This window comes from Puma concolor, chromosome D3 (assembly GCF_028749965.1).
Source record: "Puma concolor isolate L17-30 chromosome D3, mPumCon1.1.hap2, whole genome shotgun sequence".
NCBI classification, from domain to species: domain Eukaryota; kingdom Metazoa; phylum Chordata; class Mammalia; order Carnivora; family Felidae; genus Puma; species Puma concolor.
In genome coordinates this window covers 31,814,702-32,103,059 of record NC_141678.1, presented here as the reverse complement: position 1 = coordinate 32,103,059, position 288,358 = coordinate 31,814,702, and the positions used below count along the sequence as shown (strand labels likewise).

The 288,358-nt window shown below is 39.3% G+C and overlaps 2 protein-coding genes and 1 pseudogene across 5 annotated transcripts; all 3 read left to right on the top strand.

Moving 5' to 3' along the window:
* The first annotated feature begins 67,489 nt into the window (after positions 1 to 67,489).
* SEH1L (SEH1 like nucleoporin) lies at positions 67,490 to 101,391 on the top strand. Of its 2 annotated transcripts, none has more exons than XM_086682401.1 (9): positions 67,490 to 67,743; positions 72,870 to 72,920; positions 75,262 to 75,408; positions 82,786 to 82,997; positions 91,016 to 91,114; positions 95,511 to 95,651; positions 96,381 to 96,538; positions 97,856 to 98,006; positions 100,718 to 101,391. In XM_086682401.1, the coding sequence occupies exons 1-9, from the start codon at positions 67,633 to 67,635 to the stop codon at positions 100,911 to 100,913; spliced, it is 1,266 nt and encodes a 421-aa protein (XP_086538527.1). In that variant the 5' UTR covers positions 67,490 to 67,632; the 3' UTR covers positions 100,914 to 101,391. The 2 variants fall into 2 exon arrangements, with proteins under 2 accessions (XP_086538527.1, XP_086538528.1); XM_086682402.1 differs by lacking the exon at positions 100,718 to 101,391 and adding an exon at positions 99,068 to 99,554 and having other exon boundaries at positions 67,492 to 67,743.
* A 2,098-nt stretch (positions 101,392 to 103,489) lies between these two features.
* On the top strand, positions 103,490 to 238,635 carry CEP192 (centrosomal protein 192). 3 transcript variants are annotated; one of them, XM_086682400.1, is made up of 46 exons: positions 103,490 to 106,441; positions 107,100 to 107,272; positions 113,021 to 113,188; positions 113,912 to 114,037; positions 121,943 to 122,118; positions 125,279 to 125,331; positions 128,494 to 128,614; positions 136,953 to 137,101; positions 138,250 to 138,394; positions 139,712 to 139,845; positions 153,357 to 153,717; positions 154,172 to 154,315; positions 161,186 to 161,250; positions 161,903 to 162,112; positions 164,352 to 164,478; positions 165,854 to 165,972; positions 171,888 to 172,710; positions 172,805 to 172,931; positions 181,460 to 181,628; positions 183,747 to 184,668; positions 185,878 to 186,026; positions 187,618 to 187,848; positions 191,985 to 192,110; positions 192,303 to 192,446; positions 192,568 to 192,631; positions 193,260 to 193,399; positions 193,498 to 193,590; positions 194,098 to 194,216; positions 195,136 to 195,312; positions 200,310 to 200,400; positions 200,548 to 200,724; positions 207,029 to 207,289; positions 207,535 to 207,650; positions 209,433 to 209,542; positions 212,181 to 212,331; positions 217,250 to 217,428; positions 218,036 to 218,159; positions 219,922 to 220,027; positions 220,461 to 220,668; positions 223,331 to 223,410; positions 224,358 to 224,453; positions 229,279 to 229,398; positions 229,849 to 229,970; positions 232,494 to 232,620; positions 233,076 to 233,134; positions 238,188 to 238,635. In XM_086682400.1, exons 3-46 carry the CDS (start codon positions 113,025 to 113,027, stop codon positions 238,327 to 238,329), a joined length of 7,647 nt encoding a protein of 2,548 aa, XP_086538526.1. In that variant the 5' UTR covers positions 103,490 to 106,441; positions 107,100 to 107,272; positions 113,021 to 113,024; the 3' UTR covers positions 238,330 to 238,635. The 3 variants fall into 3 exon arrangements, with proteins under 3 accessions (XP_086538526.1, XP_086538524.1, XP_086538525.1); XM_086682398.1 differs by having other exon boundaries at positions 232,491 to 232,620; XM_086682399.1 differs by lacking the exon at positions 103,490 to 106,441 and adding an exon at positions 106,451 to 106,669 and having other exon boundaries at positions 232,491 to 232,620.
* Positions 238,636 to 275,059: 36,424 nt separating this feature from the next.
* LOC112868394 (transcription elongation factor A protein-like 3) lies at positions 275,060 to 276,006 on the top strand (annotated as a pseudogene).
* The last annotated feature ends 12,352 nt before the right edge of the window (positions 276,007 to 288,358 follow it).

Here is a 288,358-nt window from a genome sequence, read left to right as displayed (position 1 = left end):
CCATTCTACACCATTGCTCTTTAGAAGCACTTTTGCGGGTAATGCACCTGCACATAAGCCCTTGTCTCAGACTCTGCTTTCAGGGTATTCAGACTAACTCAGAAGTTGCTATAGATAGCAGACTCTCTGGATGGGATTTTGGAGCTGTGTTACACAGCAAGAAGGAACCCATTGCTGGAGGTAAGTGCATGCAGTAACATCACAATTGCTAAGGATCTGACCTGTGGTGACTTGGGCTGAGGTGCAGGTGGAAGGTGAAACAGTGGATATGTGGTAGTCCTAGCATCTAAATGGTATTGAGGCAAGGGTTAATTTTAAAGATTTTGGCCTTTTCAAATGCTTTGGAAGCCTTGAACAAAGTAAAAGACAGGTTTTGGTCACCGTCTATCAAGTTGAGTCAGGTTATAGAAGCAAGGGGGCTTGATGGCAGTGTTCAAGGTGACAGCTTCTTAGTCACAGATTGTGTTGAATGAAAATCAGGCACAAAACCTTGTTATGAGGAAAACAGAGGGGCGCCTGGGTGGCTCAGTCGGTTAAGCCTCCAACTTCAGCTCAGGTCATGATCTCACAGTTCATGGGCTCGAGCCCCATGTCGCCTGGAGCCTGCTTCCAATTCTGTGTCTCCCACTCTGTCCCTCCCCTGCTCATGCTCTGTCTCTCAAAAATAAATAAATGTTAAAAATTAAAAAAAAAAAAAAAGGAAAACAGAGATGCAAAGGAGATTAAATGCATATCCATAAAAGATCTCTTCACCAAAATCAAACCATTAGGATCGTTGGATGGATAAGCCTGGGAATTTGCAACTCTAGTGTCTTTTGGACCCTGCAGGCACCAGATGTACACCCTCATTCTTGCTAGCCTTATTAAAGACCTCACCTGAAGAGGTGTCCAAAATGATGTTTCTATGTCTCAAGATTTACCCTTGCCACCACTCATTACCTCTTGACTGATAATCAGGGTGCACTCTCAGCACAGCTTGAGTGGGGGAAAACAATTCATTCTACAAGAAGAAAGTATATACAATCAAAAGAATTGTAAGACCTGGCCAATATGGACAAATAGGAAGGAGAAGAAAATGGGCAAATGTGAAGATGTTGCATGAAGGAGAAGGCAAATATAAAGATGTGTAGAAGAGGATTTATTGATATAGGAACACACTCCAATGATTTGGAAGCCCTAGTGAAAGCACCTGAATCCACTCTGATTCACTGCTGAGATAGCTTCTTGAAACATGGACAGGATCATGACCTACAATGAATGAGGTGAAGATGTTTGAATTTCCTGGGCAGAGTTCTAGAAAAATTCAGGGAGGTTGGATGTTAGAATGGATTCACTACGTGAAAGCCAAGAGCTCAGCTTCCTGACCATGTTTCTTAGGAGAACTCAGAAGAGACACTCTTCACAAAGCACAAAGACAACACTGGTGAGGGAGGTATGGGCATCTTTGAGAAGCATGGTAGGGCATGAGCTGACCTGGGGGAGATACTGCCAATGGGCTGCCAAGCATCAGTGTGCATGGTGGGATTCTGAACTAGTAGAGGGGAGGCACAGCACAAGGAGGATGAAATTACTGTAATGGGCAGCAAGGCCAGAATGGCAATTGGAGTGCAGAGGTCAGTAGTGATGACTAATAAATCATGGAGCTCTGTCCCAATAGGTGAGCTAGAATGAATATGCCAGCCAACTAAGGTGTATTTTGACATGGATAATTTTAAAAAAGAAAACATGGAGTATTAGAAAGATGAAGTTTGAAATTAACCACAGTAATGGAAAATCACAATCCCTTACTCAATTTCCAAAGCTAAATCAATCCACAGACGTAAAAGCACATTGATTGAAGGGAAGGCTGCCAGTTCTCCTTGATTAAGGACTCTGCAACACTGCTAAAAGCAGAAATGATAAATATTACCCCAATCATTCCCCCAAGGAAATCTAGAGCCATATAATAGCACAATGGTGCCTAAGGAAATGGGTGGAAAATTTGGGTTGACACAGATACCACAGGACCTGAAATACCATTATGTCCCTCCAGTTTGAGTTGGGGCTTATGAAGGGCAGATGATACATGCAGCTTGATTCAAGTACACCCTACAATGGATCCACTGGGTCCATCGACCAGCCTGGTGGTTGCTTTCCCAGTTCCTACATGTGTAATAAGAATACGTAGTAATTTGAAGAACGCTTTCAATGATTTCTTGACATGTAGAATAAGAGACATAGAGAAAAGTCACTGAAACTGCCCCAAACCAGCCAAAGTAAAAAATAGAAGCAATCCTAGGAAGAATTACAGAATTAGCACCACTATTAGCACCTCGAGAGACTTCGAGGATGTAGTGTGGTGGTCCCCATCAATTTACCTGACTGGCCCTTACAAAACTCAGGTGGATCATGGTAGACAAGAGTGGACGACTTCAAACTTAACAGTGTAGTAGCCCCAATTACAGGTGCTATACTCCATGTAGTATGGACTGAACAATCAACACAGTTTCCAGAACTTGTTATGTGGCTATTGAGCTGTTAGTGTTCTTCTTCTCAATATCCATTACAGAAAATAATCAAAAGTAATTAGCTTTTACTTGGAATGAACAACAATACACATTCACTATTGCCCTGGGACTCTACTTTCTGCTACAATGTAGTCCGCTGGGATCTTGATCTGTTTGGCATCTGTGGAATATCAGACTGGCTCACTATTTCAGCTGTTCATTCCAAGTAAAAACTAACTCATTTTTTAAAGGTTTTTATTTATTTATTCATTTATTTATTGAGAGAGACAGAGAGAGAGAGAGAGAGAGAGAGAGAGTGCATATGCACACAGGCAGAGAGAGAGGAACAGAGAGAAAGAATCCCAAGCAGGCTCTGCACTGTGCAGAGCCCAACGCAGGGCTTGAACTCACGAACCTTAAGATTATAATCTGAGCTAAAGTCAGACACTTAACCAACTGAGCCACCTAAGCACCCCAAAAGCTAGCTACTTTTGATCCTCTTTACTGATGGCCTCTTTGTTTACATAGGTGGTCTTTGGAACATGAGAATCATTCGTGTATGTTTTCTTGGGGCCCCATTTGAAATTAGGGCATCAGTTTAATTTTGTAATTGGTAATATTTAATTCTTAAAATTTAGATTAAATAAAATATGACACAATGTTAATATTTGTTCATTCCAGGTGGTAGCTATAGGGGTATCTGACTTTTTTTTCCCTTTTGGTATTTATTTTTTTTCTATTATGGTAAAATACACAAAATTGAAAAAAATTAAAAAAACTAAATTTAAAAAAACTAGAAGCTTAAAAAAACACAAAAGTTACCCCTTCAATGTGTACAATTCAGAGATGTAATTCTCAATATTATACAACCAATACCACTATTTCCAGAATTTTTCATTGCCATGGCTGAAAAACCCATACCTTAGATTATATTTAAATATTTTTTAAATTATAGGGGTGCTTCAGTAGTTCAGTCAGTTAAGCATCTGACTCTTGACTTTGGCTTAAGTCATGATCTCACAGTTCATGAGATTGAGCCCTGTGTTGGGCTCTGCACTGACAGTGCAGAGCCTGCTTGGGTTTCTCTATTTCCCTCTTTCTCTACCTCTTCCCTATCCATTCTCTCTCTCTCTCTCTCTCTCTCTCTCTCTCTCTCTCTCAATAAATAAATAAATAAATAAATAAATAAATAAATAAATAAATAACATTTTAAAAATTTAAAAACAATTTTAAAAACTAAAACCAGGGGCGCCTGGGTGGCGCAGTCGGTTAAGCGTCCGACTTCAGCCAGGTCACGATCTCGCGGTCCGTGAGTTCGAGCCCCGCGTCGGACTCTGGGCTGATGGCTCAGAGCCTGGAGCCTGTTTCTGATTCTGTGTCTCCCTCTCTCTCTGCCCCTCCCCCGTTCATGCTCTGTCTCTCTCTGTCCCAAAAAAATAAATAAACGTTAAAAAAAAAAAAACTAAAACCAGAACAGAATTTTTCTTCAGGGGTGTTAACAGGGTGGCAATCATGATCATGCAATGCTCAGCAGAGAAGTGCAGTGGGCGAAGACACCACAGTGTGGACCTGCATGATCTTCACCATCTGACTCACAATGACTACCTGTAATCTGAGCCCTTGAATGAATTCCCTCTTCTTCCCATCCCATGGCTACTCCATCCATCCATTGTTTCCTCTGGGAATTCTTTCCTGTTCCTTAAGACTAAACTGTATTTCCTCCTTTGTTGAGAACAGTGCAGGTGTTATCTCGTAGCATCTATCACTCTATCATAAATTCCTGCTCATTCATCTCATCTCCTAGATTGAGACATAGACAGAGACTATGTGGAATCCATCTTTACGGCTCCCACCCAGCACAGTTCCCAGCCCTGAGGACATGCTTCATTTATTTCTGCTGCATCCCATAGATTCTTGGACAAGACAGTGTGCTGGAAAGGGAATCTATGCTGCCAGAAGGCATAATGGAGATGCCAGTAGGAAATATTCAACACAACAACCTACTGGAAATTGTATTGCTTTATGCTGATTCTCAGGAAAGGAAAGTAAACTCACTTCTTTTTTTTTTTTTTTTTTTTTTTGAGTAGACTTCATGCCCAGCATGTAGCCCAACTCAGGGCTTGAACTCATGACTCTGAGATCAAGACCTGAGCTGAGATCAAGAGTCAGACGCTTAGCTGACTAAGCCACCCAGGCGCCCCAAACTCAATTTTAATTAAAAATGTAACAGTTGATCTTCAGGTGTCATTTTCATTTTAACAGTTCCATTTAAATGTCTCACTACAATTGATTTAATCAATCCTCTATTGTTGGACATTTAGATTGTTCCAACTTTTCACTATTATAAATAAGAGTAAAATAAAAAGCATTTTGACGCATGTTGCCAAATTTCCCTCTAGAGAAGCTATACTAATTCGCTTCCCGTCAGAAGTGTGCTCTGTGTGACTGAGGCACATTAGCCTGGAAATATGAATATATTTCCTCCAACTGTGTCTTTTCTAGATCCCTTCAGGTTGTAATAACTGTACTCCTAGAATGTGATCTCTTTCAATGATTACCCACTGTGCTTGCCATACCTAACACCAGGTGGGATGAGGGCCCAACCAGAGGTGCCCATGGACTGACTGAGCAGCTCATCCTGAAGGACTTAAGACTGACCAGATAAAATAAGACATCATAACATTGATTGGGTACAAGAGAGAACATCAACTTGAAGGTCTTATTGGGGTCTGATAGCAAAGGCCACACAAGCCCTCAGAAGAGCTGACATATGGACTGGTGTCTGCAGAGGGGCCAAAGTTACAACTTTGTGTACTGGAAGGGGTGCATACGGTAAAGATACCTACTGCCAGCCCTGCTTCCCTCAGGTGCTGTTGATTGACTGCAGTCAGAATCCAATCTAGATGGGCCATGTGGGTCCACACACACAGACTAGTAGCAACTCAGAGCCCTGAACTTGCCATGTGCCAAAGGTGATTGAGAGTTACCAAAACCAATGTGTTAGCACCACGGTGGTGACCCAATCTCTCAGATTCTGTGAAAGAAACATTATACCAGTAAAAGGTTGTGATCTACTCATGATCCTTCAGGAACTTCCTTGGCCATAAGGCCTGAAATTACCCCATCAAAAGAGAGTCCTCAGTTTCACTCCCTACCTTCCACTCCTGGCTAGATCATTGTCAGGGGGAACAGAGAGTCAGGATGCACCCTAAAGGAGAGAAATGGGTTCCAAGCTTCTGAGGTATCTGGTCTGGGACCAGAGTGGCCACCCAGAGAGACTAGCCTCAGAGGGAGACAGAAAATATTGAGAAAGGCAGTACACAATGGACTTCTGGCCCTAAATTCCAAGAACATCACCCACAGCAATGACTGAACGATTGCTTTTGAAGTATATTCACAGAGAGTGAAGATTATTTTTGTTGTCACTGTGGGTGGTAAGTGTAATATCAGTATCAAGCAAATGTGGAAAGTCTTATGCCCTCCAGCCAGGGGCACCCCAGGGCTCGTTAGCCAGATTGTTGGCAAATGTACAGGACTGGTTTATAGAATAGAGGAGGGAAAGTATGGGAACACATAGTTCTCATCAACTAAAAATAACTTTTCATGCTTATTTATTTATGTTTTTTAGTAATACTCTTTCAGCTATAAATGTGCTTTGTAGGCTATTGGATCCTCTACTCTCCTTAGCTAAGCTCAGAGACTAACTTTTGTTAAAGTGTTATTGCAAGGCAGGCTAATGTTTTCATAGAGCTTGCCAAAATAGATAGGAATGACTTTTTAAAAAAAACAGTTCCAGGAAATATGTAATGACTTTTTTTAAACAAAGAACTCAGATTCTGGTTTTGTGAAAAACTCTGTATTGATGCCCCTATAACATTTTTGGGATCTTTAAAAGCAGAAATAATAGTTTAATTAACAAAAATGTGTGTTTTGAAGGACTGTTTGTGGAGTTGTTGAAATTTTTTAAAATGAATTTTTGGCCTTTTATAGGCTGGTAAGGTCTTTTCTGTATTATGAGAGTGAATAATAATTGTTTCTTCATTGTACAGACCTTAAACATAATAAAAATTTTAGTCTTTAACCATCCTGTATTCTTTTTTTTTTAATGTTTATTTATTAATTTTGAGAGAGAGAGGTAGGGGCTGAGAGAGAGGGAGAGAGAGAATCCCAAGTAGGCTCCATCCTGACAGCACAGAATCCAACGTGGGGCTTGATCCCATGAACAGTGAGATCATAACCTGAGCTGAAATCAAGAGTCAGATGCTTCACTGACTGAGCCCCCTGGGGGGCCCCACCATATTGTGTTCTTTAGGCTCTAGCCTCAGCTTTCCCATGAAAACTTAACATAAGCAGTTCTGCCCTTTTGATTTTCTTCCATGGAAACTAGAAGAGAAGAAGGAAAAGGAAGGAGGGAGGAAAGAAAGAAGGGGGAGGGGCACCTGGGTGGCTCAGTCGGTTGAGCATCCGACTTCAGCTCAGGTCATGATCTCGCAGCTCGTGAGTTCGAGCCTTGCGTCGGGCTCTGTGCTGACAGCTCAGAGCCTGGAGCTTGTTTCAGATTCTGTGTCTCCCTCTCCCTCTCTCTCTGTCCCAACCCACTCGCATTCTGTCTCTGTCTCTCTCTCTCAAAAAAAAAAATAAACATTAACAAAAATTTTAAATAAAAAAAAAGAAAGAAAGAAGGGGGAGAGAGAGAGAAGGAGAGAGAGAGAAGGAGGTACAGAGGGGGGAGGGAGGGAGGAAGGAAAGAAAGAGAGAGGCAAAATAGAACATTCTGGATTCACAGTTAATGAACCATCAATCTAATGACACCCATGTTATGGTGTGTTTGAAGGCCATTACCAGCAGATATCCCTTCAACCTGAATTCTCTGTAATGCCCCCTTAATAAGACTGCTTGTTGTATTTCTCTCTGGTCCACATGACTAGGTTGTTTGGGGGCAGGCAGGAATTGATGAGAATTATTTTGGAAAACTGACTTCTCTCAATCAGACATAGCTTTTCCGGAGCAGAGTATTTTCAGAGCATTTACTGGCAGCATAACATAGATGATATCACAGAAGTAATTCCCGCACTGCTGAGCTGCCTAATTCCCCAGTTAAACACTGCTCTGATGTCAACAGCCTCACGGCCAAGAAGACTGCCAAAGTCATGTTGCTTTTAAAAAGACTTCTTACCACCCCAGGGATGCCACTTTCCACTAATATTAATTTCAAATAATAAGTTATTCTTTTTCCTAATCAATATTTGATTTATTTTAGATATACAGATTTAGACATACTTTAGTTGGTTGTAGAGATGTGAAATTTTTAAACAAAATGTAAAAATTTCAAATGATTGAGCCTGATCCTATCACTACACCAACAACATGCAGAGTGAGGGATATGAAAAAACATGAATTTGTAGATTTGCATGTTTGCTACACCTTTGTCCCAGGTAATACATTATGTAAAAATATGGAAGAATCAAGGATATTGGCATTTTGAGGCACCTGGGTGTCTCAGTCAGTTAAGCATCTGACTTTGGCTCAGGTCATGATCTCACGGTCTGTGGGTTTGAGCCCCAAGTTGGGCTCTGTGCTGACTGCTTGGAGCCTGGAGCCTGCTTCGGATTCTGTGTCTCCCTCTCTCTCTGCCCCTCCCCTGCTCGTGCTCTGTCTCTCTCTTGCTCTCTCAAAAATGAATAAACATTTAAAAAAAAAAGAATATTGGCATTTTGTAGGAATGCAGATTCCCTGACAACAGAAAGACATCTAACAAGATATCTAATCCCCTTAAATGTCTAGCCCCAAGTTTCAACATCTGTAAGATATAAAATGACATTTTTGTAGATAACCTCTGTGGTCCTTATTATTCTAAGAATCCATAGTTTCATCCCTTGCTTGAGCAAAGGAGATAATTTAGTGGCTAAGATAGACCTTCACTACTAATAACCGTCTTGTTCACGTTATGTTCTAACTCAACCCGGGGATGGGTGAGTATCTTGTCTGAGAAGGTACTCTGCTATTACAAGGTTGAAGGGTACCAGTTCAGTTTCAGCTAATCAACTTCCAGAAAGGATCATATACATGTCTTCATCAATCATAGAACAGAAGGCATCCATGGCTGGAATTTTAAGGAGGAGTTAATGTGGGGACTATTTTCAGAGCTGTGGGCAGGGTTCAGGGCACCCACAAGGGATATTGAAGTACCCAGGGCTAGTAATAGCAGAAGATTGTGTTACAGGAACCAGTGAGACTTGGCCCCATCCATGGCACAGCCCACAAGGCTGGGACTGACACTTTTCACCCAGGGAGAACCAATACACCAGCTCAGCTAAAGCCAGTCAGGTATTCTTTCTCAAGAAATTGAACTCAGTAGCCAGAGATCAAGCCAGTCATATGACATAAGACCCTCCAGCTCTAAGCTCCAGTGGAACTGCAGGCAGTCAGTAAAAGCCATGTGAAAGCAGAAATTAAGAGCATCACAGAGGAGTCTGGTCTGAAGAGAGAAGGGGATAGATACAGAAGATGTAGGAATTAAAGCCCAGGTAGCCCCAGAAACATAGACAGAGAGATGGCCTCTCTAATATCTTTAAATCCCCAGTGCAGCCCAGCTAAGTTCATTTCAGTCCTTAGTCATCAATGACTCACAGCACTTAACACCATTTGGTTACCCTGGCCTGGAGCAACTCAAATTTTCCTGAGACACCATTAAGTATTCAACTAGTTTGTAACCACTGTAGCATAGTCCACTTCATGAAATAAACAAACCATAGTTTATTTATAAATCTCCCCATTTCCAACATTTTGCATTATAAACATCCTTGTAATCTGAATACATATATCATTTTTTTTTCTAGAGATAAATTCCAAGAAATAGAATTGCTGGGCTATCTCGATAGTTTGATGTATATTGTTTATTGCCTTTGGTTGGGCTAATTTATACTTGGCAAACAGTGCATGGCAACCCCTATTTCAACCTATTATCTAAATACTGTCATTTTATCTTTTCACATACGCCAATATGTTAGGTTGAAAACAAGTATTTCGTTGTTAATTTTTATTTTATTGATTGAACTTTTTCTCAAATATTGATGGGCACTTATATTTGTGTGTGTGTGTGTGTGTGTGTGTGTGTGTGTGTGTGTATCTTGAGTTTACCACCTTTGCTTTCTTTCCACTGCTGTAGTCAATTTTTCTTATTGATTTGTAAGAGACTTGAATTAACCACCCATTATCTGTTACCATGTTTAAATATTTTTCTGGTTTATTGTTTGATTTTAAAATTCTGTTTGTGGTTTTTGAACACATAGAAATCTTACAAATTTTCTCCTGAAGAGATGGTCCCTCTTCCTCTATAGGCATTGTCATGTCTGGATTTAGTGCCTAGAAATGTAGCCATGTTGTGATTTTGAGAACATCTGAGGACAGGGCACCTGGGTGGCTCAGCCAGTTGAGCATCTGACTTTGGCTCATGTCATGATCTCACAGTTCATGAGCCCGAGACCCTCATTGGGCTCTGTGCTGACAGCTCAGAGCCTGGAGCCTGCTTCAGATTCTGTGTCTCCCTCTCTCTCTGCCCCTTCCCCACCTGTGCTTTTTCCCTCTCTCTCTCTCTCAAGAATAAATAAACCAACAACAACAAAAAAGAATAAATAAACCAATTTGACAATAAATTTCATATTAAAAAAGAATAAAAAACATTAAAAAAAATTAACAGAACATCTGAAGCCATATGCTTGTCCTTTAAGGCAGACAGCATGGAAAGAAACCTCAGGACTGGCTAACATTGCTAAGTAGCTCGATCAATCAAGGTAAAATCCAGTTACCTCTTGAGTTTTTGTAATGTGAAATAAAACATTTCATTTAATCTAAAACACCACTGATTGTAAGATACAACATTATTTTATGTGCCACTAAGAAAAGAAAATGCTGCCAATTAAACCACAACAGCCATCAGTGAGAATTGTCCTGATTTCAGAGATTTTAAAATGTAAAAGCCTGGATTTTAGAGTTGATTACACATGATCACACATTTCTTCAAGTCAAATGAGTCAAGATATTTCTGTTACTTGCAGTTGTAAGTATCATATCTAATACATCCAAAAACTTCTCTACTTCTCACAGGTGTACTAGCGTATGTACATGAAGACATATGACAAGAAAATTCACAAAACATTATTTGTAGAAGAAAAATACTGACAAAAATTAAATGTAAATCATTGGGAACAGATTACATAAATTACGGAAAAACACGTAATGAATACTGAGCATACATTTAAAAAATAAAGAAGAGGGGCGCCTGGGTGGCTCAGTGGGTTAAGCGTCCGACTTTCAGCTCAGGTCATGACCTCACAGTTTGTGAGTTTGAGCCCCGTGTCAGGCTCTGTGCTGACAGCTCAGAGCCTGGAGCCTGCTTCAGATTCTGTGTCTCCCTCTCTCTCTGACCCTTTCCCACTCACACTCTGTCTCTGTCTGTCTCTCAGAATAAATAAACATTAAAAAAATTAAAAAATAAATAAAAAATGAAGAAGAAAAGCCAAATGTTGTGGAGAACAACTTTCTAAGATTTATTATGAAGTGAAAATATAAGCATGCTTTATGTGTTTGGAGAAGTGTGTATGGTATGCTACTATATTTTTGATATATATTTGAATATATGTGTATACTTAATACACACACATATACAGACACACATATATTTGTTAATCATATCTTTGCTTCAAATGGTACTGAAGAACTAGTAAACATAGTTGCTTCTGAGGGAAAAAACCCAGGAGCTGGGAGATTAGGAAGGGAGAACTTTTTCTTATACACACCTTTCTGCTATTTGATTTTCAAAATATAAGCATGTGTTTTTATACAAAATTACATATATTAATGAGAGAAGCTCTTCCTCATGCCAGGAATATATAATATTTTTATTTTGTGATATTATACTTTCCTGGTTTTCTTCCAGTTTCAATACTATTCTTTTTCAATCTATAAATCCCCTCAAGGCCAGTTTGGAGCCCTGTTTTCATCTCTGTCTATACTTAACCCCTTAGTGATTTCATTTAAATGCATGTCTTTAAATATTATTTATACTACTAAAATACTATTTTAAAGAGATTTAATCATTTTTCTTTTTCTTTTTATTTATATTCAAATTAGTTAACATACAGTGTACTCTTGGCTTCAGGAGTAGAACCCCGTGATTCATCTCTTACATATGACATCCAGTGCTCATCCCAAAAAGTGCCCTCCTTAAAGCCCATCACCCACTTAACCCATCCTTCTACCCACTCACCACCTACAGCAACCCTCAGTTTGTTCTCTGTATTTAAGAGTCTCTTACGGTTTGCCTCGCTCTGTGTTTTTATCTTATTTTTCCTTCCCTTCCCCTATGTTCATCTGTTGAGTTTCTCAAATTCCACAAATGAGTGAAATCATATATCTGCTTTTCTCTAACTGACTTATTTCACGTAGCATGATACCCTCCAGTTCCATGCACACTATTGCAAAGGGCAAGATTTCATTCTTTTTCATCACTGAGTAGTATTCCATTGTATATATATATACCACATCTTCTTTATCCATTCATCAGTTGATGAACATTTGGGCTCTTTTCATAATTTGGCTATTGTTGATAGCACTGCTATAAATATCGGGGTGCATGTGCCCCTTCAAATCAACATTTTATTATCCTTTGGATAAATTCCATAGTGCAATTGCTGGGTCATGGGGTAGTTCTATTTTTAATTTTTTGAGGAATCTCCATACTGTTTTCCAGAGTGGCTGCACCAGTTTGCATTCCCACAAAGAGTGCAAAAGGGTTCCCCTTTCTCCATATCCTCACCAATATCTGTTGTTTCCCAAGTTGTTAATTTTAGTCATTCTGACCAGTGTGAGGTGGTATCTCATTGTGGTTTTGATTTGTATTTCCCTAATGATTAATGATGTTGAGCATCTTCTCATGTGTCTGTTTGCCATCTGGATGTCTTTTTTGGAAAAGTGTCTGTTCATGTCTCCTTCCCATTTCTTCACTGGATTATTTGTTTTTTGGGTGTTGAGTGTGGTGAGTTCTTTATAGATTTTGGATACTAACTCTTTATCTGACATGTCATTTGCAAATATCTTCTCTCATTTCATTGGTTGCCTTTTAGTTTTGTTGATTGTTTCCTTGGCTGTGCAGAAGCTTTTTATTTTGATAAGGTCCCAATAGTTCATTCTTGCTTTTATTTCCCTTGCCTCCAGAGACACGTCAAGTAAGAAGTTGCTGTGGCCAAGGTCAAAGAGGTTGCTGCCTGTTTTCTTCTCTAGGGTTTTGAGGTTTCCTGCCTCACATTTAGGTCTTTCATACATTTTGAATTTATTTTTGTGTATGGTGTAAGCAGTCCACTTTCATTCGTCTGCATGTTGCTGTCCAGTTCTCCCAGCATCATTTGCTAAAGAGACTGTCTTTTTTCCATTGGATACTCCTTCCTGCTTTGTTGAAGATTAGTTGGTCATATATTTGTAGGTCCATTTCTGGTTTCTCTATTCTATTCCATTGATCTATGTGTCTATTTTCGTGCCAATACAATACTGTCTTGATGATTACAGCTTTGTAATACAGGTTAAAGTCTGGGATTGTGATGCCTCCAGCTTTGGTTTTCTTTTTCTTTTTAATTTTTTTTAATGTTTATTTATTTTTGGGAGAGAAACAGAGGGTGAGCAGGGGAGGAGCAGAGAGAGAGGGAGACACAAAATCTGAAGCAAGCTCCAGGCTCTCAGCTGTCAGCACAGAGCCTGATGCGGGGTTGGAACTCACAGACCGCGAGATCATGACCTGAGCTGTAGTTGGACACTCAACCGACTGAGCCACCCAGGTGCCCCTGGTTTTCTTTTTTGACATTACTTTGGCTGTTCGTGGTCTTTTGTGGTTCCACACAAATTTTAAGATTGTTTGTTCTAGCTCTATGAAGAATGCTGGTGTTATTTTGATAGGGATTGCCTTGAATGTGTAGATTGCTTTGTGTAGAATCGACATTTTAACAATACTTGTTCTTCCAATCCATAAGCATGGAATGTTTTTCCATTTCTTTGTGTCTTTTTCAATTTCTTTCATAAGCTTTCTATAGTTTTCAGCATGCAGATCTTTTATCTCTTTGGTTAAGTTAATTCCTAGGTGTTTTACGGTTTTTGCTGCAATTGTAAATGGGATCAATTCCTTGGTATCTTTTTCTGTTGCTTCATTATTGGTGTATGGAAATGCAGCTGATTTCTGTACATTGATTTTATATCCTGCAACTTTGCTGAATTCATGTATCAGCTCTAGCAGTTTTTTGGTGGTGTCTTTCAGTTTTTCTGTGTAGAGTAACAGGTCATCTGCGAAGAGTGAAAGTTTGACTTCTTTGCCAATTTGGATGCCTTTTTTGTTTTGTCATCTGATTGCTGAAGCTGGTATTTCCAACACTATGTTGAACAACAGTGGTAAAAGTGGACATCCCTGTCGTGTTCTTGATCTCAGGGGGAAGGCTCTCAGTTTTTCCCCATTGAAGCTGATATTAGCTGTGGGCCTTTCATATATGGATTTTATGATGTTGAGGTATGTTCCTTCTATCCTGACTTTCTTGAGGGTTTTTATTAAGAAAGGATGCCGTATTTTGTCAAATGCTTTTTCTGCATCTATTGACAGCATCATATGGCTCTTATCCTTTCTTCTCTTTTTTTATTTTATTTTTTAAAAAAAAAATTTTTTTTTCAACGTTTATTTATTTTTGGGACAGAGAGAGACAGAGCATGAACGGGGGAGGGGCAGAGAGAGAGGGAGACACAGAATTGGAAACAGGCTCCGGGCTCTGAGCCATCAGCCCAGAGCCCGACGCGGGGCTCGAACTCACGGACCGCGAGATCGTGACCTGGCTGAAGTCGGACGCTTAACCGACTGCGCCACCCAGGCGCCCCCCTTTCTTCTCTTAATGTGGTGTATCACATTGATTGATTTGTGAATATTGAACCATCCCTGCATCCATGTTCATCAGGGATTTTGGCCTGTAATTTTCCTTTTTAGTGGGGTCTTTGTCTGGTTTTGGAATCAAGGTAATGCTGGCTTTATAGAATGAGTCTGGAAGCTTTTCTTCCATTTCTATTTTTTTAGAACAGTTTTAGAAGAATAAGTATTAGCTCTGCTTTAAGTATCTGGTAGAATTTCCTAGGGAAGCCTTCTGTCCCAGGACTCTTATTTGTTGGAAGGTTTTTGATAACCGATTCAATTTCTTTGTTGGTTATGGATCTGTTCAAATTTTCTATTTCTTCATGTTTGAGTTTTGGTAGTGTGTGAGTGTCCAGGAATTTGTCCATTTCTTCCAGGTTTTCCATTTTGTTGGCATATAATTTTTCGTAGCATTCTTTTATAATTGTTTGTATTTCTGTGGTATTGGTTGTGATCTCTCCTCTTTCACTCATGATTTTATCTATTTAGGTCCTCTCTCTTCTCTTTTTTAGAAGTCTGGATAGAGATTTATCAATTTTCTTTATTCTTTCAAAAAGCCAGCTCTTAGTTTCATTGATCTGGTCTACTGGGTTTTTTTGGATTCTTTATTGTTTGTTTCTGCTCTAATCTGTATTATTTCCCTTCTGCTACTGGCTTTGGGCTTATTTTCTGCTCTTTTTTCCTTTAAAAAATTTTTAACATTTTATTTATTTTTGAGAGACAGAGACAGAGTGCAAGTGAGGGAGGGGCAGAGAACAAGGGAGACACAGAATCTAAAGCAGGTTCCAGGCTCTGAGCTGTCAGCACAGAGCCTGACATAGGACTTGAACCCATGAACTGTGAGATCATGGCCTGAGCCAAAAACCAGATGCTTAACTGACTGATCCACCCAGGCACCCCTTTCTGCTCCTTTTCTAGCTCCTTTAGATGTAAGGTTAGGTTGTGTATTTGGGACCTTTCTTGCTTCTTCAGATAGGCTTGAATTGCAATGTATTTTCCTCTTAGCACTGCCTTTACTGCATCCCAAAGGAATTGGATTGTTGTGTTTTCATTTTCATTTGCTTCCATGTACTTTTTAACTTCTCCTTAATTTCTTTGTTAACCCATTCATTCTTTAGTAGGATGTTCTTTAACCTCCATGTATTTGGGGACTTTCCAAATTTTTTCTTGTGGTTGATTTCAATTTTCATAGCATTGTGATCTGAAAATATGCATGGTATGATATCAATCTTTTTGTACCTGTTGAGGGCTGTTTTGTGACCTATTTTATGTTATGTGATCTATTTTAGAGAATGTTCCATGTGCCCTCAAGAAGAATGTATATTCTGCCGCTTTAGGATAAAATGTTCTTGATATATGTTAACCCCATCTGGGCTAATGTGTCATTCAGAGCCATTGTTTCCTTGTTGATTTTCTGCCTACATTACCTGTCTATTGCTGTAAGTGTAGCATTAAAGTCTCCTACAATTATGGTATTATTATCCAAAAGTTTGCTTATGTTTGTGATTAATTGATTTATATATTTGGTGTCCATGTTCAGGCCATAAATAATTACAATTGTTAGCTCTTCTTGGTGGATAGACCCCTTAATCATGATATAATGCCCTCCTTCATCTCTTGTTACAGTTTTTGCTTTAAAATCTAGTTTGTCTGATATAAGTATGGCAACTCCAGCTTTCTTTTGACGTCATTAGCATGATAGTTGGTTCTCCATTTGTTCACTTTCAATCTGCAGGTGTCCTTGGATCCAAAATGAGTCTCTTATAGGCAACATGTAGGTGGATCTTGTTTTTCTATCCATTCTGATACCCTATGTCTTTTGATTGGGGCATTTAGTCCATTTACATTCAAAGTGATTATTGAAAGATGGATTTAGTACCATTGTGTTATCTGTAAATTTCATGTTTATTGTTCTCTCATCCTTTGTAGTCTTTGCTTTAAGTCTTTCCACTCACAGAGTCTCCCTTAGGATCTCTTGCAGGGCTGGTTTAGTGGTCACAAACTCCTTTAGTTTTTGTTTGTCTGGGAGTCTTTATCTCTTCTTCTATTCTGAATGACAGCCTTGCTGGATAAAGGATTCTTGGCTGCATATTTTTCTTATTGAGCACTTTGAATATTTCCTGCCACTCTCTTTTGGCCTGCCAAATTTCAGTGCACAGGTCTGCTACTAAGCTTATGTGTCTACCCTTGTAGGTTAAGGACCTTTTGTCCATGGCTGCTTTCAGAATTCTCTCTTTGTATTTTGCCAGTTTCACCATGATATTTCATGATGTTGACCTGTTTTTGTTGATTTTGAAGGGAGTTCTCTTTGCCTCTTGGACTTGGATTCCTATTTCCTTCCCCAGATTAGGGAAGTTCTCAGCTATAATTTGGTCAAATAAACTTTCTGCCTCTCTCTCACTCTGTTCTTCTGAGACTTCTATAATACGGATATTGTTTCATTTCATGGAATCATTTAATTCTCTAATTCTCCCCTTGTGATCTAGTAATTTCCTTTGCCTCTTTTTTTCAGCTTCATTATTTTCCATAATTTTATCTTCTATTTTTCCTCTGCTTCTTCCATCTTCACTGTCACTGTATCTAGTTTATTTTGCATCTCAGTTATAGCATTTTTAAATTCATCATGACTAGTTCTTAGGTCTTTGATCTCTGCAGCAAGAGTTTCTATGCTTTTTTCAAGCCCAGTTATTCGTCTTATGACAGTTATTATAGTGTTTATTTTTTTAATGTTTATTTTTTATTGAGACAGAGAGAGACAGAGACAGAGCACAGGTGGGGGAGGGACAGAGAGAGAGAGGGAGACACAGAATCCAAATCAGGCTTCAGGCTCTGAGCTGTCAGCACAGAGCCCAACGTGGGGCTGAAACCCACAAACCATGAGATCATGACCTAAGCCAAAGTTGGACACCCAATTGACTGAGCCACCCAGGCACCCCATTACTGTCATTCTAAATTATTGCTCAGATATATTGTTTATATCTGTTTGGAGCAACTCTCTGGTTGTAGTTTTTTCTTACCTTTCTTTTGGGGAGAATTCCTCCATTTTGTCATTTTGGCTAACTTTCTGTCTTTTTCATGTTTTAAAATCTTGTTACGTGTCCTGCACCTGAGAGTACTATTATATGAAAAAGGGGTCATACACTGTCCAGGACCTGGCACTCTAGGAAGTATTTTTGGTGCATGTTGCATTTTGGCTGTTCTATCCCACTGGTTAGTCTTATGCAGAGCTTCTCCTTGCTTGTAGTGGTGGAGTGTTTGGACCTTCAACCAGGTGTGCTTTGATTTGTTTGTTAAAGTAACTTTGGGAAAAAAAAAAAAGAAAGGTGGAGAAAGCCTGATCCCATAAAAAAAAGAAAAATGAAATTGGTGAAAAGAAAACTAAAGAGAGAATCAAAAAACTATAAGGCTAATTCCAGAGAAAGAGAAAGGAAAATAAAGAAGAAGAAAGAGAAAAGATGGAAAAAGAATAGAATAAAATGCCTGATTACAAATATATATATATGTATATATAAAATATATCATAATTATATATTATACAATTATACAAATAATATGTATATATAAAAATATATATAAATAAATATATTATATAAAAATATATAATATATATGAAATAAGAATGACCAAAAACAAATCAGAAACTATGAGCCTGATTCCAAAAGAAAAAAAGAAGAGGGAGGCTAGAAAAGAAAAGAGAGGAAAAAAAGGGAAACAATTGTCTCTTGGTGCCTGGGACTCATGACTGTGCTGGTCTGGAGGAGAAGCCAGCTGCCTGGGGTCAGTCAGTCTTGCTCCTGTAGGTGAGCAGTTGCCAGGCATGGAGGAGCAGGGTTTGGTGTAAGCGGGTCTCACCTCCATGGGGGCCGCTGTGCTACTCTCCGAAGTCCCACGTGTTGTTATTGGGGGGGAAATGGCGACATCCCAATCACTACTTCCTGGACAGGGTATCTCAACCCATGCTGTTCAGGCACCCCTCAAGGAATAGTGAGGGCAGTCAACTTGCCCTGCTCCACAGTTTTCCTGCACATTCTGGGAACTTGGCTGGGATTCAAAACCCTAAGTCTTAAAGGACCCAGCTCGGTGCTGCTCCTTTCCCCGTTTTCAGAGTAGAGTCTTTCCACTCTGCTATAAAAGGCCTTTGGCTGGCATCAAAGTCTGTCCTTGGGGAGGGAATAAACCCTATTCTGAATGTACTCTGGTAAAGGGACCGTTCTCTTCCAGTGAGCCCCTGAGGTTGCTACACTGCGCTGTGTACTCTGGGGCCAGCTCCCTCTAACCCAGGAACGCGCGCCTTGTCTCCCAGCTCCTCTCCAGAGAAAGTCACGCACTCCCGAGACCTCGAGTTTCAGCTCCAAAGCCTGTTTGTAAAAAAGAAACTGGAACTCTCGGTATTTCTTGTTCCCCAGTCCATGGACCAGAAAGGATTTCCTCTTGTGTGATGTCAATGCCACACTTTAACGGCCCACTCTCCTTCTTTCCCATTGCCTCTCCACAGAAAGTGTTCCCTCTCCTCTGTGCCTATGTCATTCTCTCTCCCCCAATTCAAATACACCCACCTTGATCCTGCCAAGCTGTCTCCCTTCAACTGTAGAAATCATTCTGCCACTCTGCAGATCAATTTCCTGCATTTTCCAAGTGATCTGGCCTCAATACAACTGTGTTTGAGGGGCAAGGAAAATCCTGGTCCCCCAAATTCTCCACCATCTTAATCCTATTTTTTTTTAATTTTATTTATATACTTTGAAAGGGAGAGAGAGAAAGCATGAGTAGGGGAGGGGCAGAGAGAGAGGAGAGAGCAAGAATTGGGCAGCACAGAGCCCAATGCAGGTCTCGAACTCACAAACCAGTTAAGATCAGGATCTGAGCCAAAGTCAGACACTTAACCAGCTGAGCCACCCAGGTGCCCCTACTAAAATACTGTTTATCACTTAAATAATATCTATACTATGCACTCAAGTTTCTATCTCCTACAACTGCCCTCTCTTTTGGACTTCAGACTCAAATATCCAACTGTCTCATTGACATTTCCATCCAGTTATCCAAAAGGCATCTCAAACTTAACATGTCTGAATCAAATGGAATGCTTTGAGCTCCGTGTAATATAACTTGGGTTCCAGGATTTGTTGGAAAAGTCCTGTGGTAGATTGTAGACCAGCAGTTTTTCAATGAACAGCATGACTTCACTCTTAGCACTGCCCTCCTGTGAGGCTTCATCCTCAAGCTGGATTCAAGATGATTGCCACAGTACCAGCCTCACTTCTACCTACTATGGCATCCAGAGGAAGAAGAGACATTATTTTTTGGTGGATTGCTCTTTAAAAAGAATAATCTTTGTTCTCATAAAGCCCCATGAAACCCCTCACTTGAACCCATTCCTAAACCTTCCCTCTGACCAATGGAATGCCTTACAATGATTGGCTTAGGCCAACTCCTTAATTAGTCAATAACCAGGAGAGATAAAATTACCTTTAGACCAAATAGGCCAACTCTGGAGAAGAAGGTGAAGCCAGCTTTTCCTAAATCTCTTGGGTATATGAAAAACTGGTAAGTAAAATGGTGCTGGGAGAACTGGACAGCAACATGGCAGAAGATTGAAACTAGACCACTTTCTCACACCATTCACAAAAATAAACTCAAAATGGATAAAGGACCTGAATGTGAGACAGGAAACCATCAAAACCCTAGAGGAGAAAGCAGGAAAAGACTTCTCTGACCTCAGCCGTAGCAATCTCTTACTTGACACATCCCCAAAGGCAAGGGAATTAAAAGCAAAAATGAACTACTGGGACCTTATGAAGATAAAAAGCTTCTGCACAGCAAAGGAAACAACCAACAAAACTAAAAGGCAACCAACGGAATGGGAAAAGATATTTGCAAATGACATATCGGACAAAGGGCTAGTATCCAAAATCTATAAAGAGCTCACCAAACTCCACACCTGAAAACAAATAACCCAGTGGAGAAATGGGCAGAAAACATGAATAGACACTTCTCTAAAGAAGACATCCGGATGGCCAACAGGCACATGAAAAGATGCTCAACGTCGCTCCTCATCAGGGAAATACAAATCAAAACCACACTCAGGTATCACCTCACGCCAGTCAGAGTGGCCAAAATGAACAAATCAGAAGACTATAGATGCTGGAGAGGATGTGGAGAAACGGGAACCCTCTTGCACTATTGGTGGGAATGCAAATTGATGCAGCCACTCTGGAAAACAGTGTGGAGGTTCCTCAAAAAATTAAATAGACCTACCCTATGACCCAGCAATAGCACTGTTAGGAATTTACCCAAGGGATACAGGAGTACTGATGCATAGGGGCACTTGTACCCCAATGTTTATAGCAGCACTCTCAACAATAGCCAAATTATGGAAAGAGCCTAAATGTCCATCAGCTGATGAATGGATAAAGAAATTGTGGTTTATATACACAATGGAGTACTACGTGGCAATGAGAAAGAATGAAATATGGCCCTTTGTAGCAACGTGGATGGAACTGGAGAGTGTGATGCTAAGTGAAATAAGTCATACAGAGAAAGACAGATACCATATGTTTTCACTCTTAGGTGGATTCTGAGAAACTTAACAGAAACCCATGGGGGAAGGGGAAGGAAAAAAAAAAAAAAGAGGTTAGAGTGGGAGAGAGCCAAAGCATAAGAGACTCTTAAAAACTGAGAACAGGGGCGCCTGGGTGGCGCAGTCGGTTAAGCGGCCGACTTCAGCCAGGTCACGATCTCGCGGTCCGTGAGTTCGAGCCCCGCGTCAGGCTCTGGGCTGATGGCTCAGAGCCTGGAGCCTGTTTCCGATTCTGTGTTTCCCTCTCTCTCTGCCCCTCCCCCGTTCATGCTCTGTCTCTCTCTGTCCCAAAAATAAATAAAGGTTGAAAAAAAAATTTAAAAAAAAACTGAGAACAGAGGCACCTGGGTGGCTCAGTCGGTTAAGCGGCCGACTTCTGCTCAGGTCATGATCTCACGGTCCGTGAGTTCGAGCCCCGCGTCAGGCTCTGTGCTGACAGCTCAGAGCCTGGAGCCCGTTTCAGATTCTGTGTCTCCCTCTCTCTCTGACCCTCCCCTGCTCATGCTCTGTCTCTCTCTGTCTCAAAAATAAATAAACGTAAAAAAAAAATTAAAAAAAAAAAACTGAGAACAAACTGAGAGTTGATGGGGAGTGGGAAGGAGAGGAGGGTGGGTGATGGGTATAGAGGAGGGCACCTTTTGGGATGAGCACTGGGTGTTGTATGGAAACCAATTTGACAATAAATTTCATATATTGAAAAAAAGCTGGTAAGTACATGAAAGAAAATCAGAATATTATTAGGCAGGGTGAAATGGACACTGACCAGAAAAGTCAACCATGTCCAAATGAGATTTTTTTTTAATTCCCCCCTCCCAATCAATTTCTTCTTAGTTCTCCCAACCTTAGTAAATGGCACTGCCATAATCACAACTATCTAGGACAAAACTCTAGGAGTCATATTTCATTCTTCCAGTTATCCACCTATTACTGACATACATTTTATTTCTATTTTATCTCATAAAAGCCATGATATATTGTTATTATTTTCCCTTAAGCAGTAAATTGATTTTTGAATAAATAAGGAAAGAGAAAAATATATTTTATGTTTTACACATTTCTTTACTATTTTCTAGCACTCTTCATGTCTTTGTATAGATCTGGGTTTCCATCTGATATAATTTCCCTTCAGCTTTTGCTTAATTGAAAATATCTTTATTGTACCTAGGTTTTTTGAAGGATATTCTTAACTGCATATGGAATTCTAAGTTGACAGGCTTTTTTTTTTTTTCTTTCTGTACTTTAAGAATGTCATCTGAGGGAGCCTCAGTGGCTCAGTTGCTCAGGTGTCTGACTCTTGATTTAGGCTCAGGTTCATGGGTTCAAGCCCTGCGTCTGGCTCTGTGCACTGACAGTGCAGAGTCTGCTTGGGATTCTCTCTCTCCCTCTCTCTCTCTACCCCTCCTGTGCATGTTCTCTCTCTCTCTCTCAAAATAAATAAACCTAAAAAATAAAAATGTCATCTCATTGTCTTTAGCTTACCTTATTTCCAATGAGAACTCAGCTATCATTTTTGTTATTGTTCTCATGTAATCTGTCTTTTTTTCTGTGGCCACTCTTAAGATTTTCTCTTTATCTTTGGCTTTCAGCAATTAGACTATGATGTGTCTAGGTGTGGTTTTATTTATATTTTTTTCTGCTGGGGTTGTTTGTGTTTTTGAATCTATGCTTAATGTTTATTACCAAAATTGAGAGATTTATAACCATTATTTATTCAAAATATTTTCTGGCCCATTCTTTTTTTTCTCCCTTTCTGGGACACCAATTACATGTATGTTGGACTGATCCATATTGTCCCAGAGGTCACTGATGATCTTTTTATTTACTTATTTTTTTCAATTATATTCTCTCTCTTGCTTCAGCCTGAATAATTTCTAATGAATTCAAGTTCACTGAATCTTTCTTCTGTTGTATCAACCTGATGTTAAATGTACCCAGTGAATTTTAAATTTATATATCTATATCTATATCTATATCTATATCTATATCTATATAGATAGATATACATAGAATAAACTTTAAATAGAATTTCCATTTGGTTTTTTAAAGGTTTCTATTTCCCTTTTGAAACACACATCTCTTCATATATATAACATATATATATTATATATGTGTGTCTATCTTTTAACATATTTATCATAGGTTTTTTTTAAGTTCTTGTTTGCTAATTCCAATAATGAATTATCTGTGGATCTGCTTCTATTGACTATCCTTTCTATTGATTATGGATCATATTTTCTTTTTTCTTCATGTGCATCATTTTTGTTTGTTTTATTCTTTACATAGTGCAAAAAAGAACAGTGGAGACTAAAGTATAGATTTTGTGTTTGTATTTAGTTTATTTCAAAAAAAAAATACAAGTAATTTCCTTTGTCTGGTACTTAAGGTGGAGAATTGATCATTTATAATTCTCATAGAGCTGGATTGAATTGGTGTTGGGCCACAACTTCAATTAGACTGAGCTTATGTGTGATTGTCTTAGCCCTAATATTCTATATAGCAGTTACATTTTTGATCTTCTCAGCCTTTCTATGGAAGGAGTTGGACTGTAACTTTAGGGTTTTTTTTTAAATTTTTGTTTTGTTTTGTGTTTTAGAAAGAGAGAGAGAAAGAGAGAGAGAGCACAAGTAGGGGAGAGGGGCAGAAAGGGAGAGACAGAATCTTAAGCAGGCTCCAACTCAGCATGGAGCCCAACATGGAGCTTGATCCCACCACCCTGGGATCATGACCTGAGCTGAAATTGGATTCTCAATTGACTGAGTCACCCAGGCACCCTGCAACTTTAGGTTTGTTTTTTTTTTTTTTATGTTTATTTATTTTTGAGAGAGAGAGAGACAGAGAGAGACAAAGCTCCAGTTGGGGAAGGGCAGAGAGAGAGGCAAACAGAATCTGAAGCAGGCTGCAGGCTCTGAGCTGTCAGCACAGACCTCAAGGCAGGGCTCAATCTCACAAACCGTGAGATCATGACCTGAGCCGAAGTTGGACACTTAACCGACTGAGCCACCCAGGTGCAACTTTAGGTATTTTTGATTCACCTTTGGATTAAATTCCATCAGGATACCAGAATCCAAAAGCTCTGAGGAATGCATGGGACTATTTGATTATTCTCTGCTTACCAGCTCCTCTTCCACTACCCCTTTTCAAAATGTGGAGGCAAGATGGGGGATTATTCAGCCAAGTGTTTTTGCACGGGCATTTGCTTTGTACTTCTAGATTCTAATCAATCCTGCTAATCCTCACTTTCATCTAAGGCTTAGCCAGTCCCTCCTCTTTAAGTCTTAATTGATTGCAGGCTTGTTACTCCTGCCCATTCGTGCTTGCCTCCAGATATGAAAGCTGGTGCAACTCTATTCACCTGTAAAGGTCTCCTGTGGGAAATAGGTTTAAGAATTCTCTAGCTTACACCAACGGGTTAAGGTTTAGGGCAGAAAAGTACGGCAGGGTGAAAGCACCCAAGTCTAGTCATTAAGTAAAATAAATTATAGGGCAGAAAGCTGCCACAAGGCTGGGCAGAAAGCCCAGGTGAAAGAGTCTAAGGTTAGCTAGCAAGAGTGACTATAGGTTGTTATCCTTAAAACTGCATGCTCCATCAAAAACTTTAGAGATGCAAAAAAACATTACCATCTGGCACCAGTATATCATTGTGCTTTGTTCACAACTTCAGACCCCACTTTCCCCCCACACTCTTTCCTTCTTACACAAACAAGTTAATGGCTACTATCTGATCGTTTTCTTCTGCAAGTTCATCAAATATGTAAGATCTTGAGAGCTCAATAAATATGGAGAGAAACCCCTGTTCGGGGCTCTTAGCCTCTCTCATTTTCATTTTTGCGTCCTCTCTCTTGCTGGACAAGAGAGAAATCCAAACTCAAAGTGCGACAGTTTCCTTTCTCTTTAAATTCATTTAATTGAAGCTTATTTCCCCCACTATTTATTAGGTCTATAGAAATGTATGATAAGGGGCGCCTGGGTGGCTCAGTCGGTTGAGCATCCGACTTCGGCCCAGGTCATGATCTCACGTCCGTGAGTTCAAGCCCCGCGTCGGGCTCTGTGCTGACAGCTCGGAGCCTGGAGCCTGTTTCAGATTCTGTGTCTCCCTCTCTCTCTGACCCTCCTGCATTCATGCTCTGTCTCTGTCTCAAAAATAAATAAATGTTAAAAAAAAAGAAATGTATGATTATTATTTTATTCAGGTTTTTCTTGTTATTATGAGAGGGAAGAATTTTCATTCTCACATCCTAACTGGAATCAGACTTTAGGATATCTTAAATTTCCTTGATTTCTTTTCTTTACTCCTCATATCCAACTTCTCTGCAAATTCTGACAGCTACATCAGCAATACAAATTCTGAATCCATCCACTATGCTGTCTCCAGTGATTCTACTGAAGTTAGCATCACTCATGTGCGTTACTGGAGTAGCCTACTAACTCATCTCCATGCTGTATTCTTGATAACCTCTATATTCCATTCTCCAAAGAGAAACCAGAATGCTCATTTAAATGAAAAATCAGATTCTCTTTCTCAAAATCAATCAGTTGTTTTTATTTTATCTGGACTAAAATCCAAATTTCTTATCACCACCCACAGTGCTCTACAACATGTGAATATTGCTTACTTCTTTACTTGCATCTCATACCACACTTTTTCTTACTGACCAAACATCCACCCACACTGATTTCCTTACTTTCCTATCACACCCCAAGATCTGTTTTTCTTTTTGCTTCCCACTTACTGGCCTTTGCATTGCTATTACTTGCCAGGAAAGTTCTCACAACTTTTGGCTGTCAGATATGTTCTTCACTGATCCTGTCTGCATTGCATGGTACCCAAATCTGCAAACACATTTCCTGAGATCCCCTTGCCTACTAGGTTTTGGCTAGGTTCCACCAAAGAAAGGCACTACCAGAGGTTAAACAGTAGCAGGAGGGGAGTGATTGTGGTATTCCCCTCACCTTTCTGTGAAGAATATCTTCAGTAGTGATTGCATCTTCTCTGTGGTTCCAGCTCTGGCCTGGCAGCTCCTGCCATGGTTATGGTAACACTACCTCCTTTGTATTACTTCCATAGTACTAGGAGTGGATTCCCTTCCTGCTCATCTCTGGGTTGTCTTACCACATCCTTTTTTTTTTTTTTTTAAGTTTATTTATTCATTTTGAGAGAGAGAGAGAGAGAGAGAGAGAGCACAAGCAGGGGAAGAGCAGAGAAAGAAGGAGAGGGAGGGTCCCAAGCAGGCCTGTCAGCACAGAGCCTGACTCAGCAGCAGGGCTCAATCCCAGAACTGTGAGATCATGACTTGAGCCAAAACAGTGGGATGCTTAACTGACCGAGCCACTCAGATGCCCCACCACACCTTGTAGACTTAACAAGTCTTCCAACACCCATATTAAGTGACTTGTATTTAGCTACCTGTTGTAATTGTTTTGTTTTGGTTTTATTTCTGATGTAATTTGGCTGATGTGTTTGGCTATATGTTATCACTCAATTCTGAGCTCACATAATATCTCTTCAAAAAACTATTCCCTGACAATCCTATGTATAATAGTATCCTAGTAACTCTCATAATATCACCCTTTTTACTTCATTGCCCATCTTCTCCCGATAGAACACAGACTTTAAAAGAGTACAGGCCTCATTAGTCTTACTTAGTTCTGTCTCCCTGTGTCTAGAATGGTGTCTAAAACACAGTAGCACCTCAATAAATATTTGTGGAATAAATGAAAAACAATTTCTAGTACCTTTACAATTTTAAACTTCATGTTTACATTTTAATTCATCTTAAATTTATTTTTGTATATGATGTATAGATATAATTTTTGTGTTATATAGCCTTTTGCATAAACCCATTTATTAAAAAAGTATTCCTTTGGGGTGCCTGGGTGGCTCAGTCGATTAAGCACCCAACTCTTGATGTCAGCTCAGGTCTTGATCTCAGGGTCCTGATCTCAGGGTTGTGAGTTCAAGCCCTGCATTGGACTCCATGCTGAGTGTGGAGCCTACTTTAAAAAAAAAAAAAAAAGAGCCCCATATTGAAAAACTATACCTTCTGCCCTGTTTCATACTGTATTACCCTTTATATACTGTATCTTTATATATATTGAGCTTATATGTGTTACTAGACTTTCTAATCTGTTTCATTGTTCAACCCATGAAAGCAATACAATATTTAATATATTGTAATACACTGTAGTAACTGGTGGGCCAAAATCTCCCCTCTTTCTAAAAAAATTGTAGCAAAAATATATCATTTTTATTGATCTAGATGTACTTGAGAATAAAATTTAGAGGCCTACAAACATCTTACTGGTGTTTGTTGAAACTGTTTTAAATATATGGATTATTCTGAGGGAAAAATGACTTTATAGTATTGACTCTTCCCATATAGAAAAATAGTATTTCTTGCCATTTTTTTTCAAATCACTTATGTATAGTACAGCACTTTAGTAAAATTTTAGAATTCTTCTTGTATAAATCCTGCATAATTTTTCTTCTTAATATTAACAGCAAATATTTATTGAGCTCTGACTATGTGTCAGGAACTGTTTTAACTACTTTAAATGTATTAATATAATTTAATGTGCATAATCATATAGATATTTACATCTACTACCATTATTCCTAAATAATTTATATTTTTGTTTTTATGTTGAATGGAATGATTTTCTTTTGCATTTTCTAACACTTTATCTCTGTCTGTCTGTCTGTCTCTCTCTCCATATATATATATATATATATATATATATATATATGAAAGCTATTGATTTTTATAGATATATTTTGTAACTGGGGCATGTCTGGTTTTTTAAAAAAAGAGTTAAAGAAACTACCAGTTTAACATGCACTTGAGAATGCTGCTCTATGATAGATAACATATGATTATGCACATCCACATTCACATAAAAATTTTATTATACTTTATTTAAATATTTGTCATTAATTATATTTAACAATTAGAATTACTACTATCTAAGAAAATCCCATTCTGTGACAAACACTATGCTTGACACTTTATATATATGATCTCTTTGAATCCTTGGCACAACATTCTATAGTAGGAATTATTATACCCATTTTACAGATGAGAAAACTGAGGCTCAGAGAAAATAAATAGTTTCCCCAAGTTCACATATTTTTATTTTTATTTTTTTAATTTTTTAATTTTTTTTTCAATATATGAAATTTATTGTCAAATTGGTTTCCATACAACACTCAGTGCTCATCCCAAAAGGTGCCCTCCTCAATACCCATCACCCACCCTCCCCTCCCTCCCACCCCCCATCAACCCTCAGTTTGTTCTCAGTTTTTAAGAGTCTCTTATGCTTTGGCTCTCTCCCACTCTAACCTCTTTTTTTTTTTTTTTTCCTTCCCCTCCTCCACGGGTTTCTGTTAAGTTTCTCAGGATCCACCTAAGAGTGAAAACATATGGTATCTGTCTTTCTCTGTATGGCTTATTTCACTTAGCATCACACTCTCCAGTTCCATCCACGTTGCTACAAAGGGCCATATTTTGTTCTTTCTCATTGCCATGTAGTACTCCATTGTGTATATAAACCACAATTTCTTTATCCATTCATCACTTGATGGACATTTAGGCTCTTTCCATAATTTGGCTATTGTTAAGAGTGCTGTTATTAAACATCGGGGTACAAGTGCCCCTATGCATCAGTACTCCTGTATCCCTTGGGTTTGCTGCTTTAAATAAATAAACAGTTGTTATAACAACTGTTTTCATTTTTATTTTTTATTTTTATTTACATATTTATTTTTTAAATATTATTTTATTTTCGAGAAAGAAAGAAAGAGTGTGAGTGGAGGAGAGGGGCAGAGGAAGAGAGAGAGAGAGATAAAAAGAGAGAGAGAGAGAGAGAGAAAGAATCCTAAACAGGCTCCACATTCAACGAGGAGCTTGGCAGTGGGGCTCAATCCATGACCTTGGAATCATGACCTGAGCAGAAATCAAGAGTTGGACGCCCAACCAACTGAGCCACTCAGGCATCCTGGTTTACATTTTTATTTATTTTTTTTTTTAATTTTTTTTCAACGTTTTTATTTATTTTTGGGACAGAGAGAGACAGAGCATGAACGGGGGAGGGGCAGAGAGAGAGGGAGACACAGAATCGGAAACAGGCTCCAGGCTCCGAGCCATCAGCCCAGAGCCTGACGCGGGGCTCGAACTCACGGACCGCGAGATCGTGACCTGGCTGAAGTCGGACGCTCAACCGACTGCGCCACCCAGGCGCCCCCTGGTTTACATTTTTAAAAGTGAATTATATAAAAGTATAATTAGATTTTGTAGTAAAAGATGAAAATAAATGAGAAGAGTAAAAAATGGTATAAATTTCAGTAGCACTGCACTCTTAAATTTTTTATTTTGGAGTGAGGGTCTTTATCCCTTTGTGTAATTTTACTATAGTATGAGGCATGGAGGTGTGATGTTGTCTGATTCTATACCCCTATGAATGTTTTGTTTGATTCTCAAAAAGCTTTAATTTCTCAGTGTAGTGAGAAGAAAAATTTCAAAAGAAAATTATGTATAATAAAGATACCTAGAAGTACTGAACCAAAGAGGGGAAAGACCTGTACTCTGAAACTATAAAACATTGATGAAAGAAATTGAAAATGACACGAAGAAATGGAAATATATTCCATACTCATGGATTGGAAGAACAAATATTATTAAAATGTCCATATTAGCAAGGCAATCTGCAGATTTAATACATCCCTATCAAAATACCAACTTCATTTTTCACAGAACTAGAACAAAACATCCTGATATTTATATGGAGCCACAAAAGACCCCAAATAGCCAAAGCAACTTTGAAAAAGAAAAGCAAAGCTGGAAGTATCACAATTCCAGACTTCAAGTTTTACTAGAAAGCTGTAGTAAACAAAACAGTACAGGTGCTGGCACAAAAATGGATAATAGATCAATAGAACCAAATAGGGAGCCCGGAAATAAACCCTCAATTATATGCAATTAATCTTCTACAAAGGAGGAAAGAATATCCAGTGGGAAAAAGACAAGCAAATGGTGTTGGGAAAACTAGTCAGCTACGTGCAAAAGAATGAAACTGGACCACTTTCTTACACCATACACAAAAATATACTCAAAATAGGTTAAAGACCAGGGTACCTGGGTGGCTCAGTTGGTTCAGCCATGGACTCTTGATTTCGGTTTAGGTCATGATCTCACGGTTTGTGAGTTCAAGCCTGCCATTAGGCTCTTTGCTGTTAGCATGGAAGCTGCTTGGGATTCTCTCTCCCTCCCTCTCTCTCTGTCCCTCCCCCATGCACGCATGCTCTCTTCCTCTCTCTCTCTAAATAAATAAATGTTATCTAACTAACTAAATAAATAGGTAAAGACCTAAAACCATAAAAATCAGGAAGAGAGCACAGGCAATAATTTATCTTATATGGGCCATAGAAACATTTTTCTAGATATGTCTCCTGAGGCAAGGGAAATAGAAGCAAAAATAAATTATTGAGCCCACATCAAAATAAGAAGCTTCTGTACAGTGAAGGAATCAACAAAACTGAAAGGAATCCAGAATGGGAGAAGATATTTGCAAATGACATATCTGATAAAGGGTTAGTATCTAAAATATATAAAGAACTTATAAAACTCAAGATCCAAAAAACCCAAATAATCTAATTTAAAAGTGGGCAGAAGACATGAACAGACATTTCTCCAAAAGAGACCTAAAGATGGCCAATAGACACATGAAAAGATGTTCGACATCAGGGAAATGCAAATCAAAACCATGAGATATCACCTCACACCTGTTAGAATGGCTAAAATTTAAAAAAGACAAGAAACAACAAATGTTAGTGAGGCTATTGAGGAAAAGGAACCCTCTTGTACTGTTGGTGGAATTATGAACTGATGCAGCCTCTGTGGAAAACAGTATGAAGATTCTTCAAAAAGTTAAAAATAGAACTACCCTACAATCCAGTAATCACACTACTGGGTATTTACTCAAAAAATACAAAAACACTGATTCAAAAAGATATATGCACCTCTACATTTATAGCAACATTACTTACAATAGCCAAATTATGAAAGCAGCCCAAGTGTTCATTGACAGATGCACAAAGAAGATGTGTTATACATCTATAACAGAATATTACTTCAACCATAAAAAAGACTGAAATCCTGCCATTTGCAACAACATGGATGGAACTACAGAGTATTATGCTAAGTGAAATAAGTCAGTCAAAGGAAGACAAATACCATGATTTCACTCATATGTGGAATTTAAGAAAAAAACAAATGAGCAAAGGGTTAAAAGAGAGAGAGAGGCAAAAAGGGTTAAAAGAGAGAGAGAGAGAGAGAGAGAGAGGCAAATCAAGAAACCCAGACTCTTAACTATAGAGAACAAACTAATGGTTACCAGAGGGGAAGTGGGGCGGGGGGGGGGGGGGGGGGGAGGGTGTTAAATAGATGATGGGGATTAAAGGGTGCACTTGTGATGAGCACCAAGTGATGTATGGAAGTGTTGAATCACTATATTTTACACCTGATACTAATATAACACTGTATGTTAACTATACTGGAATTTAAAATTAAATTTAGCTTTAAACAAGAAAGAAAATTATGTGGATCACTCCCCAGCCCCCAAAGTATTTGCCCTTACTTTTAAGGTCTACTTTAAGCTGTACAAAGGCTTTACTTCAAGCTATCTCATACACTTTACCTTTCTCCTTAATTTATTTTGCTCAATTTGAATTAACTCACTAAAACCATTATCAATGCCACCATTAAGTTCTTCTACTCTCTTCAACCTGCCAACACTCAGACTGAAATTATGACAATGCTGTGAGGTTATTCTGTTTCTGGTACACATTGCTTGGTGTTTCTCTTTCTCCATCTAATCCAACACTTGTAGAAATTTTCATTTCTTTCTTGCTTATAATGGAATATCTAACTCCCATTTTTCATTGCATGCCAGGCATGTAACTAAAAAAATGTCTTTTTCCTTCTGCTTGGAAATTATAATCTCTTATGATTTACATACCTTTATGATAGTCTCAACTCAAAATTGCCCTTATATTAGAAAGAAGCATAACACTACTAATCGCCAAGGAAATGCAGATCATAACTATAATGAGACATCATCTCAAACCATTAGGGTGGTTACTATATTAAAAAACAGAAAACAAGTATTCGCAAGGATGTGGAGAAATTGGAACCCTTTTGCACTGTTGGTGGCAATGTAATATGGTATAGCTACTATGGGAAACAGTATGGAGGTTTCTCCTCAGAAAATTAAAAATAATATTACCATATGACCCAGAAATTCCACTTCTGGGTATATACTTACAAGAATCTAAAGCAGGGTCTTGAATAGATATTTGTGCACCCATATTCATAGCAGCATTATCCCCAACACTAAAACATGGAAGCAACCCAAGTGCCCGTCAACCAATGAATGGATTATCAAAATGTGGCAAACTCACACAAGTAATATTATTCAGTCTTAAGGAAGGAAATTCTGCAATATGCTATAATATGGATGAATCTGGAGGACATAACACTGAGTGAAATAAGCCAGTCACAAAGACTCAAATACTGTATGATTCCACTTGCATGAAATACTTAAGCAGTCAAAATAAAAAAGACAGAAGGTGTAATTGTGGTTGCCAGGGTCTGGGGAGGAGGGGAGAATGGGCAGTTGTTGTTTAATGGGTATAGAGTTTCAGATTTACAAGATGAAAAGAGTATGGGATTGGACCGTGGTGATAGCTGCAGAAGAATATGAATGCATTTAAAACCACTGAATTGTTACCTTAAAAATGGTTAAGATAAGCAAGCAGAGTGTGGCAGTCGAAGCACACTGGGCCCATAACCTAGAGGTTGATGGATCGAAAAATAGTTAAGATGGTAAATGTTGTTATGTATATTTTAAAACAATAGCAATTAAAAAAAACAAAGAATTAGAGTCCATCAGTATATGACTGAGTTAAAAGTTAAAGTTATTTGACTTTATGTAGATACATAGCAAAGGTTGATTTTACTGAATTCAAGCAGGCCATTTGGTATGGATAGAAAACCTGAATCTAGTCAATGATATTTCCAATATACCTTTGTTGATGTGAGAAATAGTCCATCAATCCAATCAAAAGAGGGATGCAGAGACTCTGAGCACAGTGAAGTGAGACTTTAATCAATGTTCTTGCAAGAGTGGGTGTCTGATGGACAGGCACACTTGAGGGCAGTTACAGTGGACAATTTATCTCCTGGTGTGCAAGTCCCTCTCCTGGTTCCTCATTGGCTGAGTAGTACAGACGTTACAGCCTTACCTGGATGTTGCCTATGCCCATGTAAGGCCAAAAAGTAGTCTGATTGGAACAAATTACATTCCCTGAGGTGATGCAGAGAATTTCAGTCCCTCCTCCCTTTGTTCTTTGGCACAGGCTCATTGGAAATCTTGTGAAAATAAGCCTGCAAAATGGAGAGAGAAAGAAGAACCAGGAAGTGAAGTGTCTAAAGGTTTGGAACTCTATTGTTGGGGGGAGGGGGGGATCATATGTATTTCCAATAGGTTGTAAACCTACTGTTAACTAGACAGCACAGCTTTTATTTGGTATTTCTGAAAATGCATCCTCTCCTTTACTTCTCACAGTTGAGAAAGAGTTAATAGCCTTCAGCATGATAAATGCTTGTAAAATTTATTAGTTTCAGATAAATAACTTTTAACTCCTTGGTTTTGGAAATTCACACACATATTAATAGAGAGAAAGGACAATGCCTATGGTTTTGTAAAATGTTACATTAATGAATCATTATTAGAAAAAAGAATCATTATTTTATTAATTTACTGGCTTTTCATAAAAGCTCCTGAGATCACTCAGACTCCTTCATAATGAAAGAGGTGTTGTGTCCCTCATTCCCACTTGCAAGCGTTGTGCCAAACTAAATGTTAAGAAGAACCGTAAAGAAAAGTTTCACTGCCAAACCACAAACTGCGCTCTGAAAGTGCAAAACAGCAAAGAAGTAAAAAGTCAAACAAAAACAAACAAGCCTGGGGCTCTATGAAGCCAAAATAAACCACAAACCAAAGAAAAACACTTTCCTTTCCATGGCCTCAGTATCACCATAGTGGAGGAGTGTCGTGAGCAGGGATGTTTGGGTGGAGGCAGCTGCCATCCTGAGGCCTCAACCCCATCATTTCCCTTCTCAGTGGATGCTAAATGAGGACAGAGTATATGCATGGTTTTGAGTGGTCTCTGTTGCCTCTCCTCTCCACACTGGCACCCAGAGAGTCTTCCTGTTGGCTGCAGCGATCTCTGTATTGTCGAGAAAGATCATCCAAAGTAACTAACTCCTCAAGCAACTTTGCCAAATCACATTCATGAGGCACTTGATGCATAACAAGCTTATTATTTTCCAAGCGGGTAGCATTGATTAGGAAAGGAGGAAGAGACTCCATTTGTACCATCAACTTGCCCCTTTTAGACTAATCTCTTAAACATTTAAACAGCAAAATAGGCAGGTATTTACCAAAAAGCTCCTATAAGCACGTGAAATTCCAAATTTTAGCTGCTTAAGAAAAAGATATTTAACCACGGGACACTTCCATGAAAATATAAATATTTTGTTTTAATGACTAGTTTGCATCATGGAAAGGAATGAAGTTTGGCATTAAACAGCTTGGGATCATATTCAAAGATCTATAATAAATTTTCCTCTAATGAGAAACAGTTTGTCAACAGCTTAGTAAAGAAGCATTCATTGAAAAAAACACACGTCTAGAAAACAAATTTTTAAAAATTCGGATTCATTATTCAGGAAATATAAACTGTTCTTTTAGCTACAGTAGGGTCTGAGTAACTCAAAAAGTAATAGGGACCTAAAATGAGATCTCAAGAAACATCACACAGTCTAGAAAACAGGTGGGATATTTCAACTGTAGTTGAGAACAAACTTCCAGGTGTTTGGTGAAATATTTATCAACTATTTAAAACATTTATCAAATATTTCAATCAAATGTTTACCAAATATTTCATACATTCATATCAAATATTTATAAAATATTTTAAACATATTTATCAAACATTTGGCATGCCTACTTGGATTAAAGCACCTTACTCAATCAAATTTATTGTTTTACTGCCCTAATGGTCCAATGTCCATACTCATATCTTCACTCATCCTTCAAAAGTGATAGATGAGGTCATGGTGGGGCCGGGTCAATGCAAACCCATGTCCAAGCGCAGAGAAATAACTGAAGTCGTTCCCACTGTTCAGACAAGTGGTCCATTCAATCACATTTGCATATGCACAGCAACATTGTTATTGAAAACTGCTAAATTGCTAGTATTCTATTCTCTTTTGTGGAAAGGAGAGAAATAAAAGCCTTGTCTTTCTCTTAAATTGCGGATGGTCTGGCATCAAGTAAATCAAACACATATGAAACAACATGAGGAGAAACTACAAATCAATGTAGAAACAACTGGTAAATACTAGAATGGAAATTCAGGAGGATCATAAATCTTTAGAATGAGAAAATAGATGGTCCAGTTGCTTTATTTTGCAGGAAAGCCGACTGAGACCCAGAAAGGGCCAACATGTAACAGCCAGATCTCAAACTCATAGAGATACATAAATGGATGCAGCAAGGTGGAAGAACAAGTTATTTAAAAAAAATTTTTTTTCGGGGCGCCTGGGTGGCTCAGTTGGCTGAGCATCTGACTTTGGCTCAGGTCATGATCTCACAGTTTGTGAGTTGGAGCCCTGTGTCAGGCTATGTGCTGTTAGCTCAGAGCCTGGAGCCTGCTTCATATTCTGTGTCTTCCTCCCTCTCTCTGCTCCTCCCCCACTCGTGCCATGTCTCTGTCTCTCAAAAATAAATAAACATTAAAAAATTAAAAAAAAATTTTTTTTTTAATGTTTATTTATTTTTTAGAGAGAGAAAGAGTGTGAGCAAGGGAGGGGCGCAGTGAGAGGAAAACACATAATCTGAAGCCAGCCTTGGGCTCAGAGCCCGACATGGGGCTTGATCTCGCAACTGTGAGATCATGACCTCAGCTGAGGTTGGATGCTTAACTGACTGATCCACCCAGGCGCCCCACAGAGTAACAAGTTATTTTAACAGATAGTGTCACCAGCTAGACCCCAAGACCAGCCCTTTACTGCCTGGCTGCTTATACCCACTGACCTTTGTCCCACATTTTTCCTTAAGCTCTTTTTCTAGTTTATCTCTTAACTCAGGCAAAAGACCCAAAGGGCATAACTTCCGGTGGTGGAAACTGAAACTACTCCTCAAACAATAACAACTGCCCATATGAAGAGCTCTGGTGGCCCAGACCACCTAGACCAATTTGAATTCAACCCCCGACTCATGCCTGTGTAGATGGACCATGGACTGACCAATTTATAGTATTAAATTCTTCACCCAAGGAGGAACCTCAGCCTCAGTTACATAATATACTGTGTATGTATAGGCATGTTTCCTTCAGGTGAATGCGTGATCTATGCCCACCCTTACATACGGTGACAAGGTTTCCCTATCTAAATATTCATCCTAATTCCAAATAAAAGGAACCCATTCACTCTCTCTGAGGGAGTCAGAGCTTTGGAAATCATTCCCTTTGATCTCCTTATTTGCTGCAAATAAAGTTTTCTTTGTGGGACAGCTCAACTTAGTGTAATTTCTATCTGTGACTCACCAACAAGCAAACTTTTGTTAGTTTGGTTCAAGAAGTCTTTGGGTAACAGTGAGACCTAAACACATGGTCTACAGGAGGGAGGAGAACAAAGTAGTTAGATGGTCTCTTTAAGAAGTGAACAGGAATTTCAAAAACAAAACTTTAATTTTAGAATAGTTTTAGATTTGCAAAATAATTGGAAGGATAGTGCAAAAAGTTCCCACGTACCACATACCCAGCTTTTCCTCTATTATCAATATCCTACATTTGTATTGTGCATTTGTCACAACTAATGAGCCAATATTGACCCATTATTATTAGGGTCCATACTTTACTCAGATTTCTTCAGTTTCATTAAAAAAAAAATTCAACTGAGTAAACTCTGAAAATCTTATTGGCTTTATTCAGTGATTTACGAATCAGGCACTGTCCCACCTCGAAGACAGAAAGGAGCTCAGAAGAGCTGAACAAAATGGAGACTACTATAGACAGAAAGGGGCAGGGGCAAGGAAGGAGATTACCTCATCTTTCTTTGGGGGTCAAAAATGGTCTGTCAGATGGGTTACCTCACTAGTACTGATCAAGTGATTCCAGATTGACTGCTTACAGGTTACATTCCTGGGAAAGGTTGAAACTGTAATTAGGTCAGATATTAAGTCTTGGTTTGCTGATGTGGGGTTTAGCACAAGCGATTCCATTTTGGGCCTATTGTATCTTTTTTTAAATAACAACTTTTATCTATTATCATTTTTCCTATCCAGGAAACTACATTCCATTTGGTCCTCATCTCTCCTTAGGTTCCTTGGCTGTGAAAATTTCTCAGAGTTTATGTGCTTTTGATGATCTTAACAGTTTTGAGGGATACTTATCAGGTATTCTGTAGAATATCCCTCTGGAGGTTTATCTGACATATTTCTCATGAGTAGACTGGGGTTACGTGTTGGGTGGGGAGGGAAGACCACAGAGACCGTCTCATCACATCATAACAAGGCAACATGCTGTCAACATGAGTTATCATTGTTGATGTTGACTTTGATCACCTGGCTGAGGTCCTGTTTGTCAGGGTTTTCTGCTATTTAATTACTCTTTTTCCTCCTGGATATACGTACTCTTTAAAAGAAGTCACCATGTACAGCCCACAATTAAGGATTGGAAAGTGATGCTCCACCTTCACCTACATAAATTATGTGGAATTCTGCATGGGAGGGCTGTCTATTCTTTCTCATTTATTTTTCAATTGTTTATTTTTGTTTGTTTGTTTTGAGAGAGAGTGAGAGAGTGAGCATGAGTGGGGGAGGGGCAGAGGGAGAGAGAATCTCTAGCAGGTTCCACACCCAGGGCCGAGCCCAACATGGGGCTCTATCTCATGACCATGGGATCATAATCTGAGCCATAATCAAGAGTCAGATGCTTGGGGCACCTGGGTGGCTCTGTTGGTTAAGCATCTGACTTCCGCTCAGGTCGTGATCTCACAGTTTGTGAGTTCAAGCCCCACATCGGCTCTCTGCTGTCAGCACAGAGCCTGCTTAGGATCCTCTGTTCCCTTCTCTCTCTGCCCTTACCCTGCTTGGTGCTCTCTCTCTCAATCTCTCTCAAAAATAAATAAGCATTAAAAAAGAAATGCTTAACTGACTGAGCCACCCAGGTGCCCCCAATTGTTTATTAATATTGGTTTAGATGCATGGATTTTATACTTTGGGTTATAATCTAATACTACTTTATTTGCTTAGTTGCTCAAATTGTTCCAGTGTTGGCCATGGGAGTTCTTTCACTTAGCTATTGTGTCCTTTAAACTGATACTAGAAACCAAGATGTGCGTACTATATGTGCCTATTGCTACTGGGCAGTTGTTGCCCCCACGTGACAGAGCAAGGAAATATATGTGTGTTTGCTAATATCTAGAAATATTTCTATGTGTAACCATTTGTACCTATATTAAACTAACAAGGAGTTCATACTGGTGTCTCCAACTCTAATTCATTATCATATGGATCATTGTAGCTTTTCTCTTTTTCTTATCTGTGACCTCCTATGTCAATGGTGAGAAACCTGTTTACCCCGTATATCATCCATTTACTAAATTGTTCAATATAAGTGTAGCAGTTTCAGAATTGTTAACCCCTACCCCTTGAAAGGAATTAAAAAAAATTTTTTTAAACATTTATTCATTTTTGAGAGACAGAGAGAGACAGAGCATGAGTGGGGAAGGGGCAGGGAGAAGGAGACGCAGAATCTGAAACAGGCTCCAGGCTCTGAGCTGTCAGAAGAGAGCCTGACGTGGGTTTCGAACTCACAAACTGCGAGATCCTGACCTGAGTCAAAGTCAGACACTCAACTGACTGCTCTACCCAGGTGCCCCGAAGGAATTTTGAGGTAGAGTAGAGCAACTAGAGAAAGGAGAGAAGGTTGGGGAAGACCCAAAGAGGCCATCAGTATGGTGGAAGTTGTAAGTGGGCAGTAAGGAACCAGAAAAAAATTTCTGGTGACAGAATGCCAGATTTATAAGAGAAAAGAGTTCTTTAACACATGTGGAGAATTGTACAATCTCACTTACAAATAGAGATATGTAGAGTTAAGCAATAAGGCCATTGTTATTTATCACATGGGGAAAAATAAAAAACTTGATAATATCCCAGTATTGTCTGGTGACATGAGGATGCTGTTGGGGAAGTTGTGAACTGATAATCTGTCAGTGCTATCACTTACGGTTTACATGCTCTTTGACCCAGCAATTTCACAGTAATCTACTTTGCTGCCCTGTGTGTAATAGCAACAAACTGGAACTAAATGTCTATCAATAGGAGACTGGTTAAAAAGCCTGTCACATAGTAAATGCTCACTAAATGTTTATTGAATGAATGAATGCATATGCAAATTTATAAAATGAAACCTATATAGCAGCCTATTTATATATATATATATATATATATATATATATATACACACACACACACACACACACACACACACATGCACACCTATATACATGTATATAAAGAGGGCCAAGATAAAATGATGAGTGAAAAAAGCAAATCACAAAATAATCTTATTTATAATAGGAGCCAATTTTTGGAAATAATGTTTGTATATGCATAACAAATTTCTGGGAGGATACATAAAAAACAATTCTGGCTATTTCTGGAGAGTAGAAATGGTAGAGGAGAAAGTGCTAAAGAACTATTTACCTTTGCCTTCATTGTTTGAATTTTTAAATGAGGAGTGTTTATTACATTTACCACAAAAAGAACAAATGATCTCATTTCTAGGTCACTTCCTTTGTGTTTATATGGCAATTTCTGTTGCTGTTTATTTTTTTTTTCAACGTTTATTTATTACTTTTGGGACAGAGAGAGACAGAGCATGAACGGGCGAGGGGCAGAGAGAGAGGGAGACACAGAATCGGAAACAGGCTCCAGGCTCTGAGCCATCAGCCCAGAGCCCGACGCGGGGCTCGAACTCACGGACCGTGAGATCATGACCTGGTTGAAGTCGGACGCTTAACCAACTGCGCCACCCAGGCGCCCCTCTGTTGCTGTTTAAACTGTTCATGTGAAGGTTGACAAAGAACAGGTCCTCTATTCAATTTTAAGTGGTATTTCTATGATGTAAATGTCCTCCATAACTCCAAACCTTCGTTAAACTTTGCCACTCATTTAAATGCTTTGTGTGTATTTATTTTAGGGAAATCAAGGAAAAAGGTTATGATTTAATCAACATAGCAAAAGGAACACACCAAAGGAAGTGGGTGTAAGAGAGGTTGAGAATCCAATGGAGCGAGAAACTTGGAAATAAGGTGACTAGAAGAAATGTTTGCTTCTGGGGAACACTGAGACACATAGGAAGCTTCCAGGTTAGATGTATCAGCCATCCTAAAAGGGGTCTTTGTTGGAGCTATATTTTATTTACATCTGAAAGAAAGAATGAGCCCAGTTGAGACTTAGGTTGCAAATTAAAAACCACATGCTGTGCTTTGGGCCACAGTAGAGATGTGCACCAAGGCTTCTGGGAGCACCCAGGAGTGTGTGGCTGGCACCTCTGTCCATATAGCTAGGAAAACTTCACAAAGGACAAGGTGTCAAGACTGAATCATATAAAGGGAATGAGGAAGTTTGGTAGAAGAAGGGGTGTTAGGGGAACACTTCAGGAATAGGAAAAATCACGTGGTGGTAGACATTAATAGTGCCCACTGACTTCTGGTGACTGTACTTCCTGGCAACCTTGTAGTTAACCAGTGGACCAATTCTGTCCAATGGGCCATGAAAGAAAGTGATGTGCATCAGTTGCAGACTGAAGCAGTGAAAAGTCCCCGTAGAGCCCTCCAGCTTTCTCTTGTCTTTATGAGGTTGCCTGGAAGCCATGTATTGATGTGACAGAGCCATGGGATGTAAGTGGACGGAATTCCTGAGTCCCTACATGGGAAAGAGCTGTCCTGGAGAGGCGAGGAAGACTGAATAAGCAAAAAATATATACTGCAGTATTCATCCACGGATATTGCAGATTTAAAGTGTGACTGCAGCATAACCCTGATTAATAGACACATGCTATCTTTCCAGGCTTTGCCTCCTCATTGTATGATACAAAGCCAAAGCTGCTTTGTGTGGATCAGACCACTCCTATGGTGTGATCTTTGCTACAGTTTCTGTTGCCTCCAAAGTTCTGTAGGTTCCCACCTATTTTCCAAGTCATATCCTCCAGCCTCCTGTTCATTCTGTGAGCCCCAGTATCTCTCCAATAAATCTTCCCCATGTTTGAGATCGCAACCAAGAAATCTGATGGATATGTATATTAAATGTGGTAAAAACAAATTCACTGTATACCAGATTTCATTTACAGCAAGCAGTACTATTTTTCAGTTCCAGTGTAATAATAAAGGTATCGCTTTTGAATTAGTTTGGTCATTTGCTGCTATACCAAATATCACTTCATCCCATAAGTAGGAAATAAAATGAAATCTCCTCACTTCATATGGATGTCAGAATGGAGCTCAGTAATTAGGAAGGCTTCTGGAAGATCAGAGGCTTCAACGAAGAGAGAGGTCCCAAATATTTTACAACATGAATATATGTACACCAATGACAGTAAGTACAATGCACGAGGTTGCTGGTAGACCTATTGATTTAGTTGTAGTGGAGCAGCCAAGTAGGACAACAAACAAAGAAAGTTGCAGAGACACAGAGGTCAAAGGCAAGTGGAGGAGAATTCTTTTCGATGTGGCTTAGGACATAAATAAGTACTAGGAAACCCAACAGATAGTGCTATTCAAAATCGGGCCTGAAGAAGAGAAATGGCAGGGGAAATAATTACATGCAATAGCGTTACACTCCCCAAAATACTGTCATCTAAGTTATCTGTATTTAATCTTCAAAGTAACCTTATGAGGTATGCATTTATCACACCATTTTGAAAATGGGGAAGCAAGCTTCAATCAAGGGAATGTATTCCTTTTTGTCTGGAAGGTCCAAAAAATAGACCCTAGGGCAAAGGCTAAGTCCTTTCTTTTATTAAGGACTGCACTTCTGACGAATAGTAGTACAGGCCCAGAGGAACCAAGCAGGAGGAAGAGGAGTCAATCTGAGATCATGGTTTTTGAGGTGGCACTGCTGAGTGCAGGCATGGTCTGTGGGACAGTCCTGGGAGCTGCTGTACAGCTGACTGTAGGAACAGCCAGGGGAAGCAAATATTCACCAGTTCCTGTATCCTGTTGGATGGAACTTTACCTCACAGGGAGTTAACGCCCCATGCTTCCAACGCCCCATGCAATTCTGTGCATGTGTGAGCACTCTTGCCACGCCTCCTTATCAACTGAGAGCCCCGGGCAAGATGCAAGAGGGACAGGCAAAGGCAAAGTACTATAAGGGTGCATCTGCAGGAGCTCAGTTGAAACCATGTGCAGCTGATCCCTGCAGAGGCATCTGGAACCAGAGACAAGCATGTGGAGAAGACCAGAGGTGCCTGGCAGCTATTGAACTGGAGCCGAAGTTTGTTCCTGGTCTTCTGTAATGTGCAGAGAATGGGTGAGTATGCAAAAGTAAAGGAGGTGGCAGCTCAGTTAAATCCTAGGCCATAGATAGCTCAAGATCCTAGAAGGCTTGTTTAGCTCATGAGAATCCCAGGATTAGCTTTGGTATGATGCAGGACTTTCCATTAGTCTTAAAGTCACTGTCCTACAGTCAGAAACTGCATAAATTGTTTACATATATGAGTGCAAAAAAAAATTTAGCATGAAATAATATACAAAGTTGACTTTCATTCATTTATGATTTGAACAAATACACTTGCCAAATGTACTAATCATACCTTCTAGTCAGACAAAACTACAATGTAGGTACTATGAGTAATGAAAAACTTCAGCAGAAATTGCCTTCATGTTTCCCAGGGATGGGAAAATTGTTTCTAGGTGGGAGTTCCTGATTCCAAACCTCTTATCTGGAAGTAAACTTCCATGGAGGAGAAAAATATTCCTTCTCACTCCTATCTTCTACCCATAGTATAAATAGGGCTCCCACATTAAAAAACACTCTTGATGTAATGTGAGAAGTGGAATCAATATGCCAATGGATGAATCACAAAAATACATGTAGACTGAGGTTTATTTTTGAATTGAATTTCATTGCTATTGCAGATTATTCAATGGATATTGAGTTATTATTAGCAAGTTCTATCAGTTGCCTGGAAAACATCCATCACCAGGCAGAACAGCCACTAACCGGCAGAAATAGATGCTGTGCAGAAGAATCCATTACGTTCTCCCACATCACTGGAGAAAAATGACTATATGGTAATTCATTGCAAAGGCCTGCACTCTACAAGGACTTTATAAATAACAATGTCAGCATATCCATTCATCACATATAGTGGCCAATATGTATTTTTCATGCAATTTTCTAAGAATTAGAATTTACTCAGAAAAATATTTGTCATTTATTTTGGTTGGCATTCTAGTTCATAAGCATGAAAACCAATGACTTAATTTGAATTTACTTGCCCCTCTTACCATCACCTAAAGCATTATTAAATGAAACTAAATGATATGCTCCTCTTCATCTCTAAGTGGAACTTCACATTCAATTTATTTTAAAACATTTAGCAAAGCAACATCACTTTCGGAAAACACTTAATAATTGCCTGGCAAGTTATTCTCTGATGGCCCAGTACTATTCTTGTCATAGTCAGGAGCATCTTGACGCAGGAAAACCTCAGGGGACTGAATAAGCAACGGCCTCCCTGCTGTAAGGTTGGGACTGAGGGAAAGAAGCCCAGATTCCTAACTCTCTCCACAAACTGAGACATTAAATTAGCTCAGTCTAGCCATCCTGGCTCTCCATCTGCTCCCGTCTCTCTGCTGCACACAGAGCCTGTCCCTGCAGCATAGATACAGGCACAGGCAGGCAGGTGGGGAGCAGGGCACCAGCTGCAGGTGCATCCAGGTTTCAGTATTGCCTGCAAACCTGTGCTCAGTGCGACATCCCTGGTTCTACACAGAGGCTGCTTGCACTTCTGCATCCCCAGCCTAGGGGAGATATTAAAAACATGGAAGGGCCAGGACAGCAAGGGCACTGACAAACAGAACAGATGTGCATCACCAGGCTGAACTGGGGCTTCCCAGCTAATGGTCAACCCTGCTCGAACCTGCAACATGCCTCCTTAGCCTTCCATTCGCCTGGCCCCCAGACGACGTTTCTAGGTCCAACAGAGTACCAGAACACTTCAGAGGACATAGCCTTGGGAAAGAAATGTGAGAGCAGTGTTCTAATTTGGACAAATAACAAGGTTGGAAGAGCCTCAAGGAAGATGGCAGGAGAAAAAAGAAAGGACAGAGAAAGGAGACAAAAAAGAGACAAGGGGGCATCTGGATGGCTCAGTCGGTTGAGGGGCTGACTCTTGATTTCGACTCAGGTCATGATCCCAGAGCACGATGCAGGGCTCCACACTGGGCATGGAGCCTGCTCTCTCTCTCTCTCTCTCTCTCTCTCTCTCTCTCTCTCTCCCTCTCACTTTCTCCCCATCTGCCCCTCTCCTCTGCTCATGCTCTCTCTCTCTCTCAAGTAAAATAAAATAAAATAAAATAAAATAAAATAAAATAAAATAAAATAAAATAAAATAAAAAGACAAGGACACACACACACAGCCCACTGACACACACTGGTGGGACAGGCCCTCAGGGGGTCCCAGGATCTGGTCGAGGTCCTGCCAGGTAGCTGGGAGTTGGTCTCTGCCTCCCCTGGCCAGCAGTGAACAGGCAGGAAGAGCTGGATTCTTCTGCACATCTGCAGCTGGCAGGCACAGTCTCTGGGAGTGGTCAGGAGGGGTGAAGAGGGGGTAAGACCCCCTCAGAGCATCCAGGGTGTCCTTCCCATGCCTGACAACATTGTCTTCTGCAAGGGGTTTTAGCCGGCAATAGCATGTCCCCAGGAAGATTCTGAGGAGAACCGTCACATCCAGCTGGGAGGACGCCACATTATTTCTTCCTCTGTGTAGTCTTTTCAGTGTGGAAACGTTTCTGTGTCCTTTGCTTTTAGAGAAACCTAATGCATTTTTACTTTGCGTCTTTTTGTCAATTTTGTGTGTTGTGACACCAATACACATGTTTACACATTTGAAGATAGATTCCAGAATAATGTAATCTACAGGCCATGACAGTACCCTACTCCATGCCAGAAAACACATTTTCTCCATCATTTCTTATTTCCTCCAGTTAGGAATCAGGCCTACTCACTGCCAGAGCTCTTGACAAAGGTTAGGATAAGATGTTTTCTGGCACTACAACCTTCTTATCACCTGCAGTTTCTTCTGCTGTTTTCCCCTACTTGATCCTGGGAAAGGAGGAGCAGTCTACAGAAAACTAATTAGTTTGGCTGATTAGTGAGACTTACCCTTGGAGTGTGTACGTGGCAGAAAGCCAACTTCTACATGATTTTTGTTCAGAGGTCAGCAGTGCATGATGATGACTACTGAAAATGGAGCCCTGTGGCTAGTTGATTCACTAAACCAGTGTGATGTAGCCCTTGGCCATTCAGAGTGTGGCCCATGGGTCAGTATCAGTATCACCTGGATGGTCATCCATCCAAAATATAAAAACTTGGCCCCCACCAGACCTACTGAGTCAAAATCTGCATTTTAACAGACCCTCCAGGGTATGTAGATTCAAGTTTGACAAGCTCCTGTGTAGGTGTAAGGCCCTGGGCTTGGACTTGGAAATTTTTTTTAAATTTTTTTTTTAATGTTTTATTTTTGAGAGAGAGAGAGACAGACAGACAGACAGACAGACAGAGCTTGAGTGGGAAGGTGCAGAGAGAGAGGGAGACACAGAATCTGAAGCAGGCTCCGGGCTCTGAGCTGTCAGCACAGAGCCTGACCAGGGGCCCGAACCCAAGAACCGCAAGATCATGACCTGAGCTGAAGTCAGATACTTAACCAACTGAGCCACCCAGTGCCCCTAGACTTGGAAAATTTGACTTCTTGTGACAGGCCTAAGTTTTTCCAACTGTGTGGCCTCTGAGGCTAAGCTTCTTTATCCACAAACTGGGGATGATTGTCCTTTCCACTCCTTCCTCACAAGATTGTGATAAATTTATCTAACATAAATATGTAAAAGCACTTGTAAACCGTACTCACTCTGACCAAAGCACCATGATAATAAGGCCATGCTGCTTTTAATGTGGATTCAATGTTAACTAAACTTATTGGGACCATTTCACAACATATATACCAAATCATTATGTTGTATACCTCAAACTTGTACAATGTTATATGTCAATTATATCTCAATAAAACTGGGGGAAATTAAATTGAATTTTAATTTTTAAAAATTCATAATAAAATAACATAAAAATGAGTTACCTCAAACATGGATTCAATTCCTGTGTTGATCTATTAGCTAGATCTGTGTGTTGTCACAGGCTTAAACAGTTGCCATGCAGACACGAGCCTCAATACCCCCAAAAAACAGGTATGAGAGTGAGCTGGTTTAGTACTACTGAATAGTTGACATACCCAGTGCCAATCTCAGTCTTGAAACTGCATTTGGAAAACCTGCAATGCTAGACTGTGTGTTACTGCCAGCCAACACTGCCCTCCCTACATCTCCTTCCTCCTATTCCCTTCCCTTATTAACCGGGGACAATCTGAAGGACAAGGAGTTAACAAAACAAATACATAGTGGAGATATTATTTTTGAGGTGTTCCTTATATATGTAGAGTATTATAGCCATCCCTTCCTCCCACACTGGTCTTTTATACAGGGCACAGTATTTACGGGTGACTTGAAAAACTTGCCTAAAATAGAATATTGACTATAAGTATGAGAAATTTTATTTCAATTTTTTTAAAGATTTTTTTTAAGTAATCTCTACAACCAGGGTGGGGCTTGAACTCACAACCCCCAGATCAGAAGTCGCAAGCTCTTCTGACTGAGCCAGCCAGGCACTCCCTGAGTATGAGAAATTTTAAAAGGAAAGCCTGATAGTGTCCTGAAGATGCCATAATCCATGCATGCAGTGTCAGTTACCAGATTAACGGTTCTGCATTTGATCTCCTTTAGTTATTGTACTCTTCATGGTTCTATTAATAACTCTACTTTAGAGGTAAGAAAATGAGGTACACAAGCTATGAAGTGACTGGTAAAGTGATTAAACAAAGAGGCCATTAGACTGGGGTAACTCTAACGCCTTGGCAGCCCAAATAAAGAAACCAAAACCAAAGCCTGTGTCAATGCACTCTGATCCGAGAGAATGAAACTTGAGAAAAACCAATCACAGACAGACAACTGGCTTTCTCAAATAGGGCCACCTCTTAAGCTTCAGCCAATCAAATCGTTTCCTTGCTTTGCTTCAGTGTCTTCTCTGTAAAAACCTTTCCCTTGGCTCCTCCTGTGGAGCACTCATACCCCCATTGGCTTGGTGCTGCCACATTTAGATTCATGTACAAACTGCTGAAAATTTTAATGTGCCTCATTTTCTCTTTTAACATGACTCACCAAAGTTCATGTGGCAGGCAACTGTTTAAGCCACGTCAACACCAGGCAGTGCTGATTCCAAACCCTGCATGGTGAACCCGATTTTGCCCTCCAAAGAAAAAAAGGAAATAAGTACTTGTCAGTGGTCTCGACCTTGGTTGCATCTTGGAATCACACTAAGGTCACATAGACTAGGAAAAACTGTTCATGGTTTATTTATCTGACAAAAGCATTATATCCAGAATATACAAAGAATTCTCACACGTGAATAATAAAAAGACAAACAATCTAGTGTCTAAAAATAGTCAAAAGACTTGAACAGATGCTTTACAAAAGTAGACACATGAATGGCCAAAAAGCACATGGAAAGGTGTTCAACATCATTAGTAACAAAAGGATTGAAAATAAGATGACCATGAGATGCCCTTTCACACCCACCAGAGTGGCTACCATCAAAAAGAAAAAAACCAAATGTTGGCAAATATGTAGAGCAACTGAAACTCTCATGTGTAGCTGTTGATTGGGTGTGTAAACTAATACAACCACATTGAAGAGCTTTGGCAAAATGTGGAAATAAAGTAAAAAACACATTTACTCTTCAACCTAGCAATTCTATCTGACATAATGACAGAAATGGACAGAAATGAATGGTTTCCCAAAAAAGACTTCTCCAAGAATGCTCATTGTAGCATCATTCCAGTTATCCAGTATGACTAAAAAACCACCCCAAAGTTAATGGCATACAACCAACCATTTTTCATACTCAGAATCTACGGTCAGGAACTGAGGAAGGACACAGTAGAGAAGCTTCTTTCTGCCCCACCATGGCCATTCCCAGATGGCTTGTTCACTCATATCTAACCTCTGGGCTGGGATGGTTGAAGTCTGGACTTAGCTGGGACTTTCAGCAACAGTGTCTACAATAGCCTTTTAACATGGTGAGCTCAGGGTAGTCAGACTTCTTCCACGGCAGCTCAGGGCTCTAAGGCAGGTATTTCCAGAGAACTTCCCAGCTTTGGGGAGTTGCATGGCCTTTTATATTATAGCCTCAGAAATAATGTAAAGTTTATATTAGTCTGCTAGGGTTGCCATAACCCTAGCGTTGCCAAATACCGCAGGCTTAAACAAGAGACATTTATTTTCTCATAGTTCTGGAGGCTGGAAAGTCTAAGATTAAGGGTTGGTGTTTGGTTAGGCCTCTCTTCCTGGCTTGCAGATGGCCACCTTCTCACTGTGTCCTCACATGGCCTTTCTTCTGTGTGTATGCAGGGAGAGAGAACCCTGGCCTCTTTTCCTTTTTTTTATTATTTTTTTATTTTTTAAAATGTTTATTTATATTTGAGAGAGAGGCAGAGACAGAGAGAGGCAGAGACAGAGTGAGCAGGGGAGGGGCAGAAAGAGAGGGAGACACAGAATTTGAAGCAGGTTCCAGGCTCTGAGCTGTCAGCACAGAGCCTGATGCAGGGCTCAAACTCACGTACCTGTGTGAGAACCATGTGAGATCATGACCTGAGCCACAGTGAGGCACTTCACCAACTGAGCTACCCAGGTGCCTCCTCTTTTCCTGTTTTTATAGGGACACCAGCCCTATCAGGTTAGGGTCTTGGTCTTTTGACCTTATTTAACCTTAATTGCTCCCTACAGGCCCCATCTCCAAATTTAGTCATACTGGGGTGTTAGGGTTCAACATAGGACTTTTAGGGCCACAATTCAGTCCAGAACAGTGTCTTTTACACTATCCCTACTAGTTGAAGCAGTCACAAGCCTACACAGCTTTAGCAGCAAGAGGTAAGAAGACCATTTTCGATGAAGGAGTGGCAAAAATTTTGTTGCCATGTTTTAAAATCAGTACATAGCCTTACTCATAACAACCCACAACTGTAAACAACAGTAAAATCCAACAACCTCCAAATGGATAAATTACAATATATTCATATAACCAAATACTAATCAGCAATAAAACGTAATATACAAGCACATGGATGAATATCAAAAACGTTATTTTGAAGAAGCCAGACCCAGGCAAGGTCTGGCAAAAGTCACCTATAGTAATAGAAGTCACAAAGTGGTTCCCTATTGGAGGTGGAGGGTGGTCAGAATTCACTGCAAAGGGGCATATAACTTTCTCTTGCAGTAGAAATGTCTTGTATATTATTTTGGGCAGTGGTTACATAGGTATATACAACTGTGGAAACTCTTTGAACTGAACACCTAAGATATGGACATTTATTGTCATGTGGACTATTTCTCTATTATTAATAATAATAATAATAATAATAATAATAATAATAATGCTGTCTGGGTGCTACTCCCAGAGATTCTGATTCAATTATTCTGGGGTGTATCCTGGGTAAAAGGAGCTTCAAAAGGTTGTCACATGGGGCATCTGGGTGGCCCAGTTGGTTAAGCGTCCAACTTTGGCTCAGGTCATTATCTCACAGTTCATGAGTTCAAGCCCCACATTGGGCTCTGTGCTGAGAGCTCAGAGCCTGGAGCCTGCTTTGGATTCTGTCTCCCTCTCTCTCTGCATCTCCCCCACTCACACTCTATCTCTCTCAAAAATAAGTAAACCTTAAAAAAAAAAGTTTTGCCATGTGATTCCAATATGAAGCATAGGTTGAGGCCCTCTGCACCAGGCCAAATTCCTTGGTGAGGGAAGAAGCCTATGTGATAATCAAGAACCCAGTGCTTGCTGTGTATATGTGTTCCTACTGCCGCTATAACAAATGACAACAAATTTAGTAGCTTAAAACAACCCGAGTTTACATCTCTTGCTGTTCTTGATGTCAGTAGGCTCAAAATGAGCCTTAAGAGGCTAAAATCTGGGCTATGCTCCTCCTGGAAGCTCCAGAAGGGACATGTCTCTTGCCCCTTGCAGCCTCTAGAGACTGTCCACATTCTTTGGCTTGAATCCCTGTTTCCCATCACATCACCTTTTCCTGTGACTCTGGTCCTCCTGCATCCCACCCACGTAATCCAGGGTCATCTCTGTCTCCTGACCCTTAACTTAATCACATATGCCCAGTTTCTTTACCATGTGAAGTAACCTATTCATGGGTCCCGGGGATTAGGATGTGGGCATATCTGGGGAGCACTGTTCAAAATGCGATTATTTAGGGTCACTTGGCTGGTTCAGCATGCAGTTCTTGATCTCGGGGTCATGAGTTTGAGTCCCACACTGGGGATAGAGATTACTTAAAAATGTTTTTTTTCTTGGAGCACCTGGGTTGCTCAGTCAGTTAAGTGTCCAACTCTTAGTTTCAGCTCAGGTCATGGATCTCAGGGTTTCGTGGGTTTGAGCCCCACGTCAGGCTCTTCCGTGATGACAGTTCAGAGCCTGCTTGGGATTCTCTGTCTCCCTCTCTCTTGCCCCTCTGCCACTCACGCTGTCTCTCTCAAAATAAATGAATAGGGGCACCTGGGTGGCTCAGTCGGTTGAGCATCCGACTTCGACTCAGGTCATGATCTCATGGTCTGTGGGTTCGAGCCCCGTGACCGGCTCTGTGCTGACTGCTCAGAGCCTGGAGCCTGCTTCCGACCCTGTGTCTCCCTCTCTCTCTGCTTCTCTCCCATTCTCACTTTGTCTCACTCTGTCTCTCAAAAATAAATAAATGTAAAAAATTTTTGTCTTTAAATGCAGTTTTTTCAGATGTCAGAGTGAGAACTGACTCCTCACCTAGAATGTTGGAACCCAAAGGGCTGAGGAACGTCCCACAGCCATCTCAAACTACTTTTTCAAAGTGACCTGCAAAAATTTTCCTTTATCTCTCTTTGACTATATAGCATTGCATGGCAGCTGTCCCAGATAAGCAGGCCCTGGGGTAGTGATCGCATTAGCAGAAAACTCAATTTCCTTTCTCAGGTCCCAAGACAACAAGCCCCATTAAGATGTGAGAATGGGAACAAAAGAAGAGTAACTGCCCTCTATTGTGAAGGAAGAAGAAGTGCAAACATGAGTCAAAGTGCAGTGAGGAATATTTGTAGAGGCATATACTCCCACCTATACTGTGATGGTAGGTTTGTAGAAAGCTGATTTTGAGAACCATGTATGATAGTAGAGCCAATTGTGAGACATTGTCTCTCTCTCTCTTTCTCTCTGTCTTTCTCTCTCTGTTTCCTCACAAATATTTTTGAGGGCTTGCCATGTGCCAGGTGACAAATGTTCCAAAAGAAGCTGTTCTTCCTTGCCCGCTTTCATTCTTCCAGTTTCCTCTGGAGGCATGAGCATTCCTAAGACACCACTCTTCTCTGCTGGTGGAGCACTCATAGCTCACTCCTGCCTAGAGGATGAAGACCGGGGTCTCTGTCTGGCACTTGGGGGCACTTGTCCTGCCTATGCAACATTCTCCCCAGCACTCACAAAATGAACTTTGCACTCCAGCAGAACCAATCTAAATAGAGATACTTAACTCTTTTTTTATTTTGTCACTCAAAGTCTTGACACAAAACATCATAAAGGATTCTTCCTGCATGTTTCAGTTGAGGATACTAAGGCTGCTGGATTCTGCCACTGTACCCTGTGGCCGTTTCCAGACACCCACAGTGCATGGTGCCTAATTCCTCATCCTGCTCAAGGCCACTACCTCCCACCTGGTCACCCCAGCCATACCAGGCACACCAGACCAATCTCTCCTTGCCCAAACTCCTGAGACCTGTCTATTCTATTTGATCCCCAGTCAAAAGACAAACATCCAGGGGGTCAAATGTGTCATGCTAGGAGAGGGTTGGACCACTGAAACCTATATATAAAGGCTTGACGAGTCCTAGGAGCTCAGTCAAGAAACTCTTAGAGGGGCACCTGGTGGCTCAGTCGGCTGAGCTTTTGACTCTTGATTTCAGCTCAGGGTATGATCCCAGGGTCGTGGGATCGAGGGTCCTGTACTTTTACTCCTAATTTTACTCTTGTCTTTTTAATATATGATATTAACTATGGTAGGAAGTACAGATCCCAGGGAAGTGACCATGGAAAATTTGTGCTTCCATTATACCTACGATCACAGGCATCCTTGCCCTGAAACACAGACCTTTGCTGGCAGTTCAATCCAACTGCCCTGTGAACCCTTTGAAGGAAAGAGATTGAATCCTTCATCCCAGCCTCAAAAGCTATTGCTTGCACACTGGGAGATAGAGGCTAGAATAGCAAGGGTTTCTCTCTAAAACTTAACCAGTGTTCCAGAAACAGTCTCTATTCTCACGAAGCCTTTGTTGGACCTACATAGGAAGGTGGCCCTCCTGGGCTCTTACCATCTTCCTCTGCCTTTCTTAGTGTGGCTCCTGCCTCTGCTGGAGCTGCAAATGCATCGCCTTTTCTCTCTTCTTCTGCCCAAATCAGAAAGGAAAATGTGTCCCCTGGCTCTCTGCATCTGGTTTAGATCAGCTCCCCATTCCAAATGTCAGGAGCAAAGCACCAAAGATCTCTTCTCCATAACCCATTGGAAGGAGATAAGAGGGAGAATGCCACCTTCTCCAGTCCTCAGGAGGGGAACACCACGGAAGGCCACATACCCAGGCTGGTCTCCTTCTCTTCCAAGATCACAGTCTTTTACCCCTGAGGACCGACAACAGTGCTCAGAACCATCTTCTCATTTCTAGAGGTGCACCTCTTTCTCCACCAAATCTTCCAGTGGAAGAGGACCTCCCTCACCCTCTGCAATCCTCCTTTCACAAGATGATTCTCCATGGGTCTCTCATTTTCTGCATGTCCTTCAAGCAAGGCACTGGCTTCTCTGCCCTGGATTATCTTTTCAAGAAAGTTTGTATGGCACACCTGGGTGGTTCAGTCAGTTAAACATCTGACTCTTGGTTTCAGCTCAAGTCATGATCTCATGGTTTGTGAGTTCAAGCCCCAAGTTGGACTCTGCAGCTGGCAGAGTGGAGCCTGCTAGGGATTCTCTCTCTCTCCCTCTTTCTCTGCTCCTACCCCACTAGCGCCATCGGTCTCTCTCAAAATAAATAAATAAACTTAAAAAAAAAAAAAAGAACATTTGTATAGTGAACAGACCTTCTCCAGAGCAAAGGCCAGTTTGCTTACACCAGGAGTAGATAGAGTGTCTTCCTCAGGAACAAAAGGGTAGGTGGGTTTGCTGCCCATTACCACATATTCAGAGTCCTTACACTCAGAGGTCCTTCTGAATTGCAATCACTTGAGTGTGCTGGTGTCATCTGGGTTGGTCATGTTGGAGCTCAGGAAAATGATGCAAGAAAATGTGTGCTGGGGTATTTCTTTTGTCATGAGTAGTCCTGCCAGCCTCCACGAGACTGGGACAGCCTCACTTGTTTGCTTGCAAGTAGGGTGAAATCTCAGACCCGTTCCAGGTGTGGACACTTCCTAGTGTTGGATTCAGGGCAAATTGCCCCTCCCACCCCAAACCCAGGCCTCTAGCCTATTCTGTCAAGGCCTCTGAGTCCTCAGCACTTCACATGGATTGAGTCAATTAGCACTGAATTTAAGAATGTAAAGATTTCATTTCTAATTTTATGATATGTTGTCTTCTCTGTTATAGATGCTGGAAAATTTTGGACATTGCAGTTACAAGGCATTCCTAAATTCTATCTACGTAAGATGTTCTAGTGCCACCTACAGGCCACTGTCTAATGAGGAATTCTAGATGACACAAGTGGCCCAATTCTGCAGTCTGTCCACAATGCCCACAATGGAGGGACCTATGTAAAGCAGAAATGAATCGCACAAATATAATGTGGAGCAAAAGAAGCTAGATAGAAGGATGTATTGTGCCATTTATAGCAAGTGCAAAACCAAGTGAAACTAAGTGTGTCACAGTTTTCCAGAGAAACAGAACAAATAGAATATATATATTACTTAAATTCCTACAATCTCCCTTATACAAAATAATATATAATAATTTATATAAATTAAATCCATATATGTTCAGGGAGATAAGAGGGAGAATGCCAACATTTATATTTAGGGATTTATTTTGAGGAATTGGCTCATGTGATTGTGAGGGCTGGCAAGTCTGAAATCTGTAGGTCATGCTGGCAGGCTGGAAACTCAGGCAGGATTTCTGTGTTACAGTCTTAAGGCAGATTTTCTTCTTTTCCCCTGTGAAATCTCAGTCTTTGATGGTAAGCTTTTCAGCTGAATAGATGAGACCCATCTCTATCATCAAGGGTAATTTTTACTTAAAGTCAAGTGATTATAGACATTAATCACATCTACAAAGTACCTTTATGGCAACATCTAGACTTGTATTTGACTGTACAACTAGGTACTATAGTCTGGCCACATAAAATTAACCACTGAAGTCAATGCCTTGTCAACTTGTTACCTATAATCATTTCCTTAAGCCATAACTATTTTCCAAATAAACACAATAACAAGGTCATAATTCTATCTAGCATGACACAACTATCCTGCAGGCAACTGAAAAGTGCACCAATCCTTTCCCTAGGAGAGGATGCCAGGTCCTTGAGTGACGTTTACTTTTCTCCTTAAATATTGTGATATAAAAGTCTAAATACTATAATGTAAAGTTAATACATCTTATGTTACATAATAAGGGAATAAGAGGGGAAGAAGACAAAGATATTTTACCGCGCACACACACACACATACACACACTCACACACATTTGTAACAAAATAAGAAAAAATTATTTATTATAATCACCATCCCCATTTCTGTAACTGATCATGTGGTCATAGTTTTTATTTATAACTACCTTCTTCCACTGCTTATTCTGTATTTCCTTTGCCTTTAGCAAGCGTCTCAGTTGGTCATTATTCTTTACCTGGTGTGGTAACCCAAACCTTCATTCCTGCCATTAGTAGTCCTGCCTGAATTGGGTTGTTGAAATTTTCCATTGATCTAATGGATCTAATGTGATAATACTAAGAGACACCCAAAGGGATCTCCAGTATTCCAGACATGTTCTTCCTTACCTCCACTATAGAAGAGTAGCAGCCCAATTTCCCCTTACTAGTCATGACCAATTACCCCAGTCAGCATAGTAACCCCTTCTCTGCTGAGTCAGAGACAAGAGGAGCCTACAGTAGCCAGATAATAGTTTTAATTTCCAATTCAATGGAGTCATTTTTGTGTCTCTGTGTGGAAGCACTCCTCCCTTTAAAACTAAAATTTCTAGATTAGAAGGAAATAAGCATTTTGCTAATGGGTCACTAGGGGCAAAAGCCAGTGGTACCCCTCTCATTCCCACTTCTGGATTCTTGGTTATGGGAAAAACAGCACCATATATCAGATACTGATTCAGAGCAATACAGCCTCCTAGACAACATTGCCTCAGCCCTGCAAGGTATTGCTGTCTAGCTCACCACCTAGTCATTCACTGTAACTGAGTCTTCAAAGGCCATTCTACCATTCTATCATGACTACTGCTTCTGGATATTGGATATAGTAAGATCAGCTAATCCCATGAGCATAGGCTTATTACCACTCTTCATTCACTATTAAGTGAATTCCTTGATCAGAAGCAATGCTGTGTGAAGTATCATTATGATGAAGAAGACATTCTGTAAGTTCACAGATGGTAGTTTGGGCAGAAGCACTGCATGCAGGGAAGGCAAATCCATATCCAGAGTGTCTCTTCCAGTGAGAATGAAACACTGACTCTTCCATGATGGAAGTGGTCCATTGTAATCAGTTTATCACTAGATAGTTGGCTGATCACCCAGGGGAATGGTGCCAAACTGGGGGCTCAATGTTGGCTTCAGCTGCTGGCAGATTGGGCATTCAGCAGTGGCTATAGTCAGGTCAACCTTGGTGAGTGGAAATCCACATTGATGAGCCCCTACATAACCTCCATCCCAGCCACCATAGCCATATTCATGAGTCTACTGGGCAATAACAGGTTGGTTGAGACAAGAGGCTAACTGGTGTCCGCAGAACATGCCATCCTATCCATTAGAATATTAAAATCCTTCTCTGCTGAGGTCACCCTTTGGTGAACATTCATATGGGACACAAATATCTTCATGATTTATTTTCCCACTCAGAAAGATCTATTCACACATCTCTTCCCTAAGTTTCCTTGTCACCAATTTTCCAATCATGTTCCTTCCAAATCCCTGACCATCAAGTCACAGATTATGAATTGTTATACAATTTTATTTCTGGCCATTTCTCTTATCAAGCAAAATGAACAAGCAGGTGTACTGCTGAAATTTCTGCATACTGGGAGGATTTCCCTTCATCACTGCCCTTCAAGGATGTCCCAGAAAAGGGTGGTAGTGCTGTGGCAGTCTGCTTTTGGTTAGTGCCTGCATAATAGGCAAAACCTCTGTGTACATGATCCCAAGTTTTGTCTTCCTCAGTCAACTGGTTATAGGCAACTCTCTATGAGTCCATAGGTGGTAGTTGCAACAGAGAAGGTAGTATAGCAAGAGTGGGAGCCAAGGGCCCTACTCACATGTAGTAACTTTTTGGGTCACTCAGTAAACAGGCCAGAGTAGCACACCCAAATAAAGAATACATTGCCTCCAAAGTCCAAAAAGGCCCATTGCATGTTGTATCTCTTTTTTGGTTGTAGGAGGACATAGATGCAATAATGTATCCTTCACCTTATAAGAGAAAACCGCATATGTCTGAGGCCACTGGACCCTATAAATTTCTGTAAGGTGCAAGTCCCCTGAATTTTTGTCATATTTATTTCCTATCCTCTGACACAAAATATCTTACCAATAAATCTAGAGTAGTTGCTGCTTCTCATGCACTAGGTCCAATCAACATAATGTCATCAATGTAATAGATGAATGTAGTATCTTATGGGAGAGAGAAGCAATCAAGATCCCTTGTGAACTCAAATTTTCCAAGATAAACATGTTTCCAACATCAGGAATCCTTCCTATGTAAATTTTGGCAAGATAGTTGAAACATAGTGCATATAGGAAATGTAGTTTGGTTAGGAAAATCTCAAAATAAGATATTTGGTTAGCTTTACTGCATTTTAATTGTTACAGACAATAACTACAGATTATAATGAAGTTATTTTATTTAATTTTTTAATGTTTATTTATTTTTGAGAGAAAGAGATAGAGGGAGAGAGAGAGTGAACAGAGGAGGGGCAGAGAGAGAGGGAGACAAAGAATCTGAAGCAGGCTCCAGGCTCTGAGCTGTCAGCACAGAACCTGACATGGGGCTTGAACTCACCAAATGCGAGATTATGACCTGAGTGGAAGTCGGAGGCTTAACCGACTGAACCACCCAGGTGCCCCATAAAGTTACTTTAGTTAAAAAAATCCCTGTGGGGGCGCCTAGCTGGCTCAGTTTGTTAAGCCTCGGACTTCCGTTCAGGTAATGATCTCACAGTTTGTAGGTTCGAGCCCTGCCACCTTGATGGTGGCACTAATCTCTGCAATCCCAGGAATACAATATTGCTTTTGGTGTACTATTTCCCTACGTAGAGGCAGTTCTAGTGGCTTCCACTTGTACTCCCTCTACTGATCAGAAAACCTAGGTGAAGATTCTGCCAGTTGCTGAGTATGTCTATCCCAATTATGTATTCCAGAACTGAGGAAATAACCACAGGATGGGTTGGGGGACCCCACTGGACCCACTGTGAGATGAACTTTAGCTAAAACTCCTCTGGTCTACCTGATCTTCATAAGCCCCTACTCTAAATGGTAGACCACAGTGATATTTTGGGTCTCCTGGAATTGGTGTCAGTTCAGAGCTAGTGTTTAGTAATTCCTGAAAAGTCTAATTATTTCCTTTGCCCAACACATAAACACTATGGTCAAAGGCTGTAGGTCCCTGAGCAAGGCTGAGAGAAATAGTAACTGTACATATTTTTGACAGTCTAGCATAGTCCTTCCTCAAGTGGATTTGGCCTCCCCTTTAATTCAAGGGTTTTTGGGTCTGTAAACTGGGTCAAGTCAGGAATTCATTGAAAGATTGTGCCTCTTGGTTTTATGACACAAGTTAGGATTTTTTTGTGCGTGACCTAGGACTCTTCCATTTTTAGAGAACAAGTAAGAATTTGATAGACTGCCTATCTATTTTCTTCCAGAGACACCATGATCAACTAGCCAATGCCATAGGTCTCTGTCAATAAAACTATTCTGATTACTGCTTTGAATCTGTTGTCTGTTGTGGTAACTAATTCCACTTTGTCTTTGGCAATTATTCTGATATCCTGGGATTCAATTATTACCATTGCATTTAAGGATCCCAGTTTAGAGGCAGCAGTTCCTAATCTTCCTTCCTTCCTCTCTCCCTCCCTCCCTCCCTTCCTCCCTTCCTCCCTTCCTCCCTTCCTTCCTTTCTTTATTTTTTGTTTGAATTCCAGTTAGTTAATATACATGTTATATTAGTTTCAAGTGTACAATACACTTCCATACACTTCCATACACTTCCATACACCACCCGGTGCTCATCACAAGTCACTCCTTAATACCCATCACCTATTTAACCCAACCCTCTGCTCTCCTCCCCTCTGGTAACCATCAGGTTGTTCTCAACAGTTAGGAGTGTGTGTTTCTTGGTTTGCCTCTCTCTTTTTTCCCTTATGATCGTTTGTTTTGTTTTTTAATTTCCACATAAAAGTAAAATCTTATGGTATTTGTCTTTCTCTGACTGACTTATTTTGCTTAGCATAATGCTCTCTAACCTCATCCATGTCATTGTAAATGGCAAGATTTCATTCACTTTGAGCTCTTCCCTTAAGTTGGCTATAGTTGATAATGCTGTTATAAATGCCAGGGTGCATGTATCCCTTTGAATTAGTATTTTTGTATCCTCTGGGTAAATACCTAGTAGTGCAATTGCTGGATCCTGGGGTAGTTCTATTTTTAACCTTTTGAGGAACCTCCATACTGTTTTCCAGAGTGGCTGCACCAGTTTGCATTCCCACCAGCAGTGCAAAAGAGATCCTCTTTCTCTGCATCCTCACCAACATCTGTTGTTGCCTGAGTTGTTAATTTTAGCCATTCTGACTAGTTTGAGGTGGTATCTCATTGTGGTTTTAACTTGATGAGTGATGTTGAGCATTTTTTTTTTCATGTAACTGTTAGCCATCTGGATGTCTTCGTTGAAGAAGTGTCTATTCATGTCTTTTGCCTATTTCTTCACTGGATTATTTGTTTTTTGGGTGTTGAGTTTGATAAGTTCTTTACAGATTTTGGATACTAATCCTTTACCTGATATGTCGTTTGCAAATATCTTCTCCCGTTATGTCGGTTGCCTTTTAGTTTTGCTGATTGTTTCCTTTATTTTGATGAGGTCACAATAGTCCATTTTTGCTTTTGTTTCCCTTGCCTCTGGAGATGTGTTGAGTAAGAAATTGCTGCAGCCCAGGTCAAAGAGGTTTTTGCCTGCTTTCTCCTCTAGGATTTTGATGGCTTCCTGTCTTACATTGAGGTCTTTCATCCATTTTGAGTTTATTTTTGTGTATGGTGTAAGAAAGTGGTCCAGGTTCATTTTTCTGCATGTCGCTGTCCAATTTTTCCAGCACCATTTGCTGAAGGGACTGTCTTTATTCCATTGGATATTCTTTTTTTATTTTTATTTTTATTTTTGAGACAGAGAGAGACAGAGCATGAATGGGGGAGGGGCAGAGAGAGAGGGAGACACAGAATCGGAAGCAGGCTCCAGGCTTTGAGCCATCAGCCCAGAGCCCGACGCGGGGCTCGAACTCAAGGACCGCGAGATCGTGACCTGAGCTGAAGTCGGCCGCTTAACCGACTGAGCCACCCAGGCGCCCCTCCATTGGATATTCTTTCCTGCTTTGTCAAAGATTAGTTGGCCATATGTTTGTGGGCCCATTTCTGGGTTTTCTATTCTGTTCCATTGATCTGAGTGTCTGTTCTTGTGCCGGTACCATATTGTCTTGATGATTACAGCTTTGTAATACATCTTGAAGTCTGGGATTGTGATGCCTCCAGCTTTGGTTTTCTTTTTCAGGATTGCTTTGGCTATTCAGGGTCATTTCTGGTTCCATACAAATTTTAGGATTGTTTGTTCTAGCTCTGTGAAGAATGCTGGTGTTATTTTGATAGGGATTGCATTGAATATGTAGATTAATTTGGATAGTATCAACATTTTAACAATATATATTCTTCCAATCCAAGAGCATGGAATATTTTTCCTTTTTTTGTGTGTATCTTCTTCAATTTCTTTCATAAGCTTTCTATAGTTTTCAGTGTATAGATTTTTCACTTCTTTGGTTAGGTTTATTCCTAGGTATTTTATGGTTTTTGGTGCAGAGGGTAATTTCTTTTACTTTAATTCAAGTGATTACAGATGTTAATCACACCTACAAAATACCTTCACAGCAACATCCAGTGTTTGAACAAACAACTGGGCACCATAACTTAGGCAAGTTGACATATAAAGTTACCCATCACACTAACTTATGCCATTAGAAATGAGGATAGTGGTTACCATTGGGTCAGGGACATAATGCCCAGAAGGGTGTATAAGGAGGGCTTCTGCTGGTCTTGTGCTGTTTCTTGATCCAATTATGGTTGCATGGATGTGTTCACTTTGGAAAATTCAGCAAGCTGTTCACTTACAATTATGTGTACATTTTGGAATGTATGTTTTACTTCATTAAAAAAGAGTAGGGGCGCCTGGGTGGCGCAGTCGGTTGAGCGTCCGACTTCAGCCAGGTCACGATCTCGCGGTCCGTGAGTTCGAGCCCCGCGTCGGGCTCTGGGCTGATGGCTCGGAGCCTGGAGCCTGTTTCCGATTCTGTGTCTCCCTCTCTCTCTGCCCCTCCCCCGTTCATGCTCTGTCTCTCTCTGTCCCAAAAATAAATAAATGTTGAAAAAAAAAAAAGAGTAAAATGTTAAGAAAAAAAAGAAATAAGATAAAAACAATGGAAACAAGAAAAAAAGCATGACATCAATTATGGAGCTTTTTTAATTATAAGAAATTACCAGATGTGGGACACCTGGGTGGCTCAGTCAGTCAAGTGTTGGATTCTTAATTTCGGCTCAGGTCATGATCTCCAGGTCATGAGATCAACCTCCATGTTGGGCTCCATGTGGAGCATGGAGCCTGCTTAAGATTCTTTCCCTCTCTTCTTCTACCAATCATGCTCTGTCTCTCTAAGGAAAATAAAATAAAAACTTAAAAACTTAAAAAAAATTTTTAATTTAAAAAATTAAGAAATTACCAGATGTAATAAATATCTCAGTGAAATGATTGATTTTTAAAGGAAACTAATGATCAAAATTGACTTGGAAAGGTGAAAAATCTAAAGACACCAATAGTTTTTTTAAAAATTTAAGGTAATTAAAATCAACAGCTCCCTCACTACCAAAGGTATCAGGCCTGTACAATTTTGTGAGTGTCATCTACAAAACCTTTGTATAATAGTAATTCCTATGTTACTTTTTAAAAGTTTATTTATTTATATATTTTGAGAGGGGGGAGGCGTGAGCAGGGAGGGGAGGGGCAGAGAGAGAGAACTTCAAGCAGGTTCTGCACTGTCAGCATGGAGCCCAATGCGGGGCTTGAACTCATGAACTGCAAGATCATGACCTGAGCGAAACTAAGAGTCACATGCTTAACTGACTGAACCACCTAGGCATCCCAGTTCCTATGTTATTTAAACTAGTCCAGAGCAGAAAAACATGAAAGCTTCCTGACTTATTGTTGGTTAATACAATTTAGAGACCATAAAAGGACAAGAACACCATGCATGTGTGCATGCAAAGTACACACAAACTATCTGCCTATATTCCTTTTAAATACAGAGTCAAAAATCCTAAATTAAATATTAGTGAATTACCAGCCACGCATTAGAAACATAATGGTTCGGCATTAGGAAATGTATCAATGTACTAATCAGAAAAGATGATAAAACACTAATTCCTAATGAAGATTCCTCAGAAGCTTGAAATAGAAATTCATTCTTTAAAGAAATTCTACCACATTAAAAAGAGTTTCATTCACATTAGAAACAAGATATGTATGACCATAGCTCTTATTCAACAGTATGTTAGAATTAGCACTGGATTTATTATCCTATCCTTCTTTCTTTCCATAATACAGGAAACTGAAACCTCTGTTAGTTTCCCCAGACTCTTCACCAACTCTCCCTAGTCAGGTTCTTCCTACTAGAGACACTGGTAGGAGATTGGAATGCGAGAGAAAGGAGGAAGGTTTTCCTTTTCTGTGGAGGCATCTCAGATGCTTGCAGCAAAGGTACAAGATGGTGGCAAAGGGCAAGGGTGACTTCCTGCTTAGGAGTGGGATTTTAACGGAAATAGTAGGAGCAGCACCCTGCTCTGGCTCCTGCAGTTGGGGCAGCAGCTCCAGGAACCTCTGCTGTGCAGGGCTTGTGGCCTTCGCTCCTTTGGCTGTGGCTACGGTTGGACACCTGCAGAGTCATCTGGAGAGTTAGCTCCAGGCTTCCTGCCTGTTGCTGGTGTTCCAACATCAGCAGCCTGAGGGGCAGTGATGTCAGGCTCTATTTTCTCTTTCACTCTTCCTGCCCTATGGGTGGGATTAGTTTCCTGCAGTTATTAATCTCTAGGTAACCACACGGTTTTCCTTTTTGCTCTTAATTTATGCTTCCAATATATTTATAACTAGTTTTCTGTGTTGAATTCTCTGTTTCAAATAATTTGAATGGATACTGTTTTTGTGATTAAATACTTACTGACACAAAGTATCTATAACTCATTATTTATAGCTGGTGTGATTTTTTTTAACCTATATACCCAAGAGATTCAATGTAGAAGCTAAATGAGCTAAGAATGCAATAAGGGATCAAATACAAAATAAACATACAAAATTTAATAGCTCTCTTATAAACAATATAGAAAAAGAGTCTGTCCCCCCAAAGAGCCCATTCACAACAGTATAAGAAATTGTTAAAAGATTTAATAAACCTAACAAGAAATGCGTACAATTATATGAAGAAAATCTTTAGAACTATAGTGCAGCACATATAATTAAACTTATATGAATGAAGAAATAAAGCATGTCTATGGTGATCTTCACATGTTGGTACATTAGCAGGGGGATGGCTAAATAAACCACAATTCATCCATATTTTGGAATGCATAGGTTACAAGACTGAAGGAATGAACTGGGCCCATGTAGAAAGATATCCAAGACATATTGAATATTTTTTAAAAAGCAAAAATCGGTATAGTATTTGTAAATTTATTTTCAAAAACCCAAACAAACTTTCTGATGCTTGGTACACATATATGTTTTATGTTCTGTAAATCCATAGAAAATGGGTAACACAGTAATAAGCATATTCTTTGGGCAGGGAGATTAGACTGTGGGGTGAAAGGAAACTTTAACTTTTTATTCTATATATTCTTGTATTTTCAAACATTTCTTACAGCAAATAGTCTTGATAATTATGTAACTTTAAGAAATGGCCAAGAGTAAGAAGATAAGTCACAAAATGGGAGAAAATATTTGCAAAAGACACATCTGATAAAGGATTGTTATCCAAACATACAAAGAACTTTAAAACTCAGAAATAAAACAAAAACCTGGTAAAAAAGAAGAGGGCAAAAGACTTGAGCAGACACCTCATCAAAGAGGATATCAAATGAACATAAGAAAAGATGCTCCATATCATATGCCATCAGGGAAATGGAAATTAAAAGAATAATGAGATACCACTACACACCTATTAAAATGATGAAAATCCAAAACACAACACCAAATACCGGTGACGATGTGGAGTAATAGCAACTCTCACTCATTGCTCGTAGGAACGCAAAATAGTACAGCCAGTCTGGAAGACGGTTTGGTGGTTTCTTACAAAACTAAACATACTCTTACCATATGATACCTAAATCACAGTCTTTGGTGTATATATACCCAAAGAGTTGAAAATTTATGTCCACACAAAACCTGCACATGGATATTTATAGCAGCTTTATTCATAATTGCCAAAACTTGAAAGCAACCAAGATGTCCTTCAATAGGTGAATGAATTGATAAACTGTGGTACATCCAGACAACGGAATATTATTCAGCACTTCAACTATACTTCCAAAAGAAAAAAGTCATCTATACATCAATTAAAAGACATTATTCAGTGCTAAAAAAAAAAAAAAAAAAAAAAGAGCTATCAAGCCCTGAAAAGACATGGAAGAATCTTAAATGTACATTACCAAGTGAAAAAAGCTGATCTGAAAAAGCTATATACTTAATGATTTCAACTTTATGATGTTCTGGAAAAGGCAAAAATGTGGTGACAGTTGAAAGATCAGTAGATGTCAGGGATTGTGGAGAGGGTGGGATGAATTTGCAGATCACAGAGAATCTGTAAAACAGTGAAAGTCTTCTGTACAATACTATAATGGTGGGCATATGTCACTATATCCCTTTGTCAAAACCCATAGAATGTGTAACACCCAGAGTGAACCCCAAGGTAAACTATGGACTTTGGTTGATAGTGATGGTGGTGAGTCAACATAGGCTCATCAATTCTAATAATTGTACCACTGGGGGAGGTGGTGGGGGAGACTGTGTGTGGGGAGAGGAGGCATGTATATGAGAACTCTATGTATTTTCTGCTCAATTTTACCATGAACCTAAAACTGGTCTAATAAAAGTCCTGAAAAAGAAAATCCCCTGTACTTCACTTATGCAACTCTCCACCTGGATAATCTTGGCAAATATTGATCTGTTTAAAATGTTTTTTATTTATTTTCAACTTTTATTTATTTTTATTTTTTAATGTTTATTTTTGAGAGGATGCATGTGCACATGTGCAAGTGGGGGAGGGGCAAGAGAGAGGGGGACAGAGGATCCGAGGTGGGGCAGCAGAAAACTCAATGTGGGGCTTGAACCCATATAATCTGAGATCATGACCTGAACCAAAGTCGGATGCTTAACTGAGTCACCCAGGCGCCCGTTTGAAATTTTTTAATTTTAAAAATATTGTTAAAAAGTTTTAGGGCTATAGGTGGCACCTGGCTTAGTTGGAAAAGCATACAACTCTTGATCTCCGGGCTGTGAGTTTGAGCCCCATGTTTGGTGTAGAGATTACTTAAACCTTAAGAAAAAAGTTTTAGAGTTTTATAAATTGATTGGACTTTTATAGATAGTAGGTAATTTTTTTAAGAAATGAGTGTCTTCGACCTTAAAGCAGTTACATTTGTTATTAGTAATCATACCTGCAACTCACAGATGTGGAACCTATTAAAGTACCAGTAACATCTCAATTTGTAGTGGGGGAAAAAAAGGCAAGTGAAGAAAAATCCAGAAAGGCTAAGTCATTTCTCCATCTGCCTCTGCATGTTTCTGTGCAATCCATCAGGGGACAGCTGGGATTAATTATTTTGAAAACTTTCTAGCTTTCTAATCACACCATGCCCTACATTCTTGTCAATTCTGGCCAGAATAAAAAATATAAACCCTTTCTTGCAGGCTCATTTAAAAACATTTTTTTTTCTCTTTTCATTCCCCCAACCTAATATTCTGGTTTCCAATCCTAACTTTACCACTAAGCCCTCTGGAATGCCTGATAAACAAAATACCCTAAATCAGTAAACTGAATACAGGTATCCTTTGCTTTTTGAAAGTTGATGTTACACCACTTTGCTTTTACGCAAGACCTACATTAGTACCTGTTTTTGCTAACAGAAAAAAAAATCTAAAGCGGTTTTTCACTTTTCAGAAAGCGGTGAAGAGCAAAACTATCAGTGTTTATTTTGCAGCTGGCTGTTTTAGAAGTGGCACTAAAGGTGAGCATCAGTGGCGCTGCCGAGCTCCTTCCCTAGGAATTACACAGCATCTGAGCACCAAGCAGCCAGACCTGTGAACTGTGCCTGTGAGTATTTGTGCCTTATGCTGACTTGTGTATCCATTAACAAGATGTGTGGTAAGGTATCAGAAAAGCCTATATCACTTATTGAGTCTGGGAACTCTCAAAAAAACCTTCCATGTACATTTATGGTAATTGGTTCTTCCCTTCATGCCATTTCAGCTTAGAAAAGGTTTCATTGGAATGCACTATTTTCAGCTAGGCAAGGGAAATTTGCATCTCTCTACTTCCTGGGTTTGACAGAATCTTTGATTTGAGGGCTCTTCTTCACTGGCCTCTTCTCAGGTTTTTTTTTTTTTTTTTTTTTTTTTTTCTCTTGACTTATTTCTTTATTGGGAACTCTGGCTGCAGGTTCCCCAGTCTTTCAGTTCATTTCGGATCCTGCCATTCATTTTCCTAGATGACTTCAACTTTCTAGTTTCTTCATGAATATATACTCACGATTTTTTTTTTTTTTTTTTTGAGAGAGAGAGAGAGGCAGAGAAAGAGAATCCTAAGCAAGCTCCAAGTCCAGCCGGAACCCAATAGCCCAACTGTGGGGATCCATCCCACAACCCTGAGATCAGAACCTGAGCCAAAAGCAAGAGTCCAATGCTTACTCCACTGAGCCACCCAGGCTCCCCTCTTTATGAAGAACTTTCTAATTTCTATTATCTCACTGCCCACATCTTGGTACTTGACACTACCAAGCCTGTTCTACCTGTGAAATCTTTAAACATTTTGACTTCGGATCCTTCCCTTTTCTGTCCCTCACACCTGCTCTTCCACCTCCATAACCCCCCAGTTTTTCCCTGTCAATCCTATTCCCCCGGTCTTTACTTTTCGGCTGAGCCTGTACTCCTCTGGTGACTCTCCACCCTTCATTGCTCCTTAGTTGTCCCAGCAAAGTTCCTTTTCTTCTCCACTTCTTCCGAGCATTCAGCCCGTGTTTGAGGGCGGTGGGGAATGACGCTGACCAATACTGACTCAGGGCCCAGGACTGTAGATGGTGTTTCTAATTTTCTTAGTTTTCCCAATTATCATACTTCAACAATGAATTCCTTTAATTTTCATTACAGCTCAGGAAAGGGCACTCTCTCCTAAGCCCTTGCCGCGGTTAGACTCAGGAAACGCAGGCGCAGTCGTCCTCGCCCTGGCCTCGCGGGGCATGACGGGCAAAGGGGTGGGGCACGGCGCGGGGGCGCGGGTGGCTCGCGCTGTGCGCGCCCCGGCGGCGGCGTGGTCCTGGTGGGCTGCGGTCCGCGCGCTGCCGCGGCCGCCCTCTTCGGAGGTGGGAGGGGCAGACGGAGCAGGCGCGGGCCCGGCGGAAGCCATGTTTGTGGCGCGCAGTATCGCGGCGGACCATAAGGATCTCATCCATGATGTCTCTTTCGACTTCCACGGGCGACGGATGGCTACCTGCTCCAGTGACCAGAGCGTCAAGGTGCGCGAGGAGCTTTTGGGTGGGGCCGAGCCCAGAAGGAGGGGGAGTGGGGACTTGCATGACCCGCTGTTAGAGCGGAGGGAACGGCGCGTGGAAAGGGGACTACCCCGGATTTTGAGGCACGCCGTTGGACACGAGGTCTGGAACCCAAGGAGTGTGGGCGGCTGGGCTGCTCCGCCGTGCTTGCCCCAGTATTGTGGGGTCACAGCCGCTCCCCCGCTCTCACTCTGCTCTGCGCTTGCGCGGAGGGGGAGGGCGGGCAGGCGTCTTAGCCACGTGCGCGCTCCCGCCAGTGGGGCCCTGGGCAGCACGCGGGTTCTACCTCCTGCAGGTTTGGGTCATTGTGGGCGAGAGCTAGAGATTCGGCTTAGTCTGCGAGAAGAATTTGTCAGACTGCGCGGGTGGGGGAGTACTTGTCCTGTTACCACACTGGTTCAGCCAGAGGCTTTTGCCTCGCCACCTGTAATGCAGTCGGTTCAACGTGTTGTCTCAAGTGCTGTGATGAGCTTGTTGCTCATCTTGAGATTGTTCTCTCCTGGCGTTCATATAGGAAACAAATCCATTTATATCCAATGAAGTTCTCTACTTGCTATTAAAGAAATGGAGTGCTTGTTTCATACAGTTCATGTAAGTGTCTGCACTACTTTGACCAGAATTTTCTGTGATAAGAGGATGGTCTTTGGGATTTAAGAATTTAGATTTAAGAACGTTACCGACAATAGACTTGCAGATGAAAGCTGGAGTTCGGATTATTTGCATTTTCGACAACTCCAAAATAACTGAAAATCTGAAGGATAGTTTTTATTACTTGCCTTTCACATGAGTCAAGTTTGATACCAGTGATCCCTCAATGATGAATTACAGCTGGTGTTCCCTTTCGAAAAAGTGGTGTCACCAAATACATGGAATAACTATAGCGTTCTAATTCCTAAAAGGTTTAAAATCACTTAATTTTTTTTTTTTTTTTTTTATTGTGGCAAGCTAACCGTCTTTAGATCTACATTACAGTTCAGTGGCCTTAAGCATAACATTCATGTTGTGCAGCCGTCACCACTATACATCTCTGGAACTTTTTCATCATTCTAAAGTAAAACTCTACTCAATAACTCCTTTTTCTACCCTGCCCCAGTCCCTGGTCACTTCTAATACTCTTCCTTTTTTTTTTTTTTTTTTTTTTTTTTTTTAACGTTTACTTATTTATTTTGAGAGAGAGAACAAGTGGGAGAGGAGCAGAGAGAGAGGGAGAATCCCAAGCAGGCTCCATGCTCAGCGTAGAACTGGACATGGGGATCGATCTCATGACCCCTGAGAGCATGACTTGAGCCGAAATTAAGAGTCAGGAGCCCAACTGACTGAGCCACCCAGGTGCCCCTCTAATACTCTTTCTTTATAAATTTGACTCTGCTGGGTATCTCGTATAAATGTAACCATATAGTATTTGCCCTTTTGTGTTTGGTTCATTTCACTTACCATGATGTTTTCAAGGTTCATCCATATTTGTAGTATGTATTGTAATTTTATTAAGATTCAATGATAATTTTGTTGTATGTGTACACATTTTCTTTAGACATTCATCTATCCACCTGTTGTTGAATATTGCAGTAATTAATGTCTGTTAACTGAATAGGTCATAGATTTTTTTTCCTCATCCACTTATTACTGAATCTCTAAATCTTTCCGTTTGTAGGTTTTGTTTTTTGGAAGTAGTATTGCAATGGAAATCTTCATTACTTTAAGCTTTTTGTGTTTTGAATGATTTCCTTAGCCTAATTCAAGTAGAGAAATTAGTGAATATTTTAAAAGCTTTTGTGAATAATTGGCAGATTGTCTTTTTGAAGGTTATACAATTTTACAGTTAAAGTACTGATTTGATAGGATAATTGTCCATGTCAGGAATTACTAACATTTTTTCTCTAATTTTTAAAATTGTGGTAAGATACACGTAAAATTTACTGTCATAACCATATTTAAGTGTTTATAGTTCAGTGGTATTAAGTACATTCATATCTGTGCAATCATCACCACCATCTATCTACAGAACTTTTTCATTTTGCAAAATTGAAACTTTGTACCCATTAAATTATAACTTCCCATTCTCCCTGTCATCACACCCTAGCTACTACCCCCATTGTACTTTCTGTCTATGAATTTGACTGGGTACCTCATATAAGTGGAGTCCTACAGTATTTGTCCTTTTTGTGACTGGATTATTTCACTTAGCATAGTGTCTTTGAAGTTTGCACATGTTGGAGCATGTGCTGGAATTTTCTTCCTTTTTAAGGTTGAATATTACATTATATGTATTGTAAATAACACATTTTGCTTAACATTTATCTGTCAGTGGACTTGGGTTGCTCCTATGTTTTTTGCTGTTGTGGATAATTCTGCTATAAATATGGGTATGCACATACCTCTTGGAGAACCTGCTTTCAACTCTTTTGGGTATATACCCAGAAATGGAATTGCTGGATCATGTGGTAATTCTATTTTTAGTTTTTTGAGGAGTTTATCATTTCATTTTTTAAGAGGTTAAAATGTTGTCTTTTTATAATCTATATTTTTTGTTGATACTAAGATTAAGTATTTTTCTTTTGTTTGTTACATAAACAGTTGGTCCTCATTATCAGCCAATTGTGTATTTGTGAGTTCACCTACTCTTTACAATTTGTGACCCCAAAATCAATATTCTCAGTTATTTGCTTGACATGAGCAGAGTAGCAAAAAATTGGAGTTGCCCGGTGTGCATGTTCCCAACTGAGGTTAAACAGGGTGACAGTGCTTTCTATTTTATTTTGTTTTATTTTATTTACTTATTTTAAATGTATATCCAAGTTAGCATGTAGTGTAATAATGAATAATGATTTCAGGAGTAGATTCCAGTGATTCATCCCCTATGTATAACACCCAGTGCTCATCCCAACAAGTGTCTTCCTTAATGCCCCTTACCCATTTAGCCCATCCCCCCTCCCACAATCCCTCCAGCAACCGTGTTTGTTCTCTATATTTGAGTCTCTTATGTTTTGATCCCCTCCCTGTTTTTATGTTATTTTTGCTTCCCTTCCCTTCTGTTCATCTTAAATACCTCATATGTGTGAAGTCATATGATAGTTGTCTTTCTCTAATTTCACTTAGCATAATACCCTCTAGTTCCATCCACATAGTTGCAAATGGCAAGACTTCATTCTTTTTGATTGCCATGTGGTACTCCATTGTGTATATATATATGTGTGTGTATATATATATATATATATATATATACACACATATATATGTGTATATATACACGCATATATTGTATATGTATATATATATACATGTGTGTATATATACAGTGTGTATATATATATATATATATATATATATATATCACATCTTCTTTATCCATTCATCCATCAGTGGACATTTGGGCTCTCTCCATACTTTGGCTATTGTTGATAGCATTGCTGTAAACATTGGGGTGCATGTGCCTCTTTGAAACAGCATACCTGTATCCCTTGGATAAATACCTAGTAGTGTTATTGCTGGGTTGTAGGGTAGTTCCATTTTTTATTTTTGAGTAAACTCCATACTATTTTCCAGAGTGGCTGCACCAGTTTGCATTCCCACCAGCAGTGCAAAAGAGATCCTCTTTCTTTGCATCCTTGCCAACATCTGATGTTTCCAGAGTTGTTCATTTTTGTTATTCTGACTGGTGTGAGGTGGTATCTCATTGTGGTTTTAATTTGTATTTCCCTGATGATGAGCGATATTGAGCAGTTTTTCATGTGTCTGTTAGTCATCTGGATGTCTTCTTTGAAGAAGTGTTTGTTCATGTCTTTTACCCATTTCTTCACTGGATTATTTGTTTTTTGGGTGTTGAGTTTGAGAAGTTCTTTATAAATTTTGGATATTAACCCTTTATCTGATATGTCGTTTGCAAATATCTTCTCCCATTCTGTCGGTTGCCTTTTAGTTTTGCTGATTGTTTCCTTTGCTGTGCAGAAGTTTTTATTTTGATGAGGTCCCAATAGTTCATTTTTGTTTGCCTCTGGAGACATGTTGAATAAGAAGTTGCTACAGTGACACTTTTCTTATTTGGACTCTCATACTGTAAACAAGTCTTTTGTTTTTTTGAAAGAGAGAGAGGGAGAGAGAGAATCCCAAGCAGGCTCTGCACTGTCAGCGCAGAGCCTGATGTAGCACTTGAGCTTGTGAACTATGAGATCATAACCTGAGCCAAAATCCAGAGTTAGGCGCTTAACTGACTGAGCCACCCAGGGGCCCCACAAGTGTCCTTATCATTGTCTATTTTGTGCCACATTTTCCACATTTTTGTTTTTTTGTTGGTGATTTCACTGTCTAAAATTGTCCCCAAGTATATATAGTGCTGAAGGGGTGCCTAGTGATCTTAGGTGCAAGAAGGCTGTAATATGCCCTGCAGAGAAAATATGTGTGTTAGGAAAGTTTCACTCTGCCATGAGTTGCTGCTGGCTCTGATTTCAGTGTTAATGAATCAATAATGTCCACTAAAGAAGTGTCTTTAAATAGATACATACATGAAACGAGATTATGTATTGATTAGTTGACAAATATTTCCCCTGAGAGCAGTGGTTTAGTATTTGCTGGTTCAGTGTTCACAGCAACATTGTAGAACACAACTACTACAATAACAAGACTTGATTGTAACTGTAGTTGTCTCTGTTACCTATGAGAGCACAGATTCCTTGACCCCCTCCTGCTCAGCCTGGTGCCTGGCACTCCGCAGGTCCTTTTATTTTAATGTTTGTTTATTTAGAGAGAGAAAAAGAGAGAGAGAGCATGAGCAGGGGAGGAACAGAGAGAGGAGAGACAGAATCCCAAGCAGGCTCCGCACAGTCAGCGAAGAGCCAGATGTGGGGCTTGATCTGATGAACCGTGAGATCATGACCTGAGCCAAAATCAAGAGTTGGATGCTTAACTGACCGAGCCACCCAGGCGCACCCCCCCCCACCTCAGGTTCTTAATAAACATCTGAATGAATGTTTACTTACTGGTTGTATTATTTTGTGAACTTATGTTCATTTCTTTTGCCTTAATACTGATTCACTCTTTATGTTTGTCATGTTTATAGGAATATTTTGCATAAAATATGTCTTATTTTCTTACAGGTCTGGGATAAAAGTGAAAATGGGGATTGGCATTGTACTGCTAGTTGGAAGGTTAGTATTTTTAGTGATTTAAAAAAAAAATTGAGATGGTTACTATTTATTTGGTAGCGTCAGTGACTTGCTATTCTTCTTGAGAGAATTATAAAATGTATACTTTTCCTAAAATATTTTGATTTTAACTGCTAAAGTATCAAAAATATACTTCAGAAAATTTGAGAGTAGGGAAACGTACAATTTCATAGCATTCTAACATAACTTTTTAGTGTTTTAGTATTTATTACTTATCTGTTCTTTTGCATATTTTTAATAGTTGTGATATTTTGTACAGTTTTTATTTTCAGCTTTATTCAGGTAGAATTTTACATACCATTAGAGTCATCAGTTTTAAATGTAGTTCAACGAATTTTAGTAAATTTCTATGTACACTTGCATGGCCCTGAAACTTCCCCTGTGACTGTTTGGGGTCAATTCCCATTCTGTACCCAGGCCCTAGGCAACCACTGAAGTGTTTTCTGTCTCTGTAGTTTTACTTTTTCTAGACATTTCATATAAATGGAATTCTACGATATGTAGTTATTTGTGTCTAGCTACTTTCCCTTTTCCTAGAGGTTCATTCATGTTGTGAATTCAGTAGTTTGATCCTTCATACACAATACAATGGCGTTTACTACATTCACAATGTTGGTACAACTACCGCCTTTACCCATTTCCAAAACTATCGCTCTAAAAGAGAAACCTCCATTTCTTGCCTTTTAATTTAACAACATATTTCATAAATATTTTGGTATGTTTTTAAAGCTTGTTTAAAAACATAAATGTAGCAGTAAAACATGAATATACCAATAAATATACCCTGTTTTTGTTCAACTTGTGATAGCTGGTATAAGTTGTTTCCTTTTTATTGTGATGAACATCTCTTTGTAATCTTTAGTTTTTAGGTAGGTTGTGCTTTACTGGCAATGTAATATTTAACAGAGTCTCACTGGTCTAGTGTATTCTTTAACTAGTAACTTATATAAATAATAATTAAAAGTGAAACAAAAAAGACCAGACCAAAAAAAGGATAAAAAATAAGAGTGCAAAGTTTACCTTTGAATGACATATTTACCATGTGGAAATTACATGATTATGAAAGCGTTCTGAGATTATTAAGTGCGAAAGTGTTAGATATAAAGAAGCATGAGACAAATTTTATAAACATAATTGGTGGACTGATGCTTGTTGTTATACTGTATTTTTACTGGAAAGAACAAACGAAATTCTGTCCATGTGAAATTCTTTCCTTCTTTCTTTCTTTCTTTCTTTCTTTCTTTCTTTCTTTCAGAGAGAGAGAGAGAGAGAAAGAAAGAAGTGGGACTCACCTGGGCTCGTGTTTTACCTGAAGTGGGGCTCAAGCTCACCTGATGTGGGACTTGAACTCATGAACCATGAGATCATGACCTGAGCCAAACAAAGTCAGATGCTTAATGACTGAGCCACCCAGGCCATAGGTTTTTTTTTTTTGTTGGTTTTTTTTAAGTTTATTTATTTACTTATTTTGAGAGGGCAAGAGAAGAGAGGAGAGGAGAGGAGAGAGTGGGGGAGGGGTAGAGAGAGAATCTCAGTCAGGTTCCATGCTGTCCTCCCAGCTCCATGTGGGCTTGATCTCATGAACCTCAAGATCCTGACCTGAGCTGAAATTAAGAGTTGGACACTTAAGAGACTGAGCCACCCAGGTGCCCTGATGTGAAATGCTTTGAGACCTTTCTGTTTTTTTCCTTTTGTCAACATGAGAGTTGAAGAATAGTAATTTGACATTTTTCAAATAATACAGGTAACGCTACTGAGCTTTAAATTATTTTTTCAGAATACAAGGATTTGGGCTTCTCTGTATTTTATCACTCGTTGCCTCACTTCCTAGAATAGTCGACTGTCTAGCCAGGTATCAGAGTCATTTAAGCATTTTACTGCTGTAGTTTCTATATACTGTTAGGCTTTTGAAGCAAACAGTTTTGGTTAGTCTTATTTATTTTATTAGATGGCTGTTTCCTGTAGAGAGAATTTGCAAGTAAAAAAAATGGTGGACTGGTAGATCTTTTTTTTAAAGCTTGATAAGGCTAAACTCTGAAGCAGGTCTCTGTTAGTACTGGAAGAGGTCAACTTTATCCAGCTGGATTTTTCTTTATTAGTAAAATGTTAGAAGGACTTGACTCCAGAAGGGCCATAATCCTAAGTAGAGAATATCTTCTAAAAGTTAAAAATTTCCAGAACTTAATTTTTTACTTAAATGTAAAATTGAATAGCATTCTGCTCTTATTGAAGATATCTGTGTTGTTTCCTCAAGTAAAACTTTGTGTGAAATATGAGTAAAGTCAACTTTTTTTTTTTTTTTTTTTTTTAAATAATTCCTCAGACACATAGTGGATCTGTGTGGCGTGTGACATGGGCCCATCCTGAATTTGGACAGGTTTTGGCTTCTTGTTCTTTTGACCGAACAGCTGCTGTGTGGGAAGAAATAGTAGGAGAATCAAATGATAAACTGCGAGGACAGAGTCATTGGGTGAGACATTTGTTGGTTTTGGGGGTTTTGGGGAGGAGGGTGCATGATCTCCAAGGAACATCAGTCTTTCCAAGAACACTTTAGGCACTTGATAAGATGTTATCACTCTTCTCTGTGTTTACCAGTTCTATTTTTCCTCTTCCATGTTTTTCTCTTACTTGTTTATTTAATTTTGTCTTGGGCCTGAAGTGGCACTCAGGAACACTCATGGCATTGTTTAATGATAACTTTCATGATAAATCTGCAGTATTTGCATTGTCCTAGAGTGAGTGTACTCTAAAAATCCATTAAAATATTGTTTTTTCTCCTTTGTGGTTATCTTTGCTTTCTTATAAAATATACTCTTTATCTGGTTCTGCTGTTCTCTGCTCTTCCCTGATTGGATGTTTGATTTTAAGAGTCTCATGCTCTACTGACTGAGCTAGCCGGGCATGGATGTTTGATTTTAAATAAGAGTATAATGTGTGTACTAGTCAAGTTCCATGTCTATAAAGTGAGGGAATTGAAGTAGATTACCTTTAAGACCCATTCCAATGTTTTTTCTTTTTTTCTTTATTTCTTTAATAGATAATTAGGCACAAGGTATAAATGAATGTATACAGTGACAATTTCCTCCCCTTTAGTGACACAGTTGGCTCCCTAGAGTCAACCACTATTATAAGTTTTTTTGTGTATTTTTCTGGATATATTCTCTGCCTTTATAAGGACATAAATAACAGTGTTTCCTTCTCTGTTTACCAGTCCTATCCACCTTCCTCTCAACACTAATGCTTGCATGTTATCAACACTACTCTTTTTTTCTGCTGCATATTATAAATTGTGGTAGGATATATGTAACATAATATTTATCATGTTAACTTAAGTGTACAATTCAGTGGCATTAATTGCATTCACAGTGCTGCGTACACATCACCAATATCTGTATATAAACTTAATTTTTCCCAGCATAAGTCAGTACCATTGAATAGTACCTCCTCTTTCCATTCCCCCAACCCCTGGTAACCTCTGTTCTACTTTCTGTCTCTAGGAATTTGACTGCTCTAGGTACCTCATATAAATGGAATCATAGAATATTTGTCCTTCTGTATCTGGCTTGATTCACTAAGCAAAAGGTCCATCCATATTGTTGCAAAGATCAATTTCATTCCTGTTATGGCTGAATAACATTCCATTGTGTGTATATGACACATTTTGTGTATCCATTTATCTGTAGATTGATAGTTGGGTTGTTCCTACCTCCTAGCTATTGTAAAAAATGCTGTAACCAAACTCAAGGGATTTGCCACTTGGGGTGCATCAAATTCAACACAACCCAAGAAAGTGTTGAAAGCAAAAACCTGTTTATTATTTGTTACAAGGAGACAAAGAGGTAGCTCCCAAAGCACTGTCTCCTTGTGGAGTTAGGAAGGTTTTATCCAGTGTATTGGGGACAGGGGCAGGGAGCTTGCATAAACACTTGAGTTGCACATGACTAGGATGTCAACATGCTAGTGTGTACATCAGTGTTCAAAAAATGGTGGAAAACTCCGCCCATAGGAGATCTTAATATAAGGAGCTAAAAGTAGATTCAGGATAACTTGGGGGCTTCTCTGCTTGTCCTCAGGTCTAGTCCAGCTCACACTGGATCACGTAAGGGGCTATCAGTATCAGGTAAGACACCTAGTTGGGTGTCTCCTTGGTTAGAACTGTTGGTTCCCCAAAACAAAATCTATTCCCTGCTTTTGTCCCTTTCCGTCTTCCCTTCTGCTGATACCTTTCAGCCTTTTTACTTGATTAACTTCTTGTTGCATCCTAGCTAGCATTGCTACTATGAAATTTGTTATGTAGATATTTGTCTGAAGTCTTGCCTTTAATATTTTTGAGTATGTGCCTAGGAGTAGAATTGCTGGCTCATATGGTAGTTCTGTGTTTTAACTTTTGGAAACTGCTAAATTATTTTCAGAATGACTGTACCATTTTTCACTCCTACCAACAATGCAGGAGTGTTCCAGTTTTTCCACATCCTTGCCAATGTTTGCTATCTTTTTTATTTTTCCATTATAGCTATCCTAGTGGGTGTGAAATGGCATCTCCTTTTTTTTTTTTTTAATTTTATTTAATTCCAAGTTAGTTAAGATGTAGTCGAATAATGGTTTCAGGAGTAGAATTTAGTAATTCATCACTTACATGTAGCACCCACTGCTCATCCCAACAAGTGCTCTCCTTAATGCCCATCGCCCATTTAGCCCATCCTCCCATCTACCTCTCCTCCAGCAGCCCTCAGTTTGTTCTATGTATTTAAGAGTCTCTTACATTTGCTTCCTCTGTTTTTATCTTAGTTTTCTTCCCTTTCCCTATGTTCATCTGTTTTGTTTATTCAATTCCATTTTTTTTTTTTTTGCATTTCCCTAATGGTTAATGATGTTGAACACATTTTTATGTGTTAATTGGTTATTTGTATATCTTCTTGCAATGTCTTGATTTATAAGAAATTTATTTTTCATGTATATTTGGTTTTTCTAACTCAGTTCCTGAGTTACAACTCCCAGAACCCTTGGAATTTCCTAAGTGTACAGAGTGATAAAGGTATCTTTTATTATGTTAATGAGGTGACTTTGGGAAAGTGCCTAAGGTTGGGGGCTGGTTGCCAGTGAAGCCAACCTTGTGATTAGAGGGCTAGAACTTTCTGTGTCACCCCCAGCCTCTAGGGAGGTAAGAGAGGCTGGAAGTTGTATTGCTTGCCATTGGCTAATGTGTTAATCAGTCATGTCCTTGTAATGAATGAAATCTCCATAAAAACCCCAGAGAACATGGTTCAGAGAGTTTTGGGGTTGGTGAACTTGTGGAAATGTGGGGAGAGTGGTTAGCCTGGAGAGGGCATAGAAGCTTCTTACCCTTTCCCCATACCTTGCTCTATGCATCTCTCCCATCAGGCAGTTCCTGAGTTCTATCCTTTGATAATAAATTGGTAATCTATTAAGGGAAATGTCTGAAGTTTGAGAGCCGCTTAGGTGTCCGAAGTGGGGGCAGTCTTGCACGATAGAACTCTTAATCTGTGGAATCTGATGCTGTTTCTGGGTAGATGGAGTCAGAATTGAGTTGAATTCTTGGACAGCTTTACTGCTATCTGAGAATTGTGTGTGTGTGTGTTGGGGGGGGGGTTCTCCCCCAACCCCCGAACTGGAATTGTTACCAGAATTCTTTACTTCTTTAGGGAAATGTCTTTTCAAGTCCTTTGACCATTTAAAACAATTTTTTTTTTTTGCTGTTGAGTGGTATTTCTTTATATTCTGGATATTAATCCCTTTTCAGGCATATGATTTGCAAATATTTTCTCCCATTCTGTGAGTTGCCTTCTCTCTCTCGACAGTCACCTTTGATGTACAAAATGAAGTCCAGTTAAATTTTTTCTTTTGTTTGCTGTGTTTTTGTTTCTTGTGTCATATTCAGGAAATCATTCTCAAGTCCAATGCCATAAAGACTTTCCCCAAAGTTTTGTTTTTTTTTTTTTTTAATTTTTTTTTTTCAACGTTTATTTATTTTTGGGACAGAGAGAGCCAGAGCATGAACGGGGGAGGGGCACAGAGACAGGGAGACACAGAATCGGAAACAGTCTCCAGGCTCTGAGCCATCAGCCCAGAGCCCGACGCGGGGCTCGAACTCACGGACCGTGAGATCGTGACCTGGCTGAAGTCGGACGCTTAACTGACTGCGCCATCCAGGCGCCCCCCCAAAGTTTTATATTAAGAGAATTATAATTTTTAGCTCTTACATTTAGGTCTTTTGTTCATTTTTACTTAAGTTTTGTATATGGTGTAAGGTAAGGGTACAACTTCATTCATTCTCTCCCCCCCCACCCCGCCCTTCTTTTTTAAAGTAATCTCTACCTCCAACGTGGGGCTCAAACTCATGACCCTGAGATCAAGAGTCACATGCTATACCAACTGAGCTTTCAAGGCTCCCCCAACTTCATTCTTTTATATGTTAATATCCAGTTTTCCTAGTATCTTTTATTGGAATGACTGCCCCATTGCCCTTTGTAGTGGCCTCTTTTAGACAACAGGCTTACGCAATGGAATGTAAAAAGCAAGGCAGAAGGGCCCACAGTAACCCCCTGGGTGAATATAAACAGGCCCATTAGGCAGCCTACCTCAAAGTGTTCATAGGCCCTAACTAACCAATGGGCCACTTACAACCAGGCAGTTACCAAAAAAGGGAAAGTTCCATATGTCCCCATACCTCCTTTACCTTCCTCCTTTAAATTTTTTTTTTTTTTTCAACGTTTATTTATTTTTTTGGGGACAGAGAAAGACAGAGCATGAACAGGGGAGGGGCAGAGAGAGAGGGAGACACAGAATCGGAAACAGGCTCCAGGCTCTGAGCCATCAGCCCAGAGCCCGACGCGGGGCTCGAACTCACGGACCGCGAGATCGTGACCTGGCTGAAGTCGGACGCTTAACCGACTGCGCCACCCAGGCACCCCTACCTTCCTCCTTTAAATGCAGCCGCCACCTGCTGCCTCATAACAGACAGCCTGTGCTTTGCTTTCCTCTCCCTAACTCCCTTGTGTTCTATTCGATAAACTTCTATCTCCTTTGTTCTGCCTCAGGTGAATCCTTTCACTGCCCTTGCCTCCAGCTTCCACCCTTTAGGGTTGCCCCACATTTAGGGGCCCCCATCTGATCAGGAGAGACACCACACCCTTTCCCATTTGAGTGGTCTTGGCATCCTCATTGAAACTCAATTGACCATATATAGAGGGTTTATTTCTGTACTCTATTCTGTTCCATTGCTGTATGGGTTTCCTTAATGGCAATACCATAGTCTTCTAGTTACTCTAGATTTGTAGCTTGCATGCTATAAATTTTTAAAAAAAATTTATTTACTTAAGTAATTTCTGTACCTAATGTGGCGCTTGAACTCATGACCCCAAGATTAAGAGTCACACGCTCTACCAACTGAGCCAGCCAGGTGCCCCTACAGTTTTTTTTTTTTCATTAAAAAAAAATTGTTTTTAATGTTTTATTTATTTTTGAGAGAGAGAGACAGAGCATGAGCAGGGAAGGGCAGAAAGAGAGAGAGAGACACAGAATCTGAAGCAGGCTCCAGGCACTGAGCTGTAAGCACAGAGCCCCATGTGGGGCTCTAAACCCATAAACTCTGAGATCATGACCTGAACCGAAGTCAGACACAAAACTGACTGAGACACTCAGGTGTCCTGTTTTAAAATTTGTTTTGAAGTTTATTTTGAGAGACAGAGAGTGGGAGTGAGGGAGGGGGAGAGTGAGAGAGAGAATCCCAAGCAGGATCCTCACTGTCAGCATGTAGCCAGATGTAGGGCTCGAACTCATGAACCGTGAGATCATGACTTGAGCTGAGAGTCTGATGCTTAACCGACTGAGCCACCCAGGTGCCCCGCCCCTACAATTTTTTTTTTTTAATGTTAGGAGGGGCTGGTCTTATGTTTGGCCTAGGCCCTCCCTAAGGCAAACAACAGGTTAAGGGGAGGAGAGAAGAGAAATTTATACTAGGGATTTTTCTAGCAGTCAGTCTGAGATGGGTCAGTATCTGTGGTGGGTTGGCTTGAGGAGTAAGTAGTAACATATGGTTTTTACTTGAACTTAGTTAAAGATGTAGGTTTCCCCTGTTATATGAAAGTAGAGCATTCTTAAGAGAACTTTTCTAAGCTGAAATGGCATAAAGTGGAAAAGCAGTTACCGCTAACTTACATGGAAAAAATTTTGAGCATTCCCAGAACCAAAAAATAACTTCTCTTAGGCTTTTCTGATACCTTAGGATACACTTTGCTAATGGATGCATAACATAAATTGAGATAAAGCACAGATGCTCAAAGACAGTTCAAAGCTATGTCACTTTGATGGTGAGATACTGTGTAGTTCCCAAGGAAGGAGCTGGTGGTGCTATTGTTGAAGCTGAGGGTGCTTCAAGTAGTGGCTTGCAAAACCAATGTTGAAAGCTGTTTTCACTTTTTGCAAAAGCAAAAATGCTCTTCAGATTTCTTTTGGTTAGCGAGAAAAGGTACTAATTAGGTCTTTTGCAAAAGCAAAGTGGCATAACACAAACCTTTGAAGAGCTGGGGATATCTGTATACTCATTTGTATTTAGTTAAACAAATTGTAATACAAGTGTAAATTGTATTTAGTCATTGATCATTCACTATTTCAGCGGTTGTATTGGTATTGGTTATTCAGTGGTGTTTGTAGACAAGAGTTTGCAAAGATACAATCTTTGGGGTTTATGTGATATTCTTTTAATATTGAGACTCCTTAAGATGTATTTTAGTAACCATAGACACTAAAGTGCTGATTTCTCCATTTTGTTGATATTGTCTGTCAGAAATCTAGATGTTAGAAAGTAGCTTATACATACCATATTGGAATTCTGTAATTATCACAATGCCAGCTTTGTACCATTCATTCCCTTGGTCTCTAGTAAATGCCATCTCTTAAAAGTGGATAGTGGTGATCCACACAGGGCTAACTGGCATTTATGCTTAAAAGATGGAAGTTGCAGGTCTTCCATCTTAACTGTTAAAAAATCTTAATTCATTTAATTTACTGCTTGCAGCATACTTGGTGAGACAAAGCTACCTATGTGAAAATTTGAACATTTTCTGGTTCAGTGACTGGTCTGCTTAAGGGAGAGTACCTACTTTTAATAAAGTTAGACTTTCTAAGGTCAACTTTTTTCTACCTTAAAGGGAATAATTAAAATTTTTTTTATACATTAAAAAAATTTTGTTTTAATTTTTTTTTTTTTAATGTTTATTTTTGAGAGACAGAGAGAGAGAGTGTGAGTGGGGAAGGGGCAGAGAGAGAGGGAGACACAGCATCCAAGGCAGACTCCAGGCCCTGGGCTGTTAAAGATAAAGCCCAGGGTAGGTCTTGAACCCATGAACCGTGAGATCATGACCTGAGCTGAAGTCAGACGCTTATTGACTGAGTCACCTAGGCATTCCCCCCCCCAATTTTTTTTAATGTTTATTTTTGAGAGAGAGAGAGGGAGAGACAGAGCGTGAATGGGGGAGGGGCAGAAAGAGAGGGAGACACAGAATTTAAAGCAGGCTCCAGGCTTTGAGCTGTCACCACAGAGTCTGATGCGGGGCTCAGACTCACGAACTGTGAAATCATGACCTGAGTTGAAGTTGGACACTTAACTGGCTGAGCCACACAGACACCCTGGCAATAATTAATTATAGGTCACTCTTACTGCTGGCTGTGTATGTGGTATTTTGCTGTGGAGGAAATTGAGGCCTAAGTGATTTTTAAATAACTTTTTCAAAGGTTACATACCTAGTAAAATAGTGTGATTTCAGAGTCTATGTTCTTTCCACTGTACGATCCTTTATTTTGTATATAAATAATTTTTTTTTTTCAGGTTAAGAGGACAACTCTAGTGGATAGCAGAACATCCGTTACCGATGTGAAATTTGCTCCTAAGCATATGGGTCTTATGTTAGCAACCTGTTCGGCAGATGGTATAGTAAGAATATATGAGGCACCAGATGTTATGAATCTCAGCCAGTGGTCTCTGCAGCATGAGATTTCATGTAAGCTAAGCTGTAGTTGTATTTCTTGGAACCCTTCAAGGTAAGCTTACACAGAAAACCTGATAATGTAATCCTAGTAAAACAAATTTCATAATTTTTAAACTAAGCATTTGATGGTTTAATTTCCTTAAAATGTTTTTCTTAAGTAGTTATGTTTATTACTAAAAAAAAATTGTGTAGAATAAAAATTCTCCCTAATCTACCCTGCACCCTTCATGTCTCTTGTCCCCTATTTTTATTCCATAGAAGAAGCCAACCATTGTAAATATTTTGGTGTGTACCTTCTGGCTTTTCCCATGTAAATACAAAGAAATATTTAATGTGTGTATAAACATACAAATATATGCCAGTATGCACATATCATGTAAAGGTAGATCCAAAACACACAGATACATATAGACATACATTCTGCTTACTTGAAATTTGCCTTTTTCATTTACAAATACATTGTGCCTATTTTCCCATGTATTAGTATAATTAATCCTACCTTATTTATTTATTAATTTTTTAAATGTTTATTCACTTTTTATTTTTGAGAGAGCGAGCTAGAGAAAGACAGAGCATGAATGGGGTAGGAGCAGAGAGAGAGGGAGACACGGAATCAGAAGCACACTCCAGGCTCTGAGCTGTCAGCACAGAGCCTGATGTAGGGCTCGAACTCGTGAATTGTGAGATCATGACCTGAGCCAAAATCTGACACTTAACAGACTGAGTCGCCCAGGCACCCCAGTCCTACCTTATTTTTTTAATTGCTGTATAGAGCATGACTCTGACTAGATCATAGTTGGTTTTAATTAAACTATTTTTAAAAATTAAAAGAAAAACGAATCACTTGGTAAAGAAAAAATTTCAAATAATACAGAGGAGTATAAAATGAAAGGTAAAAAGTTTCTCTACCCTCTAAAAATGCTAATAGTTCTGATTTTATTTATTTATTTATTTATTTATTTATTTATTTATTTATTTATTTATTTATTTTTTAAGTAGGCCCCATGCTCAGCGTGGGGCTTGAACTCCCAACTCTGAGGTCAAGAGTCGGATGCCCTACTGACTGAGCTACGTGCCCCTAATAGTTCTTATTTTAGATTTTAATTCTGATAGTTGCTATATTTTTTTAATTTTTAAATTTTTTTAAGGATTTTGTTTTTAAGTAATCTCTACACTCAACATGAGGCTCAAACCCCCAATCCTGAGATCAAGAGCTGCTTGCTCAACCAACTGAGCCAGCCAGGTGCCCCAGTTGCTATTATATTTTTAAATGATTTACTTATGCCTTTGATTCTGCTATGTTAGCTTTATACAGTATTTATAGTCACTGTATGAAAGATGAATTTATCATTTAGCACATTTATAAAGCTTTCCACTTCTCAAGGTATGACTAGAGAGATATCTTTTTTTTTTTTTTTTTTTTTGAGAGAGAGAGAAAGAGTGTGAGTGGGAATGGGGCAGAGAGAGAGGGAGATACAGAATCTGAAGCAGGCTCCAGGCTCTGAGCTGTCAGCAGAGAGCCCTACTCGGTTGTTGAATTCATGAGCTGTGAGATCACGACCTGAGCTGAAGTTGGATGCTTAACTGACTGAGCCACCCAGGTGCCCCTGATACCTTTTTGTTCTTTTAAGATTTTATTTTTCTACAGCTAGTGTGGGGCTCAAACTTAACAACCCTGAGACCAAGAGTCACATGTTCCACAGACTGAGCCAGCCGGGTGCCCCGATAGAGATCTTATTTTTGGAAATGTTGATGGTTTTTTAATTATGTTTGTAATTATCATAATTTCAAATGATATATATCCATTTTTCTACTGAGCGATTTATCAATTTTTAGATTGTATATGGACTCACATTTTTTTAAAAAGGAAATTAGCTTATTTTGTTTCTACCTCCCATTCACCTATTTTGTTATGTTGCTTATAAAACTGGCAAAATGTACAACATTTATATTTACATTCTGTAAAAATTTAATACATATACAAATATTTAAAAAAATTTTTTTTTTTTTTTTTTAACGTTTATTTATTTTTTTGGGACAGAGAGAGACAGAGCATGAACGGGGGAGGGGCAGAGAGAGAGGGAGACACAGAATCAGAAACAGGCTCCAGGCTCTGAGCCATCAGCCCAGAGCCCGACGCGGGGCTCGAACTCACGGACCGGGAGATCGTGACCTGGCTGAAGTCGGACGCTTAACTGACTGCGCCACCCAGGCGCCCCTAAAAAAATTTTTTTAATGTTTATTTATTTTTGAGAGAGAGCGTGAGCAAGGGCGGGTGGGGGGGCATGGGGCGCAGAGACAGAGGGAGAGAACACAGAAGTGGGCTCCAGGCTCTATGCTGTTGGCACAGAGCCCTACTCAGGGCTTGAACTCACGAACTGTTGAGATCATGACCTGAGCCGAAGTCAGACGCTTAACTGACAGAGCCACCCAGGCACCCCAATATAAGTATTTGTCTTTCACCACAAGTTGATTCTAAAAGTTAAGTAACAGCCAAATTTACATTATTAGACTGTAAATATTCATTATAGATGCAAATCTAATCTTCTTCTTGAAAATTATTGTTCATGCAGAATATCTGGTGTTAACTTTTGTTTTTTTTTTCTGATTTTACTTTTTATTTTTAAAAATTTACATCCAAATTAGCATATAGTGCAACAGTGATTTCAGGAGTAGATTCCTTAAGTGCCCCTTACCCATTTAGCCCATCCTCCCTTCCACAAACCCTCCAGTAACCCTCAGTTTGTTCTCCATATTTATGAGTCTTTCCTGTTTTGTCCCCCTCCCTGTTTTTATATTATTTTTGTTTCCCTTTCCTTATGTTCATCTGTTTTGTCTCTTAAAGTCCTCATATGAGTGAAGTCATATGAGTTTTGTCTTTCTCTGACTAATTTCACTTAGCATAATACCCTCCAGTTCCATCCGCGTAGTTGCAAATGGTAAGATTTCATTCGTTTTGATTGCCGAGTAATACTCCATTGTATATATATCCCACATCTTCTTTATCCATGCATCCATCGATGGACATTTGGGCTCTTTCCATACTTTGGCTATTGTTGATAGTGCTGCTATAAACATGGGGGTGCATATGTCCCTTCGAAACAGCTCCCCTGTGTCCTGTGGATAAATGCCTAGTAGTGCAATTGCTGGGTTGTAGGGTAGTTCTATTTTTAGTTTTTTGAGGAACCTCCATACTGTTTTCCAGAGTGGCTGCAGCAGCTTGTGGTGTTAACTTCTGATGGATGCTCTGTTTTCTTTCTTGAGTCTTCTGGGTTATACTTGGCTGTCACAATTTTCATATCACATGTTGTCTTTAGATTTTTTGTTTTTTTATTTTGGTGACTGACACATCTCTTAAAGTATATATTTTTTCATACGGATGGATGGCAAACTTCTTTGAATTCTGACATACCAGAAAACGTCTTAATTTTACCCCATGGTTAATTGTAGTTTGGCTAGCTTTAGAGTTCTAAGTTCAAAATGTAAGAATTTCGAAGATAGTGTCCTTGAGAATCTTTTTAATTTAAGTGTGAATGAGAAGTCTGAGGTCAGTCTAATGCTGGTTCTTTTGTAGGTAGCCTGTTCTTTCTGGAAGTTTTCAGGATTTTTGTCTTAACTACTTTGAACTTTGTTGCATGTGTATTCTCCTAGTTTGTGGTTTGTCATTTTGACACTGTGATGACTTTTGACGGTAGGAAGTTCTGAATTTTATTGTATTATTATAAATTTTTGAGGCTTCTTTCTTTTGAGAGAGAGCGTGAATGGGAGAGAGGAGCAGAGGGAGAGAAAGAGAATCTTAATCAGGCTCTGCACTCAGCATGTAACCTGATGCAGTGCTTTGTCTCAACGACCATGAGATCATGACTTGAGCTGACATCAGGAGTTGAACATTTAACTGACTGAGCCACCCAGAAGCCCCTAGAGAATTCTGAGTTTTAATGTAACCACGTGTATCAGTCTTTCCTTTATTCTTCTAGTGCTTTTTGTATTTTACTTGAGGGATTTGTCACCACCTTAAGGTTTTCAAGTGTATTCTGAATGGATTTTGGTTTTGCTTTTCACATTTAGGTCATTATACCTCCTGGAATTGCTTTGTGTGATTTGAGGTAGCAGAATTCTAAAATGTATCCAGGATGTTTCTAGGTATTATTTTTACAGTTTTTATTAGGCAAATTTTCATATCTACCAAAAATGATAATACAGTGGGCAGACCCTTCACATATTCATCACCCAGCTGCAATAACTCAAAAGCTAGTCTTTTTTTCTTTTCTTTTTTTTTTAATTTTTTTTTTTAACGTTTTATTTATTTTTGAGACAGAGAGAGACAGAGCATGAACAGGGGAGGGTCAGCGAGAGGGAGACACAGAATCTGAAACAGGCTCCAGGCTCTGAGCTGTCAGCACAGAACCTGACGCGGGGCTCGAACTCATGGACCGCAAGATCATGACCTGAGCCGAAGTCGGCCGCCCAACCGACTGAGCCACCCAGGCGCCCCGCTAGTCTTTTTTTCATCTGTATATGACTTCCCACTGTCCCTCTTCCCCCGATAAAAAACTGGATTATTTTGAAGTAAACCCAGACATATACTATTAGGTGTTGGTCTTTTTTGATTCATCCTGCTTGACATTTAGTGGTGCCTTTCAAAATGAAGATTCTTGTCGAATTGGAAATTTCTTATGATTTTTAAAAAATTTCCTACGATTCTTTGATAATTTTCTTATGTTGTCTCTGTTCTGCCTTTACGGAACTCATCTTTGAATATTCTTGGATTTACTCTCCCATTTCTTTAAAGTGGTTTGGAGATTTACTACTCTGTCATCAAGATCTCCTGCTAGTTCTCTGGGTATCCAGTCAGTTTTTGTTACATGGATATGATATTCTTTGAGGGTTGTAATTAAAATTTTTTTAAATTTGTGTTTCTTTCTTGAATTACAGTAGGTCTCCATATTTGCAATAGTTATGTTCTATAAAGCTCAGTGAACACTGAATGAACCGAACCGTTGCTCCTGTAACCAGAGCACTGTTGCATGTGTATTCTAGTTTGTGGTTTGTCATTTTGACACTGTGATGACTTTTGCCGGTAGGAAGTTCTAAATTTTATTTCATTATAAATAATAATAAATTTAGGGTTCTCAAATGGAACAGGTTCAGCCACTGGCTGCTAGTAAATCCAGAGGCAGAGAAATGAGTGGTGATGGAACAACAGAGTAATTTATATTAGTGAGGCCCACACCGGGAAGACAGTGGACTAGTGTCACAAAAGCTGTCTCCAAAATGCTGAAAATACTTAAGGTTTATATAAAGAAAATATGGGATAAAGGTCATTGGGTATGTTTAGCTGTGCAGTAAAGGTCAGGTTAGTCACTGTGTTGAGGTCATTCACTTTGGTCTTGCTGCAGCAGGGCAGCTGTTACTGCCTGAGGGGATAGTTTTGGTTCTCATTATACGATGCTTTTCAGGCTGAGTCTTTTGCCTGAGTTAAGAGATAAGTTGGAAAAAAAAATCAAAGTACAGACTGAGGTCCAAATGGAGGCAATTAAGGGGACAAGTGTGTCACTCCTTTGAGAGATATAGGATTGGTTTCCCATGAGCCTTTGATCACATTTTTGTCAAGTGATAAATACTTAACCTTGTTTTATGAGTGTTTGTGTTTAAAGATACCTTTTTAAGCATATGTTGCTGGTTCGTTAACATTGAAGTCCGCCAACAGCATTAAAACTCAGGCCTTGGGGCGCCTGGGTGGCGCAGTCGGTTAAGCGTCCGACTTCAGCCAGGTCACGATCTCGCGGTCCGTGAGTTCGAGCCCCGCGTCAGGCTCTGGGCTGATGGCTCAGAGCCTGGAGCCTGTTTCCGATTCTGTGTCTCCCTCTCTCTCTGCCCCTCCCCCGTTCATGCTCTGTCTCTCTCTGTCCCAAAAATAAATAAACGTTGAAAAAAAAAATTAAAAAAAAAAAAAAAAAAAAAAAAAACTCAGGCCTTAACAAAGCTTATCTAACACAGTATTTTCTCCATGAGGCACATTGTATAGTCTTCTTGCTAAGCATAGAAACTAGACTGCACTTCAGTACTACCCATGGGGGCCATTTTAAGTAGTAAAATCACCAACACAAAGCACAAAAATATGAAAATAATGGTGGTGAATAGAAGGCAACACTTGTTTTCAGCATGAGAGCTGAAATAAGGAGGCAGAACCTTACCTTGTTCGATCTCAGTATGGACTGCGTGGGTCAAATGACTCAAATTTTTTGCAGAGCTGCTCCAGGATTGTTCATGGGTGACCACGAAAGTCCCAAATATTGAATTTGGGCGGGGGGGGGGGGGGGTTACAAACAAATTTTAGTAAGTAGGCCAGTTTATAAATAAAGAACCTACAAATAATGAGGATCAGCTATATCTACTTTCTCAAAGATCCATTTGTATATCGTGGTCTTTATTTTCATGCTTTTTGTTTTCCTTGTGTGTTAGTCTTTGCTTATCTATTTGTAGTTATGAACAAGAGACTATTATGCCTAGTAGAGAAAACAGGTATTGGTATTTCTCTTCTGCTAGGTGCTCTGTTTTCTTAGTAGCTCACTCTCTTACCTAGGGGTTGGCTGAGTTTCATCTTAGGTGGAGTGTGTTGGCAGGATTTCCTTGTAGGGAGTATAGACCAAGGGAACTGAGGAAAACAGGCTGGGGTACCCCAAATTGCCAAAGTCAGGAGGACTTGACTTTTGGGATGGAGCACCTTAATGTGTTTTGTTCCTTCTGTTCCTCTCCCTGCCAGTTTTGGAGTGCTGTTTTATTTCAGGGTCTTTTTCCTGTTAAGTTTTGATCATCTCACTTATCCTTCCTCAGACTCTCTTTAGCTAGAGCCCAGTTAGCTGCCAGCTAAGAGGTCTTCTGATTGCAGTTCTTTTAATAAATCATTTCATGATTGTCCCCTTACTCATTCCTGTTCTTTGCATGTATTGAGGAGGCTGGAGTTTGTGGAATTTCTTCCTTACTGATACTGATAGAGCTCTTTTCTTGTCCCCCTTGCATGTCTTCTTTCTTTCTGCTTCCTGTCTTCCTGGAATTCCTTTAAATTTCTTGATTTCTGATGGCACATTGATATCTAGGACTATTATGATGGTGTTATTCTTTCATTTTTCCATGGAATCTTAGGAGGGAGGGGAAGGAGATGTAGGTGATCAATCTACTTTTTTTTTAGTTGCCACATTCTGTTTTCACCTTTATGAAGTTGGCAGATGACAGTGTCAAGGTCAGATGTTAAACAAGGGGTAATGTTCACAGAGATATTACTTAATTTGGGTGAGGGAGGCAAAGGAAATCAATATTGAGGTAATTAGGTATAGAAATGAAGAAAATAATGTAACCTAGAGTTTATTTCAGTAGAGTTCATTATCTTATTACTTCTCTTGCCTTTTTAAAAATGAATCTAGAGAAGAGAATGACATTGTGGGTAGCATGCTTTCTTGAGGTGTGGTCTTTTTCTACTTTTTCTCCTTTTATCAGGATTTCTTATTTATTTATTTTTAAGTTTATTTATTTTGAGGGAAAGGGCCTGTGCGGGGCTCTATCCCACAAACCTTGATGTCATGACTTGAGCCTACTGAGCCATCTAGGAGTCCCCAGGGTTTCCTCTTTTTGTACAAAGCACTTAAAATCTTTTTGTCATGAATTGGTCACTGTAGGGTTGCTTTTTATTCCATAGTGAAAGACCAAATCTTTCAGGAAGAAAAATTCTAAGACCTCTTGGCTGTCGCCTTTTTTTAAAAAATTTTTTGTTTGTTTTTTTTGGCTTTTTTTTTTTTTTTTTTTAATCTACTGAATGCTTGAAACCTTTTCTTTTGGGAAAAGAGCTACTTTTCTGTCAGCAAGAGGGGCAAGATATCTGTCCCCACCTTGAGCATTCTCAAGGACACACCCTCCCAAGGTGTGACTGTGTCAGATACATGGTGGGCATCCAGTCACAGTAGTGGCATACTTACATGTGGGTTGTAGAGCTACTTGATGCCAGATTTTTCTAATTCTTTGAATTAGATGTATATTAACTTATGTAAAATAGTTTTTACTCTTCATTTCTAGCTCTCGTGCTCATTCTCCCATGATAGCTGTAGGAAGTGATGACAGTAGTCCAAATGCAATGGCCAAGGTTCAGATTTTTGAATATAATGAAAACACCAGGTTAGTACTATTTGGTCTTAATAATTGTTCTTAATTGCATTTGATTTTTTAAAATGTTATTTCTTCATTCACTGAATTATGCATCATTCATTACATATTTACTAATTTCCTAGGCTATGCCAAGTTGTGTGCCAGGCTACCATAATATAAAATTGAATGGTATAGAGGAAAAGGTGACTGATTTAATAATATGTACCGTCTTGCAGAGAAAACAAACAAAAATAGTAAAAAATGGTGATGAATTTTATCAACTGGGAGAATCAGGATGTTAAGGGCTTACTACACCTTGGGAGAGGGGGCCAGGAAGGTTCACTCCAGACAAGACTTACAGGATGAGGAAAAGTAAAGTGTTAAAGAGGGGAAAACATTCCAGATGGAGAAAACTACATGTGATAAGGTACATGAACAAGAGAAAACCAGTATATTTTTATTGTAGTTGAAATGTAATAGGCAAAAGGGAGTGTGTGAGAAATATGCAAGGCTTATATCTGCACGACCTAGTGTTTTGTGTTTAGATTTTATGGGTGATATGAAGCCATTGAAAGAGTTTTAAGTTGGGGAATAATAGGGTTGGATGGTAGTTAAACTCTTCCATAGGTGTGAAAAGTATTTTAGAGGGCAACATGAGTGGATTCAGTGATTGGGTGCTGTTATAACAGTCCAGGTGGGAGATTATAGTGGCTTTGGCATAGAGTAGTAACAAATGGGGATGGAGAGAAGTGGACAGTGAGAATAATTTAAGAAATAGTATCAATAGAATCTGATGACTAGATTTAGAAGGTGAAGAAAGGGGGATCTGTTGAGATGATTTTCAAGGTTCTGGTTAATAATTCAATGGGTGGTATGTAATTTCTTAAAATAAGGACATCTGGAAACAGGACACATTTGGGTAGAGTATAGCAGCATGTGAAGTAAAGTCTATTTTGGGTCATGTTGAGATACCTGCAGTACTTCTGAGAGCTGTAAGCTGTGTGTCAGAGGTGTTCTCAGATCTTGTAAGAGAAAAGAGCACCCATCAGTTGATCAGGTAGGCTTCACATGTGCTAGGTAACAAGCACATGGGTCTAGGAGTCAGATGCTGGGTAGGGCCAGAAGTGGAGGAGAAGAAAGAACTACACCCCCTTATCCATAGGGGATACGTTCTAAGACCCCTAGTAGCTGCCTAAAACCTCTAATAGTACCAAATTCTGTGTCATCTGTGTTTTTTTTTCTATACATACATACTTACGATAAAGTTTATAAGTTAGAGTATTAGATTAACAATAGCTAGTGATAAAATAGAAGAATTATAACAATACACTGTAATAAAAGTTATGTGATTGCAGCCTCTCTTTTAAAATATCTTTTTGTGCTGTATTCACTTCCTGTGACCATGAGAGATGATAAAATGCGTATGTGATGAGATGAGATAAAATGCCTATGTGAGTGATGTAGGCATGCTGACCTTCTGACGGTAAATCAGGGGCATCATCTTCTGGATGTAAATTTGATTGTGGGTAACAAACCGTGGAAAGTGAGACTGTGGCTAGTAGGGGGACCAGTATATTTTAATTCCTGTGGGCTCTGCATTTCAGAATGTTACTAGGAGTTTTGAGGGGTTCTTACTCCAGCCCTCTACTTCCCAGATTCTTGATTTCTTCAGAGAGACTGTTTACAACAGTGCTGTCCAGTAGAACTTGCTGCACTGATGCAAATGCCCCGTACTTGTGCTAGCTAATGCAGTGGCCACCAGCCACATGCCACTGTTGAAGCTTAAATGTGGCTACTATAGCTGAAGAACTGCATTTGTTCATTTTTATTAATTTAAATTTAAATAGGCACGTGTGGCTAGTGACTGGATTATTGGCCAGCACAGTTCTAGAATATAGGAACCTTCCTTTAGAACTTTTTGAGGCTTTCATAGCCTTTTAAGCTATTAAAGCTATGAACCACATCATTAGCACTTCTTAAAGAGGCTTTATGAAGAGTTAATACTGTTAAAGTAATTTCTTTCAACCTTAGCTGAACAGAATGAATTTGGAGGCATAAATCTAAAACTTTGAATGTGGGACCATTTCTAAAACGTAGGAGAATGAAACTACTTCATAAATAATATTTGAGTAAAGGGATAAATAACTTGCAAGTTAATTCTGAAAGAATATACAGGGCAGATAGAAAGTACCTAAAACTTAAAAGAATTCAGTGATAAAGATAATCCAAAGTTGTGTATAAGTCTCTTAGCAGAATAAATCTAGATTAGGGGCTGGATTCCCTGTAACAAGGGAGCCTGGCAGTGGAACAGTTCTGGGGTTAAGTGGCTCACTTGGTGCAATGATGACATCAGAGTTTTTGGTATTTTCCTTAGTCATCCTTAGTGTGTTGGTGACAGCTCCCTCTTAGGATCACAAGAGCATTTCCAGGTTTCACATGCAGATACAAAGAAGGGCATTGGCTTTTATGTATCTTTTTGTATGAGGGAGAGAATAAAAAGTTTTCTCGAAGCACCTTAGCAAGCTTTTTCATTGGGTCCCACTGACCAGAATTGGGTCACTTACTGTGCTTTAGCTGCAAGGGAGTAGACAGCAAGTGCCAGGCATTTTCTGCATCTAGAATGGCCAGGAAGTGGCATTGGGAAGGTAACTGTGTCTGTGTGTGAGTGTATGTGGGATTGACTTAGGAAGTTACCAGACCTTTTAAGATCAGCCATTTTGGGGATGGTCCTTGTCTGTTTCTTTGAAGTAAGAGTTGTTCAAAGGTTGTTATACAGATTGAACATGTTACGTAGAGGCTATGTGATAGTGGAGTATGTAGCATCCAATTATGAATACCTAACTGAGCTTTCTGTAAGTAATAGTAGTAGTAATAGTAATAGTAGTAACAAATAGAAAACATTTGTCGAATTTACCAGTATTGGATATATTTATTTCTATTGGTGAATGAAAATATTAAGACAGACCTAGTCTAGATAATAGTACAAGTGCCTATATTTATACAGGTTATATGGCATTTTCACATACATTATGAAATTTGAATTCTAACAATCACCTTATGAGGAGGGTAGGTAGCTTTTATATTATCACCATTTTCACGAATGAAGAAACAGATCAACAAAGTAAAATGACTTGTCTAGGATCCAACACAGGAGTTATGACCAAACAGTAGAAGCAGCAAGGGTGTGGATTAGATTACTCAGGATGATCATGTAGGGGAAGACGAGGTCAAGGAGCCTTGAGGCATGTGCTAGCTTGGAGACATTTGGGGAAAATGTTGGCATGAAAAGAAGGCCAAGCATAGATTTGTTGGGAACACCAGTATATTAGAGGAGGGTAGTGAAAAGGTAAGAGAGGTACCTCTCTCTAACTCCCTCTGTTACATACAGGGTTATGTGCTTCATTTCTGTCCCTGATATTGAACTTACAATGGAGAAAAACATAATTTAAAATTCTTATCTGTTGTCTCCTTCATTATCTTCTCCGTTTGCACATGTAGAAATAGAATTGTAAGGATGAAACAGATTTCAGTATAGTGCCCTTTATTACCACTAAAAGAACGCAGTTCCTCCTGTTATCAAATTCATTTTCCAATTTATACTCAGATACTTAGGACATTCAATTACCCTTTTCTTGAAAATAGATATTAATGGTTAATAAATCAGCATCTCATTCTTTTTTTTTTTTAAGTTTATTTATTTTGAGAGAGAGAGAACGTGGGCAAGCAGGGGAGGGCAGAGAGAGAGGAGAAATAATCCTAAGCAGGCTCCTCATTATCAGTGCAGAGCCCAGTGTGGGGCTCAGTCTCACGAACTGGGAGATCATGACCTGAGCTGAGATTAAAGATTCAGCAACTTAACTGACTGAGCCACCCAGGTGCCCCGGCATCTCATTCTAATTAAAGTTTTGTTAAACTGTTCTAAGCTAAACTTACAAAATCAAAGAACAAAACCTGGGGGCTTTATATTAATTTTCCAGGGCTGCCATAACAAATCACTACAAACAAAACAATTTATTCTCACAGTTCTGGAGGCCAGAAATCTAAAGTCAAGGTGTGGTTAGCACCATGCTGCTTCCACAATTCTTCTTTGTCTCTTAAGGCTTCTAGTGACTTTGGGAGGTCCTTGGTGTCTGGCTGCATAATTCCAATCTCTCCCTGTTTTCACGTGGCTTTCTTCTCTGTATCTCCTTTTCTGTCCTTTATAAGGATGGTCCAGGATGATCTTGTCCTGAGATCCTTAGTTATATACACAAAGACCCTTTTTCTAAATTAGGTCACATTCAGTTTCTGGGGGTTAGGCCTTGGTCATACTATATATGTATACTGCAGAGGTAAACACTGTTTCATTGTGAACAATGTAAAAAACGTGTGGATTTTTAAAAATTTTAATTTCTGAAAATTTTAACATAAATTGTTTTTTTATTAGGAAATATGCAAAAGCTGAAACCCTCATGACAGTCACAGATCCTGTCCATGATATTGCCTTTGCTCCAAACTTGGGAAGGTCTTTCCACATTCTAGCCATAGCAACCAAAGATGTGAGAATTTTTACATTAAAGCCTGTGAGGTGAGGTTTTGAAGCAATTACTAATTTAAAAATGCTCTTAACTCATGATTATTTTCATTTGTGGAAGAGAATGAAGAGGCAACTGTGATCTGAAGAATGGATTCTTTAATGAACATTTTATCTATAAATATATGAGTTTTGGGGATGGGGAATTGAATAAAGATAGGAGATTTATGTTTTCTTAATTGCATTTTATTTAGGCTACTACAATGAATTGGATCCTCTGAATATAATTGGTACTGTGTAAATGTTTGAACAAATGCGAGGTGTCAGGTAACTTAGGGACAATTAAATTAGCTCAGACATTCTTGTGAATAATGTATTCAGGCTTTAATTTTGGAATTGTGAATTTCAGTTCCTTTTTTTCCTTCCTTCCCGCCTTCTATTCTTCCCTTCCTACTGCTTTCCTTTTAAAATTAATTGTTATGTATTTTATTCCTCAACTGTGTTTGGGTGAATAAAGCCTCTTTTGTTGTTCCTTTCTTCCATGAAATAATCACTGAATAATTTTTATGTGGTAGGATCATGCCAGGTGCTGGAGAATCAAATGAAAGTGACATGGCCCAGCTCTCAATGAGTTAAGGTGGGGGAGTATGGGAGGGAACGTGGTAGTTTTAGATATGAACATAATTATAAAATAATATGGTAAGTGTATGTATTTTTTTTATTTAGAACCGTGTGTGTAAAATCTTTTCTCAGCATTTCTCAGGAAAATCTTTTTATTAATAGGAAAGAACTTACCTCCTCTGGTGGACCAACAAAATTTGAAATCCATATAGTGGCTCAGTTTGATAATCATAATTCCCAGGTCTGGCGAGTGAGTTGGAATATAACAGGAACAGTGTTAGCATCTTCAGGAGATGATGGCTGTGTAAGATTATGGAAAGGTAAGGTTTTAATGAAAGGATTGTTGCTCTATGTTGCTACTTAAGAATTTTCATTTAGACGTGTAAACTCGGAAATATTTTGGAAAAAAATGATCTTTCTACAGTTATTTTCAAATTAATGTCTTATATTTGTGTTATTTTGAACCTCCATCAGTTTACCTAGTTCATGGCAGTTAATGACACTTGAATTGTTTTTTAAGTTTCCATGTGGATCTCCTTTTAAAACTAAAAGTAATTGTAACAATATGCAGTATCTCCAAAAGGTACCGTTTGCTATGTGTGTAACTTGTGTGACTGCTCTACAAACATAGGATAGGGCTATAGACATCTCTTATTAAATAATTGCTCTAGCTAACCAGCCCTTAATAGGAGAAAATCCAGTATCATCTCCACTTCTTCTCTGCACCTCTCGAAAGTTCAAGAATCTTCTGGCCACTGATTCTGAAAGTTTCTTGTAAATGGCATGCTGAGTGAGAATTCAGTTTAGTAACTTGATGCTAGCTGTGGTTGCTGTAGCATGGTCTACATTTTTCCATGGACGTTTATCTACTGGGTGGAGGTGTCCTTGGTCCTTGTCCCACTCTAGTCAGTGGCATCCCATATAACCTATAGCTTAGCTCATGTACCCTGAGTAGTTACTGTTTCTCAAAATGCAATTTGGCTGAGTCTCCCATGGTCAGTTTTAGGCTGTGGCAGAACCGGCCCAGACCTCCCTTTCCTCAGTATCATTTGCTGTCAAGGGCTTTGCTTCTCTTTCTTGCCCCTGGTCTTTAGTCAGGACCACCCAGCTTCACTCCAGCAGGCTCCCTAACTTGGGTTTCCTGGGCTAAGGGTCTCCAGTGACCTATTTTGTATTAGAAGAATTAGGCCATGTTGGGTTAGCCACTCAAACCCCAAAGGGGTCCGTCTCTGAGGACATTAAGTACCCACATGACTTAACACTTGCATAACCAAGAAGACAGCTCCATAACCCTACATATACAAGTAATCGAAATTCATTATCATGAAATGAACAATTTATTTTGATATTAAAGTTAATGTGGTAGCTTAGAGAATTGTCTCTGTTAATATTTGTCTTATAAGGAAAGGAAATGGTAGAAACTTTGTTTTTTAAATTAGTAATTTTTCTAAAACTTTAAAAAATAATTGGTAAAATTGAGATACGTATTTCATTTAAAAAATGTCTTTAACATTTATCTTGAGAGATATGTAGTCCTCTTTTGTTTTTTTCATTGTAGTTTAAGAATTTGAACACAGATTTGTGTCCTTGAACAAAGCTATTAGCCATGTTAATGTATTTGACTATTTTCCTTTCAGCTAATTATATGGACAATTGGAAGTGTACTGGTATTTTGAAAGGTAATGGGAGCCCTGTCACTGGGAATTCTCAGCAGGGAAACTCAAATCCTTCCCTAGGTTCAAATATCCCAAATCTTCAAAATTCATTAAATGGATCTTCTTCTGGCAGGTAGGCTGTTTGTGTGGGAAAACTAGAAATTATCTCCTTTTTAAAATCATTCTGATAGCCAGACTAAAGGTGTGTAATTTCATGGATTTTAAGATTGAATAAAGAAATTCATACACAATTATAATACTAGAAAAAATTCACTTTGTTAGCTCTGTATTTAGCTTACATAGTCATAATATTTATTAGGTAGATTGTTAAGCCATTAAACAAACTAAATTATATTCTGAAATTTAGTGGTCCGTCAGAAATGTTTATAACTTAAAGATTTTACTTTGCTTCTCAAGTAAGATGAAGAGCAAATCTGGGATAATGCTGAGGATTTTAGTCCTAGATGAGCATTAGTATGTTAGTGGTAGTAGTGTAGCCTTTGAATTAGGTCAGGCTGAAATTTTCAATAAAATACATTAAGCCTTTGTAGATGAGAGTGAGTTAAATGTGTTTTGTGGGTGTTGGGGGTGTGTGTGGGTGTGTTTAAACCTTTAATGGAGATTGTAAGAGAAAATGGTAAATTGATTTTTAGAATTTTTAATCTATTTTAGATTCTTGTTTATCTTGACAAACAATGTGATCTGAAGAGTCATCCTTTGTTTTCATATTCAGATTTCAAATATGTGAATTTTTAAGATCAGCTTATTTTAATATGCCTTTGTGAATAATTTGGAATACGATTCAGGAAACTTCAAAGCATGGTCCTTATTAACAAACTGTCCTGTGGTTATTCTGTTGTCCTCTTAGAATTCTATTTAAAATTTCTTCAACTATTTTTATAATGTTAAATTTTTATTTAAAAAGTCCTGTTTGATTTTGAGATTTAAGTATTTGCATGTAAACAATTTCAGGTTACCACAGAAGAGATCAGGTTATAAAAATGATTTCATGAAACAAAGGATACTACTGTTAATTTAAAAAAAAAATCTGATTTTTGGTTGCTGCCTGTACTGTGTATATTCTTTTGTAAAGAGCTTTGAAGTTTTGATCTGTATTCTTATTGTGCCAATAACCGTGTGTGTTAGATCTGTGATGCATTTTCCCTTCTCCATTTGTATTATGTCCTTTAACAGAAAGCACAGCTGAGTACCAGCTAACTGGAGTAACTTTGCTGTTTTGCTGCTTGTTGCATGCACACAGGAATGGAAAGCGAGCTCCTTTTCCCCTTCCCCAGCGCCGTTTGACCTCTCCCAAGATACACCAGCAGCCTGCTTACTACTAAACGCAATCCAAAAGGCCTTTAAAAATACCGTGTATATCATTTTTTTTTGTACTAGCCAGTTTATTGACACTATTTGAAACTTTTGAAATATAAATGGAGAGGCTTTTTGTTGAGACATTGTCACCAAAACAATTTTTTGAAATGTTCCCGAAACTAACATGGGTTTAAAATTAAAAGGATTGTTACTATCCTTGTAAGTAGTTGGGAGGAGGGAAAATACCACTTTATTCCATTTGGAGAATACAGGCTTATTTCTTTTGTTTTCTAAAACAGTAAGCGAAAATGATGAATTTTTATAATTTTAATTTGAAGATTGAATAAATATTTTTCATAAAGATTGTTTTGAGTGCTAATCTGTTTATTACCTTTTGTAGAATTGGCTTATACGTGATATTATTTAATACAACTCTGTCATTTCTTTGTAATATTTAAAAAATATTAGTAAAGGAGTGAGAGAAGTAGTAGTGAAATGAAAGTAATTTGACTGTACAGTTTGTGGCCAAATTAAACATATGGTATTGCTTCATTTATAATATGGTAGTAAAATGAAAACATCTTTGTAAGTTTTCAATTCATATTCACTAAAGAGCTAAATGTTTCTAATATGTGCTTGTATATTTTTTATGGTGTAATTCCATGGCTTAAGTTTTCCTTCAAGTCAAAATTTGGAAACATACTATAAGAGGAGCAGTTAAAAATTTGCTGAAATTGTGCATGCACATTAACCTCCACATTCCAAGCCTCAGGATTTTAATTTAGTTGGCTGCTTCATTTAGTTCATATTCTTTAGAACTTTGACCTTGATGACAAAGCTATAAGTCTTTGTTTGCTAATGTGCTTAAGTATTACGGGTAAGTTATAAAATGGCAGAAGAATAACAATAGGACATATTCTTTGAGCTCTTTTACTTATCAAAATTTTGTACTATTTAAAGTTTTTGCAGAAAAGCAGCTAAGTGTTTTCAAAGATTGTATTTCTTCAGAAGTATATTGCAATAGCTGGCCATACTTTGTGAAAGTATATTTGGATTGGTTCTCAGTGTCCTGTATGCACTACAAAACATGTGCCTGCTGCTACTACAAACGAAGCATTGCTTAAAATAAAAAGCTTATTAGATTTGTAAATTTCCAGGATCGCATCAAATATGTTTCTGAAAGATTAGAAAATGTTTTAAATTATAAAATGTCTTTTTTTGTAACATTCATACTGATAATTTTTTTTAACATTTTAAGTTTAACAGATTGTATTTCTTTCTTTCAAGTTTCTATACTTGCTTAAGCAAGCTTGATTTGAGTAAGGGTCTTGATTTTTGCGATTATGTTCTGTTAGTTTTGGCATGAATATACTAAAGCTTTTTTTTTCCAGCATGTGTTTTCTCCTCTTTGGTTCTCTTTGTATTTACTACTTTTCTCTTTTTCTTCTGTTTTTTTTTTTTCTTTTTTTTTTTTTTCTGTTGTTTTTGTTTTGTTTTGGTGTTTTGTTCCTGTCTTCATTGTTTCAGGTATTTCTTTCCCCCTCTGGATTCCCCACGGGCTGGATCGAGATGGTCCAGTTATGCCCAGCTCCTTCCTCCTCCTCCTCCTCCTCTGGTAGAGCACTCTTGCGATGCTGACACTGCCAACCTCCAGTATCCTCACCCTCGCAGACGATCTCTCTCTCGGCCTCTTAATCCCTTACCTGAGAATGAAGGGGTTTAAAACACTGATTTAACACTTAAAGGCCTTATTCAAGTGCTTGTAAATGCTTTCATTCCTGGCTGCTTTTTGTTTTTCTTCATTTTCTTTCAGAAGATTTTTCTAAGTTAGGGTCCGTCTTGCATGTATTACAACCAGAACACAGTGTTTGGAACCTAAATGTGTTTGTGCTTCTGCATCAAAGGAACATTTGCCTCACTGGTTGATAACCTTTGATGAAATGCGATAAGTACAAGTAACGTGAACTATGAGATTTACAGTAGCTGATTTCACTTTCAAAGTGCCTATTCGTTTTATCTTGAACTGTTATGGTGTTAATTTTCTTATGGTTTGTCATTCTGGTTAATGTGAAAGCATATCATAGAGTTCACTTTGCCTTTGAGACATATTAAGAAATGTTTTAAAATTTACAGGCTAATGTTGGATCTGACTAGTTTGTAAAATAAATCATTCCTGTGTATAAAGCAGCAAAACATAATAATGGACTCTGGTTTTTTTTTTTTTTTTTTGAAAGGAAATTGCCTTTTACTACTTGGAATTACTGTTTAAAGCTTTTGTAATTATTCTCCAAGTAGATTATTTAATAAAATATATTTTAAAAGATATGAATCTGTTGCCTTATGAAAACAGAATGAACAGCTGGCCCTTGAACAACATGGGTTTGAACTACACTCGTCCACTTATACATAGATTTTTTTCAGTAAATGCAGCATGGTACTGTAAATGTAGTTTCTCTTCCTTATGATTTTCTTAATAGCATTTTTTTTTCTCTAGCTTACTTTACATGTATAACATACAAAATAGGTGGTAATTGACTACTTATGTTACTGGTAAAGCTTCTAGTCAACAGTAGGCTATTAAGTAGTCCAAGGTTAGAGTCAGATTTTTGACTGTGGGCACACTGGCGCCATCTAACCCCTGAGTTGTTTAAGGGTCAACTATATTCTATTTGTTAGATGGTAAAGCTTATATCTCCTTATACAATGTTGAAAAAAAAAATCCAAACAATCAAAAAATTGGAGGTAAGCATGACATTTATTTAAAAAGGTAGGAAGTTAGTATGTAGACTAACACCTACAACTGACGGATGTTGACTTCCAATCTAATTGCACATTATTTTATTTTATTTTTTTATTATTTTTTTCAATATATGAAATTTATTGTCAAATTGGTTTCCATACAACACCCAGTGCTCATCCCAAAAGGTGCCCTCCTCAATACCCATCACCCACCCTCCTCTCCTTCCCACTCCCCATCAACCCTCAGTTTGTTCTCAGTTTTTAAGAGTCTCTTATGCTTTTGCTCTCTCCCACTCTAATTTCCTTTTTTTTTTTTTTCCCTTTCCCTCCCCCATGGGTTTCTGTTAAGTTTCTCAGGATCCATATAAGAGTGAAAACATATGGTATCTGTCTTTCTCTGTATGGCTTATTTCACTTAGCATCACACTGTCCAGTTCCATCCACGTTGCTACAAAGGGCCATATTTCGTTCTTTCTCATTGCCATGTAGTACTCCATTGTGTGTGTAAACCACAATTTCTTTATCCATTCATTAGTTGATGGACATTTAGGCTCTTTCCATAATTTGGCTATTGTTGAGAGTGCTGCTATAAACATTGGGGTACAAGTGCCCCTGTGCATCAGTACTCCTGTATCCCTTGGGTAAATTCCTAGCAGTGCTATTGCTGGGTCATAGGATAGGTCTATTTTTAATTTTCTGAGGAACCTCCACACTGTTTTCCAGAGTGGCTGCACCAATTTGCATTCCCACCAACAGTGCAAGAGGGTTCCCGTTTCTCCACATCCTCTCCAGCATCTATAGTCTCCTGATTTGTTCATTTTGGCCACTCTGGCGTGAGGTGATATCTGAGTGTGGTTTTGATTTGTATTTCCCTGATGAGGAGCGACGTTGAGCATCTTTTCATGTGTGCCTGTTGGCCATCCGGATGTCTTCTTTAGAGAAGTGTCTATTCATGTTTTCTGCCCATTTGTTCACTGGGTTATTTGTTTTTCAGGTGTGGAGTTTGGTGAGCTCTTTATAGATTTTGGATACTAGCCCTTACGTCATTTGCAAATATCTTTTCCCATTCTGTTGGTTGCCTTTTAGTTTTGTTGGTTGTTTCCTTTGCTGTAATTGCACGTTATTTTTAATGCTACTTTTAAAATTTGAAATCAGAAAGTACTTGACAATAATTATGGTAAAATGATTAAAACTATAGAACTAGTAATGTTTGTTTTGGTTCAGTTTTCTCAAGAATTACCAAGTATTTGGGGCGCCTGGGTGGCGCAGTCGGTTAAGCGTCCGACTTCAGCCAGGTCACGATCTCGCGGTCCGTGAGTTCGAGCCCCGCGTCAGGCTCTGGGCTGATGGCTCAGAGCCTGGAGCCTGTTTCTGATTCTGTGTCTCCCTCTCTCTCTGCCCCTCCCCCGTTCATGCTCTGTCTCTCTCTGTCCCAAAAATAAATAAACGTTGAAAAAAAATTTAAAAAAAAAAAAAAAAAAAAAAAAAAAGAATTACCAAGTATTTAAGTCTCTTTAGGACTTGAGAAGGATGTAATTTGAAAAGTATTTCATATGTGTCTCAATCACATATATAATTGTTAAAATCATATAATTTATAACCTAATTTTCAAAGACATCTTTCCTATGAGTAGCCTCATACATTTGATGCTTCTTAACCTGCAAAGGATAAAGAACTGATAAGAGATTAATTTTAACTTAAGGAACATTTGAACTTTCTTGTGACTAATCATTAAAATGTTTTGTCTATCAAGTTAGCATTTTAGCATTCCAACATATGAAGAAAAGTCTTTTCCAAATCTCAGAGGTCTTCTGTTAAAGAACTTGTTTTAGACTGGTTGGCTTGTTTAGGTTCAAAGCAAGGGATCTCACTTAAGACTGAATCTAGCTCAGAATTAATAATTGACACCTTTGAGATTTTAATCATTGTAGAGGTGCTTAGGGTTAGAATGGGATAATGAAGTGAGATTATCCAATTTAGTCAATATTGAACATCTTCTGTGTGCAAGATACTGTGCTATAAAACACTGGGGTATGTAAAAATAGAGAAGGTATTTACAGAATTTACAGAAGGTAGTGAGGATTCAGTTTCATTATAAATGTTGAAACACAAAGTGATTTATTTGAGCTGGCCAGGTTTGGAAGCAATGTGGGATTTCAACAGATGGAGTAGTCGAAGCAGAGGAGGGTAGGATTTCCAAGGTGATGGCCCAGAGATGAAAGATGACAGGGCTGTGTTCGGGCAACAGGATATTAGTCTGATGTAAGGTTTATTTGGGGGAGCTGGTGGGAGATTAATCTAGAATCAAACTTTGTGGTAACATTGTAGGCGGCTTCGGATATCCGTGGCTGAGGTTTGCCACTTAAAGCAGTTGGTAAAGGGGATCTATGGGAGATGACTGCCTTTTCCTAACTGGGTAGATGTCACGTCTCATTCCCTGGGAGGCATTCATCTCTAGCCCAGGACTTCTGCAAGCTCTACCCAGTGTCTAAGAAGATTTGAAATTTACTGGGAGTTTTATGCCTCCTTTTCAGTTGGCAAGTAAGGTTGGATAACACTAATGTTTTTTGAGTACTTCCATGTGCCAGTGCTCTTCCAGATACTTTATGTGAATTTATTAATCCTTAGAACAAACCTCTGAGGGAAGTGCTCTAATTATCCCCATTTTACAGGTGAAGAAATAGGCAGATTAGAGCTATTTGCCCAAGGCTGCACAGCTAGGAAGTGAGAGCCAGGATTGAGACTTTAGGTTATCTGGCATAAGTCTGTGTTCTCTCTCTTGCTTGCAGATACTTTGGATTATAGATCCTTGTCACTAGAGTCCCACTAGGTTGCTGGGTGTTGGGAGAGCTTGATCGCTTGATTTTTATGGAGGAAAAGGACATTTATGGAGTTGGGTACAAGGGGTGTAGGGTAAATGAATACACATATATTCCAGCAGTTCACCTCCAGTTATGTGATCATGGTGTAGACAGTTCAGCTACTTTGTGAAACAAGGATGGCTCACTACACACTCAAGTAGCATCCTTTCAGCTCTAAAGCTAATAGGTTTATTTTTCAGGATTCAGAAAATTTCCTCCACTTACCTTTGTTCATTGAGTGTGGACAAGGGTAGAATAGGGGTAATTACAGTTTGGGAATGCCAAGGCTTGAAGGTTTCAAGAAAAATGCCAGGAGAATTGCAGAGACCTCAATTCAGTTTGACAGGAGGCTAGTTCTGATAAAATAAGTATGGGATAAATGACATTAAGGTGTGAAAGTGGAGGCAGTTTAAAGGTGGGAGAGACAGAATGGTCTTAAGGCGATAAAACAGAATCCAGCAACAGGTGAGCTGGTTTTGGTTTTGGTTTTGGGTGGAGAGGGGCAGGATTTCTAAAGGTAGAAAGGAACCAGTAGAGAAGGTATACGGGAATGTTAGTTGAGCAGTATTTTAGAGGACGTAGAAAAGTAAAGTGATCAAAGAAACATGTCATTCCCCAACAGGCTAAAATTAGGAGTAAGGATTGTTAAACTCAATTTTGTGTTTTTCATTCTCTACTCCCAAGTGTGCCGGTGCATCTTAAACATTCAGTAACTGTTGCATGAATGAAGTTAAAGAGTTAGCTTTGGAAAAGCAGGACTCTTTCTCAGACTATGGAAGAAATTTTGAGGTAAAGGAAAGTGAAAGGCATGAAATTGAATTACCTCTATGGGTTCAGTAAAGTGGTAGTTAAAGCATTGGGCTAAGCAGAAGTCAGTGTGGCCCTAAGGAGAACAGGAAAACGTGGGAATTAGGGAGGAATTTTATCTCACTTCTTTCCACCCCGGACCATCCTTACTCCGTCACAAAGAGGCGATTAGATGTAGCGAACTATCGTGAAGCTTGGATCCTGAGACATGATTTCGTAATGAAGCTTTATTGCAGTGTATAACATAAGGCAAATCACGACACATTTCAGCGTCTGCCAAGCAGTGATAGAAAAGATTTGCATCTGACCTTGTAAAGACCAAAAGTGACAACAGTACTGAACTCAAGGTAGTATTAGCTAATTTGTTCACCAGAAATACTGCTTTGAGTGTAAGGTGAGTGATGGTGTTTTGGGGTCCCAGACTCCATACGGTAAGCTTTTTTTCCCCTCAAGTTGGCCAAGGCTTTCATCGCGTTGCTTTCGCTTCAGCTATAGCGGGAAGGACTTTCGCGGGGCGGTGAGCCTTTCGCAACACTCCACTCCTCCAGACCTGCGGCGCGCGGCATCCTCGCTTCAAATTCAGGGACTAGTTGTACTCGCCCAATCACCGGCCTCTTGCTCGCCCCGTCCCTTCTCGCCGTCCAATCCAAGGCCGGCTCTGAGTCCCCGCCCCGTGGCTCGTGCCGCGAACGGACGTAAACCTGAGGGCGCGCTGTACGGCCAGTCCGGGCGGCCTCGGGTGCGGGGGATATGCGCAGGCGCATTTGCAGTGCCACCGGGACGTCCCCTCCCTCTGGACCTTTCCGGCCAACTCTCGGCTCCCGACCCTGGAGTCGCGGGCTTGGTGAGGAGGGGTCCACTGTGTCTTGACTGTGGTTTGTCAGGGGGCAGGTGAATTCACCTTCGGCAGGCATTTTGGTTGCCGAGCTGATAGGGCAGTGTCGGTTGGGCCGGGGTAGGGCGCGGGGCTCAGGCTCCCGGCCCGGGACTACGGGGCGCTGGCTGGAGCCCGGCGGTCATGTTCCGTCGGCCCCTTTGCATTCAGCCCCGCCGCCACGCTGAATTCTGCTCAGTGAGTTTAATTGGGCGCCTCTGAGAGATTTGCCTTGAAAGAATCGGGTTTTGATTTTGGGGATCACATCTTTGTGTTCCCCACCTTCCACATGGTGACTTCCAGGGACCAATGCGCTTTGCTCTGGAGTTTCTTGTTGGAAAGTGCCTTGACTGGAGTGTTTGCTTTGTGTGTGTCGTGACCGGCGACTCTGTTTCTCCTTTTCATCCAAGACTGACCCACGAAGTAACGTTGTTAAGTAAATGTAGAGGTGTCTGCCAGTGTCACCCGATTTTTCACATTTTGTTTTGGTTTCTGCTAGGCCGCGTTCACATTTACTCCCAGTACCTTTCCTACATTTCTTGATCTGATTTCTGTATGAAGAAAAAAAAAAAACATGAAAGGAGACAATGTTTAATATCCCTATACTTTTGATGTCTCTTAATTTCAGAGTCTGTTTAGTAAAACATGAGGTCCTTTTCAAGGCAGTCGTTTGGAGGACAGCTGTTTTTATGAAAGTATCTCCGTTTGCTGCTGCCATTTTGAGGTCATTCGACTGGAGTTTTTACTGTTCCAAAAATCAAAAATTTTCACCGAATTTCAGTTTTGTGATCAAAGTTTACGGTAAGCTTTGAAAAGTAATATATTAAATGCATACCTGATTACAGATTGTTTCTTAGAACACCAAGAAAAAATGATGAATGTTAGGGAAGCTTGACAGCATATGGTTTTGAATGTTTAAATTATACGTGTAGACTTCCAATTAATGATTTACGTGAATGAATTTTTATGTACCCAGAAATGTAATTAAAGCAATTAAATATTAGTAAACTGAAATGTGAAACTCAAATGTGAAATTCCTGCTTTAAGGATATAGCAAGAGAAATCCCAAAGATAGCTACATAGTTAAGATATAGTAAAAAGAAAGGTAATGTTATGTTGTGTTCACTTTTAGGTGATGGAAGAGGGGTGGGTAATGCAATATAGAGGGAATTTAGGGAATTTTTCCTTCTGGGAAAATTTAGGCGTGTAGTATATCCATGGATGATTTAGAACAGGTGTAATCCTTTCTGGAAACGAGAGACTAGATATTAGATTACATCTCAAGGAATCTTCCCCTGGCTTGTATTACCACTGGTCCCATAGCAAAGCTGTATCCCAGCACTTAACACTGTCATAATTAATAAGGATCATAGTTGATCATAATTGATAGGAACTGTCAGCTCCCTGAGGGGAGCAGCTTCATTTTTGCATTCCCAGTGATAAGCAGAGTGTGTTTCATTGTTTGCATTTGATAATGATTGTTGCATGAATGATCTTTGCTTAATATCTGAATTTTGTTGCATTTGACTCTAAATAAGGATAAATCCTCAAAGAATTTGGTATATATTTTAATGTGGTTTACATATGTGTAAATGAATGAATAACTTAGTGATTACAAGGTTGGATGTGGGGAGGCTACTTGGAAGACTTGTGCAATAGTTTAGATTAAAAGGTGATAGGTGGCAGATGTTGGGAATATAGAAGTGGATCTTAGCTCCAGAGATCTATTTGGAGTTAGAAATCTATTTGGAGTTAGAAGCATTGGAGTTTTATAACTAATTGAGAGAACAAGAATAGGGATAACATAGGTAAAATTAAAGATAATAGGAAGAGTGGGTGGAGGAAAGGTAATGAGTTTGGTTTTATATTTGTTAACTTTGCAGCACTTAAGAGCCAGTTAGGAGTAAAGTAGATGTCAAAGAGCTATTTGGAAATAGGAGTTTAGAGCTCAGGATAGGGAGGTCTGGGCTGAAGGTGATTTCAAAATGAGGAAGATGGCATTAGTGCAGAGGAAAAGATTACTCTGGGGCGGACTTGCCTGGCTGTGAATCCTCTGATCCTACTTGTGCTTTGTGACCTGGAAAATTCTCATAATTCCCTTTCTTCGCTTCAGTTCTTTCAGTAGTGGGAATAATGACTCTGTTGCAGATTTGATGCAGGGATTAGAGAAATGTATATAAAGTAGTTGGTGCATTATCTGGTAATAGAGTAGACCCTGTATGTCAGCTAGGTAGCTAGGGGGTATAGATTATTTCTTTCAACTCATTTTTTGTTCCAGTTCATATTCCTAACTCTGTATAAGTTACTGAGTATATATGGGTGAATGAGATTGACGTGTCCCTAAGAAACTGGTATCCTAAAATCAAAGATGTTATCAGTCATTCATTCATTTCATAAATATGTGCTAGGCATTATTATAGGTGTTAGGTAAGAGTGATGGACAGATAGGCAAGGTTCATGTCTCAGGGAAAAATATTTTTAGTGGGGGAAGAAAAATACAAAAATAGTGATGAGTGCTGGAAGAAGTTAAAACAATTGTGAGAGACTGTGGGGCTACACTTGATTAATGATGAGGGATCATTTCTCTTACAATGGGACATTTAAATTAAGGTGAATGTTATGAAGGAGCTAGCTTGTGCAAAGATCTAGCAGAGTATTCTAGGCCCCAAGGCAGGGATGAGCTTGGGTGTTACAGCAACAGAGACACCAGTATGTGGTGAATGAGCCTCAGGACTGGAGGGTGGGGTGGCTCCCTGAAAATTTCGATAGGGGTGTGGTACCTGGTTCGTATTTAATGGTCCCTTTGGTTGCCGTGTGGAGACTTAGCTGTAGGGTGGCAAGAATAGAAGTGTGGAGACTGGTTGGGAGCCTTTTCAGTAGAGGAGAGTGTTGATAGCAGACACAGAAACATGTTTTGCCCTCAGGAATGGGCTCCACCAGTGGATGTGTTTTATTTGGCAGCCGTGTTTCTTACCGAATTGAAATGTGTTCAAGTGGGGTCTGTAACTTCTAGTTGACCTCCACTTGGAGTCCTATTGTCTGATAGTATTTGTGCCTAAAAGCATTTGAGTTTGAGTTCCCTACCTAAGGGTGTAAGATGTACGTTGCATAACCTAAGCTCTGAGATCGGAATCCTGGGTATTCCTACCATGTAAGAAACAGAGAAAGATGTCAAGTGACATACAGAAGTTGTAATTTGGATTCTTCTAAGACACTTGGCTGTGAAGAGGAGGTGAGAAGGTGGTGGCAGGAAGTACTAACATGGGATGGTTTTGCACATGTGTATAGAAATCAAGAAAAGAAAATAGAAATACTGAAGAAAGGAAAATACTGGGGCATGATCTGTGAGAATGGTGCTTATATAATAGTTGGTGATAAATTTGCTATGAATTGACATAGTATGAAGACATTCGTTCATTCAACAACTTTATTCAGGATCTACTCTAGGCAAGGCACTGCTTTAGATAGAAATTCAGTGGTAAAGTAGGCCAAGTCCTTGCCCTCATGGAGCTTACATTCTAATACGGAGAAAAAACAGTTAAACAGGTAAATTATATAGCATGCTGGATGGTGGTCAGCACCACAGAAAAAAAGAAAGGAGGGCAAGACAATTGGCATTGATGAGGAAGATTGGTGAAGAAGACCAGGTGGGTAAGTGGACTTTTACCCAAAGACTTGAAAGAAGTAAAGGAGCAAAATGTGAGGCCATCTAGGGTTTCATTGTGCTGGGTGGAGGTTAGAGCCAGGGCACAGGCCCTGAGGCTGGAGCCCTGGTGAGTTGTTGGGACAGCAGGAAGGTTAGGATGGTGAGGATGGAGTGAGCAAGGGAGAAGAGTGGTAGGAGATGAGATAAGATTATTCAGCCCCTTGTTAGCCATTATAAATATTGATTTTTAGTCTGAATGAGATGGGAAACCAGTGGAGAGTTTGAGTTAAGGAGTAACAGAATTTGACTTACTTTATATGGATAATTTTAGTGTGTGGGGAATAGACTAGGGGAGGAAGAGTGGAGGTGTGGAGATAGTTGGAAGGCTTTTGTATTATCTGGGCAGGAGGTGGTGGTGGCCTGACCAAGGTGGTAGCAGTGGAAGTATGAGAAATGATAGGTTCTGGTTAGGGATTTTTGCTTAGGGATTGCATTTAGGGTGGTGTGTGTGTGTGTGTGTGTGTGTGTGTGTGTGTGTGTGTGTGTGTGTGTTGGGGGCAGTGGTTAGTAATCCCTAAGATTTCTGATTTGAGCAACAGGAGAATGGAGTTGTAATTTTCTCTCTGGGGAAGCCTCAGAGCAGGCCTTCTTGAGGGGGCTGCAATGAGATGGAATCAAGATTCAGATTTAGGTGCCTTTAAGATATGTAAGTGAAAACTACTAGACAGTAGGTAGTTGCGTATCTGAGGTTCAGGGGAGAGGCCCGGCTGGAGATACAAATTTCATATTGTATTTAAAACTTTGAAACTGAGGGCAATCACCCAGAGAGGTTGGGTAGGTGGAAGATATCTAGGAGCAAGCCCTGGAGACTTCACGGTGTGGAAGTCCGGGAGATAAGGAGGAATCAGCCAAGGAGAAGGAAAAGCAGCAGCTGGTTAGGTTGGAGAGCCCAGACAGCTGTGTCTTGGAAGCCAGTGAAGAAAGTATTTCTATGAGGAAGGAGTACAATCCCATATTGGTAGGTCAAAGAAGACGGGACTGAAAATTGACCATGGGATTATTGGAGCTCGGTGGTAATGTTGACAAGTGTTTTGATGGGGTGAGCCAGTTTGCAGCGGGTTTAGGAAATGGCAAGGGTGAAATCGGATGCCAGTAATGATTCCTTTTGGAGGAGTATGTGGTAAAGGGAGTGCAGATGCCAGTGGTGGCAGCTTCAGGGGGACGATCAGGTATGAGGTAGGGGAAAGCTTTTTTAAAAGATGGGGAACTAACAACATGCTGGTGGGAACTGACAGAGAATATTTGATGATGTTTAGGAGGAGCTTTTTTAAAACATGGGGATCTAACAGCATGCTGGTGGGAATCAACAGAATATATGATGATGTTTAGGAGGCGGGCCAGTTGCTGGAGTGGTTGTCACTGCATTGGTGATAGGGGTGGGATCAAGTGCAGGTGGTGGAGAGGTGAGCTTCCAACAGGAGCATGGATATTTCACAGATAAATTTTATACCTCTCTAATGAGTTATGAATGTTTTCTACTTTATAGAGTAGTTAAGTTAGCCCATATCACCTAAAAGCTGTACTTTAATGTGTTTGTCATTGGCCCCAACACAGTCCATCGTTATCTTCTATCTCACCAGTTGTGGTAGCTCTTTGAATATCCTTCCAGGAATTAAGCCCTCTGCCTTCCTCTGCCATAGGCTGCCAGGATCAGTCCTTCCCTGGGCTGCAGAATACATACCATACTTCCTAATACACCATTTAAGGCTTTCAGAGTCTGACTCCATGGTTTCATTCACTATGTTCTTTTGTACACCCATTTCCAAAACACTTTGGAGCACTTGGCTATTGCCAACATACACTTAGAGTGGAATTTGGAGTCAGACCTGGGTTTGAATTTTACTAATTGTGCAACCTTGGGTAAATTTAGCTAATTTAGACTCATTGTGTTTTCTTCATTCATAAAATGGGATAAATGAGTTAAGGTAGTAGGTATGCAATAAATCTTAATTCTCTTTACCCATTGCTATTGTTTGTCATCTTTAAAAGCCCCCTCATCTCATACTTTGCCTATAAAAGTTCTGCTAATTCTTCAAGGTATAGGACTAGTACTCTCGTTTATTGAGGCTTTCCTGATTTAATTTTTTACTGAATTCCTACACCCCTTACATGATAAATACTCTGAACCATTTTTGAGATTAAATCTCCTGAGTACTGTGATCACGGTCAAGTAGAACCAGTGGCCAATGTTGGTTGAAGGCTCTCAGTAGTACAGATTCTGTGCTAGTGTTTTCGAGTTAGTTCTTTGTAGACCACTTTAACCATTTTTGCCTTGTCCATGTGCGAGGTATACTTTATTTAACATATTTTTATTTGAATGGACTCCCTTTTTAAACTAACATTTGATAATAATTTCTTGATAATAATCTCTGATAATAATCTCACCCTTGATAATAATCTCTGAAATCAGGGGCTAGATTTTGCTGGTTCAATTTTTATCTGTTCCATTTTAGAATCAATACTTAACCAGTAGACATGTAAGTACTCCTGAAATCATCTGTATATTCCTGCAGGGTGTGTCTTCTTTGCTTCTTTACTAAATAAGTGTGGCAATTGATACTCCTTGTTATAGCAAATATGAGTAAATTAAGCTGTGTTATATTTTGTTACTATGTTAATTATAAAAAGATAGTTTGACATTTATAGTCTCAGCTAGGAAGTAGCAAAGTACTCTGAGAATTACTTTACCTCCAAATGCTTGCTGATCATATCTCTTCGTGGTGTTCCAAAAAAATGATTTTTTCCCTTAAGATTTATCAGTTTTCTAAGATTTATGAGACTTTTAGTCATTTCAAAAAGTTTTATAGTAGTATTTGATTTGTAAAAATCTTTTATTATTGCAGTGAGATGGAAGATTTTCGAGGTATAGCTGAAGAGTCCTTTCCAAGCTTTTTAACCAATTCATTACTTGGTAATAGTGAGATTTTGGAAAATGTCACTCTTTCTTCAAATCTTGGCTTACCTGTCGCTGTTTCAACACTTGCTAGAAATAGATCCATGACTGATAACAGGTAAGAATTGTTTGAAAAGACGATTTTTTGTTAAGGTCTTAAACGCCTGTAATACACTGATACTTCTGTAAAAATGTCTCAGCCATGCTTGAGCTTTTGCTTTATGTATACTATATATACATAAATATATCACATGTGTTTATATCTATTATATATATTCATATATATATATAATTGTTATAAAAAATTTATTGTATGTTTCCCTAGACCATTGTGTTCATCACTAGTGGATGGGTGGATTTGGAACTGAGCACCAGGGACCTTTTGGTCTACTAATCCATTTTTCTGTTCATAGTGTTTTGGGTTTATATTAGTTCAGCCTTACTGGTAGCTGGTAATTTGAGTTGTATCTCCATATGTGCTGTGTACAGTTCATCCATCTTGTATGATGTGTAAAGTTTGCCCATACTTAAATATCTTAACTACTTCCCTTAAACGTTTGGAAAGAAGCATTGTCTTTACCTTTGGAATGAAGGGGTTGAGTTAACTCTCTAAAAACTTTAAGCTTTAAGATTTCGGTGACTCTTTTGCTTAGTACAGACAGACCTCATTGTTGATGCACAGATATTCAGAGCTTTTTATATGAGATGATGATTTTGAACACCAGAGGCCCTATTTGTTTTCATCCCCCCCTCAATTGGTTATAGTCATATAGCCCTATGTCATGGTGAATTTTAAATGTGCATAATTTAATTATTAACAAAACCTTTTGTGTGCGTGTAGGTATTCTGATATCCAGGCATCTTATTTAGCAGAAAGGAGGTTTTCAGTTCCATCAGAGTCATCTCCCAGTAGCCAGAGTGAAGCTGAATCAAGAGAGAAGTTACACCTTAGCTTCCAGGATGATGAGTAAGTTCATACCTTCATTTTGTTTTTTCCGTCCTAAAAGCAGGTCTCATCCTGTGTAAAATGAAAGTGTGACTCTGTCTCTGAGTAAGTCTAAGAATCTTTAAGAGTTTTCTTTGTATAATTTTAATCACAAACATTTTTAGTCTTTCCAAACAGCTTTTCTCATTCCAAAAGTAATATATGCTCATTAAAAAAAGTAGAAAATACAGAGAATTATAAGGAAGACAATAAGTCTATAATCTTACTAACTAGACTGTTTTCTGTGCACCTATACATATGTATATTAAATTGTTTCACACATACAGGATTAAACTGTACATACTATTTTTAACTTTTAAAAATTAATATGCTCTTGTTTCAATTATAATTAATGTATATATGTGTCCTGTTAATGGCTGCACCATGTTAGGCATTTAGATTATTGAGATTTTGCTATTACAAATTTACTGAATTTTATTTATACATTTGCACATCTAGTAGGTTATTTTATTCAGATAAATTCCTAGGATTGAAATTGCTGAGTTAATATTTAATTTAAAGACCGTTACAAATCACCACATTGCTCTTTAGAAGATTTGTACCACTTTATACTCCCACTAAAAGAAGTACATGAGAATGCCTACTTCTCTGAGCCCTCTCCAACATTTGGTGGTATTATTTTTAATCCTTGATTTTAGAAGTAAAAAAATTTGTACACATGCATAAATGCATAGAAGAAAATCTGGAAGGCTATAAACCAAAATGTAAATGGTAGTTATCTCTTGATGGTGGTATTACAGGCATTCTTAAAGTTTTCTGTGTTTGAATTCATAATGGAGTATTTATGGAATTGAACATACTTTAATGTTTATTCATTACTTATATTTTTGTTGTGAATTGCCTCTTGGTAACATTTGGATATAAGTGCTTTCTATATATTAAAGATGTTAACTCTTTGTATACTCATTCATTCCATGTGTATTTTTGACCAAGTGCCTACTGTGTGTCAGGTACTTCTCTAAGTACTTAGGAAATACCAGTGAACGAAACTGACATTAAGCAAAAAGACATTAAAATATACAGTTTTATAGTATATTTGAAGGGAAAAGTGCTAGAAAAAAGTAGAACATGATAAGGAGTGTAATTGGGTAGGCTGAAGGGAGTGATCAGTGGCGGTCTCATTGAGGAGGTGTAAGATATGAGCAGAGACTTGAAGGGGGTAATTGGTCATGTAGACATCAGGAGGAAGAGGATTTCAGGTGGAGGCTGCGTCAGTGTAAAGGCCCTAAGCTAGGAGCATACCTAGGTTCAGTCAGCAGGAAGGAAGCAGCTGTGGGGTGAGCAAGGGTTTTGAGAGAGATGGAAACCTTTAGAGGGTTTTGTTTTAAAAGGTTCACTCTGGCTACTGTGGGGTGAATACACTGTTTGGACCCAAGTCTGGAAGCAGGAAGACCACTTAGGAGGTTGGATTATCAAGGGGGTGAGGTAGATGAAGAGAAGAGCGCCAGGGCCTCATGTCGGGGCACTTCAACGTTAAGGTGGAGAGAGGAGGAATAGACATGAAGACTAATAATTACTGGCCTGAGGTAGGAAGAAAGCAGTATCTCAGAAGTCACATAAAGAGCATATGTGAAAGAAGCGAGAGGGGTCCAATTGTGTCCAAAAAACTGAGGACTAGGAAATGACCATTGGAATTAGCATAGGTTAGGTCGTAGGTAGCCCTGTCAGGTGGCTTCGGTGGAAGCAGGAGGAGGCACACTAGTGTCAGAGGTTAGTATTGGAGATGGTATGTTTTGCTGCAAAAGTCAGCCAAAATGCAGGGCTGTGATAGCTGGTGAGTATAGTAGGTCAAGAGAAGTTATTTCTCTTTTCTTTTTTATGGTGGGAGAAGTTATTGCAAGTTTACATGGAGATAGGAATGATCTGGAAAAGGAAAGTCTGATTATATAAAAAGAAAAGAGAATTGCCAGAGCAATGCCTTTACATAAATAAGAGTGGATGGGATCTAACATGCCATGGAGGAAATGACGAGAGAGGTAGGACTGTGGATAGTTCCTCTGTATTACAGGTGGGAAGGCAGTATGTGTGGGTACATGTGGTGGTAGGAATTTGAATGTTGTCTTTTCGGTGCTTGGGGTCTCTTAGTGCAGGAGGAGGCATGGTCATCAACATAGGGTGGAGGAGGAGGAGTAGAGAGATGTAAACAGTCACGGGAGTGTGGGAGTGTGAACAGAGAGGGAAATAGTGGGATTGTCAGACAGCATCAGGAGTCCCACCAGGGTCATGGTAATGAATTTAATGTGATTGTGGTGTTTTCCCCAACCACATTCAGCTGCAGGGATGCTGGCAAGGTGTGAGGGGAGAGTTGGGTTTAACTAGGCTTGTAGTTTGATGAAAGCAGTGAAGGATAAGGAAGTTGAGGATGTGTGATAATTGGTTATGAGATTTAGGTTAAGGAAGAGGAAAGGATAGCAGAAGGGTGAGGGAGTGTGAGATGTGGTGGTATGAATGAATTGGGGGCTTGGGTTGTGTCAGGACATTATAGAGTTGAGGTCCTAAGGCAGATGACATGAGGGGTTGTAGGACTCCAGGCCTAGAGACTTCAGCAAAGGTGATCTGGAAGTTGTACCGAGAGGACATGTTGATGGAGACACACATTCCATCTCTACACCCAGTGATTCCAAGGCTGTGGGGGAGATGACAGTTCTCATTTGCCAGTGTTTAGGGCAGGCAGTGTCCTCATAGGACATCCAGGTTTTCCCTAAAGCGTGAGGTGAAAGGGGTGTTCACAGGAGGAGTTCAGGAATAACAAGATTTGGCTGATCCAGCACTGTACCTTGAAGGTACAGTAGAAGGGTTTGTTGGGGAGGATTGGTGGGGGAGAATGTGTTTGTGGATCTTTGAATGAAGTTAGCCCCACTGAACTGATGTTGGTGATGAGACAGTGGATATGAGGAGAAGGGAGGAGAGTATCAGTAGTAGCCTCTTGATTCTTTGATGTGGGCCAGGAGATCTGGGAAGTGGTCTTGTAGATCCCTGTTAATGGAAGATAGGAGACCTGGTGAGGTGGAGTCCTAGGTACAGTGTACTGGCCTCATTCTAGACTTTCGATGGATGGAGGTGAGTGCTTTGGGGCTATTCCTTGCCTCCATTGAGTAGTCTGAAGATCTTGGTTGTTGTCTGAGAGCCAGACTTCTATGTCTGCTGTGATGGTGCTCCACAGGCTGCAGAGCTATGCATTTCACCCATGTGAAGGATGGCTTCTGTGCCTCCTTCTGGGGGAGGGTGGAATTTATGTCTTAAAAATATCCTTATTCTAACTTTGGAATTAATGAATATTTTAGCTGAGGATAAGATTTAAAGATGAAAATAACTTTTCACAATATTTTGAAGGCATAGCTACATAGTATGAGAAGCCTGATGTCATTTTGATCCTTGACCTTTGGTGTCTGAACTTTTTTCTTTCTGGAAACTCCTAGAATCCTCTCTCAGTCTGTGGTGGGTGATTTTTGTACTCATCCCCCCTCCACCCCCCCCCACCAAATTCTAATTGGCATCATCCAGAAATCTGTGTGCTTTAGTTCTAGATAATTATTACTTTGGTAATTTTCTATGTTTCTTTCTTTTTTACTGTTTGGATTGCCTGGGTTGATCTATTTCCATTATTTTTTCCTTTGTTTGTTTTTGTTTGTCTCAGTGCAAACAATGTTCTAGATAAGTTCCCAGTTTTTTTTCCAACCCTTCAATTAAATCATTTGGCAGTCATAATTTTGAGAGCTCGTTTTTCTGGTCTCTCCCCCCCCCCTTAAGTTTTTTTATTTATTTTGTGAGAGAGAGAGAGCAGGAGAGGGGCAGAGAGAGATTCCCTAGCAGACCTCGTGCTGCCAGTGAAGAGTCCAACATGGGGCTTGAACCACCAAGCCATGAGATCATGACCTGAGTGGAAATCCAGAGTCAGACGCTTTGCCCGCTGACCCACCCAGGTGCCCTAGTCTTCCATTTTTTATAACTCCTTTTTGTGGATGTAATGGCTACTTGAACATTTTCTGAGAATACTAATTGGGATTTTTCAAAGTTCTATAAATTATTCCTTGTCTCTGGGGTTGTTTAGTTTGTTCATCTTTATTTTTATCTCTCAAGCTGCTCCTTCTCCTGAATCTGATTTATGGCTGCCTTCTTGATTGCTAGTATGGGCTAGTGGGTATCCAGGTCTCATTTCGGTTAGGTCTTCGTGCAAGCTAGGCAGTGCTCCTGGCTGGCTTCACTTTGGGTGAGCAGGCTGGGGAGTCTTCCGTTCATGCCAGGTGTTTAACACTGCTGTCACCACTATAGTTTCATTCTGCACAGGCGTTTCATATGCCTTGTGTGGAGAAGTGCCATCCTAGATGTGTGGTGTCATGTTGACACTGTTGTTTTGTTTGGTTGGGGAGCAGGAGTGGAAAACTGCCCAGCACAGGCATCTGGTAGACTTTCAGTCAACCCCTCCCTCCAGACTCCCTCCTGCCCTCCTTCCTCCTGTAGTCAGGAAACATTTCTGGAGCTCTTCCTGGCAGATTTCCTTTCTGCTTCTGGGCCCTTTTGTTCTTGTTCTGGGCCACAGCTTTCTTTCTCCTGCATACCCCATCTGCTTTTCAGATTCGAGAATCTGACGTAAGCTTGGGCTAAGACTGGTGGCTCTCATTCAGATTGCTTTACTTTTATAGATGTTCTTACTGTCGTTTTCATGCACTCCTAGAAGTTACTCTTGCCACTTTTACTTGAAACTTATTTGACTTAATTTGAAGAATTTTAATGGGCAAGCGATAGCCCATTAGTTTTGAGGAAGTAGATTTGGGGGGAGGTGGTTAACTGGCTCTGTTATAAAGTTCTAACGGTCACACTACAGTTGACCCTTGAACTGCATGGGTCTACTTATATGCAGATTATTTTTTATAAATATAGTACTATACGTGTATTTTCTCTTCCTTATAATTTTCTAAATAACATTTTTTTCTCTAGCTTTATTATAAGAATACAATATATAATACATATACAAAGTATGTGTTAATTGACTGTGTATGTTTTTTCTACATCAACAGTAGTAAGTAGTTAAGTTTTGGGGGAGGCAAAAGTTAGACACAGATTTTCAACTGTGCAGGAAGTTGGTGCCCCTAACCCTTATCTTGTTTAAGGGCCAAGTGTGTATGCTCTTCTTAGAGTGGGGGCCTTTAAAATATGAAATGAACCTGAATGTCATGACTTCTTTTTTATTTATTTCATGTAACCAACTTGCCTTCCCTACCACCTTCTATTTTTTTTTTTTTTTTTTTTTAATTCTTGGGAAAATGAGAGCGTGAGCGAGGGAGGGGAAGAGAGAGAGGGGGACAGAAGATCTGAAGTGGGCTCTATGCTGACAGCAGAGAGCCTGATGTGGGGCTTGAACTCACCAACTGTGAGATCATGGCCTGAGCCGAGGTCAGATGCTTAACTGATTGAGCCTCCCAGGTGCCCCCACCTTTTTTTATTTTTAAAAAGTCACATAGAGATCTTTATTGTCTTTTTTCTCTTTCATATGCTCATTTTATTTATTTGAAATATAATTGACACATAACGTTATATTAGGTGTACAATGTAATGATTAGATGTTTGTATGTGTTGTGAAACGATTACCACAATAAGTCTAGTTAATATCTATCACCTTACATAGTTACAGAAAATTTTTTTCTTGTGATGAGGACTTTTAAGATTTACTCTCTTAACAATTCCAGATATGCAATATAGTATTATTACTGATAATCACCATACTGTATATCTCCGTGACTTATTTTATATCTGGAAGTTTATACCTTTTGACTCCCTTTACCCATTTCTTCTACCCCCAGTCCCCACCTCTGGGATACATTAATCTGTTCTCTGTATCTATGAGCTTAGTTTTCTGTTTTCATTTTTATTTTCTGCATATAAATGAGATTATGTGGTATTTGTCTTTCTCTGTCTTAATAACCATAACACCGTTAAAGTCCATCCATCCATGTTGTTACAAATGGCAAGATTTCCTTTTTAATGGCTGAACAATATTCCATTATGTATATATTATCACTTTTTCTTTATTCACCCATGTGTTGATGTACACTTAGGTTGTTTCCATCTTGGGTGTTGTATATAATGCTGCATTGAACATGGGGATGCCATATATCTTTTTGCGTTAGTGTTTTAGTTTTCTTTGGATAAATACCCTGCAGTGGGATTGCTGAATCATACGGTAGATCTATTTGTAATTTTTGAAGAACCTCTGTACTGTTTTCCATAGTGGGTGCACCAACTTACATTCCCAGTTTACATTCCTACTAGCACTGTACATCTGCACCAATGCCTGTTATTTCTTGTTTATTTATTTATTTATTTATTTATTTATTTATTTATTTATTTTCAATGTTTTATTTATTTTTGAGACAGAGAGAGACAGAGCATGAATGGGGGAGGGGCAGAGAGAGAGGGAGACACAGAATCTGAAACAGGCTCCAGGCTCTGAGCCATCAGCCCAGAGCCTGACGCGGGGCTCGAACTCACGGACCGCGAGATCGTGACCTGGTTGAAGTCGGACGCTTAACCGACTGCGCCACCCAGGCGCCCCTGTTTTTTTTTTTTTAAATAATAGTTACTATAACAAATGTTAGGTGATATCTCATTGTGGTTCTGATTCGCATTTCCCTAATGATTAGTTGATGTTAAACATCTTTTCATGTACCTGTTGGTCATCTGTGTGTCTTCTTTGGAAAATACTTTTTCAGATATGACCATTTTTTAATTGTATTGTTTGGGTTTTTGTTTTTAGTGTTTTGTGTTTTGTGGGTTTTTTTCTGTTGTTTGTTTTTTGTTACTGAGTTGTATGAGTTCTTTATACATTTTGGATATTAACCACTTACCAGATATGATTTGCAGATATTTTCTTCCATTCAGTAGATTGCCTTTTCATTCTGTTGGATTCCTTTGCTCTGCACCCCCAACTCTTTTTCTCTCTTCTATATCTTACAACTTTGTATCCATTTATAGTCTTTTCACCTACCCCTACCCTCTCTTTTACTCAGCTCCTGTTTGGGGTAAAACTTTCCTTTATCTACTTATGAATGCACTTTTGGATTAAACTAATGGTAATGGCTTTCTCAATAAAGCCTCAATAAAGAGATGGAAAACCTGGGAGGTGAATTAGAGTTGGGAGTTGCCTCAGGCACAGGGGGTTAGCACTTGGAATAGAGAAGGACTATCTTCATTTCATCCATCCTGGCCAGATTATAGCCTGACCCTAAGATATCAGTTTGTCAGATGATGAATTTATTGCATTTAGAGGCCTTTTTCTAAAAAGTTCATTGCTACCCTTCCTCTTGCTGGTGGAAGGCTGTGGTGAATTGCATCGGACCCAAGAAGTTTTGTAGGAGATTGGGAGGAAAAAATTGCCTTTAAGGAAAAATACTGTCATCCATATATAAAACAATAGAAATACAAAGATGGGGACAAGGCCAGTAGCAGGGGCTAAAAGTAATGTAAAGCATTTAGTAATTCAGAGAAATCAGCTTTTTGGCAAGTATATCAGTATTGTTTAAGTCTGTCTTGTTTTTAGAAAGTTGAGTTTTTCTGTAGATGTGATAGATTCAGAGATATTTGAGAAAGAAAACACCCCCATTTTATAACGTGCAAGGCAGAATAGCAATAAGATGCTATATTTGATTTTGGTAGATTGTGTATCTCTGGACCCCAAATGGTGGTGCAGTCCCCAGGGCACCTACAGTGGAACCAGTAATAGTTTCTGGCTGGTCCTAGACATTTTTCTTTTCACTGTATCCATTTTTTCTTTTTGGGAGATTAAATACATAACTGATTAATGACTATTTTATTGATTTACCCAAGATAACTAACATTTCATCATCATTCTGTTCCCTAATGAAAAAGTTGTATCTCTAAGAAAAAGAACCATATAGAAAGTCAGCATTTGTCAGATGCTGTTCTTGAAGAGTCTGATTTGCAAAGAAATATAGCAAGAACAGAAGAGGAGCAAGCTAAAACTGCAGAATCCTTTCAGAGCCAAAATCATTTTGATAGGATTTCACCACTGGAACAAGTGCAAGGTACTGAACATTTAGAAATTACTTCTTAACGTATGTATTTCAATTTCCTTTCTCATTTGTCTTTGGTATTTATCTTAAGCTGTGATACGGAAACTGAAAACACTTATGGCTTGGCGTTTACCTATTAATATTTTTATAGGAAAAGGTCTTTTAATCTCTTAATTATTGTTGCTGATTAAGCTGAAAACTCCTTTCCTTAGGAAATCATGCTGTCAGATGGTTGCAGCACCCTTTGTGCAAGACACACTTTTCACATTTCCTGCTCCAATTAATTAAAAAAAATTTTTTTTAACATTTATTTATTATTGAGAGACAGAGAGAGACAGACTGTGAACAGGGGAGGGGCAGAGAGAGAGGAACACAGAATCTGAAGCAGGCTCTAGGCTCTGAGCTGTCAGCACAGAGCCCGACGTGGGGCTCGAACTCACGAACCGCGAGATCATGACCTGAGCCAAAGTTGGACGCTTAACCGACTGAGCTACCCAGGCGCCCCTGCTCCAATTAATTTATATTTTTACCAGTAGTCATTTTTGTTCCTAAACTTATTTTTATATACATTGGTGAATTATAAATTCTAAAAGATTATTATTTCTTTTTTTTTTTAAATTTTTTTTTAATGTTTTTATTTATTTTTGAGACAGAGAGAGGCAGAGCATGAGCAGGGAAGGGGCAGAGAGAGAGGGAGACACAGAATCTGAAGCAGGGTCCAAGCTCTGCGCTGTCAGCACAGAGCCCGATGCAGGCCTCGGACTCACGGACTGTGTGATCATGACCTGAGCCGAAGCCGGACGCTTAACCGACTGAGCCACCCAGGCGCCCCGAAAAGATTATTATTTCTAAGAAAACCAAGTTTAACACTTTGGAGTCATTTGAACAATTGTTTTCAAATTGAATCTGGGGAAGAAACTACAAAAATGTGGGGAAGATTGTAAAATAAATAACTTACAGACTGCTGCTTTCAGATTGCTTTTAAGTACTCTTTGTTCTCTTTCATCAGAGAAATTAAAGCTAGATATTTTAAACCATGTATTGTAGGCTTATGTAGTTAAGATAGCATGTAACTCCAAATGTACTTCAAAGGCCTTGCTTGAGCCTATATTTTACAATTGATGAATGAATGCACATTTTTATGTTTGTGTTAAATTCTTTTTTTTTAATGTTTATTTTGTTATTTTTGAGAGGGTAGGGAAGAGGGGCAAAGAGAGGAAGACAGAGGATCCAAAGTGGGCTCTATGCTGGCATCAGAGAGCCTGGTACAGGGCTTGAACTCATGAACCATGAGATCATGACCTGAGTCGAAGTCAGATGTTTAACCAGTTGAGCCTCCCAGATGCCCCTGTTTATGTTAAAAATCTTGAGATGTTTGTATTTCCCTTGATGAAAAGTGTCAAATATTTATGAATGTAGTGAGAATGATATTAACTCCTCATACTCACAAGCAATAAAAGAGAAAATTAATAAATTGGACTTCATTGAAATTGAAACCTTTTGTGTCTCAAAAGACTTATTAAGACTGTGAAAAGGCAACACAAGGATGGAAGACAATGTTTGCAAATCATATATATGATAAGGGATATATAAATAAGTCTTACAACTCAATAAAAAAAAACAACCCATACTGTAAAATGGGCAAAGGATTTCAATAGACATTTGTCTAAAGAAGTTGTGCAAATGGCCAATAAACAAATGAAAAGATGCATAACATCTTAGTCATCAGGTAAATGCAAATCAAAACCACAAGATAATCACTATGCACCTACTAGAATAGCTATAATCAAAAAGTTGGAAACAGCAAGTGTTGGTGAGGATATGGAGAAATCGAAACTCTCTTCCTTTGCTGGTAGGTATGTAAAATGGTGCAGTTGCTGTGAAAGTAGTTTGACAGTTCTTTAAAACATTAAACATAGCACTACCGTATAAGCCAGCAGTTCCAGTCCTAGGTGTATACCTGAGAGAAATGAAAACATGTCCACGCAAAAGCTTGTACATGAATGTTCATAGCAGCATTAATGACAGTAGCCAAAAAGTAGAAACAACTCAAATCTCCATCAACTGCTGAATGGATAGACAAAATGTAGTGTGTCCATATAGTGAAGGGTTATTGAGCCATAAAAAGCAGTGAAGTATTGATATGTACTGTAACATGGATGAACTTTGAAAACATTAGGCTAAGTGAAGGAAGACAGATACAAAAGGCCACATGTTACAAGAGATTCTGTTCATCCACAGGTACATCTGTAGATACCAAATAGACAATCGATAGAGACAGAAAGTTGATTAGTGGTTGCCAGGGCCAGGGAAGGGGAGAATGGGGAGTGAGTGCTACTGGTACAGTATTTGTTTCTGGAATGGTAAAAATATTATGGCATTAGAGAGTGCTAATGGTTGCACAGCCTTGTGAATATACTAAAAACTGCTGAATTGTACACTTTAGAAAGGTGATTTCATGGTATGCAAATTTTATTTCTGTTAAAAAAATCTCTTATACTTATCCCACAATCTAGTATAAGATTTATTCATACTTGCTTTATTTCTTCTGTTTTTTTATTACCTTTTTTCCTGATATTTTAACATTCCAAATGTCATTTTTTTCCTACATATTTTAGTGTGCATCTCTCAAAATACAGATACTTTCTTATATAACCACAATGCTATTAACACTGCTAACAGACTTGACAGTTCTTTTATTACATAGTACTCTAGTCTATATTCATTTGCTAATTATCCAGGTTGGTTTGCTTGAATTGGTGTCCAAGGAAGATTACCTTATGTTGTGGTATATTTGTTGTTGTGCCTCTTTAGTCAGTGCCTGTTGACTAGGTCAGTCACCCTGTAGATTTTCCATATGCTTAGTCATGCTGTCATTTTTCTTGTTTCTCTGTTCCTGTATCCTCTGTAAAGCAAAAGTTTGCTTAAAAGGCTTGATTAGATTCATGCTTAAGTTTTTTTTTGGCATATGTATAATTTTTTATACTTCCCCACCCTGACAGTGTTTTAATTTAACTGATCAAATGATAAGTTCCTATACCATCATTTAAAAGTGCTCTATTCTCCTTAAAGGGAAAAAATGTTTAGTTCATTAATTTGCTATGTTTAGGAATTGTTGGGTATTTAGTTGATAAAATAATTTGGTCTCAGTTATTTTTGTTTTCTCCAACAGACTCGCCTATTGATTTTTGTTTACAATCATGGACGAATAATAAGGAGAACAAGGTAATCGTTTACATGTTATCAATTTTTGGAGTGTTACTGGGAGAGTAAAAGTTCCTATCTCACATGTGTGAGTGCTAAATAGTAGTGATATTACAGGTCTCTTACTTGTAAGTAGTAGAAAGCCATGTTACTCCTTCAAGTAACTAGGAACTGAGTAGTGCTGGTCTAGAGCCTCATGTGTTATCAGGATTTCACCTCTGCTCTACTTCACTCCTTGCTGGCTCTCTCTGCAATGATGGCTCTGGGAAGGTAAGGGTTTCTCTCTCTCTCTCTCTCTCTCTCTCTCTCTCTCAAGTTTATTCATTTAAATTTTGTTTTATTTTTGAAGCAGGGGGGTGGGAGGGACGGACAGAGAGAGGGGGACAGAGGATCCGAAGCGGGTTCCACACTGCCAGCAGTGAGTCCAATGTGGGGCTCAAACTCACGAAGCATGAGATTATGACCTGAGCTGAAGTTGGACAGTCAACCAACTGAGCCACCCAGGCACCCCTCACTTTTTTTTAAATGAGCAAGAGCACAGGAGGGGCAGAGAGAGACAGGGACAGAGGATCCAAAGCGGGCTCTGCACTGATAGCAGCAAGTCTAGTGCGGGGCTCAAACTCATGAACCACGAGATCATGACCTGAGCTGAAGTTGGATGCTCAACCAACTGAGCCACACAGGCGCCCCAAGTTTATTTTTGAGAGACACAGAGAGAGAGAGAGAGAGAGAGAGAGCGCAAGCGTGCACATGCACAAGCAGGGGAGAGACAGAGAGAGGGAGAGAGAATCTCAAGCAGGCTCTGCGCTGTCAGCACAGAGCCCGATGTAGGGCTCAAACTCATGAACTGTGAGATCTTGACTTGAGCCGAAATGAAGAGTTGGACGCTTAGGATCTGTAACCGACTGAGCCACCCAGATTCCACCCCCCACCCCCCTGCTTCATTCTTAACATTTATGATCAAAAAAGAAGACCATGATCTTTCTTTAAGGATGAATTAAAAAAGAAAAAGGCGACAGTTCTAATGAGATCACTTGGGTCATGTGTTCTCCTTTTTGTAAATCACTGTGCCAAGGGGTTAAATTGGAATAAAACACTCTGTTGAGCCTGGACTTATGTCCACTTCTGTGTGTGTGTGTGTATGTGTGTATGTACATATGCCTCAGTGTCTATATATATGCACAGAGTGGAGTGTGGCTGACTACCCCACCAGGTCCATGTGATGTAGAAAGAGATGCGCTCCTCAAAGGAAGGGGCACTAAGCAGAGAAACAGTTCCAAGTCCAACATAAATGGTTAGCAGGGATTTTGGGTTTGGAGTCTCATATTTATGAGTTTTTTTTTTTAATATATAATATAAACAAAAAGTTCTAAAGAGTTATTTCTCTGTGCTATGTACGGGTTGGCAATCTGTGGCTTATTGTCCAAATCCAATCTGCCTGTTTCTGTAGTTTGTTGGAACACAGCCATGCCCATTTGTTTCTGTATTATTTAGGGCTGCTTTGTGCTACAACAGCTGAGTTGAGAAGTTGTGATAGAGACTGTAAGGCTGATAAAACCTGAAATACTTTGCTAGCTGACTCTTTACAGAAAATGTTTGTCAACCCCTGTTCTATATATTTGCTCCTTATGTATAAATAACTACTAACTTTCAAATTTGAGAGATGCTTTTTTGAGGAAGTTCAGGTGTAGTCAAATTGAAATTAAGTCAGAAAGCATGATTTCCTGAACATTTAGAAGACATGGTTTCTAAAGGGAGAGACCATAACTTTTCTTTTCTTTCTTTCTTTTTTTTTAATGTTTCTTTCTTTATTTTTTGAGAGAGAGAGATCGAGAGACACAGAATCTGAAGCAGGCTCCAGGCTCTGGGCTGTCTCAGCACAGAGCCCGACATGGGGCTTGAACTCATGAACTGTGAGATCATGACCTGAGCCAAAATTGGACACTTAACTGACTGAGCCACTCAGGTGCCCCTATAACTTTTCTTTATGATAGGAAATTTATTATTTTTAGGATTGTTGAAGAATTGACTTCCTAAAAGTATTAGAAATCGTTGATGGTAAGAGAGGGACCATAAAACTGGAAAGCAGCAAAACAAGTATAGAAATATAAGATACTTGCTAAAAAGGAGATGATGAAGTGAGAGCAGGAGGAAAATAAATATATTAGAAAATGTAGACCAGAGGGAACTACTAATACATTTGATTTGTGTGTGTGGGGGAGGGAGTGGTGAGAATAAGCTCCTTTTTATTTTTAATTGAAGTGTGGTTGATATACAGTGTTATATTAGTTTCACGTATACAGTGTAGCAGTTCAATAATTCTGTGCTTATAAATGCTCCCCACCAGAAGTGTAGTTATCCTCTGTCACCATCCAAAGTTATAACAATATTATTGACTGTATTCTCTATGTGGTACTCGTCATCTCTGTGACTTATTTGTTTTATAACTGGAAGTTTGGACTACTTACTCAACTGTTTCACTCATCCTTCTACTCTCTCCCCTCCAGGAACGACCAGTTTGTTCCTGTGTTTGAGTCTGTTTTTTGTTTGTTCATTTGTGTTTTTTTTAGATTCCACATCTTTAGATTTTTATGAGCATAATTCAGCACTGTTCTCTGCAAGTATGCAATTGCACAGAGAGGCCAAGTTTTTGTCTTAAAAATTGCTATGCATTTTGCAATCTAATTTTAAAGATGGTATTGTCTGATACATATTTAATATGATTGTGAAATAAAATTGATACTTAGAAGGCAACATCAACTTTTATTCTGGACTTTGAATGCCCTTAGCAAACTGCTGTGTGCCCTTAGGGTTATGTGGTTCTTCGGTTGAGGAAAAGAAAAATCTGTGGTTCCAATGTAAGCTGTGGAATCCAAAGCAAGCCTTGTGTTCAAATTCATCTGGGTATTTGTATACTGACTAGAATATTAGGTCCTCGAGCATCGTTAAATTTAACACAATTTAAGACGTTAAATTTTAACAGTGTCTCATTGGGTGGGCCAGGGAAGGAAGGTGGCATGGGGGCAGGAAGAAAGTTATTGATTCATAATAAAACAGCTAGCCCTTATTACCTAAATGGTGAATTACACAGAGTGAGCACATTGGCGGTCTTTTTTGTAACCTTGTGCTGTGGTCTTCAAAGAAATGAGTTTGCTTCTCTTACTTGCATTTTATTTCTTACAGATTGTTGTTCCTCATGCTGGAAAGAAATTTGAAGACAAGAATCCAAGCAATGACTTAAGCCACACTAGTTTATTAGAAAATGAGAAACTTATGTCACTGACAAGCTTGGACGATTCTTCTGGTACTGTAAAGTGACTTGTGTTTTCCTAGTCCTTACCTTGCTGCTCCATGTCTTTCTGCTTCTTTGTTTCAGTAATCATTGCCAGCTTTTTGTTTCTTTGCCGCCTTCTTTATCTCCTCCATACCTATACTCAAATGGTCACTTCTGTTGAGTGATGGGATTTTTCAAAACTTATTATTATGAATCCTGGTATGATTTACCTCATTCCTCAGTTTACTATCATTAGAGACCAGAGTATAAAGCACTATGTTAAGAAACTGGTGGAACAATGAAATATTTAGCCTTTGCTCTCTGAAAGTTTTGCCAAGTGAGAACAGAGATGCACAGCCAACCTTCTGACTACATCAGATGTGTGTCAACAGTACAAATTGTACAGGAATTGTAGGAGGGTAACAAATGAGTTCTGATATTGAGGAAGGTAGCTGTGAAGCCTTATTAAAAGGGGACGTAGGTGGGCCGCCTGGGTGGCTCAGTCGGTTGAGCATCTGACTTTGGCTTAGGTCATGATCTCACAGTTCATGAGTTTGAGCCCTGCTTTGGGCTCTGTGCTCACAGTGCTGAGCCTGGAGCCTGCTTTGGATTCTGTCTCCCTCTCTCTCTGCCGCACCCCTGTTCACACTCACTCTCTGTTCTTTGTCCCTCTCAAAAATAAATAAATATTAAAAAATTAAAAAAAAAGAAAAGAAAAGGATGCAGGGCGCTTGGGTGGCTCAGTCGGTTGAACGTCTGACTTGCACAGAACCTGCATTGGATTTTCTGTCTCCCTCTCTTGCTGTCCCTTCCTTGTGCACGTGCATGCATACTCATTCTCTGTCTCAAAATAAAGAAACATTAAAAAAAATTTTTTTTTAAAAAGGGTGATGCATTTTTTCCTCTTTATTGAAAAGACCTGTGATAGGCCTAACATGGATCTGGGAAGAGAAGTATATTTCAGGAAGCTGGAATAGCTTCTTGTAAAGGCCCTAAGGTAGGGGCATTTTAGACCATGTTTGGAGACTAGCCAAACTCTTGTGATTTTGTGTGGCAGGTTTACAGCACTTGTAGGAGGCTAAATTGGGGAACAAACTCAGACAGGTAGGAAGGGACCAAATTATTCATGGCTTTGAAGGTCAGGCTGATGAACTAACTGATTGGGATAAATACAAATTATAAATTAAGGACAGGTTTTGCTGCCACAATTTTTAGATATTTTGGATTATGGAATTGTGAATAAGGAATCATAGATTGAATTTATATAGATCTTTGTTTTAGTAGGCTAGATTTTTATGTATGTATTTATTTATTTTTGATTTTTTCTTTTTTTTTCTGTTTCAAGTTTTTATTTAAATTCTAGTTAGTTATCCTATAGTGTAATATTGGTTTCAGGAATAGAATTTAGTGGTTCATCACTAACACCCAGTGCTCATCCCAACAAGTACCCTCCTTAATGCCCATCACCCTAGCCCCTCTCCTCTCCCTCCATCAACGCTTAGTTCTCTATGGTTAAGAGTCTCTTATGGTTTGCCCCCCACTCTTTTTTCCCCCCTCTTCCCCTATGTTCATCTGTTCTGTTTTTTAAATTCCACATATGAATGAAATCATTTAGTATTTGTCTTTCTCTGACAGACTTGTTTCACTTAATATAATAGACTTTAGTTCCATCCACATCATTGTGAATGGCAAGATTTCATTCTTCTTAATGGCTGTGTAATATTCCTGTGTGTGTGAACTGCACCTTCTTTATCCATTCACCTATCCATAGAGACTTTGGCTGCTTCCATAATTTGGCTGTTGCAAATAATGAGGCAATAAACAGGGATGCATGTCTCCCTTTGGATTAGTGTTTTTGTATTTTTTGGGTAAATACCCAGTAGTGTGATTATTGGATCAGAGGGTAGTTCTGTTTTTAATTTTTTGAGGAACCTGCATACTGTTTTCCACAGTGGCTGCAGTGCAGTTTGCACTGGGTTCTTTTCTCTCTATATCCTTGCCGACACTTGCTGTCTTTGTGTGTTTGATTTTAGCCATTCTGACAAGTATGAGGTCATATATCTCATTGTGGTTTTGATTTGCATTTACCTGACGATGAGTGATGTTGAGCATCTTTTCATGTGTATGTTGACCATCTGTATGTCTTCTTTATAGAAATGTGTGTTCATGTCTTCTGCCCATTTTTAAAAATTGGATTGTTTTTTTGGTTGTGTATTAGTTCTATATATATTTTGGATACCACCCCTTTTTCAGATATTTTGTTGATTGTTTCCTTTGCTGTTGAGAAGCCTTTTATGCTGATGTAGTCTCAATAGTTTATTTTTTATTTTATTTTCCTTGCCTGAGGAGACCATATCTAATAAGTTGTTATGGTCAGTGTCAGAGACATAACCCACCGTGCTCTCTTCTAGGATTTTTATGGTTTCAGGTCTCACATTTAGGACCCTGGTGTAAGAAATTGGTCCAGTTTTGTTGTTTTGCATGTTGCTGTCTAGTTTTCTTAACACCATTTATTGAAGAGACTTGTCTTTTTCCCATTGCATATTCTTGCTGCCTTTGTCGAAGATTAATTGACCATATAATTGTGGGTTTACTTCTGGGCTGTCTGTTCTTTTTTTTTGTTTTTGTTTTTTAAGTTCATTTATTTTGAGAGAGAGAGAGAGAACATGAGCAGGGGAGAGGCAGAGAGAGAGAGAGGGAGAGAGAGAATCCTAAGCAGGCTCCATGCTGTCAGCACAGAGCCCTACATGCTCTAACCCATGAACTGTGAGATCATGACGAGCCGAAATCAAGAGTTGGACACTTAACTGACTGAGCCAGCCAGGTGCCCTCTGCCCTTTCTATTCTGTTCTCTTGATCTATGTGTTTGTTTTTGTGCCAGTACCATACTGTTTTGATTACTGTAGCTTTGTTGTGAATCTTGAAACCTAGGATTGTGATACATCCAGTTTTATTATATTTTTTAAGTAGGCTCCACACCCACTGTGGGCCTTGAACTTATTAGGACTCTGAGATAGAGTCCTATGTTCTACCAACTAAGACAACCAGGTGCCCCCAGTTTTGTTATTCTTTTTCAAGATTGCTTTTGCTATTGAGGGGCTTTTGTGGTTCCATACAAATTTTGGGACTATTTGTTCTCGTTCTGTGAACAATAACTATTGGTATTTTGATAGGGATTACATTAAATCTGTAGATTGCTTTTGGTAGTATGCACATAGTATTTGTTCTTCTAGTGCATGAGTTTAGAAGATCTTTCCATTTGTGTCTTTAGTTTCTTTCATCAGTGTTTTACAGTTTTGAGAGTGCAAATCTTTCACCTCTTTGGCTAAGTTTATTCCCAGGTATTTTATTATTTTTGGTGCAGTTGTAAATGGGGTTATTAATTTCTCTTTTCATTACTTCTTTATTAGCGCATAGAAATGCAATTGATTTCTGTATATCAGTTTTGTATTCTGTAGCCTTACTAAATTCATTTATCAGTTCTGATAGTTTTTTGGTGGAGTCTTTAGGGTATTCTACATATGATATCATGTCATCTGCAAATAGTGAAAGTTTCACTTCTTCCTTACCAATTTGGATTCCTTTTATTTCTTTTTGTTGTCTGATTGGTGTGGTTAGGACATCCAGTCATGTGTTGAATAAAAGTGGTGAGAGTGGACATTTTGTCTTGTTCCTGACCTTAGAAGCTTTCATTAGTTTTCCCCCACTGAGTATGATGGTTGCTATGAGCTTCTCATATATGGCCTTCATTATGTTGAGGTATGTTCCCTGTAAACCTACATTGTGGAGGGTTTTTATCGTAAATGGATACTGTACTTTATCAAATGCTTTTTCTGCATCTACTGAAATGATCATATGGTTTTTATCCTTTCTTGTTAGTGTGATGTATCATGTTGATTGATTTATGAATATCAAACATCCTTGCATTCCAGGAATAAATTCCACTTGATTGTGGTGAAATATTGTTCTAAATATATTATTGGACCCAGTTTGCTAATATGAGGATTTTTGTGTCTCTGTTCATCAGAGATATTGCCCTGTAGTTCTCTTTTTTTTTTTTTTTTTTTTTTTGTAGTGTCTTTATCTGATTTTGGTATCAGGGTAATGATAGAATGAATTTGGAAGCTTTCTTTTTTCTTTTATTTTTTGGAGTAATTTGAGAAGAATAGATACTAACTATTCTTTAAATGTTTGATAGAATTCATAGCTGTCTGGTCCTAGACTTTGGTTGGGAGTTTTTTGATTACTGATTCAATTTCATTGCTGGTAATTGGTATGTTTGGTATTTTTATTTTTTCCTCATTTACTTTTGGGAGGTTATATGTTTCTATGAGTTTATCCATTTCTTCTAGGTTGTCCAGTTTGTTGGCATATGACTTTTCATAATACTCTTTTATAATCCCTTGTATTTCTGTGGTGTTGGTTGTTATTTCTCCTCTTTCATTACTGATTTGAGTCCATTCTCTCTTTTTTTATGAGTCCTGCTAAAGATTTATCAATTTTGTTGATCTTTTCAAAGAACCAGCTCCTGGTTTCATCCATCTGTTCTATTTTTTTAGTTTCTCTTTTATTTATTCCTGCTCTAATCTTTATTACTTCCTTCCTTTTACTGGTTTTTGGGTTTTGCTCTTCTTTTTCTAGCTCCTTTATTTGTAAGGTTAAGTTGTTTATTTGAGATTTTTCATGCTTCTTCAGATAGGTCTGTATTGTTATAAACTTCCTTCTTAGAACAGCTTTTGCTGGATCCCAAAGATTTTGGAGTGTTGTATTCCCATTTTCATTTGTTAGTGTATTTTTGGATTTCTTCTTTGATATCTTTATTGAACCATTCATTGCTTAGTAGCATGTATTTTTGTTCTTTCCAGATATTTTCTTATGTTTGATTTCTAGTTTCATAGCATGTGGTTAGAAAAGATGCATGGTATAACTTCAGTCTTCTTGAATTTGTTGAGACTTGTTTTGTGGTCTAATATGTAATCTATTTTGGAGAATGTGTGCTTGCAAAGAATGTGTATTCTGCTGTTTTAGGGTGGAATGTTCCGAATAGATCTATTAGATCATCTGGTCCAGTGTATCTTTTAGAGTCACTGTTGGTGATTTTCTGTTGGATGATGTGCCCATTGCTGTAAGTGGTGTGTTAAAGTCCCCTACTATCATTGTGTTACTGTTGATTGCTTCCTGTATGTTTATTTTCAGCTGCTTAATGTATTTGGGTCCTCCCATGGTAGATGCATATATATTTCTAATTGTTATATCTTCTTGTTGGGTTGTCCCCTTTATGTTTACATAGTGTCCTTCTTTTTCTCTTTTTACAGTCTTTGTTTTGTTCCAGGTAAGTGTTGCCACCCTGGCTTTCTTTTCACTTCCATTTGTTTAAGAAATGCTTCTTCCCTTCACTTTCAATCTGCATGTTTCTTTAAGTCTGAAATGAGTCTCTTAAAGGCAGCATGTAGATGGGTCTTACATTTTTTATCTACTCCATCACTTTTTGTGTCTTTTGGAATGTTTAGTCCATCTACATTCAAAGTAATTATTGATAGGTATGTACTTGTTGCCATTTTGTTACTTGTTTTATGTCTGTTTATGTAGTTCTTCTCTGTTCTTTCTCTTGCTGTCTCCTCTCATGGTTTGCTGGCTTTCTTTAGTGATGTATTTGGATTCCTTTCTTTTCATTATTTCAATATCTATTATTGATTTTTGATTTGTGGTTACTATTAGGTTTGTATATAATATTTTCTGCATATAGCAATCTATTATTTTAATAGCCACTTAAGTTTTAACCCATTCTTTACTCCTTTTCCCTCCACATTTTAGGTATATGGTGTCATGCTTTGCATCCTTTTATTTTGTGAGTCATTTGACTAATTCTTATAGATACACTTATTTTTACTGATTTTGTGCTACGTGCTTTACTTACACCTATATATAAGTCTTTCTACTCAGAGTTACCTTTAACATTTCTTGTAGGGCTGGTTTACTGGTCTTGAGTTCCTTTAAGTTTTGTTTGGGAAACTGTATCTCTCTCTCTCTATTCTAAATGATAGCCTTGTTGGATAGAGTATTCTCGGCTGCATGTGTTTTCCTTTCAGCACACTGAATATATCATGCCAGTCCCTCTGGCCTGCAAAATCCTGCTGAAAAATCTGCTGATAGTTTTATAGGGTTTCTCTTGTATGGAACTGTATGGAACTTGTATGGAACTGTTTTCTTATCTCCTGCTGCTTTTAGAATTGTCTCTTTATCACTGCTTCTTGCCATTTTAGTTGCTATGTGTCTTGGTGTGGACTTTCTTGAGTTGATTTTGTTGGGGGCTCTCTGTGCCTTCTGGATTTGGATTTCTGTTTTCTTCCCCAGATTCAGGATGTGTTGAGCCATTATGTCTTCAAATAAATTTTCTTCCCCCCTTTCTCTCTCTTTTCCTTCTCTCTCTTCTTTCTCTTCTCCTTCCCTATAATGCAAATGTCATTATGTTTGATGGTGTTGCTGAGTTCTATAAGTCTATTTTCACTTTATTATTATTATTTTTTCTCTCTTAACGTTCAGCTTGTTTTCTATCCCTTTGCCTTCCAGGTTGCTAATTTGTTCCTCTGCTTTACCTAGTCTATTTATTCCATCTAGTGTATTTTAAATTTTAGTTATTGAGTTGTTCATCTCTGAATGGTTCTTTTTTATGTTTTCTGTTTCCTTGTTAAGTGTCTCACTGATATCCTCCACTCTTTTCCCTAGTCCTTTGTGTATCTTCTTTTTTTAAAGTTTCATTTATTTATTTTGCGAGAGAACAAGAGAAAACACGAGTGTGGGAGGGGCAGAGAGAGAGAATCCCAAGCAGGTTCCATGCTGTTAGTGCAGAGCCTGATGCAGGGCTCAAGCTCACAAACTGTGAGATATATGACCTGAGCTGAAATCAAGAGTCAGTCATTAAACCAGCTGAGCCACCCAGATGCTCCCAGTGCATATATTTATGACCATTACTTTAAATTCTCAGTAGGAATATTACTTATCTCCCTTTTGCTTGGGTCTTTGCTGTGATTTCGTCCTGTTCTTTCACTTAGGACATATTACTCTGTCTTCTCATTTCATTTAACTCTCTGTGTCTGTTTCTATGTGGTTCAACAGTCAGCTACATCTCTTGCTCTTGAAAGTAGTGGCCTTATGAAGAAGAGGTCATTAGTGTGTTACAGTGCAGTGTCCCCTGTTCACCAGAACCTGCCACTTAGGGGCATCTCCTGTGTGTGTTGTGTGTATCCTGCTGTTGTGGTCAAACCACTTTTGCCTTCAGTGCAGTCATCTGCAGAGTTTCTCTTTGTCTGTTTTGGGCGGGGTTTGTTCCCCATGTTGTAATAGGCCACTCTGCACTGCCTTGGGCTTGAGTTGAGTCAGAATAGGCATTTGCCAGAGCTGTGGTAACATCAAACTGCAAGGTGCTTTCCCTGTATTGTCCTCTGAGAAGCTTTTGTTGGTGGGTAGGTCTGCAGTCAGATCAGCTGTCTGCCCTCAGCCCACTGTCAGGACCACAATCTGACCGGTGTGTGTGGTTTTCTTTCTCCTTTCCTGGGGCAGGAGTCACTTTGGAGTGGTGCTGGCCCCTATCAGGGCTGCTTGCATACTGCCAGACTTGTGGCACTACTTTGGGTGGGCTCTGGCAAAAGTGTATTGGAAGAGGTGTGTCCACAGGAGAATGCAGGGCGTACTGTTAGCATCTTCACCCCACTGGTCCCCACAGGTGTTTGTGTATTTAAGCTGCGGAGCAGGGAAGGGAAATGGCACCTGTCAACTCCTTTTTTTTCTGGAGAAGTGTCCCAATGATCCCTGCCTGCCTAGCAAATGCATCAGAATTAGTTCCCACATCTCCCTCCACATACCGTTTCAAACTGCTGCTTCTGTGTTGTGTCTCTGCAGGGCTGTTTGTTGTGCTGTCACTTAAAAGGCAGGGACTCTGTTTCCTCTTGCCCTCCTGGCTCTGCTAGAGCAGAGCCTGCTGATTTTTAAAGTTCCAGGTGTTATGCCCTAGTGATTGTTAAGAACCTGTGAAATCCCTCTGCACCCTTGGAGTCCCTCCCTTTTGCAGACTATCCCATGGGTTCATTTAGCTCCTGACCATGTCTCTGCCCTTCCTACCCTCTTTGATGTGGCTTCTTCTCCACATTTAGCTGTGGAGTGTTTGTTGTGCCAGTCTTCGGATCCTTTTCTGGGTTATTCACACTGATGTGGGTGTTATCTAGTTGTATCCATGTAACTAGTTGAACTTAGGGTCCTCCTACTCTGCCTTCTTCCTCAGAAGTCTTTATCAACCTTTTTGATTAAATATTATTTATAGTTCAGTCAGTACCTTAAAAAATTTCCTATTTTTTTTCCATTTTACCGTTAGATGATGATATTGATGATGAAGAGTTTTATGATGAACATTTGGAGGCTTATTTTGAGCAACTGGCTATTCCAGGAATGTTATATGAAGACCTAGAAGGACAAGAACGCCCAGAAAAAGATTTTAAATTACCTGCAAATGATCTATTTCAGGTATGTTCCATTCTTATGGTTTTTCAGAAATTTGACTTTAGAAAACTGTTACGGGTCCCTTTAGATATTACCATAAAACACAAAATTTGGTTTTCTTTGGTTTCTGTTTTTCTGGATAGAAAGTTATGAGAAATACCTTGCCCATCCTTTCCTGCTTCTTACTTTTTCTTCATCTACAGAAAAATGGAAGAATATTACAATGAACATGTATGTGTATTCCCCTTATCCAGATCAACCAGTTGTTAACATTTGGCCATCTTTACATTTTCTTTATCCCTCCATGAATACTTTTTTCCTGTATCATTTGAGAGGCATGTACAGATATTTTGACATGGCACCCCAATACTTTGACATTTATCTCCTGCAAATAAAGATATTTTCCTGCATAATCTCAATTCTGTTACCTAATTTTGATACAGTAATATAAATGGATATATCGTCCATATTCATTTACATTTACCCAGTTGCCTCTAAAATGCCCTTTACTTTTATTGTTTTTGAATCAGGATTTAATCAACGATTACAGTTGCTTTTGGTTGTCATGTTTCTTTAGTATTTTGATTTGTAGTTCTTCCATGTCATTAAAGTTATGTAAAATCTAGGCCTTTTTTGTAAAATGACTCGTAAACTAGGTATGTCTGATTGCTTTTCCTCCTACTGATTAGATTAAACATTTTGACAATTCAAATTAAGCATGTTCATTGTGAACAGGTTAAGATTAGACATAAGGATATTGTGTGCTTCCCCTTGTATTACATCAGGAGACATGGGAGTCTCTTTGTCCAACTCTTAGTGATGTTGTGTTTGATAATCTTGGTTAATGTGGTGTTGGCTAGCTGTCTCTTTGTGTAAGTGCCTTTCTTTGCTCCTTTGTTATCAAGAAATAATCTGGGGATGACACATTGAGGCCCTGTGAGCTTTCTATTCCCCAAGAACCTTTTGCCAACTGGATTTAGTATTATTGCTGAGGCCTCCTAGAAACAATTATTCCTGTGGTGGTTATACTGGTGATGTTTCCAGTTCCTTCTATGTTATTAATTACCTGGCATCCTTTTGTCAAGAAGTCATTCTCTGCTTCTCATCTTTTTCCCCTAAAAAAGTTTTTTTTTAATTAAAAAAATAATACAACTAAGTTATTTTTTAAACAGGCAAATGAAAATGGTAGCTTAAACTATAAATCTCAATCAGAAAATAACAGCTCTCTGACTTCCCATGGCTCACACTCTTCAGGAAATTCTGAAACAATCCACAAAGAGTCTGAAGAAGGCCATGTTGTTTGTGTGCCTGGGATCAGTAAGTATTAAAATACAATTCCATTGTTCTTAAATTGTGTTTGACTTTGCCTTTTTTCCAAAGAAAAATCATTTATCATATGATTTCTAAGTCCTATGATTTGTCATATGGTTGCTAAGTGTCATTTCTTTGGTATAATGTAACCTGTATTAATCATTGCATTCCTTCAGATTTTTAAACAGTCTAAAACTTTCAAAAGAGATTTTAATAATACCTAAGTACATTAGTATTATTAGGAATACTACAATATGAATTATGGAAAGAGCCTAAATTTCCATCAACTGATGAATGGATAAAGAAGATGTGATTTTTATATTCAATGGAATACTACTTGGCAATGAGAAAGAATGAAATTCTGCCATTTGCAGCAATGTGGATAGAACTAGAGAGTATTATGCTAAGTGAAATAAGTCAGTCAGAGAAAGATATCATATGTTTTCACTCATATGTGGAACTTGAGAAACTTAACAGAACACCATGGGGGAAGGGAAGGGGAAAAATAGTTACAAACAGAGAGGGAGGGAGGGAAACCATAAGAGACTTCTAAATACAGGGAACAAACTGAGGCGGGGGGGGGGCAGAGGTGGGGGACAGGGGAAAATGAGTGATGGGCATTGAGGAGGGCACTTGTTGGGGTGAGCACTGGGTGTTGAGCACTGGGTGTTGTATGTGAGCAATGAATCATGGGAATCTACCCCCAAAACCGAGAGCTATATACACTGTATATACTGAATGCTAGCTAACTTGACAATAAATTATATTTAAAAAAAAAAAAAAAAGGAAATACTGCAGTATGAAGGGCACCTGGGTGGCTCAGTTGGTTAAGTCTCTGACTCTTAATCTTGGCTCAGGTCATGATCTCATGGTTTGTGAGTTCGAGCCCCGTGTGAGACTCCATGCTGTTCGTGTGGAGCCTGCTTGGGATTCTCTCTCTCTCCCTCTCTCACTGCTCTTCCCCACTCACATTCACACACGCTCCCTCACTCTCTCAAAATAAATAAATTTAAAAAGATACTGTAGTGTGTATTGCTTGCATTGGTTCCTACAAATGAGTGTGTTTTATTCAAACATTTGAGAATTAGAAATGAATTCTCTGTGTGGTAGCAGTTTGTCAGTTACTGTTGCCTTCTACTGATGGTTACCTTCTCTTATATGCAAATTGCTATATTTATCATATGATTTCTAAGTCCTATGATTTGTCATATGGTTGCTAAGTGTTAGGTTTACATGAAATAATTTAAATAGCAAGAAGCAGTTATTATATTAGATTACTGAAACTTTGACCTTGCTCCATTAATTTCTTTTCTTGTTTTTCAGGTAAATTTATAGATACTGGAGATAGTAGAAGGCATGTAGATGGTGTGTTATCATTTTCTTCTAGTACTCAGAGAACTGAGCAAGAGAAAGAAAGGGCAGACAGTTTGAAGGGTATTATGTCACATCATGGCAGAGTAAGTTTATATGCATTTTCTTTAAGTTTTCTATGAAAGGGATAAAAAATCTTTTGTATGGTATCAATTTTTTTCAAAGCAACAACTGTTGACTTCTGGAAAATGTAGAAAGAAGTATTAAAAAATTTCCCTGCTTGGGGCACCTGGGTGGCTCAGTTGGTTAAACGTCTGACTTTGGCTCAGATCATGATCTTGTAGTATGTGGGTTTGAGCCCTGCGTCGGGCTCTGTGCTGACAGCTCAGAGCCTGGAACCTGCTTTCCGATTCTGTGTCTCCCTTTCTCTCTGCCCCTTCCCTGCTAATGCTCGCTCTCTCTCTCTCTATCTCTCTCTCTCTCTCAAAAGTAAACATTAAAGAAATTTAAAAAAATTTCCCTACTGATAATGTTTCTGTGTGTGTGTTTGTATGTATCTTTGAGATCACTAAGATTATGTTAAATGTACAATTACATACATTTTCTTAAATTTAAGTATTCATTGATTTGCATTTAGATCACTCATTTGAAAAGTTCTTTAGCTTGGTGTCAAAACAAAAAAGCGAACCATTCATCTTGCTCAAACATGTTTGTTTTTCATTTTATTGTTTTCTGTTTGTTAATGGTAACCCATTACTCCTACACTTGAAATTTGGTAGTCACTTCTGGCTGTTAGCAATTCTTTGTCCCCTTTTTAATGTATGCCTCAGGATTTGTTTGATGATTTTTAATTTGGAGGGAGTGTGTGTATTGATATATGTAGAGACAGTTATTTATCCTCATAGTAATCCTTTGACTGATTAAGGCAGTAAGTGATAATGGGATTGTTGTTTTTAAAGCTCAGAAAACCTAATTTCTGTCAGTGTGTTCTAAGGACTGTGTCTTAAGTTTATTGTTTCTTATTTATTCTCTTTACCACTATTCAAATTCAAGATGCTTACTACCTCATGTCTGATTTATTGTGCCATCTATAGTATTTTTACTTTCTTTTATTAAATTAAAAAAATGTTCTTTTATGTTTATTTTGAGAGAGCGAGTGAGTGCACAAGTGGAGGAGGGGCAGAGAATGGGGGAAGAGAGAGAATCCTAAGCAGGCTCCGCGCTGTCAGTGCAGTGCCTGAAGTGGGGCTTGATCTCATGACTGTGAGATCGTGATCTGAACTGAAATCAAGAGTTGGATGCTTAACCAATTAAGCCACCCAGGCGCCCTGCCATCTACAGTATTTTTCCCATTCCGTTACATTTGTCAATACCAGGTTAATCTTGTTACAAAGGTTTTTAATGTGTATGATTGTATGCATGTGTACATATGTACATATATATGTATATATACTACATAAAATACTCTTTGTGTCTCAGTGTTTCAAATTAATAATCCTTAAAATGCTTTATAATCTGGCCCCATGTTAATCTGCTTTTCTCACGTATGTTTCTTCTATACATCTGTTCCTATTTTGTTTTCTCCCTTTCTTCCCTAATCCAGATAATGATCATCTGTCCAGTCTTTTAAATTTTATTTTTTAAATATTTTTTTAATGTTTGGGAGAGAGAGAGCATGCGTGAGCGAGAGGTGAAGGGGCAGAAAGAGAGGGAGACAGAGAATCTGAAGCAGACTCTGCACACCCAGCGCAGAGCCCAACGCAGGGCTCAAACCCATGAACCATGAGATCGTGACTGAGCCAAATATGGAAGCTTAATAGACTGAGCCACCCAGGAGCCCCAGTCTTTCCAACCTTTTATGAAGTCCTTGGTTACTTTTCAGTAACTCTGGACTACATTTATTTTTCTGAATTCTCATTACAGTGATTGGATTGTACAATGTAGTGCTTTATTGTGTATAGGAACATTTTACTTATGCAGAATTTGCCTATTGAGCAGCTTCAAGAATTTCTTACTCATCCAAGGAGTTAAGAACAGTTAACTGTACAGTTAAGTACAAACATGATAGAAAGCCCCTTGCCTCAGGTAACCAGAACAAGTGTTCAGAATCAGTGGGTTTTTCCTGCTCTGGATGCTTTGTCATATGTATAGTCATCTGACAGTATGGAGTTATGATTCTAATATATCTGGTTAACAGTCCAGCTCTCATCTGATTAGAGGTAGCCAATGAAAAAAGGGAGAGAGCATCTATTCATCTTGATTTTGTCAAAAAGTGATATTTGATAAATTTTACGAGTATGTCTATCCATGCCATTTAATTGTAGGCTAAGGAACTTGTCCTGTTATAGTAAGTATTTCTCTTATTAGCAATTATTTGTCATTAAAAACAATGTTTTTAGTTTTAATATTGTTGAATATTCACAAATTTCTTGGCAACAGGTATGGTGCTTGATGTTGTAGGTCATATAATCTCCTTTCATGAAACATAGTAGGAAAGTAAAGGAAATCCATGGATAACTATAAAATAAAGCAAAATCCTGGTTGTTGAATCTCATCATACCTTTGAAGAAAGTCCCCAAGTTCTGATTGAGTTACATTCTAAAAGTTTTAAGTTTCAGAGTCTTTCTAAGTAAAAATATAGTTTCTGATACTCTAATTCCAATCCTTCTAAAAAAGGATTTAATCACTGTTGGTATATAGAACTGCAACTGATTTCTGTATATTGATTTTATATCCTGTGACTTTGCTGAATTCATGTATCAGTTCTAGTAGTTTTTTGGTGGAGTCTTTCCGGTTTTCCATGTAGAATATCAGGTCATCTGCAAAAAGTGAGTTTGACTTCTTTGCCAATTTGGATGCCTTTTATTCCTTTTTTGTCTGATTGCTGAGACTAGGACTTCCAACACTATGTTAAACAACAGTGGTGAGAGTGGACATCCCTGTCGTGTTTCTGATCTCAGGGGGAAGGCTCTCAGTTTTTCCCCATTGAGGCTGATATTAGCTGTGGGCCTTTCATATAATGGATTTTATGATGTTAAGGTATGTTCCTTCTATCCCGACTTTCTTGAGGGTTTTTATTAAGAAAGGATGCTGTATTTTCTGCTTTTTCTGTATCTATTGATAGGATCATATGGTTCTTATCCTTCTACTGATGTTAGCTAACTTGGCAATAAATTATATTAAAAAAATAAATATTAAAAAAATATTAAAAAATAAAGGATTTAATCACAAGATAGCCAGACTCTGGTGGAACATTCAGGTACTATGAATGTAAAGCCCTGAAGTCTTCAGGAGTGGTTTAAGGAGGGTGTTGAATGTAAAGAGATGGTGAGGGCTGGCCTCTGGTCACAGAGAATCCACTGTGGAATGAGCACTTCCATTAAAGCTTTGTTGCTTGGGAGCGCCTGGGTGGCTCAGTTGGTGAAACATCTGGCTTCAGTTAAGCGTCTGGCTTTGGCTCAGGTTATGATCTTGTGGTTTGTGAGTCCGAGCCCCGCATCCGACTCTGTGCTGACAGCTTGGAGCTTGGAACCTGCTTCTGATTCTGTGTCTCCCTCCCTCTCTGTCCCTACCCTGCTCACGCTCGCTCTCTCTCTCTCTCTCAAAAATAAATAAACATTAAAAAAAAAAAAGCTTTGTTGCTTGGATGGGGGGAGGGGGAATTCCTACTTGTGGGTCAGTCATAAAGTGTGTTACATTATTTCATGAGATGTCTTCTTTTTCCCATGTCTTAAGGTCATGCAGTTTGTGTTACCATGAGGTGACCATTTTCTGTCCTTTTGAGGGCAAGATTAGCAGCCCATTTTCCTTAAAGGCATTTAAAGAGCTCATAAATACAAGCTACTATCTTAAGTAAATTTTTTCCCTTTTTGTTGTAATATTGCTGTATATAAGGAATAGACTTTGCCCCCCACTAAAGTATAGCTTGCCCTTGAACAATGTGGGGTTTTAAGGGCACCAACTCCCTGCACAGTAAAAAATACACGTGATAACTTTTAAGGTCCCAAAATTTAAGTACTAATAGCTTACTATTGACTGGAAGCCTTACTGATAACATAAAGGTGATAAACATATTTTGTATGTTACATATGTTATATACTCTATTTTTACAATAAAGCTAGAGAAAAGAAAGTTATTAAGGAAATCATAAGGAAGAGAAAATACATTTACAGTTCTGTACTGTTTCAAAAAAAAAATCCACATATAAGTGGTAAAAAAACTTCTTCAGCTTTTGTTTATCTGGGAATGTCTTAAATTTTTCCTCATTTTTAAAGGACAGTTTTACCAAATGTAAGATTCTTGGTTGACAAGTTTTTTTCCCCTCCCAGTACTTTGAATGTATCAGCCTATTGCCTTTTGGCCTGAAGGTTTTCTGATGGGAAATTTTCTGGTTATCTTACTGAAGATTCCTTGCATGTGACAAGTAGCTTCTCTTGCTGTTTTCAAGATTCTCTTTTTGAGAGTTTGATTATAATGTCTTGGTATGGGTTTCTTCAGATTTATCCTACTTGGAGTTTGTTGAACTTTTTTCAGTGTTTATAATCCTGTCTTTAATCAGCTGTGGGAAGTTTTCAGCTATAGTTTCTTCTTGTTTTTCTCTTTCCTGTGCTTTTTTCAGAAAGTGCTGTTGGTCCCCAGTGTGTTGATGGTATCCCATGGGTCTCTCAGACTCTGTTTACTTTTTATGAAGTTTAGTAATTTCAGTTGTCCTATCTTCAGTTGTCCTCTCTACACATCTGCACAACCTCTCTAGTGAATTTTTCACTTTAGTTATTGTACCTTCCAGTTCCAGAATTTCTTTTTGGCTCCTCTGTATTATTATCTTTTTATTGATGTGCATTTTGTGTATAGATCATTTTCTTGTTTGTCCACATCTTCTTTAGCTCTTTGAGCATCTTCAAGACAGTTGTTTCAGTCTAGTCTGACATACAGGTTTTCTCATGCAAGTTCTCTGTTGATTTTTCTCCTCTGAATGAACCATACTTTCCTGTTTATTTGTATGCTGTGTGATCTTTTTTTTTGTTTGAAACTGTACATTTGAATCTTATGTGATAATGCTGGAAATCACATTCTCTCTTTTCTCTATGGTTTGTTCTTTATTTAATTTTTATACAGTGTGTCTGTACTGGGATCAGTATGTAGTGAAAGCTAGAGGTTTTACAGGTCTTTTCTGAGCCTGTATTTTTTCCTGGGCATGTGCAGCAGCTCTCTTAATTTTCTCCATATATGGTTGTTTTTGATAGTCAAAGAAATAGGTAGGACTCCTATAAATATGCTGGTGTTCACTTTAGCTGGTGGGTGTTTAATCACTGGTGAACGGGCTCTGTGCCTGCAGCTCTGCAGTGAGAAGCAGCAGTCTGCCATCCGAACACAGAAACCTGATAATTGGAGACAAAATCCTTATTGTTTCTCTGGCTCCAGCAAACCATACTAAAAACTGGGGTTGCCCTTCCCACAGTTGTCTGCCTTGGGGTTCAGGGTGGGTAGCCACAATCATTCTAAAGTCTGAAGTTACATTATTTGCAGTTTACCAGCCAAGCTTTTTTCTGGTAGCTGTAATTGTTCAAATAGATTCCAGAATTCCACAATAGTTACTTCATTTTTTTTCCTTCAAAATAGTTACTTCTGAGGTTTTTGCCAGTCCAGTCCTTGTCTAGGTGGAAAGACAGATTCCTGGTGCTTTCTTTTCTGCCATCTTTTTTGATGTTACTCTTCGTTCTTTCCTTTCCTTTCCTTTTCTTTTTCTTTCTTTCTTTCTTTCTTTCTTTCTTTCTTTCTTTCTTTCTTTCTTTCTTTCAGAGCGTGTGTGTGCACATGTGCATGCAGGGAAGGTGCAGAGGGAGACAGAATCTTAAGCAGGCTCCACACATAGTGTGGAGCCTGATGCAGGGCTTGATCTCACAACCTTGAGATCATGACCTGAGCTGGAATCAAGAGACAGATGCTTAACCAACTGAGCCACCTAGTTGCCCCTTTATTTTTTATTTCTAACTTTATGGGCTTATAATCAGTATTTGGTCTGAAAAATCTAACCTTTCTAAATGTTTTGGATAAAAGTATATTTATATGTGTATTTCATGGACATAAGAAAAATGAAAACTAAAAGCTCTTGTTTGAGGAATGTTTAGTTTTAAAAAGCTATTAGGCTATTTAGTGTATTAATCAGTTTCTCCATGATCACTTTTATTTTTATGTAGTAGATGTATCAATTCCAGAAAAGATAAATCAAAGTCTCCAATTTTAATTGAATTTTTTTCTTTATGTACTTCTCTCCAATATTTATTGCATATAAGATTATAGATTTTATAACCTATTATAACCTATTTGATAAGAGTGTACCTTTTTTAGTAATTCTGTCCTTTTATCCTGTTACTGCTTCTAATCTTAAATTGTCCTTTGTATATTAGTATTGATATCTTTGCTTTTTCTATATTTTGTGTATGCTTGTTATCTTTTCCGTCCCTTTTACATTTTTCTTTATCGTTTGTTTAGAGAGCTTTTTATCTATAGCATGTAGCTAGGTTTACTTTTTAATGTACTCTGGTGGTCTTTTTTTTTTTAATTTTTTTTTTAAGTTTATTTATTTTTGACAGAGACAGAGTGCCAGCATGAGCTGGGGAGGGGCAGAGAGAGAGGGAGACACAGAATCCGAAGCAGGCTCCAGGCTCCAAGCTGTCAGCACAGAGCCTGAGGCAGAGCTTAAACTCATGAACCGTGAGATCATGACCTGGGCCAAAGTCAGATGCTTAACCAACTGAGCCACCCAGGTGCCCCAAAACTCTGGTAGTCTATTTTTTAATGAGCTAGTTAATCCTTTAACACTTACTGTAATTATTGATATTCTTGATTTTATTCTTACATTTACTTCATTTAATATTTATTTTATCATTTTCAAAAATTTTATTGCATTATTTATCCTACATTTGGCCTTTCTTTGCATTTTCATTGATTCTCAGATCCACATTTTTCATATTTTAACACTTCTGAAATCAGTATGTTTCTTACAGTTACTAGTATGTCATAGCTTAGTGTTCTCTTTCTTAGTGGCACATACAGTAATGGTAAATCTTTAAATCAATGGTGAGATTCTATGAGGGATGCTGTTTTTCCCTTATTTGGAGGGCATTCATATATTTTTCAGCCATTATTTCAGATGATATCAGCACCAGAGTGCTTTGTTGCATGTTTGTTTCCCTTAGATGCCAATAAGGTAGGACTTTGAAATACTTTAATTACCTCCTTTCAAAACCCCACCTCCTAAGAGAACTTTGGATTGCTTTTACTTTTTCTTTTCTTGTCACATTTCCTAACTCTTAAGTTTTGCTGAGAGAGTTACGCTGTCAAAACATTAACAAAAACCAATTTTGTGTTTAGGTTTGAAAACTGTCGAAGCAGCTGCATTTGTGCTTGTATTGTTTATTATCAGATCACAGCAAGGGAGCTGTTCTGCTGCATAGGGAACTCTGACTTGGAAACAAGTCATTATGAAACAGTGTAGTACCAGGTTTCCCCCAGCAGTGCATGTATGTGAGTTAACAGGGTGGCTGTCTGAGACCCCATGCCGCTGCCCTATTGAGCCCAGGCAGGATTCTGACATAGAGGCTGCCAGTCAAAATCCCACAGCCCAAGCTACCTGGTCCCTGGCCCCGACCCCGTACTTTGGTCAGACTGCCTCTCTCCCCATCCAACCCTCTCTCCCCCCCCACCCCAACCTCTCCTCAGAGCCCCACACCCTAGGTGAGTCCTAGGTCCCTTCTCACTTCACACGCAATGCCTAGCTGCCACCTTTGCCCTGTTGGATCCTCAGCCAAGCACAAAAAGGGTTCAGGTGCATTTCATCAGATGGTGCAGTGATTCTGGAGACTATCATTTGGCTGCGTTCCTACTTCAAGACTGTTTTAAGTAGCTTTCCTGAGGGGATAGGTAGTTTCCAACATTCTGACATTTCTTTTTTTTTTTTTTTTTCTTTTTTTAAAATTGAAGTAGAAATACAAGATTATATTGATTTCAGGTGTACAACATAGTGATTTGACAATTCTATGTGTCGTGAAATGCTCACCTTGTAAGTGTAGTTACCATCTGTCACCATACAAAGTTTTTACAATATTATTGACTGTATTTCCTATGTAGTACTTTTATCCCTGTGACTTATTTAATTACTGGAAGTCTGTATCTCTTATTTTTTAAAAAAAAAAAAATTTTTTTTCTTAACGTTTTATTTATTTTTGAGACAGGGAGAGACAGAGCATGAACAGGGGAGGGTCAGAGAGAGGGAGACACAGAATCTGAAACAGGCTCCAGGCTCTGAGCTGTCAGCACAGAGCCCGATGTGGGGCTCGAACTTAAGCACTGCGAGATCATGACCTGAGCCGAAGTCAGCCGCTCAACCGACTGAGCCACCCAGGCGCCCCAAGGAAGTCTGTATCTCTTAAACCCCTTCACCTTTTTTACCCATCATCCCTCTACCCCTCTGGCAATTACCTGTTTTTTTTCTCTGTATTTATGAGTCTGTTTCTGTTTTGTTTATTCATTTGTTTTGTTTTTTAGACTCCACAAAGAAGTGAAATCATACAGTATTTGTTTTTTTCTGACTTATTTTACTTAGCATAGTGCTCTCTAGGTCCATTCATGTTGTTACAAATGGCAAAATCTTTTCTATACCTGAGTGATATTCCTGTGTGTGTGTGTATGTGTGTGTGTGTGTGTGTGTGTGTACTACATGTTCATTATCCATTTATCTATTGATGCACACCTAAGTTGCTTTGTATCTTGGCTGTTGTAAATAATGCTGCAATAAACATGGAGGGTGCATGTATCTTTTTGAATTAGTATTTTCATTTTCTTTGAATAAATGCCCAACAGTGGGATTACCAGATCATATGGTATTTCTATTTTTAATTTTTTGAGGAACTTCCATACTATTTTCCATAGGGGCTATACCAATTTATATTAGCACCAACAGTGCACAACATCCACATCCTTGCCAACACTTGCTTCTTGTGTTTTATATTTTAGCCATTCTGACAGCTGTGAGGTGATATCTCCTCATGGTTTTGATCTGCATTTCCCTGATAATGAATCATGTTAAGCATCTTTTCATGTGTCTGTGGGCCATCTGTATGTCTTCTTTGTAGAAATATCTGTTCATGTCTTCTTCCCATTTTTCCATTGGATTGTTTGAGATTTTTTCAGTGTTGAGTTTTAGGAGTTCTTATGTATTTTGGATATTAACCCCTAATTGGATATATGACTTATTTATATCTTCACCCATTCGGTAGGTTCCCTTTTCATTTTGTTGATTGTTTCCTTCACTGTGCAAAAGCTGTTTAGTGTCATGTAGTTCTAATTGCTTACTTTTCTTTTGATTCCTTTGCCTGAGGAAGCAGATCCAGAAGAATATTGTGAAGGCTGATATCTAAGAGATTATTGCTTATGTTTTCCTCTAGAAATTTTATGGTTTCAGGTACATTTAGGTCTTCAATTCATTTTGAGTTTATTTTTGTATATAGTGAAAGAAAGTGGTACAGTTTCATTCTTTTGCATGTAGCTGTCCAGTTTTTTCAACACTGTTTATTGAAGAGATTGTTATTCTCCAATGTATATTCTTTCCTCTTTTGTCCTAGATTAATTGACCATATAAGCATGGGCTTATTTGTAGACTCTGTTCTGTTCCACTGATCTCTGTGTCTGTTTTTGTGCCTGTACCATAACTTTTTTTTTTTTTTTAGAGAGCGTGTGCATGTGAGCATGAGCAGGGAGGGAGGGGCAGAGGGAGAGAGAGAATCTTAAGCAAGCTCCACGCCCAGCACAGAGCCCAAAATGGGGTCAGTCGCACGACTGTGAGATCATGACATGAGCCAAAATCAAGCATCAGATGCTTAACTGACTGAGCTGCCTAGGTGCCCCTTGTAACTATTTTTTTTTTTTTTTTAGCATTAACTGTTTTGATTACTATAGCTTTGTAGTATAGTTTGAAATCTGGGATGGTGATACCTCCAGCTTTGTTCTTCTGTCTCAACATTGCTTTGGTTATTTGGGGACTTTTATGTTCCATACAAATTTTAGGATTATTTTTTCTAGTTCTATAAAAAATATTATTGGTATTTTGATAGGTATTGCATTAAATGTGTAAATTGCTTTGAGTACTATGGACATTGTAACAATATTCTTCCAGTCCATGAATATAGTTTACCTTCCATTTATTTATTTGGGTCATCTTTCTTTTCTTTCTTTTTTCTTTTTTTTTTTTTTTTTTATTTTAGAGAGAAAGTGTGAGTGGGGGAGAAGGGCAGAGGGAAAGAGAGAGAGAGAGAGAGAGAGAGAGGGAGGGAGAAAATCTTAAGCAGGCTTCATGCCGAGCATGGAGCCTGATTCAGGACTTGATCCCATGACTCTGGGATCATGACCCGAACCAAAATCAAGAATTGGACATTCAGTTTACTGAGCTACCTGGCAACCCTCTTTCATTGGTATCTTATAAGTTTTCAAAGTATAGATCTTTCACTTCCTTGCTTAAATTTATTCCTAGATATTTTATTCTTTCTGATGATATTGTAAATAGGATATTAAAAACTTTCTCTTTCTGCTACTTATCATTATTAGTACTGAAACAGAACCAATTTCTGTGTATTAATTTTGTATCCTGCAGCTTCACTAAATTTATTAGTTTTAATAGTTTTTTTGTGGAATCCTTAGAGCTTTCTATCTATAGTATTATGTCATATGAAAATAGTGACGGTTTTGTTTTCTTTTCAATCTGGATGCCTTTTATTCCATTTCTTGTCTGATTACTGGGCTAGGACTTCTAATACTGTGTTGAATAAAAGTGGTAAGAGTGGACATCCTTGTCTTGTTCCTGATCTTTGAGGAAAAGCTTTAAGCTTTTCGCTACTGAGTATGATTTAGTTGGGGGTTTATTATATATTATATTCGAGTATGTTCCCTCTAAACCCACTTTGTTGAGAGTTTTTATCATGAGTAGATATTGAATTATGTCAAATACTTTTTCTGCATCTGTTGAGATAATTGTATGATTTTTATCCTTCATTCTGTTAATGTGGTGTATCATGTTGATTGATTTATGAATATTCAGCCATCCTTGCATACCTGGAATAAATTACATCTGATTGTAATAAATGTGTTGTTGAATTTGGCTTGCTAATATTTTGTTAAGGATTTTTGTATCTATATTTATCAGGGATATGAGTCTACAGTTTTGGTGTCAGGTTAATGCTGGTTTTGTGGAATGAACTTGGAAGCATTCCTTCTTCTATTTTTTGAAAGAGTATGGGAAGAATGGGTGTTAACTCTTCTTTAAGAGAATTTATCGGTGAAGCTATCTAGTCCTAGATATTTGCTTGTGGGGAATTTTTTGATTACTGATTAATTTGTTGCTAGTAATCAGTCTGTTTAGATTTTCTATTTCTTCCTGATTCAGTTGGAAGATGTTTCTAGAAATTAATTCATTTCTTCCAGGTTGTCCAGTTTGTTGGATTATAATTTTTCATAGTATTCTCTTATAATCCTTTGTATTTCTGTGGTGTCAGTTGTAACTGCTTTCATTTCTGATTTTATTTATTTGAGTTCTTTCTCTTTTATCTTGATAAGCCTGGCTAAAGGTTTATCAGTTTTCTTTATCTTTTGAGAACCAACTCAGTTTCATTGATACGATCTATTGTTTTTTTTTAATTGCTGTTTCATTCTGGTTCTTTTTTACTCTTTGCTAGTATTCTATATGAAAAATAGTTATGTCTTTAAATGGCATTTCTTTGTCTCCTTGTCTTTTTTTCTGTTGTAATATTCATATTTTAAGTAGTTTTTATGAGCTTGCTATGTTAAAGAGATATTTTGATCCTTATGCATTTTATGTATTTATTTACTCATTTGCCAAACAATAGAAATTTATTTTCTCACACTTCTAGAGAATTCAGAGATTAAGGTTTCAGTAGGGTTGATTTCTCCTTGTGCTTCTCTCCTTGCCTTATAGATGGACTTTTTCTCCCTGTGTCTTCAAGATGGTCTTCCCTCTCCCAGTCCTTATGCATTTTTAGACTTTTATGTTTGTATTAGTTTCCTAGGGCTGCTGGAACCTTAGCCTGCAACAAGAGAAATGTAGTCTCACATTCTAGAGGCCCAAAATTGGACATCAGAGTATTGGAAGGGATAAGCTCCCTCCAAAGGCTCCTCTTCTTGCCTCTTCCAGCAGCTAATGGCTCCTGGTTTTCTTTGCTTGTGGCAGCATCACTTGAATATTTGCCTTCCTCTTTACATGGCCTTTCTCTCAGTGTCTCTGTATCCTGCTAAAATCTTTTTTCTCTTATAAGGACACCGCTCACTGGGTTAAAGGCCCATTCTAACTCCAGGATGGTCTTATTTCAAGATCCTTAATTTAACTTAATCTGCAAAGACCTGGATTCCAAATAAGGTTACAATTTACAGGACCTGGGGTTAAGGCTGGGAAATTTTTAACCCAGGAGAGTGTTATACTTAGATGTTATCCACTAAAGACTTTAAAACTATTCATCTCTATTTTCTCCTAGCACTTTTGCATCTAAATGTTTAAGCCGTCTGGAATTTATTTTGATATAAGGTAGGATGTAAGTTTATTTTTTGTAAGACATCTTTGGAAGATCACCCAGTTAGTAAGTGCTGGCAGTAGGATTTAAACCTATGACTTTATTTCAAAGTCAGCATCTTTTCTTTTATGTAGAACTACCTGCTTTTAGTATTTTAACTTCAAAAAACTTGTGAGGCTGTTTTTGTCATCATACATCTCATGACAGAAAAGACTGCTCTTACAGGTTTTATTGGCACTTGAAATTACAGTGGTAGCTGGATTTCTAAAAGTATTGTAGGCACTTGGGCTCTTTTTCAGCAGTTGTTATTCTAGGAAAGAATAAGAAATGCCATTTGGGAAAGTATGTCAGAGAGCATGGTTTTGAGGCGCTGGCTTAATTTGCCTTGTCTGATGCAGTTGTTATTTGGCACCTCATGGGCATCTGTAGTATATGCTATTTTTTTTTTTTTCAACATTTATTTATTTTTGGGACAGAGAGAGACAGAGCATGAACGGGGGAGGGGCAGAGAGAGAGGGAGACACAGAATCGGAAACAGGCTCCAGGCTCTGAGCCATCAGCCCAGAGCCTGATGCGGGGCTCGAACTCACGGACCGCGAGATCGTGACCTGGCTGAAGTCGGACGCTCAACCGACTGCGCCACCCAGGCGCCCCTAGTATATGCTATTTTACTCCTGTTAAAAGATATTAGTACACCTGTTTTCAGGGGAGGTTACTCATATTAATTTTATGAGTCTGGTCACATTAATGGGCTTGCCATGCTTTTAGAGAGTTTTAGTGGTAATTAAAAGAGTTGAAACTGATATTTCTAATGTCCTGTATGTAATATAATGAACATGTTGAGCTCACCTTTGGTATCTGAATCTGTTGATAGACGTTTGCAATGACCACGGCATGAATTTTGGTTTTGGTATATTGCTTAAAATTGGTTCATATGTAGTCTAATAGAGTACAGTGAACACTATATAGTCTGATGCTTTACATAATAACCATTTACATCTACTACGTAATTTTTTCCCATAACGTTTGGAATGAGTCATGAAAAACAAAACTTATGGCTGCTTTGTTAATCATTTTTAAAGGAGAGCGCAAGAGAAGAAGTTCCTGTGAAGACTATCAGGGCTACTAATGCGAAATTTAACCCTGTTTATTTTCATGACACAAATGCCAGTGAAGGTGATTTTGATGTAATGGACCCTTTAAAGCTGGAGGCCAGGTCTCTTCATCAAAATAAGCACTTGGCATCTGGTTCAAAAACAGTTTTACCTATGGATAGATGTTTAGACACGGAGACTCCTAAAGTGTCCATTCAAAAATATATGGACAGAGCATCTTTGAAGCCTGTTAGTGACAATGAAATTAATTCCACTGATACTCTTCAGTCACCAACAAGTGAAAGAAGGACATGTGAATGTTACAAGTCCACTGAAAAGAGTAAAGAGCGTAAGTAGGTTTTATTTTTCTTCTAATTTTTATTTAAATTCTAGTTAGTTAACCTATAGTGTAGTAAGAAGGCTTAAAAAAATAAAGATGTATAAAATGTTTATACAATAGAGTATATTTTCAAGGGGAACTTGCCTAATATTTCATATTAAAATACTTAATTGTTTTATGGATTAAAAATTATATCTTTACTTACAGATCTGGTAGACATATACTATTTTAAGTCTTAGTTTTCTTTTTCTTTTTCTCTCATTCTCCATTATAGATTTCTCCTGGGGTTAAGGTCAGCTTTTCCACCATTGGAGGACTTTTATGGGAATGGATTCTTTTTTTAAACTAGTTTTGGGTAGATTTCAATACTGTTGATATCTAAGATAAGTCAACTAAGTAAAATTATTTCAGAATATTGTATCATTTTGTTTCATATGTCATTGTATATTTTTGGATTTTTTAGAAATAGATCTGCCACAGAGTGTGGTCTATCAAAATGAAGAGGGCAGATGGGTCACTGACCTTGCATATTATACATCTTTTAATAAGGAACAAGTTTTAAATATGGCTCTAACTGATGAGATAAATGAAGACTTCAGATCTGGTTGTAAGTGTATTGATAACCACCTTATTATCCCATTTTCATTGTTTTTAATGGTGTTCTGAGATTACTCTGTATACATTGGTTGGCCACATCAAATCATTTTTGGACTATACATTTGAACCCTGAACAATGTGAGGAATAAGGGGTGCCAGCTCCTTGCATCATTGAAAATCTGTGTATAACTTTTGACTTTCCAAAATCTTAACTACCAACAGCCTACTGGTTACCAAAAGCCTTAACATATATTTTGTGTGTTACATGTATTATATACTGTATTCTTATAATAAGATAAGCTAGAGAAAAGAAAATGTTAATAAGAAAATCATAAGAGGGCACCTGGGTGGCTCAGTCACTTGAGCGTCCGACTTCTACTCAGGTCGCAATCTCACGGTTCATGAGTTCGAGCCCCACAGTGGGCTAGCTGCTGTTAGCCTGTTAGCGTATAGCCCACTTTGGATCCTCCTTTCCCCTCTCTCCGTCCCTCCCCCACTTGCACGCTCTCAAAAATAAATAAACATTTTCAAAAGATATTTTAAAAAAAGAAATCATAAGGAAAACACATTTATAGCACTGTACTTTCTATATTGAAAAAAAAAATCTGTGTGTCAGTGGACCTGTGCGGTTCAAACCTATGTTGTGCAATGGTCAACTGTAATACTGAGCTTTTCAGCTGTTTTTATAGGAACAAAGGCTTGAGTTAGTGCTAACCATTGCAGAATGAGCTGAGCCTTTTCTTTAAGCAAGGACAGTGAGTCAGACTATCATTCTTTTACATCAGTTTAGAACCTTCATATGACAGAGTTGGAAGGGACCTTAGGGTTACATTCTCACTTTTTTTTTTTCCTTAAAGATTTTATTTTTAAGTAATCTCTACACTCAACATGGGGCTTGAACTTTTAACTCCCAGATCAAGAGTCATATGGTCTACCAAGTGAGTCAGCTGGGTGCCCCAGTTTACATTCTCACTTTTTTCATTTTTATTTTTAACGTTATTTGAGAGAGGGATGGAGGGAGAGAGAGACAGAAAGAGAGAGAGAGAGAGAGAAAGAGAGAATCCCAAGCAGGCTCCATGCTGTCAGCACAGAGCTTGACTTGGGGTTTGAATTCATAAACCATGAGATCATGACCTAAACTGAAATTGAGAGTCAGATGCTTAACTGACTGAGCCACCCAGGCACGCCTACATTCTCACTTTTAAAATCCTGTCTTGAACAAAAGAAATATTTTGATAAGTGAACAGTTGCAAAATCCATTTTAGAGTAAAACGTAAGAAATGTAGAAATGATGGGAGAAAGGTGACAGAAAAGATAAATCTCAAAGGATGAGAGCATTAGGAATATCAGCTAGGTTTCTTGATTAGCAGAATCTCTGACCATGCAAGGAAAAACCAAGTTAGGTCTGCAGTACATATGACACATAGCATTTTGAGCCTTAGGTTATGGAGATGCTCTGCCACTGAGGCCTCCAGTGCCTGAGCACCTCTAAACCTGCCATGAGGAAAGGCATTCAGTGGCCTGTCAAGCCTGTTCTTATATATTTATTTATCTATCCATCCATCCATCCATCCATCCATCCATACATACATAATACATACTTTAGAGTGTGCATGCATGAGCCTGGGAGAGAGGCAGAGGGAGAGTGAGAGAGAATCCCAAGCAGGCTCCACGCTCAGCACAGAGCCTGATGTAGTGACTTGATCCATGACCCTGGGATTGTGACCTGAGCCAAAATCAAGAGTTAGATGCTCAACCAAATGAGTCACCTAGGCTCCCCAAGCCTAGTCTTATTTTTCATAGCCTCAGAACATGCCACAGGAAGAAGTTATTCTAACTGCTGCTTGTACTAAGCTCCTCTTAAACTTCTAATGATGGGAATGGTGGAGATAAATAAGGCATTTTTCCAGCCTTTAAGCAATTGTTCATCAGTCAAGAGGGATAAGACAAGAGTGTAAAACAACAGTCAGTATCATAAGAAACACAAACTAAATGGTTTTGGAGTTTAGAGCAGAAAAAACTTTTTTGTGTGAGTGGGTGACAGGGATTTCGTATAGGAGGTGGCTTTTGAGGTAAGAGTTTGAAGAGGTAGATGTTTGAGGGCATGAGATATTCCAAATGGATAGAAAACCTAATGAAAGACAATGAAATGAGGAAGTCTGGGTATGTTTTGAGACTGGCAGATAGTCTAATGTAGCTAGCATTTATGACAAGCTTTGGAAGGGGAGAGTAATAAAAGGTGAAGAGGTGAAGCTAGAAAGGTATAAAGTAGGGCCAGGGAGTGGGTTGAGCTTTGACTACCATGTTGGAGTTGAGGCTTGTGTGGCAAGCAGTAGGTAGCCACTGAAGACTTGATTGTCCAACTACCTTTGTGAGTCAATTTCTGGTACTGATGGACAGTTGAGTGGGAGATTCCTTAGGATGTTGTAGAAATCTAGGTGTCACAGAATGAAAAGCAAACAGTTGGTGAAAGACCTGGCAATAAAATGGTTAGGATTTGGTGACTGGATTTCAGGAGATAGTAGGAAGGCAAGAAAAGATTGACGTTTGTGGTCTGAGTTATTTGGGAAAATAGCAATACCATGAACTGAGATGGGAAAATCAGAAGAGATTGTAGAATTTTGGATAATTGTGGTTTGTGGTGGAGATATTCGGTAGTTGGAAGTATAAGCCAGGAATTGGAAGTTAAGTTACAGTTAAAGCTTGCTCAGTGACATCTTGATTTAGGAAGAACAAGGGGGTACAGACTGGATAGTGGATAGTTGTACAGCATGGAGCCCAGTGCGGGGCTAGAACTCACGAACTATGAGATCATGACCTGAGCCGAAATCAAGAGTTGGAGCCTTCACTGACTGAACCACCCAGGCGCCCCTAAAATAAATTCTTTAATTCCAAGACATAGAAAAGCATATAAAATATTCTGACATTTGTATCACTTAGAAAGTGAGTGGTCATGGAATTCTCATGTGCAACTGGTGGGAATGTAAAGTGATAGAACCATTTCGGAAACTTGTCTAGCAGGAGCTTTTGGAGGTGAACTTTATGAACTTCATACTTGAGGACCCAGTAATTCTGCACCAGAGTTATATATCCAGTGTACAGGTATATGGTTAACCAAAAGATCTACACTGAAATATTCATAGCAGCATTATATGTTTATCTCCAAATTAGAAACTCCCTAATTCTCATTAATGATAGAATGGATTGTGTTTATTCATACATTGGAGTGCTATGTAGCAATGGGAATAAGTGATGTGTAGCTACTTGTAGCATCATGCATGAATTTCATAAGTATGTAGGATGAAATAAAGCAGACTAAGGATACCTGCTATGTAGATCTATTTGTATATATTTTAAATGTACCCTGCCCTGTGGAGTAAGGATAGTAGTTACCCTTGGATGGGCATGTAGTGATGAGAAGGAAGCTCGAGGGGCCTTTTGGGGTGCTAGTAGAGTTCTCTTTCTTCGTCTGGGGTACTGATCTGGCTATACAGTTGTGTTTATTGAGTTGTACACTTATATATACTTTTCATATGTATATTGTGCTTTGGTGAATAGTTTTTAAAAATTAGTGATCAAACTGAGAAAAAATATTTGCTATTCATGTTACAGATTAAGGCCCATTTTCCTAGTAGTAAATAGTTCTAACAAACAATAAGAAAAAGACTAGCTACTCAATGTAGAATTGGGCAAAGGTTGTAAACAAAATTTATGGGAAATGAAATGAAAATGGTTGTTAAATATTCCAAAAAAGTTCATGGAACATACTCATGGAAAGAAATGCAGAGTAAAACCACTCCATGATACTATTTTTCAGTTATTTCATTGACAGTGATCTAAAAATTTGGTACTATAACTATGTTGGCAACAGTGTGAAGAAAACAGGTATTATAGTACTTTAATAGGCACAGCATGTAGGTAGAGCAGTATTACAGCATCTAACAAAGTTACAAATGTACATACCAAACAGTTCTTTTGGGAACTTATTCTTCAATTATACTTGCAGAAATGGCATGTGATGTATGTGCAAGGTTATTACTTATACATTGTTTATAATCACAAAAGGTTGGAAGCAATGTGGATGTACAAAACAGGACTAACTAAATAAGGTACATCCATATAAGGAAATACATTGTGGTCATTAAAAAAATGGAAAAGGGCTCTTTAGGTGCTAGTATGGAGTAATCACTAAAATTCTTTTTTTTTTTTTTAAGTTTATTTTTGAGGGAGCGAGCACGCACGGGGGTACAGAGACAGATGGGGAGATGGAATCCCAAGCAGGCTTTATCTACACTGTCAGCATGGAGCCCAGTGCGGGGCTAGAACTCTTGAACTATGAGATCATGACCTGAGCCGAAATCAAGAGTTAGCGCTTAACTGACTGGTGCCCCTAAAATAAATTCTTTAATTCCCAGACACAGAAAAGCACATAAGATATTCTGAAATTTGTGTAAAAAGGTGGAAGAAGGGAGGACACACATATTTGTAAATACATAAAATGGAAAGATTTTTTAAAAAGAAAGAAAGAAATGGATTGCAAGAATCCCTAGCTACTTGAACTCAAAAAGCAAATAGAGGGGTGTCTGGGTGGCTCAGTCGGTTAAGCGTCTGACTTCGGCTCAGGTCATGATCTCACAGTTCGTGAGTTCGAGCCCCGCGTCGGGCTCTGTGCTGACAGCTCAGAGCCTGGAGCCTGTTTTGGATTCTGTGTCTCCCTCTGTTTCTGCCCCTCCCCTGTTAATGCTCTGTCTCTCTCTGTCTCAAAAATAAATAAACGTTAAAAAAAAAAAAAGCAAGTAGATTCAAATCAGGATTTCAGGAGCATTTTATCTATTGATTGGTTCTGGAGGTGTGGGATGTGGGGTCAGGGATGAGGGGGAGACTTTTCAGTGTTGTATTCCCTTTTATGTCTTTGGTTAACTTCTGAAAACTCTTGTACATATGTGTACCTTTGCATTTTGAACTGTGTGGGTACGTTACTATTAAAGGAAAACTAAAATAAAAGAGATGTTTAACGAAGCCATCCTTGTGGTTCGGGAATAAACAATAATGAGCAGGTTGGAAAGGATGAGTAGCATGGATGGTAAAGAAATGGAGAAAATGATTATGGAAAACTATGGAAAAAAGTTTGATGGAAGGGAAGAAAGGATGAACTGGGTCAGGAAATCAGGGTCAGGGGAGCTGAATGCAGTGGAAGCATTTTTATAGGAAAGAGGAAGGGAATTTTGAAAATGTAAGAGGAGATATAATTCAGAAGAGGAAGGTGGGACCAAGGCGTAATTTCATAATGTCAGAATCATTTGAAACGAAAATTTATCTACTTAACAAACTTTATTCAGGAAGTTTATTTAAGAGATACGACTCCCTCTGCCCCATTTCTGTCTTACCCCTCTCTGACAGCTCCATGCATCTGAATCACTACATCACTTCAGCTTATGGCCTAGGATTTAAACATGGCCTGAGGCCTGTGGTATATGTGCTGCTTCAAATTTTAGCAACTAACGTATTCAGGAGATGTTTGAAAGGACTGTTTGAGATTTGGCAAAGAATCGGGCATAGAGTCTTATAAAAAATGAAGTTTTTTCATAATTGCTGACTGATTTGTGATGAGCATTCAAGGTAATGGTACTGTAGATTTTTCTTTAATTGAAGAATCTCTTAAAGTACAGGGAAAAAGTACTTAGGGATATGATAAACAGCTTTTGGAACTGTTTACTTAATGATTTAAAGAGCATTCAGTATTTACCTCATTGAAGTAAATTGTTTTTCTGGGTTATCTTCATTAGGCCTGATTTCCTACTTTCCCTTCTTTGGCTGTTACATTTGGTTGATTGATACTTTTATTTTTTAAGGCAATGGTTTTTAACTTACTTGGAGTCATGGGCCCTACAGAGAGTCTTCATAGAAAAATTTTTATGTGAAAGATTATATTTTTCATGTGATTTTGAGAATTGCATGGTTGTCTTCATACCCATTCATAGACTGCTAAGTTAAGGGTGTGTTTGTATAAGAAATGATGGGCTCACAAGGTAAAGGATGAACACTATCCTAACAAGTAAGGATCTGAGCTATCTCTCGTGTTCTGCTTTTCCTGATTGGAAATATTCTCCTGTTTCAATTTTCATTTGGTCTCTCAAGGTATTAATGTTGAACTGTCGGGTTTCCAAAAGGGCAGTTTGGATCTGATTAGCCCCTGATGGATAATGAGAGAGGGGGACATCTCCCTTGTTTGGGCCATGGTGGACACTTCTGGATTGCATGCACCCTTCCCATTTCAGCCATTCTCCTGAAGTACCAGGCAGAGGCCCAGCCTGGGCAGCAGGCAGGCAGAGAGCTTTGAGGGCAGATGTTGGGTGACCACTTGTTTCCATCTGTTCAGGCTGTGGGGTTTGCTGGGATGCGGAACTTTCCAGTCTAACACTGAGACAGTCCTGGGCAAACAGGTGGTTGGGCACCCCAGCCCACCTCTTCACAATAAATTTAGAGAGTGGCTTGACGTCGTGATGGTTCAGATAAAATTTCACAGGTATTCATGGGCAGGTACCTTAAATCAGGTGTGCCAAAATCTTCAAAGGCTAAAGTTAATGTGAATCTTCTACAAATAAAAAGCTTACATTGTAAAGCCCCTTTGTTTAATTAAGTTAGGGCAAGTTAGTAAGTGATAAAAACACTAACAGTAGAATGTTCATTACCAAAACTTTGAGAATCACAGACTTACATACTTAATACAGATGCATCAGTTGCATGATGAAAGCTTTCACATACTTTTTTCAAATTTATTTCTGTATTTCATCTTCCTAACTAGATAAGTTTTATTTATCTGTTGGTATTTAATTAGGCATTAGTATAATTTAATTATATAAACTGATTCTCTTTTAAGCTGAAGCATTGGATTTGATTGCACAAGATGAAGAGGAATTTAATAAAGAGCATCAATTTATGCAGGTTTGTATTTTATTGGCATTAACCAAAGTTTAAAATATACCTGTATTCTTTCTGGATAGGTACATAGTTTTATAGAATTATATCTTATTTGCTCATGTTTAGACAATTTCTGCTCTTTCCTTCATACCCTCAATTATTAATTGAAAAAGAACTGACATACTAAATGTTTAATTCGCTTAAAATCACCCTAATAGGCTTCAAAGATCTCTCTATAGTTTTTAACCATGTTTTTTTAAAAAAAATTTTTTTTTACATTTGTTTATTTTTGAGAGACAGAGAGAGACAGAACGCAAGTGGGGGAGGGGCAGAGATAGAAGGAGACACAGAATCCGAAGCAGGCTCCAGGCTCTGAGCTGTCAGCACAGAGCACGATGTGGGGCTCGAACTCATGAACCGTGAGATCACGACCTGAGCTGAAGCTGAATGCTCAACCAACTGAGCCACCCAGGCGCCCCTTAACCATGTTTCAAAATGAAGTAATGCTATGTAAAGAAATTAAGCTGCTTTATTTATTAGCTGCTTGAGCTTGAGGTTTGTCCAAATTTTTAAAAAATTAAAATGCTTACGTTTTCTTAAATTTTTTTATTTTTGCATGTTAGAAAAACAGAAGCCTTGCTGGGGAAATAAAATGAAACAATAACTTTCTCCCTAGGAAGAAAATATAGATGCCCAAAACACTTCAGCTGCACTAGGGGATACGTCTTGGGGAACTTCAATTAATTACAGTTTGTTGAGGAAATCACTTAGCACATCAGATTTGGACAAAGATGATGCCAGTTATTTACGCCTGTCTTTAGGAGAGTTCTTTGCTCAAAGATCTGAAGCTCTTGGTTGCCTTGGTGGTGGTTACAATGTGAAAAGAGTAAGTATGATACGTGCTACAAGTGGTTGAGTTCACCAGACCTTACATTTGGAATGGTATGATGGTATTAGCTACAGCATAGTATCTTTACAGCAGGGATAGAATAGGGACATGTTAGGACTGTGATAGGTTAGGTTTTATAGTCGGTCAGACCCTGACTCCGGTCCTAGTTCTACCTTTTAACTAATTCTGTGACATGGAACAATTTACTTAACTCCTCTATGTCTTAATTTTCTAGTTTTTAAAATCCAGCGCTATTTAATAGGGTTTCATAAGAATTAAGTGTGATGGGACACACAAAGCAGTTAGCACCAAGATTAACTTGGAGTAAGTGTTCAATACCTGGTAGTTGATGCTGCTATTGTTACATCATTAGTTGATGGGAAGAAATCGAGGATTGATTTTTTTCTTTAACCTCTTATCTGAAAACATGTTTTGAAATATAGGAATGTTTTTGTTTAATAAGTGGCAATACATGTAAAAATTTGAAAATGCAACAGTGGTAATTTCTTTTTTTTTTTTTTTTTAATTTTTTTTTCAACGTTTATTTATTTTTGGGACAGAGAGAGACAGAGCATGAACGGGGGAGGGGCAGAGAGAGAGGGAGACACAGAATCGGAAACAGGCTCCAGGCTCTGAGCCATCAGCCCAGAGCCTGACGCGGGGTTTGAACTCACGGACCGCGAGATCGTGACCTGGCTGAAGTCGGACGCTTAACCGACTGCGCCACCCAGGCGCCCCGCAACAGTGGTAATTTCTATGAAGCATGCTAAGGAGAAGGAGTTGCTATAGCTGTGGTGGTCAGGGGTGGCCCCTGAGGAGATGTTACTGAGCTGGGACCTAAATGATGGGAAGGAGGCAGCTGCCAAAAGATATGGAGGCAGAGTGTTCCAAGCAAGGGGAGACCCTCTATGTGAAGGCTTGGAAGTAGGAACTAGAAGTGGCCTGTGGAGGATCAGAAAGCAGAACAGCGGAGCTAATGTGAATGGGGGAGAGGGGTGGGGTGATTTAATGGTAGAAGATTGGGCCAGATCATGTGGGATCCTTGTAGGACTTGGGTGCATCTGAAATGAACTGGGAAGAAGTGCTTAGAAGCAGGGAGCAACTTTGTCATGGTGCCAGCCTCATGTCCATGTGTGAAATGATGCTATTATATATGGAGCCTGGGTGGAGAGGGTTAGTGAACCAAAAAGGAGGAATAGAAGCAGGCAGAGGCTTAGCACGTGGGAAGAAATACGGTGAAGGCCGGGGTCTAGAATGATAATAGGGACACAAAAAAATCAAGGATTCAAGATTTCTTTTGGAGGTAGAGTCAAAAGGCTTGATAAATTCCATATAGGGAGTTGGGTTATTGGAGGGAGTGGTTATTAAAACTGGATTTCACTAACAGTATAATTTGAAATAATAGCCATGGTATTAGAACTCAAAGTTGAATTACAGAACTTAAATTTGAAACTGAACTGTGTAGTGAATTAAAAAATGAAAATAAATGCTTTAGAGAGACAGGATTAACATCCTGCCTGGATCGATTTTTTACATTAGGGGAGAAGTTGAAGAGTTAATGAATTCCTTCTTACTAAATAAAGCACCAGGTCATGGAAAAATAGATCTATCATTTGGAGTTTCTGTTTTCGTTTTAGTTATGAAATGTTACTTGCATTCAGGTTGTTGGATCAAGGGAAGAAATTCCCAGGTAAAGATCAGTGGAAAATTGAGTGCATTTAATGAATTTACATTTCAGGTCTATCATGTGAAAGTTCTATAATAAAGACAAGTGGGAATTCCTGGCTCATTAACTGCTAAGAACATACCTAATCTTAACAAAGATTTTCAAGGACGTAGTGTGTAAAATAAATATCCTTATACTGTAAGTTCCAGGAAGGCAGGAAATTTTGTCTTTTTTTCTCATTGACATGTCACCCTATGATTAATAGTGCTTGACACAGTAGGTGCTCAATAATAATTACTGAAGGAACGAAATGTCATTTCTAGGTTGTTTGAAGTTGGATTTCTTAATAAGAGCGACTTATTTGACATATTAGTTTTGATGATTGAAGATGGCACTAAGGAAATAAAACTAGACTTTTAAATTTTATCTCTAGTAATTTAAGTTTAAATGAAAAGAACAGAATTATTTTGTTGAATTCATTTAGTTAAGTTACCCATAGTAAAATAAAATAGTCTAGAATTTCTCAAAGTAGTTGAAATTAAGGAAATAATTCACATGTTTATTTTGTAGCCATCATTTGGTTATTTTATTAGATCACCAGAGAAGAGAGAACCTGTTGCTCTCTTAAGAAAATCTGATGTATCAAGAAGTAATTTGGAAAAAGAAACGGCTCATGTTAACCATGATGTATTTTCAGGTAATGGATTAAATGAAGGAGTTTTTAGTAACCTTTTTTTTTTTAACCTATGAATTAGTGGTTGTGTAATCATATTCTTTATGAGTGAAAATGTATACATAACCTTGGATATTGTCACTATTAGTCACAGATTTTATCCTTCTATCACCCCACATTGCCTTTTTTATTTATTTTATTTATTTTGTTTAATGTGTGTTTATTTTTGAGAGACAGGCTGGAGAAGAGTAGAGTGAGGGAGACAGAGGATCTGAAGCAGGCTCTGCATTGACAGCAGAGAGCCTGATGCGGGACTCGAACCTACGAACTGCGAGATCATGACCTGAGCCGAAGTCAGACTCTCGATTGACTAAGCCACCCAGGTGCCCCCCCCCCACATTGCCTTTTTAATCAAAAGTGGAAACAAGTCAGCCAAAACCCACCTAAACCCTTTTGTAAAAAACCCAAAGTAAATAAAATATAATCTGTTCAAATGGGCTAGTTAAATTGGCCTATTAAACTACTGAGTTAAAAAAATGAACTACTTAGTTAATGAACTGTAGCTATTATATTCAGGTAGACTTTTGGTTAAAAAGCTGTTTGAGATTTGGGGGTGCTTGGATGGCTCCGTCAGTTAAGTGTCTGACTCCAGCTCAGGTCATGATCTCACGGTTCCTGGTTTCTGGCCACATGTCGGGCGGGCTCTGTGCCAACAGCTCAGAGCTTGGAGCCTACTTTGGATTCTGTGTCTTCCTCTCTGCCCCTACCCCACTCACACTCTGTCTCTATCTCCCTCTCTCTCTCTCTCTCAAAAATAAACATACATTAAAAAAATTTTTTTAAAAAAGCTATTTGAGATTTGGACTATGATATCCATGATATATATTTAAAATCAGACTTTCTTGCTTAACATACAATTATTGAACAGCTACTTTTTGCTAGTGTGGTGCCTGGTGCTAACATATCATATAAAATTGTACAAAATACGCTCCAGTCCTTAAAGAGCCTGTCTTCCAATAGAGGAGTTGGGATAAAGAGGCTGTATATATAATTAGTTGATTTTCTATTATTGTAAGGAATACTCATTTTTAAATTCAGCTTATTATATATTTGTGAAATGTTTAATTAATTGAAATATTAATTGAGTTTGTCAGTATTTGCAAAGGAGAGATTGAAATCCACAATCTTCAAAGTTTAAACTTGGCAGAAGCAAATTAACAATGCCCTGGTCCTTTGTCTTAGCGGCTATACATTTAAACAGTTTTTGTGAAGATGACTGATGTTGAGGTACAAAGACTTCTTCCTTGGCGATTAATCATGTTGAGTGGTCCTTATCCCACAGATTATTTTTGTGAGATAGTATATAGATGTAAGTTGAATTATTGTGTATTTTCTACAGGAGACCTAAAAGCACAGCTAAGTGAAGAATCAGTTACACTTCAGGCTGAAGAACTGGAGAGTATTTCACAAGTGGATGAAAGTAATGTGACATTAACGGCCAGTAACAGCAAAATAGAGGTATCTTAAGCCTTCCATGGAGGAAAACTAAAACCACATTGTCATAGTTCTTGTATAAGATCAACATAAGGTCACATGAGAAAAATACATGCAGTATAACATGTTTGGGGTTTTTTGGATTCAGTTTTATTATAAATGTCCTTTGATGTTTAATAGCATTTTAATCAGTGTATAATAAATATACATGCTACATACCTACATACCTACTAAACGTAATAAACATACATAAATTTGTTTATAAAGCAAACTGAGAGTCAATGAGTTATCACAATTTACACACTTTTGTACATTCCAGATCAAAAAAGAGAACATTGCTAGTAGCCCAGAAACCATTTTTATGCCCCTTCTGAATGCTACTCCTCTTATCTTGACTCTAACACTGTATTAATTTTGCCTGTTTTTGAACTTTATGTACAAGAAATCATATAGCACGTATTCTTTTTCTTTGATTTTTTTTTCACTTGTGTTTGCTAGATGCAACTATGTTGTTAAGTATTAATAGAAGCTTATTTTCATTACTATATAGTATTCAGTTGCTATGTTCATTAGATATGTCAGACATTTGGGGTCTATCTTATGTCAATATGATACTGTTAAAATACTGTGGCTTTATAAGTTTTGGATAAGTCCTCTTCTCTTACTTTTCTTTTAAAAGTATTTTGGCTGTTGGCCCTTTGCATTTCCATATATATTTTAAAATCAGATTGTCACCTTCAGTAGGCCAACCAACCAGCAACACTATTGGACTTTTAATTATGGTTGTGTTTTATCTTAGAACAGTCCAATTTACATCTTTATAATACTAAATCTTCTAATTCATGAAAATATATATATTGTTCCACTTAGGTTTTAATTTTTCTCTGTATTTTATGATTTGTATGTGTGTGTGCGCAGAGATTTTTGCACATCTTTTGTTAAATTTCTTGCTAACTTATTGAAATAATATTTTTTTTGAAACAAACAATATTTTAATATTATCTTTCTTAACTCCATTCTTCCTTTTTGTAGCTAAACAAATACATGTTATGTATATATATAATTTTTTTTCTATGTATGCAGTTTTATCATCTAAGAATAACAACAGTTTTGTTCCTTTCTGGTTTTGATACCTTCATTTCTTTGACTAGCTAACCTGACTACACCTCAAAATTGTGTTGAAGAGAAGTGCTGATCTTGGGGTTTCCTGACAGGGTGGGAAAGCTCTTCAGTATTTTATTTGTAAATTGGAAATGTGCTGTAGGGTCTTTTTTTTTTTTATCATTGATTTTTAAAATTCCCTTCTAATATTTGTCTCCTAGTTTGTTTTTAACTTGTAAAGACGTTGACTCTTGTCAAATGCTTTTTTGTATCTATCAAGGTAAACATAAGCTTTTTTTTTTTTTCTGGTAATGTGGTGAATTACATTAAATAGTTTTTTAATATTATACCGTTCTTCTACACTTGGAATAAACTTTACTTGGGTTATGATCCACTGTCTTTTTTATAGATCACTTGGATTTGGTTGCCTAATGGTTTATTTAGAATTTTGCATCTGTGAGAGAATGCCTTTTTGGTTTTGGTATCAAGGTTTTGATGGTCTCATTTTTTCTCTTTTTCCAGAAGAGTGTAAGATTGATGCTATTAGATTTTGGTAGAATACATTGGTGAGATCCTCTGAGTCTGGAGTTTTCTTTAATACTTTTTAATTGCTGATTCAATTTCTTTAATAGTTACAAGACTATTCTGATGTTTAAAACTTGTGTCCGTTTCTGGGTGCATGGGTGGCTCGAGTTGGTTAAACGTCCTATTCTTTGTTTCAGCTCAGGTCATGATCTCACAGTTTGTGGGGGAGCCCTGCTTCGGGCTCCACCTATGACAGCTGCTTGGGATTTTTCTCTCCCTCTCTCTGCTCCTCCCTGTTCTCATTCTTTCTCTCTCTCAAAATAAATAAACCTAAGAAAATTGTGTCCATTTTAATAAAGTGTAGTTTCCTAGGAATTTTAATCTTTCATCTAAACTTGAGAGGCACCTGGGTGGCTCAGTCAGTTAAGCATCCGACTATTGGTTTCAGCTCAGGTCACGATCTTTCATTTCCTGAGTTCGAGCCCCACTTTGGGCTCCATGCTGATAATGCCAAATCTGCTTGGGATTCTCTCTCTGTCTCTCTCTCTGCCCCTCCCCTGCTGTCTCTCTCTGTGTCTCTCTCAAAATGAATAAATTAAAAAATTTTTTTAAAATTAATAAACTTGAAAATATATCACTCCATAATATCCTCTTGTGATTATTTAATACGTTAGGTTCTTAAGCGATGTCTTCTTTGTTTTATATTGGTTCTTTTGCCTCTCTCTTTTTTCCCTTAGTAATTCTTACCAGATATTTCTTGATTTTATTAATTCATTTATTTTATTCTCTTTCTGTTCATAGTTTTTGGTCTTTGTTTCCTTCCTCATATTCTCTGTGGATTTAATTTGTTGTTTTTTTTAACTTCTGGAAATGAATACTTAGCCTAATTTTTCTGCTTTTCCTACGTAAACATCTGATGATCTAAATTTCCCTGAAAGCTGGGATTTTGTTGCATCCCATTCTATTTTTTTTTATCACGTTTTGATATGTCATACTGTCTTTATTAGTCCGTTTAATGTATTTTCTAATTTCTCTGGTCCATTGGTTTTTTTCAAGTGTATTGCTTAGTTTCCAAACATTTGAGGATTTTCCTAATTTTAAAATATTGATTATAGGCCTGGTTGTACAGTAGTCAGAGAAACTTGGGTTTTCGTCCTTTGAAATTTATTGAGACATGTTCAATGTTTGAAAATACTTTCTATGCACATGACAGGAATGCCTGTGGTGTGATCTTTGGTTGCTCTCTTCTGTATATTTTATTTAGGTGAAATTTACAAAATCATGGTGATCAAATGTATCCTTAAAAGTATTGTGCTTGTTCTTTCAGTTACTTAGATATTATAAAATCTCACCCTATTATTATGGATTTGTCTGTTATTCATTATGAATCTGGCAGTATTTGCTTGAAAAATTTCGAGGCTATGTTTTTAGGTACGTACAAATTAGAATTGTTTCTGGTGAATCGAACCTTCTGTCATTGTGCATGACTGCCTTTGTCTGTAGTTATGCATTATGCTTTAAGCCTAATCTGATATTAATATAGGTAATACCAGCTTTCTTTCTTCAGTGTTTAATTATTTAGTGTTTGCATGTTATATCTTTTTTATTTTGCTTTTTAACCTTCTATATCTTCATATTTTAGATGTGTCTCTTAAAAGTACATAGAATTGGATTTTATTTTTCAACCAGTTTCACAGTCATTCTTTCTTTGTTACATTTAATGGAATTACCAATATATAGGCATTTAATTCTGGTCTTTTTATTCACTCTCATTCTTTTTTTTGGTATATTCTTGTGGACTTTTTAGAAGTATTTTTTTATATTACTCCAGTTTCCTCCCTTTGTTAATTTGGTGATTGTATATTCTTTTCCGGTTATTTTAGTAATTACCTGAGAAATTATAACCTGTTTTCTTTGATTACTAATGTTTAATAAAAATTGAAATTTGTTCTTTTTCTTACCTCTTAGCTAACAGGACCAAAAAACACTGTTTATTCCACTCAGTCTTACAAGTTACTATTGTTTTATATTTTAATTCTCTATTTAAACCCTATAAGCCATTTGATGAAGGTTGTGGTGACTGCTATTATATACAAAACCAATATGCATCTCTGACTTTCCATCTGAGATTTTATTTTGCTTGAAGAATATCCTTATAATTTCTTTTAATAAGGGTCTACTGGTAATGGATTCTGTTTTTATCTCTAAAAAATATCTTCATTTCACCTTTATTCTTAAAGCATATTTTTGTTTAGTATAGACTTCTATGTTAAAAGCAACTTTTAGCAATTTGAATATATTATTTCACATTTCATTTAAAAAGTTTTCTATCAATCTTATTGCTAACTTTATTAAAGATAATATATCTTACCTCTGCCTTCTTTAAACATTTTTATCTTTGGTTTTTAATCTGTTTTGCTGGGATGTGCTTAGATACCTTTTGTTTTATCCTGTTTGGGGTTTGTAGGCCTTCTTGAATCTTGGGTTGTTGACTTTCATAAGTTTTAGAAACTTTGCAGCCAGTTTATCTTCAAATAAACTTTTTGTTCTATTTCTCTCCTTTTTCTTCTGAGAGTTCAGGTACAGGTATGTTAGACTTTCTCAGAGTATCCCTTTTTCCTGTTCTCTCTGTTCTATTGTGTATTTTCTGTTACTTTCTCTTTTATGGTTCATTCTGAATATTTTTTCAGACTTCTAAGTCTCATTCTTTTTTCACTTGAGTCCAAGTTGTTGTTAAATCTATCCACTGGGTTCTTAATTTGTTATTGTATTTTTCAACTATATAATCTAATGTATATTTAGTTCTTTATAATTTCTAGTCCTCTGTGTTCTCAATATTGTCTTTTATTTCCTTAAGTATAATTTTAGATCTTATGTTTTAGATTTAGATGTGTTTTAGATTCTGATAACTCCATTGTCTGTATATCCTCCATGGGTCTGTGTCTCTGGGATTTGGGTCACTTTATCTTGGAACATCATGTGTCATTCATTGATGGAGGGGTGTATTTTTACAGGAAAAGTTATTGAAATGATTTGAGGCCATGGGAGTTATAATCTTCTAGACAGGGTTTATGTTTGCTTCTGACATGAATGAGGAATGCTAGCAATCTCAGACCATTTTAGTCTAGTTGAGATTGAACTGATTGGAGCCTGGCCCTCAGTCCTTATGAGAACCAGTCTAATTTTGGTTTCCCTTTTCTCTAGGGTGTAGTCATTTGTGGTCTCATACTAAAGCATGGATGTTTTGCAGGGCTACACCCTCCCCCTCGTTATTGGTCGACAGTGAACTCTTTTTATACCCTCACCACCATAAGAACAGCTTTGCTGAGCTGCTTCTTTTTTTTTTTTTTCTCCAACGTTTATTTATTTTTGGGACAGAGAGAGACAGAGCATGAACGGGGGAGGGGCAGAGAGAGAGGGAGACACAGAATCGAGAGAGGGAGACACAGAATCGGAAACAGGCTCCAGGCTCTGAGCCATCAGCCCAGAGCCTGACGCGGGGCTCGAACTCCCTGACGCGGGGCTCGAACTCCCGGATCGTGACCTGGCTGAAGTCGGACGCTTAACCGACTGCGCCACCCAGGCGCCCCTGAGCTGCTTCTTAAAGTCGTGTCCCCAGCCTTTTCTTGAAACAGTAGATCCCCATAGGGAAGAGCGTCCTCATTACTGGCTTCACCTCTCTGGGATTGTTGCTTCTTTTGGATTCTGACCCCATCGTTTTTGTTTCTTTTTTAGCTCTCCAGTGCCTTCTAAGAGAAGCTTCTGGATATGCTCTCCAGTTCTAATTGTTCTTAGCCAGAGTTGGTTTCCATCATTTAGTCTGCTATTACTGGAGATAGAAGTCTTAACTTGCATTTTTGTATTAAATACATCTGTGTTTTTTGCTGTTAGTTCCATTTCCATTGTTTGCCCATGGTTCCTATTTGTGTCTTCTTAATAAGTAATTCCAACGGTTGAATGAAATTGCTAAGAATTATGCTTGGAATCACAATGGCTCAGTGATTTCTCAATCTCAGTATCTTAATTTTTTGTTTTAAATTACTGTCTGGTTCAGTTTTAACATCTTTTTAGCATCTCTTTAACTCCTAAAGATTTTTTTTTTTTTGGACAATTGATAATCTAATTTTGTGGGTAAACCAGGACTCTGTAAGTAAAGTTGATAGTAGCTGTCTTTCTAAGTTACAGTATTAATTGGTATTACCATTAATTTCTTGTTGCTATTAAATCTTATGTAATGTCTAAAGATTAAATTAATATGTACATGCTCATGGAAAGGAGGTAAATTTATCTGATGTGAATTTTCTCATTTCTAGGACACTTCCTTCATGAGTAGCAAACCCCAAAGATACAAAAGCAAGCCACCTACTGGTGGTGATTCTGTACTTAGGATAAGCACCATTGCTTCAGCCATTGCAGATGCATCAGTGAGTACTGATCCTTCCCAACTTGCTGCCATGATCAAGGCACTTTCAAATAAAACCAGAGAGAAGACTTTACAGGAAGACGATAAACAAAAGGACTATTCCATTGTGTCTCAGTTTGTGCCTAATGATACAGAAAAAAGTAATGGATCCAGCATGTTTGATATGGAGAAATACCTTAAAAAAACAGAAGTTAGTAGGTGTGAAGGTGGGCTGGAAAACTTTTCAAGAGCTGGTGTGTCTGATATTTGGGATTTATCTTTACCAAAAGAACAGACTACACAAGATATCCATACAGTGGACTTAGATGCTGCTAATATAAGGGAACCAGAAAAAAATACAGCATGTACTTTTTATGGTGAAAATGGAGAGCACAAGAATCAAGAATCATTTAGAGCAAGCTCTCCAAATTCAATTCTTACAAATAGAAAAGAGAGTGAAAGTGCAATAGTTGATGTGAAGACATACCCTATTGATAACAAATTACCAGATATTGGCAATCACAAAACAGCCACCTCAGTATGCACTCCAATACCTAATAATTATTCATTAGTAAAGAACCCCAGAGTAGCATCCGTTTGGATGTCAGAAGAGTGTGAAGAAATACAAAATAATAGAGAAAATCAGAGCCAAAATGAGTATCTTAGTGAAGGAAGCAACAGTGAAAAACATGTGACTTTTGGAAAACATTCCATAATTGCGCCTAAAAATGTTGGTAAGTGTCGAAGTAATTGGTCACATTTGCAAAATTGCACACAAGTGGTGTATTTTGTTGTTGTTCTCATTGGAAAATAACACCTATCTGGTAGATTTGAAAAATCACTCTCCTGAGCATGGTGAACACAGCTCAGAGGACGACCAGGAAAGCTTCAGACCTTCCTCCTCTCCACTGAGTCATTCTTCTCCTAGTGAAATATCTGGAACAAGTTTATCAGGGTAGGTGCTTACCTTTTGTTTTCCTTTTTCTTTAATAAAAATATATGTTCAGTATAAGAAAATTAGAAAAAGTGTGAAGAAGAAAAATAATCATTTATAGGTTCATTTCTCAGAGGTAAGTATTGTAAATACTTTGTGAATTTGTTTCAAGCCATTTTTCTGTGTAAATTCTTATTCACTTATTATGATGATTCTTTGTATATTTAAGAGGAAATTAGTAATGTTACAGTCTGCACAATGAATCAGGAATGGATTATTTGATGGCTCTGGTGGATAGTGGTAGATACTATAACATTTTACTGTGTTTTGCCAGTTAATTGTATTGTTTGTTTGCCATTTTAATGATACAGAGATGAACAACTTTGCCCTTAATTTTTTTTTTCTGTGTTTTGACTGATTTCTTAAGGATAGATCTCTAGAAGAGAAATTACCAGGTCAGGAAATTATTAGTGAATTATTTTCTGAGTAGGTCTTAAAGACTTGCATTCTCACCATCAGTCATGGTAAGAGTATCCATTTCACTGTTTTCTTATCAGCATTAAAAAAAATTTTTTTTAGTGTTTATTCATTTTTTGATAGACAGAGCGTGAGTGGGGGAGGGGCAGAGAGAGAGGGAGACACAGAATCCAAAGCAAGCTCCAGGCTCTGAACTGTCAACACAGAACCTGAGTGGGGCTCGAACTCACAGACTGTGAGATCATGACCTCAGCTGAAGTCGGACGTGCAACCAACTGAGCCACCCAGGTGCCCCTTCTTATCAGCATTTTAAATAGCTTAAAGTTTTGATTATTTTTTTTTTTATCTTGTAGTGTTAATTTGATTTTTTTAATACTAATGAGATTGGCAAATAATTTTTCAAGGGTTAGAAGAAGAATCATAGTATTTCATAGGTTTTAACTCAAGCCAATTTAACCATGTTCTTAAAAACCAAATTTTAAGAACATTTTAAAATGTAATTTTTTTAGGGGTGCCTGGGTGGCTCAGTTGGGTAAGCATCCAACTTTGGCTCAGGTCACGATCTCACAATTCATGGGTTCAAGCCCTGCATCTTGGCTCTGTACTGACAGGTCAGAGCCTGGAACCTGCTTTGGATTTTGTGTCTCCCTCTCTCTTTGCCCTCTCCCCTCCCACCTCCACTTGTGCTCTCTCTCTCTCTCTCTCTCTCTCTCTCAAAACAAATAAACATTAAAAAAAATTTTTTTTAATAAATAAAATGCAATTTTTTTAAAGTGCCATAATTTGCCTTATATACATATATATGTGTATGTATAATTTTTGAAGAATGTAAATTTACTGCTTTGTGAAATGTATGTGTATGTAGTTATGTGTAGATGCACTCGTGTGCCTCTGTATATTTCCCTTCATTACTGTGTTCCTTGTCTGCCTAGTTCCCCAAAGCCTTCACCAGGGAGCTGCTGTTATTAGTTTCTTAGGTATCTAGAGTTTCTTTATGCATTCATAACCAAATACGAGTATATATTCTTGTTGGCATCACTTTTTATACTCAATATAGGGTCCTTTACACACTCCTCAATGTTTTGCTATACAAGGTTACTTTTGTTATACAAGCCTCGTCTGCATTATAGTCATTTTGTTCATGTGAAATAGATACATGTGAAATAGATATATGTAGGATACATGCCCATAAATGAGATTATTGAATCAAAGAGTATTTGCATTCGTGTTCATATTTAAATTAGTACAACCACTCCATAGAGATTGTATTGATATAATTTTCCCAACAACAGTTTGAGAGCCTTTTTTCCCACAGCCTCATCAACAGAATGTTTATAAAACTTTTTGATGGTTGATATTTTGATAGGTGAAAAAAACAGTGTTTCAACATGACTTTAATTCATGTTTTAGGAGTGATGGTGAGCAACTCTTGGTTTCGGTTCAGGTCATGATCTCACAGTTCATGGGTTCGAGCCCCACATCAGGCTCTGTGCTGACAGCAAGGGAAAAACTTGCCTAAACAGTAAGATTATAAAAATTTTCAATATTAAAAAAAATTTTTTTTGAGTGTTTATTTACTTTGAGAGAGAGAGAGAGAGCAAGTAGGGCAGGAACAGAGAGAGGGAGACACAGAATCCGAAGCAGGGTCTGAGCTGTCAGCACAGAGACTGACATGGAGCTCGAACTCACGAGCCCTGAGATCATGACCTGAACCAAAGTTGGACACTCAGCTGACTGAGCCTCAGGCACCCCAAAAATTTTCAATATTTTGGAACAGGTTGAAATTGTATCTAATTTCAAAGTTAACTATTAAGTGTTTCTCTAACTGCCATTGAAGTTTTGCATACTCATCTGTAACGGTATGGGTAAGCTAGAGCTTAATATCAGTGGAGGGCTTAATAATTTCCAGTTTCAGTTATTCATACATAAGTTCATCTTGCAATACTTTTTCATATACGCAGCCACCTCTTATTTAATGGTTCATGTTTACAAAACATTAGAAGTCTCCAGCCCAACCACATTTGAAGGTCATCTGACCCTGACTTGTCATGATTGATGTCATCCACTGATTTTTCTCCTACATCTCCTCCCTGATATTTGTAAAGTTATCGAGTATTTATCTTTGTATCATTAAATACACTTCTGCTTCTGACACTTGTTTTAAAGGCTTTTAAATGATGTTCTTTGAGTTTCAGCTGTGTTAGTTTCCCATAGCTGCCATAACAGTGTCACCAACTGGGTGGTTTAACACAACAGAAAGGTATTGTCTCATACTCTGTAGGTGGGAAGTTCAGGGCCATGTTGTCTCTGAAGCTTTTGGGGGAGGAGGGTGCTTGGCTGGCTCAGCTGGTATAGCGTACAACTCTTCTTATTTTTAGTTTTATTTAAAAAAAATTTTTTTTAATGTTTATTTATTGTTGACACAATGTGAGAGACGGGGAGGGGGGTGCTTGGCTGGCTCAGCTGGTGTAGTGTGCAACTCTTTATTTTGTTTTATTAAAAAAAATTTTTTTTTAATGTTTATTTTTGAGACCATGTGAGAGAGTGCAAGCAGCAGAGGGGCAGACAGAGGGAGAAACAGAATCTGAAGTGGGTTCCAGGCTCTGAGCTGTCAGCCCAGAGCCTGACGTGGGGCTTGAACTCACAAACCGTGAGATCATGACCTGAGCCGAAGTCGGACGCTTAACCAGCTGAGCCACTCAGGCGTTCCATACAGTGTGCAACTCTTGATCTCGGGCTTGTGAATTCCAGCCCCACATTGGGTGTAGAGATTACTTAAAAATAAAAAAGTCCTTAAACTGAGGCTTTTAGGGGAGGATCCTTCCTTACCTCTTCCAGCTTAGGGTAGTCCTGGGTGTCCACTGGCTTGTAGATGAATTACTCTAATCTCTGCCTCTGTATTCACATGGCTGTCTTGTGTCTTTTTGTCCAGAGTTCTCTCTTACAAGGACACCATTCACATTGGATTGAGGGCCCAGCCTACTCCACTATAACCTTATTTTATTTAAAAAAAAATTTTTTTTTTCAACGTTTATTTATTTTTGGGACAGAGAGAGACAGAGCATGAATGGGGGAGGGGCAGAGAGAGGGAGACACAGAATCGGAAGCAGGCTCCAGGCTCTGAGCCATCAGCCCAGAGCCTGACGCGGGGCTCGAACTCCCGGACCGCGAGATCGTGACCTGGCTGAGGTCGGACGCTTAACCGACTGCGCCACCCAGGCGCCCCATATAACCTTATTTTAATTAATTATATCTGTAGTGCCCCCATTTCCAACCAAGGTCACATTCTGAAGTACTGGGTGTTAAGACTTTAACATACATTTTTTGGGGAAACACCTCAACCCATAATAGTGTTTGTGACCAATGAGACAATTAGAGAATTTATTCTCATGTTCTTTCCCTTTCCACTTTTTTCTTTTTAGGTACGTAGTTTCTCTGTTGGCATTTCATTTACATTTTGATTCATCACTGTATCCTACACTTGTTTAGTTTTTTTAAAAAAAAATTTTTTTTTTTAACATTTATTTATTTTTGAGACAGAGAGAGACAGAACATGAACAGGGGAGGGGCAGAGAGAGAGGGAGACACAGAATCGGAAGCAGGCTCCAGGCTCTGAGCCATCAGCCCAGAGCCTGACGCGGGGCTCGAACTCACGGACCGCGAGATCGTGACCTGAGCCGAAGTCGGACGCTCAACCGACTGAGCCACCCAGGCGCCCCAACACTTGTTTAGTTTTTATTCTGTATTTAAATATATTCATTTTTAGCCATTAGGTGTTTCCTCTCTTGACTGAAGTATGTTCTGTGGTAATTTGCTCAGAGGACGGAGGGAACGATACTCCCTAGGCTCTTTTATGTTCCATAGTTAAACCTGTGTCTTTTGTAATGGAAGTATGGTGTGGCTCTGTTTAAAATCTTTGGCTTATGCTTTCCTCCCTTAAGATTTTTGTAGGGATTGCTTTACTGTCGCTGTAGAATGTAGGAGGGAAATCTGAGTCATCCCAATTCTTTCTGTCTCAGAATTGATCTTTTTGTAAGCTTATGCCAAAGATGCCTTATCTTTCAAGTCTAGTTTAATTTTAGTAGGCTCTATCTCTGTGTTGACTCTTCGTGGTTACTTTGTCCCATCACACAGTATACCATTCAGTATGTGGATTCAAGCATTTAAGGAAGGGAAAATTTTTTTGAATTACTTGTTAAAGTACGATCCTGCTCCATCACCTTACTGCCCCCAGGGCTCTAGAGATTCCTGTGTGGGATCTATTTTGCTTGACATCTGCATTTATTTTCTCTTTAATCGTTTGTTTAAGAACTTACTATTTTGGAAAAATTATAGATCCACAGGAGGTTACAAAGATACTGTAGAAGGATTCCCATGTCCCCTTCACCAAGTTTCCCCTAGTGGTTACATTTCTTATAATTATAGCATGGTGTCACCACCAGTGAAGGTATGGGTAGAATTCACTGTCATTTTATCACAGGTATGAATTCATGTAACAACCACCACCACCACAATGAAAGATACAGAACTTCACCACCACCACTATGATCTGACTGTTTCTTAATTTCTGTTTCATCTTGTTTGCATTTCACATGTTTGATCTCTACATTCCTTACAATGTTTTCTGCAATGTCTCTTCCCTCTGTGTACTTTTCCAATTTCATCTTGTTTTCTGTGGTTTTGATATTTTTAAATTGTATGTGAAGGCATTTAATGAAAGCTATCAGTATAAAGACTTACATTTTTGGGGCGCCTGGGTGGCGCAGTCGGTTAAGCGTCCGACTTCAGCCAGGTCACGATCTCGCGGTCTGTGAGTTCGAGCCCCGCGTCAGGCTCTGGGCTGATGGCTCGGAGCCTGGAGCCTGTTTCCGATTCTGTGTCTCCCTCTCTCTCTGCCCCTCCCCCATTCATGCTCTGTCTCTCTCTGTCCCAAAAATAAATAAAAAACGTTGAAAAACAAAATTAAAAAAAAAAAATAAAGACTTACATTTTTTCCTTCATAGTACCCTTGGTCAGACACAAAATGCTGGCTGGACCCACCCAGTTTTTCTTGTGCTCCTAAAAAAATATACTTCTCTATTATGTGTAGGAAATATACTTAGGGAGATACTAAAGTTTTTCATGAAGTTGGTATATGTTCAGATATTTTGAATGAGGGTATCATGTTTACCTTTCTAAAGTGATCATGGAATTGGTAAGCTTACGCCACATGGGTAAGCTAGCCAGTTACCTGCACCCTCACCTGTTAGCCTGGGACAAAACAACAGGCCTTAATGAGAAAAGGCCAATTTAGAAGTGGGTGAATGTGCTCTGAATTAACATTGCTGGGGGAAATGCAAGGAGAGTGATGGTGTGTTGCCGAGTTGCTCAGCATACGTATTTTGCTGCCGTTGCCACCAAAGTAAATACTGGTTGAGATCTCTCGATCAGTCTGTGACATGAAATTAATCCATGAATCATTTTGGGTGCGGTTTAGCCTACTAGCAAGCTTATTGTCCAAGTTTTGGCCCACTCCTAACCCAATTTTAGGATTTAACAGTATGTGTTGTTGTATTATATTTTTACTGATGTATAATTAACATGTAGTAAAATACACAGATCATAAAGATTTCGGTCAGTGGATTTCTGACACTTACGTACATTTACTTAAATACCCCCTGCCCGCCAGGGTGCCTGAGTGGCTTAGTCGGTTGAGCGTCCAACTCTTGATTTCTGCTCTGGCCATGATCCCAGCGTTGTGGGATCAAGCCCGGTGTCAGATTCCACGCTGAACATGGTGCCTGCGTGGGATTCTCTCTCTCTCCCTCTGCCCCTCTCTCTTACTTGTGTGCTCGCTCTAATAAAAATTAAAAAAAAATAAATACCACCTTCTAAAAGATATAGCACATTTACATCCCCACCCCCCGCCCCCGCCCCATTAACAATCCTTTACCTTTTTCAAGTCAATTCTCCTCCTCCTTCCCTGGCCCCACCCTAGCATTCACTTTCTGTTCCATATCACCATAGTTTAGTTTTGTATGTTCTTGCATTTTATTTCAGTGGAATCATACATTTTTCTGTGTCTAGCTTCCTCCACTTAATGTTTTTGAGATTGATCCTGTGGTTGCCTGTACCAGTAGCTCCTTGTGCTCATGGCTGCATAGCACTCCATCACATTACTATGACCGTGCCGTGTATCTGTTCCCCTGTTGCACAACATGTGTTTTTGTTCCAGCCTTGTTTCTAGCTCTGTTTTAGGTTCCTACTACAGCCTTCTTCTCTCTTTTTTCCCTCCTCAACTTCAAATGCTTATATCAGTCTCAGTTGATTTTCCTGGGTTATGCTAACCTCTGCATACATAATTCTTTCTTTCTTCAAGTTTTATTTTCTGTTACCTTTGATTGTTGATTGTGTTCCATCTATTCCCCCTTCCTTTTGAGAACCCTGGTTTCCCATTAGTGGACACTGTCTTCTCTGGTCATCTATGACTGTTTTCTTTTTCCTAATTTTCATTTTTTTATACATTCACTCTGTATGATGGTGTAGCTGCTCAAGTGTTTACACTCTGCATCATTGATTTTCTCTAGTATCAATTATTGCTTTTTGTTCCTAAATAGACTAATTTTGTATACATTTACTTTTATTGAAGTCATCCTTTTTTATTATGATAAAATGAGTGTGATTTTTTTTTGAGTGGAATATTTTAATTCTTTTTCTCTAGTTTCTGCCATCTTGTATTCCTTTAAGTGGTTGTTTTTGTTTTTTTTTTTAACTCATGGTTTACTATTGGTCAAAATTTTCATCTGTCCAGTGGCAACATTTTTTTGGTGAGTGTACTTTTTCTGATAAGTTTTGCTGTTCATTAGCATTCCTGTTAGCTGATCTTCCACCTACTTTCCAGCAGGTTCATAGGACTGATTTAGACCTTCTAATTCCAGAGCCACCTTTGTGTCTCCATATGGCTAGCTCCTTCGCAGTTTTGGGATTCCTTTGAAGTTTGACATCTCAACTGAAATTTCTCTCTTTATTTCCGTGCATTCTTACAGTTCACTTGTCATTACTTGAAGTAATACACCCAAAGTATATTTGTTCCTTTCCTTTTTTTAATGAGTTTTTAAAAATTTATTTATTTTGAGAGAGAGCACACATGAACGAGTGCGCGAGCAGAGGAGAGACAGAGAGAGAGAGAGAGAGAGAGAGAGAGAGAGAGAGAATACAAGAAGGCTCCACACTGTCAGCACAGAGCCCCATGCAGGGCTCGAGCTCACAAACCATGATATCATGATGTGAGCTGAAATAAAGAGTTGGACACTTAACTGACTGAGCCACCCAAGCATCCCTCTAATCTTTTTTTTTTTTTTTTTAATGTAATGAACATCTTTCTGAGTCAAAGGGTAGTACTCAACAGCATGATTTAAAATGGATGCATAGTGTTTTATTGTGTGTGCCATAATTTCTATAGCCTAATTTCTCCTATATGATTAGGATTTCTTGCTTTATTAAAGGATGACATACCCTTTTGACAAAGTCTTTAAAATAGCATTGATTTTTTTCCTTAGGATTAATTCCTAGGTGTAGAATGTCTGAGTCAAAATGATATGCATTGCTTTTTTTTTGATATGCATTGCTTAATTGCTCAGCCAAAGGTTGTTTCACTTCATATTCCGCTCAGTGGTGTATGACTGATACCATTTCTTTGCACTTATATATGTGATTCTTTTTTTCATCTGTACTCTTTGAGGGCAGGAATTTTTGAACACTCTGCTCCTTGCTTTATATCAGGTATTCAATAAATGTTTATCAAATAAATGACTAGCATTGTTCTGTGACTGTATATGAAGTTTATTAATGAAAATGCCACAACCTTTTTCTTACAATAGTTTACCAAGTACTTTATTCAATAGGGATATGATTTATAATTTTAGATAATTAAGGTAAAAAAGAGAGAATCATGATTGAGTTATTATATATGGCAGCTAGAGCAGAGACTATAGATTAACAAACTTGTAGGCAAGCAGAAATGGCTTTTTGTCAGTCTAGATAATGTTAAATAAGGGAGTGGAAAACTAATCATGAGATATTCTCCCTTTTAGGTGTGCTTCAGAGTCTTCTGGTTCAGCAGCTCATCAGAAGCTTCCCTGTGAGAGTGAGTTGTCTCAGTTGGTGTGTCCACAAGCTAGTGTGAGTAGACTGACTTATGTGTCTGAACAAGAGAGCACCTGTCCCACTCTAGCCTCAGATCATTGCCTTGAGGACTGCAAGGTGGGCAGCGTTTCTGTTATTTCTTCATTAAGACTTATGCTTTAAAGTATTACTGATGTAGGAGTCAGACTGAAATTTAGGCCTATGTAATTTCTGTTGCTGTTTTACCTTTAGGGTGTGTGTGTATATATGTGTGTGTGTGTGTGTGTGTGTGTGTGTGTTTTGATCAAACAGCTACTCATGTCGAGTAGGCACTAGATGTACACAAGTATTTTAGTATCTGCCCTCTAAAAGCTTCTAGTCTGGTGGGGGACCAGGTATACTGTAATGAAGTACACTGTGATCCACCTAGGTATGCTGTGGGATTCAGAAGGAGGTAACTACAAATCTGACTGGACTTGGTGATGGTTCAACAAAGGTTTATGGGAGGGAAAAATAATGTATTGAAACCATATTTTTCAGAATTACTTGGCAGGGAGGAAGCAGACGAATGAGGGAAGATACGGAGTTGTACAATAGAAGGCTGCAGTGAGTCATACATGGGGATGGGGAGAGGCCAAACCATGAAGAGTCTTGGATGTAAAATTCGGGAGTTTGAAGGCTCTTAAGCAGGACACCGACATGACCTGTATTAATTTTTTAAAAGCTCATTAGAACCAGGAGGATTTGACACCAGACTGCTGTAGTCAGTCAGGCAAGAGACGCTGTGGGCTTGGATTAAGCTAGTGGCAGTGACGATAGGAGAGAAGCAGGTAGATCTGAGGGATTTATGTGGGAGAAACTAGATTTTATTATCTGTGTGTGTGTGTGTGTGTGTGTGTGTGTGTGTGTGTGTGTGTGTTTTGTGAATATGATAGTATTCAGTTTTTTAATGAGCTGAATGAATATAACTATTGCTTGCAATACAGTCCTCCTCCACTAACCCATTACTAAATATATCCACTAAAGTTACTATATATATGATGTCATGTTGGACAAATCCTTGAAAGCTGTCATTTTGATGGTGCTGTTAAATGTTGGGTCTTTATGTACTTAGTATAATACAGGCTGAATTATGGAGTTAGATGGGCTCTCCTCTGCTACTTTCTGAGATAGACTGTAGCTTCCTCTTTCTTCATCTGTAAGGAGAGACAGTGATGTGAAAACAGGGCTTGGCACCAAGAAGTCACCACTGAATACATACTGGCTGTTATTTATTTTTATTGATTTGATTGGTTGATGATATCTGGCAAATAACCTGGTCTTTGTTTATTAATGTCTCTGTTTCGTGTAAGAAAAATTTCCAAACCAAGGGCCAAGAATAGTCACTGAGGGTTAAGTGCATCTTAACTTGTATGTAAATTCCAGTTGGTTGACCCTGCAGAGCTGTAGATGTCACTCCTATGGTGATGCATTATCATGAAATGAATATATGAACATTGACTGCGGCTGTTACTTCTTATTTAAGAAAACAGAACCACATAATCTTAGACATCAGAAAAGAGTGCTCATAGAAATCAGCATGGAGGCGCCTTGGAGGCGTCTGTTCAGAGTCTGACTCTTGATTTCAGCTCAGGGTGTGATCTTGCAGTTCATGGGATTGAGCCCTGTGTTGGGCTCTGCACTGACAGTGCTGAACTGAATATGCTTGGGGATTCTCTCTTCCTCTCTCTCTGCCTCTCCCCAGCTTGTGCATGCACACGCTCTCTCTCTGTCTTTCTCAATAAATAAAAAAGAGATTAGCATCTTCAAGCATAACAGCAGTATAGACAAACAATGGGGTGGGAGAGCCTGTGAGTTACATTGATTATTTCTGAACTCATGTCGATATCACTTGAAAGCTTGCTCACCCCCAACTCCTGTGTTATTAATTTACTTAGATTTTAATTGTACTTCTTATTGTAGTTCCAGGAAAACAATCCCTTAAATTTAACGAAAGTACTTGTCTCTGGTCCTTTATCTGTGTAAATTTGTCAGAGATGTAATTGGTATATATCTCTTTAGTCTCCTCATAATGATTTCTGTGAAACAACTGTACACTTTTCTAACTTTTAATCTTGCATTTCACAGCTGTAAAAAGTTGGCCTTTTTTTTTTCAGAGTTAATGTCATGTAGGTCTTTTTTATTTGAGATTATATCAGCATGATTTGAATTTGTAACGGTTTGTGGATTATTTAACATTTTATTTGTCACACACAGAGTGATGTCACCAGTGAATTGAGTACCACAATTATTCAAGCCAGTCCAGTTCCATCAGAGGAACAGGCTGTGGAAAAACTGACAGAAAAAGGTTCATTTCAAAGTAGAAGTAAAGGAGCACTATCGTATATTATCCAAAAAGACTCAGATACAGGCAATGTGGCAGAAACGACTTCTCTGAGTAGCAAACCTGAGGATGCAAAACCTTACTTTAGGTTGAGTGAAGATCTTTCCTCCAAGAGTGGAGATCTATCGGAAGCCAGTGCAGTCGGGTTGACCTCTCACCCCACTGAATTGGACCAGATGGGCCTGGCTCTACTGAGCAAGACAGGTCTTGCCCACCCAGCCATGTCAGCGATGCCACACCTCCCTGTGTCACGTCAGGCTTCTGTGAATGAAAGTGAAAGAGTATCCTCTGAAGATACGCTAACTGCCAGCAGTGCAGTAAGTGGCCAGATTCCTCATCGGATGGCCCCTGGAAACGAGGGCGCCCCTATTCCCAGCACCATGGCTCGTGGCTCTGCTCCTGAGATGCAGAACGTGCCCACTGCACTTCCTACACTCTTGACTCAACATTCTTTTACCACGGCTCCCTTTGCCCAGCACTATTTAGGAACACTGTCTTCAGCTGGAAATGTTGTTTTGCCTCAGTGCCATGCTGGCAGCGCCACTGTCTGTGGATTTTCGGGAAGCTGTCCTTATTCTGCTGTTGCAGGAGAGCATGTTCAGAACTCTGTGGCCATGGGAATTTGTCTAGGGCAAAATACCAGCTCTGGATTGATGGGTACCTCTTCCCTTTATAACCCATATTCTAATGCCTTAAATCAGAATCTTCTAAGTACGGCAAAACCTTTTCCCGTGCAGTCCGTTGGTACAAACTGTGGAATTGAACCATGGGATTCAGGAATGCCATCAGGATTTGGTAAGATGTTTTTCCTCTGTTACTGCTAATTGTCGCTTGCTGTTATTGAAAAATTGTGTTTTCTCAAACGAGGCCACAAAACTAGTTTGTTTCAGGGAGATACTGGTTGGCCTGAATTTCTCTTAAGTTTTATTCTTTGTTCTCAATTGAAAGCACAGACCATGATATATTTCTGTGCAAGGGTCTCCAACATGGCTTTAGAAAAGCATGAACACTTAATGCAGGTGAAACTCCTGATGTCTTTGTCTTCCTGTCTTTCTTGTGCTCTGCACTTGGATTTCTGTAATTGCTTCAACAAGGAACTGTCCGGTTCAGGATTGGCTCTCTGGAGGAGTGAGTCTCCTTCCACTTAAAAAATAATTTTTTTTAATGTTTATTTATTTTTGACAGAGAGGGAGTGAGTGTGAGTGGGGAGGGGCAGAGAGAGAGGGAGACACAGAATCTGAAGAAGGCTTCAGGCTCTAAACTGTCAGCACAGAGCCCCACGTGGGGCTTGAACTCACAAACCACGAGATCATGACCTGAGCCAAAGTCAGACACCCAACTGACTGAGGTACCCAGGTGCCCCTCCTTCCACTTTTTAAAGTCTTTTGGGGGATAACAGTTGTGGTGAGAGACAGTATCCTTCCACTTTTGTCTGCAGTGGCTGAACTGCTCCTGGATTCTTTTGCTAGAGATGGTGTCTCTAAGCAGAGTTGGGTGTTGCGCGTTCCCTGACATCATACACACGGCCACTGGAGTGCTGTCTTTTCTACCCCCCTGTTCTTCTCAAGGAAATTCCAAAGTTACTGCATAAGGATAGTGAAAAGATTTGGTCTTATTAAAACTGAGCAGATGTATAAATCTTGAAAGTTCGAGCCCTGTGTTGTTTCTTACTAGGTTAGGTAGTGGCTTATATTTGTGGCAGAAAAAAGGAAGAGATTACTAATAGGCAGTACATTGAAGAGTTGATTCGCTGTAAATTGTGGGTTTGATCAGTTGTACTTGTTCTTCCTGAGCTGGATACAGCAAGCAAAAATTGTTGGCCTGGGCTGAGGCTTATACAATGTCAAGGACTCCTAAAGACCCAGTGCACTTCATCCTGTAGCTCATCCTGTAGCTCTTAGGTGTAAATAGGTAGTCTTACATAAAAATTTCCATTTAACGAATTGTTCTTTTAATCAGATGTTTGATATCACTTGCATTTGACTACCCTCTATCTTTACCCAGGGAAAGTCAGAGTACCTGAGGAGTTGAAGTTTCCTCATGCTTGCTGTGTTGGCATTGCTTCCCAGACCCACCTTAGTGTACTTAACCCAACTGACCGCTGGCTACAGGTCAGCATTGGGGTTCTCACTGTTAGTGTTAATGGTGAAAAGGTAAGCTTTCTGTGTCTTTCTCCTGTCACTTAGCAATTGCATTTTGATTAATGTTAGATTTCTCCTTTCTCTAGTATTTCCTTTTATACTTGGGAGTCTGTCCTCCCCGCCCCCCCTTGTATGCCTTCACAGAATCATTGAAATGGTATGTGAAAGAATAACATTGTGTCTTTTTCTTAGCACCTCCTTTTCTTGTAGTACTGCATTGAGAAGTGAAATGTGATTGTGGTTCTCCGTTTCTATCAGTTATTTATTTATCATTATATTTCATTGTTATTTATTCATAAAACCATGTAAATATGCTTTAAGTGCTATTTAAACCACCGGAAACTTGGATTTCTGCTATTTGTTGGTTTTGTTAAATGTGATTGAATATAAGTTACTATCATTTATCAAAAAACAAGTTATTCTTGGGACCTATATCTTCATTCAATAAGTGAAATCTTTTTGACTAATTTATCTGATCATGTTTTTACATGATCTTTTGAAATATCTGGAAATACAATTTTAACATTAACTCTTAACAGCAAGGGTCTCTCACATGATCAGTTAGAGGTAGTAAAGTACAATACTCTAAATCTCCTTTCATGATTACAATGACGATGTAGACATGATTGAGCAGGAAAGGTGGGAAATGCGGTCAGCAGTTCCTATTTTGGAATGTCCTGGTTTTGCGACTGCCACTTGCAGATGAGCATGGGTGGATGAGTTTACTTTCTCTCTTACCTCCTGGTAAGATTTACCTGGCAAAATAAGATTGTGTCAAGGGGCGCCTGGGTGGCTCAGTCAGTTAAGTGTCTGACTTTGGCTCAGGTCATGATCTCATGATTCGTGGGTTCGAGCCCTGCGTTGGGCTCTGTGCTGACAGCTCAGAGCCTGGAGCCTGCTTCTGATTCTGAGTTTCGCTCTCTCTCTGCCCCTCCCATGCTCATGTGCATGCTCTCTCTCTCTCTCTCTCTCTCAAAAATAAATACACATTGAAAAAAAAAAAAAGGATTGTCTCTAGTCTCCCTCTTCCCTTTTCCTAGCCTTTCCCCTCTGATCCTGAGGTTGGATGGAAAGCATGTGATAGCAGGAAAGTGTTAAGGGTGGGAGGTAAGCTTGGAGGCCCTTTTAGGGGCATGTAGGAAGTAGTGTTGCCTCTGGATGCAGGAATAGAAAAGAATGCCCTCATGTATAGTGAAGAGGGAGGGTTTGGAATGAGTCATAATCATGGACTGAGTAGCCTGATCACGACCTTGGAAGTCAGTCTGATGTCCTTGATCACACAAAAACCAGTCCTGGGTGATGTGCAGGGCACCAGAGTGCTGCCTTTTCCAGGGGCTCTTTCATTGGAAATGAGGGTATAGATAAGCTGTGTTTGCTTTAAAACAGACTAGGGGACACACAGTCAACTTATCTTCATAAGTCTTCATAATTTTGACTAATTGTATTTTATCGATAATGGGTTATAAGGCTTAGATATTTTGAAAGGTAAATTTCTAGATTTGGTAGTTTGAGAAGAAAAGGATCTTAAACTAGTTGATTTCTGATTCTTGATTTTCAGTGTGAAACCATTTCTTAACGAACCGTGTGGCACTTTTTTTTAAAGGTGGATCTTTCAGCATATCCTTGTTTAGTTTTCAAGAATAAAGTCATCATAAGACCTCATGCCACAGAAGAGATAAAAGTACTTTTCATACCATCTGATCCTGGGATTTTCAGATGTATATTCAGTGTTGCTTGTTGGCCATTTTCAGCAGATGCTGAGACCATAGCACAAGCAGAAGCCTTGGCAAGCAGAGTCGTTCTCACAGCTGTTGCTGAGACGCCTGTGATTGAGGTAACTACTTGTAAGCAAGTCTTTGTCATGCCTGGCATTTGAATGAAGCCTGTTTAACCCTTAAGAGGTAATATTTGGGAGAAATGAATATGTGGGTAAATATGCCACAAAGTTACTTTCAAGCTACCATTAGTTCTTAATTAGCTTCTTACTTTAGTATTTAAAATTATTTCCATTGGGGCTCCTGGGTGACTCAGGTGGTTGGGTGTCCAACTTTGGTTCAGGTCATGATCACACAGTTCGTGAGTTCAAGCCCTGTGTTGGGCTCTCTGCTGTCATCATCTGCTTCAGATCCTCTGTCTCCCTCTCTCTCTGCCCCTCCCCTGCTTTCTTTCCTCTCTCTCACTCTCTCTCTCTCTCTCTCTCAAAAATAAACATTAATGGAGCATCTGGGTGGCTCAGTCGGTGAAGCGTTTGACTCTTGGTTTCGGCTCAGGTCATGAGTTCATGGCTTCGTGGGTTGTAGCCCTGCATCAGGCTCTGCACTGGCAGTGGGGAGCCTGCTTGGGATTCTATCTTCCCGTCTCTCTGGCCCTCCCCATTTGTGCTGTCTCTGTCTCTCAATACAAATAAATAACTTAAAAAAAAAAAAAAACATTAAAAAAAATTACTGGGGCACCCGGGTGGCTCAGTTGGTTAAGTGTCCAACTTCTGCTCAGATCATGATCTCACGGTTCACGAGTTTGAGTCCTGCGTCAGGCTCTGTGCTGACAGCTCAGAGCCTGGAGCCTGCTTCAGATTCTGTCTCTCCCTCTCTCTCTGTCCCTCCCCTGCTTACATTCTGTCTCTCTTTCTCAAAAATAAACATTTAAAAAAATTAAAAAAAAATAATCTCTATTGTTTTACGGAAATTCAGCTCTACTTGCTAGATGTGGGTGTTAGTTTGGGATGTTCTGAAAAGTCACCAGACATATTGGGTTGTTTGTTTTAAAAGCGACTAAGAAATGTAATGAAATCAGTGATTTTCCCTGGTGGTATGTAAACGTTGGATGTTATATATTAACCTTTTAAATACCACTTTAAGAAAGAATACAGGAAGTGGTTACGTAGGGGACATCTTGAATATATGTGTATAGGGAAAATAACTGCCTTATGTTACATGAATGAGTGTTTCAGCTTGGAATAACTTTCAGTAACCACATCACATACGGATTTAAAAAGTGTTTTGATATCAGTTTGGATGCACATGAAGACTAAGCTTCATGGATGCTGGAAGACAGCTTAGACAGTGTCTCTAGTGATGAAGAAGCCACCAGTGTTGACGATCTTGCCAGGGTTTGAGTACAGTTGTTTTCTGCCTAGAATACTTCTCCCACACACCGCATACTCTCTCACTGTTGGTGGAATGGCAGTCCCCACCTATTCCCTCATCCCTGCACGCCCACCTCCCTTTGCCCACTTTACTTTTCTGCTTAGCATTTTTAGCATTGTCATACTAAATATTTACCTGTTTATTGTCTGATCCTCTTTGCTCCCACTAGAGTGTAAGCTCTGTGGGGGCCAGGACATGTGTCTTTTGTTCACTTCCAAAATAGTGCTTGGCATATAGTAAGGGCTCAAGTAATAGTTGTTTGAACTATCAATTCAAATAGAAAGTGGAAATAGCAATATTTCTAAATATATGTGGTTTCTGAAACATTGTATTACATTCGTGTGGACCAAAACCAATGACTATAGTCAGTTAGCTATTTCATCCATATCATTAAAGATTTATGTAGTAAGTCTGGCCAAGGAAGACTTTTTGATCTTGGAGAAATTGGATTGTTACTCATTTTAAAGTACATTTATAGTTTCCAAATGTTTTGGGAATGTTCCAGCAGCCTCTCCCCATTGCATGCCCCATGTTGGAGTCAGAATATGGGTTGAGGAGGGGAAGAAGGAAAGAGATTCTGTAGTTTAGCATGAGTTCAATCTATGTTAATGTTTCTTGTGTGCTTGAAAAGAATGACTCTAATTTCTCTTAGGTGCAGAATTCTTTTACATGTCCTTTAGCTCTACTTTGTTACTGTCTTCTGTATCATTACTAACATTTCTGTGTGTTTAGTCTTTTTGCCTTTGAGAGAAGTTTTGTGGATTTGTCTGTTTCTCCTTATAATTCTATTGATTTTTGTCTTGGGTATTCTGAGCTCTGTTATGTGTGTTTAGACTCAAGATAATTTTATCTTCTAAGTGAAATTGTTCCTTGTTAAAGTTACAATTCTCTTGCATCTGCATTAGTTTGGAAGTTACACATTTCTGTTCCCTTCTTATTCAAATTGGTTACTGAAGTCTAAAATTGATCAGGAGCCCAAACAACACAAAAAGCTATAGTCATTTTATTTTTTTTAAATTTTTTTTTTCAACGTTTTTTATTTATTTTTGGGACAGAGAGAGACAGAGCATGAACGGGGGAGGGGCAGAGAGAGAGGGAGACACAGAATCGGAAACAGGCTCCAGGCTCCGAGCCATCAGCCCAGAGCCCGACGCGGGGCTCGAACTCCCAGACCGCGAGATCGTGACCTGGCTGAAGTCGGACGCTTAACCGACTGCGCCACCCAGGCGCCCCATATAGTCATTTTAATGTTGATCTTTTCCTTCCGTCATATCTTTGACTACTATTTTAATCCCAAATGGTTTTAAAACCATAACATTAAATGTTTTTTAACAGATTGCTCATGCTATTTTACTTTTTTTTTTTTTTTTTTGCTCACCATTATTTCTTGAATCTTTTTACCTTTTTCATGGACTCTATTATCTGTATTTAAAGTGTACTTATTTTATAGTTAATTTCAGATTATTTCTAGTTCTTCAGGTGCTAATTTTTCTGCTAGCTTTTGCTAGGTCTCCCTGATTACTTTCTTCATGAGGTTTCTAATTTTTTTTTTAATGTTTATATTTATTTTTGAGACAGAGAGAGACAGAGCATGAGTGGGGGAGGGCAGAGAGAGAGGGAGACACAGAATCTGAATCAGGCTCCAGGCCCTGAGCTGTCAGCACAGAGCCCGATGGAGGTCTCAAACTCATGACTCGGGAGATCATGACCTGACCCAAAGTTGGACGCTCAACCGACTGAGCCACCCAGGCGCCCCAAGGTTTTTAATTTTTTAATTGATTTAAAAAATTTTTTAAATGTGAGCTCACATCATTCAGGCCGCTCTTTGCTGTAGTAATTCCATGTGTCCTGGTTTTTCAGAGTGTCCATAGAGAGCACTTTGTACAACTGCTTGGGGCATGAAGGTTGTACTGATTTTCAGCTTGGGGCTTTCATATCTAGTGTGGCATAGACCTAGAGTTTTACTTTCTTGCAAATGATCTTCTGACACCCACCCATTGCTGGACAAGCTTCCCTGTTACCTCCTCAGACACATAAACAGGTTTTCTAGTTTCCTTTTCATAAAAGGCACTTCTTTCAATTTCTGCACTTGATGCAGGGAGCTCAGATTCCATTCTAGCCTTGCCCTGCCCACAGCAAGCTCAGGGTCATACTTTCTGTGGTTAGGAGGGTGTTGAAGCTCAACCACCTTGGAAGTAGCTTGATCCCAGACCTTCATGGGCTACCATGGAAGTCAGTTCCCATTTGCCAGTCTGTTTTTGATTTCCCATTATATTTGGCCAGGCTGAAGAAATTTATGTGTGTGTTAAATATTATCCAGCATTTTTACATGTGTGTGTGTGAGAGGTCTGTGTTAAGTTGTTCTTAGGCACACATTTTAAACTTTTGATATGCCTATTTTGGTATCATTTTAAACATTTTTAGTTTTGCCCGAAATTTGGACTAAATCTGAAAATTCAACGTATATTTTGAAGGGAATTGAGAAGTTAAAATTATAATAATAGAGTTCATAGTAACTCATTGAAGGGAGGCTTGTATCTTTTATAAAATTGTCAGTTTGTCTTAAGATCTAACAGTCTTTTCGAAGTAGCAACAGCAAACATATTACTTTATTCTGTAGTATATTTGAATACATAGACTACCTCAGAAAACGAATTTACCATTTATTTTTGTAGAAAATAGCAATTGTAAAATGGCCTGGGGATATTTAGGTAGGCTTACATTTAATGCTGACTATTTGTAACTGGAAAAAGCAGTGATATGAATGTAAGCTGTGATATTAATATATGACTTTTTATAAATTAGTCTTTTCTTTCATAATTAGGTAGAAACAGAAAAAAAAGATGTTCTTGATTTTGGTGACTTGACTTATGGAGGCTGGAAAGCTTTGCCATTAAAATTGATAAACAAGACTCATGCCACTGTGCCAATCAGACTTGTTATTAATGCTGTAAGTATTAATGTACAGTAAGAAACTTTACAGAACACATTGATTTGGAATTCTAGGTACTGCTAATATCATTCTTGGTTCATTTTTCTTATGGAAGTAAATTTTTTGGTAACGATTCGGTCAACAAATTTAACATCACATGAACATTGCACTGTTGGCTTTACTGAGACTGATTCTTCTATTTCTGAACAGAATGCCATAGCCTGGCGCTGCTTCACATTTTCCAAGGCACCCATCCATGCTTCTTTGAAAGCAGCTCCGTATGCTGACATGATTGCTCAGCTGGCAGCTCCTTCTGTGGTCAACCACATGATGCCTGCCAGTTATGACGGACAGGTAAGCTGGGTGGATTGAGGGAACTGGCTTCAAATTAAAGAGGGAGTTAAGTTTCCAAACTACTTATCTTTCATTAAGATTTGCATCTTAATGCTAAATTAAATTTTATTTTATTTTACAGGATCCAGAATTTCTGATAATTTGGGTTCTTTTCCATAGTCCAAAGAAACGGATCACTTCTTCAGGTATTCATGTTTATGTTTTTTGGGGAATTGCTCTTCTCTGTAGCAAAATAAACTACAAAGTTGAGGCATGTTTCTTCCATCAGTGAATGTGAATACTTTGAGGAATTTGTGAAATATGTTATGTTGTTTTAAAAATGGGGCAGAGAGTGTGCTGTTTTGGCTCAAATCCATGTAATTGTGGTTAACCCCAGCAAGTACCACTGAAAACCTTTTGGGATCTTTTTTGTACACTGATTTTATCACATCTACCAGTTGGATGTTTTCTTTCTTTTTCTCCTTTCTCCTCCACTAATTTCTATTCCTCTTCAAAGAGGAATTCTTCAAAAAATCATTTTGCTGGGGCTCCTGGGTGGTTCAGTTGGTTAAGCATCTGACTCTTGGTTGCAGCTTAGGTCATGATCTCATGGTTTGTGAGTTTAGGCCCCACATCGGGCTCTGCACTGACTGCTTGGGATTCTCTGTCTCTCTGTCTCTCTCTCTCTCTCTCTCTCTCAAAATAAATAAACTTAAAAAAAATCATTTTGCTTAGGATTTCTTGGGATCCCTGAGGGCATAGTGTTGGACCACATACAACATTTAGACTTAAATAACTCTCTGGTGTCTGAACTAAAAGAATGAGCTTTTGTAGAGATTTTAGGCTCGGCAGAAGAGTTCTTGGCAAGAGTCGATATAGAAGTTGATAGCCCAAACCCTACCCCAGTCATTAAAAGTATTGGTCTTCAAGCAAGAACAGGAATAGCTAGGATACATGCTCCAAAAGACTTACAGGTACCCTAAACTCTTTTCTTTGCCATGATTTTATGTTCAGGTTGATTTCATTCTAATTGTGACATTATTTAAGATGTTGGTTTTACTCCATTCTCTAGACTATGCACCTGTTTGCCAGTTTGGCTTCCTCAGCAAAGCAGCACTTACCTTTGAAAAATGCAGGGAATATTGATGTTTACTTAGATATCAAGGTAAGAATTTGTGTAAGAGCGCTATGACATAGTATTTCCTTAGTCTGTGAGACTCTGAGTATCTTCTGACATTGTGAACATGGCTGAGCTGCCCCAGAGATCAAACAGAGTGCTTAAAATCTGAGGATTATACCAGTAGGAAATAGATGATAGGACACTTTAACATCTGATGTTTTATATGTAAGAACCAAGTTCTAGATTAATTCCTGAAAAATGTGTATGTTATCCTGTGGATAGGTGGAATTGGAGGAGAGTGATCATATATGTAGACATTTCTGAGAGGTGTGGATGAGTAAGAGGGTGTTAGTGATAGGAAATAGGAATGGGAGTTTAACTTTTTTGTGGAAAGAGAAAGTGCCCTTTCCAAGAGAATAAGACAAAGTGGGATAGTGACAGACAAGGCAGAAGGGAAAAATAACCTGTCAGAGTAAATGAAAAATGAGAGTAACTGAGTAAAAGCCACATTTGCATAAGTCAGTATTTAGTTATAATTGTATAAATATTTAGATCCCAGACCAAGGAAGTCACTTTTCAGTGGATCCAGAGAATCTATTCCTTAAACCTGGAGAAGAACATGAAGTTATAGTTACATTTACTCCAAAGGATCCCAAAGCCTGTGAGGAAAGGTAATATAAAATTATTTATAATGACCAGTTTTTACTCTTCTCTGAAAATAGCCACTTATTTAGATGTGCTTCATTCCACAGTAGGACATGTTTCATCTCATCTGATAGATAGTATAGCTCTGTTTAACTTCTGTTAGCCTCAGATTTTCTTCTTTTTGTGTACTAAAACTCTCCTTTTAAACCAATTGACTAGAAATTAAGAAATGACTATTTTTAAATATATTCTGACAAAAGTAAGTAATAAAATGTCAATCTTGATGTTTCTCATTAACTTTCTCTCTCTCTCCAAGGAAAACATCACCAGTTGTTGGTAGTTTAAGATGCTTCCCCCTGCTCCCACACCCCCTCCCCCATTTCTCCAGGCTTATGACTTTTTGGCACCTAAATCATAAGTGAATATTACCTGATAGTGGTTGGAGCATCATTGTCATTAGTATTTGAATTTGCTTGGTAAACAGAGCTTAGAAGCACACACTGCTGAGACACATGTGCCCTGTCCCCTGCCTGGGTTATGGAATGCCTTAGTGTGCTCAGTCTGCTACTGTGACCTTTCAGAGAAGAGCTGGCCTGCACAAATGTGAACACTTGTGCCTGGAACAGCTGCCCCCAACTTCATTGAGTTACCTCCCCAACTTCATTGAGTTACCTCTTTCATCTGGGAAGCTTTCCTCAACTGTTCTCAAACTCCTCATAAATAGTCGGTAGTATTCCTGTGGCCCCATGAACTTCCCTTGTCCCATTGTGTAGATGGTATTGTGACAGTCTTTCCTTGTCGATATTCCTCTGGAATATAAGCTGTAAGTGTGGGAATGTCATTGTATCCTCAGCACCCAGTTCAGTCTCTTGGACAAAGGAAGCCTGTGGGAAATAGTTGCCAATAGAATTGTGGACATTCAACTTAGATGGTTTTCTTTGTTAGGATCTTGAAAATATTCGTGCAGCCATTTGGACCACAGTATGAAGTGATGTTAAAAGGTGAAGTAGTTTCTTCAGGAAATAAACCTCTAATACCCGGATCTTGCTGCTCAGATGCTCCATCAATTTTGTCCAACAAGCAGTTTCTGGCCTGGGGGGGTGTCCCTCTTGGTAGAATACAGTAAGTATGCATGTAGCAGCTCCTGAGCACAAAGATTATGCTGTCATCACCTAGCATTGTTTTCCACTCTGATAATTATGACCATGTTAATATTTTTAGAGTTGAAATAAAGTTGTCCTATGTTCCGTAATCTTCCTATTATGAATTCCAATGTTTTAATTAAAATTTTCACCTCTGGGGCACCTGGGTGGCTTGGTCAGTTGGGCATCCGACTTCGGCCTTGCGGTTTGTGGGTTTGAACCTCTTGTCGGGCTCTGTGCTAACAGCTCAGAGCCTGGAGCCTGCTTCAGATTCTGTGTCTCCTCCTCTCTCTGCTCATGCTCTGTCTGTCTGTGTCTTTCAATAATAAATAAACGTTAAAAAAAAAAGTGTTTTTTTTTAAATTTCACCTCTGCAATCAAAAAAAAAATAGGTTTCAATTTTCTTAAGCTCTTTGGTGGATTCTCTGCTGATTATCAGATTTAGGCACTTAAGAGTTTCTTTGTTCCTTCTCTGGAAAGCCCTATGGAAAGGTAGGAAGAAAAAATAATCAGAGACCTTGCATTCTGCTTCAGGAGTTTACAAAGTAGTAATATTTTTCCTTTCATAAGTGTAGCAACATAGCTAAATACTTCTAATTAATAACCTAGGCAATTATTAAAGCTCAGTGTTTCTTCTTCCATATTTTGCATTTTTGTGTTTGACCTAAATGTTTTACCCACACATTTCTATGGTACCTGAGAGATAAGAAACTTCTGGCTGAATCTGTACTATAGGTGTGAAGAATTACTTTTTAAAATTATAGTTTTGTTAGTGCAAAAAAGATCTAATTGAGCTTCCTTACTTTATAGAGTTCATACATCTGCTTAACCATCCATGTAGTCAGTCATATGTACCTTGTCTTGTTGCAAAGGCAGCTTTCAAAAAGATATAGTAAGGTAAAAACTTGAGGGCCGACTGCTGTGGGATGATGAGATATGATAATCATAAAGGTCGTGCCCGAAGGCTCACCTGCAGAAGGCTCACGCTTTGCACTCACCTTGATGTGGGTCTTATGCTTGGTTCTGACTCTAACCCCATCATCCTGAGATAAGTCACAGTGCTCAGAGGTTAAGAACAAACCAGTTACTGTGTGAGAGAGGATAGCTGTTCCTGCTGTAGACTTTAGACAGATGTTTCTTCCAGGGGTCCTTTCAAAGAGAAATCCATATAGCATGCCAAGTCTCAAAACTACTTCATAGTAAATGCTCCCATCAGGATGCTCCCTCTTTGAGGTGCTTCATTTAGGTCTGGATGTGTCACACCTGAAGACCCAGCTGAAGATGTTTTCTGGGTGCTGAGGCAGGTGGTGGCTTGAATGAGACAGCTTAGGCACCTAGAAGAATGGTGGGCTGCATGTTCTTTAGGGAGCTCTCAGTAAAGATTCTCTCAGCTAGACTTTTGAAAAGTCCTGATTGGCAGGGAGTGTGAGGTATTGTGCCCTTTTCAGTAGCTCCTGTGTTGTTGGTTATGTCATCTGGTTTTTGCAGACAGCCGAGATGGAATACACGTTGAAAGGAAGGGCGGAACAAGGGCATGTGCCTGTATGGAAGAATTATCTGGTTCTATGCAGTTGAATCTGGACAGTGTATGCCAGACTTTTCCTCAAAACATTAGTGGTCTGCTCCACTACACATACAAATAGTGATTTGAGACTTTGAAGTTCTGTGCCATGGAATGTGGTCAAAATAACATAGCTGTTCAGCTCAGCCATCAATGTCTAAGGTAAAAGGAAGATCACTTTCCAATATGCCCTAGCAATCATAGTCATTATTACAGTGCAGACTCTGGCAAGCGTCAGCTACTGAGTGTTCCTGTTGATACACTGCTTATTCTATAACTGCTCTTTCCTTTAAGACAAAGGCAGAAGAGAGCTCAGTAAGGGCCATCAGCATCCTTGTGTTGTTCCTGACAGAATTCCCTGTCTTGTGATAAAATTTGCAACAGATGATTAATAGAGTAGAGATGGCTGCTCTTAAAATCTAGCTGTTCCAGATGCCATAACATCTTGAAATCTTAGAGCTCATCTGAAACAAAATTAATGTGTGTTAAACTTTTTTTTAATCAGAAATTAGTTAAGTTGAAAATGGGGGCACTATCTTGTGCGTGCTTTTGGACTTTCAGTGGCATTTTTCCCTGGCCCTCGCCTAAGTGAAAGGCATTCAGGCCGTCCTCCTTTATTTCTTGCTTCACTTCTTCATGGAGATTCATGGAGTGCCTTCTGATCCAACAGATCTAAGTGTAAGCCCCATGCCAGTACAGGAAAGTGACCTGAAAACTGTTCTATCCCTGTTTATGGTTGGTTAGATATCTTAACTCAGCCTGGAGGAGCTCGCCACTCATGTGAGAACGACCTTAGTCTGTGGATGCTGTGACACATGATGTCTTGAAGTGGACTTGTTGAAAGCAATAGATCCATAGGTACCATGCTAATGTATGTACAGTATTTAGCGCAGCGCCTGCCTAGGGAAACGATGGACTTCTGTTTCTGTAGTCCCCTTACTTCCATTGTAGTGTCCTACATAGATGATTTTTCCCACCCCAAATATCTCCTGCTACTCCTTTATTAGGATGTTGCAGCATGGTTAATGATACAGAGGTGTATTGTCTGCTTAGAAAGAGATCGTCTTATTTTCTCTCCCTAAGAAATGTCCTAGGAGGCAGTCAGAGGCTGTGACCCAGTGGGTGCTAGGAGAGGACCCAGAAACAGAGGGCAAGGGGATGCTGGTGTTCTTTTGATGTGGTACTTGCCTGCTGCCTGCCTTTGTGGAAGAAGGTGCTTGTTGCAAAAGGGAGATTTGAAGTGAGCTCTTCTTCCAGAGGAAAGAGGAAACAATTCATATATAATTTCAGGGAGAGTGTTCTCATTGAGTCATTGATTTTGCCTCAGTTACAGATAGAAATGATACTTAATAAATTATATTTTCTAAGGGTAAAGTGGTCCAAAGTGGTATTTCATTCCAGATTGATGTTTTTTAATTTTTGAAGTTCTACATTTTTCCATATATTCATTCATTTATTCTGATTTCTCTCTCATAAGTCTGCACATGTACTTTGGCTGTTTGTTGGTTAGGATTTAGTATTTTTTTTTTTTTAATTTTTTTAACGTTTATTTATTTTTTTTTGGGACAGAGAGAGACAGAGCTTGAACGGGGGAGGGGCAGAGAGAGAGGGAGACACAGAATCGGAAACAGGCTCCAAGCTCTGAGCCATCAGCCCAGAGCCTGACGCGGGGCTCGAACTCACGGACCGCGAGATCGTGACCTGGCTGAAGTCGGCCGCTTAACCGACTGCGCCACCCAGGCGCCCCGGATTTAGTATTTTTTAATTATTATTTTGTGTGGACTGTATATAATAAAGGTGTTAACCCTTTTTACTTTGTATAGTTCTTTTTTGAAACTAGAAACTGAGCCCCCCTCCCTCTACTTGATTACTACTTGCAAATGATAGCTACATTTCCTTAAAAATAGATAAAAATAAAAGGTTTTACAGATTTTTTGTTGTTGTTGTTAGGTTTTTCCCAGTGTTCTTTGAATGCTTTCCTCAGGTCTTAGATTTAAATTTTTAAAATATAGTTATTTACTTATTTTGAGAGAGAGCGCGCATGCACGTGCATGAGCAGGGGAGGGGCAGAAAGAGAGAGAATCCCAAGCAGGCTCCACACTGTCAGCACAGAGCCTGATGGCAGAGCTTGAATTCATGAACTGTAACATCATGACCTGAACTGAAATCAGGAGTTGGCTGCTTAACTGCCTGAGCCACCCAGGCATCCCTAAAAATTGTTTTAATGTTTACTTATTTATTTTTAGAGAGATATTGAGCATGCAAGCAGTGGAGGGGCAGAGAGAAAGGGAAAGAGAGAATCCCCCGTAGTACGGGGCTCCAGCTCACGAATCATGAGATCATGACCTGAGCCGAAACCAAGGGTCAGATGCTTAACCAACTGAGCCACCCAAGCACCCCTGTAGGTCTTAGATTTTATTCTGAGGTTGAGCTCAGCAGCCTTTCCCCTTCAACCCAAGGTGGACAAGACATAGGCCACAGTTTAAATAATTTAACTGCCAATCTTCAAAATTTGAGTAAAATGGAGATGTACTCGTGTTCTCTGTTCTCCCATGAAGAGAAGATTTGTATATTTTCACAGATTAAAGGATTTTTTTTTACCACCAGCTAGCTAGTATTCTTAAGTCTATTCTACTTGCATATTGTAACTTTTTGTTTATTTTTATTTTTTTGCATATTGTAACTTTTTAAAAATATGGTTAATTCAATATAGTGTTTAAATAACTAGTTTGTGCAAATGAGGCTCTTAGAGTGAAAAATCCAAGCAATGTGCCTGAGAGTGGTATTGACTTAGAAACTTAATTTGTTATCTGGCTTTTTGTTGTTTTATAAGACAGGTAAGACTTTATATGTATATGCATATGTATATGTATATACATATACGTATATATACATATGCATACGTATATATACATACATGTATATATACATATGCATATATATATACACACACATATACACATACTATATATATATAGTATATATACTATACACACACATATACACATACTATATATATATATAGTATAAATAATGAAGTATATACTATATATATATATATGAAGTATATACTATATATACACACTATATATATGAAGTATATACTATATATATATATATATATATATATATATATATATATAGTATAAATAATGAAGTTGGCTAGGGAGCTATAATAGGAGAGCATTTAAACCAAAAACTTGCTCTGACACGGTGAGTCTTGAATGTATGTTTTCAGAAATGGAGAAATGTGTGTTTTCAGGACTGTGGAGACACCTTTGCAGGCTACTAATACAGTGGCATATGCAATCCAGTCCATCTCTAAACATTGCGGTTAGTTTTAATTGATTTTGTTTTCATGGTTGTAGCAACATCCATGGAGTAAAACCACATTTATAATGTGTTCTTGTTTCTAGGCTTCAGAAGCTAGCTTTAAGAAATAATTGTACATCTACAACCCAGCATCTGCGACTGCTCATTAGAGGACAAGACCAGGACTGCTTTCAGGTTTGTAGTGTGCATGATGCTATTTCATGTTCTTTCAAAGCACTTACATGTGCAGACCATTATGTGTGCTTCATCTTTGAAGCTTTGGTTTGGTGGTAGTTTTGTCTTCTTGCTTTTTTGTATGTAATGATTGTTTTTAAATTGTAGCTTCAGCATACTTTTGGTTCAGAAGAGCGACTGACCAGTAACTGTGAGATTAGAATGCGTCCAAAGGAAGACATTTACATCTCTGTGTTATTTGCTCCTACTCGATTATCTTGTATGTTGGCTAAACTAGAAATTAAACAACTGGGAATTCGATCACAACCAGGCATTAAGTTCACGGTAAGATGATTTTATTGCTTTTTGTCCTCCCATGGAGTTTCTGACATGTTGTAAATATTTGTTTAATATTAGTAATTATATATCCTCTGCTTTTTATAAGTCAAAATAGGGGATTGCCTCGCTTTACAAACAAGTTAGGGAGTAATTATGTACTTTGTACAAGTGTCATGTGATAAAAATAGCTTCCATAGTATTCTATAGGAAACATTCTCTTCTCACACCTTTAAGTTTCATTTCAGTTTGAGAATTTTGAAATGTACCCAGTTTTACAGGAACACATTTTTTTGGTAAATCTGGATCAAACTGTTTAAGATACTGACTTTCCAAGTAAATTGTATTCTTTCAATTCAGCAAAATACCTATTGATACCATTTACTAGATTCTGTTCCAGAGCTAGGGCTAAAGACAAGAGCTTTTATTTTATTTATTTGTTTAATTTTCAGTTAGTTTACAGTTCAATATTGATTTTAGGAGTAGAATTCAGTGATTCATCACTTACATACAACACCCAGTGCTCGTCACACCCATTTTGCCCATTTCCCACCCACCTCCCTCCATCAACCCGTAGTTTATTCTCTATCATTAAGAGTCTCTCGTGTTTTGTTTCCCTCTCTTCTGACAAGAGCTTTTATAGTTTTGTTTCTTCCCAACGTAATTTTTAAAAAGGATTTCAACTCATTTCTTTAGATTTATTTAGAGCAGTGAGAGATAAAGGTCGTAAATCATTGAAAAAAGGAGAGGACAGGGTCGTCAAATGAACCCCAAGCTCCATAAAAGTGCACACCTTAAATCTTCACAGTTTTGGCTATAATCCCACAGTTTGGGGACTAAAACTTTGGTCCATTTTCTAGAATCAGAGGGAATGTGATAAATTGCAAGATTAAAAATACCTAAACTTTTTTTTTTTTTTCAACGTTTATTTATTTTTGGGACAGAGAGAGACAGAGCATGAACGGGCGAGGGGCAGAGAGAGAGGGAGACACAGAATCGGAAACAGGCTCCAGGCTCTGAGCCATCAGCCCAGAGCCCGACGCGGGGCTCGAACTCACGGACCGCGAGATCGTGACCTGGCTGAAGTCGGACGCTTAACCGACTGCGCCGCCCAGGCGCCCCCTAAACGTTTTTTTTTAAACAATAGATATTTATGGCAAATCTAGCTTTTTTTTGATCCTGTAACTTGACATATTCTCTGTGGAGCTCTTTACTTGCCCACCACAATTTTGTGGTGGACAAAATTGTTTAAACATGTAAGTGATTGGGTGCCTGGCTGGCTCAGTCAGTAGAGCATGCAACTCCGGATCTCAGGGTTATGAGTTTTAGCCCCATGTTTTCAGGGTAGATTTTATTTAAAAAAAAAAAAAAAAAGAGAGATATAAGTGGTCATCTTTAGGAAAGAACATCCTTATATGTGAGCCCAGGACACAATGCCAAAGTACCACATATCCTGATGATCTGGCTTCAAGTTAGAATCAAATGGTTTGTGGAGAAGACTAAATGGGCTATATCTTTCAGACTATCCTGAACCTATTTCTTTCTTTTTTTTTTTTTTTTATTTTGAGAGAGTGTATGCACTTGTGCATGAGTGGGGGAGGGGCAGAATCCCAAGCAGGCTCTGCACTGCCAGTGGGGCTTGAACCCATAAACTGCAAGATCAAGAGTTGGACGCTTAACCAATGAGCCACCCAGGTGTCACCTTTTAAAAAAAAAAAAAAAAGTGTTTATTTATTTTGAGATAGATGGGTAGAAAGAGAGGGAGAGAGAATCCAAAGCAGGCTCTGTGATGCCAGAGCAGAGCCTGCCTTGGGGCTCAGACCCACAAACCATGAGGTCCTGACCTGAGCTGAAATCAAGAGGTGGACATTTAACTGACTAAACCACCCAGGCGCCCCTATCCTGAATATATTTCGATTAGTTTCAGGTTTACTAGCCAAGATGTTAAGGTTATTCTTAAGTAAGAATTTCTGGAGAGCTAGTAATCCCTGGTGGTTTAGGGCAAGACCATTTGATTTGATAGTCACCAGGAGAAGTTCAAGCTGACCTTCTTAAGACAAAGTAGGATCCTAGTGGGAGTCCTGCCTATGTAGATGCCACTTGTCCTCTCAGAGGTGGGCTGAACGGGGACCAGAAGTGCACAGATATGGCCTTTATCTCACAGGAAGACTTTGCCTACTAGCACTGATGTACATTTGTGGAGATAAGGAACCTGGCACAGTGGTGGAAGAGCACTTAACTCTAGTGATGAGAGACTGGGAACAGCCACTGTTCTTCACACTCACCCTGGGTCAGTCTCTACTCAACTTGTGCTTCACTCACTTACTGTCCTGGTTTGGTTCTGAGGAGCAAGTGAAATTATGCTTTGTGTACTATATAGCACGGTGGGACTGCAATAAAATATATATTTAATGCATTCTGAGTATATGCCAGGCATTACTCTCTCTCTCTTTTTTTTTTTAACATTTATTTATTTTTGAAATAGAGAGGGGGACATAGCACGAGCAGGGGGAAGGGCAGAGAGAGAGGGAGACACAGAATCCAAAGCAGGCTCCAGGCTCCAAGCTCTCAGCGCAAAGCCCAAGGTGGGGCTCAAACTCCTGGACCACAAGATCATGACCTGAACTGAAGTCGATCACTTAACAGACTGAGCTACCCAGGTGCCCCTGCCAAGCACTACTCTTAATCATCACCACACGAATTACCATACTTTATCTTCAAAACGACTGTCTGTCATACCATTCTTCATTTTACACATACGGAAACAGACCTAGAGAGATACTTGCCATGGTCATGTTTCTTACATGGCAGTAAATCATCCAGGATGGGTTCATATTCAGACTACTTGACTACAAAGCCTGTTTTTATCTATTGTGCAGGTTCTAGGTGTGCATACTGCCTCTGTTTTCCAGTCCTGTAGAGCAGCAGTTCTCAACCAGAGGCTGTTTTACCCTCCAGGGGACTCTTGGCAATACTAGACACATTTTTGGTTGTCATTACTGGGGGTGGGAAAAGGGTGCTACTGGCATCTAGTGGGTAGAAGCCAGGGATGCAACTGAACTCCCTGCAAGGCAAAGGACAGCCCCCACCACAAGGTATGATGTAGCTCAAGACATTGTAGTGCTGAGGTTAAGAAACCCTGCTCTAGGGGCACCTGGGTGGCGCAGTCGGTTAAGCGTCTGACTTCAACCAGGTCACGATCTCACGGTCCGTGAATTCGAGCCCCGCGTCGGGCTCTGGGCTGATGGCTCAGAGCCTGGAGCCTGTTTCCGATTCTGTGTCTCCCTCTCTCTCTGCCCCTCGCCTGTTCATGCTCTGTCTCTCTCTGTCCCAAAAATAAATAAACATTGAAGAAACCCTGCTCTAGAACAGTAGTTTTTCCTCTTGAATCTTTGGATCTGTTAGCATTGGTCAGATATAATTTTATTTCATCATTCTTTTTCTTTACCTTTTACTCAGCAGTTCTTTGTGATTCTTTAGGCTTGGAAAATACAGGAAGAATATTTATATTGAGTGTGTTCAAAAAGGAAAACTTTTTCCCTGTTTTCTAGTTTCATATATAAAGTTTACTTGCAAATTTCTGTGGGAAGAGAAATTAGAAACACTTTTGGCTTTTGAAACTACCAAGAGTTCACTCTGAGTGAGGAGGGATTTGTTTTGAAACTACCAGGAGTGTACTCTGAATAAGGAGGAATTTGTAGGAGCTTCACATCTGAAGCACTAATCCAGGGGCACCTGGGTGGCTCAGTCGGTTGAGCATCTGACTTTGGCTCAGGTCTTGATCTCACCATTCATGAGTTTGAGCCCCGCATCAGGCTGTGTGCTGACAGCTCAGAGCCTGGAGCCTGCTTTGGATTCTGTGTCTCCCTCTCTCTCTGCCCCTGCCCCTGCCCCACTCTATCTCTCAAAAAAAACACAAAAAACAAAAAACAAAACATTGACAATGCAAGCTGGTGCAGTCACTCTGGAAAACAGTATGGAGGTTCCTCAAAAAGCTAAAAATAGAACTACCCTACGACCCAGCAATTGCACTAGTAGGCATTTATCCATGGGATACAGGTGTGCTGTTTCAAAGGGACACATGCTTCCCCATGTTTATAGCAGCACTCTCAACAATAGCCAAAGTATGGAAAGAGCCCAAATGTCCATCGATGGATGAACGGATAAAGATATGGTATATATATACAATGGAGTATTACTTGGCAATCAAAAAGAATGAAATCTTGCCATTTGCAACTACGTGGATGGAACTGGAGGATATTATGCTAAGTGAAATTAGTCAGAGAAAGACAAAAATCATATGACTTCACTCGTATGAGGACTTTAAGAGACAAAACAGATGAACATAAGGGAAGGGAAACAAAAATAATATAAAAACAGGGAGGGGGGACAAAACAGAAGAGACTCATAAATATGGAGAACAAACTGAGGGTTACTGGAGGAGTTGTGGAAGGGGGGATGGGCTAAATGGGTAAGGGGCATTAAGGAATCTACTCCTGAAATTGTTGTTTCACTATATGCTAACTAATTTGGATGTAAATTTTTTAAAAAATTAAAATGTGAGCTAAAAAAACATTAAAAATTAAAAAAATTAAATACTACTGATCTGTACTCATTTTGGCAAGCCAGTACCAATTGATGAGGTCCCTAAATTTAATTTTTCAAAACGTTATTTTAAGTGCATAATACAACTCAAAATAAGCTATTGATGTTTTCAAGTTTGCAAGGTATTCTTTGGAACGTATTTTATTTTATTATGTTTTTTGAGAGAGAGAGAGGAGGGCACAACTGAGCAAGGGGCAGAGAGAGAGAGAGAGAGAGAGAGAGAGAGAGAGAGAGAGAAAGAGAGAAAGAGAAAGAGAGAGAAAGAGAAAAGTGGGAAAGTGGGACTTACCCGAAGCAGGGCTCGAGCTCACCCGAAGCAGGGCTTATGCTTACCCGAAGTGGGACTCAAACTCACGAATTGCGAGATCATGACCTCAGCCGAAGTCAGATGCTTAATGACTGAGCGATCCAGGTGCCCTAGAACTGTTTTAATAATTGGAAATGATAGGTCATTTTTAAAGGAGTGCATTTTTAAAAGGTATGGGAAGTTTGTTTTCCAGCAGCATACCTGTTTTCTTACATTTTTATTTATAGACTTTATTCTGTGAATCCTTATTTCCTGGTAGTGCTAAGCCCTGTGGAAGCAGCCTGGCTTAGAGACAGCACCAGTTGGCACCTAAAGCCTGCCTCCATTCTGCACCCCAGCTACCAGGGGGGTCTGTCCTCTTGAGAATTGTTTGAGTTCTTGGCTTCTGTTTGGTCCCTTTGGCACACTTCTTTCTCACTCTGGTAGACCAAAGGCTAACAGGATTATAGAACAATAGATTTTTTTCACCAACACATTTCATTTTCAAAATTGAGAATTACTGGGAAGTTGCAAGAATTATATGGTGAGATTTCACCCTACCACTTAGATTCCACAATTAAATGTTTTGCTATATTTATGTTATCACATATCTAACCATCCATCAATTCATCTCTTTTTGTAATGCATTTCAAAGTAAATTATAAACATTATGTTCCACCCTAAACACTTGTTTTTTGTTTTTTGGTTTTTTTTTTTGAATGTTACTTTTGACAGAGAGAGACAGGGTGAGCAGGGGAGGGACAGAGAGAGAGAGAGAGAAAGGGAGACACAGAATCCAAAGAAGGGTCCAGACTGTCAGCACAAAGCCTGACATGGGGCTCTAACGCACAAACTGTGAGATCATAACCTGAGCTGAAGTTGGATGCTTAACCAACTGAGCCACTCAGGTGCTCCCACCCTAAACACTTCTTAAACAAGTTTATTTATACTTATCTTTTATTCCTTTATTATCTAAGCTTGGCTTTTATAACAATGAAATAATTTAGCATATTGGAAGGTAAATAATTTTGCAACTCTTTGTTTTTCTCCTAAGAGAAGTTCTTCAGTATAATGCGGGGCTGGAAGTGGGGTAACTACCAACCAAAGTACACAAAGAGTAATAATTTTTTTTTAATGTTTATTTATTTATTTTTGAGAGAGAGCATGATCAGGGGAGGGGCAGAGAGAGAGAGGGAGAGAGAGAATTTTCACACTGTCAGCACAGAGCCCAACTCAGGGCTTGAACTCTTGAACTATGAGAAATCAAGAGTTGGACACTTAACCGACTGAGCCACGCAGGTGCCCCAAGAATAATAATTTTAATTGTATTAAATTGGTATGGGTTTTCTTTTCTAGCTTTAATTTAATCTTCTTTTTACTTACATAAAAATAATTTTGGATTTATATATTTTCTCCTTTTAGATACCTTTGTCTGGATATGGAGGAACAAGTAATCTTATTTTGGAAGATGTTAAAAAGTTATCTGACAGTTACATGGTAACAGTGAATGACTTAATACCTGGAAAAGAAAGTAGAATTGTTTTTTCTGTTCATAACACTGGCTCTCGGGCAGCTTTTGTTAAAGCAGTAGGTTTTAAGGATTCTCAGAAAAAAATTTTGCTGGATCCTAAAGTATTAAGGATTTTTCCAGATAAATTTGTGCTCAAGGAAAAAACACAAGAAGTAAGTATGAGTCTGTGCACGAAAAATAGGAATTCATTTTTAGGTTAAGTTAATAATTATGTATTTTATGAATAAAAATTAATAGTTGAAAGTAAGAAGGAATGGAAGTACTTACCTTTTCAGAAATGCTATCATATACATCCATGTCTGTTGACTGTTTAGGTTCATATGATAGTTAATTCAGAATGAAATGACTTAAGAAAAATATTTAATATTTACTCCTGATTTGTTTTTCTTGGCATCAGGATGTTACTATAATATATAATCCTTCAGACAGAGAGAACAGTTCTACAACTATAACAGAACTGTCAACTGTATACTTCTTTGGTGGCGATGAAATCTCAAGGCAGCAGTATCGAAGGTAAGTTACTTATATTAGATCATGTTGGGAACTATTCAGTAGAAATAATGAAGGCTTAAAAATGGTTTGGGACTTGAAATTTATAGAACATGCAGCTACTTCTTAGTGAACCGGTAGATGAAAAATCTTGGTAAAATTTGTGTGGCTGACAGTCCACCACATTGTGAGGAAAGAAATGCCTGTAGGAAACCCATCTGCTGTGTTTGCAGTGTGCGTTCTTTACTAGGCATACCTATTGTGCCCCTTCTCTTTTATGCAAATAGGCACCTTAGACTTCATAACAGGACGATCTTCCTAATGATGGTATGTCAAGTTTAGAAAAGATTTAAGAACTACTGAAAAAATATATTGTATATAAACACACCTGACTTATTTGTAGTATTTCTAGGAATGTTGCGAATTATTGGAAAGGATCAAGTTGTGTTTAGAAGTGTGTAGGATGTTAAAACACATGCTAGCTTAAAACATGTGCTTCTAGAAAATTTGGTACCTCTAAATATAGTTTAATATACAGAAATGTCAAATTTAGACATTTAGATTTAGATGTGATTTAAACATAGGTAACATTCTTGTATGTTGAATTCAGAATTCTTGTGTTATAAAAATCTGCTTCCTAGCCTAGAGGACTGAATATAAAACGAAGCTCACGATATTTCATCTGTCAGTAGGAAATCATTAGCTCTCAGTGGGGGAGGGGTATATGCATATACCAATAGTTCCTTCTTCCAACCCTTTGTGCTCTGCTATGTTCTATTTTGGTATGTAATTTAGGAAATTGTTTTATTTTTAATCCAATGAGGATTATTGGAATGTTAAAAACGAGATTTGAGGGGCTCCTGGGTGGCTCAGTCGGTTGGGCATCCGACTTCGGCTCAGGTCATGATCTTGCAGTCCGTGAGTTAGAGCCCCGCATCCGGCTCTGTGCTGACAGCTCAGAGCCTGGAGCCTGTTTCGGATTCTGTGTTTCTCTCTCTGTGTCTCTCTGACCCTTCCCCGTTCATGCTCTGTCTCTCTCTGTCTCAAAAATAAATAAATGTTTAAAAAAAATTAAAAAAAAAAAAGATTTGAGTGATATGTTGCTACATGATGTTAGAATAGACCCAAGATCTCAACTTTGAACCTGCTTTTGTTTGTCAAGTAAGTATTTTAGATACAGAAACTGACATTTGGAGAAATTAGATTACTGGGTATTGGTTTTTATTTTTCCCTTTTTCTCTACTGGGATATAACAATCAGCATATTGTTTTAGAACCCCTCTTTGCTGCATGTGTACAGCATATAATTTCTTTTGTTTGTGAACATCACAGTATTACAGAGAAATTTACATTTCAATTCTCTCACCTCAGAGATTCTCTAGAAGAGGCCAGGTAAATATAGTTACATGGTAATTTAAATGTCCCTCTCTCATGTACTTAAATCATGTTCTTGGCCTATTCTTTTGGTTTTTTTCTGAGACAGATTTCTAACTATGATCAAACTCTTACAAATAATGAAAATGTAAGACCTGAAGATAATCTAATTTTACTCTTTTTTCTACTCTTACAGTAGGGAGTTCTCATTTTGATGTTAATATTTAACTGAAATTGATGACTGCACTGCCATGTATAACTTTTAAGGGAACGTCCAAAACAGATTTTCTTTTAAAAATTACTTATATTAGGATTTAAGACATGAGATCTATATGCTAATGAATCATTCATGCTGTTTGTGAGATTTGCCAAATACACTAATGAAAATTGAATTTATGTAAAATAGTTTTTGAGTAAAAATCTCTGTTGGCAGAGCCCTATTGCACAAACCAGGGATTATAGAACAAATACTTCCAGAACATAGTGTGCTGCAGAACATTGATTTTGCTGAAACATTTCAGGATGAGTTACAAGTAACTGAAGGTAAGAATTTCATCATGACCCAAAAGATTTATCTAGGTCCAGTGATGTAATATAAGGAGAAAGAGTATTAGTTTAGATTGTGGAGTTAGGCTGAGTTTGAGCCACAATTCTGCTGTATGGCTTTCGATGTTACGTAGATTCAGTTTCCTTATTTGTAAAATGAGAGTAATAATATCTATCTTCTCATGCATACAGAATTGTTGTGAAGATGAAATGAGAGAGCTTTGCTATATAAATGTTAGATGTTATGAATAATCTTATGACACCTACTTTATGGGTAGACTTGTAAACAGGAGAATGAATGGTCATTATTAAATCCAGAGTAATTACTATTTAAGATTTAATCATTGGAAAAACTTGAACTCATTTTGAGATTTGTGCCGGCTATGCAGTTTATGGAGGATGTGATGGTGGCAAAATCAATCAATCAATCAATCAATCCAAAATAGACAGCAGTGGAATAGCTCCAACCTAGATATTTAGTTCTATTTGAGCTGAACCATTCAAGCATCTAATAGTGTTTATTACTGATACAAAAAACATGTCTTGACACCTACAAATTATGTGAAAATGGACAGATTTTTACCACAGTGTTGTTTATAATAGCAAGAAGTAACCTAAATGTCCAAGAATAAGGCATCGATTATGTAATAGAAAATGTTGATGCTATTAAAATAATGACATGATTTTATATTAAAGACATGAGAATGTCTTATTATTTTCTTTTAAAATAACTTAATTATTTTAAAGTTGCATAATAAGGTCTTATTATGGTAAAAATAATTTAATGTGTCTATATACAGCTTCACAGATAAAATCGCAGGATTTAGACACCAGATATTACCAGTGGTTATGTTCTGGTAGTAGAATTTCAGGTGGTCATGTTTTTTTCCTTCATTTTTGTTTCCTAGGTTTTTTTTTTTTTATATAAGTTTATTTTGAGAGACAGAGAAAGGAAAAGAGAAGGTGGGTGAGGGGCAGAGAGAGGGAGCCCCATGTTGAGCCCCAACATGTGTCTCAAACTCACAAACTGTGAGATCATGACCTGAGCCGAAATCAAGAATTGGACACTTAACTGACTGAGCCAACCAGGCACTCCTGTTTTCTAGGGTTTTTTTAATGGTAAAGTATATATTGCTTCTAAATTATGAAATGGTAAAAGGATATTTATGCCTATGTAGAGGTGATGCAGAATACTCATCTTTTCAGTAGTTAGGAGTCTAAATCATCTGCTCAAAGGGAAGGTTGGGATGGATAGTTAAAAATAGTGAAAAGAGGGGCGCCTGGGTGGCTCAGCCAGTTAAGCGCCCAACTTTGGCTCAGGTCATGATCTCATGGTTCGTGAGTTCAATCCCCGCATCGGGCTCTGTGCGGACAGCTCAGGGCCTGGAGCCTGCTTTGGACTCTGTCTCCCTCTCTCTCTGCCTCTCCACCGCTCACACTCTGTCTCTCAAAGATAAATAAACATTTAAAAAAATTTTAAAAATAATGAAAAGATTTGAAATGAATCTTGTCAGCAGTGTGTTAACGGTGCAGAGTATAGAACGAACCTTGGATTTGGAGGTGAAGCAATTCAAGACCATCTCTACAACTTCATCTCCTCTGAGTTTTACCTTCCTTATCTTGTCATCATAAGAAAGATCCTAATCAGAGAGTTAAACTGAACTGTGCTTTGTAGATGGAAACACTTAGAATGGGGAGGAGTTGATAAGATGGAGAAGATGAGGACCAGAATGGGGAAGGATAGTCCAAGGAGAGGGAGTTGTGTGTACAGAAATTCAAGAAATGTGTTATATTAAGGGTCGTGTTGACAAACCCAACCAAGAGCCCAAGTAATCTGTCAAGACCACTCATCCAAGATGGGGAAGAGGTAGGACTTCAGGTAGGTCTTTGGGACACCAGAATACTGGGTTCCTTGAGGTGGTGTATTTATTGTCCAGAGGAAGGGAGGAAACAATCCCACTTTGTTCTGTGTTGGTTAGTTTTAGTAGATCACCTATGGGAGTGTTGCAGTTGAACTTTTTATGTGGTTATTTTGAATAACGTTTGTTTGAGTATATTACTATTATAGGTATTTATAATCTTGTTTTGTAAAATGTGTGATTTATGGCAAATATTTTCACACTTGATATAAACTTTTGTAGTCCGATATCTTTGGTTATTACAAATTTCAACTTACACTTACTGTGTTCTTTTAAACACTTTTCATTTAAAAAGTGTCATTCTTAATGTCTAATTTAAATGTAGAATCCAGAATACATAATTCCTACTTCAAAGAGTTGCTGTGAAAGCTAACTAGAATAATATTTATGAAGGGATTAAAACGTTACCTGGCCCACAGTCAGCTTGATGCCATATGTAGCTCTAAACACATTCATACTTTAATGCTCACAACAACCCCTGAGATGGATCATAATTTTTTATATTATCCTTGAGGAGACGAAAGCTTGGAGAGGTTAGATCACCAAATCCAAAGCCAGAGCCTGAGCTGCCTATAATTTCATCCTCGTCAATAGTTGTAAACGTCAAATGTCACCCACCCCAACCTGTTGCTGTAAATGTATAAATTTATCTGTTATATTTTTGTGGTGTGATTATGTGAAGATTCATATATTTCAAATATTATTTTCTATTTCAGTGTATGATCTTCCCCAACGGCCTAATGATATTCAGCTCTTTTATGGAAACATGCGTAAAATTATACTTTCAGTAATTGGAGAATTCAGAGACTCCGTGTCTAGCAGTGAATTCCTTCAGCCTTCTTCCAAAGCTAGCGTAGAATCTAAAAGGTAAAACAGAAACAAAATATCTCTCATCATATTTCAAGAGAAGTTAATTCACAGTAGAGCTGATCTTTCCTCCATACTTTTTTGCCTCAAAATTTTTATTACATCTTTATATTTTGGTTTAAGTTGAAATAATTTTAAATTTACAGAAAAGTTTAAAAATAGTACATATTAAACCTGCATTGAGATTCCCTGGTTGCTAACATTTTGCCACATTTACCTTATTATTGTTTATGTGTGTATAACTTTTTTCTGTACCTTTTAAGAATAAATTGCAGGCATGATGACCAGTTCATCCTGTTTTCTAAAAACGCAGACCCTCTCCTATATAGCTGTAGTAAACCCATCCAGATTAGGACCTTAGTGTTGTTACAGTACTAACATCTAGTCCACAGATTTCATGCAGATTCCCCAGTTCCCCAGTAAAGTTCTTTATAGTTAAATCAAAGAAATAAGCAAAAACCTCCTCTTTTCTTTTCCTCTTTAGTCCAGAATCTAATCTGAGATCACACGTTACATTTAGCCTGTCTCTTTACCTCTTTCAATATAGAATACTTCTTCAGTCTGTCCTTCTCTTTCACGACAGAACGCAGAAGGTTGGATCATCAAATCAGAGCCACAGAATCAAAGATACTACCCAGAACTAAGCTTTAGTAACAATTTTAGATGAAACATGAGGAAATCAGGATTGCTAATTGTGTTTCCTAGGTCCTTCTTGCAATATGAATACTCCACTCTAGTTTACATTTAACATGAGGTCTCTAAGCTGTGCACGTGATACATTACTAACACGAAGGGGTGGCTGTTTCCATCATGAAAGCTCTTTTATTCTTGTGTAATTACATACCTTATGTGATAATTTTTTTCAAACAACTATGTTGAAAAAATTCATAAATTTTTATTTTCTTTACCATAACCAATTCTAGACAGACCAGGAACATTCTTCATAAGTATTCTATAGAAAAGTAAATTAGTATGATTGCTGGGAGATGTCATTAGGAAGATTACAAGGGGATTTGACTGAGTCATCTTTCTTTTTTTTTCCTGGGCTTTTCCTGCCTGGTAAAAAGGGGAAAATGGCACAGGCCAGCTGCTAACCCTTTTCTTACCAGTGAGTGACCTTGATGTTCTTGTAGAGCACAGACTAGTTACTTTGTAAAATGTCCCTCACATCACAGATACGATGCTGTTTGTTTCCTCAGCACATCTCAGGTGCTAAACAATGCTGATTTGTCCCATTACTTGAAATATTTTTATCACTTAGTTAAAATGGTGTCTGCCAGGTTTCTTCATGGTAGTTAGTTAATAAATGTCTTAAAGGAAGATCCTTAGAGATGATGAGTTATCTTATTCCTTTTCAAACTTGTAGTACCCACTGATGATTATTGCTTGAATCATATTAGTACTGTCTTATTTACCAAATGGTGATTTTCTAATTCTATCTTTTTACATTTACTAGTTGTCTTTCCACTATGAGGAAGAGATTTACTTCACCCTCTTTTGTGTACTTATATTTGGGCAGACTGGTGAATTCAGTATAAATTCTTTACTGTCCTCATTTGGTTGCTTAATCTGACTTTTTATTCACCGGCATGATGGTTATTTTAGGTTTGTCTTATGCATTTCCTGTCCCAGCCCTGGAATAGGGGCCCTGGTTCATTTTAGTAGAAAATGGTATTAGAAACTGGGATATGAGTGTGCTATTGCTTTTCAGGTGTTAGTACTTCTAAGCTCCCTCCATGGACAGAGCTAGGAAATATATGCATTTTATATAAATCCACATGTATCCACATCTATTTATAAATATGTTGAAATCATGAGTTTATACTGATAACTCCAATACTGAGAATCTGCCTTCATTATCCTCAGTATATTTGAATTTTACTCTATCCTCCTATTTTTAACCAATCTTCTCATCTTCTCCTTGGCACATCATTGCCAACTCATGTTGGCTGAGGGTTCTCTACAAGTCCCAGCCACCAACTAATAGCTGACTCAGACCCACCCACCTGGAGCCTCCAGCTCATTTAACCTTGCCCTCTTTTCCCATACTTTTTTAAAGTTTTTATTAGAGTATAATTAACATACAATAATCCTATTCATTTGAGATGTACATCATAGTGATTTGATTTTTTTATACATTGTGAAATGAAATGATCCCACAATAAGTCTAGTTATCATCTGTCACCAAACTTATAATATTATTGACTATATTTCCTATGCTATATATTCCATCCCCATAATTTATTTTATAAGTGAAAGTTTGTACCTCTTAATCTCCTTCACCTATTTCACTCACCCCTAACCCCTCTCCCTGCCTCCTGAAACCAACAGTTTGTTTCCTGTGTCTAAGAGTCTGGTTTTTTTGGTCTGTTCATTCATTTTGTTTTTTAGATTCTACATATAGGTGAAGTCATTTAGTATTTGTTTTTCTCTGACTTATTTCACTTAGCATAATACCCTCTAGGTTCATGTTGTCACAAGTGGTTAGATTTCATTCTTTTTTTATGACTAATATTCCACTGGGTATATAAACCACATCTTTATCCATTCATCTGTCATGGACACAGGTTGCTTCTGTATCTTGGCTGTTTTAAATAATGATGCACTGAACATAAGGGTGCATATGTCTCTTCCAGTTGGATTTTCATTTTCTTTGGATGAATATTCAGAGTAGAATTGCTAGATCATATGGTAGCTTTATTTTTAATTTTTTGAGGAACCTCCATACTATTTTCCATTAGGGGCCACACCAGTTTACATTCCCACCAGGAGTGCACATGGGATTCCTTTGCTCTCCATCTTCGCTAACATTTATTTGTTGTCTTTGATAATAGTCGGTTTGACAGGTGTGAGGTGATTTCTCATTATGGTTTTGGTTTACATTTCCCTGATGCTTAGTGATGTTGAGCATCTTTTCATGTGCCTGTTGGTCATCTGTATGTCTTCTTTCGGAAAATGTCTATTCAGGTCCTCTGCCCATTTTTTTGATCAGGCTAGTTATTTTTTTGATACTGAGTTGTATAAGTTCCTTATGTAATTTGGATTGTAACCTCTTATCAGATAAATGATTTGCAAGTATCCTCTCCCTTTCAGTAGGTTGCCTTTTCATTTTGTTTTGATGACTTCCTGTTCAAAAAGCTAGTATCTATCCTTCTCAAATTATTCCAGAAAGCTGAAGAGGAAGGAAGTCTTCTAAACTCTCTTAATGTGACCAGCATTACCCTGATAATGAAACTAGGCAAAAACACCACAGAAAAAGAAAATTACAGGTCATTATCCTTGATGAATACAGATGTAAAAATCCTCAACAAAATATTAGCAAACTGAATTCAACAATATATTAAAAGGGTCCCTATACTTTTAATGATAATTTTTTCTAAAATATGTAATCAAATAATTAAAGATAGTAGTTCACATTAAAAATTATTTTGAAATTCACTTAAATTGTGAGAAACAGGTTCTTAGGATCAGCTTTATAATTTTTAAAAAATTGTTTCTGACTTATTTGCTGGTGCCTCCATTATTTCTCTGGGCAGTCGAGGTCTGATTTCAAAAGGAGCAGGGGAGAGGGTAATGGGTAAGAGGCGAGAAGAGGATTCCCTCTGTCTGCTGAGTGTCTGCTTAAAATAAAGATGTAGCTCTGCTGTATGGTAGAAGAATTTGGGCACTGCCCCGTTGAACTTCAGGTAAATCATGTGCTACTGTGATTACAAAATTTATTCAAGTTACAATTTTTTGTAATCTAAGGCTTATTAGAAAACACTTTTAACACTTAAAAATCTTAAGCCTCATCAGCATTTCTCACCATAGTATTTTGCCTGGAAGACTATGTTTGGTGTTAGCATCATGAAACCAGTTATCACTGTACAGTTATAGATACATTAAGAGTTTTGTTGTTTTGGGGGGCGCCTGGGTGGCTCAGTTGGTTGAGCATTCGACTTCAGCTCAGGTCATGATCTCGCAGTTCGTGGATTTGAGCCCCGCGCTGGACTCTGTGCTGACAGCTCAGAGCCTGAAGTCTGCTTTGGATTCTGTGTCTTCCTCTCTCTCTGCCCCTACCCTGCTCACATTCTGTCTCTCTCTCTCTCTCTCTCTCTCTCTCTCTCCCAAAAATAAACATTAAAAAAAAATTTGTTTTTAATGAAAAAAGTTTTGTTGTTTTTAAAAAAATTCTTAATATTGGGTAGTTTTCTGGTAAACCTTTTAAGAGACTTCAGATGGCATGCTGAGGTCAAGACAGTAAAGAAATCATTGAGTATTCTAATTAAAGATTAGTATAATAATATTAGACCTATACTGTATTTTTTAAACATTAAGAATACACAGTGAAGAATTTTTATTCCATGAAAGATACACAATATATTACATAATGCACCTTTAGTTTTATCTAAATGTTTTTTTTTTTTAATTTTTTTTTTTTTTACATTTAATCATTTTTGAGAGACAGTGTGAGCAGGAGAGGAGCAGAGAGAGAGGGAAACACAGAATCCAAAGCAGGCTCCAGCCTCTGAGCTGTCAGCACAGAACCTAACATGGGGCTTGAATTCACAGACTGCAAGGTCATGACCTGACCTGAAGTCAGACACTTAACTGATTGAACCACCCAGGCACCTCTAAATGTTTTTAGACTTAGGAAGAATTCATATAAAAAGGTGACACAGTCTGGCTTTTTATCTTTTTTTTTTTTTAAAGCAGAACATTATTAGATTTCTTTTTTTTTTTTTTTGAGAACATTATTATATTTCAATACACAACTTCTATTCAACCAAAAAGTAAAACATCACAGTAAAAATGTTGGTGAGAAAACATGGTATTTCATTTGCAGTGCATGGCAAATGGTTAACATTCTTAGTCATAAGCTTTTATTCATATTTTATTTTTTTCCTCTCCCCCTCTCTGTTTCTGTCTCTCTCTGTAGTGAAACTGACAGTTCTGGGAAACATGGTGGCAATGTTTCTTTGGATGTTTTGCCAGTTAAAGGTCCTCAAGGTTCTCCACTTCTTTCAGAAGCTGTTCGCCCACCTCAAGATAAATCATTCTCGAAGGAAATGTGGGCTGTCCAGCCTGAACACTTGATTTTGATAGCTCCTTCTCCTTGTGAGTATATCAACAATAACACAACAGCAGTGAGCTCTGGAAACCAGGCCTATACTCATTCTGAGTCTGTGGCTCATCTAGTAATGTTCATGGACTGTATGCAAAGGTGACCAGTGGCTTACACAGGTCCTCTTCTACGTAGGTCTCTTTGAGACCTACCTCACGCTCAACCAGAACATTGTCCGGCACAAGGCCATGGTCCTCATTCCAAGCTCCCAATTCCCCATATGGCAGGGCCACTCACCCATGGGCCCTTCATCCTACTACATCCCTTGCCCCAAGGTACTTGGCCTATTTTACTAAGTCTTAACATTGATATAGTTGGTTCAGAGTAGGAAAAAATATGGTACCAATGTATGTGCCCAAGATAAGACCAGGGGATAACAATTTCCAGATGTCCTTTTTTCTTTGTTCAGGGTGTTGAACTTTGTTCAGTATCTTTATAGTTTCCAAGAGTAAACAAATGGTCTTCTTTTACCAGGGATTTGAAATTCCTGTAAAGCAAAAGATGGTAGACTAATGTATTTAGGATTCATTTTTACTATTTATTAATTTTTTTTTCACTAATGCTAAATGTAAGTTATATCTTACTTATCTGATATAATAGGTGACCTGGCAAAAACTGCATGTTTCCAGATTTTAAATAATTCCATTAGGTTACTGAAATTTGAGTTGTACTGGCCAGCACATTGCCTTACAGTAACACCACAACATGGATTTATCCCACCAGAGTAAGTATGACTTCCTTTTCCTCCAGATTTTAGTCAGGTATTAACATGGTGACTTTTTAAGGATCAAATAATACGCCATTTTAACTTATTCGTTAGAATTTTGCCATATCCTCCCCGTACTGAGCTCCGTTTGGTTTTGTGAGACCACAGTGAACTTCAGGATTCATGCTCTTCGGCAGAATAGAGACCATGTCCACAGCCAGTTATGGTGTACATAGCCTAAAAGGGTCAAGAGGTATGAGTGAGTTGGGAAGGATTTCCTGGAGTGGAAAACATCAGAATGTGTAGATGTGTTACTCTGCCTACCAAATTACAAAGCAAGGGATGCAGTTGGGCATACGATGAGAGGTGGTAGTCCCTAAAGCCCAGAGGGTTCTATCCTTGGTTATCTTAGGTCTGGCTCAATTTATTCTGCTTGTTTTGTCTAAAGGACATTTTATAGACAAAGTTTCCTGATGTTTAATATGTCTGAGCCATAACCTAGCTTGCTGTTTTGCACAAAGACTAGTCTAAGACAGAAGGAAGTATTTGGGACCAAATGCTGATGAACAGCTGTCCACTGTGTGCAGCTTAGTTACTGATAGGAGGTAAAGCTGCAGTTCTACAGCTTTTCAGGAACGTTGTCTGGGTCAGCACAGAACATTCACATCTGAAAGTCACTACCTATTTGGGGATAGCAACTTTGCAGAAGAGCAGCATGAATTTATTAACTTTTGCAAAGTGATGGAGTATGCATTTTAGGAGAGTTTAGTGACTAGTATTGAGGTACGGTTAGGCATACTCCAGAGAAATATTCCTAGGACCAAAGCAATCAATTAAACATTTACTGATTAATAGTTGGAAAGTTAGGGAAATGAATTGTTCATGAATCACTTTTTCTGTCACCCTGTGTATTTAGCCATTAGGAATGGAAAATAATCTTGCTCTGCCATTTTTGATATGTATGCCAACGTATCTTTTGTAACTGGTCGTTTCTTCTAAGTCACAAATCTGATTACATTGTCCACATTTAAAAGTCTTCTTTGACATTCCATAGCTCTTGAAGAGAACAGTGAACACAAAATTTTAGCAACTGGGTAAATAGCAATATTGTTGGGGCACCTAGGTGGCTCAGTCAGTTAAGCGTCCGACTTCGGCTCAGGTCATGATCTCACGGTTCCTGGGTTCAAGCCCCGCATCAGGCCCTGTGCTGACAACTCAGAGCCTGGAGCCTGCTAAGGATTCTGTGTCTCCCTCTCTCTCTGCCCCCTGCCTGCACTCATGTTCTGTCTCTCTCTCTTTCTTAAAAATAAATAAAACATTTTTAAAAAATTAAAAAAAAAACAGTATTTCATTTATTTCCCATCCCCCCTTTTTCTTCCAGTTTCTTTCCCAGTTATTTAATTCCCTTTATACTGTGACTGTATCATTCTTTATTATGATAAGTTTTATGATAAAGTGCCTCAGAGCTTCTGTATTTTAGTCTTTTGCTCCAGAAGTTTTAATTTTGAATTGCTTTTTAAATGGTATTTCTATGGCCCGGTCTCTTTTCACATGAGTTTTCCCCTTCGGTTCATAGGTTTATGTCACTCAACTTTTTGTGAGCCACGGAGGTGGGGCTGATATAAAATCACATGTGGATGGGATCTCACCTCTTCTCAGCTCCTTCTTGAGCAACACGGAAAGAGTTGGTCATTGATGGAACAGTATTGATAACTCTGTGGTTATTGCTATTAAAGTATAGGATGTTCTTGTTTTTCATTATTAAATTCTTTCTTTTTAGGAGTAAGCTACAAATTCTTGTGAGTCCTAATTCCTCCTTATCCACAAAACAGTCAATGTTCCCATGGAGTGGTTTGATTTATATACACTGTGACAATGGACAGAAGGTACTTTTAGTGTTTTTTAAGCAAATTTTTCCTGTTTTGCAGCTTAAGTGTCAGGAGGCTTATTAGCTCTACCATCTCAGAAATGAAATGAAGGGGGCTATTCTTTCAGCTGAACTAGACTTATTCAGACAGAGCACTTAGCACATAGTTTTTCCATTAGCAATCTGAACAGTTCTCCTGAGTGGGGGCAGGAATGGAGAGTGGGGCCTAGAAACCATTAGTAATTTGCAAAATCTACTTTGAAAAAGAAGGGAGTTGGGGAAGAGAGGGAGGAGTCAAAGATTCACTTCGAGATCTGAATAAACTTTCTCATCCATCAGTGTTTTCCATTTGTTTGGCATTACTTTTCTCCACCGTGATTTAAAAATAGGAATTGCTTCTTTAAAATGATAGCTCCATTTGTGTCTTATCTCCTTTATTTGGCTCATTTCAGAAAATTGTGAAAGTTCAAATTCAAGAAGACTTGACCCAAAAAGAACTCCTCACTCGTTTGGCTTCCAGCCCATTTGGAATCCTTTCCCCAGGAACTGAGCCTTCAGTTTGTCATCTGGTAAAACCAATGACAAAACCACCTTCCACAAAAGTTGAGATAAGAAACAAGACTGTTACTTTTCCTGCAACAGAACCTGGTGAAACTTCAGGTGTGGTTCACAAGTTATGTAATTCAAATGGTCACTGATCTGTTGAGTCTAACACTGTTCTTAGTGAGCCATATTGTAATGACAGGGATAAAATTGTCCTCTATTTCAGGAGAGAGGTGGTCACTGGTAGTCATTTCAATGATGGGCAGGATTTGGGGGAGCTTTAAAATCCTAAAATGTTAAATCTAGGTGTTTAAGAACTATTTATATTCTGGGAGTCTCAGATTCTACCTGGTCAGAACCATCCCTTCTCAGTTCTCACTAGGTCTTTTACTAGACTGCTAATAAGCAGCTGAAGAAGAGAGGAAAGTGGGTAAAACCTGGTTCTGTCACTCACTAATGTGACTTTGAGGTGCTACAGAGGTTAAATAGACTCAGTTTCCCCATATGTAAAATGACCATCATAATTGACTCCTCTTACAGAGGGCTTTGAGGAGTAAATGAAATAACATATGTAAAGCACTTGGCACAATGTTTGTCACCTAGTGGACACTTCGTACTGCTAATATTCTTCAAATGTCCTGAGAACACTGCTTTTGCTCTCCCCTCTCCCCTGCCCATGATGGCTCAGTCTCAGTGAATGGGATTACATGTGGGACCTGTTGGAAAGGGTTTGGACCTTCTGTCACATGACCCTCCACTCCTTGCCTCTCTCACTGGCTTTGTCTCCTACTCATGCTCAGATTCTACTGTCCATCAAGACTGTCCCCCTCCGACCATCACCCATCGCTTCGCCCGTCTTCCCCACTCGTGTCCTCTGGGAGTTCCAGCAGCTCTGTGGCTTCATTCAGATGTTCAGGCCACTGCCCCTGCTACCTTCTCACTCTCCACCACCCCAGCCTTGTCCGCTTCTGCTTGAATTCTGTGGTCTGTCACTGCAGTTACTGCCTTAGGAATGTTTTTAACTGCTGTGTGTCCCTCCTTCTGCATTCCTGTCTGGCAAGATCCCAACCCTTGTTAGAGCCAGACTTTTCCCAGCCCTGTGTCTCTACTAGGCAGCACTTCTGGAGAAACCTGGGGCTGTGTCCACGGATTCATGGTCTCAGCTCTCAGATGCTCCTCAGTACCAGGCTTTCCTACCAGCCCTCCTTGGTGTGTGTCCTTTCCCATTTCTGGCCATCGTTTGACAGTTTCATCTCTTCTCAGCATCCATCTGCTGCTCCTGCTCTCTCTCACTCTTCCTAGCTCTTGACTTTGCCTCACTCTTCACTGCCAATATAAAAGCCATTAGACTAAATGCAAGACTTCTGCTTCCATCCCAGATAAACTCTTCTGCTTGGAAGCTAGGCTCTTCTCAAGGCCTTACTCCACCTCTTCTTTCTCCTGTGTCATCAGTTTCTCCCTTTGTTGATGCCTTTCTGTTGGCACACAGGGCACCCTGCCGTCACATGTTTAAGGAATACCTTCCTTGGCCTCGTCTCCTTGCTGCTCTCCCTGCTTCCTCGGCATCCCTCCCTCATGGTGGGATTGTGCTCTCTGCCTTCCTTTTCTTAGTCTGTAGCAGAGCTGGTGCTGCCATCTTGCCCTGACCCCACTGCTATAGAGGTCACTGAAAAGGGAGCATCTCTTCTATGGGTCTTTTTTTTCAATTAGCAGTAATTGCACTTCTGATAAACTTCATTGGCTATGATACTGCCACTGTGCAAAGCTTATGGGTCTTTGTTAATTTGACCTCTCGACACTGGCGACCACTCCTTCCTTCTTGGACTACATACTTCTTATGCCTCTCCTGGTTTTCCCTGCCTCACTTGCTCCTTCTCAGGTTCCACTGAGGGCTCTTCTTCCTGGGCCTGCCTATGTCCCCTTCTTTCTCTCTGCTCTCCCTTCACCCTGCTCAGCTTCTATGGGTGGGCATCTCACAAACAGAACTCTTAATTTACCCATGAAACCAGCTTCTCCAGCCTTAACCTGTGTCAGTGAGTGGCACCACTGTCTGCCCATTAAGCCAATTCCCTGGAAGTTGATTGCTTTTCCTCTCTCTCTCCTCATCCAGTCCACTAGCAAGTCCTTTGCAGTCTGTCTTCAGAATGGATCCCCTGTCTGCCCACTGCTTTTCCTCCCACTGCTGTGACTCAGGCCTGATACAGACCACCCCGTGCATCCTCTCTCAACTGCTGCTGTGGCGCCTTACCAGGACTCCTCATCTACTCTGACTCCCTAGTGGTCTCTCTTTCCCACAGCAGCCAGTAATTCTTTACACATGTAAATCATCTTATTGCTCTCTTGCTTAAGCCCTTCATTATACTTTGATTAAAAACCAAAACAAGATAGGGGCACCTGGGTGGCTCAGTTGGTGAAGCATCTGGCTTCGGCTCAGGTCATGATCTCACAGCTCATGGGTTTGAGCCTTGCGTCAGGCTCTGTGCTAACAGCTGAGTCTGGAGCCTGCTTCGGATTCTGTGTCTCCTTCTCTCTCTGCCCCTCCCCTGCTCACACTCTGTCTCTCTCAAAAATAAATAAACATTAAAAAAAAATAAGGTACTTGTAAATCTTGATTTTGTTAGAAAATACTATAAATTCCTGTTGGGTTCCTCTGGGGATCTAATGATTGTATTTTTCCCCCTATGATGAGGTAATTAGTCATTGTTACACATTGTCACAGTAATCTGCTTGTTTACTTACCTCTGCAAGAATTGAGTTGTGATATGTGTGTTCCTTGTAGAAAATTTTCTGGAACTTGAGAATCATGGTAACACAGAAGTGAAGTGGCATCTGTCATCTTTAGCTCCACCTTATGTCAAGGTCAGTAGTAATGGCCTTAAATATATTCATTTTAATGTTTAAACTTTATGCAGGGTGTTTTAAAACTGAGTTATGAGCATAGGTTGAGATTACTGTCTTTTTTAGTTCCACTAATTCACTTACTTGATTTTCTCTATAGATGTGGCTAATATATGCCCCATCTTTTTCACAAGGTGGTTTTGAGAGTCAAATTACAGAATGGATGTGAAAATCTGGGCTTGCTCATTTAATGAACTACCTTCTACAGTCCTGATTTTTATCTGAAATAACTATTTTGAAAAATATATAAAAGCGTTGTTATGGAACATTGTGTGTATGCACGTGCACGTGTGCATTCATTTTTCTCTCCCTTGTTCTGAGTGCTGTTTTGTGTTTTCAGCGGGTAGGAGCTAGTGCAGGAGACAGAAGTGAATGTTCTGTGTCAGTGTGTGCTAGCTACTGTATACTGCAAATAGTCTCTGCCAGTAGGTTCTGTCTGAATTAAGCATATTGTCATGTGTGTTGTTTACAACACTGTGGCCTTTTTGCCATGTGTTTTGTGTGACAGAAGCAGTTTTGAGCCACAATACCCACAACATACGTGCAAAAGATAGTGCTGGACCTACTGAAAAGAAATAAACAACTAGTTTTGCATAGGTTATTAAAATGCACATTCAACAGGGTCTTCAGGGTTTTCGAGGAGAAGGCAAATCCTTTGATATTATGAGCGTCATCCTAAAGATGACTGTAGCCAGGAAGGAATGGTTGCTGATGGAGGGAGGAGAGGCAGCATGAGGTCTTGTGTGAGCTGAGTTTAGTAGCACTCCTGCTTCTAGGCAGGCTTTGAGCTCTCCTGTGCCCTACAAAACCGGTTTGTGTGTCCTTGGTAACCATAAAGATAACAGTCTCACTCTGAATTGATGAACTGACTTTTATATTTTTTCATTTGATTGCTTAAATGATTGTAGGGAGTCAATGACAGTGGAGATGTCTTTAGAGCTACCTATGCAGCATTCAGATGTTCTCCTATTTCTGGTATACTGGAAAGCCATGGAATTCAAAAGGTGAGTGTTGACATTTTTTTTTTTTTTTTTTACAGCTTTTGGTAAGAAACTGGTGTTGTTTGACCAGGAGTGCTTTTGTTTCCACCCAGAGTAGTTGCTTCATCTAGACTAGTGCTGCTAACAGCCAGGTTGCCATAGGAGAAGAGGTCTGCCTCAGTACAAGTCAGTCGAGTGCTTCCTGCAGCAGAGGTCTTGCTTTCTACATAGCTAAACAAAATGCCATACTTAGTGGTAGGATTGATTTACGGTTGTTTTTTTTTTTTTTATTTTTTTTTTTTTATTTTTTTTTTTTTTAACGTTTATTTATTTTTTTGGGACAGAGAGAGAGACAGAGCATGAACGGGGGAGGGGCAGAGAGAGAGGGAGACACAGAATCGGAAACAGGCTCCAGGCTCTGAGCCATCAGCCCAGGGCCTGACGCGGGGCTCGAACTCACGGACCGCGAGATCGTGACCTGGCTGAAGTCGGACACTTAACCGACTGCGCCACCCAGGCGCCCCAATTTACGTTTTGGTATAAGCACTTCATGTGCCTGCAGGCTGCCAGTACTTAGAACACACTTCGAGTAGCTCTAATCTAGGCAATAGTTTTGTCCACTAGCCCTATGAGAAACATCTACCACTACTTAAAAACAAGTCAGTGTTCATATCATAGTCAACAATATATCTTCATGGGTAAATGGTGATGGATCGTTTTAGTACCAAGACCCTCTTTTTATTTTTTTAATGTTTGTGTATTTATTTTTTAGAGAGAGCACAAGCAGGTGAGGGGCAGAGAGAATGGGAGAGAGAGAATCCCAAGCAGGCTCTGTGCTGTCAACACACATGGGGCTCAATCCCACAAACCATGAAAGCATGACCTGAGCCATAATCGAGTCAGATGCTCAACTGACTGAGCCACCCAGGCGCCCCATAGTATCATGACCCTCTTAAGTTCTTTTTTTTTTTTCTAAACTTTATTTATTTTTTAGAGAGAGAGAGACAGAGCGTGAGCAGGGGAGGAACAGAGAGAGAAGGAGACCAGAATCCAAAGCAGGCTTCAGACTCTGAGCTGTCAGCACAGAGCCTGACGTGGGGCTTGAAACCATGAACTGCAAGATCATGACCTGAGCTGAAATCAGATGCTCAACCAACTGACCCACCCAGGTGCCCTCATGACCCTCTTAAGCTCTAATTTGTTTGTAGACCTGACATAGTTTCTTCAGATATCTTAGTGACGCTAGTAATACATTTTTTCATGCCAACAGCTGAAACTCAGTTAAACTGTACCATTTATATGACATTGGTCCATTTATTCAGGGATTTAGACTTGTAATCAGTTCTATGCTACAGTTGTAAACTCATTACTGACTATAAAAGAATCTTTGAGCAATGATCATCACAAACTGTGTACTTTAGTAGGTCTGTATAACAGGCTTCTAGAGCCTGGCTTTTTGGGAAGGATCTGCTATTCTACAAGCATAGTTTATTTTACTTCCCAGCCCACGATAGAGGCAAAGCAGCATAATAGGGTACAGACACATTGTTCAACAAAAGGTGGGAGGAGGGTTGGAAAGAAAAAAAAAAAAAGCCAGCAGGAAAGGCATCCCATGTTCATGGATCAGAAGATCTAACATTACTAAAATTGCAGTACTTCCTAAATTGATCTATAGAGTCATTATAATCCAAATTGAAAATCCCAGTTGGTGTTTGGTTTTTTTGTTTGTTTTTTAAAGAAATTGACATGCTGATCCTAAAATTCATATAGACATGCAAGGGAACCAGCATAACCAAAACAATCTTTTTTTTTTTAAATATAATTTATTGTCAAATTGACTTCCATACAACACCCAGAACAAAGTTGGAGGATTCACACTTTCTACTTTCAAAACCTACAGTAATCAAAACTGTATTGTTGACATAAGGGTAGACATTTAGAATATGTGGAATAGACTTGAGAGTCCCCAAATATACCCTAATATTTATAGTCAGTTGATTTTTTTCAATAAGGGTACTGAGACAATTCAATAGGGAAAGAGTATTTTCAACAAATGGTGCCCAGACAACAGATACCCACATGCAAATTAAGTTTGACCCTTACTTCACACTGTATCCAGAAAGTAACTTGAAGTACACCATAGACCTAAATGTTAAGAGCTAAAACTATAAAATTCTTGGAAGATAACATAGTAAATATCCATGACCTTGAGTTAAGCCTTGGTTTTTTAGATGTGACACCAATAAAGCACAAGTGATAAAAGAAAAAATAGATGAATTATCAAAATGTAAAACTTGAGTACATCAAAGGATACCATTAAGAAAGTGAAAAGGCAGGGCGCCTGGGTGGCTCAGTTGGTTGGGCAACCGACTTCGGCTCAGTTCTTGATCTCACAGTTTGTGAGTTCAAGCCCCGCGTCAGGCTCTGTGCTGACAGCTCAGAGCCTGGAGCCTGCTTCAGATTCTGTGTCTCCCCCTCTCTCTACCCCTCCCCTGCTCACGCTCTGTGTCTTTCTGTCTCTCAACAATAAATAAACGTTTGAAAAAATTTTTTAAAAAGCGAGAAGTCATCCCAGATTATGGGAGAAAAATATTTAGAAGTCCTATGTTAACGAAGGGCTTGTATCCAAAATGTATACAACTAGATAATACAAAGACAAATTACCTGTTTAAAAAATGAGTACAAGAAGGGCACCTGGGTGGCTCAGTCGGTTGAGTGTCCGACTTCGGCTCAGATCATGATCACAGTCTGTGAGTTCAAGCCCCGCATCGGGCTCTGTGCTGATGGCTCAGAGCCTGGAGCCTGCTTCCGATTCTGTGTCTCCCTCTCTCTCTGCCCCTTCCCTGCTCATGCTCTGTCTCTCTCTGTCTCAAAAATAAATAAAAACATTAAAAAAAATTTTCTTTACAAAAAATGAGTACAAGAACTGAATAGACATTTCTCCAAAAACAGATATGAAAGTGGCCAGTAAATACATGAAAAAATATTTAGAATTACTGTTCATCAGGGAAATGCAAAAACAAAACCACAATGAGATATCACTTCATGCCCCAGGATGACTGATTTCAAAAACCAGCCAGTAATAAGTGTTGGCAAAGATACAGAGAAATTAAGACCTTCGTACATTGCTGGTGGGAATGGAAAATGGTACAGCTGCAATGAAAAATAGTTTGACAGTTCCTCAGTAAAGTAAATGTAGACTTACCCTATGAGCCAGCAACTCCACTTCTGGACATATATCACAAAACATTGAAAACCAGCATTCAAACAAAAATTTATACACAAATATTCACAGCCAAAAAGGATAGAGGGTGGCTAGAGCCTGGGTGGCTCAGTCGGTTAAGCATCCAACTTCGACTCAAGTCATGAGTTCAAGCTGAGTTCTCACAGTCTATGAGTTCAAGCTCCGCGTCAGGCTCTGTGCTGACAGCTTAGAGCCTGGAGCCTGGTAAGGATTCTGTGTCTCCCTCTCTCTCTGCCCCTCTCTGCTCACACTCTGTCTCTCAAAAATAAACATTAAAAAAAAATTAAAAATGAAAAAAAGGATGGAAATAACCCAAATGTTCATCAACTGATAGGTGGATAAACAAAATGTATGTCCATGCAATGAAATATTACTTGGCAATAAAAGGGAATGAAGCACTGATAATATGCTACCACATGAACCTTGAAAAAACATGCTAAGTGAAACAGTCCAGACACAAAGGCCACATAGTATATGATTCAGTGCGTGTGGAATGTGTAAAATAGGTAAAGCTGTAGAGACAGAAGGTAAATATGTCCTTGCTGGACATGGGAGTGAGAGAGGGGAGTGGGAAATGACTGCTGACGGTATGGGGATTCTTTTTGGATTGTTGAAAATATTTTAAAATCAGATTGTGGTGGTGGGTGCCCAGTTCTGAAAATATACTAAAAACCCTGACCAGACTTGAAGTGGGTGAACTGTATGGTATATGAATTCTGTCTCAATGAAGCTTTGAGAAAGGAAAAACAAGGATGCAGGACTAGATTGTCTCTTGGGAATTTCTCCTTTCACATAGTACCAGACATAGAAATGAAACCTCCATGAAGTCTTTGTTTTTTGCTTACCATACTGCCAGATCACATTTGTTAACTGAATTCCAGGTCTGGGTACTTAATTTATGTTAGGGGAGATCTTCTAACATCTTCTGCCTAAGTAACGCACATCATTCTGGGACCATTTAAGGAAATACTACCAAAAAGCACAACTATTGATGTGTATAGTTAGTGATCCAAATTAGGGTCACTTAAGAGTTTTAATGTTGAGTTACTGATTAGTGATCCAAAGATACTGATTAGTGATTAACCTAACTAATAGTATTTTTAACACTACATTCTTTGATAAAGGAAGCACTTAACACTGGTAAACTTTGTAAGATACTGCTTTTAAATATTACAGCTTTCTCATCCTGAGCTTTTTATAGGTTGTACTCATACAGTTCATATGTATAACTTTGAAATGTGTGGTCAGGGTAACTGGTTCTGGGCATTAGGCCTTTACTGCACGGCCAGCAGAGGGTTCCATAAGCATTGTAATGAAAGACTGGATTGTGTTTCTGGGATGACCTTCCTCATTTAGGTCTTGTACATGACAGCTCTAGAATTTTTTGATAATGTAAATAACATTTACATTTTGAGGAATATGTTACATAGAAATCTAAAGAAAAATGTATTTTGGATGTGGTATATAGTAACAAGACCACCAAAAGTAGAATTGTTCAAATTCTTTTTCAGTTAGCAGCAAAACTAGCCAGTGCAAAACCGTATACCAATTACAGGTACATGAGATTTGGGTCTAAACTTCTTCCCTGGATGTGTTGTTTTGTAGGTCTCCATCATGTTTTTGCCCAGAGATAGAGGAGATTATGCTCAGTTTTGGGATGTTGAGTGTCACCCCCTTAAAGAGCCTCACATGAAACATACCTTGAGATTTCAACTCTCTGGACAAGTGAGTGTTACACTGAATTTAAGTAAATTATTGTGTGTATATATTAAAAACATTAAGTGAAACTGACATGGAAAACTGTCCTGAAAGTGCAGACTATTTTCCTGGTATTCTAATTTCATTAATTCTGTTGTCTGGCCCTGTCATCTTAATTTTCTCATTTGCCTTGATTGATTGGCATGTTTGAAGTCTGAGTTTGGGTTTATGAAATCTATGACTTGATTAAGAGTGTGTGTGTGTGTGTGTGTGTGTGTGTGTGTGTGTGTGTGTATGTATGTAAAAGAAACTGAACAGTATAAGGTATAGTGTTTGCAATTTAGGGAATTTAAAAATCTTAAGTTTTCTTTGAAAAATTAAGAAGGAAATAGTAGAATTCAAATGGGTAAATTTCCAGATATTTTCCTAGTATTGATTTCTCATCCCCCACCCTGTGATTTTTTTTTTTTTATACAGAGTGTCAAAACAGAAAATGAGCCTGAAAATTCAGAAATTTCCACAAACTCTCTCATTAAACTAGATAATTTAGTTAAACCCCGGAGACCAGCTGTATCAGAGGCTTCTGCTCTCGTACCTGGGTATGTTGTTTTTGTCATTCTTATGACAAATTTTCCAGTACTTTACTGAGATATAATTATATACAGTAAAATGCTCAGTGACCTTACCTATGAGTTTCCATGCATTGCTACCACTCCAGTCAAGACAGAGCATTTCTCTCACCCAGAAAGCTCTTAACACATCCCTTTGCAGTCAGCCCTGCCCTCACCCCAATATTTGTTCTGTTCTCATCTTTTGGCATAGGTTGGTTTTGTTGAATTTCATACACATACACACCCCTTGAGTCTGGCTTCTTTCACCACACATAATTTTGGGGGATTCATTAGTGTTGTTGAGTATGTCTGTAGTTTGTCCCTTTTCATTATTGAGTATTGCTTTATGTGAACATATCACAATTTATTCATTTTCCTGATGACACTTGGGTAGCTTCTCATTTGGAGCCATTATAAAGGAAGGTGCTATGAACACTATTGTGTGTATTTTTGTGGAGATATTTTTTTAATTTCTTTTGGGTAAAAATACCTGAAAAGTAGAATTGCTGAGTCACATGGTAAGCATGTGTTTAACTTTATTTATATTTTTTAATTTTTTAAATGTTTATTTTTTTATTTTTGAGAGAGAGAAAGAGAGTGTGAGCAGGGCAGGGGAGAGACAGGGGGAGAGAGAGAATACCAAGCAGGCTCTGTGCTGATAGCACAGAGCCTGACATGGGGCTCGAACATGTCTGAGCAGAAATCAGGAGCTGGCCACTTAACTGACTGAGCCACCCAGGCACGCTGTTTAAAAGTATGTGTTTAACTTTAAAACAAACTGCCAAATTGTTTTCCTGAAGTGGCCATACCATTTTATGTTCCCAAAAACATTGTACAAAAGCCGATTCTTAAAAACTTTTTAAAATGTGTATTTTATACCAGTAGCTTGCACAGCTGTGATGAAAATATTTAAGTATTTTACCTAATACACATGTTTTTTACAATCCTTAAGTAACTAATATTTAGATCTTTGTTCTGGAGGAAGATGCTTATAAGAAAAATATATGTTGAATACCTACTAAATTTAATATAAATGTGGTCATTTATTTTCTAATAGGAGTAAATAATGTGTTTTGTAAGAAATTAGGCTCCTTTAAAGAGTATGTGTTCTTACCACACTCTTTTGATGCTGTTTACTCATCTGCTCATCTCGTAATTACTGAGCACACACCATGTGCCAGGTAGTGGAAGCAGAACTGCCCTCGTCCTTGCCTCCATGGACTTCACTTCCTGGAGGAGGAGGCAGCACATCAACAAATTATCTCACTAACAGGCTTGATTACAACTTGTGGAAAGGACTGGAAGGAAATAAATGGGAAACATGACACAGGGAGCTTGATGTGTGATACCTGGGAAGAGCCTCCCTGAAATGGGACCTTTAAGTTGAGGAGGATGAGTGGAAATGATGGAGGTAAAGAGCATAGGAAAAGTTCCCAGCATTGTGAGGACTGGCTTGTGGGGATCGTTGGCCCTCGAGGAACCAAAGGCAGCACATAGGCCTAGAGCCCAGAGGGAGGGAGAGTATGTGAGGGGAGGCCAGAGGGTGGGTGGGCAGAGGCAGACCACACAGAGCCTTGCATGTCAGATGTTAATTTGGGGGTTTATTTGGGAAGCTGTTGGAAACCACTGAGTGACATGATCAGATTTCAGTATTTATAGAAAAATCCTCTGTCTGTGGTACAGGCTGATTAGGAGGAGGCCAGGGTAGATATGGTAAAACAAGTCTGAAGCTATTATTAAGCAGACCAGGATTAAAGTAGTGTCAAGGAAAATGATGAGAAATGAACAGATCTGAGAGGTATAGAGGAAGAAAATTTGAAGGACTCAGTGGATGGGTTGAGTAAGGGGGCTTGAGAGAGAAAGGGGGTCAAAGTTGGCTCTCAGAAAAACAAGTGGAGGGTCAGGTTTGAGGAGAAAGATCCCGGGTTTAGTCTGTATTTATGGTGACATATCATTGTGTGGTGATAGGCATGTTGCCCAGAGGCTCAGATCTGGGAGTCATGGGGTCAGGTCGATGGATCACTGAGATGGGATTGCCTAGGGAGACTGCAGGAAGAACAGTTAGGGATGTTGAGGGCTAGGCCACACGGGACAGCAGCATTGGCAGTGAGGGAGTGGGCATGAGCCTGCTCAGACTGAGTATGGCATCTAGGTCACTGCCATCAAATGCTGCCAAGAGGCCAGAGCTTGTGTTCCACTCTCAGGGTAGTCTGTCCTGAAAAATGGGGATCATCCCATGGACTGCACTGGGAGTGGTCCAGCTGAAATGGACTAAGGTGAAAGGAACACCTGTGGATGCATTGAGTGTGAGCCGAGTGGAGCCGAGTCACCTTATCTGAGTGCTCTGGTGGGCATTTTCTCTTCACACAGACTAGTGAAGTTGCTGTTACAGGACTATTTTCTGACTGAGTTGTGAGAGAAAACACAAATCAACCCTTTCAAGATTAATGTATATAGCCTAACTTACTGTGGAATTTAAATGGTTAACTTTTCAACATGTTTCCAAAGCAGGCAGCTTGACTTGACTCACCGTGGGGTTTATGCCCCAGAAGATGTATATCAGTTTCTGCCGACTAGGGTCGGGGAATCAAGGACGCTGAAAGTCAACTTGCGAAATAATTCTTTCATTACGCACTCTGTAAGTTGGAAATAGTACTGTGGGCTTTGGGAAAGTGGATATATTCAACTATTTTATAAATATTTTCCTAATAATTTAGAAGCTTGTTTTATAGATTATACCTAAGTTATAACAATGAGTTAATTTTTTAAATGACTCATACTGCATTTGGAAAGATACTCATGGGAAGAATTGAAAATATTTAGCATTTGTTTTCATATTTTCATTTTTAAAGTTTTCTCTCATTTTCTCTTTCTTCTGTACCATTATACCAACATATTTCTGGATAGCATTTACTCTAGTCAGAACTAGGATAAATTCATATTGAAATTCTTTTAAATTTGTTTTCATGTGCAATTACCTAATTTTGTGACTACACTTAAATTTACTAAATATCTTTAATTAAAGAAATGTTTTAAGTATGCTCAAATATCTAACTTGCATAATTTCATAAAGTGTTTCATATTAAATTCCAGCTGAAGTTTTTAAGTCCCAGAGAGCCTTTCTACGTCAAACATTCAAAATATTCTTTGAGGTGAGTTTATTATAAATCAAAATGTTCTCATCCTAGTGCAGGACTTTGTTTTCAGGACTAAAAAGAGCTGAGGAGCCTGCAGGGAAATCATTTCACGACTGCCCATAAGTGTGCTCTACTGTCTAGCAACCCAAACTTTGTGCAATGGTTTGGACTTAGCATATGATTCCTGTTACCTGGTATTTTGCCAGCCACATAAATACATAGAAGCTTAATCATCTTGTGATTAACTTTAGAATAATTCCTGCTTCAAATGTTATTTTCACTGTGCTAAGAATCAAGGAGTTAAATTCTCAATAATTGGGACAAAAACCTTCCCAGATTAACTGGGGAAACTTTTATTATATTTTCTAGTTGTCATTCTTCAAATACCCTATATTGTTCTTAAATCCGGGCCTCATTTTCTTGTAATCCTTGCTACTTTTCATTTTCCATATGATATACATTTAGATATCTCAAACCGGTTTAATAGTAGGGTTCTATTGGACTTAACACTGAAGAATAATTTTCTCTTCATCTTTGAATCTTTAAGCTACTTAATCATAAGGTATTTCATTTTAGCATTAGATGATTCCGAAAACATGTTGCATGAAAACTTGGACCACTGTGCCTAGGACTAGTCTAGGACTGCCTCTTCCTGAGGTACTAAGGCCAGCAGTGCCATACTCTGGACAGTTGCACGTATCTCTAGATCCTGAAAAGATAAGACACTGTGCGAGGGAGGCCCTTCTCTCGTCTCCTTCTCTTTCTTTTCCCTCCAAACCTGCTATTCCTGTACTTGAGGTTCTGGCACTCCCTTTGCCTCCCAGGGGACTGACTTAAGGGCACAAACTGCAAATTAAACAATGAATGTATCTAGAAAGTTATCATAGGCTTCATGTCTCTAAGCCTAGGTTTCCTGATTTGTGAAATGCAGTGCTCCTGGCAACCTGGGCTCCTTAGGAGGCTGACGTAAGCCATCTGTGGGTGTCAGCACCTGGCCCTATGGGAGATGCTCAGCAGGTGGTGACATCTTCAGCAGTACTGACAATGCCCTAATTTCAGCCAGCCTACTGGGGGTGGGGGGGCGGTCTGTGAAGACCAGCCCCACAGATTTTGATGGAACACCACAGATGCCTGCATGTCCATGCTTTTCCATTAACCCCTTCAACAGCCACATGGAGGAGAAAGACCTAACTTCATTTATTTGGTTTTTTTTTTTTTTAATGTTTATTTATTTTTGAGAGAGGGAGAGACAGACCAAACACAAGCAGGGGAGGGGCAGAGAGGGAGACACAGAATCCGAAGCAGGCTCCAGGCTCTGAGCTGTCGGCACAGAGCCCAATGCGGGGCTCAAGCCCACAGACTGTGAGATCATGACCTGAGCAGAAGTCAGACCCTTAACCGACTGAGCCACCCAGGCACCCCAGAAAGGCCTAACTTTAAAAAACAAAAAACAAAAAACACTAACAACATTTTCCAGCTTCTCTACTCTTGAGTCCTTGACTCCCAGCAGCCTGTGGACCTCCAGTCAGTGAGCCTTTGCCCTACTGGTTTAAGACAGGTGGTGCTAGACTGTTACAGTAGATGGACGCTGCTAAATACATGAGTGAGAAGACCAAGTGAAGTACACTCCAGGTCACAGAAAAACTTCTCTCCTGACTCCTCCACAGGCTAAAATTTTACATAAAGTAAAGCAGAAAAGCTGGTTTCTTTATACATAAGAATGACTTCTTTCAACTTTGCAGAAGCAAAAATTTGCTACAGTAGCTCACTTGAAAATTTTTACACAAAACTGAAATAATGGTGCTTCTTCTTGTAAGTGTTGAGTGCTTTTGTATTTATCCCAAATATTAGACACTTTGACTTTGAACAGGGGCTCATGAAATACAAGTGCTTGGGGAGAGCAGTGATTAGCTTGCTTTAGCAGGTGGAACAGAATCTATTCTGAGAATCTGAAAAGCAGTTCCCAGTTTTCTTTTAGTGGTGTTTTTGTTCATTAGATGGTTCTTTGCTCTATGATACCATTAGCTCCACCCTTCCAGAGTAATAATGTGACTTTACTCATCTCTAGGGTACATGAGGTAATCAGTGCCTTACTACAAGTATGCACCTCCCCAGGGCAGTTGTGAGGCATGATGGGGCTGCTTTTACACATGAAAGTGCCCTGAGGCCTTTGGGATATGAACCGCAACATAAATAGGCCAGAAGAGCTTCACCCAGAGGTTCTGGGGGTTTTATCTAGTGCAGAGGCGGGGAACATGGATGGGTGTTAGGGATATACCCCCCTTTTTTTATTTTATTATTTAAAAAAATTTTTTTATGTTTATTTATTTTTGAGGCGGGGGGAGACAGAGCGTGAGTGGGGGTGGTGGGCAGAGAGAGAGGGAGACACAGAATCCAAAGCAGGCTCCAGGCTCCGAGCTGTCAGCACAGAGCCCAATGCGGGGCTTGAACCCACGAACCATGAGATATGACCTGAGCTGAAGTCAGACGTTTAACCGACTGAGCCACCCAGGCGCCCTGGGGATATACCCCCTTAAAGCAATAGATTATAAGGAAGGTAATAGGGAGAAGGAAACCCTGATTATCAGTTTTTTTGTAAAGGTCGTTTTGGGGGGTCTAGGTGACCATCTCTATCATATCTCCATAAAAAGAATTCATTCATGTTCCCACTTAGCCCTGAAAAGCATTCTTCTGTTAACCTATTGTTTTATTCTAGTTTAATCTCTGCTGTGACATTTTAGTGACATGTTTCCCCTCTCCTGTGCCCACGTCTGCATGCACCCAGCGTCCTGGCAGGCTCCTGCTGCTGACCTGCCAGACCCTGCTGTCTCATTCCAGAGGGCTTTCTCACAAAAGTCACAGCCAGGGACAGTGCTGTCATTGAGCTGTTGTTACTTCTCACCAACACACACAGGAACCAAGCAGTTTGTTACTTTGTGATGGTACCTTGGCTGTGCCAAGAGTATTCCTTTTAAATTAAAAGAAAGAAAAGAAAAATGATGGTTTATAGAATTTTCAGGTTATGTAGATGGGGGCAGGCAGTGGAGGATGCAGTTTGAATGCATGTTCACAGCTGCTGTATCCCTCTCTTAAAGCATCTTTGCTCTTTGTGTGCCTGTGCCGTAACAATAGCCCTTGCCTGGTACCTGGTAAGGGATTTTGAGCTAGACCTGTCCCCTGGGTTCAGCATACTTTACTGTTACCTTTAACGTTTAAAGTTGTGTGTGTGTGTGTGTGTGTGTGTGTGTGTGTGTGTGTGTGTGTGTGTAGAGATTAAAAGCAGTTTTTAATAATAGTACAAGGTACTATGGTAAATATATCCATGTTACTTGAAGTGTTCTAGAACTATGTTAAATTTTATAGTTCTTTCTAAATCGCATTCAAGTTTATTCAGAGTATCTGTAAATCTAAAACAGATGATATATGTTTATCATAATACATTTTTAAAACACTTTCTCAGTTGAATATAGAACAGTTCTGTGTTCTATATTAAAATTTGTTAATGATGGGATCTGTCAGATTTATTTCAGGATATTTTATTACTTTAGCAATTCATAAGTTATAAAGCCTCTTAAGTTGGCAAATTGTACTACATTATTCTGGGTACTGAAATGCTAACATGAAAGAGAAAATGGTAGTTTGTCAGTGCTGGGCACTAGGTACTGTGTTTTTAAATTTGGACATGGGAAATTAGGGTATAATGCATTAGGGGAAAATAACCCAGACTTAAAAATTTGGTGTGTGTGTGTGTGTACGTATGCATGTATTTTTAAAATTCTGCATAATCAGTTATATCCAGGAAAAGGGTTTTGAAATACTAAAACTGTTTTCTAAATTTTTAGCCCACTGCAGTTATATACCCAAAAGCTAACACTGTACACAGGAAATGTGTTGGAAACAAAAGCATATATCAGTTCCGATTGCTGAACTTTAAGACATGTAGTTTGGAAATGAGACTCAGGGATGAACTACCTTCCCTCTGAGGGAAGTCTGAAAGCTATTAATTTTCACTCAAAACAAGACTAAAGGTCAGTGACATCACATAGGCTTTGATGAACTTTATGTAGTTTCATTCACCATGAGGATAAAGGTGTATTTTAAACTCTTAGGACCTGGTTTTGTGAACAGAAACCTCCCAACATAATACTTTTAAACACAGGGTACTCATTACCTGCCTCTATACAGCTGACCCTTGAACAGAGCAAGGATTAGGGGTGTCAACCCCCATGTGGTAGAAAATCTGTGTATAACTTTGACTCCCCCCCCAAAACTAAATTTACAATAGCCCACTGTTGACCAGAAGCGTTACCAATAACATAGTCAATTAACATAACTTTTGTATATTAAATGTATTATGTACTATACTCTTACAATAAAGTAAGCTAGAGAAAAGAAAGTGTTATCAAGAAAATGATAGTACATCAAGCTCTGGCCTCTTGGCAGCATTTGATGGCAGTGACCTAGATGCCATACTCAGTCTGAGCAGGCTCATGCCCACTCCCTCACTGCCAATGCTGCTGTCCCGTGTGTACATCAGTTCAAACCCGTGTTGTTCAATGGTCAAACGTAATCTAAAAATAAATTTTCAGGACAGTTTTTTAATAAAAGTTCACACGAATGCTGGTGGAGCAGAACCTGCACAGCCCTGTTAATGACCGGCACGAGTGGCGTGGGTTCATACTCTCCCCAGTTGAGCGTGCTGCTGAAGGAGGGTCGGGGGTCCCCTGTTCCTCTGCCCTTTCTTGGGCAGATGGCTACCTGCCTGCGGACAGAACACTTTCACATGCAATAGAACAGACCTCTTGTTTCCCTTTTCCTATTTTTTTGGATGGCCAGGAATATACAATACTATTTGAATCAGGTTTTAGATTTTCCCCTTCTCTGTGCCAGTTTCTTGTTAAATAATATCATTAAAGAAATGAGAACCAAATTTAAACCAAACATAACTCCACTGAGTTCTTCCATCAAAATCCGACCGCACCCTGCCATGCACGGAGCTGGTTACAGTGGTGGGTGATGCACGTGCTGCTGTAGCACCAGGCCGACGACCTTTCCTTTCTCTTTCCAGAGCCCAGCATTATATCAACATGCCTGTGCAGTTCAGACCAAAGTCGGCAGGCAGATTTGAAGCTTTGCTGGTTATTCAAACAGATGAAGGCAAGAGTGTTGCTATTCGACTCATGGGTGAAGCTCTTGAAAAAATTAACTAGATACATTTTATGCAAAGTAAACTACATAAGTTATATTTTGGTAACTTCATTTTATTTTTACACTGCAATGTTCTTTTGTATATATTTTGTAAGATTGTTTTGATAACTAGATTTTTGTTTGTTTTGAGAAGCTAATACTGAATGAAGACCTGACTAAAATATCATGTATGTAGCCCACAGTATTGTACTTAACTTTTTTATAGCGGACAAGAGAGTTCTATTTTTGCATTGATTATGATACTCTGAATAAATATGGTATATATTTTAATGTGGTATAACCAGAAATAAACTTCCATTTCCATTGAACCTGTCTTTTTTATATCATGTAATACAGAAATCAGAATATTGCTTTATTCTAATTATTTTCAAGCTACTGGGTCTGTTTTGTGATCCCCCCCCCCCCCCCCCCCATTACACAGTTTCCTTTCCTCTAAGAAATTCCTTCTTTGGTCCTTCTTTCTGTTAGCTAATTGCCCAGATTAGAACAGAAGTGTACTTTTAAAGAAATTATTTTTCTCCAGAGTAGCAGGATTCATATTCTGTGCAAATACATTGGAGAGGTTGATGTATTTTAAGATAGCATTTATTGTAATTAAAGCCAGATGGGACAGCTGCTCCAGAACACCGCATAGAAGGTATGCTCCACAAGCAGGTGCCTGTGGGAAGGCAGTGAGTTGCTGAGGGGGCAGAACAGTCCTCCCCTTATGTCATCTTGAGCTGTGAGGTAGAAAAGGTGACACAGATACCTGGTTTTACCCAGGAGGAACATGATTATTAATTGCCTCTCAACCATTACTGTTAAGTCCCCGAGCCCTAGCTAATAGCCTTGGTCTGTGGAGCAACAAAATTCCAGATTGTGAGCAATTGTGTAATGGGTTAGGGTGATCACAGTTGGATATTACTGATGGAGTAGAAAGACCGTGGAATGTGCAAGAAGCTGCCTAGATGGCTTAAATCTACAGCAGTTTGGAAGCAGTGATGGTGAGCTGGAGACAGGAAAACATTTCTTCTTTTCTCTTCTACCTTATTTCTCTGGCTTAGACATTTATAAAAACATTTTTCACAAGTTAAACAGTTGTTGCTGTTACTGATACTGTCCTACTCCAGTTTTAGAGTTCATACATCAAATGTCGGTGACTTCATGCTTGAACATGTATTATTTGACAACATTCAGCCTCAAAAATTTTGAAATGGTGGTACTGCTTTTTAAAAATATTTGCCCTGGTCTTTCAGTTCCTAAGAATTGTTACATTTCTGTGTAACCATCACTTTGCCTTTTACATTCTACTCAGGAGGTTTAAAAAAAAAAAGGGTTTAGGCAAACAAAAACTTTAAAAGTGACTCTCCTTCCACAGACCATATGCTTTTATGGGTGTGCATTTCTTCCTGTCCCTTCCGTGTGTTGGAAACCTGATGCTTGGAATTTGGGAAACAGTTGGATGTGAACCAGTGGTTGACTGCAGCCAGTCATCACTGTAAAGCAACTCCAGTCACTGGCTCCCTTCACTGTGATCTGCAGTGTGGAAGAGCATCTAATGGGCAAAGTTACCAACCCCTGATTAGGTTTCCATCTAGAAGCTGGTTCCCCTTGTTTCCCATCCCTTCCCAGATTGATATCTTGAGTCTTAAACTCTCCTGTAAGCTTCAGGCTCAGCTGGACATTTCCACCTGGTTATCAAATAGGCATCTCAAACTTGGATTCACTCCCTGCCTTACATATGTTTCTCTCTAGCTTTCCTCATCTCCATAAATTTCCCCACTTTTCATCCAGTTATTTAGCTAAAACCCTAGGTTTGGGTGTTTTACCCCCATCCCCATCGACTCTACCGAACTTTTCTCACAGAAGTCCTTCAGTCTGTGTCCAGAGGTGGCCACTGTGGCCCGGGCCACCATCCTTTCAAGGACCACTGTCCTTGTCCCCTCCCCACACTGCCGCTGGTGCTCTTGCCTCAGGAAGCCCTTCTACACCAGCAGGCAGAGTTACAGTTTGTAAAAAGGTAGACCAGAGCCAAGGCTCCTCTGCTTATACCATAAAACCTTGGTTTGTGAGCATAATGTGTTTCAGAAACGTGCTTGTATTCCAAAGTACTTGTATATCAAAGAGAATTTCCGCATAAGAAAGAATGGAAACTCAGATGATTCATTCCACAACCCAAAAATATTCATATAAAAGTGATTACTGTAATATGATACAAACTAAGAAAATACAAAATGTAAAGAAAAATAAATTAACCTGCATTTACCTTTTTGAAAACCTTTGTGGCTGGTGTGAGGGAGACAAGAGAGGAGGGTTATTGTGTGGGGTGACTTTCACTATCACTAATGGAATCACTGCTATCTATTGGCTCATTGGAATCTTTTTCTTTTCGTGCAACTTTAATAACCTATCCAATGACACTTGCTTTTGTCTCCTTTTGAGGATTTCACAGAAATGTGACATTGCATTGTCATTAAGCAGATTCATTGCTCGCACTGCTACAGCCTTATTTGGGTGGTGCTTTTTTACAAAATTTTGCTCCGTTTCCCACATTTTACACATCTCCTGATCTCATTTGCAGTGAGGGATTCCTCCGCACTTTTCTCCTCCTTCTCTGCAGATGAGATACAGATGTAGACTTCTTGTAAGATCTTGCAATTTTGACCACTGTGTACTTCTCAATGATTTCCTTCTTTCACCATAATCCTCTTCTTCTTATCACTCTTCAATATTTTTCTGAATGAGGCCATTGTATACACTTGCATGGATGTTGACTACAGTACAGTATTAATAAACTCATCATACACTGTATTTAATGTAAGTGGCAATAAGGCAGCTGAGGAAAGGGTCTATATCTGCAGGCAGCCTGACTTAGAATGAAGCAAAGCATTCCTAGGTGTACTCTTGTATGGAAAAGCAAAGGACTGTCCATAGGTGCTTTGAAGTGACAAAAAATACACTAGTGCCAGTTATGGGCACCTTCCAACGTTCTGAAAAATCACTGATTTCTGCCAACCGCTGCAGGTTGAGACCGAGCATCTGAGCTTGAAAGATCATCACCCACAATCCCACAGCAAGGGAGAGAGAGAAGGACCATTGGCTCAGTTGTGATCATGTGACATTTGGCATCACGTACTACTCGTACTGCAAAACCTCGCTTGTTTTATCAAGACTTATTAGAAAGGATTGCTCTTCTTGCGGAACACTTGCAGAACAAGTTACTCGCAATCCAAGGTTTCACTATGTATAATTACATTACGTGCAGTCTGAGCCCACACTCACTCTCCTGTTGGCCTGGGCGGCTGTTGGTCATTTGGCTTCTGCCTTCTTCTGTGGCCTCAACTGCTGCCCCTCCAACCACTTGCACCAGCTCTGTGGCTGTTGTTTTCTGGCTCAATCACTAGGGCCTTCTCAGTTGCTGGGCCCTTGCCATCTCAAGCTCTCCCCCAGATCTTGGTATGGCTGTTTCCTCCCCTCCCTTGGGGAGCCTTTCCTGACCACTGTGTCCAAAGGAACCCTGACTATCTCACATCACACTGCTTACTTCCCATTACAACCCTCTCTCTACCTGACCCTTTCTTATATACTTATTGACTAGTTAATTATCTCCCTCTAAAATGTAAGCTCTGTGTGACCACACACCTAGCTGCCCTTCTGACCACTGCATCCCCAGACCTGGTCAGCCCATGCATGTATGATGATCACATTCATTGTTCTGGAAGTTTCTCTGCGCATCGTCCTGATCCAAAGGCCCAGCCATGCTTCTCACCAACCCCAGTACACAGCATCCCAGGTTTCCCCAAGATTTCTTACCTAGTTTCTTACCAGTCTCCTGTGGACTGTTCCTCACCATAATAGGTAAATGTTTATTGAGTGCTTCCTATGTGGCAGGTAGTGTCTCAGTGCCTTACATGACTGTCACCCTAAATTCATATCAACTTCATAGTGATGGACCCTTTCTTGGCAGGGAGGCCTGGGGGAGAGAGGATCAGAGGCCTCCCTCCTGCTGCAACCTCCAGGTACCTGTGACCATGTCTGGGGACAGACCAGCAGATCAGTAGCAGGCTCTGGGCTCAGGAGGGCAGGATGGCCTGGTGTGGATGAGCAGGCCAGGGCTGGGATCCGAACCTTGGTGTTGCTGACTTGGGTACCCAGTTGTAGATAATAGGAACTGTTCTGGAAATAGAGAAAATGTAACATTGGTATATGTCTTCTTTTAAAAATTTGATTCCCTTTGTAAAGTGACCCTAAGATCACAGATGAGTGTGTCCCGCCTGGGTCCCACATCTGACACACGATCCTGCTTCTCAGCCAGCCAAGATATTTAGCAGGCAAGACCCAAAGTTCCGTAGAACTCAGGGATGATTAATGTGCATCATTACTGATTTAATTAGTCCAGAAATGAGACCGAGTAAGAGGGCATCTGTTTTTAGTCTCCAATTAAACTCAGGGATGATTTTATACATAGGATACATATATTTTACGGGACACGGATCTCTGGGTAGAATTAAATTGGGCTATGTCTCACAAATATGAACTTGTTCTCTTTGTTTATTGAGTGGCTTTCCTCCCTTTTCGATTCAGTATTCATTTTCTAAAATTTTATATTTAACATGGGGGATTCTTGTTATTCTATAGAGGTTTGATGAAAACCTTGTTCTGAAGTGAAAAGTCTATTTCCCAACATCTTCCACTTAGTGAGAATTAATGCATCATTCTTCTCAAAGACACATCCCCTGGCTGCTGCTCATGCTGGATGCCCAGCCTGGCTCAGATCTACGGGTGTCATGTTGCTGGCCCTCGGATTCCAGCCGCCGGCTCATTGGCCAGCGAGTTTGATAAAGTTTACTTTTCAAATTGTGTGCGAGCTGTATCTTTTTAGGTGGCTAACCAGCTCTTATTAAATTTCAAAATGCCATTGTGATTCTCATAACCACACATGTCCAGCGTCCTGCCAGCTCCCCTGTGTGCTGTCATGCTGCCTTACAAACAGTGCTCCTTGTCCCAGACCTTCCTAAATCCTTGAACCCTACAGGACCTTGGTTATGGAAATTATTTGATATTGCTACTTTGTCATTTTAAACAGGCCAATGACATATTAAAGCAGTGAAACTAAACCATTCAAATACTTATTTTAAAGAAATAGCTCACTTGTTTTTGTGTTTTTATACGATTTCCTATAGTTTGGATAAGAGAATGAGCAGATAAAAATGTTCAGAGCTGTAATATTCTAAAAATAGTTGCTTTGTAAATAAGGATGACTTGAGTGATGGGTGTGGTGGGCATTATGGGCAGTTTCTGAGATGGTCCAAAATGATTCCTGTCTCCTTGTGTTCACGGCCTGTGTAATCGTTCCACCTGAGCAATGTGTTTCTAAGCTCAGCATTGGTGGACGTGTCATTTCTATGATTAGATTACAAAGAGATGTCCATCTTGCCGAGAGACTCCCGCTGGCTTTAATGGAACGAGATGCCATCTGGGGAGGTCTTTGTGGCAAAGCACTGAGGATAGCTCCCAACCAACAACTGGCTAGGAACTGAGGGGCTCAGTCCAGCAGGTCAAAAGGCAGTGAATACTGTGGACCACCACGTAATTGAGCTTGAAAGTGGGTCCTTCCCCAGTTGAGCCTTCAGACAAAACCCTAGTCTCATCCAACCCTGGGTTGCCAAGCCAGGCCCCCCACTCCCAACCCATAGAAACTGATATCATACATGCTTATTGTTTAAGCCACTAAGTTCCTGGTAATTTGTTATGCAGCAGAAGATAACAAAGTGATGCTTAATGAAAAACTGCTGCCAGTATAACAAGCTCATATAATCAGCCACATTGGTAAATAATTACATGTAATGAATGGAAACAGTCCAACAACTATTGATCTTTCTGTGATTAGAAAGCTCTTTTTTTTTTTTTTTTTTTGAGTTTATTTATTTTGAGAGTGTGTGTTTGTGAGCAGGGGAGAGGCAGAGAGAGGAGAGGGAGAGGGAGAAACCCAAGCAAGCTTTGTGCTGTCAGTGCAGAGCCCAATGCAGGGCTCAGTCTGACAAACTGTGAGATCATGACCTGAGCCGAAATTAAGAGTTGGGATGCTTAACTGACTGAACCACCCAGGCGCCCTAGAAAACTCTTTTAGTCTCAAATGGGCACTCCCCTTTATGCCCAAGCAAAGGTCTTGGCATACTGGAACCAAGAATCCTATAAGTTTTCAAATGCACACCAAATGATTACAAGCAGTTAGAGCTTATTGAGCGTTTAGGGAGACAGAATGAGAACCTATGTTAACTTACCTCCAGTTGCCAGAGCGATGGACTTGTTTGGACAGGAAGCCATGTGGGGTGGGTGGCCCTATGCCTAATGGAGCTGAGCAGCACTGGCTTTGAGAGCGTGGCATTGAGGTATAGGAGGAGCTAGGTGGATGAAAGCACAATTGGACGTTTGGTCCTCCTTGGCATTGTTATAAATTTTATTCTTACAGCCAGGGCCTAACCTGAAAAATACATATAAGCACATGGAAGCGATTGTATTTAATTCTACAAACAGGGTTGGCATACACAGCCTATGGCAACTTTCTTACTATGACTTCAGGTGGGACAGGACACTGCTTGGTTCAAGCAGATTCTCCTTACGTCGTGGCTGATCCATAAAACTGCCCTTGTGTAGGAATCAGTGTGAGGAAATGCAGTATTTTATGCTTTGCCACATGTGAGGCTTGGGCCCTGAGAAGCTTTGAGGCAGGGCCAGAAACACCCTCGTCATCTGAATGGACTCAGCAGGCATCCTCCACATCCGTGCTGTGAGGGGGCAGGACTGCTGGGGAGAGGGGGCAGGCACCAGCGCCACTTGACTGCGGTACAGTTTTGCAGAGGGCACTTCTGTGAACGGAGCACTATGTCCTCAGTCTTGGAAGGTGATGCTCCAGCAGCTTCTTTGGCAACTGTCTTTATTAAAACATCCGGAGAGGCCAGTTTGTTCTGCTGCTGGGGCCAGGTGTACCTAATCCCTCTGGTCCAGCCTGCTTTCCCCTCACTTGCTTTCCACAGGCAAGGCCACCGGGGAGTGGGCCTCCCAACACCTCTTTCACAGGGACACTTTCCCCACAGGGGGACCCTTCTTACCTGCCTTTCAGGTCCTCAGGGAAGATGGCCCATTGACTAATGGGTAACTGTTGAATGGTGCTCTGTTGAGTGTCTGTTCCATACATTCAATTGGAAGTGCTATGAGGGCAGGGACCAGGGCTGGTTGGTTTACCTCTGAAGTCTCTGCCTAAAGTAGTGCTGGCTTATGATAGGTTTTTGTATGTTTTGAATGAATGAATGCATCATCACTGAAGTTTCCATGTCTTAATATTTCAAAGGAAATACCAAGAGTATATAAATAATAACATAGGAATGGATGGACCCCTGTTTAATACAATGCTTTTTTTTTTTTAAAGTGGGCTCCACACCCAACGTGGGGCTTAAACTCACAAGCCTGAGATCAGGAGTTGCATGCTTTGCCAACTGAGCCAGCGAGGCGCCCCTAATAGAATGATGTATTCCTATCTCAAGCCACAAGCAAATGTTGCTAATGTAAAAGCACTAGAATCAGGAGCAGGCAACCCTGTTTACACCATAGCTGTCTCATGGTGTGGTCCTGATGGCCTACCTGCTGGCACCTGTGCAGGTGAACAAGTGGAAGAGATGAGATGGATCAGACAGGTGATTAAATTGTTGATGTGTGTTTCCAAGAGATTCCTTTAAAAATTATGAACAATAGGGGCGCCTGAGTGGCTCAGTTGGTTAAGCGTCCGACTTCGGCTCAGGTCATGATCTCACAGTTTGTAGGTTCAAGCCCTGTGTCAGGCTCTGTGTTGACAGCTCAGAGCCTGGAGCCTGCTTGGGATTCTGTGTCTCCCTCTCTCTCTGCCCCTCCCCTGTTCACACTCTGTCTCTCTCTCTCAAAAATAAATAAACATTAAAAAAATTAAAATAAATAAAATAAAAATTATGAACAATAAGCATTCAGTCATGTGACTGGTACAAAATTGATATACAAAAATCCATAGCCTTTCTGTATATAAAAAAATAATAACGGACAGTCAGAATATAATGGAAGGCAAGATGAAACACCTAGGAATAAAAGTATAAAGAAATGTGTAAAATGTACAGGAAGGAGACTTTAAAGTCTCCCTGGAGGACACAGAAGGAAGCTTGAATAGGAGGAGGACGTGCCCACCGCGCCACTGAGCAGGAAGCTGTACCATGAATCACACAGGCGGGCCTGGTGGTGACCCCCCAAGACTAATGCTTTTCAACCGCTGTTGGTTGGGGGTTTTCCACAGAGACAGTAAAGGGTCTCAACCCTCCAGCTGCGCTTGGAGCTGGGCCTGCAGCTAACTGTCCAGCTGCCACGTCTTTGCTCTTGGCCCGCCCCCTCCTTAGCACACCTCCATCAACCTAGCACCTCCTTTCTTTAAAGGGTAAAATCCTACACTTAACATATATCTTTATTAGAATTTTACATGTCCTTTTAATTGCGCTAGAGTTTTGTGAATATTGCACAATTATTACCGCTTTTGTTACAAAGTTGATTTTAAGTAGTCACCCCCAGTTTTAGCGTGTGAATGGAGGCAGGTTAGGAATACGTATTTTGCATTACAGCGGAAAGACCTTTTGAAGAAAAATTCCAGTAATTAAATCTGTCAGTTCTCCCTAAACTGATCTCATTATTTAATGGCTTTCCAGTAACAATACCTACAAAGTATTTTTTAGGTGGAAGATTGACTCTAACGTTGATATGGAACAATGCCATGCATAAGTCACCAGGACAGTGCTGAGAAAAGGTAATGAGGGAGGCTGGTCCTGCCAGGTGTCAAAGACAAGGCTCCAACTGTTGGCCTCCTGGCACCATAGAGAGGTGAGGACACCCCAGCCCTCAGAGACATAGCAGAGCAACCTCACCTTCAGCCTCACCCCCAACCCCTGGGCAGAGAAGTCAACTGTGGGCCTTCTCCCCTCTGTACCAGGGCCATGGGCCACTTGTGGTCCGGGCTGCAGTCTTAATTCAGGACAGGAAGTACTAGGAAGCAACATAGCAACATATGAAGCTCATATTTAATCTCCCATCTGTCAGTGGAAACCTGTGGAAAGAAATTGGTGGTGTGATTCATTGGCCACTTCAACTATGACAACCTCAATGAAGATAGCCTGGATGAGACTGGTTTATGAAAAAGTAATGAAACAAAATGGATTCTGGAAAGACCCAAATACATATTTAGTATATGGCAAATGTGGCATTTTAGTGGGGAAAACATGGGTTATCCCAAGATATTTTCCAGATGAGTTGTAGGTTAAAAATGAAATTATAAAAGTCCCAGAAGAAAATATAGGACAATTTCAGTTAATCTCTTTATTTATTTATTTACTTATTTATTTAGAGACAGCAAGCAAGCAAGGGAGGGGCAGAGAGAGAAAATCTCAAGCAGGCCCTCGCTGTCATCACAAAGCCCGATGGGGGGCTGGATCTCATGAACTGTGAGATCATGACCTGATCCAAAACCAAGAGTCAGATGGTTAACCAACTGAGCCACCCAAGCACCCCTCAGTTAATTTCAAATTACAAAACAAAAACTCCTATAAGAAGTCCTATAAGGAAGACTGATAAATTCAACCACGTACAAATACACACAAATTAAAATTTTCTGGGTGGAAAAAGCATAACCACAGTCAAAAGACAAATGACAAGCTGGGGAGAAATTTACAACACTGTAAAGGGGCTTTAGATGTTAATTTAAAAAAGCAACAATCCATAAGAAAATAGGCAAAAGACATGGGCAGTTAATAGAATGGGAAAACAAATAACTAAAAATTTTTTAAATAAGTGCTTTTAAATGACCTCAGTCTCAGTGGTCTAAACTGACGCATTTGTCTTTCTCACTCATGGGGCAGGGAGACTTTTTTTTTTTTTTAATTTTTTTTTTCAACGTTTATTTATTTTGGGGACAGAGAGAGACAGAGCATGAACGGGCGAGGGGCAGAGAGAGAGGGAGACACAGAATCGGAAACAGGCTCCAGGCTCTGAGCCATCAGCCCAGAGCCCGACGCGGGGCTCGAACTCACGGACCGCGAGATCGTGACCTGGCTGAAGTCGGACGCTTAACCGACTGCGCCACCCAGGCGCCCCCAGGGAGACCTTTTCAAATTCCACCTTCTTATTTAACTAGTTGTGTGACCTTGGGCAAATATGACCTGTGCTTCATTTTCCTCACTAGTTCAATTACCGTACTAGTATCTATTTCCTAGATTTTTTGTGAAAATGAGTATTTGTAAAGTGCTTAGAATGGTGTCTGACACATAATAAACGATATAAAGTTGTTTATTTAATTGTAGTATTATATAATTATATATATAATTTTTATTAAACAAAATTTAAGTTTACTTATTTATTATGAGAGGGGGATTGGAGAGAGGCAGAGAGAGGGAGAGAAAGAGAATCCCAAGCAGGCTCTGCACTGTCAGTGTGGAGCCTAATGCGGGGCTTGAACCCATGAACTGTGAGATTATGACCTGAGCCAAAACCAAGAGTTGGATGCTTAACCAACTTAGCCACCCAAGCACCCCTAATTATATATATATATGTGTGTGTGTGTGTGTATAATATTTATTTTTGGGAGAGAGACAAAGTATGAGTGGGGGAGGGGCAGAGAGAGAGGAAGACACAGAATCTGAAGCAGCCTCCAGACTCTGAGCTGTCAGCACAGAGCCCGACGCGGGGCTCGAACCCATGAACTGTGAGATCATGACCTGAGCCGAAGTCGGATGTTTAACCAATTGAGCCACCCAGGCACCCCTATATATATAATTTTTGAAACACCAGTGAATATTCTATATTTGCTCTTTTTTCCCCCGTTTTACTTAAAAGTATACCTTGGAAATCATTCTGTATCAGCACATATAAAACTGCCTCATTCTCAATGTCTGCCTAGCATCTTTGTATGGCTGTGCCATTATTTATTTGACAATCTTTATTTGATAGACGTTTTGGCTGTTCTAATATTTTTCTATCATGAACAGTGCTACTAAGACTGTCTACATACAGATGTCATTTCCCATATGTTCAAGGATATCTGTAGGATAAAATACTAGGAGTGGGGAATTGCTGGGTCAAAGGGTATGAGCAGTTTTAATTTGGATAGATAGTGCCAAATTGCTCTCCATGGTGGTTGTACAAGCTTTTACTCCTGCCAGAAATGTATGAAGAGCGCCTGTTTCTCTACATCCTTGCCAAGACAGTGTGTTAGCCAACTTTTAGCTTTCCCACTCTAATAGGTGAAAAATGGTGTCTGGTTTAATGAGCACAATGGCTTTGAACACTGGGAGCAGAGCCCACCATGGCAGGTACTGTGGCTGCCCCGCCAGTAGCTATCCCTCACCCACTTCCCACCAGGGCTGACTCCAGCAAAGAAGGCCAAATATGCCAGATTGGCTTGCTCTGCACGCCCTGCAGCTGAGCTCAAGAGCGAGAACCCTGGGGACAGGACCCCTGTCCTTTTGGGCTCTAGATGCTGTCACATGTGACCTGGAGCAATGGCAGCCATCTGTGACCGAATATTGACAAATATATGGATAAGAAGACACTTCTGAGAATGGGTGGGGCAGAGGATGATGCCCTGGGCCACCTAGGCCGCTATGGAGCTGCCAGCCCAGACATCCCCTTGTCTTACAACAGTAACAGCCAACACTGAGCTAGGATCCTGCATGGATTACCCTGCTCGTGTGCTGGGAACCCTCCAATGGCAGCAGCCTGTAACAGCAGTTGCCTCCAGGCAGAACCACAGGACCTTTGGATAGATAGGGGGAGGGCTTGCCTTTACCGGACTATTCTAAATTTTCTACCATGTTCAAGTATTAGCAATTTTTGTAATGATTTTTTTAAGGTAAACATAACAAATGAATTGTTTCAGTAAGAGATTTTTTTTTCCCACCAACATTCAGGAAACTTGACGGAAGGTATCACTTATTAATTAAGGTGATTAACACCCAATGAATTGGGCAGCCAAATGTTAACTATCTATAGTAGCCCTTTTCAGAAGGCTTTTGAAGTGACACCTCCCAGTAAAATTCCAGATGGATTCTTTCCCTCTGAAGAACCTGCACTCCAGATCCCCACTATTCTCCTGCGGAGGCTGGAGTCCCTCTCTCGCCCACAGGAGGAGCCAGGGAGCCAGACGCTCCACATCGCCTCTGCTTACGAAATGCTTCAGTTTGGTGTTTACGGCGAGACACTGAGGCTTGCAGAGCTGGGTGGCTTGGTTTCCTCTAGTGGTCACTCTGGAGAGCCTTTGGTGACCTAGACTCCAGGTCTGAGAGATCTGGAAAGGTTTTCTCAGTCATTCTCAACTGCAGGGCTGCTCCCCGACACCTGCCCTGTCTTTGGGAAGTGAAATTTTAACCATGCCTGATACCTTTGGTGACAGTGATTCTGTGTGGCATTCCAAGTTTGGCTGCCTGGTGTTTTTCTGTTCGTAAGTTTTACTTATTTGAGAGAGAGAGAGAGAGAGAGAGAGAGAATGAACACGCACACAAGCTAGGGAAGGGCAGAGAGAAGGAGAGACAGAATCCCAAGCAGGTTCTGCACCATTAGCACAGCAGCCCGATGTGGGGCTCAAACTGTGAGAGTATAACCTGAGCCGAGATAAGAGTTGGGCACTTAACTGACTGTGCCACCCAGGTGCCTCTGTTTGTTTTTTTTTTTTTATTGAAGTACAGTTGATAAGGTTTTCTGTTATTTTAATGTTCATCCTAGATTTAATATCCAGCAGGTTTTACGTGTTTCTGGCTATTTAAATCTTTGGACATGAGGCACACCTCTATTTTCACAGTGCTGAGGGCAAGAGTGATGGGCGGCTCCCCCAGAGGAATGGCTCTGGCCAGGGTGGTCTCTGGCCAGCAAGGTGAGCCTTGATTTTTAGGGTTGCTGACTCCTTCCCAAGCTGAGCTACCCCTAAAACTGATCAAAGATCAGTTACTAAGAATTTCAGTCATGCAAAGATGGCCAAGATAGAATAAAGCTGTAAGAGTGTGCATAGTGCAATCCTTTTCTAAGACAAATTACTACTGATAGTGTGTACGTTAATAAATGTACAGAGAGCAGGGGCACCTGGGTGGCTCAGTCGGATAGCTTCCAACTCTTGATCTCAGCTCAGGTCATGATCTCATGGTTTGTGAGTTTGAGCCCCTCATCAGGCTATGTGCTGGCAGTGGAGAGCCTGCCTGGGATTCTCTCTGTCCCTTCCCTACTTGCGCTGTCTCTCTCTCCCTCTCAAATATAAGCATTAAAAAATATTTTAATAAATATAAAGAGAACATTTTGGAGAGCATGCTCTGCACTCATGGGAAGGTGGATAATGTTTTAATAATAAATATGCATATTAGTTCTGTAGTCCAAAAAGGGAAGTGAGGAAAAAAGACCCAAATTCAGAGACTATAACCAACTCAATGCACCCGACACTAGCTAAGCCATCTAAGGGACAAATCCCAGGGTCACTTCCTGCACTAAGGAGTGGAGCTGGGGGGTCAGACTGAGAGCGTTGCAGCTTCTTTGAGGGGGCTCTGCGCCAGTTCAGTTTGGTGTGTCTGGGTCAGACTGAGAGCGTTGCAGCTTCTTTGAGGGGGCACTGCGCCAGTTCAGTTTGGTGTGTCTGCTTCCTTCCGACACAGGATGGCTGCACTGGGGACCCCACACATGGAGTCCCCGTGAAATGTGCACAGCTAGGTGCATGGCTGCAGCGATGTGTGCTGTCCCTCAGCCTGGCGAGGGCCCGACTCTTGACTCTGGAGGCCCCGGGAAGGCGGATTAGGCCCCATCCCCATGGGAGCCTGCCTTCCTCATTATGTGCCAGGGGAGTGGAGAGCCTTGTGTGAGACAATAGACGAATTCTGTAGGTGTGCTCAGGAGTCCTCACTCTTCAGTGCCACCAGGCTATCAAGTTAAAAGCAAGGGACCCCGCGGGTGAGGAAGGGCTTGTGGTGCTCAGTGCCCTCCCTCCCTGTTTGTACCTTCCCGCCTCACATTCCTCAGAGCCTGGCCGTCAGTGGGACTCATCCCACAAAGGGCTGTCCCTCTTTGTGACTGCTCTGTCACCAGCCAGAGCTGTCAGGTACGTCAGTCATGATGCTTTGTGGTCGTGTCACTGGCATAATCGGCAAGATTAGGTGGCCACAAAGAGCCGTGAATGAGGTGGTAATTGTGTTCAAGGGAAAAGAGAGTTAAAGAAAGAGAGACTTTCCTTTCTCACAAGACCCTTGAAAGAAGTGACAGCTGATATTTTAAAGCTGGAACAAGATAATTGCAGTAAGAGATCTTTGTATGTTCTCTGACAAACGCCACGCACTCACAATAAATATTCAAACGCTCAGTGTGTGTTGTGAGCACCAGATAACCATTTGCAGTGAAACCATTTACATTTGCCATTTTGGAAGTTCAGACTCAGCCCTGTGGTGCCTGAATCAGCGGACCACACAGTCTCCAGGACCTGGGATCGGCTGAGCCACACTGCAGGAGCCGCTCTGCAGAGCACACATGTTCCCCCATTCGTATGAGAGGCAGCTGTGCAAATCCAGGTCAAATCCTTTGGTCAAAAAGGAAAACCCAGCCACGTGGGAGTGGATAGGAAAAGGGAAAAGGTAATACAAAAAACAAAACAAAACAAAAAACCCAAACCTACAGTCAGCCCACCTTGGGGGTGGGGGATGGGTGGTGGAAGAAAAAAACAAAACAATTAACCTCTTTTCTAGCACAAAATTAGTAAAGTCGGTCACGGAAAGATGCCAAAACTTCCCAATATACAGCTCTTCCTGAAAGCGTTTCATATGGTCTGGAATTGTATATCCTGCCAGGTGACTGGACTATTGCAGGGCAGGGCCAGGAGCTCCTCATGGAGGGGACAGGAGTGAGGGCAGGACCTTGAATGGCCCCAAGGTCCCCGTGCAGTTGGATTTGTTGTCCAGTTTGGGCCTCAGGCCCAGGAAGAGGCATTTGACACAGATGAATTCCCTTCCCAAAGCTGTTCGGTGTGATGCAGACAGAAGAAAACCCAACCACAAACAGAGCCATGCTGAAGACCATTCAGGAAACAGTGCTTGCTTGCTTTTTTCGAATGTCCTAAATTGAACCTTTGGACACATTGAAGGCCGACAAATTCCATGTCTCGCACATTCATCGCATCCTTTATCAGTCCCTCAAAGTTTCTTTCCTTCTTTCTTTCTCCTTTCTTCCTTTCTTCCATCCTTCCTTCCTCCCTCCCTCCCTCCCTCTCTCTCTTTCTTTCTTTGAGTTGGCATCTCTTAAGTTCCTGGTGAGTAGACCCCCATGAGCTCAGAACCACACACAGACTCAGTCCCCACCCACCCCCCCCCCCCCGCCACCCCCAGCGGCCCACAGAAACCTCTGTGCTCTCTCTGCAAGCTTTTGTGTCCCACAGGTCTCCCAGACAAAAAGCTACAGGGGTCCCATTTAGACTCTTCTAGCAGCACTCCATTTGGAGGGGGCAGTTTTTCTCACTGAAGTACTCTCTTCTGAGCACATTCAAGCAATCCTGTTTGCTTTCACGTTTGGTGCTAGAAAATGCACAGAGGGACCCAGAGACCAGACCCCAGGAACCTCTTACCACAGGGGAGGTGGTGCTCCTTTCCATTTAGGGTGCCCTGAATTTCTGTCTTGAAATATCTTGAGTCTTGACCGAGAATTAAGTGATGTTCCTACACCCTCGGCCTATCCATCCTTCTGTGGATTCCAAAACTCATGAGACCATATAAAGGCGTAAAGAAAATGCTGCAGGAGCTCACTTAGCTTTTGACAAGGACTCGTGCCTCCAGACCCATCCCAAGTCACCATTTCCCAGCCTCAGGAGGCCTGACCCCTGTGGGGAGCCCGTTTTCATGCAGGTTCTCCTGTGCTGATAAAAAAGAATGAACTCGAACACAGCCAGGTGCTTCAGGAACCCTAAAAGCAGAGGGGCAGAAGCACCTTCCTAGGACCACTCCCCAGGAGCAAGGGAGGAAAGGCAAGCTGGAGCTGGAATACTGAATAGGACAACTAAAAGGGGCCAAAACGGCTTCCGCATGTGGAGAGAGATGGGAGATTGCACCTGCAAGCGGAAAGAGCCAGGGAAAACCTGCTTTCACCTCCCAGAATGACACACCGAAGGCAGGCACCTCCCCCCACACGTACATGCGCACCTTGAATTTCGAAAGGAATAAAAGGGTACACATCTAATTTGCTTCCTATTTGAGCCCAAAGCGTAAAATTCAGTCTTACTGCAGTTGTGCAGACTAAAGTGTTAGGATAAAAATGTTTTGCTAGATCCAAGTTCTGGCGAGGTTGGTGGGCCGGCTGGGGTGGTTTCGGGTGCAGTCTATATCCTGGACGTGAGGGAAGGAGCTCGGCCACCTCTCTCTTTCTTGGACTGGTCCGGGGCGGAGGGTTGTCGTGGAGCTCATTCCTGGGCCAAAGAGGGTTGACGCCCTTTCCCTCTGTCCACACCGCCTCCAGCTTCACCGATCTGATACGCCTCTCTCTGGTCTGCTCCCCTCTTCTTCCCTCCCTGTCTCTCACTCTCTGCCGTTTATTCTTTTCTCCTTCTCTCTTCTCAAAATCCGTCTCCAGCCTCAGTTTCTCCCCTAAGTCCCTCCAGGTGGCTAGACTACACGCTAGCCCACCTGCCCTGGGTGGGGTAGGGGTGCAATGTGACGCAGAGGACAGGAGGGGGCGCTGCAGCAGGCCCCTGGGCTCAAGTACTTGGCGACTAGACCTCGGAGCCTTTCTGCCCTGTGCCTCTTTTCCTCCTCCGCAAAGCAGGGCTTCTAATAGTTCTTCCTCTGCAGGCGGTGAGCATGTAATGGAAGGGCGTAGAACGGAGGGCGGCTGTCGCTGGCTGCCACTCTTCACGAATCTCTTGCTTTTGGACAGCTGTCTCAAGGGGGCAAGTTTTTGGTGACCTCAGCTAGGCTCTGCCCCTTTGGAAGGGTAGTGTTCTGCTTTGGTTTTGCCCATTTGTTTGTTTTGTGGGGTGGCTGGGGGAGGGGCTCCTGGAGAGTCTGCCTAATGCGCACCTGCATGGTCAGGCCTGTGATCACTGGTCCGCCCCGCTGTGCGCTGGCTGCAGGTGCACCTGCTGAGGAGTGTCCTTGAGCCTTGCTTTGTGGCAGCCTGTCTGCCGTGCACACACACACACACACACACACACACACAGTGCCTACTCTTCCAGGGCGAATGAAGTCTTGCCCACTTCTGAGACAGCGTGATTATACTCTGCGCCCAGTGGGGCCACAGGAAACGGTGGCAATTTCTTGCCCAATTCCTGGGTCTATGCAGGTGTCACCTCAGGTGTCCCCTAAAGAAGGTGAAGGGAGGTGTTCAGTGCTCAAGTTTCACAGATGGAAATGCCAGCACAGGCAGGCGGGCACCACCAACAGCATGGAAGAGTGAACCCACTTCAAGAGCCCAGAACATCAGATGGTAACTAGACTTCTACTGGGGATCATTTCATAATATACACACATATCAAAACTACCGTGTGCATCTGAAACTAACAGGATATTTTATGTCCCTTATACTTCAATTTTAAAAAAAAAGTCGCAGAGGGGCGCCTGGGTGGCGCAGTCGGTTAAGCGTCCGACTTCAGCCAGGTCATGATCTCGCGGTCCGGGAGTTCGAGCCCCGCGTCAGGTTCTGGGCTGATGGCTCAGAGCCTGGAGCCTGTTTCCGATTCTGTGTCTCCCTCTCTCTCTGCCCCTCCCCCATTCATGCTCTGTCTCTCTCTGTCCCAAAAATAAATAAAAACGTTGAAAAAAAAAAAAGTCGCAGAGGCAAAGAGAGAGAGAGAGACCAACCACAGCAGTCCGAGGCACCTTGTTTGGATCTCGATTCAAACAAACCACCTATAAAAAGACACTTGGAGACAAGTGAAATTGGAAAGTGGACAAGGGATTGGATATGAAAATATTGTTAACTTAATTGGGAGTGATGACAATTTTTAAAAATGTCCTTATGTCAGTGGTATATACTGAAACATTTATGGATACAGTGATACGCTGTCTTGAATTTTCTTTAGATTCTTTGGCAAAGCAATAGACAAAAGCTGGGAGGGGGAGAAAAATATGAAGGAAAACCTGAAGAATGTTGATAATCATAGAAGGTGGGTAATGGGTTTGTAGGGCTTCACATTCTCTATTCTTTCTACCTTTGTGTTTAAAAAATGTCTACAATAAACAATGTAAAGGTTGAAGAGTAAATCACAAAATAATATTTGGATGTAACCATTTTTTTCTCATATTAAGTAATGCAGAGGCCAGGGTAGTGCTGACAGCCGTTCCCATTCTGGCCTCAGGCCTTGTACCTCTGTTCCCGCTACCTGGAATGTTCTCCCACAGACTGTCATGGATGACTCTCACCCCCACATCACTCTCTCTGCCAGCTCTTCCCTGCCGTCCCCAAGAAAAATGTCTCTCGCCCCTTGCTTCCTTTCCTCTCCCCCTTTAATTTTTCATGACAGCATCTTTTACCCACTAATATTCTGGGCAACAGAATGAAATACGGAGAGAGCAGGTTCTGTTTGGGATCACGGATGTGCGTGCAATGCTAAGGCGCGTGCGGGGCACATAGAGGCTCACCCCCCATCCCTCACCGAGCGTTGGTTGAGAGATGAATTGTGTTCTGGGTTTCCGGTCAGCTGTGCCTACTTTCCAGGCACTTGTCTCTTTTCTTGAGACACACCTACTCCCTGGCCTGCCTCCACCTTTCCCTGGACACCCAGGAGAAGCTCTCAGGGGCCAGTGTGCCCTCGAGGGCAGTGGGAAGGGGAGGCTCCACCTCCACCATCCTGACTGCCCTTTGAGCGCTAACGGTTCCACCTGTTCATGCCTTTGACCGATCCCCTCGCACCGGTACTGAGCGAGACTCTTGCTTATTTAATGTTATGGAACTCCATCTTTTCAGGGAAGGAAATGAACCTGTGTAATGTCCTCAGTGGAGCAATTTGACACAGAGAAGCTTTAGAAACATTTTGGAAGCTTTAACCAACTTGGGCAACCGCTCCGTGAGGAAAGCTGAGGCCTCTCTAACCACAAGCTCCTCCCGCGGGGGTCCAAGATCAACACCTGTTCTCCTCCACCTGGAGAGGCAGGACTACATCTCTTATCTCCCTCCTTGGCCGGACAAGTTTTCCCTTTTTCCCCACCGACTCAGTAGGTGGAGAAGTTGCACTGGAGCCTGCTTGTGGAAGACCTCTCAGCCAGAGTGGAAGCAGATTGGCTTTCACAGGACTTCTGTGTAGACACCTGCCCAAGTGCACAGGGACACATGCACAGGGGTCTCTGTTGTAGCATAGTAGGTGGTGAGCCAGCATCAGCCTGGATGATGCTGGGGGACCCGCTAAGTCCCCCTCATACAACAGAATGCCATGCAATCAGGAAAGAAAAGGAGGTGGGTCTGTATTTTGATATAAAGGTCTAAACTATAACATTGAGTGAGAAAAAAAGTTGCCTACCAAAAGGTACAGCACATTTCCCTTTAATAAAGGATAGATGGAAGGACATATGTATGTAACAGTTATGTATATGTAAATTCAGGGGAAATCAGAGACTTTCTTGGAGTCTTGGACACTTCTTGTTTGGCACTGGAATTATGGGTGATTTATAATTTCATCCTTTCAAATTTTCTAACATCTAAAAACCATGTAAAGAATATCAGAGCTGATGAGGACAGTGAAACCTGTCAGATTCCACCATGAAGGCTGAGGGAGGATGCCAGCAAAAGGAGGCATCCAGCTAGGTGCCTGGGCATAGGCTCAGGACACTGTGGTGGCATCAGGGTCACACCTGACTCCTCTATCAGACTCTGTAGAATGACTGCTGTGTGACTGGCCAGCCTCAGAGTGGCTCCATGACTCCAGAGCTGCTGGAAGGCAGAGTGTGTATCATTGGGACCCAGATCAAGCACAGCCTTGCCTGGGCCCTGTGGTGGAAAGAGCCCCAGGACCAGCGGGGGCGCTGGATGTGGGTGCTGCCCTCCCAAGGAAGCAAGGCCCTGTCTCGAATCACTGGGTTTCTTCTTTTGTAAAACAGCATACTAACCCTGTCCTTATTACCAGATGAGTACTTGGAACACTGCAGGCAAAACAGTAAGGCACTGTTTCCCTGCTCTTTGTCATTGCAATGGGCAGTGCTGAGACCTTACACTGGCAAACAGGCAAACAGATCGCTACTTCTCAGCCCCCAAAACAGTGTGGGTTCAGAATGCTTACTCTCGCTCTCTCTCTCTCTCCCTCATAGGTGACTACAATGACATAGTGATGGAATCATGTATATTAATGTTTTAAAAAGTAAGTTTGGTTTTCATTCTGTTTTATCACTTACATAAAATTAGTTCTTTTTAGCAGATTATATTTAGGAGTAATTTTTATTTTTATTTATTTTTTTTAAAGTTTACTTGTTTATTTTGAGAGAGACAGAGACAGTATGAGTGGGGGATGGGCACAGAGAGAGGGAGACACAGAATCCCAAGCAGACTCCATGCTGTCAGCACAGAGCCCCAAAAGGGGCTTGGACTCACAAAACCACAAGATCATGACCTGAGCTGAAACCAAGAGTCAGATGCTTAACCAACTGAGACACCCAGGCACCTCTAGGAGTAACTTTTAAAAATAGGCAAGATAAAAATAATAGCCAACCTGAAATGGAATAGAAGCAGTGTGGTAATTAGTGACTCTTTTCATTCATTATGTTTCTCCAGGGCTGTAGAGTCCACACTGAGCTCATTATTTGTCACTGCTGAAACTGATCTTCAGAAAAGGATACAGTTCAAAACAACAATAAACCTTCCACTGCTTTTTTATTTTTTATTTTATTTTTTGCAGAAAGCTGAGTGTCCTGACTTATTTTACCTAAAACTGAGCTATATTCACTGAATTAAAATATTGATTATAACTTAAATCTGGAGATGACTGTAAGTTTCTCTCCTTCAAAATTCATAAGATTCTTATTTAGGTAATTCTCAAATGTATATCAATCCATAGATTTTTCCAAAATGTATTCTTCAGGGAGATAGTAGCTTTTTAACATTCTATAAATCATGTGCATTGCATTCTCTAAGAATGCATAGGAATGCTTTTTGAAAAAGTTTAGGTAAATGTGCCCTAATTGCTTGCTTGGGTGATTATCAACCAAATGTTTAATTTCTGAAAAAAAAATTATCAGATTTATTACACAAATAGTAGGCAGTGGTCAGAGTTTCCCTGGAAAGTCATAGTTAACTTATTTCTAAAGGTGAAATTTGCCTAATTAGAAAGCTTTGCAATTCATTATTTTGTGTGAGTAAAAATTAGTAAAATTCCAATTCTTTCGTTAGAGCACTATTTTAAGTTCATGTTTATAACTTGACCCTTTCAAGACTCATTCAAGTCAGCCAGATTACTCCAGCATGAAATAGTACATGTACTTGCTTAGACCTCTTCATCTCAAAGGCAAAGCAAACTTGTTCATTTCATGCACAGCTCTTAATGGAATTTACAATCTGTACTAATTGTTTAAGAGTTTCTTTAAGCAGAGAGGTGGCTTTGTTCTGAATACCCATGGAGACTAAACAACATGACTATGTCTATTTCCAGGGGTTCCTCATGATAACTCCTTACAATTCTGTTCACCAAGACACCTGGGCATGCTTAGTCTGATATAGATTATGGTACAGAGATGACTGATTAATATCTTCATTTATTTAAAGTTTTCAAAATTAGTTATTGAGATAACATTTCAATGCGGGAGTATTTAGGTTTAAATCTAGAAAAATATGTGCAGGATCTCTATGCAGACAACTACATACTCTTATAAGAGAAATCAGAGACCTAAACAAATCAAAGGATGTACCATGTTCATGGATTGGAAGACTTAAATTGTTAAAATGATGATTCTCCCCAAACTGAGTTTAAGATTTAATGTAATCTTAATCAAAATCCTATCAGAATTTTGTATAGATATTGACAAAAGTAATTCAAAAATTATGTGGAAAAGCAAAAGGAATAGAAGAGCCAAACAATTTTGAAAAAGAAGAACAAAATAGAAGGAATTACACTACCTGATTTCAAGATTTATTATAAAGCTACAAGAACCAAGAGTAGAGGCAAAATGATAGACATATATAGATCAATGGAACATAATGGGAATCCAAGAAATAGACCCACACAAATATATTCAACTGATTTTAACTGCAAAAGTAATTAATGGAGAAATGACAATCTGTTTAACAAATGGTGCTGGAATAATTGGATGTCCATATGGAAAAAAAAGAACCTAGACATATACCTCACACTTGGTATAAAACTAAATGAAAATGTATCATGGACCTACACATACATAGTCAATTAATTTTTGACAAGGGTGCAAAGGCAATTCAGTGAAGAAAATATAATCTTTTCAACACATTGTGCTGGAACAACAGGACATCCATATGAAAAAAAAAATTAAATTTTAGGAGCTTGGGAAGATGGCAGAGTAGGAGGGCTCTAAACTTACCCTGTCCCACATTTTCAACTAGATACCATTCACATCCATATAAATAAACTGAAGAGTGATCTGAAGACTGGCAGAACAAGCTCCATAACTGAATGCAGAGAAGCAGCAGCATCTGAAAGGTTAGAAAGGGCAAAAATGGTGGTCTGAAGCTGCCCACAAGAGGGAGAGAGCTGCAGCTGTGGTGAGGGGAAAGCACCAGGGAACTCACAAAGGGAAGAAAAATCCCTATACCACTTAGCTTTGAAAACCAGAGAGGCTGAATTCCCTGAATTTGTATAACCAACAGGACTCAGAGCCTGGAGGTTTAAAAATCAGCTGACTCAGCAATGGGTCAGCTGGGAGGGCCAGAGATAGCTGGGTCCCTGCCCTTAAAGAGACAGCAGCCCATGGAAACGCAACGCTTTGCACAATGCCTGGGTCAAACAGGAGAAGGATCTGTTTATTCTGATTTTGGAGTCTGTTGGGGGACTTCTTTGGAAACAAAGGAGAAGGCAAGCTCCATTTTCCTACCCTATCCCCTGGCATAAATACAGGCCCTGTGGGAGGCGGTCAGCACAGACACTTGCTACCTACCAGCTAGTGGTGCGCCCTACCCATGTGTTCTCCAGAGGACTCGCCCACTCCTAATCTGCTGGCCTGGGCCCTGGACTCAGGACAAATTCTGTTAACTCCTGAGACTGCTACATGCAGACGTTCTATATAAACCAAATGATAACCACAAATAAAAACAGTAATATATATGTAAAAAATAAAGAGTAGAGAATTCAGGTATATCAATAAAGAAAACCAGCAAACTATGACAAAAAGAAAAAGAAGAAAGGATCTGAGAAAAACTACAAAAACAAGCACAAAACAAGTAACAAAAGGGCAATAAATACATATCTATCAATAATTAGTGTGAATGTAAATGGACTAAATGCTTTAATAAAAAGACATAGGGTGACAGAGTGGCTTAAAAAAACAAGACTTATATACTGCCTACAAGAGACTCATTTAAGACAAAGACACCTGCAGATTGAAAGTGAGGGGATGGAGAAACATTTATTACACAAATGGATGTCAAAAGAAAGCCAGAGTAGCAATACTTATATCAGACAAACCAGACTTTGAAACAAAGACTGTAAAAAGAGACAAAGAAGGATACTATATAATAATAAAGGGGGCAATCCAACAAGAAGATATAACAATTGTAAATATTTATGCACCCAACATGAAAGCACCCAAATACATGTAACAGTTAATAACAAACATAAAGGAACTAATTGATAGTAACACAATAATAGTAGGGGACTTTAATACCTCACTTACATCGATGGACAGATCATCCAAACAGAAAATCAACAAGGAAACGGTGGCTTTGAATGACACACTGGACCAGATGGATTTAACAGATATATTCAGAATGTTCCATCCTAAAACAGCAGAATACATATTCATTTCAAGTGCACATGGAACATTCTCCAGAATAGATCACATGTTAGGCCACAAAGCAAGCTTCAACAAATTCAAAAAGATCGAAGTCATACCACGCATCTTTTATGACCGCAATAGTATGAAACTAGAAATCAACCACAAGAAAAAAATCTGGAAAGAGTACCAATTCATGGAGGCTAAATGTTACTAAATAATGACTGGGTCAACCAAGAAATCAAAAAAGAAATCAGTAGATACTTGGAAACAAGTGAAAATGAAAACACAATCGTCCAAAACTTTTGGGATGCAGCAAAAGTAGTTCTAAGAGGGAATTTTATAGCAGGAATTTTATAGCAATACAGGTCTAGCTCAAGAAGCAAGAAGAATCTCATATAAACCACCTAAACTCACACCCAAAAGATCTAGAAAAAGAACAAATAAAACCCAAAACCAGCAGAAGTAAGGAAATAATAAAGATCAGAGAAGAAATAAATGATATAAATTAAAAAAATAGAACAGATCAATGAAATCAGAAGCTGGTTCTTTGAAAAGATCAACAAAATTGATAAACCTCTAGCTAGACTCATCAATAAAAAAAAGAAAGAACTCAAACAAAATCACAAATGAAAGATGAGAAAAAGCAACCAACACTGCATAAATACAAACAATTATAACAGAATATTATAAAAAAAACTATGTCAGTGAAACGGACAACCTAGAAGAAATAGAAGAATTTCTAGAAATATATAAACTGCCAAAACTGAAGCAGGAAGAAGTAGAACATTTGGGAAGACTGATAACCTGCAAAGAAATTGAATCACTAATCAAAAACTCCCAAAAAATAAAGTCCAGGACTAGACGGCTTCACAGGGGAATTCTACCAAACATTTAAAGAAGAGTTAATGCATATTCTTTTCAAACTATTCCAAAAAATAGAAGAAGGAAAATTTCCAAATTCATTCTATGAGGCCAGTATTACCCTGATACCCAAACCAGACACCACACACACACACACACACACACACAAAAACCAACCAACCAAACAAACAACAACAAAAAAAAAAACAAAACAAAAAAACAAAACACTACAGGCCAATATTTCTGCAATTTTTTTTCTGTAAAAATCCTCAACAAATACTAGCAAACCAAATCCGACAATACATTAAAAAAATCATTCACCACAATCAAGTAGGATTTAGTCCCAGGATGCAGGAGTGGTTCAGTATTTGCAAATCAATGTGATACATCACATCAATAAGAGAAAGGATAAAAACCATATGATCATTTCAATAAATACAGAAAAGGTATTTTACAAAGTACAACATCCATTCATGATAAAAACCCTCAACAAAGTAGGTTTAGAGGGAACATACTTCTAGATAATAAAGGCCATATATGAAAAGCCCACAAGTGAACATCATACTCAGTAGGGAAGAACTGAGAGCTTTCCCCCTAAGGTCAGGAACAAGGCAAGGATGTTCACTCTCACTACTTTTATTCAACACAGTACTGGAAGTACTAACCACAGTCAGAACAACAACAACAACAATAACAACAACATCAAAAATAAAAGGCATCCAAATTGGTAAAGCTCACTGTTTGCAGATGACATGATACTATACGTAGAAAACCCTAAAGACTCCATCAAAAAACTACTAAAACTGATAAGTGAATTTTAGTACATTGCAGGATACAAAATTAGTGTGCAGAAATCTGTTGCATTTGAATACACTAATAATGAAGCATCAGAAAGTGAAATAAGAAAACAATCCCATTTACAACTGCACCAGAAATAATAAGATACCTAGGAATAAACCTAACCAAAGAAGTAAAAGACCTATACTCTGAAAACTATAAAACATTGATGAAAGAAATCAAAGAGGACACAATGAGATGGAAAGATATTCCATGCTCATGGATTGGAAGAACTAATATTGTTAAAGTGTCCATACTTCCCAAAGCAGTCTACAGATTTAATTCAATCAGCATTTTTCACAGAGCTAGAACAAATAATCCTAAAATTTATATGGAACCACAAAGGACCTTGAATAGCCAAAGCAATTTTGAAAAAGCAAAGTAAAGCTGGAGGTATCACAATCTCAGACTTCAAGTTATATTGCAAAGCTGTAGTGATCAAAACAGTATGATATTGGCACAAAAATAGACACATAGATCAATGAACAGAATAGAAAGCCCAGAAATAAACCCTCAATTATATGCTCAATTAATCTTTGATAAAACAGGGAAAAATATCCAATGGGAAAAAGACAGTCTCTTTAACAAATGGTGTTGGGAAAACTAGTCAGCTATATGCAAAACAAACAAACAAACAAACAAACAAAAACAAAGAAAAATAAAAATAAATTGGACCACTTTCTTACACCATACACAAAAAGAAATTCAAAATGGATGAAAGACCTAAATGTGAGACCTGCAACCATAATAATCCTAGAACAGAACACAGAGAAATGTCTCTGACATTGGGCATAGCAACTTCTTACTAGATATGTCTCCTGAGGCAAGGGAAATAAAAGCAAAAATAAACTATTGGGACTACACCAAAATGAAAGTTTTCTTTTTTTTTTTTTAATTTTTTTTAACGTTTATTTATTTTTGAGACAGAGAGAGACAGAGCATGAACAGGAGAGGGGCAGAGAGAGAGGTAGACACAGAATCTGAAGCAGGCTCCAGGCTCTGAGCTGTCAGCACAGAGCCCGACGCGGGGCTCGAACTCACGGACTGTGAGATCATGACCTGAGCCGAAGTCGGACGCTTAACCGACCAAGCCACCCAGGCGCCCCCAAAATGAAAGTTTTCTGTACAGCAAAGGAAACAGTCAAACTAAAGGCAACCAACAGAATGGGAGACTATATTTGCAAATAACATATCCAATAAAGGGTTGGTATCCAAGATATATAAAGAACTCATACAAACCCAATACCCCCCAAACAAATAATCCAATTAAAAAAATGACCAGAAGACATGAACAGACATTTCTCCAAAGAAGGCATCCAGATGGCCAACAGACACATGAAAAGATGCTCAACATCACTTATCATCAGGAAAATGCAAATCAAAACTAAAATGAGATATTGGAGCACCTGTGTGGCTCAGTCAGTTAAGTGTCTGACTTCCACTCAGGTCATGATCTCACAGTTAGTTCGTGGGTTCGAGCCCTGCATCAGGCTCTGTGCTAACAGCTCAAAACCTGAAGCCTGCTTCAGATTCTGTGTCTCCCTCTCTCTCTGCCCCTCCCCTACTCATGCTCTGTCTCTCAAAAATGAATAAATGTTAAAAAAATTTTTTAAATAAATAAAATGATATATCACGTCACGTCTGTCAGAATGGCTAAAATTAAAAAAAAATACACAAGAAATAAGTGTTGGTGAGTATGTGGAGAAAAAGGAAACTTGTGCACCATTGGTAGAAAAACTGATGCAGCCATTCTGGGAAACAGGATGGAATTTCTCAAAAAGTTAAAGAGAATTACCCTATGATCCAGTAATTGCACTACTGGGTATTTACCCCCGAAATAAAAAGCACTAAATCAAATGGATAATTTATAGCAGTATTATTTACAATAGCCAAATTATGGAAGCAGCCCAAGTGTTTATTGATACATGAATGGATAAAGACGATGTGGTATAGATATAGTGAATATTATTCAGCCATAAAAAAGAATGAAATCTTGCCATTTGCAATAACATGGTTGGAGCTAGAGAGTATAATGCTCAGCAAAATAAATCAGTCAGAGAAGGACAAATGCCATATGATTTCACTCATATGTAAAATTTAAGAAACAAAACAAACAAGCAAAGGAAAAAAGAGAGACAAACCAAGAATCAGACTCTTAACTATAGAAAACAAACTGATGGTGGGGCACCTCAGTGGTTCAACTGATAAGCGGCCAACTCTTTATTTTGGCTCAGATCATGATCTCACACTTCCTGAGCTCAAGCCCCACATCGAGCTGCACACTGACAGTATGGAGCCTGCTTGAGATGCTCTCTCTCCCTCTTTATCTGCCCCTCTCCTGCTTGCACGCATACACATGCTCTCTAAATAAGTAAGTAAGTAAGTAAGTAAATAAATAAATAAATAAATAAATAAATAAAAAACTGATGCTTACCAGAGGGGAAGTGGGTGGGAGGATGGGTGATATAGGTGATGGAGATTAAGGACTGCGCTTGTCACGATGAGCACTGGGTGACGTATGGAATTGTTGAATCACTGTATTGTACATTGGAAACTAATGTAACACTGTATGTTGACTATACTAGAATTAAAATGAAAATTTAATAAAAATTTAACTGAGATGTCAGGTTTATAGATATTTTCCACTTTAATATTCCAAATAATCTGGAGGTTAGCATTTAATGAATACATTTTAAAGCAAATAGGAAAAAAATAAAAAAATTAACTTTAATGTGTCCTTGCATCTTATACCAAAATTTTTATATTAAGAATGGACCTTAGACTTAAATGTAAAATTGAAAATCATATAACTTTTAGAAAAAAACACAGGAGAAAATCTTTGGGACATTGAGAAAGGCAAAGAGTTTTTAAATATATATATATATATATATATATATATATATATATATATATATATAAATTAAGATGCATAAATGAAGAAGTTGATAAATTGGACTCTATCAAATTTAAAAATCCTGTTCTACAATAGGTAATATTAAGAGAATGAAAAAAGGAGACACAGACTGGGAGAAAATATTTGATATCACATGCATGACAAGGGACTTGTACTCATCACATGTAAAGAATTCTCAAAACTAAATATAAGAAAAATTTTAAGTGAGCAAAAGATTTGAACAGACTCTTCATTAAAGAGGAACAGATGTCAACTAAAACCAACAAAAGATACTCAATATCATTATTCATTAGAGACACACATATTAAAACCCCAATGAGATACTGGTGTACATCTATTAGAACAGCACAAAAAATTAAAAGAACAAACAGTTGACAATACCAAGTGCTGATGAAGATGTGGAGGAACTGGAATTCTCATTCATTGGTGGGAATGCAGAATGGTATAGTCACTTTGGAGTCAGTTTGGCAATCTCTTATTAAATTAAACATATAGATACCATATAACCAGCAGCCCTACTCCTAAGTATTAACTGAAGAGAAATGAAAACGTGTTTATGGGAAAATCCTTACATGAATGTTAATAGTAGTTTTATTCTTAATAGCCAAAAAGCTGGAAACAACCCGAATGTCTTTCAACTGGTGAATGGATAAACACCATAATGAAATACTACTCAGCAATAAAAAGGAATAAACTGCTGATAGGTGCAATAACATGAATAAATGTCAAATGCAGTTTGCTAAGTGAAAAAAAAAGAAAGCCAAACTCACAAGCTGTATACTGTCTGATTCTGTTTATAGGACATTCTGGAAAAAACAAAATTATTGGTACAGAAAACAGATCAGTGTTTTCTAGGAATTACAAGTGGAGTGAGGGGTTGATTACGAAAAGACAGCTTGGGGAAGTTTGGGGGGTGATAAAACTGTTTTGTATCTTGATTGTGATGGTGATACATCACTGTGTGCATTTATTTATGCTTTTAGAACTATACACCAGAAAGAGTAAATTTCCTGCATGTGAAGTTTTAAGATAATAAAATGGAAGTGAAACCACAGCAACAACAAAGGGGATGAAGGAATGTATCTATATCCTTATTTAGGATGAGTTGTAGGAAACATTAAGTGGAAACAGGAAGTTCAGAATGGTGTAAATTATATGCTACCTTTTATCTAAGAAAGGGGAGATAGCCGGCCAGATCCTAAGGTGGTCCCCATGATTACTACTACCCCCTGCGTGCACACCCTGTATGCTCCCCTTGAGTGTGGGTGGCCCTCTAAATAGAATCAGATCACAGCTGGGATTATCTTATGTTACCTGGCAAAAGAGAGAGCATCTGGGGTGGATGGGACCTAATCAGATGAGCCCTTTAAAAGGCAGGTTTTTTCCCTGGAGTTGCAGAAGGAGACTAAAGATGAGCTCCTGCTAGCCTGGAAGAAGCAAACAGCTGTGGTATGACCTGCCCAAGAAGCTGAGAGAGGCCTCCAGGAGGTGACAGTGACTAGAAGTCGACAGCCAGAGGCAAACTGAATTCTACCAAAGGAATGAGCTTAGAAGGGGCACTCCAAGCTCCAGATGACAGCACAGGGCAACCGCACATTGATTTTAGCCTCACGAGATCCTGAGCAGAGAATCCAGCCATGCCGCGCCGGACTTCCAAACTACAGAACTGCGAGCTAGTCAGTGGGTGTTGTGTTAAACCTCTTAAGTTTGTGAGGATTTGTTATGCAGCCACAGAAAACTAGTACAGGGGCCTACAAATACAAATGTGTATTTGTTCATACTTTTTTAAAATGAAAGAATAAATAAAAAGCTAATAAAAATCATTACATTAGTGTGAGGGAGGAAACACAGGGTGAAAGTTACCCTAACTTGAATGTACTTTGCTTTGTAGATTTGACTTTAAAACCATGTAAACACGTTACATAATTATAAATCAATATTAAATTAAAGTTAAAAAATCAATCTGTAAAAATAAAAAATTAAAATAAAACAAGTGAAACTAATTCACACCACACAAAGAGAATTACTTCAAATGACTTTAGATTTCAATAATTTAATTGTGCATCCCTAGTGGAATGTGTCCTAAGGGCAAAAAGTATTACAAATGCATCTTCAACTCTATTGTGAAGAATTGTATATGAGCAATTAATCATATGATTACTACTAATAATATTATGAGTATTGTTACTCAAAAGCTATGAAGTTTGGTAGGCTGAAGCAAATATTTAATTGTATTATGTCATTAGAATTTTTCAATAGAAGAGAAGAGAAAGAAGTATGAAATTAAACAAATTAAGTAAAAACTCTTTAATACTAAGTTTGAATTGTGAATAGTAGAATAACCTCATGGTATGTTTCTTTTGAAAAAATTTATTTCCTGGCTCGGTCTGTTGAAAAATTCTACAATCAATGTTAACTGAGGAGCAAAGGGCACCCCTGCCTTCCAGGAAAAAGAACCAGACATCCCTGGAGAAACACTGCTTCCAGGCCTGAGGAATAATATGTCCAGAATCCGGAACACCCTGTCTCACCAGAAAGCAAGGAATCCATCACAGACAGCCAGGGTCACATCAAAAAGACTCAGATGCCAACTTGTAGGGGTTTTCTTAGGCCACAAATGTGACCATTTCAATATTAAAAAGGATAGTAACTACAAAGGGTTGAAACACATTTAATACGTCTAAATCCAGGACTTCATACTGAGACAAGTAAAAATCACAACTCATCACTTACCTTTGGAGGATGCTAAGAAACCAATACTTTGTTTCTGAAAACTTGCAAATAAAAGAAAACAATCATGTACTTATCCTGCAGTTGTGTTAAAACTATAACTCACAGTAATCAAATAGTTGATAAGGGGAAATCCTTTTTCTTATAGACAAATTCCAGCTTATTGTCCAGAATAAAGAAGGAAAAATAGAACATTACCATTATGCCACCTTTAATGAAAGAATAGACCAAGGCCTATTCCTGCCATCCAGGGTTGCTCAGACAATCTGGGCACTGCTGATGTGGAATGGGTACATCAGGCTGATGACAGCTACACCCACTGTTTAATCTCAGCCTCACAAAATGAGAGACATTGTACTTCCTCCTTTGGTGCATTGTGAAGTCCACACTATAACATAGTCTTGCCAAAGAAATCAAGCCTGAGTATGTTCATATCTCTAGATTTAACTACAGTTTACAGCAAATACAGGTGTACAAAGAAATTTCAGTGACAGTGTGGTAGGCAGAATAATGCCCCCCCCCAAAGAAGTGCACTCCCTTGTGATGTCCCCTGACCCTTACTTGCCAAAAAAGGGATTTGCAGATGTGATTAACATTGTGGACTTTGAGTCCTTAGAGCAGAGAACCCTTCCCAGTGTGACCAGAGAGAGATGGCACCATAGGACATGGTCAAAGGCAAGCAACAAAAGGACCCGCTCTGCAGTACAGGCTTTGAGGATGGAGCCACGGACTGTGGGTGGCCTCTAAAAGTGGGGAATGGCCTTCAGCTGACAGCCAGCAGAGAAACAGGGACCTCTGGCAACAACCATAAGGCACTGAATTCTGCCAACCACCAAATCAACAGGGGAACAAGCTTTGAGGAAGACAGGCAGCAAACCAACACCAACTTTAGCTTGGTGAAACCAAAGGGGACTTCTGACTTTCAGAACTACAGAAGAAGACATTTGTTTTGATTAAGGTGCTAAGACTGTGGTGATGTGTTTTCCAGGCAAATAATTTTATTTAGTGTAAGTAAGTACTTAAAACATTTCTATACAATAATTTCTACAGAAATCCTCCTATAAAGTTTTGTGACCATGAAAAAATTACAGAACTGCTTTGAATTACAGTTTCTTTTTCCACTAAATGAACAGACTAGACAAGATAATTCCAAATCTTCAAAATAAGATGGCCATTACCACTTTAGAAAGAGAACATCAGAATAATTAAAAGCATTGGATTTAAATTCATGAATTCATTAATTTATTCAGCAAATATTTATTGAACAGCTACTATGTGCCAGCACTGTGTTAGACCTGGAGACAAGGTCTTTATCATCATAGAATTTATCTTCCATTTCTTTTTAATGTGATAAAAAACACAAAACATAAAAGTTACCATCTTAACCATTTTGAAGTGTTGTACAGTATTGTATTAACTATCAACACTTTGGGGTACAATAGATGTCTAGAACTTTTTCATCTTGCAAAACTGCACTGTGGTTTTGTACTATGTTTTGAATTCAGGAAATGTGAGGCCTCCAGCTTTGTTTTTCTTTCTCAGGATTATTTTGCTTATTCATCATTCTCTTAAATTCCATATGAATTTTAGGATGGTTTTCTCTATTTCTAAAAAAATGCCACTGAGATTTTGGTAGGTATTGTGTTGAATCTCTAGGACACTTTGGGTAGTATGGACATTTTAACAATGCTAAGCTTACCAGTCCCTAAACATGGTTTCTTTCCATTTGTTCATATATTCTTGAGTTTCAGCATTTTGTAGTTTTCAGTGTGCCAACTGGAAGTTTTTTGCCTGCTTGGTTAAATTTATTCCTAAGTACTTTATTCTTTTTCGTGCTATTGTAAAAAGTATTTTCTTTATTTCCTTTTCAGACTGTTCATTGTCACTGCATCAAAATACAACAGCTTTTTATGTGTTGACTTTGTATTCTGCAACTTTGTTGAATTCATTTATGACTTCTAACCTGTGTGTGTGTGTGTGTGTGTGTGTGTGTGTGTAATCTTTAAGGTTTTCTACATATAGCATCATGTCATCTGCAAACAGAGATAACTTTACTTCTTCCTTCCTGATGTGGATGCCCTACACTTCTTTTTCTTGCCTAATTTCTCTGGTTAGTACTTTTATTTACTACTATGTTGAATAGAAGTGGCAAGAGTGGACATCCTTGCCTTGTTCCTGATCTTATAGGAAAAGCTTTCCATCTTTCACCATTGAGTGTGATGTCCACTGTGGGCTTTTCATATCTGGCCTTTCTTATGTTGAGGTAGTTTCCCCGTATTCCAAATTTGTTGAGTTTTTTTTATCATAAAAGGATGCTGAATTTTGTCATATGAATTTATTGCATCAATTGACAAAGTTATGTGGTTTTTAAAATTTTTTTTTATGTTTATTTTTGAGAGAGAGACAGAGAATGAGCAGGGGAAGGGCAGTGAGGGATGGAGACACAGAATCAGAAGCAGGTTCCAGGCTCTGAGCTGTCAGCACAGAGCCCAACGTGGGGCTCAAACTCATGTACCTTGAGATCATGACCTGAGCCAAAATTAGATGCTTAACCAACTGAGCCACCCAGGCACCATGAAAGTTATGTGTGTTTTTTGTTCATTCTGTTTATTCTGTTAACATGTGTATTACATTAATTGATTTTTTTTTCTACATTGAGCCATCCTTTCACTCCAGGAAAAAAATCCCACATGATCATGGTGCATAATCCTTTTAATGTGTTGTTGAATTTGGTGGCTAGCATTTTGTTAAGGATTTTTGCATCAATGTTCATAAGGGATATTGGTCTATAGTTTTCATTTCTTGTACTGTCTTTGTCTGGCAGGTTAATTCTGGATTTTTAGAATGAGTTAGGATGTATTCCTTCCTCTTCCAACTTTTTGAAACATTTGAGAAATATTGGTGTTACTTGTCCTTTAAATGTTTGGAAGAATTCATCAATGAAACCATAGGGTCCAGGGCTTTTCTTTGTTGGGAAATTTTTATTACTGATTCAATCTCCTTACTAGTTATAGATCTATTCATATTTTCTGCATCTTTGTGATTTTGCCTTGGAAGGTTTTTAGTTCTAGACATGTGTCCATTTCATCTAGGTTATCCCATTTGTTGGTATATGGCTGTTCATAACATTTTCCTATGATCATCTTTATTTCCATCAAATCAGTGGTAATGTGCCCATTTTCATTTCTAATTTTAGTTACTTGAGTCTTCTCTTTCTTTCATAGTCCATCTAGCTAAGGTTTGTCAGTTTGAAAGAATTTTTGGTTTCATTAATTTTTTTATTGTTTTTCTATTTCTGCTCTAATTTTTATTATTCTCTTCCTTCTGCTAGCTTTGAGTTTAGATTGTTCTTCTCTTTCTAGTTCTATAAGTTGTAAAGTTAGGTTGTTGATTTGAGATCTTTCCTGTTTTTATTTTTTAAATTTATTTTTTAAATGTTCATTTATTTATTTTGAGAGGGGGGATGTATATGAGTGAGGCAGAAGCAGAGAGAGAGAGACAGAGGGGGGTAGGGAGAGAAGCCCAAGCAGGCTCTGTGCTATCAGTGCAGAGCCTGACACAGGACTCGAATCCATGAGCCATGAGGTCATGACCTGAGCTGAAATCAAGACTAGGATGCTTAACTGACTGAGTCACCCAGGTGCCCCTCTTTCCTGTTTTTTTTTTTTAACATATGAAATTTATTGTCAAATTGGTTTCCATACAACACCCAGTGCTCATCCCAAAAGATGCCCTTTTCAATACCCATCACCTACCCTCCCCTCCCTCCCACCCCCCCATCAGCCCTCAGTTTGTTCTCAGTTTTTAAGAGTCTCTTATGCTTTGGCTTTCTTCCACTCTAACCTCTTTTTTTTTTTCCTTCCCCTCCCCCATGGGTTTCTGTTAAGTTTCTCAAGATCCACATAAGAGTGAAACCATATGGTATCTGTCTTTCTCTGTATGGCTTATTTCACTTAGCATCACACTCTCCAGTTCCATCCATGTTGCTACAAAGGGCCATATTTCCTGTTTTTTTTTTTTTAAGTTTATTTATTTATTTAGAGAGGAGAAAGGGCAGAGAGAGAGAATCCCAAGCAGGCTCTAGGCCTAATGTGGGGTTCAAACCCATGAACCATGAGATCATGACCTGAGCTGAAATCAAGAGTTGGATGCTTAACCAACTGAGCCACCCAGGCACCCCTCCTCTTTTCTGTTTTTAATGTAAGTGCTTATAGCTATAAACTTCTCACTTGCACTTCTTTTGCTGAATCCCAAAAGTCTTGGTATGCTGTGTTTTCATTTTTATTCATCTCTAAGTATTTTGCAGTTTCCCTTGTGATTTATTTTTTGATCTGCCAGTTGTTTAATTGTGTATTGTTTAATTTTACAAGTTAATGAATTTTCAAATTTTATGTCTGTTGTTGATTTTTAACCTCATCTCATTGTGGTTAGAAAAGATACTTTGTCAGATACTTTGTTTATATATAACATTATAATATATTATATATATAATTATATATAATACATAATTATATATATAATATATAATATAAGATTATATATATATATATAAATCTACTGAAACTTAATTTGTGGCCTAATCTATACTGGTCTATACTGGAAAGTGTCTCATGTGCACTTCAGAAGACTGTGCATGCTGTTGTTGTTGAGCAGAATGTTCTGTATATGTCTGTTCTAGTTGGTCTACTGTATTGTTTAAGTCCTCTATTCCCTAACTTATCTTCCGTCTGGTTGTTCTATCCAAATTGAGAGTAGGATATTGAAGTTTCCAACCATTGTTTTATAACTGTGTATTTCTCCCTTCAATTCTAATATATTTTTGATTCACATATTTTGATGGCCTGATATTAGGTGCATAACTGTTTAAACTGTTATATCTTCTTACTCTATTAAATATTTTATTAATGTATAATGTCTTTTTTTGTCTCTTGTAAACTTTTTTGATTTAACATCTATTCTGTCTGACATTAGTATAGCCTCTCCTGCTCTCTTTTGGTTACTATTTACATGGAATCTTTATTTCATCCTTTCACTTTTATTTTTTTATTTTTTATTTTTTATTAAATTTTTTTTTAACGTTTATTTTTGAGACAGAGAGAGACAGAGCATGAAAGGGGGAGGGTCAGAGAGAGGGAGACACAGAATCTGAAACAGGCTCCAGGCTCTGAGCCATCAGCCCAGAGCCCGACGCGGGGCTCGAACTCATGCTCCGTGAGATCGTGACCTGAGCTGAAGTCGGACGCTTAACTGACGGAGCCACCCAGGTGCCCCTCATCCTTTCACTTTTAATCCATTTGTGTCTTTGAATCTCAGGTGAGTCTGTTGTAGCACACTCACCTTCCCTGTGGTCCTGTCCTTGCACTATTCACTACCATTGCCTGTGAAGAACTAGCTCTCTGAGCTGCCTGGCAGTGGGTGAGGGGGCTTTGGTGAAACCAAGAAAGTACAGGCCTGCCCCAGGGCCCCCAGGTCTGTGTGTCTGTCCCCAGCACTCAGCAAGGCTAGAAAAGGAGGAGGAACCTGTTCAGAATCCCTGAGAGACAGGAAAAAAAGGGGGAATCTCATCATGAAAAAACTCTGCAATGAAAATGAAGCAAAGCTGGAAATTGAGGGCAAGCCAGAAGATGAAGCAGAGTCTGACAATGAAGGAAAATCAGATGAGGAAGAAAACCTAGAAGTGGAGGAGAATCCAGGGCACGAAGGAAATATCCAGAATGAGGGACAACCAGATGATGAGAAACAACCAGAAGATGAGAGAAAGCAAGAAAAGCAGGGCATGTCCAAAAATGAGAGAAAACCACATGGTGAGGGCAAGCCAGAATCCCTGGGAAAAACTGGGAGTAGGCCATGGGCCATCAAAAATCCCGCAGCTGAAGATTATGTGCCCAGGAAAGCAAAAAGAAAAATGGACAGGGGGATGGAAAATTCCCCCAAGGACTATCATGAGGAATTACAGGAAAGACACTTGGGCAATGAGGAGATGATAAGAGAATGTGTAGATAAGGGCTCAGGAAGAGCTAAGAAAAAAAAGAAAGAAAATGGGTTGTTTTCATTGGGTGCAAAGAGATGTACAGGATCCATTCACCCTAAAATTGTCAGGAGAGTGAGGGGTATAGGTAGGGGCCAAAGGGGATTACCTGATATACCACATCTTTAATGTCTTTGGCCTTCAATTCTAATTTCTCTGATGAGAATATTGCTGACCCTACTTTTCCTGACAGGAATTTGCTAGGTTATGTGCTTTAACCTTAAGCTGATACTTTGCTTTAGGTGTCTCTCTTGTTGCCAGCAGCCTTTCGATCCAACTACAGTATTCTCTGTCTTTCAGTAGGAGATTTTCACCCATGTGCATTAAAAAGCTGTTCATGGTACATTGTAAAATAACAATAAAGAAAAACAGTTTCAGAACCACACACATAAAAAATAAAGTGAAGTCTGTTGTAGGCAGAATATAGTTGGGTCATGTGGTTTTTGTACATTCTGTCAACCTCTGTCTTTTGACATTCTCTTTACATTTCAACTAACTACTGATAAGGAGGGACTTACCTCTGTCATTTTGCTATTTGTTATAGCTGTTTGCTATTTGCCTTATAGCTTTTTTTTGTCCCTTATGTCCTGTATTACTATTCTATCATGTTTGATTTTTTTATAGTGAAGTATTTAAATTCTTTTTTCATTTCCTTTTGTGTATATTCTGTAGCTATTTTTCTCTTTGGTTACCATGGGGATTACATTTAGCATCCTAAAGTTATAACACTATAATTTGAATTTATACCAGCTTAACTTCAGTAATTACATACGAAAACTCTGCTTCTCTATAGCTCTGTCTTCACCCCTTTTGGTTGTTGATATCATCAAATAACATCTTTATACATTGTGTGTCCCCAAACATAAATTAATAATTCTTTAAATGCATTAATGTCTTAAATTATGTAGAAACAAAATTTGGAATTACAAACCAAAGTGACAAAAGTACTAGCCTGAAGAACATTAGCTGTTGTTGTTGATTTTTAAATGTATTAGGTTTTAAAAATCAGGTACAAAACAAAAAACAGAATCAGGGTCTCCTGGGTGGCTCAGCTGGTTAAGCATCTGACTCTTGATTTCGGCTCAGGTCATGATCTCACAGTTTGTGAGTTGGAGCCCCACGTTGTTCTCTGAGCTGACAGCATGAAGCCTGCTTGGGATTCAATCTCTTCCTCTCTCTCTCTGCCCCTCCTCCCTCAAATAAACATTTTTTTAAAAGGCAGAATTATGAACCACTGTTACAATACTACTAGCTTTGATAATTACCATTGAATTTACCTTTATTTAGATCTTTATTTCTTCTTATGGCTTTAGGTTACTGTATAGTGTCCTTTCATTATACCTTGCTCACTTGAGTATTTCTTGAAGGGCAGGTCTAGTGGTCACATACATCTTCAACTTCTGTTTATTTGGGAATGTCTTAATTTCTTCCTCACTTTTGAAGGACAGTTTTGCCAGGTAGGATTCTTGGTTGACAATTTTTTTTAACACCTTGAATATATCAACCCTCTGCTTTCTGACCACAAAGTTTCTGATGAGAAATCTGTTGAAAATCTTATTGAGGATCCCCTGTATGTGATAATTATTTTCTTTCTTGCTACTTTCAGGATTCTCTCTTTGTTTTTTGAAAGTTTTATTATAATGTATCTCAGTGTCAGTCTCTTTGAGTTTGAGTTCACTGGGCTTCTTAGATGTTTACGTTTGTGTCTTCCATCACATTTGGGAAGTTCTCAGCCATTATTTCTTCAAATATTCTCTCTGTCTCTTTCTCTCTCTTTCTTCCTCCTGGGGATTCTCACAATCTGTATGTTAGTCCAGTTGATGGTATCCCATGAGTCCCTCAGCTTCTGGTCACATTTCTTCAATCTTTGTTCTTTCAGTTCCTCAGATTCAATCATTTGCATTATCCTATGTTCAGGCTCACTGATTCTTTCTTCTGCCTGCTCAGTTCTGACTATGATTCCCTCTAGAGAAATTTTGATTTCAGTTATTGAATTTTTTAGCTCCAGACTTTCTTTTCAGTTTCTGTTTAGGTTTTCTACCTCTTTATCAATGTTTTTATTTTGCTCACACATCATTTTCTTGACTTTATCTACATCTTCCTTTAGTTCTTTGAGCATTGTTAAGATAGCTGTTTTAGTCTTTGTCTAGTATACCTGCCACGAGGTCTAGTATACCTGTTGCTGTTTGATTTATTTTTCTCTGTTGATTTCTTTTTTTTCCTCTGAATGGACCAGACCATAATTTCCTGTTTTCTTTGTGTGCCTTATGATTTTTTGTTCAACACTAGATATTTGAATGTTCTAAGAATGTGGTAACTGTGGAAATCAATTCTCCCCTTTCCCCAGTATTTGCTGGGTTTTGTCATTGTTATCGTTTTTTGGTTCTTGTTGGTTTTCTCTGTGGCAAGGGTCATTCTCAGGTGTGAATTTAAGGTCTTTTCAGGTATCTTCTGAGCTTTTCTTTGGGCATGTATGGTTACTTTCTAATATTCCTCCTATATACAGTTGTTTTTGAATGTCCTAGTCTTTATGCCTGGCTCCCCAGAGGGAAAAAATAGAAAGATGAAATATGAGGAGGGAGGTAGACATTGGTTCTTTAAATCCCCAAGAAGTCACTCCAGCCAGAGAGAGGAGGGGCTTGCTACAATTGGGCAGTATAAGAATGGCTGCTCACTTCTGTGTGTTCTCTTCTGTGATCAGAAGCAACGATCAACACTCAGGGAATATTATCTCCAAGGTTTGGAAGACAAAGTCCTTTCTGCCCACCTTGGATCCTGCAAGTTGCAAGCAAGCTACTCCAGGAACATATGCCTGTGTTCCTGCCTGTCACATGGCTAAGGGTTGGGGGATGGTAGCTGTTACTGTGGTAAGAGCTAAAATTGACTTAAATTAACTAAAATTTTTCATCTAAGCCTTCCTCTGGAAGTTGCAAGCTTCAATAGACTCCAGAGTTCCAAAATAATTATAGCAGAATATTCTGCCAGTGCAATTATTGTCTAGATGGGGAGAAAGATTCCTGGTGCTTCCTATGCTGCCATCTTCCCAGAATCTGTTTGGTTCTTTTTTACATGTTTATGTCCTCGTTTATATTTTCATTTTTTTCATGCATTTTTTTCCTTGATTGTCTATTTGTAGTCTCTTGTAGTGCATTGAGCTTCTTAAAGATGATTATTCTGAGTTCTTTGTGAGGCAATTAATATATTATCTCTTTAGGATCAGTCTCTGGAGATGTGTTTTTCCCCTTTGATTGGGCCATGTTTCCTTGTTTCTTCTTGTGTTCTTTTTTTAAAAAAAAAAAATTTCTGCTCTTTGACTGGCTTCATACAGGAAAAGACCTCACCAATCAGCATAGTTAGAGATGCTGGGAGACTCTCAAACCTTTTCTGGGGATATGTTCTCTGTGGGCTTGTATGGCCATTTCCCAATCAGAGAGATTTGCTTTTTCTTTTCTTTCTTTCTTTTTTTTTTTTTTTTGATTTTTTTTAAATGTTTATTTATTTTTGAGAGACAGAGAGAGACAGCATGGGCAGGGAAGGAACAGAGAGAGAGAGGGAGACATAGAACATGAAGCAGGCTCCGGGCTCTGAGCTGTCAGCACAGAGTCTGATGCAGGGCTTGAACTCACGAGCCATGAGATCATGACTTGAGCCGAAGTCAGACGCTTAACCAACTGAGCCACCCAGGTGCCCTGCTTTTTCTTTTTTAGAAACTCATAATGTCTCACTTCCTCTGGTGTCTGTCTATGGTACTGCAAGTCCTCTGGTGCTGCAACAAGGCTTTGCGCTTTCTTTTGCTTTCCACAGCCCCACATATCCAAAGTATGTTGGTTCCATCAACCTTCTGAGGCAGGTAAGACCAAAGCCAGTCCCTCAGGAAGTCTCTTGAAAAGTTGGAATGTTGGACATAAAATTCACACTTCTTTTTTCCCTCCTGAGGAAGAAGCTACATGCAGGATGCTTTCTCCCTATTGCATCAAGCTTTCCAGCTTGGGGGAAAGGCTATTGGGTTGAAATTAAACAGCTCTTCTTACCTGTTTCAATTTGTCTCTTCTTGGCTTTGAGTTTGCCTGGGGTAATACGACTTATTTCTTGGTTCCTAGAGTTCTCATAAAGCTGTTTTGGACCATACATTGTTGTTCAGTTGTGTATCTCTGTGGGGAACTGAGATCTGGGGCTTCCTATTCTGCCACCTGGCTGATATAACTCCCTTCTAGTACTTATTATGACAGCAATAGAAATTAATGTGGACATCAAAAGGATGCAGGGAGCAAAATTCTTGAGGAACTAAAGAACACCCTACTAAGGAGTCACGTCCCTGAAATGCCTGAACCTCACCTCCCTCCCTTCACTGTGGATGGGGAAATCAGCTGACTAACAAGTATTAAGTGTCCCTCCTGCATAAGGTGTTGGCCAATGTGATGGAAGTCTTGGTCTCTTGCTGGCCATCAGCCTTCTGACTGTTGTGGCCAGTTTTTGTGGCCAGTGGGTGACAGGTGCCCTGATGAGAAGGAAAGGAAGGAGGCACTTTGTGGACTGGTGCAGAGCAGGGGAGGCACCATGAGAGGGTGGAGCTTGACTTGGCCACCTGAGGGATGATGACAGGTATGTAGGAGTGACAGGAACATTCCAGTTTGAGATGGATAGTAGGGAGTGCTTTTTATGTGCATGTAGAAAAATTAAAATAGAATAAAATTTACCATTTTAACCATTTTTATGTATCCAGTTCAGTAGCAGTGAGTAGGGAGTGTTTTTGTACAAGAAGTAAGTTTATTTGGGAAAGGGTAATCTGGTGCTGTCTTTTTCAATGGCTAAAAGACTAAAATACTTTTAGAGAAAAAAAGTAAAAGGACTACTTAGGAAGTAATAAGTCAATGAACAATTGAGCATTGTTTGTAGTATTGGCTAAGGAAATGGTTATATGGTTCGAGTAATCTTGCAAAAAAGAAAGAATAGTAATCCCCATTCCTCAGATAAGGAGACTGAAGCACTCATTAAGTGACCTGCGCCAACTGCACAGTATGAAGGGGCATATCCAAGACTAGAACCCAAGTCTTCGCATTCTGACTCCAGGCCTCTTTGCACCACCCCTTGAAGGGCAGTCCACCTTCCTGAAGCTGACGCTTCCTTGGTCTCTGTACAAAATTATCTCCCAGGGAAGACACAGGATGCCAGAGCTGGTTAGCAGCAGGTGACAGCAGTGTTGGACTCAGGGCCACTTGAGCTGGACACTGTGTCCTCAAGAAATCACCACTGTCATTCTAGCAGGCAAGAACATCATTTGGCAGGTCACAAAGTGGGGTTTGGGGCACCTGGCTAACTCAGAAGGAAGAGCATGAGATTCTTTTTTTTTTTTTTTTTTTTTTAATATATGAAATTTATTGTCAAATTGGTTTCCATACAACACCCACCCAGTGCTCATCCCAAAAGGTGCCCTCCTCAATACCCATCACCCACCCTCTCCTCCCTCCCACCCCCCATCAACCCTCAGATTGCTCTCAGTTCTCAACAGTCTCTTATACTTTGGCTCTCTCCCACTCTAACCTCTTTTTTTTCCTTCCCCTCCCCCATGGGTTCCTGTTAAGTTTCTCAGGATCCACATAAGAGTGAAACCATATGGTATCTGTCTTTCTCTGTATGGCTTATTTCACTTAGCATCACACTCTCCAGTTCCATCCACGTTGCTACAAAAGGCCATATTTCATTTTTTCTCATTGCCACGTAGTATTCCATAGTGTATATAAACCACAATTTCTTTATCCATTCATCAGTTGATGGACATTTAGGCTCTTTCCATAATGTGGCTATTGTTGAGAGTGCTGCTATGAACATTGGGGTACAAGTGCCCCTATGCATCAGTACTCCTGTGTCCCTTGGATAAATTCCTAACAGTGCTATTGCTGGGTCATAGGGTAGGTCTATTTTTAATTTTCTGAGGAACCTCCACACTGCTTTCCAGAGCGGCTGCACCAATTTGCATTCCCACCAACAGTGCAAGAGGGTTCCCGTTTCTCCACATCCTCTCCAGCATCTATAGTCTCCTGATTTGTTCATTTTGGCCACTCTGACTGGCGTGAGGTGATACCTGAGTGTGGTTTTGATTTGTATTTCCCTGATAAGGAGCGACGCTGAACATCTTTTCATGTGCCTGTTGGCCATCCGGATGTCTTCTTTAGAGAAGTGTCTATTCATGTTTTCTGCCCATTTCTTCACTGGGTTATTTGCTTTTCGGGTGTGGAGTTTGGTGAGCTCTTTATAGATTTTGGATACTAGCCCTTTGTCCCATATGTCATTTGCAAATATCTTTTCCCATTCCGTTGGTTGCCTTTTAGTTTTGTTGGTTGTTTCCTTTGCTGCGCAGAAGCTTTTTATCTTCATAAGGTCCCAGTAGTTCACTTTTGCTTTTAATTCCCTTGCCTTTGGGGATGTGTCGAGTAAGAGATTGCTACGGCTGAGGTCAGAGAGGTCTTTTCCTGCTTTCTCCTCTAAGGTTTTGATGGTTTCCTGTCTCACATTCAGGTCCTTTATCCATTTTGAGTTTATTTTTGTGAATGGTGTGAGAAAGTGGTCTAGTTTCAACATTCTGCATGTTGCTGTCCAGTTCTCCCAGCACCATTTGTTAAAGAGACTGTCTTTTTTCCATTGGATGTTCTTTCCTGCTTTGTCAAAGATGAGTTGGCCATACGTTTGTGGGTCTAGTTCTGGGGTTTCTATTCTATTCCATTGGTCTATGTGTCTGTTTTTGCGCCAATACCATGCTGTCTTGATGATGACAGCTTTGTAGTAGAGGCTAAAGTCTGGGATTGTGATGCCTCCTGCTTTGGTCTTCTTCTTCAAAATGACTTTGGCTATTCGGGGCCTTTTGTGGTTCCATATGAATTTTAGGATTGCTTGTTCTAGTTTCGAGAAGAATGCTGGTGCCATTTTGATTGGGATTGCATTGAATGTGTAGATAGCTTTGGGTAGTATTGACATTTTGACAATATTTATTCTTCCAATCCATGAGCAGGGAATGTCTTTCCATTTCTTTAAATCTTCTTCAATTACCTTCATAAGCTTTCTATAGTTTTCAGCATACAGATCCTTTACATCTTTGGTTAGATTTATTCCTAGGTATTTTATGCTTCTTGGTGCAATTGTGAATGGGATCAGTTTCTTTATTTGTCTTTCTGTTGCTTCATTGTTAGTGTATAAGAATGCAACTGATTTCTGTACATTGATTTTGTATCCTGCAACTTTGCTGAATTCATGTATCAGTTCTAGTAGACTTTTGGTGGAGTCTATCGGATTTTCCATGTATAATATCATGTCATCTGCAAAAAGCGAAAGCTTGACTTCATCTTTGCCAATTTTGATGCCTTTGATTTCCTTTTGTTGTCTGATTGCTGATGCTAGAACTTCCAGCACTATGTTAAACAACAGCGGTGAGAGTGGGCATCCCTGTCGTGTTCCTGATCTCAGGGAAAAAGCTCTCAATTTTTCCCCGTTGAGGATGATGTTAGCTGTGGGCTTTTCATAAATGGCTTTTATGATCTTTAAGTATGTTCCTTCTATCCCGACTTTCTCAAGGGTTTTTATTAAGAAAGGGTGCTGGATTTTGTCAAAGGCCTTTTCTGCATCGATTGACAGGATCATATAGTTTTTCTCTTTTTTTTTGTTAATGTGATGTATCACGTTGATTGATTTGCGAATGTTGAACCAGCCCTGCATCCCAGGAATGAATCCCACTTGATCATGGTGAATAATTCCTTTTATATGCCGTTGAATTCGATTTGCTAGTATCTTATTGAGAATTTTTGCATCCATATTCATCAGGGATATTGGCCTGTAGTTCTCTTTTTTGACTGGGTCTCTGTCTGGTTTAGGAATCAAAGTAATACTGGCTTCATAGAATGAGTCTGGAAGTTTTCCTTCCCTTTCTATTTCTTGGAATAGCTTGAAAGGGATAGGTATTATCTCTGCTTTAAACGTCTGGTAGAACTCCCCTGGGAAGCCATCTGGTCCTGGACTCTTATTTGTTGGGAGATTTTTGATAACCGATTCAATTTCTTCGCTGGTGATGGGTCTGTTCAAGCTTTCTATTTCCTCCTGATTGAGTTTTGGAAGAGTGTGGGTGTTCAGGAATTTGTCCATTTCTTCCAGGTTGTCCAATTTGTTGGCATATAATTTTTCATAGTATTCCCTGATAATTGTTTGTATCTCTGAGGGATTGGTTGTAATAATTCCATTTTCATTCATGATTTTATCTATTTGGGTCATCTCCCTTTTCTTTTTGAGAAGCCTGGCTAGAGGTTTGTCAATTTTCTTTATTTTTTCAAAAAACCAACTCTTGGTTTCGTTGATCTGCTCTACAGTTTTTTTAGATTCTATATTGTTTATTTCTGCTCTGATCTTTATTATTTCTCTTCTTCTGCTGGGTTTAGGCTGCCTTTGCTGTTCTGCTTCTAATTCCTTTAGGTGTGCTGTTAGATTTTGTATTTGGGATTTTTCTTGTTTCTTGAGATAGGCCTGGATTGCAATGTATTTTCCTCTCAGGACTGCCTTCGCTGCGTCCCAAAGCGTTTGGATTGTTGTATTTTCATTTTCGTTTGTTTCCATATATTTTTTAATTTCTTCTCTAATTGCCTGGTTGACCCACTCATTCGTTAGTAGGGTGTTCTTTAACCTCCATGCTTTTGGAGGTTTTCCAGACGTTTTTCTGTGGTTGATTTCAAGCTTCATAGCATTGTGGTCTGAAAGTATGCATGGTATGATTTCAATTCTTGTAAACTTATGAAGGGCTGTTTTGTGACCCAGTATATGATCTATCTTGGAGAATGTTCCATGTGCACTCGAGAAGAAAGTATATTCTGTTGCTTTGGGATGCAGAGTTCTAAATATATCTGTCAAGTCCATCTGATCCAATGTCTCATTCAGGGCCCTTGTATCTTTATTGACCGTGTGTCTAGATGATCTATCCATTTCTGTAAGTGGGGTGTTAAAGTCCCCTGCAATTACCACATTCTTATCAATAAGGTGGCTTATGTTTATGAGTAATTGTTTTATATATTTGGGCGCTCCGGTATTCGGCGCATAGACATTTATAATTGTTAGCTCTTCCTGATGGATAGACCCTGTCACTATTATATAATGTCCTTCTTCATCTCTTGTTACAGCCTTTAATTTAAAGTCTAGTTTGTCTGATAGAAGTATGGCTACTCCAGCTTTCTTTTGGCTTCCAGTAGCATGATAAATAGTTCTCCATCCCCTCACTCTCAATCTAAAGGTGTCCTCAGGTCTAAAATGAGTCTCTTGTAGACAGCAAATAGATGGGTCTTGTTTTTTTATCCATTCTGATACCCTATGTCTTTTGGTTGGCGCATTTAGTCCATTTACATTCAGTGTTATTATAGAAAGATATGGGTTTAGAGTCATTGTGATGTCTGTATGTTTTATGCTTGTAGTGATGTCTCTGGTACTTTGTCTCACAGGGTCCCCCTTAGGATCTCTTGTAGGGCTGGTTTAGTGGTGACAAATTCCTTCAGTTTTTGTTTGTTTGGGAAGACCTTTATCTCTCCTTCTATTCTAAATGACAGACTTGCTGGATAAAGGATTCTCGGCTGCATATTTTTTCTGTCTAGCACACTGAAAATCTCGTGCCAATTCTTTCTGGCCTGCCAAGTTTCAAAAGAGAGATCATTCACGAGTCTTATAGGTCTCCTTTATATGTGAGGGCACGTTTACCCCTTGCTGCTTTCAGAATTTTCTCTTTATCCTTGTATTTTGCCAGTTTCACTATGATATGTCGTGCAGAAGATCGATTCAAGTTACGTCTGAAGGGAGTTCTCTGTGCCTCTTGGATTTCAATGCCTTTTTCCTTCTCCAGTTCAGGGAAGTTCTCAGCTATTATTTCTTCAAGTACCCCTTCAGCACCTTTCCCTCTCTCTTCCTCCTCTGGGATACCAATTATGCGTAGATTATTTCTTTTTAGTGTATCACTTAGTTCTCTAATTTTCCGCTCATACTCCTGGATTTTTTTATCTCTCTTTTTCTCAGCTTCCTCTTTTTCCATAACTTTATCTTCTAGTTCACCTATTCTCTCCTCTGCCTCTTCAATCCGAGCCGTGGTGGTTTCCATTTTGTTATGCATTTCGTTTAAAGTGTTTTTCAGCTCCTCGTGACTGTTCCTTAGTCCCTTGATCTCTGTAGCAAGAGATTCTCTGCTGTCAGCTATACTGTTTTCAAGCCCAGCGATTAATTTTATGACTATTATTCTAAATTCACTTTCTGTTATATTATTTAAATCCTTTTTGATCAGCTCATTAGCTGTTGTTATTTCCTGGAGATTCTTCTGAGGGGAATTCTTCCGCTTGGTCATTTTGGATAGTCCCTGGCGTGGTGAGGACCTGCAGGGCACTTCCCCTGTGCTGTGGTGTATAACTGGAGTTGGTGGGCGGAGCCGCAGTCAGACCTGATGTCTGCCCCCAGCCCACCGCTGGGGCCACAGCCAGACTGGTGCGTGCCTTCTCTTCCCCTCTCCTAGGGGCGGGATTCACTGTGGGGTGGGGTGGCCTGTCTGGGCTACTTGCACACTGCCAGGCTTGTGATGCTGGGGATCTGGCGTCTTAGCTGGGGTGGGTAGGCAAGGTGCACAGGGGCAGGAGGGGCAGGCTTAGCTTGCTTCTCCTTAGGTGATCCACTTCAGGAGGGGCCCTGTGGCAGCAGGAGGGAGTCAGATCCGCTGCCGGAGGTTTGGAGGTTTGGCTCCGCAGAAGCGCAGAGTTGGGTGTTTGCGCGGAGCGAGCAAGTTCCCTGGCAGGAACTGGTTCTCTTTGGGATTTTGGCTGGGGGATGGGCGGGGGAGATGGCGCTGGCGAGCGCCTTTGTTCCCCACCAAACTGAGCTCTGTCGTCAGGGGGCTCAGCAGCTCTCCTTCCCTTTGTCCTCCAGCCTTCCCGCTTTCTGAGCAGAGCTGTTAACTTATGACCTCCCAGACGCTAAGTCGCGCTTGCCTCTTCCGTGGGCCTCTCGTCTGCGCTTGGCTCCGGCGACTCCGTTCTGCTAATCCTCTGGCGGTTTTCTGGGTTATTTAGGCAGGTGTAGGTGGAATCTAAGTGATCAGCAGGACGCGCGGTGAGCCCAGCGTCCTCCTACGCCGCCATCTTCCTTCTCTCCTCAGAGCATGAGATTCTTGATCTTGGGTGGTGAGTTGGAGCCCCATGTTGAGTGTAGAGATTACTTGAAACAAACAAGAATGGTTTGAATTTTATGTTTATGTGAATGCCATTTGTTGAGAGACACTGTCCCTTCAGTTTTGCGGTCCGTGGTGAGGCCATCTGCATGGTGCTGATTGCCAGGGCAAGCTGGGGTCCTGGAATCAGAGCATTAGGGTTGGCATAAGGTGCATGGCGACGACAGAGTGTGCTGCTTGCTGGCCAAAGTGTACTCAGCCAGAACAAAGTCCCAAGAATAGATTTTGAAAGCCTAGGAGAAGTGCAGTTGTTCTGGAGGAGGAGAGAACAATAATAAAGCCTGCAGTATGAGCACCTTGGGATCCCTTTGTGGAGGCCACCAGCCAGGAATGAAGACAGCTTGGCCTTGGGGCCAGATTCTCTCCTCTTTGAGCAGCCTCACCGCAGGCAGTGTGACTCGGTCTGTCTGCCTGACAGGAGAGTTGAATCCTAGCTTAAAGGGGTCTAAGTCCATGTGGCCCAGATCTCTCCCCATGGACAAGACCCCTCTTCCCCCAACCCCGCTGACGGAGGCTCTCCAGCTTCTGGGCAAATAGTCCCAGCAGTGAGAGACCCACCATGGGAGGACAAACATTTTCACATTGGGATAATAGTTACTGTCATCACTTTCCTCTCAGCCTCTGCTTCCCCTTACCTTCCAGAGAGTGAGCTCGGTGACTTGCCCAGCAGTATGGAAAGGGCTCTATCTGTGTCTCCGCCTCCCCCCTGGAAGAGGCAGAAAGGAGGGCCTGTGGGTGGAGCCTGAGCATCCCCACTGCAGTCAGTATTCACCCCCAGGGTCATCCTTGGTATTCACCCCAGAATTCTCCAGCACGAGGAGCCCAGTGCGTCCACCTGCCCCCACCCCAGATTCCAAGTGTTAGAGTGGGGCCCCAGCAGACGTGGGATTTGGTCTCAGTTCTGACGCTAATTGGCCACAGGACCTTGGGCAAGTTGGTTACTTCTTTACACCTCCCTTTCCGTGCTGCATGAGAGACTTAAACCAGATTTGACTTTTTGTTTATTCAGCACATTTGGAGCACTTCCCACAAATCAGGCTTTGTGTCGGAAGCCAGGTATGCCAAGGTGAGCAAAGCCCAGATTGGTGGGGGACATTCCTCCACATGTGGGTGGTGATGCAGAATGTGGTAAAGTCCGGCAGGAGAGGCCCGCGGGGACAGTAAGCCAGACAGCCCTCCCGGGCAGGGGTGGCTGAGCCAGGCAGCCCTGGGAACAGCGGGCAGGCACTGCGAGGCTCGGGTCTACAGCATAAGGACCACTAGTGGCCTGATCCGAGCACCCCCTGCCCCCCCCCCCCCCCCCCCCCCCCGCCCCAAAGCAGGCACTGTTGGAGTCTGGACAGGGATGACTTCAGATAGCGGGCTGAGGGAGAGGAACAAAGCAAAGGAACAGAAGACGGAAGAGAATAGAAGTGCTGGGAAACTGGGGGGGGGGGGGGAGGAGCGGGGGAGGGGGGAGGGTCGGGAAGGGAGTCACTCAGGGCGTGGCCCAGGCGTAAGGACA

Bases quoted from the DNA above. Each gene is read 5' to 3' on its own strand.
- SEH1L (XM_086682401.1), top strand. From the start codon at position 67,633: ATGTTTGTGGCGCGCAGTATCGCGGCGGACCATAAGGATCTCATCCAT. The intron at 96,539-97,855 runs GTAAGGTTTTAA...TTTTCCTTTCAG, and splicing joins CTGTGTAAGATTATGGAAAG to CTAATTATATGGACAATTGG. The intron at 98,007-100,717 runs GTAGGCTGTTTG...TCATTGTTTCAG, and splicing joins AATGGATCTTCTTCTGGCAG to GTATTTCTTTCCCCCTCTGG.
- CEP192 (XM_086682398.1), top strand. From the start codon at position 113,025: ATGGAAGATTTTCGAGGTATAGCTGAAGAGTCCTTTCCAAGCTTTTTA. The intron at 137,102-138,249 runs GTATGTTCCATT...TTTTTTAAACAG, and splicing joins CTGCAAATGATCTATTTCAG to GCAAATGAAAATGGTAGCTT. The intron at 186,027-187,617 runs GTAAGCTTTCTG...TTTTTTTTAAAG, and splicing joins TTAGTGTTAATGGTGAAAAG to GTGGATCTTTCAGCATATCC.